This window comes from Dasypus novemcinctus, chromosome 8, assembly GCF_030445035.2.
Source record: "Dasypus novemcinctus isolate mDasNov1 chromosome 8, mDasNov1.1.hap2, whole genome shotgun sequence".
In the NCBI taxonomy this organism is placed as follows: domain Eukaryota; kingdom Metazoa; phylum Chordata; class Mammalia; order Cingulata; family Dasypodidae; genus Dasypus; species Dasypus novemcinctus.
The window spans coordinates 34,426,711-34,715,068 of record NC_080680.1 but is presented as its reverse complement, the minus strand read 5'-3'; the positions used below and the strand labels follow the sequence as shown (position 1 = coordinate 34,715,068).

Genomic DNA, 288,358 nt, shown 5'->3' with positions numbered 1-288,358 from the left:
AAATAGCAATATAATAATTTATAAAGCAGATTAGTTTTTTTCCATGAGGATCACAGAAAATAGTCACGGTTTACTAAAAAAAAGTCAACTTCCAAGTTTTTTTTTCCAAATTGTTTTATGGTTATTTGCCTATTGGGTATTCTCTAACAACCATTCTAAACTGACATTGTCTTATAAAGACATTAATTTGTTTTCAGATCTACCCTTTAATTTAACCTAAGCACCTAAGAAAGAATAGTGAGAAATGTGAAAAGATATACAAAAGAGTTGTTCTTTTCAGATTTTACTGATAAGAAAACAGTGCTGAGTCATTTCAGTACTCCAAATGATAGTAAAAAAAATATTGTACAGTTATTTATAATAATGACTGCAAATCTCTAAAAGATGGTAAAGTGACTTCTGAGTCATCAAAACAAGAAAGATTGGCTGGTGAAAGATTATGGAGGACATCAAACACAAGCATTTAAGATTCATTTGATGGGTAAAGGGGAGACATTGAAAGTGTTTGAACAAGGCAATGGCATTGGTTGGCAAAGAACCCTGTAGCAAAAGTAATCCAGTGATCAAAGGGAGTTATTATTTTAATAAACAGTGACTAGAGACCAGTTAGGAGTCTATTGAAATACTCCAGCATGAAGGGAAAAAATAAGTACAATAACTAGGTTTTGTGGTCATAGGAACAGAGTGATGCAGGACAAATATGGTCTTGTAGGGATAGAGGGTGACTAACCATCCTGGTTTGCCTGGGACCAAGGAGTTTCTGGAGCATTTGTAACTTTAAATACTTGATCAGGACAGTCCTAGGAAATCATGATTGTTGGTTACCTTAGTTGGATGTTAGGGGCAGAGGAAGAATAAGTGTTTGGTTTCAGGGAGATAGGCCAGGGATAACCATTTGAAGACTCTCTAATAGCCAGAACCTTAGATTAACCAAAATTTCCCATTTAGTCATTCCAAAAAATCACAACATGCCCATAAATATGGAAAAAAAGATAAGGATATAGCAAATTAGCATATAACTTTATAGAAGGCTTTGTTGTAAGCTACAGTGTGGAAAACAACAAGACAGAAGCTAAAAACCTGAATGAGATAAGTTATGAAAGAATAGGGAGCAAATATTAACTATAGTCTAAAAGGTAAGTCAGCAGGTCAAGGAGTAAAGACCAAGTTGGTTAAAGGTACAAGGATGGAGAGTGCAAGAATTGACTATGAATTGGGAGGCTGAATGAAGAAGAGAAGAGACAGATAAGGAGACTGGAAATGGGGCCCCAGGAAGAAACATATGTGGGGACAGTGTCCAAATCTTCACCGATTTCACTCAAGTTAAAATTTGCCCTAACCCAACTCCGTGCTCCAACTGTGGCCTATCTTCTACTGATTTCAAATGGAAACTATTTAAAAGAATAGGTGGGCCTTGCAGACACCACCAACTGCCACCACAGGGTCCTGTGTCAAACCATGGTCAACCCCACCATGTTCTTCCTGTCATCACTGTCAACGGTGAGCCCTTAGGCCATGTCTCCTTCAGGCTGTTTGCAGACAAAGTTCCAAGGACCAAAAATTTTCATGCCCTGAGCCCTGGGGAGAAAGGATTTGGTCCTAAGGGTTCCTGCTTTCATAGAATTATTCCTGGGTTTTATGTGCCAAGGTGGTGACTTCACACACCATGACGGCACTGGGGGCAAGTCCATATACAGGAGAAGTCTGATGATGAGAGCTTCATCCTGAAGTATGCAGTCCTGGCAGCTTGTCCATGGCCAATGCTGGACCCAACACAAATGGTTCCCAATTTTTCATCTGCACTGCAAAGGCTAGGTGGTTGGATGGCCAGGTGAAAGGGGGTATGAATTTTGTGGAAGCAATGCAGTGCTTTGGGTCCAGGAACAGCAAGACCACAAGAAGACCACCATTGCCAACTGTGGACAAGTTTAATAAATTTGATTTGTCTTTTGTCTTAACACCAGGACATTCCTTCTGTAGCTCAGGAGAATGCCCACCATGCATGGTCTGCTCTCAGTAGCCCATAATCTTTGTGCTCTTGTTGCAGGTCTTTGGGCTCCACATCATCCACCCCTTCCATGTGTAGCTGGATTGCAATTAAATTTATGATTATGAAATAAAAATCTTAATCAACAAAAAATAGAATAGATATATTTATCTTTGCCTTCTATGCATTCGCCCCTTACACACTTCTTACCCTGCTTCAACTAGTTTCTCCCCATTTTTCCCTGTCCCTTATAAAACTACTGTGGCAAGATAATAGTTCGAATTATTATTCCTTATGTTGGTTATTTTCACTAGTTCCTCCTTCCTGTTTGTCTTTCCATCCTGAGTTAGAACAACATTCTCTATGAATTGGCTCAGTGAGTGATGACAAAACAGAATAACAGGAAGGGTGGGGTGTTGGGAAGACTCTAACATCACATTTTTTGAGTTTCAAACATCTAGGTGTAAAGGAGAAATGAAAGAATAGGTTTTGGAGAAGGCGGAATAGATAGATGATGGAAAATGATGACAGACATATAGAAGGCTAGAGATAAAATGACTCCTCTCAGCTCCTGGGCCATGAAGTTGAAGGAGAAAGGGAAGACTTTAAGGAACTGAGGAGAGACAAAAGTAGGTAGAAAATTGAGGGGCTCAGACTCACGCACTTACAGAGATTACAAAGGTAGTGTGGAATCCAGACACTCCACAGCCCCACTCAAGTGCCCATTCGTTCAGGGCATGAGGTAGTACCAACACCTACCTGCTTATTCTAGTCAGAAATCTGGGGGAAATCCTTGACTACCCACTCTCCCTCTCTCCATGTCCTAGTACTGTTCATTGTTTCCTAAATAGCTCTTGAATTAGTCATTTTCCTAATGTCCCCACTGCTACCACCCTCAGCTATTCAGTCCATCTCATTCAGTCCAAGCCAGCCCCGTCTTGCCTACATTACAATAAGCTCAAAACTAGCTTCTGTGACTCTCCAGTCTCTACCAATAGAATTAGTCTTTCTCAAAGGTTTTGTTGTTGATTATCTTATTGGTCCTAATGTTAGGCTGGTTTGCTTTATACTTCAGTTTAGTTTCATCATCTGTAAAGTGTGGATAATAATAATATCTTGCTCATTCGATTGTTTAGAGGATTCAATGAGTTAGTGACTATGAAGTGTGCTTCACATGGTGCCTTGTTAGCTAGCAGTCACTTAATAAGTGTTTGCTATCATCGTCATTGTTATTATATTATCACTTTCATTCAATTATAAAATATAAAATCTTTCCATGCCCCTCCCTGTTGTTTCAGTTTCCTCGGCTGCTCAAGCAAATACCATGAAATGGGTCGGGTTAAACAATGTGAATTTGTTCGCTCATGGTTTGAGGCTGGAAAAAGTCCAAATCAAGGTGTGATCATGGTGATGCTTTCTTACCCAAGGCTATGGAATTCTAGGGCTGACTGCCAGTGATTCTTGGTCCTTAGTTTGTCACATGACAGGGCACATAGCAGTATCTCCTAGTCTCTCTGTTATCTTCCCAGAACCATTGATGTTCATCTTCTTGCTTCCATGGCTTTTTCTTTCTCTGTCTTAATTTCATTCCTCTTAAAAAGGACTCCAGTAGTAATAGGATTAAGACCCATCCTGAAGAAACCTCATCCAAAGGTCCGACTTACAATGGGTCCACACCTACAGAAATGGTTTAAGGTTAAGAACATGTTTTTCTGGGGTACATACAAATTCAAATCACCACATCTGTCGAAGTCCAAAATTTGAAATTGGCTTAGGAAGAGGGTTTGGGTCAAATCTAAGAAGGAGATAACTTAAACCAAAGGCGAATACTAGAAGTCAAGGCCAAAAGTGCCCTGAGCATCACAGATGAAGGTCTGGAAGCCCTGTGAGGCAAGGTAGCTGCCTTCTCTTTTGTTAAGAATCCAAATCAGCTTTTGTCCCTGCTTCTCCCAATATCTCTTTCGCTCTTTCTCTGAAGACGGACTTTCCCTACCGATTTTTCATGAGCATGGCAGCAAATGACTGTCCCAAGATTCCTTACAACATGTGTTCTCAATTTAAGTTTCCAATAGACACAGTTTCAACATTCTTGTGGGAGTGGAAATGATTGGTCTTCTTGGAGCAGTTGAGAGAAAGAAGGGCAGACAGCTTGACAAATGTGTCTGTTCATTCTGACCCCAAATTATGCTTCCAACCATCCCTCTAAAATAAAAGATGCACCAGGGAAGCGGACTTGGCCCGGTGGTTAGGGCATCTGTCTACTACATGGGAGGTCCACGGTTCAAACCCCGGGCCTCCTTGACCCGTGTGGAGCTGGCCCATGCACAGTGCTGATGCGCGCAAGGAGTACTGTGCTGCGCAGGGGTGTCCCTGTGTAGGGAAGCCCCATGCGCAAGGAGTGCGCCCCGTAAGGAGAGTCACTCAGTGCGAAAGAAAGTGCAGCCTGCCCAGGAATGGTGCCGCACACACGGAGAGCTGACACAGCAAGATGACACAACAAAAAGAAATACAGATTCCCGTGCTGCTGACAACAACAGAAGCAGACAAAAAGAAGAACACACAGCAATGGACACAGAGAGCAGACAACTGGGGGAGGAGGCGGGGATGGGGGGAGAGTAGTAAATAAATGAATCTTAATAAAAATAAAAATAAAAATAAATAAAATAAACATGCTCCAGTCACACAGGATTACTAATTTCCCACAATTGCTGTCATCTGTCATGTCTCTATGCTCTCATATATTGTTCCTTCTATCTGGATGTTCCCTACCAACCTTTACCTAATTAGATTCTACTTATCTTTTCTACTCAACTGAATCATCACCTTCATTTCCCATCACTGCAATGTATTTTGTATATTTTGTATATTCTCCAATTATAGCTCCTAGCACATTATGTAAAATTACAAAATATTTTTCTGAGACCCCTCAAGACAGGAATATTGTTTTTTATTCATCTTTATATCTTCAACGTCTAGAGAATTGGTTGCTTGACTACATAAATGAAATTAATTATAATTTTTATTATAAAATTACATTCATTTAGTCCATTCAGGAAAACCAATCTAAACTTTGAAAAGAATAAATTAAAAAATACATTTAGTCCATTCAGGAAAACCAATCTAAACTTTGAAAAGAATAAATTAATAAATACTTTTAAAGCAATGTTTAAAAACAAACTTCTATTTACATATAGCAATGAAACTAAAGCTAATAATTTATGAAAGAATGAGTATTCTGGTAGATCTGTTTTAATTAATAAAGTTGTTAGATATAAGCATATTTGTTTCATGTAAATAGATGTTACCAAAATGGTTTAACATTTCCTGGAAACAGTTTATTTCATGTAAATGAATCATTTTTCTGGCTGTCAATTCACCATATATTTTATTGCATGAATAATATATTTTTTCATAGATGATGCATCATGAGTAACTAGCTTGTGCCTGAATAAGTCTGAATATTGAACACACGCAGTTCATTTTAATAACTTTTCTCGGCCTATCTCTATTTGTGATGATCGCTGAACATACATGCCATTTTTCAAAGCTAACTGCTACTTTTTAAATTATTTCTATTTATATTAAGTCTGTTTCTGGCGTGTTCTTGTATTTCAGTCCTCAGAATTGCCTTTTCCTTTTCCTTTCCTCTTTATTTTCCTTCTCTTGTTCATTTCTTTCTACTTCTTTTCTACTAGAAGTCAAGTCTAGCAACAACCTGTTTGATTCTTCTACTTTGATTCCAAAACTCCTTCTGTTCTTCCCTCCATGCCTTCTACTCTGAAATATGCTAATACTTTGAATCAGCATTCTGCAAATATTTGCTCACATCCCTCTCCCATTTTGAGTATGTTTTCCTACTTCACTGATTGAGACTTGACCATATCACTTGCTTTAGAATGTGACTCTTAGCAGATGTGAGCATGGTTTAACTGGCTTCCTGTGCTCTGTTGATCCAACATACTGTGCTCCCAAGTAGAAGCTCCTCCTTCAGCCTTTGCCCCAGAATGAAGATACGGTGAACCCAATATATAGCCTGGAGTTGAGCCCAACTGGCCCACCATCTAAATCAGGCCTGCACAAAGAAGCCTGTCCTCTATCAGCCCACCTGCTGACCTGAAGGCCTGAGAGCATGACAATAAAAACCATAGTTGTCAGCCACTGGATTTGGAGGTGGTTTGTTACATAGCATTACTGTGTCAAGAGCTGACAGATCTTAAGATATTCCTAAAACCCCCATTCTTTCTGATTCTAAAATATAAGGGGGGAAAAAATCCTTACGTTTATGAAATTTAAGTGTCTTTCACATCATAAGACTCATATATGTAGATAAAGGCTAAAAGAGTTGGTCTATTATTAGTTGTGGTCATTATTGAGTACCAAATATACACCAGGCATGATTTATATGCATTATTTCCCATCTACTGTTTAATAAATAAGAAAATTGACTCAGAAAGTTTAGATAATTTTCTCAAGGCCATGGAGCTAGGAAGTGGCAGGACTGAAATTCAAACCTAGTTCTGCCCAAACACAAAACCATTGTACCTTCTCTCTAACACTGTACATTATCATTTATGCCATCCAAGTGACAGCCATCATAACCTTTAATGCAATTAAAGAATTAATGTCATATTCTTACATATTATTTGTTGGGTAGGAAATGGTTTAGATTCCTTTAATATCCCAAGATGATAGTATTTTTATCATTTTAATTGCACACGTAGATTTTTTAAAAGTTATAATTTCAGGCTATCCTGGAAGATGTTGATGTGGGTTTGCAAGATGGTTGCAGTATCACAAAGGTGCAGAGTGTTTCAAAATGAAGCAACCTTACCATTTGGGCCTTTCTTGTAACATGTCCAGTGATAGACAATTGTGTCGGTGCACAAAACAACCCAGATTTGAAAAGTACTAAATGACTGTTATTTTACCATTATAACGAAAAAAAAACATGTTTGAAAAATGTGACATAAAAATGCTCCAAACCACAACTTAGTGATTACAGTTGAAAGATACCAATTTGAAGTAATTTGCTCTTTGATTTTTAGTCTTTTTTACCATCCAAACAAAAACTTATGTTTTTCTTTTTTTTTTTTATTCAGACATGTTTTATAAATATTGTGGCTGTCCTAGTCCAGAGAATATCTGTGGAGAAACAGAAGACAATAGTTTGCTAATTCAAACATCAGACCACTGACTGTCCTAATAGGTCACAAAGAAATTACGTATCAAAATAAATATATAATCATTCCAAGCAACCATCTGAAGCAAGGTTTAACAAGTCTACAAAGAAAATTTTGAATTGGTCTAGCTTCATTTGTCTTATGTACTAAAACTTAGGTAATCTTAAAATGCCAATGTAACTATTATTCCCTGGCTTTAACAAGTGGCCTGTCAAAATTTTAGATACTTAAATAAGGACAAAAGCTGAAGTTAGCAATGGGGTCATGAATTAGGTCTGATGTTGGAAGCAACTCAAATTTACTGGGAGCTGGGGGGATTCCAGGGCATGGGAATGAAGAACGAACTTTGTGTTGGTTAGACAATTTTAACCTTGTAACAAAAAAAAATCAAAAATTTCAATATCTTAACTCAGTAACATTTGATTTCTTCATTACGGTTAGTCTGAGTGATTCTGATGGGAATTCAGGGACTGAATCTGTCTTGTGTGGGCCCCATATCCCTCAGGACCTCGGGGTTCTCTAAACCCAGAGTCCTCAGAAAGAGAGCATGAAGCGAACATCACCTCATCTTTACCACTTTGGCCCCGAAGTGACGCAATCATTTCTGCTCACGTTCTAGAGTGAGAAAGTCACATGGCCTTGCTTAGATGGGAATGTAGTCGCCAGCAGGGCAGCTCTATCTCAGCAACAAATCCATATCATGAAAAGGTAACACAAAATTTGGTAGACAGGTTGCTATATTTCTTCAGAAAACATTTACTAAATTATTTTGTATGTATACCATAATAGTAGGTGCTGTGAAGTGATAAATAAAATGTATTCTTCCTTCAAGCAGCTTATAAATCAAATGGGAAAAGGAATAGACTGATAGCATATGGCTTATAAATGTATAGAGCCATTCTCAGTTACTCGGAGGACCACTTTGGATTGAGATTGCTCAAAACTTTGTTTCTTCTTTTTTTTATGCTAAATCTTACCTCATTTTTGCATTAAATAACATTCAACTCACAGATGCATGATTGCTTTTGGGGGGAGGGAAGGATTCCCACCCATTTTGTTAAAATGTGTACACCCAGTAAAATCAGACCTTTTATATTGAAAGATTATTATAAAAAGTTATAATATATGAATACACAATACACGTATTGATCAATTATATAATGAGAACTGTAAAACTCAGTACAGAATCGGCGGCGGACTTAGCCCAGTGGTCAGGGCATCCGTCTACCACGTGGGAGGTCAGTAGTTCAGACCCTGGGCCTCCTTGTCCCATGTGGAACTGGTCCATGTGCAGTGCTGATGCGCGCAAGGAGTGCCATGCCATGCAAGGGTGTCCCCTGTGTAGGGGAACCCCACACGCAAGGAGTGCACCCCGTAAGGAGAGCCACCCAGCATGAAAGAAAGTGCAGCCTGCCCAGGAATGGCGCCACACACACATGGAGAGCTGACACAACAAGATGACGCAGCAAAAAGAGATAGATTCCCATGCCGCTGACAACAACAGAAGCAGACAAAGAAGATGCAGCAAATAGACACAGAGAACAGACAACTGGGGTGGGGAGGGGAGAGAAATAAATAAATAAATCTTAAAAAAAAAACTCAATACAGAATAAACTTAACACGTAAAGTCACAGAGATTTTTTAATTTCAACTTAAAATGTATACATTTTTGTTATATACGATGGGGTGATTATAAAAAGACATTTACATACAAGATATATTTTATTATATTTTATTTTATTATATTCAGATAAAATTCAATGAGGAAAGTGGAATGGAAACATAGGTTCAAAGAAAACATGTCAAAAATAAATAAATTCCAAATGCTAACAAAGAGCTTGTTTACATGTATATTTTAAAGAAGTGGTAGTGGTTTTCAATATAAATTTATATTCCACTGGGTATATTTAAAAAGAGAGGTGATTTTTTAATTTTACACATTTTATTTTATTTTACATATCTATAAGCTACATTATTTGAAACTCTTTAGCATTTTAATGAAAATCTTTAAATGTCAAATTAAAATTTTACTGTAAGGTACAGAGAGGCAGAAAGATTTGATTACTAACCAAAAAGATGACAGCCATCATTTCCCATTGCTTATAATAGCATTCAGTAAATGTCACATTAATTAATTAATATGTTTTGATACTGGACAACTCTGTCAATAATTGAGCTACTATATTCTTCTGTCATGCCAAAGAAGAAGTTTACTACAAGGTGAATGACTTAGAATTACAGAATTTTACAACAAGAAGAGAACTAATAGATATTTTTATCTAATCATCTCAGTTTTATAGAAACTAAGACCCAGAGGGCTTAAATGACTTTTTCAATTTTCTCCTATTCATTTTTCTATGGTGAAAATCTGAGTAAAATATGGAGTGTTTGCATCACATTGATGACCCCAAACTGTAATATATTATTTTTACTCATCTTACAATGTTTTTCAATCTTGACAGCTCTATAGATGTTAGCAGAAGTCAATATCACTTTAATCCCTACATAAACCATTTACAATCATCGTTCCATTCCATACCCCATGGCTAGTTGAAGTCCTTGCTGGTCAATCTAAATAAAAGGCAACAGGGAAAACTCTAACACTACTGAAAGTGGTGGTTAAGGTTCTTGCCAAAACAACATATTTCAGGGGAAACCAGAATGTAGGTGTGAGCTTGATGTATTTTAGGCTCAACTGTTTAATGTTACAGGAAGCCATAATGTCCCTAAGCACCAATATATTACTAGGTATAATTTGCTGAACATTCTCTTTTCAGTCCTTTGAATATTTATTAGATTTTCTTTTTCAAGGGTTATTAAGGTAGTAAAAAGCCAAAACTTTATTTTCACTGATTTAATAAGAGCTGAGCTTCAGCATGAATATCAAGATAAGAGTAAGCTCTTGACTTCTGAGTTTTTTAGAATAAATTGTGGGGACCTCCATGACCAGGCCCCTGTCCAACTCTCCAGACTGGTTTATCACCTCCACCATTCCTATTCCCAGAACAAGCTTCAGTATTTCTCCAGCACACAATGCTTTCCTGGACTCCACATACTTGCTGATACAGTTGTCTTCATCTTTGCAAGGCCTGTTTTCATCCTTTCAAGTTCTGGTTCATGTGTTACGTCCCAGGAATCTTTGTTGACCTCCTTAATCAATTGGGATTGAGTTTTTACTCCATTGGGCCACTTTGCACCCCTTCTTAATTCTGACATGCCAGAGATATTATACCTAGGATAGCACCAGAACCATGGGAGGATTTCCAAAAATAAGAATTGATTGAAAGATTGATTAATTAATTAATTAATGACTGGCACTGCTACAGTATATTGAATTTACTGCTTGATTTTTTTTTTCTGTCAGTCCCATTAAAGAATATGTTCCATATAGGCAGGGACTTGTAGTATTTATCATTAAATCAGTACCTGTCAGGAAAGTCAGCACAAAGAAGCTCCATAAATATCTGCCCAACTGAATTTAAATTCACGGATACTCCAAGAAGCAAGGGCTCTTAATCTGTGAAATCATCTCAGTAATGTTTAAGAAGGGGTAGAGCTGAATTGAGAGAAATCTAAAAGCCATTTGTGAACCAAAACACTTGGTTCAGCCAGCGAATTTAACAGTTCAAAGGTGTTTTTGGTTGAAATGTTTGTTCCACTAACAAGCATTTTTAAAAGGCATTTTTTATTTTGAGGCTGAAAAAATTTTGTTTTAAAGGTATCAGGATATTGAATGTTAAAAATATATCTAGTCTGTGATGGTTAGGCTAATGTGTCAACTCTGCCAAGTAATTGTGCCCAGTTGTTTGATTAAGCAGGTACTGGGCTAATGTAATACAAGGGCATTCATCGACGTTAGTCACCATTGACTTTACTGCAGAGGTAAATCATAGATAGCTGGTTGTAATTACATCAATCAGAGAGATTGCCATCAGCAATGAGTGACGCATAACCCAATCAGTTGAATGCCTTAAAACGGGAAGTGATTCCAGCATTGAGAGAATTTCCCAGCTCCTCTTTGGATAGCCAACATCTCCCAGAACTCGTCAAGAACTTTCATTGAACTTTCATCCGAGCCCCTGGTTGCAGCCTGCCTGCAGAACCTGGACTTGTGCATCCCCACAGTCATGTGAGAGACTCTTATAAAATCGTGTTTCTGTTTCCCTAGAGAACCCTGACTAATACTAAGCCCGATAGGAAAGGGAATGCCAAAAGAAATGTTTGCAGACGAGGGATCAGCTTCACATGGTTTCAAAATATTTCCTTGGGGGAAACGTACTTAAAGACATTTTAAATTGAAGGCATTTTCTTTGCCTACTTAGGTGCCAGCATCATTTTCATCTACATGGAAGCCAATGCATTGTTGGAAAGTAAAAATTACATTGATTCCACGTGATAATAGAACAAAAAAGAAAAATTAACATAAAAATGAAAATAAAAATTGAAAGAAACATCATTCTCCATCCTTAAGCTTAACCATCAATCATAAAGCACTTCCAGCAGGCAGTATTAAGATTATGTTTCCAAATGCCAATTTACAAAACAACTTGTACAATGATATATACCATAAGATTCTCTCTCTAAGTATATATATACATAGAGAGTACATATATATGTGTGTATATATATATATGTGTATATACACATATATATATGAATTAAAGGCCCAGAAAAGTATATGAAAAATACACAAAAACCCCAATAGCTGTGATTTCCTCTGGAGCTTCAGTATTTCCTGCAGTGCTTGCATTGCTACAAGAGATAGTCCTCTTGAATTAGTTGAATAATAAGAAATTACTGTTTAAAATATTCTTCCAAGACAATATTTTAATGTGAGCTTAACTATGAAATGAGTGGTTATACTGTCATTTTTAACATTCTTTCCATGCTGTTTAAATAATCTATTATATTTTTATACTTCTGAAGCTAATTTTAAAAGAATCTATGTAAGTAATAGTTAACAAAAATAAAATGTTTACTTTTACTTCTAAAAAAAGTTGTAAAATGTTTTCTCCAAAACAAACAAAACAGAATTTTGCCTCAATGGTATTTTGTTGTAAAATCATTTTTTTCAATGTATTGATCCTGATTTTTAATAGAATATAAAAAAAGTGACTTCTTTAGTAGTTTTTCTTTTGTGTTTTTTCTGCTTTCAAAATGAACACCTGAAATATGGAAAATATGATTGAAAACAAACCTCTAATTGTATTTTTAAAACATTTACTTATTTTGAAGCATTTTTTCCACTGGAAGTCTAGTAGCAAATTAATGTCTGTCCATAGAGAAATATTTGAATAAATTACCTACCAGGTAATATTATGCAGCCATTACAAAGAAAGAATCAAACTTATATCATTTAACTTATACAGATTCCTGTCATATGTTATCGGAGGTGAAAAGCAGTATGTGGAGAAGGAGGTTAAATTAGCTATCTACTACTCATAACAAATTACACCAAAACTTAGTGGTTTAAGATAACAGCTATTATCTCACAGTTTCTGGGGGTCAAAATCCAGCATGGCTCAGCTGTGTCCTCTGCTTGGGGTTTCTCATGAGGCCAGAATCAAGGTGTGGGCCAGGATCACAGTCATCCCACGTTTCAGCTGGGACAGGATCTGCTTCCAAGCCCACTCAGTGTGTATTGGCAAGATACAGTACACTGTGAGCTGTTGGACTCAGGGCCTCTGCTCCTTACTGACTGCTGCCCCAGGCCACCCTCAGTTCTGTGCCACTTGAGCCTCTTCACAGGGCAGCCCACACCATGGCATCTGGCTTCTTCTAAACCAGCAAGCAAGAGTTCCAGGCAGGAAGAAATCGGTCTTTCATGAGCTAATCTTGGAATCGATGCATGTTCACTCTTGCCATATTCTAGTCATTAGAAGCAAGTCACTAGCCCCAGCCCACATTCAAGGGCTAGGGATTAGCCAAGGGCTGAGACCAGGAGGCAGGGACCATTGGGAGCCAATTTTGAAGTTTTCCTCCCAGGTGTGTTTAATATGATCCCATTTTTATCAAGCCAGTAAGACCAAAACCACCTATTATTATACATTATTATGCATGTCTTAAATAACTATATGAGCACAAAGAAAATTAGGGAAGGATATTGAAGGATTTTGAGTAACAACCTATTAGGAAGAGACAAGAAATAAGGGAAAAAGGACTTCATAACAATAACCAAAAGCATACATGAAATGATCCATGAATATATAATCATGTGTGTGCACTTGGGCATCCATTACATACTGTTAGCTATCAAATTTTAAAGCAAAGAACAAGGGACCTTAAAAAGTTAAAAAAAAATTGAAAAGCCAAAGTTACCTGGCCTGTCAACAGAACATTCATTGGCCAATGAAGAAATTTACTGAGTGGTTCACTGAAGGGAAAAAACTCAGAACGTTTTAAGTGAGCTGTGTTATTCATGGTGTTTATATCAACCAAGACTGAAAAACAAACTGTGTAAGATGGAATGAGTCCATAGAATGGCACACGGTTGGTTAAAAGTCGTTTTCTTCCTATGTCAGGAAAGAGTCTTTGCTGAGGGTCTGGTGTCCCAGGATCACTCAAAGTTCATGGTTAATTATCAGCTTCAGCTAGTTGGAACCACAACATTTAGTTCTGACACCTCAAGTACCCAGGAAAAGGATCATTTTTATAGTTAAAAAAAAACACAAAAGAAACAAATTGCAGAGAAATTTGTACATGATTCTCTTTCAGTAAAAACAAATGGACAACAAAACCCCTACTTTTGTCCTATGAATGCTTGCATATGTTGGTGCAGACACGGTAGCCAGGTGAAATTACTGTATTTCATTTCTACTCTGTTTGCATATACAGTGTATTGTTTTCTGATAGGGTGACCAACCATCCCACTTTGTCTGGAAGCAAGAGCTTTCTCAGCTCATGGGGCTTTCAATGCTAAACCAGGAAAGTCCCAGGCACCAGACTTTCTAGTAACAAAAAGCATGCATTACTTTTGAACTTTGAAAACATTAAATAAAGTAAAAAGGCTTTCTTGGACTGGATTTAGTGATTTTGGAATGTTCTAAGAAAATAGGTTTCATGCCTTTAGAAAATACTGATGCACATGGCCATGGGTGTTCTTTTCTGATTGCAAGAGGAAGCAATGCCATCAGCTGATTATAAGGCAGGTGAAGCAGAGTAGTCTGGGAAAAGAAAAGGAATGGAGCAGTCATCAGTAAAAGGGTTAAGCGAGTTGATGAGGGAAGTGGGGTCGGCTTGTTGGACTGCATAAGGCCGCCAGTGTAACTAGAGTCCAAAATTAATATGCAGGCCAATCTACACAGGTGTGTGATTTTCCCTGGCCATGTTCAGCCGCACAGATGCAGCATAGGGGGCAGAGACAGGTGGGAGTATCTAGAGCTGGGTTTTTTGCTAGGAAGATGATAAAAGAAGAGAGGAACAAAGTAGTTGAGAATGGACCCAAGGTAGGGAGCATAATGTTAATCCATGGGTGTAAGCCATGAATAAATAAGGCATGGAATTAAGACAGTGGAAATAAAGGGGGTGAAGGGGCATAATTTTTGGAGGTGAAAAATTGGAGTAAGCTGGAATGGTAAGCAGTGGTAATCAGAGAGTGGGATATAAAAGTGAGATTACGCAGGAGATACACATGATGGTGATGGCAAGGTTTAAGGGCTGACCCAGAGCATGTGGAGGAGAGGAGATGAAAGAAGCTGAGAGGCCAGTTCCCTATGTTGATATGAAAATCATCAAGAGTTATGACAAGAGTGGTAAATGATCAAAAACAAACAAAAAGTCAAACTCTGAAGCTGTTCAAAATACAACATAGTAGAAATCACAAAAGCAGTGAGATTAAGTGATAAAGTGAGTGGTTTCATAAATAACCCCCCACCCAAAAAAAAAAAAAGAAGAGCAAAATTAAGCGCAACTAGTGCTCACCAAAGAAAAGAGATGTTTCAGGAGTTACGTGTAAATTTTCTGGAATGGCTGTTGAGAAGGAGAGGGGGAGGGAGAGGGGGAGGGGGGATAGGCAAGGGGGAGAGGGCGGGGCAGGGGGAGGGGGAGAGAGCAGATGTGACCAGTAGTTATGTAAAAAAAGACTATCTGCTGATGATAGTAACTAAAGTTGTAGATAAATGACCTGAATAACATTTAGGTAAACAATGTCACCAAATTTGTCCTTAGGTGCTATCTTTTTAAATACCTGGTTTACAGATTATAAAATAACGAGGAATGCACCAAGTATATAACAAATGTTAATATACTCATTTCTCAAGGAAGAACTATAGCTTTGTAGGGAAAGCATGCATGGGTTCTTCTTTCTTGCTGAACATCATCTGTTGAATTGTGTTGCCTAAAAAGATTTGCTCAAGTCCTGACTCCTAGTCTCAGGTATATTTATTTGGAAAAAGGATCTTTGAAGACCTGATTAGTTAAAATAAGGCCAGACTGAATATGGGTGGGCCCTCGTCCCTGTGCCTGGTGTCCTTAAAAGAAGAGGAAATTTGGATGCAGCAGACACAGAGGAAAAGGCCACGTGAACACGGAGGCAGAGACTCTTACGCCACCACAAGTCAAGGAACGCCAAGTGTTGCCAGCAACGGCCAGCAGCTAGAAGTAGGCAAGGAAGGATTCTCCTTTATGGATTGCAGAGGGAGTGTGGCCCTGTCGACACCTTGGTTTCAGACTTTCAACCTCCAGAGCCGTGAGACAACTTTGTTTTCAGCCACCTGGCTTGTGATCCTTCATTACAGCAGCCCTGGAAAACTGATACAGAAGAAAGATTTCTCTTCATTTTTATTCCTGTCTAAAGAAAAACCTGCTCAGTAATTCTAAGAGTCACTGCCTAAGTAATATACAGTTTTGAATTAATTAAACCACCCATTACCTGGATCAGTGATGGTTTTAATGAAGTTGACAAATTCATTAAATTTCTTCAAAAATCCTAAAAAGACATGGTGCCTTAAAACAGAATACTTGATAGGACTTGTCTTCCAGAGAATCCAGTTGGGACTGTAGGCTGTAGCCATCCTGATAGCAAGCACAAATAACAACAGAGCAGCTCCTTACCCTGTCAAATCACCGCTGCTAATTTTAGAGACCCAGATTTCCTACAGTGAACATTTAAAGGCCCCATAACATTTGGAGGCCTTCTGTAACATCTTATTTTTCTTGAAAGAAAAGATACAAAGAGGAAAGATGCATTAACCAAAAAATAATAATAATAATGTGCTTGGAAGAATACAAATTGTTCTTTAACCAGGGGGTGGAAATCTCCAAGGAAGCACCTTAAAGAAAATGTTTACATTCATTTTTTTTATATATAAAAGGATTCATCTAACAATGCATTACAAACAAAAACCACAACACTGTTGATGATCTCAGCTGGAGTGAAAGGACAGAATGCAGACCAATTTATTGCCAACTGGTTTAAAGAAGTTGTGGGCCTAGATCCAGAGAGAAATGAGAAGGGAAAGGACCTATGGTGTAAAAGGCAGGACACACGTTTTCTGACCACCAAATAGGAACACACTTTGTGCTTGGAACTTTGCATACATTTTCTTATTTAATCCTAAAACTAAATTTATGATAAATAAATCTGATTCACTGTTAAGGAAAGTGAGGCTCAGTAAACTTGGCAAATTGTTCAAAGTCCTACAGCTCTTCAAAGTAGGGGCAGGAGTTTGCCTGGGTTTATCTGACTTTAAAGCCAATGAAAGAAAGTTCAGGACTTGGAGTCGTCTTGAATGATATTACAGGAACAGATGCAGGACATAATCTATCCTGCCACATAACCCACCGAATGGACTGGGAGAAAGAGTAAACTACAACGTAAACTATAATCCATGCTGTGTAAATGTGCTGCAAAATGCATTCATCAAATGCAATGAATGTACCATACTAACGAAAGAAGTTGTTGATGTGAGAAAAGTGGAGGATGTAGGGAGTGTAACATTCTGTGTGCTCTATGTATCTTTTAAAAATAAATTTAAAATATATCTTTTTAAAAAGCCAATGAAAGACACATAAATTCACTATTTTTACATCTTTGTTCCAAAAACCAGTAAAATACATACCAAAATAATTCTAACACCCTTTCTCTCTCTGCATATTTGCTTACATAATAATTCACAAAGTATAAATACTCCAGCTATCTGACCTAACTTAATGTCAATTTAAGGGCATTAGGCTAAGCGTCTCTTGTGGCTCTTTCCAATCCTGAAGCCACGTGATGGTATTTCAACACGCTGAAAAAGTGATAGTAGGTACAGGCTTCTTAAAATTAAAATTAAAAGCTGAACTTCAGGGTTTACAAAGAGGTAGCTGATGGACCAATGTACCCTCCAGACCTTTTTTACACAGTAAGAACTGGGTTGAACTGACAGGTCATGAAGTCTCCCGGTGTCTACAGGCTTTGCTCTCCTCCCGCCTATGATCTGAAGCCCAGCCAGATTCACATATTTATGTTACAGACTTGACCCTTGGAGGCATTTGAGTTTGTAATCCCTGGACAGGATGCTGCAGGAAGTTTCTTCCAGCTCTCAGAGTCTATGACCTTTTCATTTGGAATTACTGAAATATGCACCCAGAGCCTTCAAAACCTTAAAGAAAAATTCTAGCTCACAATTCGATATGAAGAAAATGAAATCTTTTAAAAGACAAAGACGTTCTGATCTTCAGAAGTTATTGGTATTTATAGAAAATAAAAATGGAAATGTGGTGTTTCCTTAACATTTAACAGGAGTGATATTTTACATTGTAATCACACATCAAGCAATCAACAAATGTCTATTAGACATCAAGGATTTGCATGGCACTGAGTTAGACTGTGAGAAAAAGAAAAAGAGGCTTAAGATATGTCTCTCATCATCCAAACCGAAGCTTATCATCCAGGTTATAAATTTACAATTAACCTCTAAATTGACTGTCATCCTGGGTCCCTGAAAAGTGGTAGATAAGTTTTAAAATACTCAATCAAAATTATTTTTTTAAGAAATAAAGAAAATCTAGGAGACATATTTCAGTAAGCTAAAAAATTGTCAGTCATGACCCTTTTGGCCATACTAAATGAAATGAACAATCAAATAAATGACTTATGAGAAAAGGGAAATTTTTAAAGTTTAGCTATGAAATAAGTCACTCGCCATGCCCCAGAGACCTAGACAATGTGAGCATGCAATCATGAGCTGTCTCATCCTCCATCTCCTCTCCCTTTTGGGAATTCTTTCCCAGAAAGTCATATCATCCTCCAAGTTCCAAATACATTACTCTTTTAATTTTGATTATATCCAGTATAATGTGTCTGTCCTGTCACAATGATGAAGCTTGTGATCAAGACCCACAATCTGTCATTGTTAATGTGGGTGATAACCACTACACTGTTCAATGAGTTTATGTTAAGCTTCTAGAACAATAACTAGCACATAGTAAATGCTCAATGAATCATGCATGTTTTTATTTTTGTTATCATCATCATTATTTTGGCTTTCATGGTAAGAGCCTATCTCTTCATTAAAGGGGCTTACGGTGTTGTTAGCTAATATTTCCAATATGATTTCATTTTACAAGTAAAATAAATACTTAGACAATACCCAAGTTCACAGAAAAATATCTCAGAATATTAAGCAGTACACACATCTCATAAGAAATGGATCCTGGCAGAGAAAATGGTTTATATCACGTACTGAGTAGCACTACATCACTTCAACTTGACACTTGACCCTGAACTATCCACCTTCCACTGAGCCTTAAATGTTTTAGTGGTCAGCTTCAACTCTATCATTCTAAAATCAACAAATATATCACACAAAGATTAGAAACTGTTAATGTCATTACTTTATTCCCAAAAGGGGAATATTTTAATCTTCAATAAACTAAGAACCAGGTGTAAAGATAGAAATGTGGTGTGGGACAGGAGCAAGAGTTTGGAACTGGAATTTCCCTGAGGACTACAGTTGATGTGTGTTGACTGGATAATTTCCCACGTGTTCTCATACATAGCCTCGTGGGCTAACCTATGTTATCACCCACCATGGTTTTTCAAGTTCCTTGTCTGCCTCCCCAGCTGTACTGTGAGCAACCTGGCTTTAATTTTGCTCACTCTTTCGGATCTACACAGCAATCCTGGCACATAATGGGCAATTGGTACGTCATTGTTGAGTAAGTAAATAAGTGAAATTGCAAAGGATGGTATTCCCTACTTACGGGTGAAACTGTCTGCTCCTGTGAAAAGTTAAGATGGAAATCTACTTTCATGATCTGAGATTCACTATCTAACAAGAAAACTCTTGATATTTGTGAGCTCTCTCCTTTTATTTAAACCATCATTTATGTACTCTAGCTCTTCGAAATCCTCTAAACTCTAATTTTTTGGAGGTCATTCCCTGCTGGAATTTCAGCCAAATGTATTAACTCTCTGCAACTTGGGTTAGCATAGGCAATAAAACCTGTTATAAATTCAGAGAGTCAGAAGTGAGTGTTTGACAGGGGCAAGGCCCTAAGCAGCTGCTTTAGGGGTTACATTTATTCATCCTTTACAGTACTCCCATAAGGAAGATTTGTTATCCCCATTGCAAATACGAGTAACCAAGGCTCAGAATGGTGACTCTGGCTCAGGGTTAAACATCTGAAGTGTGGGAAGCCTGGAATTGAAACCAGGTTCTCTCTGGTTCCAAAGTCCATGCTTTTATTCACAACAATACATTAGTGCAGATTTGTAAATATTTTTAAAAATGTATATTCTAACAAACACGTCTAATAATTTAAGATGAAAGTCCAGCCTTAATGTACAAAATTCTTTGGCTTCGACTCAAATTATTACTGCTAAATAACTTCATTGCTGATGTGAAAGTATTTTCCCACCATCTGAAAAGTCAAATTCTCTAATAGAGTCCCATATGGTGCATTGGTTTGTTGTGTTTTTCTGTTTTCTTTTGCTATAAAAACCTAAAAATTGTCTCCCCCACATTTCTATTTTGAAAATAATCTCTTCATGAAGATAGCAAAGAATGTGGCCTTGTGCTATGTTTCCAGATATAACGAAACAGGTATCATAATTTTTGACTGCCAATATTTACTTCAAAATAAGGAAAGAAAGCTATTTCTCAGTACATTTTTTCCCTTGACTCATTTCTATTTCTAAATCGGGAAATAAAAAGGAATTTTGTAAATGATGGAATGTGGGGATGGGAGGGATTACGTTGCATTAAGTGTTAACTAGCTGCCCAACCTTCACTGGATAAAGGAGGTTTTATGTCTGCAAAATGTCGAGGGATGCAACAATAATAATTATTGGGAAACGTCTATCATCTTCTACACCCTAGAATTCTCTATTGAAATCCTGTTCAGAGAATTGTCTGTGTTCAACTCTCCCACTCCCGGGAATTCCAACAGCTATAGCTCTACAGAAGGCAATAATGTGCTTACCCAGAGAGAGGAGGAATTTAATCTGCTGAACTGTTGTCCTGTTCTTTAAAAATACCAAATCACTGACTGTATTGATTTTTGGCGGTTGATAAAATTTTAACTCTTCAGAATTTAACATTGAAAACCAATGTTTGGGGGTTTTTTGTTTGTTTGTTTAAAGAAATTCCTTTCATTTTGGACCAAGCTTTAAGGGTAAACAAGCATTTTGTTAACTTGGTCCAGTGAATGACAAACCAACAGATTTGAAGCCAGCTGTCACCTTTTATTAGTCACCCCCATAAATCCAGCTTGGTACAGTAATCGTTCCCCAGTCCCTGTCTCACAGACAAGGTATTGAAGGGAGGCCATTGTGAGGAGGTGGATAGTTTCCCCCTTTTAGAGCATTTCATGTGGAAGTCTAAGGGACTGGCTGTGTGCTATGGATGCAAATTTTCATAAGGGGAAATTGATGACATATATTATTTTTCCTTTCCTCTCTCAAAATGTCTGCCTTCCAATCATGTATTTGGACACTAGTCCTGACTAACACTTTAAATCTAAATTTTATCGGTCCCCTCAGTATAATACGCATGTTTTGTCCCCCCTCCCAAAAAAGACGTAATTCTACCCTCTTATTAATAGATCTCACAGGCTTGCAATATTACCAAATAAAGCATAATAACCATGGGTGAGGTTTTATGTTTTACCATCAATATGAATTTTAAAGGGAATCATCAAGAAAATCATCTTCAAAGATATTTTCTTACATGCTTAAGTACAGCTGCTGAGATGAAACGGGAGTGGTTGTGGCAATTCTGATATCCTGGGCTTTTTGGTGTTCAGATACTTTCCTCACTTGCAGAGGCAGGGAATTTAACACTCAGATTTGCTCTGACAGGCTGACAACTGATATCACAAGACCACAGCTATGAGTGGTTTATTACTTTTAGTGGGATTTATTTAATTCAGTTTCACAGCCTGAGGGTGGGGTAAAGATTTAACTTGAAATTAAATTCCAGCATGAGACCTTTTAATATAAGAAAAATGGGCAGAAGGATAAATGACACGCTCAAACGCAATGAATTTTTTTAGTCTATATTTAACATTTTAAAAAATCCCACAAAATTATTTCAGTTGTTTGACAGCTATTGAGATAAAAAGTGCAGATGAACCAGTAATTGTGATGTAACTTAAGAGAAGAATCTGAAGGAAAGTTTCGACTCACTTGAATTTCTTCAATCTATCCAGAAAAAAAAATTCCAGTTTATGAATGCTTTCTGTCAATGTCTGGGTAAATTGATAAGAAATCTCAAATGTTTTTCTGTTGTTTAACACTAAACTATATGACAGTTCTGGATGAAACAGTAAAGTTTAAGCAAAGCATGGATAGAAATTACTCAGGTTTTTGACCTGAACAGAGAGAATGCTTATATCAAAATTTCTGTACATGAAAACAGTATTCCCTTTTATTAGGAGGCTAAGATAAGTGGAGATTTATTATAACCAGTGATTCAGGCAAAGTCTTGCCAGTTGGAATATTTCAAGGTTATTGGATAGTTATGATTCTGGTCCTCTAGTGTTGCTTATGAAAAATGGATATCATTTTACATGGGGAAAAGAAGATACCTCCTAGTCTAGTAGATATTAGAGTATCAATTATACATTTTGCTTTGTGTGCTAATATTTTGGTAGATTGGGCTTAATTTCATGGAAAAAAAAAGACTTTTATAAAAGCCTGTTTAACTTTAGTGATTTTTATTGAAGGCATGTCTAATTTTGAGACTTTGGGGAACTCAACACCAAAGAAAGAGTAGAATAGAACCAGCAGAATGGTCAATTGCCTTACTCTGTCTTTAAAGGCATTCTCCTTCAGACCAAATTTCAGAAGAACAGGGCCAGATCACACCAGACCTGAGGTTCACCAGCTGAGTAGCAAGTCTGGCCCTAGACAAAATCATGAAGGTCATGAATAATTTTTCCCCTAACATATGCCACTTCTTTATTGCATTTCTCTCTTCTCACACCCAAAATTCTCTTGCTGCCCCATGGCACTCCAGGGAAACTTTTTTTGAAACACCCATACCCACTTGAGAAGGATCTGTTATACTTCCCTCTTCCCCACAAAATCCTGTCCTGAGTTCATTAGATCTAAGTGGTTAAAATATAAGTTTATGGTTAACAGATGGCAAGAGCTGAATGCAGAAGCTTCCTTGTTACCTTGGTTTACAGCATCCTAAATTGTCAGAATAACTGTTTCATGGTATCCCTAGATGAAAAAGAAATACCTAATAGTTCCATTTATTAAATACTTATGTCCAAGCATCTTGATAAGCATTTGTGTCATAAAAACTTCGTAGCTATTAGGCATTGCCCGGACTCTTAAACTGTGGCATCAAACAGGACTCTGTCACCCTTGTTGAAAAGAATGTAGAGAGCTAATGTTAAAAATGTTAACTAATTCCAGGATAGTAGTTCACATGATGTCATACATACGCTACTGCGTTTTTCCTGAAATTAAAAAATATATATATCCTGCAGTGATATTCAGTTTGCAGTGGTGCCCCAGGGCATCTAAATGCTTACTTTGGGAACAGGGGTTAATGTGTTATCTCTCTTAAGAATTCTACACTTGTTTTATCCCCAAGAACTGATATTGCTACATATTTCACATAATATGGAATGAACTAGGAGAGATGTTTGAAGACAATGATTCTCTTCGTTCCTCAGATATCATACCACAAACCAGTTTTCCTAAAACATGCAATGATTAAAGCCTAGTCAGAATCTACTCATTCTTACTGTTTATCCCAAGTTTATTAGACCTCAACTGACTCAAAGTATTGATGCTTCTCTTACAAGCCCACTGTAATTCATCAGTGATTTTTTTTTAAGAAACAGTCCGATCAGTGTTATAGTCAAGCCTCAGATCCACTGTAAGAATAAACCCTCCTAAATAGGTCAGCTACAAACAATGGCCACAACCATTTGGAAAATACTTGCCTGGCTCCCAGCATTCCTCTTCTTTTTACCTTCACATCTGATTCAGACATACAGGAGCTAGTACAACTAGCACCTTCCCTTGCTTTGGTCTGTTTCTGTGACACTATTTGTCCCTCACCTTTGTCCCAGTATGGTTCCTCTATCAGTATCCTTGTCTGGAATCTTACTTCTATGAGTTTAAATGCCTTCAGCTCTAAGTAACTTGATACAGAATTTCCTTAATCTAGTGACTTTTCATCCACAGAAATTTCCTACATCTGTCTTCTTCCTAGGGGAGCTTCCCCATGAAACCAGTACCTGCAATGCCTGCTGTGGCTCTAGGTTTCACAGCCCTAGTCAGTAATTCCCACGGGCAGAGAGAGAGGGCCACGTCCAAAAGCCTTCCCAAAAGAACGTGAAAGAAGTTACCTCAAATCCCCTAGCAAACGTCTTACATTTCACCCTTTTTTCAGGGGTTACACTGAAAAAATTCATTAAGTAAATGCACTCTAAGAAGTGATATTTCAGACAGAAAATTTTTTTCTGTTCACTAATATTATTTTTAAGTGCAAGTTGAGTGCCAGAAAGCCAAAAGCCCCAAAAGATTGAAAAATGGGTGAATAAAGAGGTGCAGTAAGAAAAAATGCCATTTCCCAAAATAACCCTCTCTACCTCTTCTCACCTCCCACCAACCAATTTCGAGTCTCATTTCTTTGGTGCATTTTTACATTAGATTTGATATACAAACTATATCTGTTTGCTTTTAAATTATTATTTCCCACTTATCTAAAATTATTCTCATTTTTCAATGAAAGTTTGGTTTTTTCTACCTGTGGTTTGAAAAGGAACTCATACATTTTCTTATTAGAATTAATAGAACTTTTCTCCGTTTATCAGCTTTTCACTTAGTGTCAGGTTTTTCAGAAATTAGTTAAAGTTGTTAAGCAAGAGATAGGTGTATACGCTGAGCAATTTACTTCTTAGGTGACTTGATAATTGAGATATCACCATGCTTTTTTCTGCAAGGAAAGTTAAACTGAAGGCCCATCTGTTGATAACATAACCAGATTTTAGCTTAATTAGCTCCCAAGTGTCCTGTATGTATTTATACCATTGAAAGATCAAAAGATATACATATAAGTGTGTCTGAAACCAGAGCTCCCCTCTACTGAAATTTTGTATATGCATCTTCCTGAGCCCCTACTCTGCCAAGTAAATAGTCAAAAGGTAAATCAGGATATTTACAATCATATTCCTAAGGAAATATTTAAGCTGACAGCTTTTGGTAAGGAATTTTTAGCTTTGCGTTGTCTTACTTCAGCTTCCTAACGGTGACATAAATATGTTGATTTTTTTCCAAAATTCTTTATGGTGAAACACCCTGCAACATAAGCTTCTTGAATGAACGCCATGTATCTGATATTGAGAATGTGAATCTCTGACCAAAAAGTATGACGTGCCAAAAAAAAACATTTTGATTTATAATCCAACTCAATTTCTGTTTGATTTCAAGGCCCCTACTAAATAGGCTGGCAGGAAACTGCAATCACTTTCCTCTCTCCAGGATTGTGTTAGCGTTCTGGAGGACTGATCATTGCCAAAGCTTTGGCAGAAAGGGAAGGATTATGCCCCTGAGTCATGTGACTGCGCATTTCCGCAGATGTAGTTATCCCAGTGCAGCAGCTCTTTCTGTACGCCACAGTGAGGAAGACGTGTGTGATGGTCCCTCATAATTTATCCAAAAAGATCTTTCCCACCTGCTGGCTGATGCTGGAAATTACTTTTGTGGAAGGTCCCCTGTCTCCCCCAGGGCATAAAAATACAGTTTTCAAAAGAAAAGTCTCTAAGAGGCAGCCATGTGCTTTGTGATGCGGATCAGTGCTAGAATTTTCCTTAGGAGCATATTCACACATGGGAAGAACGCAATGCTAGGATTCCCGAAAAGAAAGAGAAGCTGCCCCTAAAGGGCTGGATTCCCTGCAGAGCACATTTCTTACCTCCCTATTGTTCCATGCACAACTTCGAATTGTTATGTACAGCCTAATAAACGGACAATCTGGGGTTGTTTCCATTAACTATTGTCCTTATGTATGTTTTCTAATAGACAATTCTTAAGAAGTTCCTCAGTTTTATTCAAATGAGTATAACATTCTTCTAGAAAAACCAGTCATCCAAATGAGAATAATGCTTATTGGTACTAATTTCAGTAGAGCATTATTTCTAGATTTTTCTAATGTTTAGGGTTTTTTTTCCCTCTATAAATAGGCCTTGTTTTCAAAACACACAGAAACATACATACACACACCATAAACTAAGATACTAAAATGTAACCATGTGGAGATAAATATGAACATGTTTGCTTTTTAAAAGGAACTGAAGCAAAGAGGGTAAGTTATGTATTTCAATTTGGTTTCACTAATGGAAGGAATTCTACTAAAAATGGAGAGTAAGTTGTCTAGGGTACTAGTTGTACCTGGGATAAAGTGAAACTCCATTTCAAATATGTTGTAAAAAGTAAATAAAATAGAACAATGTACGAAACTGATTTGTCATCAGTTTTAATACAATATTTGCATTTGTTTACATTTTACGACTCATACCAGTTTATAAATTTTTAATATACCCTGTAAAGACTAACTTGATCACAGTATTTCCTCTGCCATAGGTTAACCATCTTCAGAGCACTTGTAGCATTCATTAGGCAGAAGGATGGGTATCCTCTGAGTTTGTGGCTAGGAAGGCTTCTTGTATCATAGAGTTGTTAAATATTCCCATTGATTTCAACTACTTTTTTCCTCATTTTTGCAGCCCAAAGATTCTTTATACTTTCTAAGCTACTTACCCATAGGCTAGGAATTAATTCTTTTCTATCTTTCCCTTATAAATTCCCAGTTGGGTCTTGTCTCACGTTTCTCCATTTTTCTTAGGGTTAGGAAAGATGGAGGCAGAGTGTGGATCTATGTTAGAAAGTAGCTACTCTGACTTAGGTTCCATTCATTACCAACCTGGCAAGGCAACATTCCTTGTGGGGGTTAAAAACCAGCTTTGGACTTTTCTGGAGGACACTGTGCACTATAAGTAATCCTATTACGTGAGGATGGGCTAACTTCATTAGGATAGGGCTATGGTTTGAATGGGTCATAGCTCTATCAGTCAATTAAAATTCAAATATTCCAGGAACATAGAGGCAACAGTAATAATCAGCAACATTTTTTTCAACATGACAGCTAGGACAAAGCAGGACTCTATACAAAGGTTGATGAAGGAAGGGGAGGGGGTGATCAGCTAGAGCTTGAGGCCCTGTTGAGGAAGAACATGTTCAGATGGGATGCTAGAATGGCAGGCTGTGTAAATACCAGTCCTCAGCACACCAAGGTGACAGGGTGGGAAGGCAGAGGAGATGTGCTAGTAGATGAGAAGGGCTGACAGGCCCTCAGTATCATAGTGTGAAAGTCTGCATCTACCCTGCTTCTTCTCTGGAGTACTTCTTCCTGAGCATGCTTGGTGCCATTAATGACTCCTTTGGAACTTCTCCTATTAGCTGGTCTTAAACCCCTGATCCAGCCTTGGTCTGGCCCAGTCTGACAATCTTAACATAGCAAACCCAGCACCTTAACGTCTCTCCCAATTTTCTTCCCAGTGTATAACAGGTAAGTACTTGCACTTAAGACTAAGCATAACCCGTAGTGAAATTAGACTGTGTAGGTCCAAACTCACACTAAGAGAAGCAGGATTTAAATGCTGGGTCTTCCCCCTACTCCATACTTTTCTATTCAAGACATTCTTCCTGTCATTTAGGAAAACAACTATAGTTGACACTCTTCTTGCTACCTCAGCTTCTGCTTCTATTGCTAAACCTCAATCTGTTTTTTTTTACCTCTATTTTATTTTTTTAAATATTACATTCCAAAAACATAAAGTCTCCATCTACCCCCCACCCCTCTCACCCCACTCCTCCCACATCAACAACCTCTTTCATCATCATGGGACATTCACTGCAATTGGTGAATACATTTTGGAGCACTGCTGTACCACACAGATAACAGTTTACATTATAGTTCACACTCTCCCCCAGTCCCCCCAGTGGGCCATGACAGGACACACAATGTCCAGCATCTGTCCCTGCAGAACCACCCAGGACAACTCCAAGTCCTGACATCATATCTGCACCCACATCATATCTCTTCTTCCCTCTCCCTTTTTAAATCTTTTTTAATCCCAATATCTCTCGCTTTTGTCATTGCCTTGCTTTTCCTCTGAATCTACTTTGATTTCATTAATGAACTCAGTCCTAGATGCATGCCTAGCCTAATGCAAAAGAATGATCTCTGGAACGGAGTGTTGAGAGTGAGGTGATTAAGAGGGAAAAAAGAAGCACTACTTTACTATTTTTACCCTTTCTAGGCTGTTGTCACATCATGTAGTATATTTATTGAGCATAACTTACATTGTCAACCCACCCAGGTCCAAATTGAGAGTTTGCCAATCCCAATCTATCACTCATTTTACTGTAATATGTACCCTATAAAACATATTTATGGTTTCAATTGAAGAAACAATATTTGGTTTCAAATTTTATTTTGTAATTTTGCCAAGACTCAGGTCTTTTTTCTGTTGGTTCTATCCAGACTGTTTCTGGAACTTCCAACTCTTTAGTATAGAAATCACCATAATATTAAATCATAACCACATGTTCTTATATTCCTCAGAGTATAAGCTCTGCCTATATGGCCTATTTAGAATATTCTTGGTATTTTATTTGTCTGAGACTTGCCTGAGAATGACTTGGTGGAATTATATGCAAAATTAAGACCATTGTATCAGCTCAGATTCCCTCTGTATTTTCCTGATTGCATTATATATTTCAGTATCTACACACTTTCTTTTTTTTTTTAGATTTATTTATTTATTTAATTTCCCCCCCTCCCCTGGTTGTCTGTTCTTGGTGTCTATTTGCTGCGTCTTGTTTCTTTGTCCGCTTCTGTTGTCGTCAGCGGCACGGGAAGTGTGGGCGGCGCCATTCCTCGGCAGGCTGCTCTTTCTTTCACGCTGGGCGGCTCTCCTCACGGGCGCACTCCTTGCGCATGGGGCTCCCCCACGCGGGGGACACCCTTGCGTGGCACGGCACTCCTTGCGCGCATCAGCACTGTCTACACACTTTCAAAAAGAAAATTGAATGCAACGACTATGTGGGCTCAAGACACAATTTTTTTTTTATGCGGTACCGGGGATTGAACCCAGGATCTCATACATGGGAAGCAGGCACTCAACCACTGAGCTACATTTGCTCCCCCATGAGAGTTGGGTTTTTTGGTTTTTCAGTTTAGTTTCCTTTTTAGGAGCTACTAGGAATCAAATCTGGAACTCGTACGTGGGAAGCAGGTGCTCAACCACTTGAGTTACATCTGCTTCCAAGACACAATTTTAAAAAAAGATTTTATTTACTTTATTTTTTTAAATGTATCCCTCCTCTCTCAGATGTTCTCATATCTGTCTGCTCATTGTTTGCTCTCCTTCTCCAGGAGGCACCAGCAACCAAACCTGGGACCTCCCACATGGGAGGCAAGTACTCAATGGCCTGAGCCACATCCACTTCCCACAGGCTGCAGCATCTGCTGGTATGTGGCATCTGCTTGTTTTAGGCATCTGCTTGTTGCGACTGGTGCAGTGTCTAGCTTATTGCGGTGGGTGTGGCATATAGCTCGTTGGCAGCATGTGTGGTGCCTAACTCATTGTGGCAGGTGCGGTGGCTAGCTCATCTTCTTTGGAAGGCACCAGGAACCAAACCCAGAACATCCCATATGGTAGGCAGGCAACCAACTACATGAACCACAACCACTTCCCCATGACACAATTTTATTGATACATTTCATGAAGCTGATAGAATATTAAATACAATGTTAAAGTGGTAAACTTACAAAGTTTTTCATGAAAGTCACATCTTTATAAAAGTTTATTTTAAGCAAAATCCTTTCAAAGGAATGTATAAAGAGCAGTTTTTCATTTTTTTTTATTACAGTAGAGTTTTTGTTTTGGGTTGTTTTTTTAAATCTAGGTAGCTTTTGGTATATATTGAACTTTCACCCCAAAATGGAATACTAACTGTAGGGGAATATCCAACTCCCCACCCTTTATATAATTTAAGACAACCTAACAGATAGCAATGCATGTTGTCAAAGCCCAATTTATATACTTTTTCTTTAAAAGTTGCCAGTACATGTTGTCTAGTATCATGGGTATGATATGATTTCCTTTTTCATCATAAATTATTTGATTTCCTTCTTCATCATAAAAAAAAATGTGAGTCAAATAAAATGAATCATTTTTTCAGAACAAATTTAGGACATTTAAGCTGTATGCCACTGAGTAGTGCTCTGCAAAATTGCATGTTCAAAGAGCTTTGATTTGTAAAAAAGATAAGGCATATTGTTCTGGAACCATGCCTACTTGCCATAAAAAAAAAACTATTTCATTTTTTTCATTTTAACAACTGCTTTTCACTTCTTTTTATCATCTTTATGAAAATTCTTAAATAGTTAATAGAGAACTTGAAGAAGAAAAATTTATCATTATGAATAATTAATCATAACTAGAACCATATAATGCAACAAAATATTAGTATCTTATTTCTGTTTTTAAGTGTTTGCCTTTATTATATACCTTTATTTCTTTAACTCAATAATAAAAACAATACGGAATTTTTATTTTATTTCAGTTTTGCTTTATAAGTACATAGCAACCTAGAAGCCTAATATAAATATTGTGAATGTTATATTCTTCCTAGATATTAGGTGTGGAGTATCATAAAAGATTACAGATAAAATGTAAATGAATTTGAAATTTTATTCAAGAACAATTAAATGTTTTTTTTAGGCATACAAATATTGAAATCCTGTTACCCATAGACTTTTCTGAAAGAAAAACTAAAGGATGAATGTCAGCAAAATAAAAAATGAACACAAACGGGGGAAGTGGACTTGGTCCAATGGATAGGGCATCCGTCTACCACATGGGAGGTCCATGGTTCAAACCCCGGGCTTCCTTGACCTACGTAGAGCTGGCCCATGCACAGTGCTGATGCGCACAAGGAGTGCCCTGCCACGCAGGGGTGTCCCCTGCGTAGGGAAACCCCACACGCAAGGAGTGTGCCCCATAAAGGCAGCTGCCCAGCGCAAAAGAAAGTGCAGCCTTCCCAAGAATGGCACTGCACACAAGGAGAGCTGACACAGCAAGATGATGCAACAAAAAGAAACACAGATTCCCAGTGCTGCTGATAGGGATAAAAGCGGTCACAGAAGAACACGCAGCAAATGGACACAGAGAACAGACAACTCGGCAGGGGGAGGGGGAGGAGAGAAATAAAATAAAAATAAATCTTTTTAAAAAATGAACACAAAGGAGTTAAATAAAAGAACAATGCATAATCACAAAACTAATAAGAATGTGTTTGTAAGTTTAATTAGTTACTGACCATAAGGAACATTTAATAATAACTAATATTTGTTCTCATGAAAAATGTGGGAAAAACGTCTAACTGACCAGGGTAATGTATTCTTAGTGGGTGTTTAAAACATGAAAAGTTTCTTGATTATTCAGAAGAAGGATGGAGATACTGAATAACTTCAGACCTTATTAAAAAATTTTACAGTTAATTGCATATGTTAAGAATTTGAGTAAACATTAAAACATATTTATCATTAGTGTGGATTAGTTTGTCAGTTAAAAACTCAGGGGGCCCAGATTCAGGGAGGCCCCCAAACGTTCCTGAGTTTTATATCCAACAATTCTATCAAGTGGTCACTATGAAGCTAAAGAAAATTCCCATCATGCTTCTAGCTGGGGAAGGGAAAATGTAAACATTCTGGAATACACCAAGTAGTCTGTTCTTCTTAACAAAAGACTGCCTTCAAAAGAAATTATTTTGCCTGAAGTTTTCCAGTAACAGTTTTACCAGGGCCTAAACAATGTGGGGGAAAGAAAATAACTAAAGAATAGCCTCAATTAGCCTTCCTGTCTCACCTAAAGAGGGTAGAGGGAAATACTGAGAAGCACTTGTGAAGGTCACAGTCCAGGAGCAAAAGCATATTAAAAGACTGCCACCAAATCATAGGATTATATAACACTTCCTCTCCCCTCATACCTTACCACATCATAGGGCTTCTGTGTAATAGCAGGGATTATAATGAACAGAACTGCAAGACTCTTCTCAAGCACATTCTTCTCCAGCTCCAGTCCAAGAAAGACTACATCCCGGGCTATAAAACACACCTCGACAAACATAAAAGAATAGTAATCATACAAAACTTGCTCCCAAGCCACAATGAACTCAAACTAGAAATCAATAATTTTTTAAAAGCTAGAAAATCCCCTCATATTTGGAGATTAAACAATTCACATCTAAATAACTTCCTAGGTCAACAAAGAAGCTCCAAATGAAATTTTAAATACTTTAAACAAAAGCACTGCGAGATGAAGCAAAAGCAGTACTTAAAGGGAAACTTAAAGCACTGAATGCGTATATTAGAAAAGAAGACAGATCTAAGACCAATAATCTCAGCATCAACCTCAGGATGCTAGGAAAAAGAAAAACAAGTTAAGCCAAAGTAAGCAAAAGAAAAAACTAATGAAAATTAGAGCAGAAACTGAAAATAGGACTACAGAGAAAATCAATAAAACCAGATGCTGATTCTTTGAAAAGATCAGTAAAAATGATAATCTTCTACCCAGGCTAACCAAGAAAAAAGAAGACACAAATTACTAATATCAGAAACAAAAGAAAGACCATCCTAACCCCATGGACATTAAAAGGATAATAAAGGAATATTATGAACAACTCTATACCTAGAAACTTGATAATGTAGATGAATGGACAAATTTCTTGAAAGATACAATTACCAAAACTTACACAAGGAGAAATGGATAATGTGAATAGACATATTCACATTATCTGATACCTATTAAAGAAATTGAATCGACAGTTTAATAAGCTCCCAAGACAGAAAGAACCAGGTCCAGATGGTTTCTCTCATGAATTCTACCAAACATTTATAGAAGAAATAATACCAATGCTCTACAATCTAATCTCTTCCAGAAAATACAAGCAGAGAGAACATTTCCTAATTCATTTTATAAGGCAAGTATTACTCTAATACCAAGATCAGACAAAGACTATACAAGAAAGAAAAATTGCAGACCAATATCTCTCATGACTATTGATGACAAAATCTTCAATAAAATATTAACAAATGGAATCCAACAATGTATAAAATCACAACCAAGTGGTATTTATTCCAGGTATGCAAGACTGGTTCAACATAGAAAATCAATTAATGTAATCCACAACAACAGGCTAAAGAAAAAACATCGTATGATCATATAGATAGAGTCAAAAATAGAATTTGACAAAATTTAAGATCCTTTCATAATAAAAACCCTCAGCAACCTAGGAGTAGAGGGGCACTTCCTCAACGGGATAAAAACATACACAAAAAGCCTACAGCCAACAGTATACTTAATGGTGAGAAACTAGATGCCCCTCCCCAAAATTAGGAGCAAGGAAAGGATACCCACTCTCACCACACCTGTTCAACACTGTACTGGAACTCCTAACTAATCTAATAAGGCAAGTAAAGGAAATAAAATGTATGCAGATATATAAGAAATAAATAAAATTGTCACTATTGGCAGATGATATGATTGTCCATGTAGAAAATTCCAAAGAATCAACCAAAAACCTCCTAGAACTCCTAGAACTCCTGTAATGAGAAATTATAGTAAGGTTGCAGTATACAAGGTTAATGTACAAAAGTCAAGTGCTTTCTAACATACGAATAGTGAACAACTGGAATTTGAGGTTAAAAACACATCATCATTTGCATTAGCACCAAAAATATGAATTGCTTAAGTATAAATCTAACAAAATATATACAAGATCTATATGAAGAAAACTATAAAACAGTGATGTAAAAAATAATCAAGGAAGATCTAAACATATAGAGAAATATTCCATGCACACTGACAGGAAGAACATATATTATTAAAATGTCAATTCTTTCCAGCTTGATAGAAAGAATACAGATAGAATCAATGTAATCTCAATCAAAATACCGGCAAGTTATTTTATGGATATCAGCAAACTGATTCTAAAGTTATATGGAAAAGCAAAAGACCCAGAATAGCCAACATAACACTGAAGAAGAAAAAAGTTAGAGGACTAATACTACCCAACTTCAAGACTTACTATAAAGTAAACAATCAAGACAGTGTGGTATTGGTGAGAGAATAGGCAAATAGATAAATGTAACAGAATGGAGAGCCCAGATGTAGACCCACACAAATACTGTCAAATGATTTTTTACAAAGAAGCAAAAGTAATTCAATGGAAAAAGGATAGTGTTTTCAACAAATGGTGCTTGAACTGCTGGAAATTCACACACAGAAAAAATGAATCTAGAGATAGGGGGCAAGATGGTGGCAGAATAAGGAGCTCCAAGAGTCAGTTTGTCCTATGTGCAGTTAGTAATCAGCCAGAGCAACTTAAAGCACCTGTTTGGGGAACCAAGAGACCAGAAGAGCATCCTGCAATATCCTTAGAAGAATGGAAGGAGGAGACTGCCCATGCGCAGTGAAGATTCATGAGTAGGGCTCTCCATGCTGCAGAGGCCAGAGGCCAACCCCAATGGCAGCTCAAGCCTCCTTGGGAGCTGTTTCCCGGCTGGAATTGGAAGCTTCATTTCCCAAAAAATGGGGGAGGAAGAGATGGTTGGGCACTGACTTCAGGTACTAATTAGTAAATTTGGCTAGCTAAAGTCCAACCCTAAGAAAAGCTAAAGTTTGAACCTGTCCAAGTCAGAAAGAGGCCAGTTGTCTCCATTTTAATACTGCCCCTGCCATGAGGAGAAGCAGGGCTGATTGGAAATCACAGTGAAGGTAGGGACTGACTTCCTTTTACCCAGGTCAGATTGCAGCCATACCCTAGGCTCCAACCCCACTTCTGGGAGGGAGTAAGCTAGGGGAACCTGCACCAGCCTCTTCAGACAACTGCAACCACTTTTGGCCCTCCCAAACTAGATTATTGGACACATCTATGGCTCCATCCTTGCTCCTGATAGAGCAGAAAGAGGGAGGGTGCTCTCTTGCCCTCTCAAGGCAACTGCAGCTGCTTTGGGGTCCACATGAACTAGATTACTGAACCCATCAGTGGCTCGATCCCCACTCATGACAGAGCAGGAGGAGGGAGAATACTCCCTCGCCTTCTCTGGGCAACTATAGTTACTTTCAGTCTGCATAGACTAGATTCCCTGACAGGGAAAAATGGGACCCGGTGCCTCATCAGCCTCCTTGGGCAAGTACACTTTTGATGTGCACAGCTTAGTTTGCTGCCCACACCTGCAGCTCCATCCCTGCTTCAGACAGGGAAGGAAGGAGTGTGGAGCTTCATCAGTTCCTCCAGGCAACAACAGACATTCTTGCCCTGTATGACTTGAATTACTGCACATGGCTCTGGCTCCATCCCCACACCTGGCAAGGAAGAAAGGTGGGAGAAGCTTCATCCGTTCTTGGGACAATGCAGGCAGCTTCAGTCTCTACAGCTTATCGTACTAACCACATCTTCAGCTCCTATTCCACAAACAGCAAGGGAGAAAGGGCAAGAAACAGATGAAAGAGAGCTAAAATTTTTCAGATTGACTGAACATATGCCACTATAAAGTCCCAACTTAAGTTGAACCAAGTATCAAAGGGGGGCTGTGGTACAAAGCCAAAAAAAAAGAAAAAGAGAGAGAGAAAGCCTAGACTAAAGAGAGAAAAGGATCAAGAATAAATACAGGGCAGCAGACTTGGCACAGTGGTTAGGGCACCTGTGTACCACATAGGAGGTCCGCGGTTCAAACCCCAGGCCTCCTTGATGTGTATGCAGCTGGCCCATGCGCAGTGCTGATGCGCGCAAGGAGTGCCCTGCCACGCAGGGGTGTCCCCAGCATAGGGGAGCCCCACGTACAAGGAGTGCACCCCGTAAGGAGAGCCCAGTGCAAAAGAAAGTGCAGCCTGCCTAAGAATGGTGCCACACCCATAGAGAGCTGACACAACAAGATGACGCAATGAAAAGAAACACAAATTCCCATGCTGCTGATGACAACAGAAGCGGACAAAGATGCAGCGAATAGACACAGAGAACAGACAACTGGGGGGGGGGGGGAGAAATAAATAAACAAATCTTTAAAAAAATAAAAAAAGAATAAATCCACCTAATAAATCAAATGCCAAGAAACTAAGCAAAAATTATAATCCATACTAAGAAACAGGAAGATATGACCCAGTCAAAGGAACATGGTAAGCCTCCAGATGACATAAAGGAGTTGAGACAACTAATCATAAATGTTTGAACAAATCTTCTTAAAAAATTCAATGTGATGGCTGAGCACAAAGCCATCTAAGTGAACACAAAGAATGATATGAAGGCATACATAGAAAAAGAACAGCTCTTATGAGACTGAAAAGCACAGAAAATGAAATTTAAAATGCATTGGAGGTATATAACAGCAGATTTGAAGAGGCAGAAGAAAGCATCAGTGTTCTTGAAGACAGACACTGAAAGCAAACATAGAAAAGAAGAGATAAAGAAAAGAAAGGGAAAAATTAAACAGGGCCTCAGGGAACTAAATGATGGCAAGAGACGTACACACATACATGTCATGGTGTCAGAAGAAGAGAAGATAAAAGGGAAGAAGGAATATTTGAGGAAATACTGGCATAAAATTTCACAACCATATTGAAGAATATAGACATCCTTGTCCAGGAAGCACAACATACACACTTTTAAATAAATCCAAATAGACCTACTCAGAGACACATACTAATCAGAATGTCAAATGCCAATGATAAAGATAGAATCCTGAGAGCAGCAGGAGTAAAGTGATGTATCAAATACAAGGAATACCTGTTAAGATTAAGCACTAATTTCTCATGGAAACCATGGAGCAAGAAGGAGGAAATACTGAAGGAAGTTTTAAAGTCTGAAAAGTAAACATGAGAGAGAAGCTTGGAAGAGAATCTAGAAATGAAGATTATATCAATAAAAGTAACTAAAAGTGTAAAAAAAAGTGGTGAAAACAAAATATGACAAATAAAACCCAAAGGTCAAAATGGATGAAGTTGGGGAGCAGGTATAGCTCAGTGACTCAATGCCTGCTTCCCATATACAAGGTCCTGGGTTCAATTCTTTGTACCTCCCTAAAAAAATGGGTGAAGTAAGAACTGCTTTACAGTAATAACATTGAAGGTTAATGGATTAAACTCCCCAATCAAAAGACACAGACTGGCAGAATGGATAAGAAAATATAAACTATATATATGCTGTCTACAAAAGACTCACCCTAGACCCAAAGATACAAATACGTTGAAAGTGGAAGGCTGGAAAAAGATAAACCATGCAAAGCTGTTATTAGAGACAAGGAAATTCATTATATATTAGTAAAAGGGACAATTTTGGATGAATTAACAATCATAAATGCATAAGCACCTAGCCAGGATGCTTCAAATTACATGAGGCAAACACTGGCAAAACTGAAGGAAGAAATAGATGTTCCTACAATAATAGTTGGAGACTTCAATTCACCACTCTAATCATTGGATAGATCATCTTGGCAGAGGATCAATAAAGAAATAGATGCTTGAATAATATGGTAAATGAACTAACCCTAATAAACATATATAAAACACTATACCCCAAAACAGCAAGGTATACTTTCTTCTCAAGTGCTTGTGGATCATTCTCCAGGATAGACCATATGTTGGGTCACATAGCAGATCTCAGTAAATATAAGAAGAACGAAATTATACAAAGCATTTTCTCTGATCGTAGTGAAATAAAGCTGGAAATCAGCAACAGGTAGAAAAAAGGAAAATTCACAAATATAAGGAGATTGAATAACACAAAATTAAATAATCAGTGGTCAAAGAAGAAATTGTGAGAAAAATCAATAAATATCTTGAGATAAATGAAAACAAGAGCACAACATATCAGAACCTATGGGATACAGTGAAAGAAGTGCTGAAAGAGAAATTTATAGCCTCAAATACTTACACTAAAAAAAGGCAAAAGAGCTAAAACCAATGGCATAACTAGACAGCTGGAGAAACTAGAAAAAGAACAGCAAACTATTCCCAAAGTGAGCAGATGGAATAAAATAACAAAGATCAGAGTAGAAATAGATGAAATTGAGAACAAAATAAACAATAGAGAGAATTGACAAAACCAAAAGTCATTTCTTCAAGAAGATCAACAAAATTGACAAACCCTTAGCTAAACTGACAAAAAGAAAAAGAAAAAATGCAAATAAATAAAATCAGAATTGAAAATGGAGACATTACTACTGACGCCACAAAAATACAAGAAATCATAAGAGGCTATACTATAAACACCTGTATGCTAACAAACTAGACAATGTAGATGAAATGGAAAAATTCCTAGGAACATACAAACAACCTGCACTGACCCTAGAAGAAGTAGAAGACTTCAACAAACCAATGACAAGTAAAGAGATTGAAAGTCATCAAACAACTCTCCAAAATGTAAAGTCTAGGACCAAATGGCTTCACAGGTGAATTCTACCAAGGATTCAAGGAAGATGTAGTTACAATCTTACACAAAATATTCCAAAAAATTGAACTGAAAGGAACATTCTATGAATTCTATGAATATAGGATTCATATTCTATGAATATAGGATTCATTCTATGAATCCTATAACACCCTAGTACAAAAGCCAGATAAAGATAAAATCCTCAACAAAACACTCACTAAATGAATCCAACAACAAATTAAAAGAATTATTCATCATGATCAAGTGGGTTTTATCCCAGGCATGCAACGGTGGTTCAACACAAGAAAATCAATCAGTATAATACATCACATTAATAAATCAAGGAATAAAAATCACATGATCATCTCAATTGTTGCACAAAAGACATGTGGCAAAATACAGAATACTTTCTGTATCTCCAAAAGATAGGAAACTTTATCAACATGATAAAGGGCATATATGAACAACCCACAGCTGACATTACTCAATGATGAAAGACTAAAAGCTTTCCCATTAAGATCAGCAACAAGACAAGGACACCCACTGCCACTGCTGTTGTGCTAGATTTTTAGTGCTAGAGGTTTTAGCTAGAGCAATCAGGCCACAAGAAGAAATAAAAGATATACAAATTGGAAAAGAAGAAGAAAAACTCTCACTATTTGTGGGTGACATGAGCCTATATTTAGAAAATCCCCAAAAATGTACAATAAAGCTACTAGAGCTAATAAACTAATTCAGCAGAGTGGCAAAGACAAGATCAATATGCAAAAATCAGTAGTGTTTCTACACACTTGTAATGAGCAATCTGAGAGGAAGTCAGGAAAAATTTCCATTTACAATAGAGAAAAAAAATCTATATTTAGAAATAAACTTAAACAAGGGCGTAAAGCACTTGTATTCAGAAAACTACAATGCCTTGTTAAAAGAATCAAAAAGACCAAATAAATGGAAGAACATTCTATGTTCATGGATAGGAAGAATAAATGTCATTAAGATGTCAATTCTACCAAAATTGATATACAGACTCAATGCAATCCCAATAAAAATTCCAACAGCCTTTTTTAAAGAAATAGGAAACCCAACTATAAACTTCATTTAGAAGGGTAAAGGGCCCTGAATACACAGAAACTTCTTAAAAAGGAAGAGTGAAGTTGGAGGTCTGTCACTTCTTGGCTTTAAATCATATTACCTAGCTACAGTGATAAAAACTACATGGTACTGACATAGACACATAGACCAATGGAACTGAATTGGTTCAGAAATAGACACTCACATCTATAGCCAAGTGATTTTTGACAAGGCTGTCAAACCCACCCAGCTGGGGCAGAACACTTTTCAACAATAGTGCTGGGAGAACTGGATATCCATAGCCAAAGAAAGAAAAAGGACCCTATCTCACCCCTTATACAAAAATTAACTCAAAATTTATCAAAGACCTAAATATAAAATCTAGAACCATAAACCTCATAGAAGAGGGAAACCTCTTCAAGATTTGATGGTTGGTGGTGATTTCTTAAAACTTACACCAAAAGCATAAGCAATGAAAGAAAAAATGGATAAATGAGACCTCTTCAAACTTTTGTGCTTCAAAGGACATTGTCAAGGAGGTGAAAAGGCAGCCCACTTAGGAGAGAAAATATTTGGAAACCACATATCCAATAAGAGTCTAATCTCCATGCTACATAAAGAGATCATACAATTTAATGACAAAAGAATAAGTAATCTAATTTTAAAATGGGCAAAAAACTTAATTCTCCAAAGAGGAAATACAACTGACAAAAAAAAAAAAAAAACAGGGAAATATGTTAAATAACACTAACTATAAGAAAATGCAAATCAAAACTACAATGAGATATCATCTCACACCTCATAGAATGGCCATCATTTAAAAAAAACACACACGCACATAGAAAACAACAAGTGCTGGAGAGGATATGGAGAAATAGGAACATTCTTTCCCTGTTGGTGGGAATGTGGAATAGTGCAGCCTCTGTGGAAGAAAGTTTGGCGGTTCTTCAGGAAGCCTAATGTAGTACTAGGAATATATCCAGAAGAACTGAAAACAGTTACCTGAACAGACATTTGCATATCAATGTTCATAGCAGCATTAATCACAATTGCAAAAAGATGGAAACAGCCCAAGTATCCATCAACCGAAGAATGGATAATCAAAATATGGTATATACATACAATGGAATACTATGCTACTGTAAGAAGAAATGAAATTGGGACATATATGATAACATGGATGAATCTTGAGGACATTATGCTAATGAAATAAGCCAGACACAAAAGGACAAATAGTGTATGGTCTCACTAATATGAACTAAATGTGAAGAATAAACACACAGAGTTAAAACCTAGACTATAGGTTACTAGGAGGGCTGAGGAGTGGTGCTGATGCTTAATGTATGTAGAATATTCAACTGGCTTGTCTATAAAAGTGTGGCAGTGGATAGAGTTGATGGTAACGCATTATAGTGAGAATAACTAACATGGTTGACTTATAAATGGGATTGTGGTTGAAAGGGATAGTCTAGAGATGTAAAGGCCAATTGAGAGAAAATTAATGAAAATTAAATATTGAAAGACAAAGGAGAAAGAAAGAACAAGTAGGGAGCAAAAGGTGTCAGACTTTGATGAAGATCATTTTAGGAAGAGGAGTAAGGAAAGTTGGGGAGGAAGAGACTCAAACTGCAGTGTAGATCTGTACACATCTTGACAAGCCAAATGGGATACTCTAACGAAAAGATTGCTCAGAGTAGAGTTCTTCATTGGGCAGAATTGTCCAGGTCCAACTCTCCCTGACAAATTCAGACCTTGGTTGAGAGACACCTGAGGAGATCATGGTTTTAGCTCAGATGCTGTGGAGAATCCCAAAAATGTCACCCCCTATCAAGGCTGTCAGCTAACTGCATTCTCCAGAGCAAGTTCTCTCTCATACTGAGATCTGAGCAGACCTCTCCCATAGCTCCACAGAAGGAAGGAGTCAGGATCGGTCTTACTTGACTAGTACTGTCACAGATTGTCATCAATGCTCTCTGGCCTGGGAAGACAAGGATAATTTTTTTTTTCCCTCATGAGGGCTTTTGTGAGTTCATCACAGACACTCCTTATGGTTTTGCTCATCAGCAATTACTTTGGTTCAGACAATGCATCACCATCCAGTCACTTATAACTTCTTCCTCAAGTCCTTAGGCTTGTGGCCCCCCTTTTCCAACTTCTTTCTGCCATGATCTCCTGGCCTTTCCAATTGGGTCTAAGACAACCCAAGACCACCTCCCAGCTCTCTCTTCCATGGCCCACATTTGGTGTTCAGAAAGCATTCATAAGTCTTATGCTCTGACATATTCTTGGGGAACAACTTTCTTACCTCTGTAATCTGAGAGAAGGAGCCTAGTGGGTCCTGCTGGTCTGAAAGGGAGACCTAGATTTTTGTTTGGTTTGGTTTTACTTGTTTGTTTTATCTTCTCTGCTTCCTTCTTTCCTTCTCCTGTTTTTCTTCTTTTCTTTCTTCTCTTCCCATTTCTCTTATCTTTTGGATTTTCACTTTTAACTTTTTTCCTCCCTTTTTATCTTTTATCTATTATTATTATGAATATAGGAATGAATAAATAAGTTTATGTCATAGAATAGTATAGAGCAGTGATTCTTAAACTTTAGCATCAGAATCACCTCAGTGGCCTATCAAAACACAGAGGGCTGGGCCCCACTCCTTGAGTTCTGATTCGATGAGATTTTTCATTTCTAACAATTTCCAAATGATGTTAACCCTGCTGATCCAGAATCCACACTTTGAAAAACTCTATTATAAAGTGGCAAAGTCAAAAGACCTACATCCTGGGAAGCAGATGTGGCTCAAGATATTGGGCTCCTGCCTACTACATGGGAGGTCCCTGGTTCAGTCCTGGTGCCTCCTAAAGAAGACAGTGAGCTGTTGTGACTGGCAGCCATGGCAAGCTCACGCAATAAGAGACACAAGAAGAAAAACAATAAGAGACCCAACAAAGCAGGGAATGGAGGTGGCTTAAACAATTAGGCACCTCCCTCCTACATCGGAGCTCCGGGGATTTGGTTGCCCGTGCCTCCTAAAGAAACAAGAAGAACAGACACAGCAAGTACAAACATGAGGGAGTGAGGAGAAATAAATAAACTACTTAAATCTTAAAAAATAAAAATCCTTACATAGCATTATGAATAGATCTTGAAAACAATGTTAAGTGAAATAAGCAAGCTGCAGAATGATGCAGATGGCCTGATACCCATCACATAAAATTTAAAAACAAAATAGTGCAATCTAGCACTATGGACACACAAATATGCAGGAAAGAATTAAACACAGGCTAAATTCATGATAATGATTACCTGAAGGAGAGAGGGGATCCAGGACAAGATCTGGAACGAATATGGCAAGTGTTAAAGTTATTTTTAAATGATTTATTCATTTATTTATCTCCCCCCACCCCTCACCCCACCCCAACCCCCCTTGTCTGCTTTCTGTGTCCATTCGCTGTGTGATCTTCAGTCTGCTTGTTTTCTCATTAGGCATTTGCGGGAACTGATTCTGGGACCTTCCGGAGTGAGAGAGAGGTGATCGTTCTCTTGCGCCACCACAGTTCCCTTTTCTGCTATGTCTTTTATTGTCTCTTCTCTCTGTCTCTTGCTGCATCATCTTGCTGTGCCAGCTCTCTGCGTCAGCTGGCACTCCTGCGCAGGGTGGCAATCTTGAGCAGGGGTCACTCCTGCACATGGTGGCATCCTGCATGGGCTGGCACTCTATGTGGGCCAGCTTGCCTTCACCAGGAGGCCCTGGGCATTGAACCCTGGACCTCCGATATGATACATGGGAGTCCAACTGCTTGAGCCACATCCATTTGCAAGCATTAACATTTTTCAAGTTCTGGGTACAAAGAAGTTTGTCACATTCTTCTCTGTGATTTTTCCCTGCATTTGAAATGTGTCATTAAAAATAACATAAATTATGTTTGAAGGAAGACAAATTACCTTCAAAAGGCATTTATTTATCCCTTCATGTATAAATACCTTGTCTTGCCCAAAGAGGTTTTAAGTGAGCTGATATATAGTAAAAATGCATATTTGATACTTTACGTTACCAACAAATTCACATATTTGTAAAACAAATAATTACAGAACATGTGGCCCTAGTTGACAGTTTCTTTATTATTGAAATATGTACAGCCATATTTAAGTAATTGAAATACAAATGTATTACCATTATGATTGATATTCATGGTCAATTTTATAACTAGTTATTCTGTTGAGGCAATTCCACGGAGGTGGAGCAGAAAGGCTTCAAATATCACAGGCGGAATGTCTAAGTTTCAGATTATATTAGTAATACAGAATAAACTCAAAGGGTCTTTGGCAAATCAAAGTTGTTTGTAGGTTTCTTAAATTTTCATCTTCATGCCCAATTGCCTGAAACTCTGACAGCAGATAATTCAAATTTGAGGTCACTAGTATATACTAGAAACACATATTTTGTTCAGTGATTGGAAGAAGAACTGTATGCTGTAGACATCAACTGTGTCAATGCAAAATAATTTCTTTTTTTTTAATTTAAGAAGATTAGGTACATTCTTGCCTAATGTTGTAGATGAAGAGAGGAAAGGGGATCAAACCTCTAAAGAGATGGATAAATTCAAAATTCGTATTTCCTGATATTGAAGCCTTCAGTATTTCTTTGGATAGGGTTAGGCATGTAAACTCTTCCTGACTATGCAGCCTGTATCTTATGGAACTAATTTAGATCCATCCAATAATGGCTGTGACTCACTGCTGGGACACTAAAAATACATGCTCTATTATTCATAGTCCTTTTAAAATAGGGATAAAAATATTCATTTTCTCGATTTAGCTGTATTTATTGCATTATGCCATTGTAGTTTGAGAATACCATTTACTAAACTGTTATACACTGTCAGAATGAATGGTGGCCCACAATGTGCTTAGTTATTTCTATTAAGCAATTTGTTTACTGGCATTCTTGAAACCTGGTCAATTTGAGATTTTTTCAGAGTTGGGGTACACTTTTCCCACAAGGAAAAAAAATTCTCATTAGACATACATTTTAATTAAAGCTATTAAGTACCAATTCCTTTTAACTGAAGCAATAATTTTCTGAAAAAAACTTTATAAGTGATAAAAATATATCAGCTTGAGATGGAACCAAGTTCGGTGACTATTAACAAAATCATTGTCACCTTCATTAATGAACACTTACCTCCATATTATATTCTAAATCAGTGGTATGGTATGAATTTATTTTGTTTTAAACATCTGAAATGTTGCTGGCAACATTCAACAATTGAATTTTTTCAGTGTTTTTCACTATTAATCCTTGCCCTTTTTTTCAATTCAGAAACTACTACGACGTTTCTGTTACTTTTTCATTTCCTACCAACATTCCTGCCAAGTAAGGAGAAAGCAAGGCAGAATCCACATGCAGTACTTAATTCAAACTGGGGGCGGGGGAAGTTCGGATTGCAAGCAAAAATGTAGAAATGCTTCAATTGCTTGTATATTTAACAGCTATGTAAATTAAAATCAACCTATTTCTGTGAATTCATTTCCTCATTGCAACCGGCAGAGATGCCGTCAGACAGAGACTAGTGTAAATCTCACGCTAATGATTGTTATTGAACATGTACTGTGTGAATTTTAGTGATTGTATTCTACTTAAATAATGCAGGATCATGTGATGCCTGCCAAATCCCACACAATGTTGAAAGCTCAGTTAGTGTTTCATCTTTAAAGAGAGAGCTCTGCATCCTTTTGGCAGCTGATGAGTTCGGATAGAAAACATGCCAGGAGTGTGGACCCATGCATTATCACACACACACCCCTGCCGCCTAACTGTGCTCGTCATATGCCATAATATTGGCAAGCCGAGCTCAGAGCTCTTTAAGAACAAGAAGCAGCTCATAAATAATAGCTGAATCACATGAGGGATAATTAAATGAGACAACTGAGTGCCATTGGACTCCTCAGCAGAAAATACTCTTCAGTGAGGCTCATTTCTGACTTTCCGTTATTTCCTTTTTCTCTTCCTTTTTCAGTTTTAGTTCTGACTAGCAGTTCATTACTATGGATACTTTTCAAATGGGAGTGTTTAAAAAAGTGTCAAACTCGGAAAAACATTTTGAGACATTTTTATATTTGAGAACTTTTCTTCAATATATAGAATATAGAAACATTATTTTTAAAGCGTTAAGCTTTAACCTCACCATCTAATGACATGCACCTGTTTGACAAGCCAACCACAGATAACACTCATAAAAAGCAAAGGGGGAAATTCCATAATGTGCAAAATCTCACTGAGTGGTGTGTCCTGTTGTGTGAGTTAAATTCATTCATTCGTTTCATTTAGGATAAATACACATCGATGTTGGAGCTGCCTCCTCATTCTTAAAAATGAGATTCACAATGAATTTCAATGTTTCTCTACCAACCTCCTCCGAATTCTTTTTCAGAAATGCTTAATGTTTCTGGCTTGACAGCTTTGTGCTCAAGGTTGACAGGATATTTTTAGTATCCCAAGTATTTTAAAGGCTCTGAAAATTCTAGCTCTGGTTTACTTGTTTATGAAATGCATTTAGCAGACAATTACAGTTCATTTAATATGCATTCATTGCTGTCTGAGAAAAAAAACTGCATTCAGCTTTTTTGGCAAAACAAAGAAAAAATACATATTTATATGTATTTTGACACTGAGGCCACTCAGAATGGGGAATGCTCAGGATCACGGAGGATTGGGCACCTTGCAATAGCAAAGGAAGGAATTAGAGATGGGGGTACATCTAGTTCAGCTCTACTTCTTCATCAAGTTGTGGAGCCCAGGGTCTCCATCCAGATGCACTTTAATTTAGGAGCAAGAAGATAATCCCACATGGCAGTTGCAAAGTTGCCCCTCACTTTCAGATAGGATTCTGAAAAGTTATGTGAAAATCTACTTTGTCACTTCAGTCACTGAATATTTATTGAGCATATACAGTGTGCCAGGCCTTGGAGATACAAATGCAAACAGAACAACCTTGGCCATTGCCCTCTTGGTTTCTATTCAGCAAGGAAGGGAGACATAAAAAAAATAAATAAAACAGTGATTTAAATAAAAGAGGCTTGCCTTAGAAAGTATCGTTTAAGATGACTCCTGAAAGATAAAGAGGAGTTGGTGGTGAATTGAGGGATGTGTGGTGTTAGGAAATCATTCTCAGCACAAACACATATGAAGGACTTGAGGTAGCTGAGTTTCAAACCCAGAAAAGTCCAATACAGCTAGAGCACAGAGATGGCAGGGAAAGTAGGCTGGGAGTGAAATGGAAGGAGGGGCAGGGATGTGATTGTGTAGTCTCATAAACAAAGTCAGAAAAACTGTTAAGTCTGGCAATGGCATAATAAATAGTTTGGTGTAATTCAAGAAAAAAGGAAAGAAAGAAAACTATTCTTTGAGAATAGTAATAGTAAAATAATGCTGAATAATAATAGTAAATAATAATAATAGAGAGGAAGACATCTTCAAAGGATAAAGGTCTTTTAGTGAACCTAACCTAAGACCCAAAATGGTAAGGAACCAAGCACGTCTTCCTTTCCAAGATCCAAAGCACTCAACCTTATTTCCACCTCATCCATCAGTGAAACCTAAAGTTGGAAGAGCAGCCAAGCCAGAGCTGGTTGGAAGGATCATTGAAGGAGAAGTGCTAGTAAGAGGTCGACGGGAGCCAAAGGGCTAAGGAGAGAGAGGGGCAGGAAGGATGTTCCCAGTAAAACTCCACAAGATGTCCTTGGAGAATCAGGTTTTAAGATTTAAAGCTTAAGGTCTCAAGCCCAGTGAAATGTCTTAAAGAAAAGTCAAAGAAAACAATGAAACCTTCTCATGTTTTTGTGACTCTATTGGAGTTTGACTATATCACTTGAATTCCAAAGGAAGGACTGGCTGAGCCCTCCTCTAGTGCTTACATGTGTTCAAGACCTCTTTATGTGCCACCCTTTTTCTTCCATGATGACAGGTTTACTTGGGGATTAAATTTTTTTTTAAAAAGGATAGTTTGGGAAACGGACTTGGCCCAGTGGTTGGGGCGTCCGTCTACAACATGGGAGGTCCGCGGTTCAAACCCGGGGCCTCCTTGACCCATGTGGAGCTGGCCCATGCGCAGTGCTGATGCGCGCAAGGAGTGCCCTGCCACGCAGGGGTGTCCCCCGCATAGGGGAGCCCCACGCGCAAGGAGTGCACCCCTAAGGAGAGCCGCCCAGCGCGAAAAAAAGTGCAGCCTGCCCAGGAATGGCGCCGCCCACACTTTCCGTGCCGCTGACGACAACAGAAGCGGCCAAAGAAATAAGACGCAGCAAATAGACACAGAGAACACACAACGGGGGGGGAGTGGGGGAGATTAAATAAATAAATAAATCTTTAAAAAAAAAAAGAAAAAACGATAGTTTGACCATCTTCTGGAAAATGTGTTGTGGAGAGGAATAGGGATAATGGAAGAGGAAGATGCTTCTGGGCAACAAGTTAGAAGGTTGCTGAATTATCTAGATGACAGTTATCCATGGATACTAGGGTTGCATCCATGAAGATGGTATTCCATTGAGATTTTTTTAAAGCCTTGTTCACTTAAATATTTTGGGGGAAATATGTGTTCATATTTTGAATTTGCTTAAAATAAGAAACACTTATTAACAATACAATACCTGCCACAACTTTACCTAAATACAATATTAAATAGGTACTTTAGATCTCAAAAGCATTCTAACTGGGATTTCACCCCTAGCTGAAGTAAAAATGAATAGCCTGAAATGTCTAGGGAATTATTTCTGTCAGTCACAGAGCCTTGTAGAACCTACCTAGCACATATGTGTGGGTTTTTTTTCTCCCCAAGGCCCTGTAAAGAAAACCCTTGGTGGGCATATTATTCTCTGGAAGACTAAAATCCTCTGACCCTTATGCTAGTGTCCTTCCATATTAGCAAATCCTTTTGGGTACCATGGATGTGTCCTTGCACATCTGTGAATACTTGGAAAGATATTACTGAGCATTAAATCCACAAACTCTGCAGGATCCTCAAAGGAGAGTGAGTCTGGCTTTGAAAGGGGGAAACTTTAGACTTGGTAAAAACTGGTCTCAATGGTGGCAGACTTGGCCCATTGGTTAGGGTGTCTGTCTACCGCATGGGAGGTCTGAGGTTCAAACCCTGGGCCTCCTTGACCCGTGTGGAGCTGGTCCATGTGAATTGCTGATACGTGCAAGGAGTGCCCTGCCATGCAGGGGTGTCCCCCGCGTAGGGGAGCCCCATGCGTGAGGAGTGCACCCCGTAAGGAGAGCTGCCCAGCGCCAAAGAAAGTTCAGCCTGCCTAGGAACGGTGCCGCCCACACGGAGAGCTGACACAACAAGATGACACAACAAAAAGAAACACAGATTCCCAAGCGGTTGACAACAACAGAAAGCGGACAAAGAAGACGCAGCAAATAGACACAGAGAACAGACAACCGGGGTTATTTATTATATAAATAAATAAAAATAAAAACAAAATGTGTCTTTGAAAAAAAAACAACTGGTCTCCAGGTCTATGCCAATATCTGGGACAATAAGAATGACTATTGGTTTTCTGATGGGCAATAAAATGTTGTTTCTGATGCAAAAGTACTTGGTGACATCTGGCATTCCCTTAAGCCTGCTGAAGGGACCTTACAGAAGGCAAAGAAGTTGACATGGGACTTCTAAAAATTGAGATCGCTCTGGAATCCATGAGGTACTGGCTCTACGTGAGGCTCATTAAACTCAAAATATGTACTAGATTGACAGCCATTTCCTTTGATTTTTAAAAGACACTTAAGAGAGTGTTTCATTTTTCTGTGGTGAAAAAATAATTCTATTTAAAATGATAACAATAAGACATAAATTAATGGAAGTTCTCTATTTTCTCAGAAATTGAATCAAAGATTTATATTAAATTCTGCAGTTATTCTCATGAAAATTATGAAATGTGAGCATATTTAGGAGAAATACATTTTCTAATACTTGTACACATGGAGAACTAAAACAAACACATTATTGATGGGATTTTATATTACATGTTTAATTTGCCCAGTTGTGGTGGCCACTGGGGGTTCTGAGGGTGGGGAGAGGGAAAAACGGGTATAATGCAGGGGCACTTTTGGGACTTGGGAGTTGTCCTGGGTGACATTGCAGCAACAGATGAAGACCATTGTGTATCTTGCCATGGCCTGCAGAATTGGGTGGGAGAGAGTGTAGACAACAGTGTGGACTTTAACCCATGCTTAGTGACAATGTTCCAGAATGGTTCATCAATTGCAATGAATGTGCCACACTAGTGAAGGATGTTGTTGGTGTGGGAGGGTGTGGGAGCTTTGGGGAGCAGGGCATGTGGTAATCCCCTATATTTTTGTGTGTGACATTTGTCTAATCAAGTACTTAAAAAAAAAGATAGGTGTAATATGTGGCATTTTCAGGACATTGGAATTGTCCTGAATGATGTTGCAGTGACAGATACAGACCATTTATATATCTTGTCATAACTTACAAAAGTGTATGGAAGAGAGTTTAAACTATAACATAAACTATAATCCATACTTACTGGCAGTGCTCTGATATGTGCCCGATTGTAACAAGTGTACCACACTAATGAAGGATGATGTTAATGTGGGAAGGCGTGGGAGGGGTAGGGAGTGAGGCATACGGGAATCCCCCACATTTTTTATTCAACATTTATGTAATCTAAGCATCTTTTAAAAAATAAAAAATTTACCCAGTTGCTTACCCCTAAAGTACCATCACAGATGTATTAAATAAGAAAAATGCTTTCACCTCTATCTATATGAGATTTTACTCTCAGAAACTTGAAATGGCATGCAAATTGCTCAATTCACCCTTATGACTAACCAATCCTTGGCTCAGGTGTGGAATATCTTCTAACCTCCACCCCTCGAGTATAATAAAGGCACAAGCCCACGGGTCCCTCTCACTCCACTGTGTGCTCCTCACCTGTTGGTTGAGCCACCGGAGGCAATAGTGCTTCCCACTGACCCCTCCTGTCATCCCTCTTTCTCTGGGACTTGTGAGTAACAAACTATCTTTTCTCATGCTTTATTAAATATGGCCTTGGTGTACCATTGGGTCACATCTGACCTTCTGCCAGACCCAAATTTAAAATCCAACTTAATCCAGAACATGCTCCTTATCAACTAAACATGTATTCCCTCTTCCTCACTCTCCCCATCCCCTGGTAGCCTCTAATCTACTTCCTGCTTCTATGAATTTGCTATTTTTAGACATCTCCAGTTAGTGACATCATGCAATATTTGCCCTATGGGTCTTGCTTATTTCAGTAAGCATAATGTTTTTTAGTTTCTTCTATGTTGTAGCATATTTCAGAACTTCATCCTTTCCTATGGTCCAATAATATTCCATTCTGTGTATGTACCACATTTTGTTTATCCATTTATTTGTTGATAAACACTTGAGTAGTGTCCATTTTTGGCTATTGTGAATAATGCAGCTATAAACATTGATATACAAGCATGTGTCTGTTTGAGACCTTGTTTTCACTTTCTTTGGTTATATACCTAGAAGTTTTTATTATTATTATAGAAAACACTATGCTTTCTGTTCCAGTATTTCTAGGACCTGGCATATTTGGCACAGTGGATTAAATGGCCACGCATTCTTTGTCTCTTCTATCATTGAGACATGAATCTCATTTCTTCCCTTTCAAATCCGAGTTGGCCACATGACCTGCTTTGACTAAGGGGATGTGGTGGAAGAATGTTTTGTAACAGTTCAGGCTATTAAGAAATACATTACAGCCAGCCATCATGCTGTGCTCTCAAGCCAATGGGAAAGGCTAAATGGAAGAGAATGGAGGCATTTTGGTCAACAGTCCCAGCTGATCTTTCCATCCACAACCCAGCTAGCCATGTGAATGGGCCACCTTTGACTTAACAGCCCAGGTGAGCAGAATGACTACATCCCCAGGTGAGAGCATGAACAACAGAAGAATTACCCAGCTTAGCCAGTTCATATTGCAGAAATGTGAGAAATGAAAGGTTGCTTTTATTTTATACTGTGAAGTTTTGATGTGGTTTATACATTTTATATATTACCAAAACAGCAAATGGCATTCAAGATTTGGGTTAATTAATAAGTACATGACTATTTTTCATTGTGATGAGATGTAATTGTGATTGCCTGATAAGTTTCTATCAGTTCTTCATTAAATAAAAAAGGAAAATAGGTTAACATAGTTTCATAGAAGAAACTGTGGGTGGAAATTAACTGAATTATTGAAAAAGAGCCGGATATTCTTGAATAGATTTGAGCTCTCTAACACAATTGCATACTTTTATGTATATGGGGCTATCATGTAAATATGGACTCTCAACAAATGCTTATTTGTTATTTTCTATTAGAAAGGAGGTACTATTGGTAAGTTGGTTATCATGCAAATGATAAACAAGCAGAAGTGAACATGATGACCATCATTTTATAAAGCTAAATTTTGAGTCCCTATATATCTTTTTGTTTTTTTATTTTTTTAAAGAAGTTTTAGATAACATAAATGTTACATCAAAAATATAAGGGATTCCCATAAACTTCACCCCTGCCCCTCCCATACTTTTCCCCTTTAACATCTTACATTAGTGTGGTTCATTTGTTACAACCAATGAACACATATTGAAGCATTATACTAACCATGGTCTATAGTTTACATTATAGTTTACACGTTGCACCATACAATTTTATAGGTTTTGACAAAATGTATATTGGCCTATATCTGTCATTACAATGCAGAACAATTCCAATGTCCCCAAAATTCCCCATGTTATACCTATTCTTCCCTCTCCCTCCCCTCAGAACCTCTGGTGACCCCTGCCTTTGTATCAACACTACAAGTTCTTCCATTACTAGGATACTCATAAGTCTACTTTAGCCCATAGTTGCATTTCCCCCTTATGTTTGTTTGTTCATTCCTCAGTCTTGGGGATTTGGTGATGGTGATGCCCATTGTACTTCTGATTAAAAGAGGGCTTAGAGCTCATGGGTCAGATGGGTAGAACTGTCTTGCCTGAAGTTGTAGAAGCTCTCTGTTTTTAGGAATGGCTGTTGTCCATCATCATCCTTTCGTTAGTTGTCCTGGGCAAGGCCAATCAACTGGAGAGTAGGTGTTTACTGTAACTCTGCCGAGATTCATTCAGGGTTCAAATGGCATATGAACAGCTGGAAGATTTAAGTCTAGGTGGGTAAAAACTTAATATTTTTAAATTAAATTTATCAAAAAAACTATAATTTTAAGACACATGTCTGTATCTTAAAAATTATAAAATTATCATAAATACACAGGTTTTCAAAGGAAAGAAGACTATTTGATTAAAATCCTCTGCTCCATCTTCATGGCCAAAATATCTATAGGACATGATCTTTATACTTTGCTTCAGGAGTGAGAGGAAATGAGACTTCTTAAATTTTGCAGTAAATCTAACAGCTAGTTCTTCCCTAAACATAGTTTAAATCCCTCCATCTATTTAAGTTACTTTTCTCTTGGCTAGTCTCTTGTGGAAATAAAAAACATTTTTTATAAAACCACAAAGATGTTCCATAATTACTGCTTAAAGGAAAATTGAACAAAAAAATCCTGAAGAATTGGGGGGGGGGGGGGGGGTGATGGATGAAAGGAAGAGGAAAAGTACCAAAATTCAAAGAAAGAAGATAAGGAAAAAATGCTGGGTTGTTAACATTTGTAAAAATATCCCAGATATGTTTTCACGGTATATACCAATTTTCTTCACTGCCACAGTTTCCTTTTGCATAAAGAAATACTGAGATTTGATGAGAAGGTTACAAACAGGTTTTTCCAATTTTCATTTTCTCTATGGTGTGAAAGCAGTGCACTTTTTAGCAGTGACAGATTGTTCATACTTTATACCCTTTTCATTTTAAAGAAGAAGAAAATTCAAGGAACAAAAAAATATCAATTGCTATTTGACATCTTCAAAGGCTAAAACTTTCAAGAAATGAACATCAAAGCCTTTATTATTTTTGATGGAATGGCATCTATCTCACCAAGAGTATGTGACTTCTAGGACACATGAGATATTTAGCATTATGTTGTTCACCTAAATATTTTATCATGTAGTGCCTAAAAACAAGGACATTCTCTTTCAGAAACAAAATACAATTATTACATTCAGAATATTTAACATGATAATTCTATTATATTCCAGACAGTTCACATGCAAATTCCCCCAATTGCCCCAATGATATCTTTTATAAATTGTGTTGTTTTTGTTTTATTTGATTCAAGACCCCTCCAGGAATCAGGTGTTAGGCATTTCATTTATTCCCACCAGGAATCATGTGTTAGACATTTAATTTGTCATGTCTATCTATTCTCCTTAATCTAGTATGATTCCCCAGACTTTTCATGTTTTTATCATATTAGCATTTTTGAAGATTTTAGGACAGTTGTATTAAAGAATGTCCTTCATTTTGGATTCTTTCCTCATGATTAGATGCGAATGAAACCTTTTTGGGATAAATATCATATAGCTGATATTGTCATTGCTGTGTCTCACCGATTGTGTCTCAATCATTTTGGTTATGGAGGTATCTGTGAGACTTATCCAATGTAATTAGTAAGTAGTCTCTCCCCAGTGGAAAGCAGATGTACGTGTGTGATTTTCTATATGGGCTGTAAAGAGAGTAAGAAAGGTACAGAAGTTTCATAGGTGTTGTGCATGTCTTCGTGCCCGAGGTGGGTTTATATTTGACAGTGGTGGGAATCTGGCTGTCTTTAGAGGACCAGATGATGCCCAGGATTTTGACAGAGTTTGATGGCCCTTGTGTTTTTATGAGTTGCTATTGTACAGCCTCATTTTTGTTAATGATGTGAGTGTGGCTAGGTCCTCTCAGAGGCCCTCTTTAGAGCCACCCATTAATTGGACCTCAGCTACATAGGACCAGTATTACGTGTTTTTTAAATAGACCATATGTTAAGGTGTTGTCAGCAGCAGTTAGGAAATTTTTTTAAGGTACTGGTGCTTAGTAAAACATGTTGGCCAAGTCAGTCACAGCAAAGCAATTGCCCATGCTCCTGTGTATACTTTCATGTATCAGATGACATCAGGATTAGGAGCTTTGTGTGGCAGGTCTGATGCTTTAGGGTTGGTATAGTTGATGGTTAATCACGTTTCATTGGTGGACGCTTTAAGAACTGGCTCAACAGGGCTATGGTTTGAGGACATAGAAGGAATAATGACTCCCTCTTAAAGGAGTTCTGGGATTACAGGCCAGGACCCCGCAGACCTTGTTTCAGGTAATATTTCACATTTAGCACCTTGCTTGGCAGAAGCAGTTCCACTGGGATTCCATTTGGCATGATCGACCAAGGGAGCCAAAGATTTGATCTTGTTCTCTGCAACAGTTAAAGCATCAATACCTGTAGTGGGGAAAGTAAGAACAAAACTGCCTCCACTTGGGGTAGGTGCTTAATAAGACTAGTCACAACTCCCAGGAGGGAAGGGGACTGAGCCTGTGATATGTAGGAGGAGGCAGGGGTGGCCAGGATTTGTGTCTCAGATGTGAGTCCCCTCTCTTCTACCAATAGCCCCACCCCATCCACAGCCTGCAGGTAGCATGAGCCTTGCAAATAAAGCTGAGCAAGGCGGCCAGGAAATTTGGGGAAAGAGTTCCCTGTAAGAAACTTTTCCATGACGAGTGACAAAGAGGGGTCTCCTCAGGTAAGAGATGAGCTCCAGGTCTCTTTTGTCTGAGTCCTCAAAGAAACTTTATGCCCTTCAAATCATCTCAATCTTTCTAAGGAACAATGGGACCTTACTATGTTTGCCAGGGGCATTTGCCTTGATGGCAATACTTGATTTGTACAGTATTGTCTTTGTGTCTTTTTTTCAATTGAGAAGGGGCTCGGAGTCTTTAGTGATACTTACCAACCAATTGCCTCATTTTTTCTGAATGACAGTGGAAACTCAGACCCCATGTTAAAGACTCTCAACAACTCATCATCCCCTTTCTCCTTGTCCCCTTGTACAAAAATCTTTAAGTATGGTTTGGAATCTCCAGTTCAAGTAAAATGTTGAGCTTCTGTTTTTAATTTGGGCTCCCTTTGGGGTCCCTATCTGACCATATGTGTGGTGACAAGAAATACTTGTGGTTCCCACCAACAAGACCCATAGCCAACCATCTCTCTGTCTAGGGTATCACCTCACAGGGGCTGAGGCCTGTTTTCACTTAGCATGATAGTGGCTGGGTCCCCAGACCACCACAGCTTACTAACTGGCTCTCACTTATAGCAACACACCAGAATTATAGCAACACACCAGAATTTTGGCAAGCTGATAAGCAACAGCACTGAGTGGGGCCCAGGCACACTACTTAAGCATTTCTTTTTTTCTTTTTTAAGATTTATTTTTTATTTATTTCTCTCCCCTTCCCCACCCACCAGTTGTCTGCTCTCTGTGTCCATTCGCTGTGTGTTCTTCTGTGACCACTTCTATCCTTATCAGCAGCACTGGGAATCTGTGTCTCTTTTTGTTGCGTCATCTTGTTGTGTCAGCTCTCTGTGCATGCGGCATCATTCCTGGGCAGGCTGCACTTTCTTTCATGCTGGGTGGCTCTCCTTACGGGGCGCACTCCTTGCTCGTGGGGCTCCCCTACACGGGGGACACCCCTGCGTGGCACGGCACTCCTTGCGTGCATCAGCACTGCGCATGGGCCAGCTCCACACGGGTCAAGGAGGCCTGGGGTTTGAACCTCAGACCTCCCATATGGTAGATGGATGCCCTAACCACTGGGCCAAGTCCACTTCCCTAAGCTTTTCTTAAGCAACTTAGAAACATCCTCTGGTGTCTTAGGAGGTGCTGGTGCAATATGCTCAGCACCTCCACCCTTTTTATTTTTTGGCCCAATAGTTCTTAACTCACCGCGAACCAGGGATTAAATCTTTTATGTCCCACTGGGTCAGGAGACAGCAGCAACATGACAATTGGTGATTGAGGGGTGCCATTATGCTTCCTGTGGAGGGGGTGCACTTCAAGCCAGGGGTGGGTTTAAGGCCTGGACACAGGTCCACAGACACAGTGGTTGGAGTCTCCCACAGGAGTCTCCAGGTGCAGGAGGTCCATCGCTCTCCATTTTGGCCAATGTGTATTTAGTCCTGGCCAGGTCATGCACAAGTCACAGCTCAGGGTGGGAGATGCCCTTCGTCTCCTGCCTTGCAGGCTCCTACTATGGGAACTGACTACAAGGCCTTTGCTATGGAGTCGATGTTACTCAGTGTCGGTGCCACCCAACACTAGTCATTCCCATTAGAGGAAGAGCTAGAAACCACAAGGTTTCCTCTCTAGTTATATTAAGGCGGGCCATTTGCAGATCCTGGAGAGGACTCAGATCTACAGACTGCCAGTTTGGGGTGGGAAGCCTGGCAAAACCCAGCAGAGGGAAGCAGATGTGGCTCAACTGACAGAGTGTCCACCTACCATATAGGAGGTCCAGGGTTCTATACCCAGGGCCTCCTGGCCTATGTGGCGAGCTGGCCCACGTGCAGTACTGCCACACACAAGGAGTGCTGTGTCATGCAGGGATGCCCCCCGACAGAGGGGTGCCCCATGTGCAAGGCGTGTACCCTGCAAGGAGAGCTGCCCCACTTGAAAAGTGCAGCCCACCCAGGAGTGGTGCCACACACACACAGAGCTGACACAGCAAGATGATGCAACAAAAAGAGACACAGATTCCCAGTGCAGCCTGACAAGAATATAAGCGGACACAGAAGAACACACAGCAAATAGACACATAGAGCAGACAAAGTGGGGGGGAGTGGGAGGGAAAATAAATAAATAAAATAAATCTTAAAAAAAAATTTAAAAAAACAGCAGAGGCAACAGGCAATGGCGCAAAGCAGCACAGATGGACATCAGCAAACTGGATCCTTCCCAGATAGTATTAGCTGTCTGGGAAAGCGAGCTAGTAAGGCAAAAGCAACTAACAGGTATTATGTCCCATTTCCTATGGTAAAGACTAACACATCCTGCTCTCTGGTTCACTTGTTCCAAATTAATATGGATTTTAAATCTGGGTGCAGTTGAAGGTCAGGTGTAACACAATGGTACATAGAGGCCATAGAGCATGACAAAAGATAGGTTATTACTCTCAGATCCCAGAGAAAGAGGATTGCCATGAGGGGTCAATAGGAAGCTCAGTAGGCTTCAGTGGCTCAACCAATAGTTGGGGAGCACATAGGTAAAGTGAGAGGGACCCATGGGCTTGTGCCTTTATTATGCTCCAGGGGTGGAGTTTAGGAGATTTCCCTCACATGAGTCAAGGATTTGTAAGTCTAAAACAAACGTGCAAGAAAGGGGAAAGGGACTCGTGGTCCAAAGGCAGTGGGTATGGTTAGCTTATCCTTTGGGAACAGCTGGGGGTTTTGGGGTGAGATGCATGGGTGATATGGGTGGTAACCTCAGATGTGGGTATGGGCTCTAGGGGAGTGTATGCTCCTGGGCTGGAAAGCTGCTTTTTAACTAGGTCAAAATTCAATTTTGAGGTAAGTGGCTTAACCACAGTAAAACAGATGCCAAGACAGTCCACAAAAATTTTTCAATAAAGTGCTTGTAAATAAAATTTTAAAATAAAATAAAATATCTGAAGAACCCCATGTCTAATGTAGTCCTTGAATCCATTTTTATAAAGATCCCCTAAACTCAGAAAAATACACAAAACTTTCAGGCCTAGAGGACTTTACCAGTGAATAATATCAAATATAAAGAAAAGAATCTTATACATAATCGTCCAACTAACAAGGACATGATGATGGACAATGCCCTTCCCAAGGAACAAATAGTGTCTGCAACTGCAATCAAGATAGTTCCATTTATCTACTCCATGGGATCTAAGCTTCCTCTCAATTAGAAGCAGTGTGGGCATCAACATCCCCAAATCCTCAAGATTGGGGGATAAACAATGGACTAAAGTAGACTTATTATTATTCTACTATAGACATTATTCTAGCAATGGAAGAGGTTTTTTCATTGATATAAAGGCAGTGGCCTCCAGAGGTTCTAAGTGACGGGAGAGGGAAGAATGGGTGTGGACATTTTCAGGACATTGGAGCTGTCTTGCATGACATTGCAATGATAAATACAGCTATTGTGTATTTTGTCATAACCTACAAAATTGTGCAGGACATAGTGTAAACTATAATGTAAAGTGTAGTTCATGGTTGTGATGGTTAGGCTATTGTGTCAACTCAGCCAGGTAACTGTGCTCAGTTGTTTGGTCAAGCAAGCACCGGGCTAACTATAATACAAGGGCATTTATGGACTTTAGTCACCATTGACTTTATTGCAGTGGTAAATCATAGATAGTTGGTTATAATTACATCAGTCAGAGAGATTGCCATCAGCAGTGAGTGATGCTTAATCCAATCAGTTGAATCCCTTAAAAAAGGAAGTGATTCCAGCATTGAGAGAGAATTTCCCAGCTCTTCTTTGGACAGCCAACATCTTCCAGAACGCATCAAGAATCTTCATTGGCCTGTCATCAGAGCTACTGGTTGCAGCCTGCCTGCGGAACCTGGACTTGTGCATCCCCATGCTGTGAGAGAGACTCTGATAAATCTCTTATTATTGACAGATATCCCTTGTTGATTCTGTTTGCCTAGAGAACCCTGTCTAATACAATGGTTAGTAGCAATGCTTCAGTATGTGTTCATCAATTGTAGCAAATGTACTGCACTAATGAGGGATGTTGTTGATGTGGGAAAGTGTTGGAGCGGTAGGGAATGGGGAATATGGGAATTCCTCATATTTTTGATGTAACATTTATGTAATCTAAAGCTTCTTTAAAAAAAAAAATTAATTAAAAAAAAAGATGATAGTTCATACACACCAGAATAGTTAAAATTAAGAGACTGACAAGGCCAAGTGTTGTTAAGAATGTGAAGCTATCACAAAAGACTATGGGACGGGAATTGATACAACCACTTGAAAAACTGTCCAGAATTATTTACTAAAGTTAAATATAAGCAGGAAGCAGATTTGGCTCAACTGATGGAGCATTTGCCTACCATATATGAGGTCCAGGGTTCAAACCCAGGGCTTCCTGGCCTGTGTGGTGAGCTGGCCTACGTGCAGCGCTGCCACACTCAAGGAGTGCTGTGCCATGCAGAGGTGTCCCCTGCATAGGGGTGCACCCTGTAAGGAGAGTCGCCCAGCACTAAAAAAGCGCAGCCTGCCCAGGAGTGGCACCGCACACTCAGAGAGCTGGTGCAGCAAGATGACACAATAAAAAGAAACACAGATTCCCAGTGCTGCTGACAAGAATGCAAGCAGACACAGAAGAACACACAGAGAGGGATACAAAGAGCAGATGGGGGGGAAGGTGAAGGGAAGAGAAATAAAAAAAATAAATCTTTAAAAAATAAATAAATACAATAACTAAATATAAGCATGCCTTTAGACCCAGCATATCCATTCCTAAATATGTCCCCATAGAAATACATATAATATGCCCATCAACAGACATGTACGAGAATTTCATAGCTGCATAATTTGTAATACACTCAAACCAGAAACAAACCTAATGTTCATCAACAATAGAACTGTTAAGTAAATTGTGGAATATTCACTTAATGGAATAACATAGAGCAAAGAAAATAAACAACCAATTTACATACCACAACATGTAGTGTAGTGGAGAACACTCAAACTATAGGGCTGCTGTGACAATTAAATGACATTATTGTTGTGAAGTTTCTTACTTAATTTTCTAAGTGCCTCAACTTACTAACTGATCTTTACTGTTCAAGAGACTCTAGGTTACATTTCTTTTACTTCCTTGGTGAAAAGAGCCCTTTCTGATGTTCAGTCTTGTGGATTTCTTCACATCTACCCAATGTCCTTCTGAGCTTCTGGCACTGAACAAAAATAGTCCCAGGAAGGGACAAGGAACCCTCTGGGCATTGATTCTGGGGCAGCTCTGATTTAGGTTCTGCTGTCTAGGACTAATCATCAAAGAGTAGAAGTTTCTTGGGAACTGCAGACTTGTTAGGAAGAGAATGAATCCAGGCCATTAAACAGTCTAAGGGTAGAGGGTCCAGCACACGGATACCAGAGCTGCAGCTCAAACTGAATTGCTGTCCAGAATCCTGACTGGAGCAGGGAATATAAAACCTTGCTTATTTTCCTATCCTGGAGTCTTAGAGAGTAAAGCACAGACAAGCTCTTGGAACTATGTAGTTAGCTGGAAAAGGAGAAACCTTCCATATGCAGAAGGTTCATATGAGGTGTCAACAGCTACTTTAAATGTGATTCAGATTTTGAGTGACAACTTTAAATGTCTGCTTTGATCCACATCTGGGGAAGTGAGATTTGTTCACAAGTAACTCAAATCTAGCCAGCCTAGTTAAAAAAACTAATTGAGAATTCGGTAGTTAAGGCTACATACTTTGGAATCAGAGGTACGTGCATTTTGATCCCAGCATTTTGACAATTGCTAGCATGACATGAGTAGGTTAATTAATCTTTTTGAGGTCAGGGTTTCTCATCTCTAAAATTTAGTATAATAATATCTACCAAACAGGATTATTTAAGAAATGAACAGAAAATGGATGTAAAGGATATATCACAGTGCTTGGTAAAAAAAATAATTACTGAGTAATGGCAGCTATTATTCATAAAATTAACACAATCACACACACACAGATTTGTTTATATTTGTTTAGATGCAAGTTTAATTTACCAACTAACCAAGTTTAGGGCCTGGACACCAAGGAAGAAATTGTTGTACTGAAGAGAATGGATGTATCTGTAGCTCATGTATGCCATATGCTAGATGGCAAAATATGCTATGTAATGTTATCGTGTTTTCCAACCCACAATGCCACCAGTGACATATAAGTATACAAGTTTTACAAAAACCATGCTTACATAAGATCTTACCATATTTGCATGTTTTGGCTAATTTTCAGAGTTTTAGAAAATGTTTAGTTAATTTTCAGGATTCTAGAAATATTAATTTTCATGATTTTTAGGAGATAGTTAACTAACAGGCATTATAAAACTGTTCAACTAAGCCAATCAGTTTTCATCACTGTCATAGGCTGATGAAATTTATCAGAGTATGAGATAACATAAAAAGATTTTTTTCATTCTCTAATCAAAAAACTTATTCCAGAAACTCATGCAGTTCTGAAGCTCTTTCAAAAAGCATTTACAATTACCCACAAAACTTGCTTCCCAAGAGCATTTTGAACACTCAAAATTGGGAGTTATTTTCACACTTCCCAGTGTTTGCAGGCTTTCACTGGCTATAAATTAAAGGAAAACATGTGACAAAATAAACAATTTTTCCTTATGAGAACCTCTTTGAATGCACAGTATCCTTTTTGATAGTAAACACCAGGTAGGGAATTCAAGGATTTTTTTATGCCAACACACACAATTTCTTATTTATCCTTACAGAGTAATTTGTTAAGGAGTTTCTTTAATTGTAGTAATGAAATATGTCTAATCATCTCAAAAGCAGAATAATCACGATAAGTGACAAGCATCTGACAAAAAAGATTAGGCTTGAGAAAGAAGAAAGGCGAGTTTAAATAGCTTGTGATAGAATATTTTGTGAAATAACACTGAAAAATATATATATACTACTGCTACTTTCTGCAATTGCTGGCCATATTTGTGATTATGGTTTTGATATCACAGACATGTATAATCATACTGTGACAGCATTTGTCATTCTTTCCATTGCACGAAAGAGTTGTAACCACAACCCCCTATGTCGCTAATAACCTCCAAGAATTTTGAGAAACCCACCACAACACTAAATTGCTCTTTCATTTTGTTTAAAAAGAGAGGAGGAGAAAAAAGAGTATGTGAAGTATATCATCATGCTCTTCGCAAATTGCATGAAGTAGCTCAGTACAGTTTTCACCTGAATAACGTATGCTGCTCTCTTCCATTCCCTGAATAAGTCCATTTCTTGTTCAGTTATTTCTATTGTGTGGTAAACTTACCTATTACTCTTGAGAGAGTAGCATCAAGGATAAGTTTGGTTTTTAAGGTAACTCACTTCTCTTGTACTTTAACATGCTGTTGAACATATTATTTGCTATATCAAACAGAATCCTCCTATGAAGACATCTTAGAAACATGACTTTCAAATCTAATGCCAAGAATAACTGGGGCTTCTCCTCAGAAGTGTATCTGTTTTCACCTCAGGAACATTGGTTCTACTGTAAATTAATTATTGTGTTCCTCTCTTTGCCTTGGATCACCAACATATGGGTAGTCCATCTCTGGCGAAATACACTAGATCACAATACATGGTTACTATGAAACAATCTCACATGTGGATTCACTTTATTTTTCTTGTCTTTATTTTTATTTCCTTTTAAATTTGTATTATAAAAAGTGTATGCTTCATTAAATTTATTCTGACAATGCAGGACAGGTACAAATATAATAGAACTACTAAATGTATTATTAATACATTTGCTCTGTGCATTCATATTATTGAGTATCTACCTTTCCCGAAGAATCATGAGATTATACCAAGATAATTTAAACATGGCCTCTGCCCTAGTTTGGTAAAGGACACACAATCTACACATGAATAAGTATAATAAAAGGGAAACAGACAAAGATACAGATAAAATGCTATGGGAGTTGGGAAAAGAGACAATTGCTTTCGGTAGTAAGAAAAGGATAAAGAATATAGAGTAGAGTAAAACGATCAATGTTGCTGTTATTAGCTGTGTGACCTTGGACAAATCACTTACCCACTTTGTGCTTGAATCTCTTCACATGTAAAATAGGATTAGTAATACCTTGTCAATGGATTAAATGAGATAATGTACTTGCCCCATGATCTAGTATGTATTAAGTGCCTCAAAAGGCATGTTCAGGTCTTAATCCCTACCCCTGCGGGTGTGAACTCATTTGTAAATAGTACCTTTTAGGGCGTTATTATTAGTTAAGGTACGACCAAATGGAATGTGGATGGGTCTTAATCCAATACAGCTGAAGTCCTTATGAGCAATGGGAATTCAGCACAGAGACTGGCACAGCAATTGGGAGGACCCGGAGACTGGAAGTCAGTGGTAACCCGGAAAAGACAGAAGAGGACATTGCCATATGATGAGAAAGCCAAGGAACCCAGAGATTACCAGTGAGCCAGACACTACAGACCCCGAGAGGAAGTCAGCCTTCTAGCCTCTGAACCCATGAGCCAATAAATTCCTATTGTTAAGACAACCCATTGTGTGTTGCTTGTCATAGCAACTGGAAAACTAAGACATGCTGAATATATTTTAGCTGAATTCAACAGAGATTATATCAGAGCTGGACTTTTTTGTATAAGAAAGATTTGGACGTTTTGATGTGGTGGTTAAGAAAAAATATTCGGAATACAAAAAAAACAAATAAAAAGGAGCAGAGGTGGGGAATTATTGTACATGTACAGGGAAAGGTTTGCAGTATAGTTTGACTAGATTTTGTGGCAGCCAAAGATTCCTTAGAAAAAGGATTGGACAAGAAGACTTGGGGCACATACATGTACGCCTGTGAAAAGCAGATAAGCTGTTTGCGCTTTATTTAGGAGCAATTGGGAATATTTTAAACAAGAGTATGCTGTAATCAAATTAAGATGACAAATGACTTAAAAAAAAGAGAAGAGAATGGAAATGGATACCAGTGAGATGACTAACACAGTGGTCCAGATGAGAGGTAATGATGGCTGAAATAGAGTGATTGTAGAGGAAATAGAAAGAAGAGAACAGCTGCAAGATACCAAAATAAGGAAGATGTCAAAGTCTGTGTTTTTGAGTATAGTAGATAATCAGCACTGAATGTTAAGGAAAAAGAGAAGTGATGAAGGTGAGCTGATTAATTCATATTTGTTTGGATGGTGTTTAAGATGCCAATAGGAATGAAAGCCAAGGTCCCAACGTAGTAGGAAAAGGAAGCACTCTGAAGAGAGATAAAGGTGAAATTAAAGAATTGGGAATCATCTGCATTGATAAGGCCTTCAGATTAGATGATATTTTTCAGGAAGAAAATAACAAAAGAGAGCTACTGAAGAGAAATTCTGGATACGATACTAATATATTTGTACATCCATATTTATTGAGCATCTTCAAGAACAGTTATATTAGGTGGAGATGCAGAAGAGCAATGAAAAGGAGTACTCATGAAGTAGAAGAACCAATCTAGTGATGCCCAAAAGATGTAAATACTGCATGTAAATACTGCAGCTCTGCTTTGTCTTTAGCTAGTGATATTTTACTGGAACTCAATGAAATGGAGGTAAACTTCTCTCCTAGAAATAATTCCATTGGAAATCTCCTGAATAAATTCACTAGATAATTTTTACCTTTAAGTATAGAAAGTTCTATGAAAAGAATCTGACTCCATAAGGTAAGTTTCAATTTCAATAAACAAAAATATTGCTTCAAAGAAAAATTTCAAATGGTTAAGAGGAATTAGACCATGGCACATTTGTATAGCTTTCAAAAAACACAACACTTCTGAGTAATATGATATTACTTTCTTACCATTAATTTATTCTGTATACACTTTTTGACAGATAAGTACATTTTACTTGCTTATCTGACCATTTTTTATTCTTTTTCTTTCATTTTGGCTTCAGATATTCTTCACTTTAAAAAGTTTTTGTTATCATGTTGTATCAGGTGAATCATTTTTATTGTAATCTTGGCTCTAAGTCTAATTTTTCTTTTATTTTTTTTTTTCACATTGAGATTCTAGCATACAGTTAAAGGAAAATGAAAAGAGCAATCGGTAGCAAATGTGTGGTTATAAGATAACCTGAAAGCTTCAGAATCTACCAGCCAGTTGGTAGCAATAAGTTCAAATTATATTAAAACACTAATTTCATGATCTGAGTGTCTTCATGTGCACTTATCAATCCTCTTCTCCTCAACCAAGTCTCCTGTGGTTATTTTTTGACTCTGTGGTGTTACACCTGGGTTCATATATAGCATTCATGTTCTTTTCCTCTATGTTCTTCTATTGCCTGTAACTCCACTTGAAGATCAAACCTCCCACTGCCACTCTGTGAATGCTCTCTAGTAAATCAGAGCCTCCTAGTGACAAGAAGTTCAAGCTATCAAAACAAACATATGTTCTTTTCAATTTTCAATGCACCAAAACCAAATTCAGAAATGGGGAGCCTTCCCATGGGACTCACACCTAATTCATTACACTGGGGCTTGAGAATGAAAATGTTTCCCCATCTCTCTCCTGAAGTGCCTATGTAAAAACATCCTCCCGATAGCCTTTCTTCCTTCGGATGCAAATGAATCCATTAAATACATGTTTATGCTAACCCCCAGCTTAGAAGTTTATTAGATTCATTAGAGTCTGAATTCCAGTTTAGACTGAGCTGCCTTCCTAATATAGATCGATAGAGAGATAGAGAGATATAGATGTAAGTGTAGAACTAGATAGGGATAGAGATAAGAGATAGAAATTAAGGGAAAAGAAAACTAAGTGTAATAAACTGCTCATAGTCACTTTGAGATCAGCTTCTTATATCCTAACACCGATTCTGTCAGGAGTGAATACAATGGAACTATTAATTTAGCTTGAATATTTCCACATAAAAACACCCCAGAACTTAGTGCTTACAACTGCAACCATTTATTTAGTTTACAATTCTTCAAGTTGGCAATTTGGGCTCAGCTCCACTGGGTGTTTCTACTGGTCTTGACTGGAATGGCTCAGCTCTCCTCCAGCAGGCCAGCCCAGCCTTGTGCACAGAGTGATCACAGGTGTCTGAAAAAGAAAGCAGAAGCCTGGGAAACCTCCAATGGCCCAAGTTCAAAGCAGGCACATCATCATTTCTGCCGTATGTATTGGCCAGAGCGAAGTCACAAGGCCAGTTCAGATTCAGGAGATGGGGAGATAGATTACACCTTTTCAAGGGAGGAGCTGCAAAGTCACATTGTAAAGGTTTGGGGCACAGGGATTAGTAAAGGATCATAGCCATGTTTTCAATCTACCATAAAGGTTATAAAACATTTTTAAATTGAGGAAATGAAAACAGTAATTTTAAATGAAAATGGTAATTGTGATGAACAATATGGAACACAGAAGTTCCCATGACAGCCCTACTCCAAGTGTGCCTATGTTACACAATGCAAGCTAAGAATTTCTGGAAGACATTTCAAAACTGATTGCAGCAACGGGCAAAAAAAGGGGGGGGGGCACATTTAAAACTTTGTTGAATGAATAATGTGGGGGAGTAAATTTTCATGGGAACTAAATAATGGTAAACTATTGTGAAAAACTGTCATAGCCCCTCGGATGCCTCACATTAACTTGAACGAAGAGAAATAAATTATTCCAGGTTACAAAGGTTTCACAAACATAATTTTTCAAAACATAATTAATATATGAAAATGGATAACGCATCTTGTATTTGCCAGAGAGGAATAGACTTATATATAGTAGCCTCAGATCCTCTTGAGTATATTCCCATCAAAGTACAAATCGGAGGTAATTCTGAAAAGATGGTGAACTGAGTGCATTCATTCCTCTTCCTTAATTGGGCAACTTACAGCTGAGATGATTCAAGCAATAATAGGTATGTTGGGAGTTAGGGGAGAAGACGGGAGAATTGTAGCCTACTTCTAAAGCCTGGAGGAGACCCTGAGAACATCCGAGGGTTTGGTTCCAAAGGCAATCAGATAAGACTTTTGGGAGGCTCTTGTATTCCACAACACAATGAAAACTAGATTGGGAGGAAGCCTACCTTTCCAACAAAGTACGGGGACAGAGAATTCCAATCCTGAGGCTCTGTAAAGGGTCCCACTGATTGGTGAGAGGATATACTCAGTTCACCAAAAATTAGTCCTTTTAGTTACTCAAGGGTCTACTGAAAAAAAAGTTCCTAAAAAAGCTAACTATAAAATAAACTACTTCCTTTATGCCAGTCTAGCATTGGCCAAGATGCCGAGTGTAATCATCCTGACTTACACAGGTTGGCAAAAAAAGTAAAAGATAAAGAATAATAAAAAATAATAAGTTATTTAAAGAAGCTTGGTTATATCAAAGACCGAGTTAACAATCAAAACAATCTACTATTAAGGAAGATAGAGTAAAATTAAAAGAAAAATTTCTTAATATAAAAAAAAAAAGAGAGAATATATGGCAACAGAACAAAAAAGGAGATTTTGGGAATAAAGTAAACACGATTCTCATTTTTATACCCTGAACTGAATAATTGAACAAACCACCAAATAAGTGATACAAAACACCAGTGAAATTGTTATTATGCATATACACATATACACACATACAGTCCATTATATATATTAGATTATATATGTATTAAATTGTATATTTTAGTATGTATTTGATTATATGTAATGAAAATCATGAATGTAAATATAATTTCTATGGAAGATAGATCTAGGTGTAAAATGCACTTAGTAAAGTTCTAGAAGGAAGGATAAAAATAGCAAGACTCACAGAGCACTTACAAGAAGTCTTTCTAAACTAAATACTTGAGATTCATATAAAAAAAGACATAATAAATGCTAGGCATGATGCATAGAAAAAAACACATATGTAGACTTCTTGGTGAAAGTCTTTAACTCCTAAATATAAAAGAGGGGAATGGATGTAATTCAAGTGATTGAATGCCTGCTTCCCATGTATGAGTTCCCAGGTTCATTCCCTGGTACCACCTAAAAACAAACAAAACAAAACAAAAAAAAAAAAAAAAACAACTCTCACTGGGGAGCAGATGTAGCTCAGTAGTGAGTGCCTGTGTCTCATGTATGAGGTCGTGGGTTCAGTATTTTAAGTACCTCCTTTAAAAAAAAATAACATGTTTCCTTGAGTTAGAGAATCTTGGTTATTTACAAAGCAAAGAAAACCAGGCAGTCATTAAACTTCTCATTTATAACACACACACAAAAAACAAAAACAAAAATGAAAAGGGAGTGGAACAACATTTTACCATTTTGTATGAATGAGTAAACAACAGACACTTTCAGACATGCAAAGACTCAGAAATAATCTATAAGTCCCTCCTGAGGAAACAACGTGAGAAACTAGTAAAAAATTTAAATCAGACTAAATATCAATATAGGAGAACATATACTCTAAAACTGGAATATTGGACATTTAGATACCTTCTGTCTTCTTGGGTAGTTTCCTTGTCATCCAGGAGCTCCAGGTGGGGCACGTGAATTAAACTTAATTCAGTTGGATATCATGTTCTTCTAGTTACAGTTCAGAGATGGGAACTTGACTACGTCAAAATCATTGAGATACAGGGAGACTCCCATATTTGTCCTCCTGGACTTGATTCTAACAGCATACAACATCTGAAGGACTGCAGCCAGCTTACAATCAATCATGAGAGAAGAAGCTCTCTCATGAAAGAAGCTTATGTACATGAATAAAAGGATAATATTTTACTGAATTACATAAAAGAATATGGTGGGTATTGAATCATGTCTCCCAAAAAAAGGCATGTTCAGATCCCAGCCCCTGGTCCTGTGGTTTTCAACCCATTTATGAATAGGACTTCGAGGATGGTATTCGTTAAGGTGTGCCCACACTGAATGAGCTTGGGCCTGAATGCGATATGGCCTAAGTCCTTCTAAGCAAAGGAAACTGAACAGAGAAGTCTATGAAGCTGGAAGTCAATGGAACCCAGAAGACAAAGGAGAAGATACTGCCATATATATTGTCCTGTGATGAAAAAATCAAGGAACACAAAGATCAAAGGTCAGTTAAAACATACTGACCCCAGGAGGGAGCAAGTCTTCTAGCCTCTGAAACTGTGAGCCAATAAATTCTTGTTGTTAAGCCAACCCACTGTATGATATTTATTTTAGCACCTGGAAAACTAACACAGTTTTTGATAATGTAAAGTGCTTCTATTACAAATACCTATGAAAAGTAGAAAAGGTTTTGGAATTGGGTAATGAGCAGAGGCTGGAAGAATTGTGCGGTGCTTGATGGAAAAACCTTAGATTGCTTTGAAGAGACTGGTAGAAATATGGACATTAAAGGTACTTCTGAAAAGGCATGATGAATGTGTCATTAGAAATTGGAAGAAAGGGAATCCCTGTTAAAAAGTGGCAGAAAACTTGGCAAATTTTGAGTTCTGAAGCTGGATTGAAAGTGGAACATATAAGTGATGAATGTGGATATTTAGCTGAGGAGATTTCCAAGCTTAATGTGGAAGGTACAGCCTGGCTTTTCTGTGAAACTTACAGCAAAATGTGAGAAGAAAAGGATAAGCTGAGAATTAAACTCTTAAGCACAAAGGAACTGGCAATTCATGATTTCAAAAATCCTCTGGCTACCCAGAGAGTGTGCTCTGAGACTAGGGCCAAAAGCAGCTCTATCAGGGACCTCACTGAGCCAAGAAGTGACTCTCAGAGAACAGTTTTCCATATGAGTGCTTAGCTGAACAGCCCTTTGCTAAAGAAGGTGTAGCTGAACATAAATCCAGTCAGCCAATTTGGTGAAGTCAAGATTGGAAATACAGTTATCCAGGAAGGATCTGTGGAAGGTTGTATTGTCTGATGGTTTAGACCCACTGAAACCACATGCAAAGCAAACACGTTTTTTGAAAAGCATGTATGAGTAGAACCACTACCAGCCTGGACTGAAAGAGACAAAGGACAAACTGAAAGAAAAATGACTTCAGGGGCAGAACCATGGAAGCAGAGGTCTGAACCAAAAAGATCTCTTGCAGGCAAAGAAAGCAGGCCCACCCATGTGTGTGGAAAGGGTGAGTCTGCCCCTGGGCTTGGAGGCACAGGTCCTGGTGTTTGGAGGGGGTGGGCCTTCTGCCCTCTTGTGCAGGAAGAGTGCTATCACTCCAAAGCTTGGAGGTGGTGGAGCCTGTGCCCCAGGGTTGCAGAGGGCCTGGGAACAATCCTCACACTCCGAGAAAGTGGGCCTTCACTCTAGTGTTGGGGAGGGCATGGCTGCTGCACAAGTGCATGGAAGGGGTGGAGCTGCCACTGCATCAGGCCCTGAGGACAAAACATCAATCTGTGGATGACTCTCAGACCTTGAAGTCTAATGGAATTTTCACTACTGGGTTTTGGACTAGTTTGGGACCCATGACCCCTGTTTTCCTTCCAAAGTCTGTCTTATGGAATGGGAATGTTTATTTTATGCCTGTCACACCACCATATTTTGGAAGCAGTTAACTTGTTTCCTAGGTTTCACAGGTCCACAGACAGAGAATTTTACTATGAAAGACCATACCCGTGAATGATTTTGAAGAGACTTTGTACTTAGCATCATCACTGAAATGACTTCAGGCTTTTGGGCTGTTGCAATGGAACAAATGGATTTTGTATGTGGGAAGAATATGCCTTTTGGGGGTCCAGAGAACGGAATGTTGGGGATTGAGTCATGTCCCCCACATAAGGCATGTTCAGATCCCACTCCCTGGTCCTACGGGTGAGAACCCACTTGTAAAGAGGACCTTTGGAGATTCTATTAGTTAAGGTGTGCTCAAACTGAATGAGGGTGGTCCTTCATCCAATAGGGCTGAAGACCTTATAAGCAAATGAAATTGGACGTGGAGAGAGAAGCCATGGGAAGTCGCCTAAAGTTGGAAGTCAACAGAGCCCAAAGTAAAAAGGAAAGATGCTACCATGTGCATTGCCACATAATAGAAAAGCCAAGAAACCCCTAAGATTATGAGACAGAAGACACCAAATGTAGGAGTAAGTATGCCTTCTAGCCTCTCAAACCATAAGCCAATAAATTTCTTTTGTTAAGCCAGTCCATTGTATAGTATTTGTTTTAGCAGCCAGGAAACTAACACAGAAGACTTACATTTTCGGAGCAATTTACCATGTTTCAACCATCACAGGAAAATTTAATATTGTAAGATATCAATTCTCTCTAAAATAATTTATATATATTAATATATGCAATCCTAAACCAAATTCCAATGGAACTTATAAATTCTTATTGAATTTAATAAGATGATTCTTATGGAACTTAGTCAGGCAATTCTAAAATTCATCAGCATAAAAATCATGTGGGAAAATAATCAGTATTTTTTTAAAAGAACAATGAGAGGTATATGCTCTTTCAAATAACAAAATACACATTAAAGTTATAGTAATTAAAACAGTGAGAATTGGCACATAAATACAGAGATCAATGTAACAGAACAGAATCCAAAAACAGACCCATATATTTCGGCAAATTATTTTAAATATGGCACTTTAATTCAGTAGAACAGAGTTTGGATTTGTTGCATTGCTGTTATTTTCTGTAAGTTTTTTGTTGTTGTTTTGTTGTTGTTTGTTTTTGTTTTTTATGGGAATAGTTTAAATAAGGGCTTACAATGTTCCAGACACTCTTCAAAGTGTTTTTCATGAAATAACTTATCTCATCTGACCCACAATCCTGTGAGGTCGGCACAAGTGTTATCTACATTTTGTAATGATAAAACTGAGGCACAGGGAGGCTAGTAATTCAGTTCTCAAATAAGTATCTAAGCTGGAATATGAATCCAAGCATTTCACTCCACCACACTATGTAAGAAAGTAAGTCAGAATTCTACCCCATCATAACAAACAATAGAGTTCAGAATTTAGGCTAAAACTAAACCCAGCCTATAAATCATTTGAATAAAACATTGGGAGAATACTTTCATAATCTTGGGGTAATTAAAACCCAGAAGCTAAAAGGAAAACATTTTTAAAAGTTATTATATAAAAATAATAGCTCTTACAAGAAAAAAAGAATCTACAATAAGTAAAAAGACAAGATGCAGAATAAGGGAAAGTGTTAGGAACTTACATAACAGACAAAGGATTAATATACATACTATGTATACAGTTTTTATAATTCAGCAAGATAAAAAACCAGTACATAGGTCAAAATAACTAATGGCCCCAAAACAAATGGAAAGCTCCGCAACATCAGGAGTAATCAAGAAAATGAAAATTAAAGTATCAGTGATATTGTAAATGTAATTAATATTACAGAATATATACTTCAAAGTGGCTACAATGGGAAATATTGAGGTGTATGTATATTACTACAATAAAAAGTTAAAAAAATAATAAAACAATGATACCAATGACTTTGAGTTGGTGAAGGTAAGGAGCAATGAAAACTCATACACCATCTGTGGCAACTGAAATTGGAAAAAGACATTTTCAAGTTTGGCCATAACCACCAAAATCTTAAATCATTGACCCAGTATTTCCACTTGTTATGGGAAGAAAGCTATTTGTAGAATATTACATATATGTACAAAAGAAAAATGACAATTATGAATATGAACATAAAGAGAAAGGATTTATAATGCATTAATATTTTAGTAGTGGTTCCTGCTAGTAAGAGGAAAGAATTATGGAGGAATCGAAAGGGGATTGTAATTTTTGCTCTGTACACTCATATATTTTATAATTTTTCATAATGCATATGTGTTTATGTATCACTTGTGTTATTTAATTTTTTAAGAATAAATCTTGGTTATTTAAGAAAATGTCAAAACTAAGTTTTCCTGTTCGCAGATATAACTGCATTTCACAGTTTTGCCATTGCTCTCTCAGTTTGTTTTCTCTGAGACTGTTTACATAATCCAGACAGAGAGTGAATTTAGCTTTTTTGACCACATTCTCAGTGGTTCACTTGGGTAATAGACTGCAGAGTAAATTCAAACTCATAACTTGTAAAATAGTGAAAGCTTTTTTTCTCCTCCTTTCTGCGCAGCCCTCTCTATAACTCCCCTATCTCTACTGTCTCTTCAGTTTCCGAGATATAGCGGTGAGGGCCAGGCCAGCTCCTAGCAACCTCAAGACCGACTGAAAGCCCCGTTCCTCGCTGGCAGGGGCCCCTTTTCTCTTTTTCTGGGAGGACAGTTAGCTGGCATGTACCTTCCACCCTTGGCCTTCTGCTTTTTCCTGATGTAATGCAGGAGGTGGAGGAAGTCGTTCAAGACCTCGACTGGAAGCATCATAAGGAGAAAAGTCATCTCCTCTAAGCGTCTGAGTAACAGATCGACGACGTCTGTGTTCCTGATGGCATCACGAAGACATCGTATGTGCCTGCTTACCTCTGGAGTTCTTGGAAGAAAAAATAACTCCCTATTTGGTTAATGCAAGGTTAAACTGGTTTTTCTATTTTTTTCTTTTTTCACAAATACCATCCTTCCTTTTACAGAGCTCCAGGGAAATGTGATGGAACTGGGCCAGGCAGAGGTGGAGAGGGAAGCCTGGCAAGGCTACACCCTTTTCAGAGAGGTGTGGGGGCTGTCTTGTAACTGACGTGGCAGGAGTAGTTGGTTTGGGACTTCTTTCTGTCCTTCAGGCAGAACAAACGGGAATAGATAAGATTTCTCTCTGCTTCCCTCCTGCAGCATTCCTTAGAAAGGGCCACAGAAGTAGTCCCTCTAGGAGTGTGGAGTATACATGTGCTATTTTGCCTGCTAAACTCATTTTCCTTTGGGAAAGTGTTCCTCCCTCCTAATTCCAATAAGGGTGATATCCATTCCCACATTCAGGGTGGGCATATGACCCAGACCTGCCAAACAAACCCACAATCACTGGTTCAAGGACAGAAATAAGGTGCAAAACAAGCCAACTGATGTCAGATCTGGGACTTTTGCTGAAACTATTAGAAGAGATACTCTATTTCCATTGAGTTGACTCAGGTGGTAGAATGTAAGCTATAGAACATCTGGTAACTATCGTGGCCACCTCATGGGTGTAGGAGAAGGAAGTAAACACAGAATAAGGCAGAGGTGAAAGATGGAAAGAGACAAGCCTGACGATGTTGTGTGAGGTGCTGGATCCAACTGTGCTGCCTCTGGATACCAGCCAACAAATTTTAATTTTTCTTAAACCACTTTGAATGTTGTTTCTATCACTTGCAGCCCAGAGAATCCTGACCACATGGCTAGATTCAAGAATGGCTTTCCCTTCACAATAAGAATTTCAGTAAACCATAGACAGGGAGGAATAAGAGGAATAGTACCAAGAAACAGATTAAGACTCAGATAGGGAAACGGACTTTGGCCCAGTGGTTAGGGCGTCAGTCTACCACATGGGAGGCCCGCGGTTCAAGCCCCGGGCCTCCTTGACCCGTGTGGAGCTGGCCCATGCGCAGTGCTGATGCGCACAAGGAGTGCCGCCCCACGCGCAAGGAGTGCACCCATAAGGAGAGCCGCCCAGCGTGAAGGAGGGAGCAGCCTGCCCAGGAATGGCGCCGCCCACACTTCCTGTGCCGCTGACGACAACAGAAGCGGACAAAGAAACAAGAAACAAGACGCAGCAAAAAAACACAGAAAACAGACAACCGGGGGAGGGGAGGGGAATTAAATAAATAAAAATAAATCTTAAAAAAAAAAAAAAAAAAAACTCAGGTAATAACAATTAAAGTCAAATGATTTCATGTATGGCATCTCATTAAATTCTCAAGAACTCCTATATGATTAGTATTGCAGATGAGGAAATCAAGAACAGGAGAAGTTAGTGATTGGCCTCTCACTCTAAATCCTTAACCCTTTTCTGGCCTAATCTGTCTTCTGGCTCAGAGAACCTTGACCATGACCTGGTTCTTCTGGCACAATAAATTGGTTACACAGTTCCCCTCCAATGCAGGATTTTTGATAAGTTAGAAGTGTTAAGATTCTAAGAAGAAGTTACAGGATCACCTAGAACATATTAAAACCTCCAAAGCTCAAAACTACATCACCTCTGAAAAACTCTTCAAGGGAATGGCTGGATTAGGAGCAAATGGCTGGAGCTGGAACCTCTGTGATAGGTAGGGTTACACCTACTGGTTTTCACTCAACCACCAAACTAAATGTAATATTTGCATTTTTCAACTTAAAAATGAATCTATAAATTTATTTTGTTAAAAAAAAAAAAGCCTTTAAAAACATACAATTTAACTACTGGAAGTGACCTGCATAACCAATGCAGGGAAATGACAAAGTAATTATATCTACTCTTTCATAATAAATTATGAGATATATTAAATATTAAACAAAGCCAGCATATAAAATTGTATATGCCATGATAATTACGTAAAAGTCTTGCATACTTAAAAAAAACACTGAAAGAGAATACAAAAATGGCAACAATCATGTGGTTAAACGTAACTGTGGAAAATGATTTTTTCAAGTTTTGTCTGGAAATAATTAATAACTTAAGAATGATCATTTTAATGTGGTCACAAAATCATCTTCTCAGTAATTTCTAGGTTTTCAAATTTTATTTTGCATAATTTTTTGGTTTTGGAATATTTCTTTTCATTTGGAAGATTCTTACAAATGATCTATATAATTTTTAAAGCAAGATTATATGGGACAATGATTTTTCAGGCTTATGTAAATCTTAGAATATTTGATAGAGAGCATTTTTATTTAAATATATATCTGATAGTTTCTGATTTTTTAAATTTTTATTGCCTTTGTAACAGAATTTACTCAAAACTTGACTTCTGTTGAAATGTACTAATGATTGAAATGGCAGGTTTTACTTAAATCTATATTCACTGAATTTTAAATGAATGAAAAACCCATCTGTAAATACAGGAATTGCGTCATTAAGTCAGCTATACTTTTTAAAAAGTCATTTCTTTTCTCTCCTTTGAGTTTCATCTCAATCATTTGTAACTTACACAATCCACATTTGTCTAACAAGTGCAGGATTCTTGCAGGTGCTGACATTGCCCAACCATCATGGTCTGCAGAATCAAAACTTTTTCCTTGGGCATGTCAGTGTTTCCGTTTATTGTCTTTTTGTTACTGCTAGATTCTTTAGTCCTTTAGAAAATACAAATTTTCTTTTTTTGGAAACGGCAGAGCCTTCTGAGAGATAGTACAAGGATCTATTATTGCCCGGCAGAACTGGTCTCCCAAGGTAAAAAAGACAGATGTTCAGTCAGGTTGCTAAAGATCTGGCAATCTTAACATTTAAATAAAACAAACATTGGATTGCCAGAAAATGAATTGATTTTGTGATCCACAATTAGCTCCCTAAGCGTGGGAATATACAGCCTCTTTGATTATCACACTTCTGTGTGGTTCTCTGGTCCTCAGGTTCTCTGGCTCCTTCCTTCTAAACTAGTAAATTTGAGGTTGCTAAGCCCAGTCCCGCATTCCTGGCACCAGCACTGCTCCCTCTGCTGGACACTGTTCTTCCATTTCCAAATGCTGGAAAAGGAAATTAATGTAACCGACCCCTTGGAACAAGGCAAAGAACACAAGCTTATTTCTTGCCCTCAACACCTCAACTTGCCCACTTAATTTATATCCTGTCAGCATCCTCAAAAGCAAAGAGAGAGGACACAAGCGCTCTAAGAAAAACTCTACAACTGACATCCAGTTTAAAAAACATGAAATAACCTCACTAGCCTTTTCTGGGGATACACTTGCACATGGGTTAAAGTCTGACAAAATTTTTCAAAGCCATACTTTTCTGTAACCCTTTGAGACTCACAGTCAACAAAAGTTCATTATTTTAGAAAGCAATTTTGCTCCTGTTTTTGATACATTTTGAGAATAACAAACCTATCACATGGGAAAAAAGATGGATTTGAATACATCATACCTTTTGCCGATTCACTGGTATTTGGAAGAGACTTGCTCTCTCCTTTTGTAAACTATAGCTGTCTCACAGCACTAATTTATACTAAGCTTTTAAGTAATACGCAAATGAACAATACTAGCCTCGCCAAAAAACAAATAAAAACTCATAAAAAAACTTAATGACTATGTGTTTACTTTGCACTAAAGAAAAACAGAATCCTTTCTGAAACTTGCATTTGGAGGCTGTGAATGCCACCCTAGATTATGAGTTTCATCTGTGTAAATTATACGTAAACTTAATCCAAGCAAAAACCACCGCTCCCTTTCCCCCAGGGCAGAGGGCAGTGGTTAAAGATGGGGATTGGTAGCCTAGGGGTGTCATTGTGAGAATTCCCATGGACTGAGTGCCAACGACAACAAAACCCAGCATCATCTCTCAGGTAACTGGACAAGGAGCTCCAGTCCTAAGTGAACAACTGCTCTTACACCAAGAAACCAATAAGCAAAACCAAACAAAGAAATTCTCTCTGCCCCTTACCTACTTCTCTTTTTCTTTTATTCCCTCTTCTTCCTTTTATATTCTCCATCCTTAATGTGCCTATTCTACTTTTCCTCACTCATCATGGAATGAGTAATCTGAAATATGCCCCACTAAATATACAGTACACATGAGTTTGCAATCTATTAAATACACTTAGGCATAACCTATATCCCCAGACTTTTTTTCTTTATTATTATTATTATTTATTTATTTTATTTTCCCTCCCCCCTTGTGGCTTGCTTGCTGTCTGCTCTCTGTGTTCATTCGCTGCAGGCTCTTTGTGTTCTTGCTTATCTCTTTTTTTTTTTGTTTGCATAACTTTGCTGAGTTGGCTCTCCGTGGCCTCTGCAGGTCAGGCGGTGCTCTGCAGCATCTGGCGTCTGTGCACCAGGTGGTGCTCCACAGCATGCAGGCGAGCCTGCCTTCACAAGGAGGCTCCGGGACACAAACCCAGGGCCTCCCATATGGTAGTCGGGAGCCCAACTGATTGAGCCACAGCCGCTTCCCTATCCCAGGGCTTTTTAATCCTTGAATTCTCTATCCTTTTCCTCATGCTTGAGTCTCACCCTTCATCTCAGACCTATTTAGCTCTCTTCCTCTTCCAAGTCCTAGCTGCTAAGTTGAAAAGAATTTACTTTCAAATAGAACTTTTTCTCCAGATTTTGATACTAGTTTACAGAGAGTATAAGCATCCCACTAGGGAATTCACATACACTTAGAGTGTTTATAAAGTATGTCAATTTCATCCCTTTCCTCCCAGTGTCCAGAGAGGAGGATGGACTACTTGAAAATTGGTTTGGCTTGATAAAGTACGTTGCCCTTATTTAAAGGGCTCAGCTTGTGTTAACCTCTCTTTCTGCTCACTAAAAAGGCTCTGCAGCCTTCCTCACCTGAGAAAGTTAGGCCTCCCTTGTTTGCTTTGATCCAGAAAATCATGCTTTCATTAACATAAACATTTCCTGATCTCTGCTGATACATTTCAGATTTTTAAACAAAATATGTGCATTGTTGGCCCCAGGTGTGCCAATCATTCAAACCGGGCAATCCCAAGGCATGTATGTGGACCATTCTGAGGGAAGAGCATTATGGTGGGAATCTTGGTTCTTAAAGTAGTGCAGATAGCTGTGTATTCTTTATTCAAGACAGAAATTTAGTAGTAAGCCCCAAGGAAGATCTCTTACAACATCTTAAAATGCAAAATGCATATGCCCATCTACTCCTTTGAGCATTAAGAAAGATGAAAATAACATACTGCACTAAGAAATGTCTTTTTTAGGATATTATGATGATGCAGCAATATACCAGTAACAATTTTGATATTTGGGAAGTGGAAACACATAGCAAGTTTTTAAATGTTAATGGAAAATGCCCTGGGAGTCAAGTTTGGTGCATATACACGCCTTTCAAAAAATTTTTTTTAACTCAAAATCTCCAAAAGTTTGTTTACCTCTGTTCTCTTGACCATTCCAATATTTTCTGAAATAAAAGAAAGATGGACATTGCCAGAAAAATCAGCATTTACATCCAGAGTCTCTAAATTTGTTATAAACTATGTCCAGAGTTTCAATAAAAAATTCCAGAGGAAAAACAGACAATAGATAAAACTAATGAGTGACCAAGATATTGGGATTATTAGACATGGACTTTAACTATGATTAATATGCTCAAGAAAATAGATGACAAGATGGAGGATTTTACCAGGTTCAGGAATCCATTAAATAAAAAAAGAGCCAAAAGGAAATTCTATGACTGAAAAATACATTAAGTGAAATAAAGACATCCACAGATATATTCAACAACAGACTGGTAAACTGGACACAGTTAAGGAAAAAATTAATGAACTAGAAATTGGGTAAGTATAAAATATCCTGACAGAAGTCTGGGGGCAAAAAGGATGGAAACTACAGATAAGAGTGAAAGGGGAGGGAAGCAGACTTGGCCCAATGGATAGGGTATCCGCCTACCACATGGGAGGTCCAAGGTTCAAACCCAGGGCCTCCTTGACCGGTGTGGAGCTGGCCCATGCACAGTGCTGATGCACACCAGGAGTGCCCTACCATGAGGGGGTGTCCCCCATGTAGGGGAGCCCCACACATAAGGAGTGCACCCGTAAGGAGAGCTGCCCAGCACGAAAGAAAGTGCAGCCTATCCAAGAATGGCGCCACACACACGGAGGGCTGACACAGCAAGATGACACAACAAAAGAAACACAGATTCCTGTGCCTCTGATAAGGATAGAAGTGGTCACAGAAGAATACACAGTGAATGGACACAGACAGCAGACAACTGGGGAGGGGGGGGCAGGAGGAAGGGGAGAGAAATAAATAAATAAATCTTTTAAAAAAAGAGTGAAAGGGGAATAGTGAAACATTCTAACATAAACATAATACCATCTCCCTCCAGAAAGAGAAGAGAAAGAGGAGGGCAAAGACAATTTTTATGAGTAAATGTCAAGAACTTTCCTATTGATGAAAGATACCAAGCCACAGATTCAAGAGATGTTACAAATTCCAGGCAGACTGAATACAAAGAAAACCACACTCAGACACATCACAGTAAAACACGAGAAAACCAAACACAAAGAGAAAAATCATAAAAGAACCCCAAAAGAAAGATACATCATTTTCAAAGGAGCAATCATAAGACTGATAGCTGACTCTTCAGCAAAAAGTATGTAAGACAGAAGACAATGGAATGCCATGATTAAAATGTGGGGGAGGTGAGTGGATATGGCTCAACCAGTTGGATGTCCACTTACCACATGGGAGATCCCAGGTTCTGGTCCTGGTGCCTCCTAAAGAAGATGAACAGATGCCACACCCACAGCAACAAAGTAGACATCACACCTACCATAATGAACTAGATGCTGCACCCCCGCAATGAGCAGACACCTAAATGAGCAGATGCCACAAGCCAGCAAAAGCCACAGTGCATGGGGAACGGATGTGGCTCAGTCCGTTGGATATTTGCCTCCCATGTGGGAGGTCCCAAGTTCAGTTCTTGGTGCCTCCTGGAGAAGGTGAACAAAGAACAGACAGACAAGAAAATCATCCGGGAGAGGCAGGGATAAGTAAATAAAATCTTTTTTTTTAATGTGGGGGGGAAATCAGTCAACCAGTGAAAACACCTTTCAAAAGTAAAGCAGACCATCAAAAATGGAGCAAGTTCATGATTTAAAAAATGAGCAAATTCATCAGCATTAAGGAAATACCAAAGGTACTTCTTTAGGTAATAGGAAAAGAATCTCATAGGGAAACATAAAAATGCAGAAAAAATTACACAGGTTAAATATAGGGCAAATATAAAGAAATGCTTAGTATTAATAATAAAAATAACTGTTTTTATTATATCTTCAGAAGCTTAGAAATAAAATTCATGACAACATAATACCAGTGGCATTAGGAGGACAGGGGAAGATTAGTAAATTAGATGTTCTAATGGCCTAGCAGTATCTGGATTGTGGATAATTTATATTCTTTTCTAATAATTCAAGAACACACATCTGATTGATCTCTAGGGAATCACTAAAGGAACAGTAAAAGGATGTAAAACCAGCATAGTAAAAGAAGGAACATAAAAGGAATAAACAAAAATGGTTTAATTCAAAGTAAGTCAAGAAAGAAGAAAATAAGGGTTCATAAAACAATTGGGAAAAATAGAACAGAAAATAAACACATAATGAGGCAAACATTAAATTTTATTATATTCTGTACGTTTGTTAATTGTGTGATTGACAAGCAAAGACTAACTGACTTGAATTAGAAAATTTGTTGTTGACAATTCATGAAACAGATTTTCACAAGCAAATAGTAAAAATTACCAGTAGTTAATGATTTTGTACTATGAAGATATGTTGAGTATTTTATACTCATTGCACCTTTTAAGTTTGTTTATTAGCACTATTTTACATATATATAATGTGTTTCAGGCAGGCTAAGTAACCAACCTGATGTTACACCACAAATTGCTTATCTAGGAATAGAAAATCGCTGTGGGTTTTTTTTTTCATTGTTTTTATTTTTGTTTTGTTTTACTTCATAACTGATATACTTAACCATCACTATAAATGTCATTTGCCTTGAAAAGAAAAACTTAATATTCATGCATTTTTAACATCACCATAATGAAATATGGAGACATCTTAGCAAACGTATGAAACAGGTTTCCAAAAAAGTCCAAGTTATCGATTCCTTCAGTGAACTTTGAGTAAGCATTTAAGAAGTGTCAGGCATCATACTGGGCACTGATAATACAATACAAAACAAACGAGATTCGGTGCCTGCCTCATGCAGCTAATAATATTAATTACAAACTGTTTCCTTTCACAAATAATAGTAACAGAAAATAATCAAATAACTATAAATTCAGATATGTTCTATAAAGAAATCAAAGAGATGCTCTTATAGATCATAATGAGCCATCTTTTAGAGGATGTGATGAGGGATGATTTCTCTGGGAACATAACATTTAAGCCAGCAGAACTTTATAAGAAGGGTAGCTTTATTGTATATTGCCAAAACTGGAAACTTTGGAGATCGAAAGGGGGCACTTTAAATAAGTATGCAGGATTTCTAAGCAAGCCAGGATATGTATTCAACCTATTTATAAACCAAGGTAAGATTTGGATTATTTTCTAGATACAAAAGGAAATCACTAAAATGTTCTAACAAGGATTAGTTATGATCTAACTTAATACTTGTTAAAGGTCTCTCTAGCTGCCAACTGGAAAATAGATGGGGTTGGAGGCAAGAGTGGAGGTAGAGAGAATTTTCTTAGAGAGAAAAATTCTGAGAACATCCTACCCATCTTGGTAGGAGCTGTGGTTGATGAGGCTGTGAAGGAGGAGAAAAACAGCCAATTAGAGATTTATTTTGGAATATAACAGTAACTGAAGTGAAATTCTACAAAATATTACTTTTTCATTTATATTTTAATAAACACATGGGGAAATTACCTTAAAGTTTATCAAGTGATTTGGAAAAGAGTTTCCAACAGCAGAATTATAAACTTGAAGAAGAAACTGTTATGGTAGCAAAAACATATGTTAAAATTAAATAAATTAATAATCCACTTATTAGCTCACCATTTTTCTCTACCAATCCCCATTTTAAGTTTTCTGTTTAGTTCTTATCAATTTCTAGGACTTATACACAAGTTAATAAATCTCTTAAGCCTTTGTCTGTCATATGTGCAACAAATATTTTCCCCAGCTTCTATTGTTTGCATTTGACTTGTTTGGTGTTTTTTTTTTTTTTGCTATCCAAAATATTTACTTTTTAATTTGATATAGAAAAATCTACCTAATTTTTTATTTACGCTTTCTGGGTATCCTGAATTAGAAAGATTTGCCCCTAATAGTATACAAATAAACACCAAAATGTAATTCCATTATATTGTCTTTACTATTTATGTGCATTTAAATTTCTGATCCATCTGAACATGTTTTGCATATGATGTGACAAGGGAATCTAGCTTTGTTATCTTATCCTCTTGAAAAAACTTTTTAGTCACACACAAATTAGTATCTGTTCCCTATAAATAAACAGTACAAAATATTTGGCAAAAAATGTTACAATCTTCATTTGCTAATTCCTCCTGTTAACTACTAATAAAATGTTAGTGTGTTTTCTTCTGAAATTTTGTCTAAGAATTTTTACATATTTGAATCCATTCTGGATTAGTCTTATTTTTAAAATAATGCATTTATTCTTCTAAAAATACTTCAAAATATTTTTTATCTAGTTCCATAAAAAAAATATAACATGTTTTAATATCTAGTATTCTGGACAACATTTATGTTTTTTGAATCACTGTGTTTTGGAATAGCATATGTAGTTTCCAGATTAGATCAAGAGATCTACTCTACCTAGGTCATGTAAATGGGTATGTCTTACATAAAAGTCTTCAAGGGTCATGATGGAAAGGGAGGGAGCTCACCCAAATATAAGAAGAGAAAACTCACTAAACTGAGACAAAGTTTCACTAATGAGCCATCTTTCAAATTTAACGGAATCATGTAGCTAGCAGTTTAGAACGCCCAGTACTGGATACCAAGACGAAAATGACAGAGTTCCTGTGCCTAATGAGGAAATTGGGAAGGAGAAATGATGTGACTTGTCTCATATCACACAGGCAAATTAATTACTCGCTGGGACCTAGACCAATGTTTTCCCTCCTCACCTGCTTTCAAACCCCATTAACTCTACAAAGTTGTGCTATGTCTTTATCCATTCTCTGTTTCTCAATTATTGTCTCAGGAGAGGTGTTCCTTCTTCTTACCAAAAACGAATCTCTTACCCCTGACCTCATTTCGTCCTACTCCCTATTTTTATATTCAAAATTACTGTTCCTTTCTTTCCCAAGTTTATATAGAAAGAAGTGTATGTGTGTATGTGTGTGTGTGTCTGTGAGAGAGAGAGAGAGAGACCTTGGTCTACTATCTTTTCAAACTAATAGTCACTCTCCTACCACTCACTGAAAAACATTCAATTGTATTCAACTGCTACACTCCATCCATGTCATAACAGCTTTTACTCCTCAGTCCTGAAGTTCTCCTGAGGGTCACTAATAACTTCATAACAAGTGAACCCAAAAACCCTTTGCTTCCCTTCCTATGTGACATTGTAATCACTCTTTCTTTCTTATAACTCTTCCCTACCTTAAAGTCATCCATCACCTCCCTCACCCACCCACCCTGTCAGGTACTGCCTGTCCTCCTCCTGCCCTATAAAGGAAGGCATTTTTTTCCTCTCAAGACTCTCCGTCTTTTCAGTATATGTGGATGTCACATAATTTTTACTTTCAGTTCTTACCAAGTTCCAAATCTTCAGTTCTACACATACAACTGTCTGCTGGACTTTGTCACTGAAATTCATCAAAGTTAGAAATTAATCTCAACATTTTCCCATGTTTAAACAAGTTTCTACTCCTCCTTGCTTCCTCATTTCTGTTAATGGTATACTCATCCTACCAGCCTCCCACTGATGACGTCTTGGTTTGACTTCCCCCTTACCTTAACCAACACTCTGCCCACCAGCTCCACCATTTAATCAATCACTGGACATTTAGCTTCTGCCTGCAAAATGTGTTTTGCATCCAGTCTTTCCATTTTTACCCCATGTTTTCTGCTGCCAATTTAATTCAAGCCCCCATTATCTTTGACCTGAAATATTTATTACAAGAAATGAACAAAAATGTATTTATTTTCCTAGACTCCAAGATGGACCTGAATAGGGCATTAGATTATGATTTCATAAATTTTGCACAGTATCCTTTTATTTTCAAACACATAAATCACTGTTTCCTATACAATGGCATTTATTGAATAATTTGCTTTAGTAAGGGAGTGCGGGTACATAGTACTGTGTAGTGGACAAGAGTTCAAATGTCTATTTATTCATTTGCAAGTCTATCTTAAGCATCTACTATGCACCAGACAAGAGTCTAGATTCTGGGGATTCAGCACTTAAAAAATAAAATCCAAAAAAATCCCTGGACTCAAAACAGTTTGTTGGTTAGATCTGAGTTTGAATCTTGAATCTAGCATTTTTAGATTTCTGGTCTTAGACATGTTACTTTACTTTCCTCTTCTCCTTTATCTATTGGGGAAAAAAAGGTGGGCAGGGAGTAATAATGATTAACATACAGGCTCTTGTAAAACTTAGAAATTAGATAGGCTGATAGATCACATGATTCATTCAATAAATGTTAGCTCTCTTTTTTCCCCTGACATGTGTATTTTGTCCTTTTCTTAAAGCTTGCCTTTCCTCTCACCCCACATATTAGGGTTCATCTTATGTTTTGGCCCCTAACACTCTGCAATTTATTACATAAAGCACAAGCTATACATTTTGAAAATTTGCTTTCCTTTTTCACTATGAAAATTTGTTGAGCTTGCATTCCTACTCTACAATAAGCAGAACCTAAAGTACTAAGAGTTTATGAAAACTCTTCAGTTGGGAATAAAGTTGAGAATAGTCATAAATATGAAAATAACTAGATTCAGCTTTCCTTAATAATTATGTGACCACTCTCAACCATCATTTTTTCTTCCCCAAATTAGAAGAGTTTAAAATGTAAACTTTCTCCTCTCTCTCTCAGTCCCTCCCCCCTCTCTCTCATTCCCCTTTCCAGTACCTTTGAATTAGGAAAGAATAAAGATGAAAACTTATTTAGGTCTTCACTCCATTTCTAGTTTAGACTCAGGGGACTAAAGAGTAAAAAGCATTCATCCAGCCAATAATTATCAAGCACCTACAATGTACCAGGAGCCCTTCCAAACTCTAAGCACTCCTGGTCCTGTTGCCTTGGATCTCTGTGCAGCTGCTGGGGCAGTGGTACCTGCCGACAGGAGAAGACAGGAGAGTTATGGAGGATCTTGGGGGCAATCAAGGTAATTTCCAGTCTACTGCAGAAATATCTCTACTAAAGCACCTTTACCAGAGGCTTGAGTGCCTCCAGCTAAAGGAAACTCAATACCTTGCCCTTTCCATTTTTAATAGGATTATTGTTAAAAGTTTTTATATTTTTCTGGCTTTTCCAGTATTTAAGGGCAGTTTTAAGTGTCTCAGCTTTCACTGCCACTCGTATCCCAAACTAAGCCAATCTTTTCATCATTCCTTTTGTAACACTGTCATCAATACGGTCCCTGTCCTTCTAAGATTCATAACTATTTAAAATACTTTCTTTATATGGACTGGTCAGCTTAGAAAATAGTGAACCATTCCTTCATATGTTAGTTAAAATGATTTAAGAATGAAATATCTTTTTTTGTGGTCACCCTACCTTGTTGGGGCCTATTAAGCTTTCCTCTCCAACAGGACATTTTCCCTTGGTTATCACTCCAGTTAACCTGGAGGGGTGGTGATATGTGGGGAAAGCAGGTGAGCAGGCAAGCCAAAGCAAAATTATATCCGTTCTTGAGACTGAGCACAGTGCTATGTGACTTAATGATTGTCATCTAAATTAATCAAAATTCACTATCGACTTAGAAAATCCTTTAGGCCCAGAGCCAAAAGCAGTTTCAAGCTTATAGGAAGCCAGACAGTTTCGTCATCAATCAATAAAATTACTGACACTGTACTTCATGGGAACAAGGATAATAATATTAGTATGTTATAATGCCACTTGAAATATGGATATTTGCCAGTAGATAAGTTACAAAAGCATCAGATTATATACAAATATTTCATAACTTCTTAGAAAATGCTGATTTCATCCCCTTAAATATTGAATATTTATTTTATATAAATAGATTTCATTTAGTTGAAATAAATTTGTAAGTTATTAGAAGACACTCAAGAATCAAGGTTTTAAATTTTTAAGAAGATCCAAAATGCCCCTGGTCACCACATTATAATCAATGATCAACATTTATGCCACTCTGTAAAAAAGAAAAGAAATACTTGTACATCACCACATACGTAATATATTACATACACAATTCTGAAAAAATTAAATAACAAAGTCTTTATTTTTAATTAACATTTTCTCAAAAATTTTCAAAAGAAAGAGGCTGTATTACCAAGCAAAATTGTTGAACACAAAAAGCATAATATATATAAGAATGTGTGGGAGAATAAAAAGTATTTTTCATATATTTGTTGACTATAGTTTTTAAGGATTAGAGATATTGCGGCAGTAAATGAAATTTCAGAATTCAAGAATTCTTTTCAAGTCTAAATGAAAGAGTTAAAAGTCTTGAAATTTGAAATTCCTCTTTACCCTAATGAAAAACAGAAACCTAAAATAATAACAACAATAATAATTATAATGTTTACAAAAGCTTTGGAATTTTCAACAATCCTGTGTCTCTGCTTGAAGCACATGAAATTAAAATGATACAGTCGCAATTTGTTTCTTGACTATTTTATATTCAGTAATTTTTAATGAAGCAACTAAATTAGGCATAACTTAGTACAGCTTTAATGTAGTTATGATGAATATATTTTACTTGATTAAAAATGATAAAACCAGGGAGCCTTAAATATTATCTTAAAAGATTAACTACTGTGTCAATTATAAATCTAGGAGAAGGGTATTTATAAGGGAATAACTATTCTGAACAGTAACTTCCTTTTTTGTTCATTTCATTTAAATAATGATTCAATCAGCTTTCACTCAGTACTAAAATTTTCTTATTACACATTGCCTTACACATGGAAGGGCATACAGCTATGTCATCTTAACACTAGTAAAGATTCAGCAAGTAATCCACTTTTTATTGAATGGCGGGGGAAGCAACTTTGGCAGGGTAGGGTCATGTAATTACTGAATAAAATGCCAAGTCTACCTTGTATTTTGTGTTATATGGCATAGCATGAATAAATATATGTAAAATCAAATTAGTTCGGTACCTAAATATCTATGAGGCCTGCTGTGCCAACAGGTATGCTACTGAGTAGAAAAGCCTCATTGTCTCCAGACTGAACAGATGAGGGAAAAAAAAATTGCCTCACTGTCTTTGGCCACTGAGAAGGAAATAACTTTCAGAGGAACAGTTCTGCATAGATTATTACCAAAATAGGGATACATGGTGTAGATGACAACTTGCACAAGGAATAAAAAAAAAAACTCACAAAACTTTACTTACATTTAATTGCCTTTCTCATCTAAACAGGTAAATGTGTTCTGGTAGGAACTAAAATGAACAGCTCCTGCCTCCTGGAGCCTTTGCACCTTCATCAAATAAAGTGCAAGACACCCCGCCCCCCCCCCCAGTCGTGTCCTCAGCCCCTCCGCCTCTCCCCACGAAAGTGGGCCACACTGCCCAAGGTGGGCTGTCACACTTGATTCCCATAGCCCAATCGCGCAGATCCTCCACGTGCTAATAAAAGTCCATTTCTTTCACAAAAGAAAAGCAATGGGTAGGGCGGAGCTGTCGGGTTTTTGTTTTGTTTTGTTAAGGATTTGGGGTGGGAGACAGCATCTGAAAAGATGTTTTAAAGGAAGCGGACGGCTACTCGCAGGAGACTGCGTTTGAGTGGTGCTGAAAGTGAAGGAAGTGAATTTGTATTATCCTGTCACTAAACCTGAAGCGTCCTGCCCGTAGAAACCCCTGGCAGAGATGCGGAGTTCACCGAAGAAGGGCTGGGCAGAGCGCTGCCATCCATTCAAAACTACCCCAGGCCCGGAGGCGTGGGCAGCGGGACGGACGGCGGGACCCGGGGAGCCCTGCGTCTGTCGTCCCCCAGCACTTGGCGGGTGTTCCCCTCCCTCCCGCCGGAGTCGGAAGTGGGTGACACCTGCAGGCCTGCCCGGTTTTCTCGGCGGGTTCGCTTCCTCCGCGGCTCGCTAACTCGACCTGCAGCGCCGGCCGCCCGCGCTCGCGCGGCGCCAGCCGATCCCCACTCGCGGCCGCTCCGCGCGCCCCGCCCCGCCGGGCGCCGCCGGGCGCCGATTGGCTGCGGCGCTGACAGGGGGCGGGGCCTGGCGGGCCCGGCCGAACCCGCCCTCGCGTATAAGCGCCTTCTCGGCGCTCTCGCCACCTCTCTCCTCTTTCTCTCTCGCTCCCTTCCTCCCTGTAACTGAACAGTGAAAATTCACGTTGTGGATCCGCTAACAGGCACAGATGTCATGTGAAAACGCACATGCTCTGCCATCCACACCGCCTCTCCTCCTTTCATTTCTGTTTCCTCTTTTCCCCCTCGTTCCTTCTCCCTCTTCTTTGTAACTAAAAAACCACCACCAACTCCTCCTCCTGCTGCTGCCCTTCCTCCTCCTCCTCCTCCTCAGTCCAAGTGATCACAAAAGGAATCTTCTGAGCCGGAGGCGGTGGCTTTTTTTTTTTTTTTTTAAAGGCAAGCACATTGGAGAGAAAGAAAAAAGAAAAACAAAAGCAAAACAAAACCCAGGCACCAGGAGGCACCCCTCCTGAAAACAAACAAACAGCCATCAAAACCAAACAATCACCACCACCATCAAAACTGTTAGCACAGCAGCGGCGGCGGCCAGCGTCACCCACCGGCCTCGGCGTCCGCCTAAAGGGATGGTTTTCTCGGCCGAGCAGCTCGGCGCCGACCACCTCCTGCACTCGTGCTGAGCGGGATTTTTGGGTTCTCCGCGGTTCCGGCTGGGAGCAGCTTCATGACTACGCGGCGCGGGAGAGCGGCCACACCATGCGCGGTAAGCGAGCCCGCGGGCCCCGGGGCTCGGCGGGTCCGGCCAACTTCAGCCAGACGGGGCGATGGGGGCGGGGAGGTCACCCTGCCCGAGGCGCAGGAGGTTGGCGGGGCACAGTTCCCCCAGGGTCGCCTTCGCAGACGGGACAGCAAATGGTCTCGGCGTAGAAAGTTGTGGGAAGATTTTGATGCCTCTCGGTAGTTCGGGGAGGGCGCTCTTTGGAGAGCGGAGCAATGCTGGTGGCTCGCTCCCGGTCTCTGAGTTGCACTGAATCTTTCTCTGCGTGTGGTTGTCGGATGCGGAAGCCGACGCGGGATGAAGGGAGAGCAGGAAGAGAGGTGTCTCTCAGAAGCCACTGGAAGTGCCCGGCGCGCAGTCTTCGCCGGCCCGGGCCGGGCGCGTGGGGCGCATGGGCACACACACACACACACACACACACACACACCACACACACACACACACACGACGGGTTGCTCGTCACATCAGCGCCTTGCCGGGCCGTGGGCAGCGGGGCCGGGTCGCGGCTCTGGGGCCGTCCCCGGCGCGCTCCTGGCGCGGGCGCTGCGCCCTGGCCTGGTCCGCGTGCCCGAGCCCGCGCGGCCCTGGGACGAGCGCGACCCCAAAAAAGTTGTGCTGAGAAAGTTCGGGAAGCGCTCCCGGCGGCGGGGAGAGCCAAGGTCCCAAACTCTTTTGGTAAAATACAGGGCTCCTCGCAGGAGGCAGTGCTGGGCGAGCTAAAGGTTGCCAGGCAGCGCGCCGGGGTCCAGGGCGAGATACCTACTCAGGCTGCACTCCCCTGCGTCCCCAGCCGCTGACCCGACGGGCTTTAAGGAGTACTTTGTCTTTCTCTTTCTCTGCGGTGCCAGAACTTTCAGATTTCCTGCGCGCTGCGACGGGCCCCCTCCCCCTCACTTTCTGATCCGCCACAACTTCACAGTTTTTTTGGAGAGCATCCTTAGGGATCTGGACAAGCTGCTGGGCACGGCTAACCCCTGCCCCCAGTCTTTCTCCTGGCTACCTGGAGGTTCTTTGGAATTCTTCCCTCTCTCTCGTCGCACGTCCCTTCTTGTCCTGGCAACAGAAAGTTGGAGACCGCCAGCTCCGTACTTTCCGGTATCCAAGCCCCCGCGCGGAGGACCAAGCAGGGAACACTTTAGAGAGTTGAGCTTTAAACCCATATTGCCTTCCTCCGAGCTATATTCAGCTCCCATCCACTCCCCCAATGCCCCTCGAGAAGCGCCACAGGAGAACAGCCACCTTACCACTGCCCGCCTCCTCTTTCGCCCTCTCTGGTCTCCTTCCCTACCCCGCCCCCCCCCCCACCCCTTACTGTCACCTCCACCGCCCCCTCTTATTTCCTGTGGATCGTGCCCTTCCGTGACATTCTGGGTTCTTTAATTATGGGATCAGTAAAGATTCTGGCTACTTCATCCGTCTTGTTAGAGTCGGGCATGAACTTGAGTGTGAACTTGAGAAGTGAGAGCGGGAAACGGTGAGCTCCGATCTTGCACCCAAGGGCGGAGACTGGGTTAGCTGACTGAGCATTGGGGAAGGAGGAGGAATAGAGAGAAAAGGTAGTCCATCCATTTGTGTGACGGACCTTAGATAAGGTATAGGGACGTCCAGGTGGAAGGGTCTCGACTGACCGGCGCACTGGGAGTGGGAGCAGAGAGAGACTGTGTTTTGGCTCCACCTGAGCGTCCAGCCAGGGTCTTGGTCCGGTGCTCCGCGGTACAAATTCTTTCCAGGAAACTATATTTGGGCAGTTGGTTAATAGAGCTTTTACTTACTGAGAGACATTCTAGTCTTTGCTTTTCTTTTTATGTCCCATCTTTACCTCCCCGTCGCCTCTCTGCTCCTCCTGTTCTCGTCTAGGGTTGCCAGGTCTTTTCATTCCCTTTTTCCTTCCAACCTTCTATGGCTGTGTTCATGGGTTCTGGAACAGGTCTGAAACCACGCACCTCTTCAGCTCCCGGCACTAGGACTTGTGCCTAAAAACCGCTCACCCTCTCTTTAAATTGTGGGCAGGAGAGTAAGGCAGAGAAGGAGTGGGATGTAGCTTGATCTAGCCATTCCTGAAGGAGCCGTTTGCAAGCGGCAGTCCCAGTTTGCCTCCGTGTTCACTTGGACCTAATGCGGGTATTTCAGGAGCCTGTAGCGTTTAAAGCTAGTCACTGTTCCTCATGAGCACGTTTAGAAACCCAGGGTAAGCCCAGAGCTCCGTCGCAGAGGATGCCACCCTTTGCCGGGCTGCTGAAGACGGTTGACTGGTTGTAACGTGGATGACAGCTCCAGAAGTCTGAGGGAAACGCGCTGGATTAAAACACAGGCAGAAACGGTGACCAAGTCCTTTTCTCACCGTCTCTGGCTCTACTTCTCTGCCCCCTTACTGTCTCATCCACAACCCCTTTTCATTACTTGCGGGTCGTGCCCTTCCGTGACCTCTCGGGTTATTTTTTAAGGATGGGCTCAGAAAAGATCCAGGCTACGTCATCCGTTTTGTTTTGGTCGGGGTTGAACTTGAGTGTGAACTTGAGAGTGGAGCGGGAAACGAATCAGCTTTCGCTTGTGCTTAGGCTACTAAGCAGCCCACAGAGAAGGAGGCGGCGGTTTGTGACCTCGGTATTACAGTGTGCTCCTTCCATTCCCCCCCCCACACACACACACACGCACAGACACACACACACAGACTCTCACACACAGTCTCCATCCCCAGGTGGTCCATGAGTCAGGGCGCTTTGCTCCACGCAAACGTGAGCCAATCCAGAAAACCCACCTCCACCCCCTGCTCTACCTGGGCTGCGATAGTTCAAAGACATCATCCCGAAGGGAGCAATTGGGTGGGAAAGGGTTGGTGTGGCTCTGATCTTTGAGGTCAGGTCGAAGTCCCGCTCCACAGATGAACTGGTTCGGGACAGAATGCGGTGGCTAACTGCGACCTGGAGAGGAGGAGGCTGCATTTACTGGCGCTCAGAGCTTTTCGCCCTTTGTCTGCAAGAGGGTACCATAGAGTTCCGAGACGCTTCTTCGCAGATCACTAGAGTGTCAGTACTGAAAATAATAACTTCAAAAGACGTAAGGGAGGACTTTTACTTGGTTCCGTCAATATATTAGAAAAGAGTGAGCCGAGGTGTGGGTTTCAAGACTCGTTCCAAAGAGGCCTGTCAGCTCTTTATTACTAAGGGTACCGGGATCGTCGGATTTTTCAGTCCAACCTCCGCGAGAACCAGTTTCCAAAAGAAGGGCACAGATGCCGGTACAATCAATAGGTGATTGTCACTGGGGCAGATTAGAAACCTTGTTGTAAAGAAAGATCAGGATAGGACTTGGCTTTTCAGAAGTCCAGTTTCAGACAATTGTTTGGAGGTAGTGAATGTTTATTAACTGCTAACTTCAGAAAGGAGGTAGCCTACTGTCAAAGATGTCCTAACCCTTCAGAAGTCTGGAACTCCCAATATCCTGCTCACTGGGCCTTCAGATTTCCTAAACAAGTTATTAGCCTTAATTTCCTCCACAAATTCCAGTTAGATATTTCTAGCCAACATTCCTCCCCCCCACCCCCAATTAAACAAAAAACAAACAATAAACATTGCTGGTAGGACATCTGTCAGTAATCCATTAATAATTGCTCATTAAGTAATCATCGGGAAGCTGCCTTTACGCAGAGAAAAGTAAACCTTCAAACAGTTTAAAGAAAATGCTGAAGCTACACTTCAAGTATTGCGGAACAAAACACAGCCAGAAAAATAAAATATTTTCTTAGATGGTTACCTCTTGTGATTCCCTCCTCCCTCTGACCCCACACCCCATCTTGGATGAATTAGTAAGAAGTACTATGTCCCAGAAGCTCTTGAGCCTTTCTGGGCTTCTGGGATGGGCATAAGCACGACCAAGACTTATTTTCCATGTTTTCTCATAATCAGGAATTGGGAAAACCAGATGCAAATGTAAAGGCAGAAACTCTGAGTAGGCTTCATAAACATAAGGGATGCAAGATTAAAACTCATTTGTTAGCATTTTTTAAAATTTAGAAGTACTGGATTTTCCATCAACAATAGTATAGCTTTTACTCATTAGAGAACCTTTGAACGATGGTTTCATGCACCATTATTAAAGAAGTTTTATAAGATAGTTTTGCTTTAGCATAAATAGCAATATTTAATTTATACTCAATCAAATACAAATGTTAACATTTACTTATTTTAATAACAATTTTGTGACTTAGTATCAGCATTAAAAATACTTAATCAGATATATATTTGCATCCACTGTATTTTAGATTTGTGTTCCCAAGTCATGAAACCTAAATTTACAGCAACAAAGATTTTATAGCACCAAGAAAATATAAAGCTGCAGGGTCAGTCTTAATGAAGATGACATTCAAACCCCAATATACCTACTGATTTCTAAAGATAGTATATACAAAATTTTCACCAGAATTTTAAAAACCGAATCAATACGGTGTGTTATTCTAGATAAAAAGTAAATTTAAACTTTTTTTCAGCTAGTACTTCACATTTTATAAACTTGTCTTTGACTTTTAGGAATGTAATATGTCTTATATACTTTTTATGCTTTTCACTAAGATAGTCTTAAGAAATAAAAGTGTGAACCCACACCCATTAACTGTATTATTTTGACTGAAATGACTAGTATCCCCCTGATGTAAAGTATGTGTTATAGTCTTCAACTAATATAGGGTTAAAATTTATTCTAGTAAGTTAAGTTAAAAAATTATACATACATGGCTCTATTGGGCTTCTGCAAATTTATACATTGAGGTTAAATTGTGAACAGTAGTATCAATGCCACAGTGCATTAAGCCTTTCAGATAAACACATGAGGAAAGAAGAGAATTAATGCCAAAGTTGAATCTCTCAGTTTCTGGACATATTGAGACAAATCATAGGTTCAGAAATACGCATATTATTAATGCCAAAGTTATTAGTAATTGGGTGGTTTAAAATATATTTTTTATCATCCTAATAGTATGAAGCAAATATCTTAAGACTAAAGCATTTCTGAATTTATTCCATGAAAGACAAAAAATGTAAAGGTTTTCAAGTTAAATTGGAGTTAATTTAGTTCAATTGACTAACAAAACATTTTATTGTGGTGTTAAACTTTATGAAAGGTAAATATTAGGAATAGACTTTGTACTTAATCATTAATTTGGTGTTTTATTCTAAATGTAGTTCTATTCCATAGGTTCCTATCCAAAGGATAAAAATTAAATAAACTAATGAAATGTCTTTTGTGATGTAATGAATGATAACTTCCGATAAAATGAATACTCTATACATAATTACAAATTCCTGCAAACTTATAATTATCTTCCAATTACAGCTTCTTGCAAATATTTATCTTTCTTTGAATAGAATCTCTGACTTAACAGAATCTTTACAGATAATAGCAGTCTTTGGAGGCGTCTGTTGATACACAATATGTATATGTATGTGCCTATAACCACCCACTCAGACAAAAAGAATGAATATTTGAGAGAGAAAATCATTCTTATCTTTGCTTTCACAATCCAGCTTCCAACTCAAACATATTTAGCAAAACAGAATCAACTTTCCAGAGCATTCAAAGGGAAGAAATGAATACACATGGTACTTAAGTAGCATAAAAAAGTGACTGTTAATAGCATCTATTTATAAATAATCTACACAAAACTCCATTATACTACCTGATGATAATTAGAGGGAGAGGGAATCAAAGAATTCAAGGCTGCCAAATAAATAAAATATTCCTTCTCAAATTAAGCAACAAATTCATACATAACAAGGGTTATGCCATGAATTTGAAGGATGTCTCCTTTGTAGCACAAGACAAAGGGAGCATAGAGGAATAAATATTGATTGAACTAATCATCTGATGAATAGAAATGAGACTTACCAGTGCACCAATATAATAGGCTATGTTAACTAGTTCTTTCATAGCACATATGCTGCCCTTTCAACCCCTGACCCCATCCATTCAACTTTTAATGAGGGAAACCACAGGTGTTATAACGGCATTTATAGTGAATCAAACTAAATATAAGAACCACGTGGTTAACTAACTAATGGCACTGGGGAATAGATTCTTATGAAAGGAAATATTGTGATCATAATGTCACAAAATTATCGTGCACTTTAGACCTCTTAGAATTTTGGCTTGTTCCTTTCACTTTTAGAATATATCTGTATGGTCTTCAATATTTCAAGTCCAGGATTTGTTGTCTCAGTTATATGTGCAAAATTATTCATGATTATCTGAGGAGCTAAAAATGTTATTCAATATGTATTTTGCCTACATTGTTTTATACCTTGCAGAGTAAGCATTTATAACATTTTAAAATAACACTAATCCAGTATTTTATGCTTAACATAGAATGCCTTATTCTTGGTTAGTGGCTATTTTATAAATATTGGAAGTGGAATATAATGTAATAATAATTATGATAAGGTACATTTTGCTTTAAAATTGAATTGGAATTTATTTTCTTGGCACAAGCAGTTCTTACAAAAACAGAAATATGCATATTTCACCCCTTGCCAAAACATGAAGCTAGAAACTTATTTTAAAAAACATCCTTTATAAAAGAGAAAATAGTAATGTGCTTTGACTTTAAATGTGTTCACCTCTGCACAGTGAATATTTTATTAACTGACTGGGTATGCTGACTTTGTAAGTTACTTTACTAGAAAGAGTATTCATTAATGTCATTTTTGTGTGATTTGTTATATGTAGTTCTGGGTTATATTTCTCCAATTTAGAGGAATCACAGACATCAGCAAAGAAAGAGCAAATATAATATGACTGTTTACTGAATTATGGGTTTTGTTACAAACCTACTTATTACTCTGTGCTCACATGAGCCCAATGTCCTGGCATTGTGGGATATATAAAAGATTTGGGAAGCTAAAAGAAAACGGTTACCATAAATTATATTTATATTAAAGCTTTTGTAAATGAATATTGCAATAAAACAGTTACATTTTTTAAAAGTTTTCACACAAATGCCAATGATGCATCCTCCTTTTAAAGAATGTTACACAATTACTTCAATTTCATTAGAACTATGTTGTAATCATATGACAACAGCAGAAATATAATATTTTAATATTGAATTGGGGCTGTGAAAGGCACTCTCTGAATTTGGGCACAAAATTGTCCTTAAAAAAATAAACAACAAAAGCTTTCAAAAAAGGCCTTGGCATTTATAACCAGAAAACTTGGCATGAAACAATGAGTATTATTGGCTGCAAAAAAAAAGGAAAAAGTAGAATCTTATTTTATTTTACTTATCTAACCAGGTTTTTTTTAAATTTAAAAATAATATCCAAATACAAATTGCTCTCCTTATTTGTGACCAACTAATTTTGATTCACACCTGTTTTGAAAACTTTATTAAACTCACAGATCTATTTGTTCTTAGGATCCCAAAGTGAACTATGCTCTTAAGTATGAGAATGAAGTCATCTTCTCAAGTGTTTCAATTTTTAGTCTTAATTTTTAAAGGGACAGCCTCAAAGTTTTCATCTTTCATAAGTTTATATTTACAAATATACATGTTATATCACTCATAGATGTATTTATCCATGCTTTATTGAACATCTACCCAAAGCCAGGCGCAGGACTCAGCTCTGAGCATACCCAAGTTCATTTATCACAGTCAGAGCTGTGCACAAAGTAAGAGCAGAACAGAATGCAGTGGGGTTGCCATCAAAAACTCAGAACAGCTCTCACAGGTGAAGTGATATTTGAGATGGACCTTGAAGAATGAGTAAAAAGTCCATCTTTTGGATGATTTGTTCATCATAAATGAGGCTTTTAAAATTATTGCTTGTTGTATTCTCCAGTTGCCTTTTATTGTTGGTACTAGGTGAAACTGAGTTTACTGAGTTAGAACTATTCAGAAGACAGCATATCATGATGTAGAACAAGTACTAGTATTTTTCTGCAGTAACACTATTACTAGTAAAATGATGCTCACGTGAAGAAAAATTTTAATGTTAAGGTTGATTCTTAAATTTACAAAGTGAAAATATACTAAAGGACATAAATATTGGTGTGAGGAAGAGTATAACATTTATATATATTTAGTATCACCAGGAGAGAATAGGGGGAAATATTTTGCAATCTCCTTATTCATCTATTTTTATAAGGGAACTTCTTATTAAAAACAAGAAAATGGCTAATATATATTGAATTTCATTGCCTTTAATGTTTAAAACATTACCTGAAAGTGTCTGCTCCAGAGAATATTTTAGAGTACTAGCTAGCAGGGAGATTAAAATCCATGGAAACAAAGAGTATATAGGCAGTGTCTGAGGGCCATAATACATTCATCAAACTCTTCCATTGCCAGGATTTGGATATAAAATTGTACTCTGAAAATTAAACTGTAAAATCAACACATAATAGTCTTCCTGACTTTTGAGCCAGCCTCTCTCTTAAGCATCTTTAAAGAAGGAAAGTTCTGAGGATTCATAGATAGTAATAAAAACCTATGTGTGAGAGGCAAATATTCTTCATGTTCAAGCTAGCAGTATCTAGGGGTAAATCCCCAATCAGGCTGGTACAAGTATCCAGTTCACTTCACAGTTAGGCTCCTCATTTTGAAGTGATAATTTGGCGTTCTGGTCTCATACATTAACCCTTGTAAGCTTAATTAGCATGAATCTTCATAATAACCTCTGATCCACTCTGAAACACTAGCAAGATCAAGTCTCTGAACCTGCAAAGCTGGAAGCCAGAACCTGAGCTGGGGAAAATTCACAAAACTAAATGTTACCATTTCAGACTTCCAGAAAGCCAAACTGCCAATCTTGGTCACAACCCTTCGACGTTAGCATGAAACTCATCTTCAGATTTCTCCGTAATAAGGAAGAGCACTGAATCATGTTTGCAATCCCCCAAAAGAAATAACTTTTTGAAAAATGCTGGTTATTAGCTGGAATTTATTAGACTAATGAATGATGTGCTTCTGTTACAACATCTTGATGATACAATGGCTGTTGTATTTGATCTATTTGTATCTTGGAACTGGAAGAAATCAAGTAGTAGAGAAGTGGCTGAATGGCCCCATCTCTTGGGGCTTTACTGAAAAGGTGAAAGGCTATAATTTTTAGAACCTTTTATCGAACAGTTACTTAATAAGGCAACTGGGTCTCTTCTCAAGTCCCTTTCCCCAAGCCCCTTATTACATTTTCTTCTTGCTGCTCATATGTTTTGTGACGGTGGACACATATGGTTCCTTCACGTTTATGCCTGGGCCATCGCACTCTTCTGAGTGGGAAATGTGGACGGAATGTTTTGACAACAGTGGATTTTACTTGAAGTGCTGTGTGAAGTTAAAGAATCTAGTTTTTTACTCTAGCTTTTTTGAAAATATACTGAGTTCATAGTAAACATTAAACCATTGTTTCGATCTTTCCATTAAAAAAACTAGTTAAAGACAGTCTTATGAAATGAAATCAGAATGTGTTGTTGCCTATAATTAACTCTCAGAACATGAAACTTAGACAGGAGTAGTTTTATTTGTCTAAATATTGGGAGGAAAATAAGTGAACTGAGTTATTTGACAGACTTCATTTAAAATGTGTTTAATTTACCTGTCCAAGGAATGGACTGTGAAAGTGTCTCATTAGGGTTTTATAATACTGCATTAGCATGAAAACTCATATTCTGAATTTCCCACATAAATTCCATTTGATAGCTGAGCCAGAATGAATGCTTGAAATCATATTTCACCCGCCAGCAGCTGTTGGCATCTAGATTCCAGAACCGACAATAACACACAACGTTTAAAGGTATTAGGCAGGTTGAATTTCTAATGAACAAGTGACTATCAGTAATATTTTTTCAGGTCAAATAAAATTATTACACAGAACATTTCCTGCTAAGGTGTACAGAAGTTGTGCCTGGCACATAGCAAAGGAATTAAACACTTAAGAAAGAAAAAACAAAAACAAAATGGGAGAAGAAGAAACCTTATTCCGAATTTCCACAGTTGTTGAATATGAGCAAATGCCACACAGTCTGGTTGAATAGAGCAACATTTGTTCAGAAAAAACACATTGTATCATTAAGGTACAGTGCAATAATTTTTTTAACAAAAACAAAATACTTTAAATGAATTTATTTAGAAGATCGTAGGATTGGATTTCAACCTATTGATTAGTTTGCTCTAAAATAAAATTTAAAACAGTCCAATATTCTTTTTTAACACTGACTACCTTTTAAAAGGTTGTATTGTAAGCATTCTCACTTGTAGATACGTGCTTTCATTCTTGTGAGGAAAAAAAAAAAGTTAAGTACCAAAGTCACAGAGCTTTTGGTGTTTTTCCAAGGACAGCCCAGCAATAACGAATAATTAAGAATGCTATTAAGCTAATATTAATACCCTTCCAGTTTTGCTTTTCTTTTGTTTTATTTACTGATATTATTAAAGATCATGTACAATCTGGCTGCCACCAAAATCATAAATAAACTAAATGTATTCTAAATAAACTAAAATTTATGTTATTGGCTTTAGAAAGTGTTCTTTTGTAATGAAATAAATTGATTCTGGATTTCTTTTCACCAAAGTTTTATAGGATCCTCATTTTCATTAATGATTTTGAAAGGTTATCTCACATGGTTGACTTGAGTGTTGATTTAGAGTCAAAGACAGACCTTTTTATCATAGTTCAGGGATTAAAAGTAAAAGAAATATATGATAGAAACAACACACACAATATTGGATCAGGTTTTAAATGTGATTCACCCGAATCTCGACTACTGAGCCTTTATAGTGTATACATAGCGATGCCCTCCAAGATCAGAGTCCCAAGCACAGTAAAAATGGTTTTCATATAAAAATTCCCTACAATTCCTTAGATAATATTTATTTCATTTGAATTTCTCATATATCCACTGTTGATTATATCCCTTTTTCTCAAATGAGAATATTAGATTTCTTGTCCATAAGTATTTATTAAAAGAAGTTGAGAGCAGACTTTGACTTCAGACAAAGGTTTCTGACTCCCAGCCCGGTTATATTTCCATTAGTCTCTGTTGCCTCTCTTAGGCCATACTATTTTTCACCCATGACAGACATCACTAATTCATTATGGCATTCATGCTCACAAATCCATACGCACTATTATCTTACACCGTTTGACCAGTACTGACCCTTAAGATAAAATCTACTTACCAACACTCTCATGAGTGTTTGGACCATGTAAAGAATAGAGAATCATATAGTACAACTATATTTTATTCAGTCATAAGATCCTCTTCGCCAAACCATAGCTCTCCATGTTTTCACCTCCAAAATGACGATGATGACATTTTCCCAATCTCAGGAAAAATTAGGGTAATAATTACTATGAGAAAACCTACAGATTCCGAGTAGGAACTATCCAGATAAAATTATTAAAAATTTAAAACATATATATTAAAAATTTTTACCATAATTATTCCCTTGAAAGTTCTAAAAATTTAATTTATAAACTCAAATACATCTTTTACATAGATGTCAACTTTTTAGTCAGCTTGCATATTTCCAGATATTCCCTCCACTAAGAAATTGCATCTATTTTAAGAAAGCAATTTTGTGGGAAATAGTTATAAAAACCCTTGATGTCTAAATAGGAAATTCCTCTTAATTCAGTAACCAACAAGCCCTTGTCTATTAGTTTATGATGTTAGTTCATTCCTTTGCCCCTCTGCTTGTCCATTCTATCCTCTACTTTTTTTGTTTGTCAGCTATCTTTGACTGTAAGCATTACAAGCAAATGAATGGTTTGAATAACCTAGCAGATCACCATTTATCAAAATGAATTTAATTAATTTTTTCTGTTTGACTGGGATTGCCATTTCCATCAACCACCATTTATATCAAAGGCCTATTATCATCCCAGCCATTTCTATGTTTTGTACAAGCATAAAATATTTAAAAAAAAAAAAAAAACCGTGACAACATTTAGAAGATGCTGTGTCTAATTGTGCCCAACAATGTATGGAAAAAAAAAAAAAACCAATTAAATGTGACATTAGTTATAAAGAAATGCAGAGTTCTGCTTGTCCTAAACAATTTTGCAACTTAATGTGTTTTGCATTTTGGCTGAAACATAATATTCTTTACATCAAGTTATTGCTGAAAGAAATTTGTGCTTTCAAATTAAGTCCATTCACATTTCTTTTATAAGCATCCTTATTAATCCACTGTTAATAATTTTTCATGCCTCTTTAATATACTCTTTGCTTAACAAAATATAGCTCAAAACACTGACCCTACCCTGTCATTTATTCTCCAGGACTTGAATTGGTCTTATTATGTAACGGTCCTGACTCCCACAACTCGACAAAATTGGACCACAGATGCAAGAAACTATCAAATTCTGGATTGGGTTGTCTTCACCTCATATTTAGTATCTAGTGCATTTAATAATATCATGTTTGAAAAATTGTAAGCCTACGTCAGGCATTTCTCTTTGTTTTTGCATGTAAAATACCTCCTTTGCTTGCTCTATCTTTTAGAAATAACAGTATATTTCTTCACACTCATTAATTCTGTCAGTCTTTGTACTGCAGCTGCTCCTAAGGAAAATTCTGAAAACATTTAAGAAAGGAAATATGTAAACCTGAGAGGAGCTGATAGATGCAGTCTCGTCTCTTTACAAATGTAATAGCAGATAAAATTTATAATGATGCCTTGCCTGTGTTTGGTGCTCTGCGGTTGGCAGCCAGCTTTTATAGACAATGTCTGAGTGAGCTACATAGGAGTCTTGTGAGAGATGAGGACAGGGAGGAATGGTTATGTGCCCTCAGTCGTTGCGCGGAATAAAAACCCAGAATAGAAGCAGAGTGCTTTTTACAGCAGCTTAAAATGGCAGTTTCTTCACTTTAGAAATTAGCACCAAGCCCAAAACATAAACAGTTAGCTTATAAAAGAGGACATATAGACAGCTGTATAACATTTGAAAAGAAAAAAGAATTTGACCTCACTTACTGAACAATTAAAGCAATAATGAGTGGCTTTTTCACTAGCCAAATGATAGTGGGGCGTGGTGAATTGGACAACCTCATTCTATAATGGGAGTTTATCTTGGTACAAACTTTTGGAAAGCCTGTTGAACCTAAACTCTTAAAAAGGATCATATGCTTTGGCCCAGTATTTCATCTTCTGAGAATCTTTCCAAAGGGAATAAATGGCAGTAACAATGAGATTTAAACCTAAAGACTTGTGCCTAAAGACTTATATTACAGCCTCACTGTGATGTTTTCAATAATATAGGGAACCTTTTCCTGAAACAAAGTTCTTTCTGGCACTCTTTCATTCCACACGCAATCACCATTTGTTCGTATGTCTTTATCATGTATTCAGTGTGCTTCGCTTTGTACTGAGTGTCCAGATGTATCTGACAGCGTGTTTTAGATACTAGGGATAAAATAGTGAACAATAAAGACGTGATCCCTGACCTCACTAAACCCAAAGGCTGAAAAATTTAAAAAAAGAGAATGCAAAACTGTATATACTGATCTGAGTCAAAACTGTATGATACAAATTATTAAAAAATGCATTAAAAAGGAATTGAATAAAATATATTAAAAGTGTTCTAAGTCAACTCTGGATATTAAGATATCAGGTCGTTTTTTTCCTTAATTTTCTTTACTTTTAAAATTTCCCATGCAGTCCCTGTATAGTGATCCTAAGTATCAAAGTAGATACTCAGCTACTCTGGCATAATAGTAAGCCTCCTTCTTTATCTATGACTCACTGAATTCCAGTTCATCCATTGGCCTGAAGTCAGCTAGTGTGAAGGTTAAGCTAGTAATAAGGTTAAGGGTAAAATTTTAATGGCTCATTGAGAAAACTAAATTATTTGATATTTGCCCAACTACTTATTCATTCATTACTAAACTATTATGCACCAGACACTATCATAAGTATTGGAGATATAAGAATGAATAGGATTCAGTACCATCCTCTAACAAGCTTAAAGTCTAGTCCTCTTGAAAACCATATGCTGTAATTCACAATAAGTATTGGAAATAGCAAATAATACAAATAATAATGATGAACAACTAAAAAAACTTTTCAGGAAGCGGACTTGGCCTAGTGGTCAGGGCGTCCGCCTACCACATGGGAGTCCGCAGTTCAAACCCCGGGCCTCCTTGACCCGTGTGGAGCTGGCCCACGCACAGTGCTGATGCGCGCAAGGAGTGCGGTGCCACGCAGGGGTGTGCCTGCACAGGGGAGCCCCATGCGCAAGGAGTGCACCCGGTAAGGAGAGCCGCCTAGCAGGAAAGAAAGTGCACCCTGCCCAAGAATGGTGGGACACACACGGAGAGCTGACACAACAAGATGACGCAACAAAAAGAAACACAGATTCCCGTGCCGCTGACAACAACAGAAGTGGACAAAGAACACAGAGCAAATAGACACAGAGAACAGACGGGGCGGGGGCGAATAAAATAAAATAAAAATAAATCTTAAAAAATAAATAAATAAAAAAACTTTTCTCCTTGAGTGGAAAAAGAAGGGTTCTGCCTTATTAAGTTCTTATTAAGAGTAGGTAACTATTGGCCTTTTTGTCTCTGAAGGCTCATTAATTTGAGAGATGTTATTTCAGATGCTGAGGGAAGATCAGGATACTCATATAGAAAAATGAGTCAGCTTGTCTTTCTTTTACCTCCTTTGAACCAGTCCATATCTATCCCCTGCCAAAAACTTTGACGTTGTAAAATCCATGACAGTTTTTTTTTAAGATTTGTTTCTGTCCTCTCCCCCACCATTGTCTGCTCTGTGTGTTCTTCTGTGTCCACTTGCATTCTTGTCAGCGGCACTGGGAATCTGTGTCTCTTTTTTGTCATGTCATCTTGCTGCGTCAGCTCTCTGTGTGTGCGGCGCCACTCCTGGGCAGGCTGTGCTTTTTCTTTGCACGGGGCATCTCTCCTTGCGGGGCGCACTCCTTGCACGTGGGGCTCCCCTATGCGGGGGACACTCCTGTATGGCAGGGCATTCCTTGTGCGCATCAGTACTGCACGTGGGCCAGCTCACCACTCAGGTCAGGAGGGCCTGGGTTTGAACCCTGGATCTCCTATGCGGTGGGCGGACACAGCTGAGCCATGTCCGCTTCCCCCTAAGGGTTTTAAAGAATACCAGCACAGACATACTCAGGCCTCAAACTATAGGAAATTGGAGGATGAACTGCATCTCGTTGATGGGTGTAGGAATATTTTACACATTCATATGCTATGCGGTAAGTGAGGAATCCCAATTTGCTTTTAACACTGTAGGAAACTCATTGGTACTTAAAAGGGCAGAATTCAAGTTTTTGATGTTCACTACCAAGATAGTCTTTAAAGTGATGTCCATTTGTCCCTAGGACAGTAATTCTTAAGAGGGGAGCAGGCGATTTTTCATCACAGAGCATATTGGGCAATGTCTAGAGATATTTCTGTTGTCACGCTGGGGAGGTGCTATTGGTCAGAAATGCTGCTAAACATCCTGCAGGATACTGGACAGCCCCCTGAAACAAAGAGTCATCCAGCCCAAAGGTCAACAGGACTGAGGTTGAGAAGCACTGCCCTAGGAGTATATAAAGGCTTTCTAAATGGAATCAATTTCTAGGTCCTCAGTTTTCTTCGGTATTTTCTGAGAAAGCTGGTTCCTCTTTTCTACCTCCCCTTTCATAATCTCCCCACTTCCGCTCCACATAAGAAGTCTGAACTCTTACTCATCTCAAATCGTATTATGGTGCAAGGTTCCCAGGATGGAAAGGCCTTCATTGCACTACAAAAAAGGAAAATTTGAAATAATGATTTTGATGCTGAGAAAGTGAGTGATTCTAATGAATGTGCAAAACATCCTTTTCTAAGTCAGGTGGTTTTCATTTCTTTCTTTTCAACAAAATTGCAGGAATACCTAATCAAATTGTCAGTTAAAGATCATTAAAAAGTTTTTGGTGATGGAATGCTATGTGATTTGGGGAATATATTCCACAAGGAGTTTAAAGAAGTGAGTTAAATTGCTCAGCAAAATTAGTTCCATTTCTATCTACATTTTTATGGGACTAACTTCTTCAATATTTATTTTTCTAAAAATAGACTTAATACTAAATACTATTAAGAGTAAATAATAGTCAAACATAATTAAATTGGAAGAAAAAGAGCCCCATCTGGCTCATTAAGAGGTGAATTTCTTCTAAATATTTTTATGTTCAGTAAATATCAAATTTGTTATACCTTTATGTGGGTTTATCAATTGCAGTCTAATAATAATGATAATGATAATTCAATCCAGATGAAAGTTTAACAGGTAGAACCTGTGTTCACAGAAAAAAATGTCAAATTAAATGAACATATATGTTTTGTTATAGAGACTTATAACCAGGTGCTCAATAAAAGGCTTTCAAATATGAAATATTAGACATTAAGATATAATTCTGTGAGACGAGTGAAATGAACCTATGAATTCAGGGGGAAACACAGATGTTACGAGATTTCTGTTAAAGAAGAGCTTGTTTGTGCATTTCTTTCAAACAGGTGATACAAATATCGAAGCATTTTGAGGTTTAGATTTTATTGGTATATTTAAAGAGAAATTCAAAAGTTTTATTTTAAAACCTATAATCTAAAATTAAATCCATATTCAGAAATTGTGTCCTCAGCAATGACATACTATATGCTATATAATCTGCTTTTCCAGCTGATCTAGGATGAAAGAGAATGCCCTACAACCCATGATTTGTTTCCATTGTGGACTGCCATGGTTTTTCAGGTTCATATTAACCTGGTATCCTAATTGCTTAGGAACTACATTAGGCTAACTATGTAGGCAGCAACTGTTTCAAACTCTGAAAGCAACCAAGAATGACAGCCTCTTCTCCATTAACTTTTCTCAGATGACTGAGAATTGTCATCTTTGGGAGGCTTTGGACATACTGCTTATTTCACCCAGTCTTCTAAAGTGCCAGGTCTCTGTTGAAGTCTGGATAACCACCAACCTCATAATCCATCTCAGGTACACACAGTATACTTCTCAAAAAGAGGCACTTCAGTGCATTCCACTAGACCTGGAGTCTTCAGACTTTTTCTGTAAAGGCCAACCTAGTAAACATTTCAGACTTTGTAGGCCAAGTGGTCCCTGTTGCAACTACTCAACCCTGCCATTGTTTCACAGAGGCAGCTGTGGCCAATAAGTTAATGAATGATGGGTGGGTAGTAGTTTGCCAACCCCAACACTAGACTGTCAAGTCCCTGAGAACAGGACCAATGTCTTATTGAACTCAGTATTCCTAGCACTTAGCACAAACTGGACATCCAACAAATGCTGAATGAAAGTGTAAATTATAGTAGTTGAACCTCACAGGAATAATAGTGTATTTAAAATGTGCTAAAATCCAATGCACAAAAGAGAAAAGTAAGAGAATTTTAAGACTCATAGAACATTATCCAAGGAGCCCTATTTCTAGAAGTACCAGACAGCTTAGCTACACAGTTGTTAGCTAATTAGTCCCATACTGAATAATTACTAATATTTAGTTATAACTTCTTACATATTTGTCTTCTTATATTTTAAACCCTTTGATGTCAGACAATATCTTTGAATCCCTAACTTCAAAATTTATACCTTGTTTATAATAGGTATAATATGGATGAGGAAAGTTAACTCAAGAAAATAGCCTGTGAATTAAGCGAACAACAAATATTTGGAGTATCCAGTATGCTCTTGACATCATGTACTTGTTGGAGGAGATCTGGTAAAGAAGTAGTAATTACTATGTGTTATATTCGGGTCTAAGTCCTCACAAATACTAGCTCAGTTAATACTCATAGCAATAGACTATTATTAGAGCCATTTGATAGATAAGGAAGCTGAGGTACAGAAAGGTTAATAACTTGTCTAAAATCATGCATCTAAGAAATGGAAAACTGGGATGCAGAGCCAGGTTTTCCTCCTGACTGTGCTCTTAGTCATTGAAAATGCTCTCACTTTCCTTGAAAAGTGAATCCCTGAGGTTTCAAAATAATATACATGAGTTGTTAACTAAGAGTACAACACAATACAGCACTGCCAAATGACCGCTGCAACCAGTAAAGACTGGATAAATTTAGAAGCAAGATTTATGTTATGGAGGTTAGGAGGAACTTCATGGGTGGTCCACTTGAACCAAGCCTTCAAATGTGTGCAGGTTGTTATCAGCAAAGAATCATGGAGGTTTTTCAGGAGGAAGGATGGATGGGACAAAAAGCTTAGGGACAGGATTGTAAGATAGAAGTTGTGAGTACACCCCCAACAAATAAAGCAAAGTATAAGAGAGAAACTGACATTTACTCTACACCCACTTCTTGCCAGATATTGTGCAAAGTTCAGTCCCAGGCATTAAGGTGAGACTGTCTAGTTTCTTTTCAGTCCTGCCTCTGCTACTTACTGTGTGGTCTTGAGCAAGTTACTTAATGTTCCTGAACCTCAGATTTTTTTGTAAAATGAAGATATGTAATACCTGCATCATGGTGTTGTGGTAAGAGTTAAGTTAAATGAAATAACTTTATAAAGTGCTTAGGAGAGTGCTTGGCATTTATTGTTGTTCTTGAAATTTTATTGTCACAAAAATATCTTTCTATTGAAAACAAGAAATCTGAGGCTCAGAGAGTCTCAGACCAATGTCTGTAACTTGCATATGGTTTCAAGTACAACAGGCTTCCCAGGGGCTCTCACTGAGAAGTACAGATTTGGTTAGGTAAAGGAAAGAACTGAAAGATGCTGAGATGACAAAATATGAGTTTTCTGGTACTGGAATGAATGGAATATGTTGGGATTTGAATTTTAGAAGAGGACATATATAACTATTCCTGTATTCAAATTTTGCCTCTTAAGAATTTGGGGGTTACTGAATAATAAAAAAGAGTCAAGCCAACAGCAGAGGAGAGGTCTGAAGATTTGGTTTGGGGAAGTCAGTGTTAGCAGGTGTCATTGACACCTCATTTGACCTTTAACACCTGCCTAGAAGCAAGAGTCCTCACAACCACATAGAAGCAGGTCCTGGTACACTTGCTTCCAAGCCTTGGCTAAGTGTGGCATTGCACCCAATTTCAGAGAAGAAACCCAAGATTGTCATGATACAGTTTGTTTTCTTTATTTATATCTGTTCAGCAAGATCTGATTAAAAAGTTTAACACTCAGCATTTACTAGGTATACATTGCAATGTTCCCACATACCACCTTGCTGCATCTTTTCATAGCTATCGTCTTTTTTTTTTGCAGCTACGGAGGGTTGATTTGTTCTTTTAGGGGAGTGTTTATGAAGGCATTCACCACTTTTTAAATGGGGCTAAAATTTCAATGGTCATTTCCACTGTAATGGAAAGTACTAACATCAGGAGAGCTAAATTGTGAAACTTATATAACTTGCACTATACTCAGCCCAGCATCTAATTAAATACAAAGCGAGTCAATTGGCAGAAAGGTATGGTGTGGTATTGCAGGTATTAGCACCTTGTTAGCAGACAAAACCTGCTTTCTCAGGCAGAACCTATTTCTGAATGCAAAGTTTTATATAGAGAAAAGATGCAATGTTTGAAAGGCACTTGATGAACTTACATATTTGAATCCAGTTTTTAAAAACAAAGTTTTCTTACAGATATTCTTAATTTTAAAAAAGTAGCCCAGTACTCAAAAACAAGTCAAAACAAAATAAAACATGAAACAAGTGAGCATTATTTTCCAAAGCTATTAATCTACTTTACAGGTTTCAATTTCTAGGGGAAAAAAAATAAAAAAATTTGTATTTAAAATGCCACTACAAGAAAGCAATCTTGTGAAATGTGTCATAAATGTGATACATAAATATAAATGTGTTGTAAGTCCAAGTTCATCTGGCATCCATCTATACTTCTTCATCATCATCATGATGTCTAATTCTATTGCACACTTAGGTGCATGGCACTGTGGTGAGCACAGTATATGAATTGCCTCAGTTCATCATCAGAATAAACCGTCAAGGGTAGTAGTATTTTTTTCTCCCCATTTCAAAGATAAGGAGGATGAAGCACAGAGAGGTTAAATAACTGGCCCAGGGCCACCCAGCTAGCCCCTGGAGGAGCTAGGATTTGAACCCAAGTTTTTCTTTAACAGCTGTTCTCTCCTCTTTCCCCATCACTCACCTGTGGTCATAGGATGCTTCAAGCTGACCTTCTTCCTCTTGCTCTCCCTTGTGTGTCTCTGTAGAGCATGCCCTTCAGATGCCTTCACTGACTCTACACATGCCAGAGCTGGGTGGGTGGTCTAGGGAGATGCTCTGGGTCCTCTTCCTCTTTAACTCATCCACAGTGTTCAAACTTCCCTCCTTGGCACCATTAATGTCAGTATCCAGAATGAGAGGATGATGGTTCAAAATCATCCAAAAGCCTGTCTTTCTATTAAATGTGCATCTAGAACATTGCCATCAAGTAACATTATACTGCCTCTGGCCGGGAGACAGACTGTCTTAATTTGAAGACATGCATCTCACACCCAAGTGCAAAGTTTCTGATCTTCCTCTAACAGAACCTTCCTCTAATAGAACAGTCTAAGTCAGCATTATAGAACTCTTCTAAGAGAGAACGATAGTTGCTTTCTCCTGAAAGACAGACAGTCTTCTGGGGCTTCAGTAGGAAGAGTTCTATAATTTAAATCAGGAGGCCTTTCACTGTCCCCACCTGATTCTGTAACCTGGGTGTGTCATCTTCGGACCTTGCGTCCTCACCTCAAATTGAGAATGTGGGGGGAGGTAGTCTCTAGGCTTTCTCCTAACTTTCAAAGTCCATAAGAAAATGCCCTTAAGGTTAATAATTTCATTACATTTTTTTCTAAGACTGGTTTTAAGGTGTCTTAGTTGTGAAGGAAAAAGAAGCTTTTTATAAATTAGATAACCTTGAACCAAACAGGTATAAGGTGGGCACACTGGGATCCTACCTCAGGACCGCATAATACCAAAATCCTGAACTAGAATATCCTTTATGACTCCAAAATCCAGTAGACCCACCTGTCCTCTACAAACATGCCTGGTGTCCAACTTGTTGGAACAAGTGAATTTCTATGTAGTCTCATAATATTACAATACACCCAAAATACAATACTCAGTAGAACTATAGTGAGGGTCTAAGATAAACATCCAACATACTACACAATTTTGCTAAGGGCTAGTTCAAATGTGTGCACACACGGGGGAATGTATTTAGAGAAGCCAGGGTGGGTAGCTTGTGTGAGATGTAGGGGAATTCAATGAAGGGAGATACGTTAGCCTTCCCTTCAAGTACATCTCTCTCCCGAGTACATTTACTTCCATCACAATGGACTAGAAGAGATCCTTGCTTAGTGGTGCAGAACCCTTGAGACCTAATTTAGCTTTTAAAGGAAATTCAAAAGGAAAGAGATGGCACAAGAGAAAAAGAACAAAGATATGAGTTTGTACAGGGAATATTGATACTTGTGGACTGAGTCTGTAACTCTTTTAAAAAGAAATTTTCTAAGTAAATGCTGACTTAGATTGTTCTGTAAGAGGAAGGCCTGAGCGCCTCCCACTAAACAATGCACTGCACGAATTGTCTTGACAATTCCTGACAGTCCGTTGTTTCCGAAGCTCGAGTTCATTGGTTTTTATACCGTGAAGGTCAGAGAACAGTTTGGAAAAATAAAATTTCCCTTTTAATTTCTCTAATGTGTTCTCACAAGGATGCCCAGAAAAAGGAAAGTTACATAAATACATTTGATCACTTGTTATTCACATTTCACAGCAATTTCCAAGAACGTCACCCCATCCTTTGTTAACTACATATCAATTAAAATAACTATGAGAGGCAGGTACAGAAAAAGCACTATTATTGTCATTCTTGAACAGGGAAAGGCCTACTTTTTACTAAATGTTACACGAAGCACATACAGACTTAGAGAGAGGGAGAGAAAGTCTGCCTTTAAGGATTTCACAGCTTATGAAGAAAGATATTTTTCCAAAACCCAAAAAAAAAAAAAAAAATCCGATAACAACAACAACAAAAAAAAAACACAGCAGCTTAACCAGGCAATTAGTGGCAGGGATACAAAGTTCTTATTCCTTCTCATCTGTAACAGCCACAAAGTCTAATAAATGTGGTTCACAAGTAATTATGCCACACAAATATAATTGTGAGTGCAAAGAGCCAAAATTCCCTTTGTGGATGATTGTAGCAGTGAAGGCAGACTGATCGAAAAATAACAGCACAAAGTGATAACCTTGAGCCTTGGTACCAGGTGTCTCTCCGTTGCACTTGTTTTCTGAGTTAGCTGTGGTCATTTTCCTACCCCACCCCTCCCCTTCCCGGTCTGTTTCCTCACCTGTCTACCGGGAGAATGAGACCTACTTCATTGAATAGGTACAAAAATTAAATGAGGCTATAAACAATATAAAACCTAGCAGGCACTCAATTAGTTGTTAGTATTATTATCTGATAGACAGCATTGATATATGATTTACGTTTTTAAAAGTTGGCCTCAAGGAGCAACACTGCATTTAATCCCCACTCATATTCTAGGATTGGCTTTCTTCTCTGGGCACCGTGAACCTGCCTGTGGTTTTGTTTATCTTGCATCTTGCCCTATAACAAGCCAACAGTCTTTCACCTCCTAGAGCATATTTACTTTCTGTAGTTTCACACCATCATCACAGGCCTGTTAGATATGATTACAAAATAAATGGCAAAATTCTGTGATTTGCCAGGTTAATTAACCAGGTTGGGTATTAAATTGAGGCAATGATCTTCATGTGACAAAACCTGTATTTGGTTTATCAGGCAACTGGATGCTCACTGGCACTCCCTACCAGAAACAACTTCCCAGCTTCTAAGTCCCAGTGTTAACTAAAACTTGATTGTACCACTACATTAATCATCAAGCTTGAACTGCAACTCTTTTTATTCTGGGAAGACTGATTTATTCAAAATAATGTTTCACTTATGGGTCTAATCATAAACCCAAGATGATTCAAATGGTGAAGTCCAGCTGTAACAACAACAGTATTATGCAGAAAACTAACCACATGTATATTGAATCCCTTGAAAGCTTTCCATAACAGATCTAGGGGTGATAAATCATGCAAACTCATTCTATAATTAACTAAAGTGTTCCTTTTCCTTCACCACAATCCAAACGGATTAGCCCATGACCTTTAGTTGGATAAATCAGGGGGCCATAATTTACTCTGTTGTACAAAATTAAATTCAGATTGTAAAATCTGACCAAAAAAAAAAAAAAAAAATTCCAAACACACCCACAAGTGAACCTTTTTAGAAACTCTTAAAGAAGACTTCAGAGCAAACACAAATTTTAATAATGGTTAATATCTCTGTAACAAATAGCAAGGCTTTTGATAATATATTTTAGAATGTATTATTTTTTCATAGGAATCTCCTAAATCGCCATAGTTGTATCATCTGGAAAGGTTCTCAAGTTAGTCACATGTGTAACTCAGGAGAGCCAGGCTTCTATAGCTTATCCTAATCTTAAATAGTCACAAGGCGAAATTTTCACCATTTTTTCCCTACCGCCTAGCACAGTGCCTGACACAGAAAGTGTTTGATGAAGGAGTGCACTAAGGAAATGGAACGATAACTTGTTTCCCTAGCTGTAATAGATGAGAGCATAGTTAACCTCCTTTGGGTGGTTTACTTTTAAATCAAAAGGACTAGCAAAGCAACCTTGCTGCAATCCTCCAAACTTTCATAAATATACTCCTTATGTAACTCCCATTTCTCCCAATTCCTGCTCCAGGAAGGTAGGCATCGTTCTGTTCCTTTCTGGCTTTATTTATTTATTCATTTTTCTGTTTTCACACCACTGCTTCATTCAATAAAAGTTTATCGAGCAGTTACTTAAAACCCTTTTTTAAAAAAGCAGAAAAGGCAGGATAGATGGACAGATAACACTTTTCAGAGTATATTTATAATTTACTGAATTTTAGCAGCATGCCTTCAGTTTCATCTTTGTATTTTCAGCTCTCTGAAAAATTGACCATCTTTGGAGAATGGTACTGAACATACTGATTTCCACTAAGCATGCTGAAAATGCCCATTACCTGAGGCATTGTTAATATAATAATCAAGATAAATATTTTTAGATCTAAAGTAAGTAACATCAAAATTTCACAAACATTGGAAAAATCCAAATAGAATTCACTTTCTGCCCAGGAAATAGTGGCCAAAATTATTCTGCACAGTAATGTTATAGCATTATTTTCTGAGTTATCTGTATGTAAGTCAAATAAAGGCTGAGTTCACATTATTACCCCAAGCACTGGTCACAAACTGGTAACACAGCAGTGGATGGGTATTTATTTACCTCAATAAGGATAAAGCCTAATTATTTGATTTTGCTAAGAGAAATAATTTAAAATGCAGTGTATTGCTTATACCTTGCTTCCCAGGAGAATGGTGTAGATGTTCAGTTCTTAAAAATGGTTACCAAAATGAGAAATAGCATAAATCAGATCTGTGTAGGCTATTCTTCAAAAGGAACAACCTGTAAGCTGCAGTCATTGTTTGGTTCTCCACTGTACCCAGATAATAAACTAAAGAATGAACAGAAGTGTTTTGATGAATAGGGGCATCACTGAAAATCACAATTAACCTATAAAAAGAAGCACAATGTAAAATGCATGTGAGCGCCTCTTTTCTAGCTTCCAGCTCTATCTAATCCTTATTAACCTATCACATCATACTGATTTATAGGGTAAGGATGCTGCCATTTTAGTTTAGGTACTTAACAAGCAGTAAACATTAGGAAAATATTTCCTGAGGTTCGATTTTGTTTGTTAGCTGTTTCCTTCTCTGTAATAGTCTTTTAATTTGCTATAGTCTTATGATTTCACTTTTCATTCTCTTAAAAATGTTCGTCTTTTTTTCCTGTCATTTCTCAGGTTTTTTTTTTTTTAAATCATCTCATAGCTTTCCCCCTTGGGGATGATTCCTTTTCTTTCTTCTTTTGTTATATTCTTTTCTGTCTTGCTTGTCTGTTTTCTATTTTCAGTGTTCTTTATCTTAATCATCTTTTAAGCTTTTTCTAATTTCCTTCGAAAAGGTTTGTTTAACCCACATCCTCCTCCCCATTTCCTTAATTTGTCCATTTTCAACCATTTTTTGATAAAAGTTTAAATGTCTCCACCAGTTGGCTGAAGTTTATCAAAACTCTCATCAGATTAAGAAAGAAAAAGGTTGCAAGTCTCCTTCCTTGCGTTTTCATAAATGGGTCAGATGCAAAGCGTGAATCTGTATTTATGCGCCATGGGTCTGATTAAAAAGTTAGCTTGTCCCTCATCTGTGTTGTTTTGCATATATGAACTTTTCATAAGTAAAGAACTCTAACCAGAGCTTTCAAAATAAAATATTTGGCTTGATTGTTAGTTCTCCATAATAGGAAAGTTAAAAGATAAAAATCACCTGTCCAAATTAGCTTTCCAGCTAGACTCTGTCCAGGAGACTGTTAGACCAAACACTTTTTAAACATAGTTCTTTTAGAAAAAATAAATAATCTTTTGTTGCACGTTAAATCTTCCTTATAGAATTAATATTACGTGTGTCTGGACTGTTTTTATGAATTGGTTATGCAGCTGAGGATGATTTGGGTATATGCTCAGTCTTTAAATCTTGAGTTATAAAAAATACCTTGAGAATAACTTATCAGTACCCCGTATCAGAGTTTTTAAATTTGCAGCATGGAAATTACTGTCATGACTTCATTCCTTTAGCCTACGACAATTTGTTTTTTGTTTGTTTTGTTTTTAAGATTTATTTTATTTTATTATTTCTGCCCTCCCTCTCATTGTTTGCACTCATTGTCTGCTCTCTTTGTATACTCCTCTTCTCTTTAGGAGGCACCAGGAACAGAACCTGAGATCCCCCATGTGGGAGAGAGGCACTCAATTGCTTGAGTCACCTCTGCTTCCTACTTTGTTGTGTCTTTCACTGTGTTTCCTCTTTGTGTCTCTCTATTGCATCATCTTGTTGTATCAGCTCAGTGAGCCAGCCTGTTTATCCAAGCCCATCGGTCAGTTTGCTGCCTTGTCTTCTCTAGGAGGCACCTGGAACTGAACCCCGGACCTCCCATGTGATAGGCGGGCACCCAGATGTTTGAGCTATATCCGCTTCCCCACAATTTGTTTTTTATGCAAATATTATGTGCCAAGACCTCTGCTAGATTTTGAGGGAAGACAGAGGAATAAGAAAACATCTCAACCAATTCAGAGGGCAGAAATATGGCTAACCAGTAATTATAATGCTATACGATTTGCCAGAGTCAGGTTTTACGCAAGGTGGTATAAGGTCACAGGAGAGAGTGCCTTCCACGGCAGGTAATGGGAAGGATCTGGAAAGGCTGGGAGAAGGGTCGGATTCCTTTACAGAGAGGAGTAGTTAAGGTCATTCCAAGCAAGAACAATGTCCAAAAAGTGATTCAATATTACTAGATGTGTGTGGGGGGAAACTTGCTATAAATGATTGATAATACAGCTGTGTTTTTATCATCTTTTAGAAAACTATGTCTTAAGAGATCTTGGTGGAAATCCAAAGGTCTTGGCTTTTGCCAAAAAGCAAATTAACTTTATTTTTGGCTGACTTTTTCATTTCCTTCCTGTAAGATTGGCCATTGATTTACATATATGAATGAAAAGGTTCAACAAATTTATAAGAGAAAAAAATGTTTAAATATTTATTCTATTGTTTGCTCAAACTACTCCAGTGGTCTCTTCTCTATTTCATTATATAAATACTCTTTTTCAACCACTATTGATTGTTCCCTTGTCTGGTTATGATTAAAGCATAGATCAAGCATCATAGCTCATATTATGAAAAGCCAAAATCAAAATATTAAAATATTCCTCTTTCTAAATATTCAAACAATGAAATAAGAAAAAAGGACAATATCCTGCAAACTCACTTCTGAAGATCTAATGCTTTGAGTTTTGGGTGTTTTTTTTTTTTCTTTTTTCTTTTGAACTAATGATTTTTTAGAAATCTGTAAGATATAAGCCAAATTTGGAAATACATCTTTAATTCTAATTACCAGTAATAAAGAAGATCTTTAGAAAAGGAAATTATTACTTTTTACCTTAAATTTGCTATAGCACAAACCTGAGGTACTAAAAATTACTCATTAATTATATTTAATTTAACTTAAATCTAAGTCTACTTAGTGCTCTATATCCCTAATGTTGGTAAATAAACAGATGATTAATCCAAACCTATATAGTCTTTAGACTAAGAACAATGGTGTTAAACTCTGATTTTTCAGAAAATACGCAATATTTAATTTTGTCAACTGTATAGAGGAAGAAGAGTGTGCTTATGTGCTATAATCTCTACTATGCCTTAGTAAATCCTCATAAGTGTAGAAGTTATAAAAAGTCGGAAGCAATATTGATTTTTCTTTAACTAAAAGCTTGCATGCCATGTAAAATGATTCGAAAGTCAAGGCATCAAGGTGTTCCTGAGATCCTTTTTTAGAAATTAGTAGGAAACCAAAAAGTAGTAGAGTTTAGTTAATAATTGGACGATAGATTGGTGGAACTTTATTTTTGCACTTTCTTAGAGGAAGCTAGAGATTTATATTTATAATTGGCCAAATAATCTTTTGTTTTCCATCGGGCGTTTCACATATTGTTAAATCAGCCAGAATTTTCTTCCTCAGTGCCTCTAAAAAGGGCACAAACACACCACACATTAGAATTTTCACTCTATCAACACAGCAAGCTGGTAAGTATCTAGGAAACCTGATTTAAAATTCCGATGCTCTCATGGGAAGATGAGTGAATTAAAGAACATGCATTTTTAATTTTTAGAATAAGTCTAGAATTCTACTGTTTTTGTGTTCCAGTCCCATTCCAGCAGCACTCTGATCAATGTACCCTTTGCTTCCTGCACGCCCCAACTAAATTAGAATCTTCTTAAAATATCCCAGGTAATTCTAACCGACAGCTAAGGCGGAGAGCCACGGAGAAAGCAAACGCAGACACACCAGAGCTGCTCACTAAATTTCCAAAAGTAAAGAAATAGGATTTGTTACAGGACTAGCTAGAAAATACAAGGACGTGAGGTATCAACTTGAGGGAAGAGCAAACTTGGCTCCCTTGAATCCAGTTTGCAGCTTCTTCACTTGTGCTCACTTTTAAATAAGGAAACGAAATGGACTTCCAAAGACTCACCCAATTTGGAACCACTGACGTTGTGGCGGGTGCAGAGCTTGCATGAGAACCACCGAGGACTTGGTTTAAAACGCAGGTTACTGAATCAAAAGCTCCGGCCTAGGGGCCCAATAATTTTAACAAACCCTCGAAGATGGTTCTCAAGCAGAAGTTTGAAAGTCATTATTCTAAGTTAACTCATACACTTTCCCCTTAGAATAACAAAGGCTTACATTTAATTTTGGTTTAGAAAAGAAAAAACAGCTTAAAGTCTTAGGCAGGCTCAACTGGACAGTCAGTGGCAACAGTCCTTGCCCGGAGCTCACAGTCCTGACTGGGCTCAGTGCTTCCTCGGGAGGCATTAAAGATTTCCTTCTTGCTTTTTCAAGCTGCTCACCAAATCAAGGCTGCCACAATTAGGTGGGTTCATTTTCTTCAAACTCGTGTTTCTCAGAATTTCCCATTACTTTTTCACACTGCTGAGGATGCACATGCAGGTATCGGATATATACTTCCTGTCGACTCCCCAAAAATGAAGCTGGTGCCAGAAATTTGGGGAAGATATTTTTCTTCAGTTACACAACGAGTTGTGAGCTGTGATTTACGGTCTTGCCGGCATGATTTCTAGTTGTTGTTGTTTTTAATTATATATAGCCAATTTCAGAATACCGATGCTCAGTTATATGAGCCATACTCAGGGCAACGCTGGGAGACCCTCAGGGTTTATCAGAAAATAAAGGGGCAAACATTACCTTTCAAAAATGGATGCTTTGTAAAACAAAACCAACAATAACGACAGAAAGGTAATCAAACCACCACCCCCAAAAAACAAAAACAAAGTTTGAATGTTAGAGAGAATATAATCTGTGACACTCTGGTAGAACTAAGATAGACAGGTTGAAGTTACTAGAAAGCATATTTCCATTCATAATAAGGACTGATGGTCTAAGAGAGCTGCATTGGGCTTGGACATTGTCAACCACAGTTGGAATGGTTGATGGTTGCTTTTCAGGGTGGTTTACAAACTTTAAGTCTTGGTGAGTGGAAGGTTGGAATTCAAGGCCTGAATCCATTCTAATGCTATTATTCTATGTTGATATATTTACAGTTATTCACAAAGGACAAATTTGCAAAGACACCCTAATTAATTAAAGTGAGTCATAAAACGCACAAGAATTTGGATGAGCAGAAGACCATCAACTCTTACTAGGAATGCTTTTTTCAGCGTGAAAGGACTTTGATTATTATTCAAATTTTAAATTAGAAATTTATTCTCAAGCATTTTTTAGATAGGATGTGAGGAGAAGCTTGAACTACAATACTCTCTCACAGAAAATGAGATGCTAAATTATCAATAAATATGAGTCATTCATTCTATAAGTATTGACTGAGCACCTATTATGTATCAATCACTGCCTAGATCTGGGGATATTGCAGTGAACAAGGGCCACCCAAAATCCCTGCCCCCAATGAAACTTCAGTTTTAGAAGGGAGAGACAGACAATGATAAAAAAAAAAAAAAAAAAACCAAGTTAGAAAAGTCTGTAGAGTCTATGATGGTGCTAAGTTCTACAAAGAAAAGGAAGCAAGAAAAGTGATAGAGGGTACCAGCATGATAAGAAGTTACAGGGAATTACTATTTTTGTATCTCTACCTTAAACATATAGCTATGCTTATTAGCTCTAGAAATAATTTTAGAATTTAGTTCAACCCTCTGGTCTTACCGAATAGAGAACAGAGGCCGTAGCGGCCCACATTTTGTCTCAGATTCCCATGGGCTGAGTTCAAGTCCTCCCATATATAGGCAAGTGCTTTAAACTTTATCATGTATCTATCTCTTAGGAGTTTAGAAATTGCAACTTCTCATCTATTTTGTCACTACAAATGAGCCCAGACTTTAACGAAGAATATTTTTGCTCTTCCAAAATATTTCTCTCTGTGTATCTTACCAGCAGCATGTTTATAGGATAGCTGGGTAACTTCATGCACTTGAAGATAGATGGCTGTTAACACTGTGTTGTGAATGGTGACGTAATTCACATGATTTCCAAATGGAGTTTCAGAGCTACACTTCCAAGGCTGAGATTTATGTCACTATCAAACAGATGACCATAAATATAGCCTGCTATAATTTAGCTCCAAAATATCTGTGTGCTTTTAAAAGACACTCCAAGTCTGTTGCTTCCTTTTCCCTAAATTTTGGTGGTATAAAACCAGAGATCATGATTCTACTGGGGCCAGGACCAGCAAGAACTGGAAGGGAGAGGGGAGCAAGAAATTACCCAACCTGAGTAAAATGGCGACCTCGGCAAGGGGTGGGATTCTTCTAGTACAGGTGTTGAAAACTCTTTAAAGGGTAGTTATTGCTATGAGTAACTGTGAAAATACTATTCTACTGCAGCTGCTTTCTTCATATTTTCTTTACTGAAAAAAAAAAATACCATCGTTAATAATTGCAAGCCTCAGACATCAAAGTGAAATGGGTCTCCTAATCTCTTCTTAGGTGACTGCGCGTCTGGTAGTGGGAAAGGCAGCAGCCCTCAAAGCTTGTCTGGGATTTAGTGTGCCAGGCAATGTGTCCTTACCCTTCCACTTGTCACCTGGGAACAAGTGAGGAAGGTACAGAGACAGATCATGGATACACCCACAGTGGTTTTTATACTCTGTGAGGAAATTGGGTTTTCAATGCCAGTTAGGGACATGCAAAATTATTTCTTCCAAAAATAATGTCTTCTCTTTTTGTAATATTCCTGAAATTATGTTCTGTTTCATTTGTAATATTGGACTAACATTTATTGGAAAGCTCCTAGGTGCTAGTTCCATGCACTTCGTTTTAAGTTTTGTTTCATGAATGAGATTAGTGACTAACATTTGCTCTTGTGCTTACTTTGACCCAAGCACTGTACTAAGAATTTTACATTTATCACCTCATTTAATCCCCACTGCAATACCATGAAGTGGAGACTATTGTTAAAAATGCTATGTTTTAAATGAGGAAACTGAAGCCAAGAGAGGTTAAATAACATTCCCAAGATTATATACTTAGCATTGGAGCCAGGATTCCAGCCCAGCAGAATTCAAATTCATGAGGCCCTTTCATCAAAGAGTTGACTGAACTCTCTTTATTTGGCCTTTTTTTTTTTCAAGCAAGAGTGTCATATTTTCCATCCCTGAACATGGTTAATAAATGGAGGAAGTATTTTGTAAGGATCAAATATTTCGTAATTATGAAAAATTCCTCGTTTTTAGAGGATTTGGAAGGCAGACTTTTAGATGACAGTATTTCTTTTCTTGATAAAAGGAAGGAATTTGAAATCCAAAGATATTTGAAGGTTGATTTTGTAATTTGCAAATTGAAAAAGAAAAGAAAGAAGGATATTCATCTAAACTAACGTATGGGTTATTATAAACAATAATATAATTTTTTTGCATCAATGACAAAGAAAGTATTATATCACTGCTAAGGGCTAACAAAAGAGGGCATAAAAAGGTATGGATTTTTCTTTTTGGATTAATGAAAATGTCTAAAATTGAGGTGATGACAGCACAACAGTGTGATGAAACTGAGAGCCAGTGAGTATACCCTTTGGATGGATTGTTGGAGGCATGGGACACAGGGAACCCTGTGGTGGGTGATGGACTATGGTTAGTAATACAAATAGGAGAATGTTCTCTCGTGAACTATAACAAATGTACAATACTAATGCATTGTGTTAATAATAGGGTAGTTTAATGCGGAAAATACACCAAATATAAGGTAGTGCCTAAAGTTAGCAGTAATATTTCAGTGATATTCTTTCATCATTTGTAACAAATGTTCCACAACAATGCAAGGTGTTGGTGGTGGGGTGATGTATAGGAATCCTGTATGTTATGCATGATTGTTTCGTAAACTTACAAGCTTCTCTAGTAAAAAATAGAAAAATACATAAATAAATACTTTGAAAAGGAAGGATAGTTTGTAGAGGCAAGATAATTCAACAGAAGAATAAAGAAGACCAATACAGAACTAGTAAGCTAAGAATGGTTAATGCAAAGCTAGAAAATATAACACTGAGGCCACATTTAACGATTTAGTTGTTAACCTTGAAAAAGAAATAGCACCGTATATCTTTTCCTGGTAGGATCACGGCATGTATTTCCAGTATTTGAATCTTTAAAAGGTGAGGGTTTCTATGCCTCCACTTCTCATATTTAAAATAGAGATAATGGGAAGTGGATTTGGCTCAACTGATAGAGCGTCCGCCTACCACATGGGAGGTCCGCAGTTCAAACCCTGGGCCTCCTGACCCTTGTGGTGAGCTGGCCCATGCGCAGTGCTGATGCATGCAAGGAGTACCATGCCACACAGGGGTGTCCCCTGTATAGGGAGACCCCACACACAAGGAGTGCACCCCATTAGGAGAGTTGCCCAGCGCAAAAAAAGCACAGCCTCCCCAGGAATGGCGCCACACACACGGAGAGCTGACGCAGCAAGATGATGCAACAGAAAGAGACACAGATTCCCAGTGCAGCTGACAAGAATGCAGGCTGACACAAAGAACACACAGCGAATGGACACAGAGAGCAGACAATGGGGGGAGGAGGGGAAGGGAGAGAAATAAATCTTAAAAAAATAAGATAAAATAAAATAGCGATAACAACAGTACCTGTCTTGATGACCTGTTGTGGGAGTTAAAATAGTAAATACATTTCAAAGAGCCAATGCAAAGCCCCAAGAATTAAATTGAAGGCTGTCTATTTAAAGGTGACGCCAACCAAGTTGTAGATACTGCTGTAAAATCTTTGCATTGTCTCTGTATATAAAACTGGCCATATGGCCACATGAAGAGGAAAGTTGGTCTTTCTTGTCATGTAGGTCCAAGGACTAAGAACATCGGACTGAAAAGAGGACAAGTTGTCAACCCATCCCTGCCATTTAGACCGGTAATCAGAGGACACTCATCTACAAATCCATGGCTTGTGACCTGAAATCATTCATTTTCCTTTATCTCATTCCTTCGTGTAGGTATGCATTAAGGATATCAGATCAGCCCTTCTACCTGGCCCCAAGGTGACTTTGTTTCATAGGGGGCTAATTGTGAGTTTCTCAATGAATACTTGAGATATATATTTATTTATATTTATTTATTTATTTCTCCCATGCCTCATGGTTTCGCACTTGCTGTCTGCTTGGTTTGTTTTTTTTTAAGATTTTTAAAAAAATTTCTCTCCCCTCTCCCCCCACCCCTGATCATCTGCTCCATTCACCGTGTGTTCTTCTGTGTCCACTTGCATTCTTGTCAGAAGCACTGGGAATATGTGTCCTTTTTTGTTGCATCATCTTGCTGTATCAGCTCTCTGTGTGTGTGGTGCCCCTCCTGGGCAGACTGCACTTTTTTCGCACCGGGCGGCTCTCCTTGTGGGGGTGCACTCCTTGCGTGTGGGGCTCCCCTACATGGGGGACACCCCTGCATGGCACAGCACTTCTTGCACGCATCAGCACTGCACATGGGCCAGCTCATCACATGGGTCAGAAGGCCCTGGGTTTGAACCCTGGGCCTCTCATATGGTAGGCAGAAGCTCTATCAGTTGAGCCAAATCTGTTTCCTTGTTTGTCTTGTTTTTAGGAGGCACCAGGAACCAAACCCAGGGCCTCCCATGTGGGAGGGGGGTGCCTAATCTCTTGAGCCACCTCCACTCCCTTGAGATATTTTTTAAATGACATCATCCTTCTTGTCATCGCCATTTACAAAATGTGACTCTTACCCCACAAATCAGTTTATTTATAACCCTTCTTTTCCTTTGGAGTTTAATAAGATACTCGTCTATTGTTAATCTCAGTATCTCTTCTGCAACATGACTATAGTGCTCCCCTAATGACACTGCTTATCTCATGAAGAAACCCCCACTACATGGGAACACTGCTAGGGAGGCAGTTCACTTTGAAACAAAGTTGTCAGTTAGCATGACTGAGCTCACACCTTGTTTCAGATGTCAACTGACAACTGCAACACTGGAATCTTACCAATTATTGTATCCAAGTAACAATGACTGATCCAGGTAAAAATGTCCAGCTTTCTGCTTTTTTTTTTTTTTTTTAATTACCCTTTTTTTAAGATGCAGCCATAATTACAAGGCTGGCCAACTCCAGTGGGTTCAGGATTCTGCTTTCAGACTAAGTCCACTGGCACAGCCAAATCAAAAGTATTCTGAAATCTCCCAGTTGCCACAATACGCCAAAGTAGAAAGTGAAGATCTGGGAATTCTGGGGAAGCCCAATTTCCCTCCTGAATGAACGGCTTTCCCATTTCAGAAATACCAAGCTTTCGTTCTTATCCCATTTTATCCCCCTGCAAAATGCAATCCGTTTATAGGGCTCAGACATCTTAGGATAACATCTGAGCTTCAGATATGTATAACTACTGCATAATTGCCTTCTTTAAATAGAATGATAATCAGGTTTATTGTTATTTGTCTCCTTTAATGTAGAAAAGAAAAATAATAAGCTCTATGATTTTATGTCTTCTTTTGAAAGAAAAAATAAATACAAATGAACTTAGAATAGCTTTCCCCTCTCCAACTTGCCCCAGTAAATTTTGAGTATAAAAATATTAAAACTTGCAAGAGAATTTTTTATAAGGACTGCTAAGTCTTCTTACAGATTGGGTGCAGTTTATATGGAGAGTATGATGAATTCCTAGGCTTGAAATTCAGTGTCAAAATTATTGCCGTTTAAAGTCATGTATTGAAAATTTTTCATCGGAATTAATGCTATGTGATGTATGCAGCCTCTGAAAAACCTTCAGTGTTTCCTTTCATCTAAGCTGACATGCTGTCACTGTGAATAAAAATAAAAGAACATAAAATGCTGTGGAATTGTTTGCAATCAGAAATTTTCTTTCAAGCTTACCTATCCTTGATCAGCTATCCATGACCTCAAAAGTGCAGTATGAGTTTCTAAGGATCAAAACCAGAATAATAGTTCTATAATTCTTTCCCAGGCTATTCTACACAAAAGGGAAATGACCAAATGAAATGCAATGCTATTTCAACAACAGTCACATTATCTAGAAACATATATATGACTATAATGCATGATCTAAAGATTCCCATTCCCACACCCATTTTTCTCAGTGAATAGGTGTAGTGTCCAATCCCACAGCAGCACTCTAAGCTTATATTTTATTTTCTCTTTCCAGTCTCCTTCACCCCTCCTGGTCTTTATTCCTTAAAAGGTCTGTTTTACTCTCATCATTACTAATTGACATGAAGCACACAATGCTGTCGTGTACTTTTGCAGGCCTGTTGGAGAGCTGCTTTCTTTACTTGGTTGCTCTCCCAAGCTGCACATTAAACTCTTTGAGAGTAAAACCTTGTCTTCAGTATATATAGTATCCTTTAAAGCATCAATATGGAGCTTTCTATTCAGGAGACTTTCAATAAACATGGACAGTGTGATAACATACTCCATAAATTACAAATGGCAGCTGGTGTGATGAAGCCCAAACAGATTTTTTCTTTATGGTTAGTTTTAGTTTTGAGCTCATTTCGGATAAGTTGACCTCATTTTAAAATCAGGAAACTTCACAAAAATCCAGATTTCCCGTGTCTCTTTTAAAAAGTCAGGAAATTTGGGCCCCCGTTCCCATAAGGCAACAATAACTGGAGCCAAGAAGTGCTTTTCCTCTTTAGAAGGATATGCCCTCTGTTTATCCTGCTGTCCCCTGGGACTCTCTTCGCTCATTGCACTGCCTGCCTGGCCTCTCGAGGTGTCTGAGCTTGCTACCTCTTGCTCCACACAAACATTGTTCAAAGACTCTCAAATCCATTTGATAGAATTAGCTCGCAAGTGAGACTTCCCCATGAGACCAAATGATAGATGCTTTCCTTCAATAGGATTTAGCCAGTGTCAAAATGTTTTTCCTGTAATTTTCCTCATATATATGCAAAGTTTTGCAGGATTTCTCTTTATGGTTCTACAGGAGCGCTCATTCGGCTGGGAATATGATGAGGTCTGCGTTTTTGAGACAGTCTGTAAAATGTCCTGAAAAATTACCAACAGTGGCAGTGACAGCCACGTCCCCACCTGGAATAGTGCTAATTGGCGAGACGATGGAAGCAGAGTCCCTCTGGTAGCTATGTTTTTAATCACAACGTGGTTCTCCAAGGGTTAACAAGCTCCGATACATATTTTATGTTTTTTTTTAATCCATCCCCCTAAATTTTAAAAAATTAATTTAATCTCGATGGGCCTGTCAACCTTATTTAAGTCGACTGCAGAGATGAATGTCAGTCCAGAGAGACGATGGTACCAGTTCTCATCTCACAGTAGTTAGGATTTTTTCATTAGGAAGAACCTAGTGAAATGCTTTTAATTCTTGTTTTAATGAATGCATTGCGGCCACGATTTCAGGCTTTTACGAATACTGGTTTGTTTTACTAAAAAAATCAAAAGTTGGCAACTTTCTTGAAAACATTTCATCCAATGAAGTTGGTAGAAGGCTTATTAGAGATGGATGATTTACTATCGACTCATTGATTTAGTCATGTAGGGGCAAGAAAAATTATCCTTCCAAATAGTAGGCAGACCCTGTGACACCCTGATAACTGATCTATTGGCAAATTATTCAGATCTCCACTGGGTGTTTTCCTACAGACCGAGTCCAAATGTGACTTTTCTGATGTTCTTTCCTATTTCACAAGTATCCCTGTGCTGTTTTTTTCTTCCTACGGTTAAAATAGCCAGATTCTTACAGAAATAAGGAATAAACAAAATACTTTTTAGCACTCCCTTAGGGAGCTCAGAGGGTTCTGAGAAAGAAGTTTCTCTCAGATACAGAAATACCGAATGGAGGTTGATTGTTAAAGGGCATTAGTTAAATATGATTGATAATGGCTAGATATTATTTCTTTGATCTTATTTCTTTATTTCCCTCTTTAATCCACATGAATAGTAATGAACACAGCTGAGTGAATGAACACAAAAGGAGATAAGCCACTGTGGGCATTTTACACTCTCAAATCTAATGAGCACATTGTCTTCAGCATCATTAATGAGTTTTGCAAAATCTGTAATATGTTCAGAGAACACTGCTGAAGCTTGTTGAAGGTTCATTTGACCACATTTTGTCCCTGACACTGGAGTGATGGCTTAATTTTTAATTACAAATGATAATTATAATTAGTGGGCCTGGAAAAAAATCAAACTGACCCACTCCACCCACTTGTACCCCACATCCTAACTTGAACCCCAGAGCCGCAATATATAAACTCTTTGAGGTGCACGAGAAAAGATGCTAAAGTAGCTGCCATACCACCTATGGAGGATATAGAGTCAGAGAATATTTTGACATTATGATTACAATATTTTTGCTCTACAGCTACTATACCCCAAAGTGGCTATGTCAAGACATCACTTTTTCTTTTTCTGTCTCAACCACAAAACCAGGTTCACAATTGGATTTGGCAGCTGCCGAGCTACCCTAATATAGCAGCAGACGAATCTAGGCAAAGAACAGATCTATCACTGTATCTGACTGATCTTTCTGCTTATGCACAGTGACAAATTCTCACCTCTCCATATAGATCAGCAGGCTCTGTAACCAGTCAGTCACGCATAAGTTGTGACGGCACTTCACAAGATTGGCAATTTGGAGTCCTGGAGAACAAGGTGAAACATGCAGTTATTTTACATGAAAACTACAGTCTTTCCCAGAGCAATGGGATGAGAGTATGTGTGTGTGTGTGTGTCCGTGAGTGTACATCATCTTACAAAAAGAGGCACACTGTTGCTTGGACTTCATTAAAATACATAGAAAAATGGAAATGGAAAAACAAATCTTCATTTGTTTTGTCTGTTGATGATGACTACCCAGATTGCTTTTCCCACCTAGTTCTACGTTACTCGGAATGGCTAAATCAAGGAAGCCTCTGGCTAATGAGAGTATGTGTACTTGTCTCTAGAATTCTAGTGCTGTGCCTGGGAAGACAGACAGATAAAATCTTGGGATAAATTTCCCAATTTTTCTCCTCCTGTTTCCAGTGAAATACCCTCGCAGGAGACTTCTGTTTACCCTCATGAAGTCAAAACCTCCCACTTGTAACCCTCAATTTAAGAACTTTGAGAAATAGTTTTAGTACTTGCAAGGATTTTAAAAGAACATTCTTTGTCATTTTATGGAAAACATATTCACAAAATAAAGTGCTGCCTGCTTCTGAAGTGTTTTAAGGTATCACATGAAAATCATTCCCCTGAGCTATCCAAACCTGGAGGAATGCAGGAAGTTGCTTATCAAAGAAATCTATTAATATATGGGTTAGAATTTGTAGATCAGCGATATACAAATTAAAAGTATTTCAAGATTATTCATTTAGACAGAATTACATCTAATAACAAATGGCTTACTAATAAAATGATGGAAAATTTTAGTGTTTTTGCTTTTGTTTTTGTTGATTAGAAGTGACTGGTATAAGAGATAATGAATACAGGAATCCGATTTGGCTCAATTTGATAGAACGTCCGCCTACCATATGGGAGGTCCAGGGTTCAAACCCAGGGCCTCTTGACCCATGTGGAGCTGGTCCACGCGCAGTGCTGATGCACACAAGGAGTGCCGTGCCACACAGGGGTGTCCCCACGTAGGGGAGCCCCACGCGCAAGGACTGCACCCCACATAGGGAGCCGCTACACACGAAAAACGTGCAGCCTGCCCAGGAGTGGTGCCGCACATGTGGAGAGTTGACGCAGCAAGATGACGCAACAAAAAGAGACGCAGATTCTCAGTGCCACTGACAAGAATGCAAGGAGACACAGAACACACAGCAAATGGACACAGAGAGCAGACAATGGGGGGGGGGGCGGGGAGGGGAGAGAAATAAACAAAAAATTAATCTTAAAAAGAAAAAAAGAGATAGTGAATAATTGGTCTTATGACAATCCTAGGTCATTGATTAGACAGATATCTCCCAAATGAAAGCATAAAATCATATCTGAAAGACAAATTTAATGCAGAGTCTCATAAAAATATAACAGGTGTCTCTGCTTATATGAAGTGTTAAATGTTTCCATTAAGTTTATTTCCATTAAGAAAGATTAGACCTTATTCCATCAAGGGTTTATTCTGCTTTAGATATTTAAAACAACATCTTTGTTTCAGGTTTTAATAAAAGGGTGGATGGAGTCAGCTGCTATAGTAACTGTGCTGAAGAGTAGTGAAAACACTGCCTTAAAATTGAGTAGCAGGGAAGTGGATGTGGCTCGAACAGCTGGGTGCCCGCCTACCACATGGGTTCAGGACGTGAAGGGCTGACACGGTGAGCTGATACAACAAGATGACACAATGAGATGACACAACGAAGAGACCCAACAAAGAAACACAATGAGAGATACAACAAAGCAGGAAGTGGAGGTAGCCCAAGCAATTTGGCACCCCCCTCCTACATGGGAGGTCCCACATCTGTTCCCAGTACCTCCTAAAAAGAAGAGGATCACACATAATGAGCAGACAGCAAGCACAAATGACAGGTAGGGAGAAATAAATACACAAACAAACAAACTGAGTAGCAGTTAATATTTGATGATGGTGGTGAAGAGGAAGAGAAGAAAGGCAAGAAGTGGGAGAAGAGGAAGAGGAAAATAGGGAAATTATATTAAGTTTCACGTATTCCCATAGAATAATACGTAGAAAGGACCCTCTCTATGCTAGCAAACTAGCTCTTTGCATTAACTAAAATCCTTCTCTTTGGGACATTAAAGTATCATTTCTTCAAATATTTGGTCAATTAGGATTATAAACAACTCTAACTCCCTTTCTCTCACTTTCTGGCGCAAACGCAATCGACCATATTATTCTTAACTAACTGCTCACGCCATCCTGCATAAGGTCAAGTCAGTAAATTCAAAGTTCCAAAAATGAATTGGGTAAAAGGAGTCATTTATTAAATGCTTCCAATGGCATGAAAAAGGGGGCAGAGAGCAAAGAAATTCTGAAAATGTAGAAACTACAAAGAGGAAACCTCAGCCAACTAGCCCAAGGTCACCTGGTGAAATTGCAATAAAGACAGCAGTTTAACGTCTGCTGTTCATGAAGCTTTAACTTGCATAGAATGGAAAGATATTTATGTTTTTCCAAGTGTGTTAATTATGCCCTGATCCACATAAGGTAGAAATTTCTCTTACATCCATTTTGAACTTTTATCCTCTGAAGATGTGGTTTACTTGCTTGATTTGATTTGCACAGCCATTTGCAGAGACAGATAAGGCAGGAGATATAAGATTCATTTCACAAATAAGGAAACTGAGTCCCAAGAGGTTCAGTGACTGATTCCAAGCTGAAGAACCAGTTAGGCACAGAGCGGAAAATAGAATGCAGATCTTTATTCTCCTAATTTAAAGCTGTTTTCTAGGACAACATCTTGCCTACTGCTTCACTGCCTCTTCTGTTTTTGTTTGGGGGACTTGAAGAAGAAAGACTGTAAATTCTCTTACTTACGTAGTAAACAAAAGTGAATGAAGAATTAATGAATTAAGCATCTGAAAGCAGAGAAAAGCTGTTTTCTGTTTTTTGTTTTGCACTTGCCTTTCTAGTACTTAAAGATTTTAATTTTTTCCCTTACTCACTTTTGTCTACTCAGAAAAAAGTCCCCACAGCAACTTCTGAGACTTGAAAAGTCTAATTTATTTCCTCCACATGAAACCCTCAACTCTGGTTAAATATAAGACATCATCAAGCAGGTGTTTGTTTTCTTAAAAACAAGAATGGCATTTTAACTTTATTCATTTTGCTTTAAAAGAAAGCGTTATTTTATTTATTAGTTCAAACTGAAACATTTTCAAAGAGCTTCATTGCTGATTAGTTTCATGCCATTTGATTTTTTAAATATCATTTCATGAGTTTTAGCAGAGCAGCCATAGAAATAAAAAGGTTTTTGTTAACTCATGAAATACACGATATTCTTATTCTCTTTTTTTTTTTTTTTAAAGATTTATTTATTTATTTAATTTCCCCCCCTCCCCTGGTTGTCTGTTCTTGGTGTCTATTTGCTGCGTCTTGTTTCTTTGTCCGCTTCTGTTGTCGTCAGCGGTACGGGAAGTGTGGGCGGCGCCATTCCTGGGCAGGCTGCTCTTTCTTTTCACGCTGGGCGGCTTTCCTCACGGGCGCACTCCTTGCGCGTGGGGCTCCCCCACGCGGGGGACACCCCTGCGTGGCAGGGCACGCCTTGCACGCATCAGCACTGCGCATGGCCAGCTCCACACGGGTCAAGGAGGCCCGGGGTTTGAACCGCGGACCTCCCATATGGTAGACGGACGCCCTAACCACTGGGCCAAAGTCCGTTTCCCGATATTCTTATTCTCAACAGGAAAATGTGGATAGTTTTAAATAGTGAAAAGAAATGTATTGCTAGAGAAATTTGTCTGTACTTACTCACTTTTGACTCCCTCAATTAAAAAATTAAAAGATGAGTAAAAGAAAAATCAACCTTTAGGATTTGGTAAGCAGGGAAAATATTTTCAAATGATCATATATCTGATGCAATTATTGTTATTAAAATTAGTATACAAATAATATCATAGAACTTTGGGAGACTTTATTTTGTCTGATCTACTTCATATAAGTTTTCAGTACCTTCCAGTAACAGGCAAAGTTGCAAAAGTAAATAATAATAAACAAACAGGATTAAAAGGGAGAATTAAATAGTAAGAGGGAGGTAGTCCAGTTATGATTAACAACATGGCCTTCAGAGTTAAGCAAAACTGGATTTATTAAAAATTTAAACTTTATCTTAGCTTCAAAAAAATAAAATAACAGACCAAATGCAGCTTAACAAAATATTGAAGTATTGCTTTAAAAAAAAATCCCATCCAGGCACATTTATCTTATTTAATCCTTAAACTCGATTGTTTCTCCAGTGTTCCAAAAGATGATTAAATGAGCACAGATTGGTTAAATGACATCACCAAGGTCTTGTTAATGAAGAAACTGAAAAACAAAACAAACGAAAAACACTCGATTATATTGGGCTTGAATCCAGTCTTGGATGATGACACATTATATGATCTCAGGCAATTTTCTTAACCTCCTTGATCCCCAGCGCCTTCATCTATAAAACAGAGATACTGTCCACCTAAAAAAGAAGAATGGTGGCCGCTGGTTTTAGTCCTGAGACGCCTTCGCTAATGGGCTTAAAAAGAAGTTCTAAGCTCCACCCTCTGCTTGCACCCTTGATTGTATAGAAATACAAGAACAAGAACACATGCTGAACTAAAGTTCATATTTTATGAGCTTGAACAGGTCAAGCTAAATTTTAAAACAAATCCTGTAAACGGGTGCTCATGACTTCTACGTCACCTTAAGAGCAACACCTTATAAAAGCAGCGATCGTTTAAGAAACACAGCGTCAAACGTTAAGCAAATGTGCTAACCATATGTGAATTTATTTTTAAATTTATGGGTGTGTCTGGGATTTCATTAAGATATTGCTGGTTTCTCCTTATAACACTCCTTGAAATGCAATGTTTTCAGAGTTACTAAGTCTGGAATACTGTGAAAACGCATGCACGGCATTCCAGAATTGGTTCCTGTTTGGATGGGAACAGATAGAGGAAACAGAGAATGATGTATTAATAAAACAAACAAACAAAAGAAAACAAACCTCCTCACTCTGAATGTACTGAGAAGGAGAGACTAAACTGGAGGCGTTCTGTCAGTACCCTCAGTGCTTACTGAAAGTCCCGTGTTCCAGGCACTGTGGCGAGGCACTGGGAGACAACGTTAACAAGCCAGGCAAGGTTCTTGCCCTCGTGGAGCATTTTATCCATCAGTCGGTGGGGGAGACAGACCCTGAACCAATGAACGTGACAACCAGAGTAATCCAAGTGACAGGAATGGATAAATGCCACACAAATAAAATAACAAAGCAGGATCAGTTAATAAAGGTTGGCAGGAAAATCGGGGTAGTACAATGGGGCCACCTTTTACTGTGAATTCCATGCATGGATAGATAGTAAATATCATTCACAAAGACAAGTCCAGAAAACCCTAAGATTTGTTGTGAAATTACATGAATCACCTACCTACCCTGCACATCCCCTCAAAAATAAAGTTTCCAAAGGAAAACAGAGTAATTTTGCTTCTTGTCCTTAAATCGTCTTCCAGACACAAAAGCAATCACCATTTTCAAATTTAAAACGGGAGAGGCCATTTGATTTGAAGGAAAGGTTTTTTGGTCAGTGTGACATAAATGGGAGATTGGAATAAACAGGATTTACAATCAGTCCTTGGCAACCTTGTCCTCTGGCAGTATCATCAAAAACAACTGAAAATGCTGGATAATTTCTTTTCAAAGAGCTTTTGTTTGCGTGAGGATATAATTTATTCACACAGTTTGAAATCACACACACACACACACCAGGATATACACCGACCCTCTTGCTCCTACTCTTGCCCCATCTACTGCCACTCTGACCCACCCTGCCCCCTTTAGGTTATCATTTTTATTAGTTTTTTGTGTATCTTTTCACTTCCTATCTGTGTGACCTTGGGCATGTCGTTTAACCTCTCTGTGCTGCATTATCTTCATCTGTAAAAATGGGGAAAATAGTATTTACCTCAAAAGGCCTTTATGAGGATTAATTGGATTAATATTCAGAGTAATACATAGAAGAAATCCTGGTAAATGAAGAGTCCAAGTTACATGTTAAGTAAATAAATCAGTACATATGGCAAATAAGGAAAAATATTAGTAATCCCCTCCTTTAGTGCACAAAAAATAGAATACATTAAATTTTGCAATGTATTTTTTCACTCAATATAACTTGAAATATTCCATTATTAGTACAGAGACTTTTCTAATTCTTTTTTATAGCTGCATTGTATTCCATTGAATAGCTGTTACCACAGTTGATTTAACTGCTCCTCTATTGATGATTATTTGCATTGTTTACTGTCTGTTGCTATTACAAACAATGCTGCAGTGAATAACCAGAGAGAGAGAGAGAGAGAGAGAGAGAGAGAGAGGGAGATGATAGAGATCATTTTGTAGGTGTGCAGATAAGTCTATAGACAGATTTCCAGAAGTATGATTTCTGGAATGATGGGTAAATGGATTTATTATTTTATAACTATTCCCAAACTGCTCTCTATAGTGGCTGCACCACCAACAATCTATGAAAGTGCTCAAGAAAACGTCTTTTAAAAATTACATGACTGAGACGAAAAAATTAAGATTTCTTAGAGGCCAAAAACAATATGAAAGCAAGAATGATGGGAGGTGAGAATGTGTTATGGATTGTACTTTAAAAGACCATTTAAAATAATAAAATAAAGCTTGTAATAAAAATTTAGAGCAATCTACATTGTACAAAGGCCCATTCTCCCCTTAAACAACCGTCCCATCTCCTGGCCTGTATTAACTTTTCTTAAATTAAAACTATTCAACCTTAGACTTTCTCTTTTTCTGGACTATGTTTTGAAGTTTTAGTGACGATGCATTTCCAGGAAATGGGTTATTTATAATTTTGACTTGTGTTTAAATTGTGCAGAATTTTCAAAGTTTAAATACAAATTTTGTGTAGAAAACTAAACTTTCTCTTCAGTAAACTTACAAGCATACCTAATCCAGAAAGAGAGGAGAAACATTTAAGCTGTCTTCCATCCATGAGCCAACTTTGGTAAGCGTCCAGCTGAAGGCATGGGGCACAGGAGATATGAGAGCAATCATAGGACCTGCCCAGATGGGGAGTCTAATGGGACATCCTCACATCCAACTAGGACCTAATCTAAGAACATATTAAACATACCATTCTCTATGGGGATTGGGGGGCCAGTAATATCTCAGCCATGTCATTAGAGGAAAATAAGTCTTCTTTTGAGAATTACTGACCACAAAGCAATCCTCTTGTGGGTCTTCAGCCCAAATTTATGCATCTATATAATAAAAGAAAAAGCCAATCTTATCCAAGAATTTATTTTAAATAATTGGTAGTACCTTCAGATACCTAATAGTAACAAATGCCATTTTCTCTGGAAAATAAGAAACTCTTATACCCCCAAAGAATTCACACAGATGAAGTTCTAAGGAATATAAGTTAACAGTCAAAATGACAAAAGCCCTAAAGAAACCAAGATACTATAATGGAAAAACAAGGACAAAAAAAAAAAAAAAGATCCACAAAGACTTCAGATATTAGAATTATAAGACCCAACATATAAAATAAGTATGTGGTGTGTGATATGGTTCAGAAAATAAAAAGGTGTACATAATATGTGAGTAACAGAAAAGAGACAGGGAATAAGACCAAACATACTGGGGGAAGAGAGGTGGAAATCTAACAATTTGAAGAAAGTAAATGTATATTAATTGAAATTAAAAGCTCAAAGGACATATTAAATTACAAAGTAGACACAACTGAAGAGATAAACAGTGAATACAAATTTGAAGACATTATCCAGAATGCATCCCAGAAAGGCAAAAAGATGGAAAATAGAGAAGAGATGTGGAAGATAAAGAAGGTCTAACTTACAGGTAATCAGGATCATGGAAAGAGAGAAAAGATAGATTGAGGCAGAGGCAATATTTGAGGAGATAATGTCTGAAAGTTTTCACAGTTTTGATTGAAGATGTTACATGCAAATGTCAACAAAATCATCCATTTCCTACTTCTGCTTATCCGAAATCTTTTCCCAACAATTCTGTGCTAACTATACTCAAAATGCTCATCATTCCAAAATATTAATTATCCAGAAATTCTTAGGGATTTCTCCCATGGGCACTTTTCGTAGTGTCTTTTCTTGGGGACAATTTAAAAGGTAGGGTGGTATTGTGGAAAAAGCATGGCCTCTGGAGTCCAAGAATTTACCTTTCCTGTCTTTGAGTGTCAAGCAAGCTATTTATGCTTTCTGAGCTTGAGCTTTCTTAAGCTTAAAATGGGAATAATGGCATCTACCTTAAAAGGCAGGTTATGAAGATTAAATACCATGACATCTAGAAAATGTGTAGCGTACTTCCTGGTACATAACACATGTTAGTTCCATTTTCATGTCTGTAATTCTAAAAGTGCCTGATTGTGAGATCCTTCAGACAGAAGGGCTGATTGAACCCTCACACCATTCATTCATTCACTGATTTTGGTATTAATCACACCAGCAATCTTGGTGGGGTCAGAATGATTCTTACCACCATATGGCAAGTTAACAGTGCTAACCCACCCACAAGTGAATCTTTGGTTTAAATCGCTACAGGCTTCAGGTTCAGGCATGTAGGACAACAACATGGTATGAAATTCCTCCTGGAGGACACTCCCCTTTGCTTCATCTTGCCACTCCTCCGATTGATGTCTTATGGAAAAACAGCAGAGGACCCCTTGCTCTTCTAATTTCAAAGAATTCTCCATCGTTCATTATTCATTACTTCACTCAACAAAGATTTATTGAGCCCATTTTTTTATGTGTGCCACATGTGAGTCTACCGTTTACATCAGGAACACATCAGATGGCAGAAGTCAAGAGGCTATTTTCAAAAGAACATTCCAGGTAAAATTCAGATAGCACAGGAAGTTTGGCTTAAAAAGGAAGACTTTAGGATTGAAGAGGAACTAGGCAGTGGGAGTTGTGTTTAAATGATGCACATGTGCGCAAATGAAAACAAATTGAGTGTGTAAATAATATCTCCCTATTCACTTCTATCATAAGCTAGTATCCTCTATCAACAATCATTAAAAGAGAGGGTTAGGGAATATTTTCCTTTATAGTAATGCATAGGAAATTAATAACATTCCATCAGAGCCTGAAAGGAAATGACTGAGAAACACAATCTCTGCTGAATGCATAGAATATCAAACCTAGTTTCATCTATATGTGTAGAATTGGATGGGATGTGGGCTTACAATTAAATAGAACACCTTAAAGCTAGGCTGGAGCTGCGAGAGGATTTTGTTTCCAATCTCTTGACCCAGGGTTTAAATTGGATGGACTCTCTCAGGCTATTGTACCCGTGTACTCTTTGGTGGAGAGGAGCCTGTGAATTGTACTGTCAGCAGAACAAAACCTTTTTGCCTTCTTATTTTGTCTTCCTTCTCCTCCTCCGCTCCCACCTCCTGCGAACATTTTCAGGCTTGCCGTTTGCCTGGGTGTCTGTTTGCGCCCTCCTGTCATTATCCTTCTGATCGGAGAACTTCGCGTGGATGTTGATTGCTGTCTGGTCACGTGAGGGACGCCAGGGAGACCCGCACCAGGACAGCAAGCCCCCTTTTCTTTACTCCCGCACACCATCACCACTGCCCTTTAGTTTCCAGGGACCAGGAACGTCTCTGCGCAGTTCAGTCCTGTCAATTGTTAAAACACAGGGGAGGGGGAGGGCGTGCCCTCCATTGACTGCTTTATAATTCTTCAGATTTGCACACTGTGGGGCCTAACTAACTAAATAAATATTCTCTCCTGGAAGCAGGCCTGATTTAGAGGTCTAGTTCTGCATTGAACAGCCATTCGTCTTCAGAGCCTAAATCCTCTCCCTTCTGATTTGGTCCTGCCTACTATGCTTGGTAGTTCAGAGGAGTTCCTGGCTTTGGGGCCCCATCAGGACCAGCTATTCTCTATATTTTTCTCACTGTGCCTTCTATCCAAAACAGGCTCACAGGCTTCTCTGTACCCCATGGTTCAGGCTTCCTGAGGAGGGAAGTCTTCCCCTACCCAGCCAACACCATCAGCTGATGCAAGTGCTTCCTGCAGTAAGATAGCGGATATCACAGCCAGGGTCCCATCATATTCAGAGGAATAAGCACAAACTTTGAAATCAGATCTTTAGAATTTGGATCCAGCACTGCCACTAAGTAAGTTGTGTGAAATTGGGAGAGCCATTTAACTGATTTAAATTGAGATTAAGAATATAGGCTATTGTGACCTCAAATGTTGGAATGCATTTGAAAGTTCTTTGGAAATTGTGATTTACTCCACCAGTGTGAGTAACTCTACTCTTTACTTCCATTGCCGTTGAGAATTTTGTGGCAAATTAGTTGGGGGGCGGGGTCCTTCCTTCTTTTACTCAAAATGACAGGTAATTAAGCTAATAAAGTAAGCCATGATGCTAAATTGGATGAGCTCATGGCTCATTGTATTTAACCCTGCATCTAAATTGTGTGCTTCAAAAGAGGTCTTCTGGATATAATGTTGTAACCCAAAAGTTGATTTCAATCATGAGGATTTCTGGTACATTGGTAGCTCTACCAGAAGTAATATTGTGGTGCCTTTTTGTATCCATCAACTTTCTCTGTTATTTTATACAAAGAACTAGCCCAGGGGACTTTTGAAATATCCTCATTCTGCTTTTACAGTAAAATATCTTACATTATCATGGCTAAGTCATTCTCTCTTCCCACAGTTGGACGAAACCAACACCCTAGTTTAGGTGATCTGGAAAAGTTCTGTAAAATAGGTAATATCTAAGAAAAGCCCTTAAAAATCAGAGAAAGAGGTAGAGTACTCTAAGAGGAACAAGCCAGGGCAAAAACAGAGAGATGAGATGGTTCAAGAGACATCGTGGTGAGGCAGTTCCTCTGGAGGAAAAAAAACATCTTGGAACAATTAAGTTTGGAAACACATGATACACCCTTTTGAAGACTTGAAAGATACATAAAATATAAACTGGCAATATGGAAATTAGTATTTAATCACTCTAATTTTACTTGAAAGTAGTAAGCATATGCCTATTATCATCCGGTAGTGCTTTAAAATCATGGGAATGACATATTCAACGTTTTGTTTCAGACATATTCATCTAACCAAATTCAAAGACTTAAAAATAAAAGGAGAGAAAATGGCAATCGAGAGATATTTACAGGTTGTCTGTACTAGTTCAGAAGAACCACAGTAATGAGAATTTCCATGGCTTTAGAGACAAGGACAGATGTAAAGGCCCAGCAGGAGAAGGCACTCTGGGCTTTGGCTTCTGATCACTGGGGATGATCTAAATAAAGCAGGCTCAAAGTGGCTTGGAGCTTTCCAACTGGGATGAACAAAAATGTGTTTGATTTTAGGTATGGTAGGTTTGAAGTTACCGTGAGAAGAGGATAGAAATTTTGTTTATACTTTGAAAAAGGAGATATGCTAGAGATTGGGGAAGCATCTTCAGAAAGTTCATTGTTGAAATGGCTGGAAAGGATTTAGTTAGGAGATGAGGGCTGAAGTGAGAACGTTTGGGAGATTGTCTGCATTTAGGAGACAGAAGGAGGAAGAGGTTGTTAACAAATGGTGCAGCTAGAAAGAGAGGGGTGGGTGTGATTCACCCCTGTGAATCACAGTGGAAAGAAGGCTTTTCAAAGGAGGGCACAATCAGGGGTATCATAAATTGATGAACATTTTGGAAAGAAAAGAGCTAAGACAAAGCCACTGACTTTGATGACTAGATGTTGAGTCACTAAAAAGCTCAGAGGGGAAAATCTCAAGAGACCTGCAGTAGATGGACTGCTAGGCATGGAGGCAGTGGTTCTCAGGGGCTCTCGACCCTGCTGTGTATTTGTGTCACCTGTGGATTTTGCTGCTGCTGTTACATGTAACCAAAGCCCCCACAAGGGATTCTGATTCAGTAAGCATAGGCTGGGAGTAATTTCTCGTGAATGAGTCTGTGGTGGGAAAAATACAGGAAAGGTCTATTTTCTCAGACTGTTGACAGTGGAAGTGAGGAGAGAAGAATATCAGGATCAAAATGTGTTGTTTTGTTTTAAGAGAAGTGACTTCAGTATGGTGTAGGCTGGTAGAGAGGAAGGACACTGTGATAAAGTTTGTGTAAGCAACCGTTGATGAAACATGGCCCAGAGGAAGGGAGGAAAGCTTGGGATCTCAGCAAAGACTCGGGCTTTAAATGAGAAGAAAGTCTTGCCTTGCTTGGAGGGAAGAAGGAAAGAAGGCAAAAGGAGAAGTGAAGGCATCTTAAGATTTAGAGTAGAGAAGGGGGAAAATAGGTGGCTTCAGTTTCAGTGATTTAGGGAACCAACAAGAGTGGAAAACATTTGGCACAACTGCTTTGGGACATTCTAATAGTAGACCCAGGAGGGCTGTACTTGTAGAGTGGTCAGGAAGGCCTCACTGAGAAGGGGACATTTGTGCCAAGACCTCAGGGGGGCCAGGGAATGTGTAAATGTGTACCCGTGGTGAAGAGCTGCCCAAGCTGAAGAGCTGCCCAAGCCGAGGGGATAGCAAGTGCAAAGGCCCTGAGGTCACAAGCCCCTGGAGCATTAAAGGAACAGCAGCGAGCAAGGAAATGAAGTCAGAGAATTAATGGAGAATTGGGCTGGGGGTTTGTAGTGATTCCTACGATTTCTGATTACGTAGCACCTTGTTTACCGTTGTGAAGAATTTATTTACATCCTGAATGAAAGGGGAAAGCATTGGAAGGTGGAGTAGAGAGACGCCAGGACCTGACTTACATTTTGAATGGAAGAATCCCTCTTATTGCTGTGCTGTGAACAAGTTGATGGAGGCAAGGGAGGAAGCAGGGAGCCCAGCTCCAGGCTCCTGCAGTAATCCAACTTAGAAATCAGAGTGGTTCGGACCGGAAAGTTACCTCTGAAAGTGGCTTAAAACAAAATATGAATATGCAAAGTTGAGTTGCCAATATATATTTTTAAGATAGAACCAATGGGATTTGATCATGGATGATGAAGGGTCTGAGAGATCAGTCGAAGATGACTCCCAGATTGTAGCTTGAGCAACCACAACAACAGAACCAATGATAGTGGGGTGACTGTGGGAAAGAAGCTTTGGGGCCATTGCAGAAAATGTCAAAATGCAGACATGTATAAAGAAAAATTAACAAAAGCTGATTTTAAAAAAACTTTTAAATAAATTGAATTTTCATCCAGCTTTCTTTTCTATGCCTATGTATAAATATGTATTAATACTTGTCTTCCAAATTTGGATCATACTGTAAAACATTTCATCTCCAACTTTTTTCATTTAATATGTGGTAAGGATTGTCCCATGATCTTAACTGTTTTTTTAATAAACTTGCATAATGGTCCATAATATGGTAATGGGAACATCATATTTGTATAATAATTGCACTTTTATTGCATACATATGCTCTTTCAAATAATAGCTATTTTAAATGATGCTGCAATTTCTAATCCTTATTTAAATCTTGATTGCATCAAAATGGGACTACTGGAACAAATGGTTTGGATATTTTAAGACTTTTGAAATATACTGATAAATTGCTTTCCATGAAAGTTGTAACTGTTTTTATTCTCATCCACGTTCTTTGAGACTGTTTGTCTTATTCAGCCATTTTCAGGATTGTGCGCTATTTATACTGCTTAATATTTGCTAATTTGCCAGGAAAAAAGGCATAGTAGCCCCAAGAACTATTATAAGCATATCAAAACCTTGTTAGCCTTTTTTATTGCAAATAGCTTTGCCAATGCATTGCCTTTTAATTTTTTTCATAACACTTTTGCCACTGAGAAGCTTTTTAATTTCTGTAGTCAATCTATGAGTCTTTTCCTTGCTCACTTTTCAAGTCCCTTTTTTCCAGCTGTATGAAACTATTTCATCAATTTATATTATAAACACCAATTCAGAAACAGAGTTATCAATCTTTACTTCAGTATTTTGAAATGTTTATTATTTTCTTTCTACTATTAATTTGTTTGATGTTTTCGAAGTAGAATTTGTTTTTATCTTCCGTATCTGTTCAAGTAAAAAAAGATAAAAGAAAAAAATCAATCTATTCTTTTTACGCTTCTAAAATATGACTAAGGAAAAGTCACAAATTCAAATACCCATCTAGATGACAGAAAGAAGAAAACTCCTCTTTTGAGAAATATAAACTTTTCTAGCTCTGATTATGATAAGTGGATCTTAACTTTGACTGTAGAGCAGAATCACCTAAATCTATTTCCAGAAATTCTCACTAAGTAGATCAGGGGTGGAGTTTGGGTAACTAAGTTTTTAAAGCTCCAAGTGGTCCTATGTCACAGCTAGGGGGAGAACAGCTTTTCTGTGTGTTTCTGTGAGCTCTCTACAACTTCTTAATTGGGCCATGTCAACCTTGGTCCCTTCTGGCTTTCAATTACCACTTGAGAGTACAATTGACAGAAAAGGATGTCACTTCAAAACATTTTCTCTCCTCTTCTTATATAGTTAGTCTGGAAGAAAGCAAGTGTCAGGTCAGTCCTACATGCTGATAGTCAAGAACAGCAAAATCTAAAGGGCAACACAAAGAACAATTGTCTATTGGAATTATCTCTTCTAATGAGCATTTAGAACTTCATTTTCCAATACAGCAGCCACTACATGTGGTTATTGGGCTCTTAAAATGTGGCCAGTTCAAAGGACAAAATACCGGAAAAAAAAAAGTATTATATTTCATTAATAATTTATATATTGCTTACATGTTAAAATGATATTTTGGATATATCAGGTTAACTAAAATATATCAACCATTAAAATTTCATCTGTTTCTTTTTACCTTCCTATAATGCAGCTACTAGAAAATTTAACTTTACTTATGAAGCTTACATTATATTTCTGTTGGTCAGCATTGATCTAGAGATAAAGCATACCCAGTGAAATGAATTAAATTTGTTGTTTTCACGTTCTTATAAATTTATGAATCTAAAATGGTAAGCTATAATTAAAGACTTAGAGTAAATAAAATAGTAGTTTAATCCTTGGTCCACTCACAGAGCATATAAACACCTCTTCCTGCAATTACAACTCTGAAGTTTATCCTGGGGAAAAACATGATAATGTTTTGTTTTGTTTTTAATTTTCAAAATTTATTGTGGAGTGCTTTTCACAACATGATATTTTAAATTGATCTGAGAGAACTAATGTTATTCAAAGTATATTTAAAATAAGAGGCAGCGGACTTGGCCCAGTGGTTAGGGCGTCCGTCTACCACATGGGAGGTCCGCGGTTCAAACCCCGGGCCTCCTTGACCCTTGTGCAGCTGGCCCATGCGCAGTGCTGATGCGCACAAGGAGTGCCCTGCCACGCAGGGGTGTCCCCACATAGGGGAGCCCCACGCGCAAGAATGTGCCCCCTAAGGAGAGCCGCCCAGCGCAAAAGAAAGTGCACCCTGCCCAGGAATGGTGCCACACACATGAAGAGCTGACACAACAAGATGATGCAACAAAAAGAAACACAGATTCCCGTGCCGCTGACAACAACAGAAGTGGACAAAAAAGAAGACGCAGCAAATAGACACAGAGAACAAACAACCGAGGCGGGGGGCGGGAGGGAAGAGAAATAAATAAATCTTAAAATAAAAAGATTGTTTTCCTCTTTTTCTGTTCCTTAAACATGGAAAGTTTTAAGGGGTGACACAGTTATACACAAGGAGGACAAGAACACTGGGAAGAGCATGTATTAAAGCACCATGTCTAAAGTGGACTCTCTGGAAAGCAAGAACAGGCAAACAAGCCAGCCTGGATGCAGTAACTGGATAGGGTGGTTGTTACAAAACAAATTTTGAACCAATCCCAGGTTTGACAATAGGGATTGGAGGGAATCTGCAATCAGCAGTAGCAGCACAGTGTGGGCAGATTGTCTAGTTAGATACTCCAGGGCATACAGCAGAGACTGCCATCAGTGGGTCGTACCCAAGCCCTGATTAGTGTCTCAACTCACAGGATGATCCACAGTGCAGAATTGTCTCTGAGTTATAAATCTCACCACTAAATTCAGGGCTATGTATTTGATTTTTACTAGTATCTTTCTTTAACTAAAGTAATGCCTTTCCAGTGTAAGAACATTAGCTATTGATTATCACATGTTAGACCATAGTATTATAGAACATTAGAACTGAATGAGCTTTCCTGAGATTTCCAGGGATGCTGGCCAGTGTTATGAATGATAAAAAGTTTGCTGTTAAAATATTGTGTTAGTTTTCCAGGCTGCTATGACAAATACCACATAATAGGTTGGTTTAAACAATGGGAATTTATTGGCCTATGGTTTCAGCGGCTAGAAGGCCTGCTTCCTCCAGGTTTAGTAACCTTCTAGCTGGCTGGCAATCCTTGGTTTTCCTTGGCTTTCCCCATCACCTGACAATGTCCTCTCTTTTCCTGTTGACTTCACCCCTCTGGCTCTTCCCCATGGTTTTCTCTTTATAAGACTTCCAGTAACAGGATAAAAACCCATCCTGGTTCAATTGGCCACACCCTAACTAAAAATACCATGTCCATAGAACCAGTTTACAATGGGTTCATACCCACAGAAGTGGAATTAAGATTATGTTTTTTTATGGGGTATGTAATTCAACCTACGACAAATATTAAAAGGGATATATTCTCTGTGGGCTTTCTAGGAGCCTTTTAAATACTATTATGAATCTTCAAGTTGAAAATATGGTATATGGCATTTTCCAAACCTTTGATACTCCACCTGGTAGAACCATTGTTCTGAGCACAACAATTTGGAAACCTTAAGTTAGTTCCACCCTGTACACTATATTCCAGATGAGGTAACTGAGGCCTAGGGATATGTGGTTTGTCCATAATTACAAAGTGAGTGAATCCCAAGTCCAGAGCTCATTCTGTCAACTGCACCAGGAGAAAGGTAAGTACGTGTTAGAATGATACTCATACATCTAGAAGTGGCTTTCAAACTTTTTTGAGTAGGACCCACTGTTGTAATATTTTTCATCATAACACAGTTCACACATACACACACACACCGAACCATGGACATAAATGACACTAAGGTGTCATAAATAGTACTTAACCTTATTATGTGTGATATACTCTATTTTACTTTCTATATTTTAAATGCTGGCTATAAGAACAATTATGATATTATGAGAAAATTGGAAATTTGAATAATGACTGAATATATGATGACACTGAGGAATTCATTTTTAGGTGTGGTAATGATAATGTAGTTAAATCAATCATTTCACTGGGTATGCTTTATCTCTAGATCAAAGCTGACCAACAGAAATATAATGTAAGCTTCATAAATTTTCTAGTAGCTGCATTATAGAAAGGTAAAAAGAAACAGATAAAATTTTAATGGTTGATATATTTTAGTTAATCTGATATATCCAAAATATTATCATTGTAACATGTAAGCAATATATAAATTATTAATGAAATATAACACTTTTTTTTTCCCCCTTCGGTATTTTGTCCTTTGAACTGGCCACATTTTAAGTGCCCAATAGCCACATGTAGTGGCTACTGTATTGGAAAATGAAGTTCTAAATGCTCATTAGAAGAGATAATGCCAATAGACAATTGTTCTTTGGTTTGCCCTTTAGATTTTAGATGAGATAATATGATGCTCTTAATTTGTTTCAAATTAATTGGGGAGGTGAAGTGGGGTATAGATGAGATGAAACTGGTGATGAAATAATAATTGTTGAAGTTGGGTGATCTTTCTTTGTTGATTATTTTGTCCATATTTCTACATGTTTGATATTTCACATGATAATTTAAAAAATTTTAAGTACAAAAATAATGTGCTCTACTAAATAGATTTCACAACCCATTAATAAGATTTTGACCCACACTTTGAAGAAATGCTACTTTAGAAGTAATATTGTCACAGGTGCCATTTTTCAAATGGCTAACTTCCTTGAGAAATTCATTTTATTTAAAGATAGTCTAATACAAATTTAGACAATTAAAGAAAATAGACTTTTACTGCATTCAAATAGAAATTTCAAGTGAACTAAAATTTTCAAATAAAAACTGAAGTCAACAATGCTTTGGCTATCAATGAAGTTATTATTTACATTGTTAAAATCTCCATTTATAAATTCTAATAACATGGATTAATAAAATTCTTTTAGGAAAATACTGAGAAAAAAATGTTTCCCTCTGGTTTGTGCTGATTAGTCCATCCCAGAAACATTGTATTCAATGCTGAGACCAAATTTTTTGAAGATATAGACTAGATGGAGAACATTCAGAAAGGTCAGACAGAGGACTCAAGTATTACCAAGCAAGAGGCCATTAAAATAACAAGGTGTGGTCAGATTGGAGATGTAGTGGAAATGAGTTCTGTCAATTTCTGAAACTCTTCAGGGAGTTAATGTTAAGAAGCTTTCAAAATTTAGAAGAGAGGTTAAACTTATTCCACAGGCTACATACAAGGAAAAGAACTAGGACCAAGTGGTGAAGACAATTTTAGGGGAAATTTTGGGTCATAGATTAGGAAAACTGATCAGAGCTTTCAGTGTAAGAAATGTACTGACTCTAAAGTAGTAGGAATCCCACTGGTGGAAGTGATCAAGCATAAGTAGGGCGGTCACTTGGCAGAGATGTCTTAGTGGGGATTTATCTTGAGTCTCATCTTAACAGACCACAACATAATGATAAAGAACACAGACTCAAAGACCGCTTCAGTTTGAATCGTGGTTCTGTTACTTATTGGCTTTCTGATTTTAAACAAGTCAGTTAACGTGTATCTGCTTCAGTTTCCTCATTTGTAAAATGTAGAAAATGATGATGATACTAAAATTAAGTTTATTATAAGAATTAAATATTAATATATTAATAAATAAAGCACTTAGGAAAAATGTCTAGGATGTAGTATGCATAATATTATGTGCTTAGCTGGTTCAATGGGTGCCCTTGTTAATATATCAACAAACAGATTTCTCCCATATCATGTTTATATTATTTATTCATTCATTCAGCAAATATATACTGAGCACATAGCATGTACCGTGCACTCTGCTAGGCTCTAATACAGAGAATGTACATTCTCGAGAGGATACTGGCACACAGACAGAAAATGGAGAGATAAAAACAAACGAAAAATTGTAACAAGAGCTATGTGGTTAACCTGGTGATGGAGTATGATTGGGCAGTTATGGGGGATCTCTCTGGAGATCTGAATCGAAAGGAGGACCCAGCCGAGGGAGCATTTCAGATGGAAGGTGCTGTTGGTGCAAAGGCCCTGAGGAGGGTGCCCACTTGGCATGCTCAGTATCAGAAAGACGGTCACTGCGAGCTTAGGAAGCCATGGGAAGCCTCTCGAGGTCAGATGGGTAGGAGCCTCCACACAGAGGTTGGAGTTTATTCTGAGATCAGTGAGAAACAATTGGAAGATTTCATACGGGGGGATAGAGAGTAAAAGCAGGGAAGCCAGTTTTGGGTAGTCCTGGTGAAATAAGTTGGTTTAAACAATTATTTCTTCCTCGACTTATTATATTTAGTTCATCTCTTTTTTTGTTTATAGTTTGGTTCTATTTCTGCATCTACATTCCTTGTACTGACCTATTTGAAGATTCAGAATCACAGATACCTGTTAAACCCAGGCAAGAATGCTCTCATTGTACAGATGAGAATTTTGGAAACAGGGTAGTGAAATGATTTCTCTCAGGTCACACTTTGTCGATAACAGAAGTAGAACCAGAATTAAAGTCATGTGATTTTCCAGTGAGTAGACAGACCAACCTTATTTACCAAGTATTAAGGCTCATATTCTAAAGTGAGGCAAGATTTATGTCACAAACATGATTTTAAACACAAGCAATAAATGGCTTCAAAGAGAGAGCACAGTTTCTATTAACTGAATTTATCAACAAATGAATTTCCAATTCTAGCTTGGCAGGTAGATTGTACAACTGTGGATTGATAGACTATTTACAAACTCTTATTATACTTACAAATAATCAGTCACTTATCATCTCCCTCTGTTTTACTTGTCAAGCAAATGACCTCAAAGAAAATGGGAATCATGTGATTTCTTCTAAAACCACAGGAGCCTGGGATCTTCTGGCCCCTCTTATGCCATTCTTTTGCATAAGCAATATGCGATAGTCTAGAGTTAGCTTGAAATAATGTTTAGTGCTTTAGAATGGGAGATCCCTGGAATGTCAAAGTGAGACAGACTGCATCTACATAACCAGGGGATTTCTTAGAAATGCAAATTCCTGGCCCCCACCCCAGATCTACTGAATGAGAAACTTCAGAGGTGGAGCCCAGCAGTTTGTGCTGTAACAAGTCCTCAGGGTGATTCTGATCCACACTTAAATTGGAGCACCAAACCTTTTATTGTACAGGTGAGGCAACTGAGATCAGAAGAGGAAAGCAATTAGCTCAAAATGACCCAGCCTGTTAAGCATCAAAACCAGGACTAGAACTTAGGTCTCCTGACTCCTGCTGCGGTACATTTGCATCTTGAACTGGACTGCTTTTCTGTGCAATTGCAACCTGAGAGGCCCCGGTTGAGTCCTGTCGTCATTGCTTTTTGTCTGTGCCTTCCTATCCTACATCAGGAAGAGGTATGCTTCACCCAAGCACCTGGGCTTTCTTTTCTTTTTGGATAGTTGCAGGAGTTTGTTGTTCGGAAGCTGCATAAAAAATTAGCAGGCACGGTCAGCCCTGCTTATTAGCCTCAGCTAAACCTTAGAACGGAGGTAGAGCTACCTGAAGTCCAGCCTCTTCCAGCTGCAATTTGAATAACTTAAAAAAAAAGAAAAAAGAATAGAGGTCTGCTATCTATTTTCACCAGCATTTATCTGATCATAGCTTCAATACGAGCTTTTTGTTTGTTTGTTTGTTGGGGAATGAATTAATACAAAGCTCCCAGTAGAAGTGGAAAGATAGTTGAAATACTAGCCTGAAAATTCAGAGGACCAGTGACTATTTGTTAGCACCAGGCCAGAGCAGTGCACCCGCTGCTTTCTTTGCTAGTTAGATGGTATTACGAATTCAGTCTTTGCTCAAAAAGAGATCTTGTCATCCTAGAACTTTACTTGGCATCTCCTCTCTATAGTGTTACTATAGCCAAATACGATACAGTTACCCCTGTGGTTGGGTGGTGTTTCTGGTCGGTGTGATTGCAAATAACGTTTCTGTGCAGACGAGTCTCCTCTCTCTAAGTAAGAGAAAAGTGGACAAAGAAACAAAATCAGCACTGGGAATCAACTATCTCAGGAAATCAGTAATTAAAACTAGGCGCAGGCTAATTGCATGGCCCGGCCCCACTCATCCTCCCTTATCACCCCCTCCCAATCCAGTTTATTCTCCTAAAAGCTAAGGATAGGCCCGGCTGGCCTCTTATGTAAGTCTGAAATCAGATCTGGCGTGCGTTTTGTTTAGCCTGTCACAGACGCAGGGTTCTGTGCTGACCCTCGATAAGGGCGTTCAGCATAGCATATGACTGTAAATCTTCTTTTTCATGCTCCACAGTGGGACCTTTGTCCTAGCAGTGATTTAGCAACTTTTATTAGCCTGAGAAGCAGCCAGTAATCGGGATATTTTAAGGGGGAGCTTGCTCACTTCGAAGGAGAAGAATCCAGAAAGCAGTAGCTTTTTAAAAATGATTTTTGATGGAAGAAACATAAAATCTTAACAAATTTGAGTACGTGGTATGTTTCCATTTTAAAATTTATTATTGCTCAAACTAACCCATGAATAATTTGGCAAAGACTTGAAGTTGAAATTGTTAAACAAGGTGTCTTTAAAACTCTGCATTTGTCAAATCATGAAGCGCAGGGTCTTCTTTGAGTTTTCAAAAGTATGCACTTTGAAAGACTGCCGATCTTGGATGGCAGCTCAGTATATGTTATTCAGATCCTGGAGTGTCCACTGTTTAAAATTCACTTGTAATTCCAATTAAAGCTTAAGCTCTGAGGTTGGCAGTAGTTGCAAATAAGAACTAATAATCTTTCATTCCACTACTTATGTATTCTGCAAATGCATTCTTGACATAGTAGTTTGCATATGATGTCAGTGGGGGAAAATAAGAGGGTATTAGCATCTGTAAGCCCAGCAGAAAATTCTCAGAGAGGTCACCTCTCAAGCTCACACAGCTGATTCCACAATTTAGGCAGTTCTTGCATTTATAAAAATGTATTTGGTTGTGTTTTTGTTTTTCCTTAGTTGAACCATAATATATCAAAGGCTCTTTATTTGCATGTATTTGCAAGGTTTTTATTCACTTTTAAGTTTTCCATTACAAATCGGTGGTCTCCTTGCTTTCTGCTTTTGTAATCTTTATCCAGATATAAAATAAATATTGTCTGAAATTAAAACACATATGCATAGCCATTGATGTGAAGGCTCTCGGGTGAAATGATTTCTGTAAGTTCCCGAAATTATTTGTGGGAAGATAGAAGCATTATATGAATTCAGTTCCTTTATATCTTTTACTTATTATTGATATGTGCTATTGTAGAAAGACAAGGGCCTCTGCTGTAGGTCTTAGGACCCTCTGGGTTAGTGAAAGAGTGTCATATAACACGAAAAGAGTAAAATGAGCCTTTCAAAAGGAACCCTTGCTTTTAAAATGTGGCATAAATGATCTTATCTTTACAGCAAGGAGTTTGATCCTGATTCACAAAGAGCTAGAGTTATGCAGCCAAAGAAAAGTGGAGCCCTGTCCATTTAACTGAGGATTTGGGGACCATCCACAGCGACCAGACAGGTTGTTCTGAAAACAAAGCCCACCCTTCCCTGCATTATCTGATGGCATGGATGGTCTTGTATTTCCCAGATAATTGCACCACACACTGTTTTGCTTTGCTGGGTCATAGTATTAGCTGATCTGCCATGAGATAAATGGCAAAAAAAAAAAAAAAATTAAACTCACTAGAAAAGTCATTCTTTTAAAAGTATTTATCTATATGCATTGGGGATGCTTTGTGTGCTGGGGAGCAAGCAGCCAGGATGGGAGATCAGAGAGGGGTGGTAGGGAATTGGCAGAGTCCGATAGGGCTGAAGGGAGCCATAAAATATTTTTACCCCATCTTGTTATTGCTACAGTAGCTGAAATCCAGAAGTTTTGTGACTTTCTTCACACTCAAATGATTTGTTAGTATCAACCCCGAGAATAGATTCTGAGTGTCTGGGTGTCCTGATTCTTATCTAAATGATTTCCCCCCCATGACTATATTACCATATAGCAGACTCTGTTACCAATTCAGTACTCACTGCCCACTTTCTTTTCTCTACTAGAAACCACCACCCCCTGTTTTTTTTCAGTAACAAACTCTTTCCCCATGTAGCCCAAGAGACTCTGAGGAAGTTGATCCTATTCCCATCTTCATTATCAGGGTAAATTGTAGTCTAAACCAATTAAGATAATTCCATCTCCCTTGGCTAGGATTGGTCTGAAACACCAGGCTTAATCCAGTCATCACATGGCATTCTCATATCATCATTGGCCCAAATCAACTGAAGGGAAGCACTTTTACTCCATACTTGAAGGAGAGGTGGAAGAAGCGGCAGCCGGCTTGCTACTCACAGCCATCTTGAAAGCACATGGAAAGCTGCTTGAAGAACGAGTTTTACACACAGAAGAAGGCAGTGCCAAGAGAACTGCCTGATCCCTGCTGGTGGTGTGCTTCCAGCCTTTCCGACTTCTGTATGTTTTGTTAAGTGAGTTAATAAATTTTCTTATTGAGCCATTTTGAACCAGTGTTTCTGTGACTTGTAGTTGAAAACATCCCCCCCCAAACACACTAATATTTAGATACATAAATATACCCGTATGTGCAATTTGGGTTAAAGAAAGGATTTTGCTTTGACAGAAAATCCCTCTATCATTGTTGACCTTAATTGTGGTTATGACAGGGAACCCTTTGTGACAGCCCCAACAATTCAAATAGCAATGGGCCACAATTCTGTCTTGTTCCCTTTTTTGGTTTTGTTTTTTATTTCTTAACAAGAAGAAAACACCATGTTTGATTTCTTTCAGGTTGCTCATTGCATATATTAGTCTCATTCTTTGGTTCACGTTGTATTTTTCCACCGACCTTAAGTTTCTGGGACTTAAAATGTGATCACAAATTATTATATAAAATTTCGAAATATTTAAGCAAGAAGAAAATAAAAAGTGACCTAATATAACCCCATCCTCTAGACCAATTCATTGTCAGCAGATTTTTTTTATATGTGTCTATACTGTTTCAAGGAGTGTATATTTTCAATAATATTTACTTAGGGACTTTTTTAAGCTACTTCATTTTTCATATATCATCTTAGTTAATATTATAGTCAGTTTTTAGTTATAGCATCCACTGGAGCTACCTTTCCTTTTCTGGCTGCTCCTCTGGTAGCTGCATCCAGCATGTGTACCTTCGCAGTGAAAGATTATTCACTTGAACCTAGGCAGGAGGAGAGTGATGGGCAGAGCCGGCAGTGCAATGATTCAGCATAAGAAGCTGTTGTCTTTGTCTGACACCTCTTTAAGATATGACCAGCAGCTCTGCCAATTTTCCCTCTTCCTTCCACTTTTACCTTAGTTTTGATTCCCACTTAAGACTATAATTAAGCAGATACATACATTTACTTTAGCCTTTTAATTAACAGAGATGCACTTATTATTATAAATTTCATTCTTTCATTCAACACATTCATTGCACACCCTGGTGTGGAGAGAGTGTTTACGAACACCTGATCTTCAGGGTTCCCACGCATTTGGGAGATAGGGACTGTCAAATTATCATGGAAATACACTGTGAGAAGGGTAAAGACAAAGTGCTGAGAAGACATAGAGGGGGACACAACTGGAACCTGCGAACTCTACTTCTCTTTGGAGCTTTTCTAGGTTACTTTTTAATGTAGTTTTACAGAAGCCATCAGACTGGTTACTTGCCACTTACCCTGGGACTTCAGCTCTAAAAAGGATCTGAGTACTTGTCTGCTACAATAAAAATTCCCTCGGGAGCGTGCATTAAAACCAGACACGTATTTGTGGACACCAGAGTGGCACAGAACGGAGACTGAGGCTGCCAGATGAAGCATCACCAGAGCTCCTTCATTCTGCACAAGAGAAGAGAGGGAAAGGCTTAGGGTCCAGACATTGGAGATGCTACAACTGGGCTCTGGATTGTGCCAACAGTACCAACAGAGGGCAATGGGCGAGGCCCAGTCCCATGTCCTTCCCCCCTACCTGGAATGGCCTTATAATAATCAAGAGGTTTTTTCTTGGATTTGTAGCCCTTTTCATCATCGCCCTCTCCTTGCACCCATTCAAGAAACAAACTTGCTCAACCTGCCTTTTAAATCAGTAGTAACCCATGTGCCAGAAAGGGGAGGTATGAGAAAGTCACAAAAAAACACAAAAAAACAAACAAAAAAAACCATATAAGTAGTCGTTGTTAGTAATCATTATAAAAATTTTTTTTTAAAAAAGGGAGAGCATGACTGACTCATTTAAGACTCCAGTCAGTTGGAAGGTGGTTGTCCGCTTTAAAATGTCATATTTAACAGACATATTTTCCAAACTCAGTACCTGTAAACAATATTGCCTTGGATATTCGTGTCTTTCTAGGGAGTCATTTTATTTAGCTTTTATATCAGAATACTAAGTAGTGAATTCTAAAACCTTGAAAGAAATAGAGTGATCCTTCTTACATTACCTTAAGGTACCAACACTTCCTTACCCCCAAAATCCAAGGTACAGTCCCCAAATCCTCAGGATTGGGGAATGAACAATGGACTAAAAGTAGATTTACTATTATTCCACTACAGACTCATTGTTTTTTTTTTGTTTTGTTTTGTTTTTAAAGATTTATTTATTTATTTAATTTCCCCCCCTCCCCTGGTTGTCTGTTCTTGGTGTCTATTTGCTGCGTCTTGTTTCTTTGTCCGCCGTCAGCGGCACAGGAAGTGTGGGCGGCGCCATTCCTGGGCAGGCTGCTCTTTCTTTTCACGCTGGGCGGCTTTCCTCACGGGCGCACTCCTTGCGGGTGGGGCTCCCCCACGCGGGGGACACCCTTGCGTGGCACGGCACTCCTTGCGCGCATCAGCACTGCGCATGGCCAGCTCCACACGGCTCAAGGAGGCCCGGGGTTTGAACCACGGACCTCCCATATGGTAGACGGACGCCCTAACCACTGGGCCAAAGTCCGTTTCCCCAGACTCATTGTTATTCTAACAATGGAAGAACTTGTATCATTGATATAAAGGCAGTGGCCACCAGAGGCTCTGAGGGAAAGGAGAGCAAAATATAGGTGTAATATGGGGGCATTTTCAGGACAGTGGAATTGTCCTGCATGATGTTGCAATGACAGATGCAGGCCATTATGTATTTTGTTGTAACTTACAAAATTGTGTGGGACAGAGTGTCAACTATAATGTAAACTATAATCACAGTTAATGGCAATGCTTCAATATGTGTTCATCAATAGTAACAAATTACCACACTAATGAAGGATGTTGTTAATGTGGCAAAGTGTGGGAGGCAGAGGGAGTGGGGCATATGGGAATCAACCTATATTTTTTATGTAGCATTTATGTAATCTAAAGTTTCTTTAAAATTAATTAATTAATAGTTCAAAATGCAGAAATATCCCTTCCCAATAACCTTGGCTGCCATGTTTCCTTGCCTGTTTTTCTGTGAGTTATTTTTCTTTTAAAAATAGCCACAGTTTTACCTTCGACTTTGCACATTATTGATAGAGCTAGAAAGTTGTTGAAATTTGAAAACAAATCTGGATCTTTCAGACTGGAGTCTCACACAAGAAGTCAGAACCTTTTGCCTTTAAAGTTCACTTAAGTTAGATGGGATAATAACAGTAATATTCTGGTTTTCTGTGACAACTTTCTACCAAAGAGATGAATGTGTCTGATAGCAATATTGAAATATTCATGACATTCCCATAAATTAAATGGAGTAATGTCATCTTACCTGTTTATGAGAAAACTAAGGCCCACTTCTTTTAAAGGCGTTGCTCAAAGTCACCCAGAAATGTTTGAATTGGTATTCTCAGGGACTTTAAAGCAGGAACACTAAGGGAAGATCTAAGAATTCCATGTAAATGACATACAACCACATTGCAAACCATTCACAAAATCTCATTTGAATTAATATCGAATAGTCATGAGAAATTGACTTTGCTTGAAATTCACAAAAAGCTAAGGCAAAGAAAGTGTTCAAAGAGCTGGAGCATTTGTTTTCTATACAGTTCGCCCATTTCTAATCATTTTTCTTCCGTGCCACAACACATGGGAATATCACGGTTCTTACGCAACGTGGCTTTTAAGAGTAAGACTCTCTAAAAGAATCCTTTGGCTGTTCCCCCTTACAGACCAGTCTACAGAGTTCAAACTTCAGGTCACAACTTTAAGTGCAAGATAGTCTTAGTCTACTCCATGCTTGTGATTGTGATTCCGTGAAAACCCTCAGAATCTGAGGTAGGGCAGAAGGCACACGATGGCCCAATTCCAAGTTCTAGCACATCGGAGAGCGCTGTGACTCAAATGTATGAACAATCCTCATGCCCTGATTGCTTCCAACTGTAAAGCAGGTAAATAACTGGACTGAAAATTTGGTGAGTGTGTAGGGGGAGGAGTATGATTAGAATTGCTTATTCACAGATTTATAACACACACACACACACTTAGGTTGTATTTACATTACCAGAATACATTTAAAAAAAAAAAGACATAGGACTGTATAGCACAATGAACTCTAATGTAAACCATGGACTGTATTTAATGTACCACACTAATGCAAGGTGTGAATAATAGGGTGGTATATGGGAATTCTGTATTTTAATGCACAGTTTTTCTGTAGCTTCTCTAATAAAGCAAAAAGAAAAATGTATCTATATACTTATAAGTTTTCAGTTTTCTTAAAAGCATTTGTGGTCTTTGCAGAGAGAATCTCAAGGAAGTGTCAAAAGATCTGGGTCACCATTTTGAAGTTTATCTTATAGTATGTCAATTTCACCTGAACATCTTTCAGTATGCTATAAATGATAACCACAACATACAATTTCAGAATTACCTGCCCCCCCCTAAGACTCAAAACTATTACCTATAAATGGTTCTTTGCTACAACCTTGTGGACATCTTTTCTCTCACGTTTTGCTCAGAGCCATGGGAATGTGCACTGTTTGCATGATGCTATAAGGGGAAAAAACCTCTGTTCTCAGGATGAGGATTTGACATCTAGAATGAGGCAGTGGTCTTAGCTTTCAGTGTGAGGGGCACAAAAGAAGCTGTTGTTCCCCCCAGTTCCTCTGTCAAATTAAAGATGATGTTACCGCCAATAGATGCAACTTTCCTTCCATCCTCGACTAATAGAAGGATGGAAGCAATATTAGATTCATATTGCAGTAATAGAAATCTCCAACTTCCTGGCATACCTTCATTGAGTCTTTTCCAGAGATCTGAGGGTGACCATTTCCTCCATTGTAGGTTTGTTTCTCTAGTTCTTGTTCTAAATGTCAATTACAAAGAGAATCGAAATATCTGAGGAAAACAGTGAACAGCGCACCACAACTCCCTTGAAAGAAATTCAAAATAAATATCTTATTTTTGCATATGACCTATACAACCATATTTTGACATCTGTCTATAATTACCAACTAAAGAAATAGGAGTTTAAATTTTCAAGCCTTTTATGTCTCTTATAAAATAACATATTAGAACCTAAAGTGCTATGCTTAGCCACAAAATTGGAAACATTTAAAATAGAATGTGCAATCATTTTATGAGGAAGAATGAATCCATAGTAATATTTTGTTTTTTATTTTGGAATAATTGTAGATTTACAGAAAAGTTGCAGAAATATTACTAAAACTTCACAGATACCCTTCGCCCAACTTTCTTAATGTTAACATTTGCATAACCAGGGTGCAGTCAACAGAACTTGGAAATTAACATCAGTACAACAGGATCAACTGAAGTACAGACCTTATTCAAATTTCACCACATTTTCCTCTAATGTCCTTTTTCTGTTCCAGGATCCAACCAGAATCCCACATTGCTTTTAGTTGATGTGTCTTTCCAATCTGTGAGAGTCCTCCTTATCTTTCATGACCTTAGCACTTTTGATAAGTGCTAGGCAGGTATTCGAAGATGTTTTCCAAAGTTTCTCAGCTTGGTTTGGGTTCATATGATGTTTCCTCATAATTTGATCATGTTATGCATTTTGGGCCAGAATGTCATAGAAACGATGTAGAGCCCATTTCTGTGCATTATATCAGAGGGTGGTCCATGATGTCGATATGTCCCATTGCTGGTGGTATTTACCTGGATCCTTTGGCTAAGGCGATGTCTTTCATATCACCAGCAATCTTGACTCAGCTATCCTTGAGCCAATAAAGCCTTCTAGTCTCACATGTGCTACCCTATTATACACCAAATTATTTTTAGATATGTTTTCATTTCCTAGATGATAAAACAAATACCATACAGTAGGTTGCTTAACAATAGGAATTTATTGGCTCATGGGTTCAGATGCCAGAAAGCTTGCTTCTTCCCAGGCTCGGTATCTTCTGGAAGGCCAACAATCTTTGGGGTTCTTTGGCTTTCAGGTCACATGGCAATGCACATGGCAGTGTCTTTTCTTTTTCTTCTGGGTTCTGTTGACTTACAGCTTCTGGCGACTTACAGCTTCTGGCTGCTTCCCGTGCCGCCTTCTTCTGTATCCAATTTCCTGAATTTATAAGAACTTTCGCCATATTGAATTAGGCTGCACCCCATTTCGGCATATCTCAACTAATAATATCTTCAACGTCCTACTTACAAATGTGTTCACACCCACAGGACCAGGATTTGGGACCTGAACATGCCTTTTGAAGGGACATGATTCAATCCCCAGGAATATTGCTTCACATATGCCAAAATATTATTCTTAGCACCTCAAAGTTTGATCCAATGGAGCAGAGCAGGAATTCAAGCCAAAGACTATAATATACTGTGACCCCTGCACTTTCCTTAGTGTGTGTGTGTCTGTCTATGCGTGAATACATGTGATACCTGGCATTACTGTGATACACTTAATGATAATAATATTAAGAAATGTATTACTTTGCATCTGTTAGGAAATCCCTCTGAGAGCAGAGATAGGGCTCCAAATGTTCTGCGAGGCACCCCTGTGATCACACTCCTGCAGGTTTTCTCCCTCTCAGACCTGACGTGCTGCATGGCCATCTTTTCTCCTCTCCAGCCCGTCACCATGACCCGTGCTGGCTTATTGGCCTTGAGACAATGAAAAAGCTGAATGGTATGGTCATCATCACTTAACAGGGAGCAGTTAAAATGGAGATTAGAATCTGTATCAGGGAGGGTCCTGACAGGTATGAGACAGCACCCAGCTTGAAGTTTTGAAAAGTATTTTTGAAATCTTTTTATTTGGAAATAAGCTTCTGACTTGCAGAGAAATTGCAGGAATTAAACACAATACTCATATACTTCACTTAGATTCCCTGATTGTTAACAATTTACCCTTATTGCCGAAGCATTCTCTCTCTCTCTAAATATATATATATATATATATATATATTCTGTTCCATTTGAAAGTCAGGTGAAGATATGAGGCCCCTTTACTTTCCTAAATATTACAGTGAGTATTTCCTAACAAAAAGGACATTGTCTTATATTACCACAATACAATGGTCAAAATCAAGGAACTAACATCAATACAATACTGTTTTCCAATGCACAGACCTTATTTACATTTTCCCAATAATGTCCTTTTTAACCAAATAATGCAAAATAAAAATATAAAGATCCCCTCTGTGGTCCAAGTCAGGATCACACATTGCATTTAGTTGTCTTGTCTCTTTCATGTTCTTTAATCTGGAACATTTCCTTGGTCTGTTGTTTTTTTTTTTTTTTTTTAATTTTTTTTATTCATTTTTTAAAAATATTACATTCAAAAAATATGAGGTCCCATTCAACCCCACCGTCCCCACCCCACCACTCGCCCCACAGCAACACTCTTCTCCCATCATCATGACATATCTAAAGCACCACCCAGGACAACTCCAAGTCCCATAAACGCCTCCACATCTCATCTCTTCCTCCCATTCCCTGCACCCATCAGCCACCATGGCCACTTTTCCCACACCAATGCCACATTTTCTCTGTGGACCTTGGATTGGTTGTGTCCATTGCACATCTATGTCAAGTGGGGGCTTAGATTCCACATGGATACTGGATGCAATCCTCCTGCTTTCAGTTGTAAGCACTCTCTAGGCTCCATGGTGTGGTGGTTGACATTCTTCAACTCCATGTTAGCTAAGTGGGGTAAGTCCAATAATTCAGAGTGTAGGAGTTGCAGTCTGTTGAGGCTCAGGGCCTGGCTATCATATTGTCAGTCCAGAGATTCAAATCCCCTAGATATATCTTAAACCCCAGCACCAACTACAATTCCAGTAAAGTAGCATGAAAGTCTTGTGAAAAGAGATCCCATCTGTGTCCAGCTCCATCACACAGAAACACCAGCTCCAAAGAAGGGCCAACTGACATGGCAGTGAACCCCATCTGCCATGACCATAGAACCTGTGGGTCTCTTTAGCCCTCAAAAGAGCCAATACCTGGGGTTGTATCTACTTTATCTGTCTCTGAGACTCTGCTCAGGTGTGCATAAGGGCAATCCTTCTGACAACCTCCAGACTCTTTTTTAGAGACTCATAGCCATATAAACTCATTTATCCTTTCCATTTCCCCCTTACATTAGATCAAACAGCATTTTAAACTCCTGTTATTATATTTAGACAGGGATATTCTGCTGGTCCACGTTGAACCTTTAATTCAAGGTCATTTTCTAGTTGCATCATCAGCTGGTACTTGGTAGTGATCCCTCGGTGCCAGGGAGGCTCATCGCCGGGTGTCATGTCCCACGCTGGGGGTAAGGCATTGCATTTACATGCTGAGTTTGGCTTCGAGACGGGCCACATTTGAGTAACATGAAGGCTGTCAGGAGGAAACTCCTAGGCACAGTGCTGCTCTAGGACTTGTTCTTATTTCAGGCATATAGGCTCCCAAGCATAGTCATTAGTATCAGGGGGTCACTGTTGGATCCTCATTTCTTCCTGGTCCTTACCGTTGCACCTGGGGGACTGCCGCTGCTCCCCTAGGGACCACGACAGAGTCCCCCCGGCCAGGAACCCAGTACCCCCCAAGCTGTGGTTTTTAATTGTTGCCACTATGAGTATATCCAAACAGTACCATACACCCTGGACATATGCCCTGTCAACCATATATCACCTGTCAATAACATCCTATACCAGTATTCCTCCGCTGCCATTGTTGAACCACTCGGTGATCCATCCTTAGTCTGTTTTTGTCCTTTGTGACATGGACAGTTTGAAGTGTAAAGACCATTTATTTCATTGTGTCTGATGATTCCTCATGATGAGATCGAGGTTGTGCATTTTTTGACAGTGATATGTCTTGAAGAGGCTCTTCATGAAGAAACCGTTATGTAGGTATGGGCAAGGATAACAGAACCAACAAATGATGCTGAGGCACTCAGAAACTAGAAACAGGGGAAATGATTACCACCCTAGAGAAGTCTGGTTGAGATCTAGAACCACAGTGGGGTGGAAGTGGGGCACTTGACAAAAGCAATAGTCTTAGAGGGATGCAGACACTGCCAGAGCTGTGCTGAGGCTGGGTGGGAGTGGGTGCCTCCCAGTGACTGAATAATGCAAAGCTGGCAGGCAAAGGAGTCCTGTTGATGCAGTTCCTAATTGTCAGCATCCTGGGGCCGAAAGCAAGGCAGAGAAAAACAGAGCATGAATCTGGTGGCCAGGTAGAGAATAGCCACCACAGCCTCTAATATTCCTATTTCCCGTTCCCCTCTTCTAATCAACACTTACCATCAAGAATTCTAAACTACAAAACAGAAAACCTGGGCTCAATTGCTAGCTTCTCCTTCTTCTGGCCTCATTACTTTTGGCTACTTAGCCTCTCTGAGGCTCAGGAGGGCAAAATCCTCACACCTATCCTTCTCCTCCATGGTATATTAGCAAAGATCACTATGTTATAAATAAAATGGTATAGAGCTAAGAAGTTAGCCACAATTATATTAGAACAAAGGAAAGTAAAATATGATTTGTGTGCATGCTGCATGTTCAGAGGAAGAACGCCTTGTGTCTCTTTATCAAAGTTGTTTTCCAAGAAAATCATTTTTTCACGTGGTGTGCCTTTCTTACATCTACCACATTACTAGTTCCCTGTGAGTTGCATAAATTGTAAATAGCTGTAACTTGCAAGCCCAACATTTTACTCCATTTCAAGGTGTTGTGAAAAGTAACTCAGCAGGGGATTTGGGAAGATGGTAGAGTAGGGAGCTCCAGGACTCAGTCCTTCTGCCAAAAACAACTATTAAACAGGCAGACACTGCTTGAAACAACCATTTTGAAACTCTGGAGGCCAGAAGAACAGTGTGCAGCATCCGGGGAAGAAAAGGAGGAAGAGACTCATAAATTACAGTAATGAAAGTAAATTGCTTTCTCCACCCACCCCCCACTCTGCAGCAGGCCGCTGAGGTGTCTAACTCCTGGCTAGCTAACTGGTAAAATAAAAATACTCTTCCCCAGGAACAGGAGTGGGCATGGCTTATCACTGATCATGGCTTTTGATTAGAAAATTCAGTCGCTGGGGGACTGGCTCTGAAGGCAGCTATTGTTTCAATGAACCCTGGATGAAGATGGCTACAATCATGGTTTCAACCCACCTGGACAAGGCAGTAGGTAGCCTAGTTTCAGTCCTCTTCAGCAGGGGCAGCAACAGCAGTGGAGACGTAAGGAAGCTGTGATTCCTCAGGCTGTGGGGGAGAGTTAACTGAAAGGCTGCGTTTACTGGCAGGCCAGGAAAGCCAGCTTTGGGGAGCCATTGTAGAAGCTCTTGGTGCCCTTCTTGAGCCCTCCTAGGGACACTTCAGAGCTGGTCTGCTCCCCCTTTGTGGACCCCAGTCACTGTTTTGGCTGGGAAAGGCTGACTTGGAAAGTCCTCTCTGGCACACCCCATCTCCCAGAATTTGCCCATCAGGGAAGAGCAACTTGAGACAATGAAAGAAAGTATAAAAAACTATAGAGGTTGGCACAATGGTTGAGCACCTGCTTCCCATGGATGAGGTTCTGGGTTCAATCCCTAGTACTTCCTTGGAAAAAAAAATTAGACATCTCTCTAAAGAAGATTCACAAATGGCCATAAAGCATATGAAAAGATGCTCAATGTTAGTAGCCATCAGGGAAATAAAAATCAAAACCACAGAGAGATACCATTTCACACCCCATTAGAATAACTGTTTTCTGCTATTTTAAAAACCAACCAACCAACAAAAAACAAAATGAAAATAAGTGATGGAGAGGATGAAGAGAAATTGGAATATTCATTCATTGATGATGGCAATGTAAAATGGTGAATCCACTGTGGAATACAGTTTGGCAGTTCCTTAGAGAGCTAAGTATAGAACTACCATATGACCCAGCAATCCTACATTTATACTCAAAAGAATTGAATGTAGGGACTTGAACAGAAATTTTCACACTGATATTTATAGTAACATTATTCACAGTTGCCAAAAGATGGAAGCAACCCAAGTGTCCACCAGTCGGTGAATGGATAAGCAAAATGTGGTATATACATACACTGGAATATTATTCAGCTGTAAAAAGCAACAAAGTCCTGATACATGAGACAGTATGGATGAACCTTGATGACATTCTGTTGAGTAAAGTAAGCCAGACACAAAAGGACAAAAATTGTATGATCTCACTGGTTTGAAGCAATCAGAAAAAGCGAACTCATAGAGTCAGAATCTAGAATATAGATTACCAGGGGAAGGGGTAGAATTAGGAAATAGGAATTTAAGGCTTAAAATGTACAGGGTTCCTATTTGGAATGATGGAGATGTTTTGGTAAAAGATGGTGGTCATGGTAGCACAGTATTGTGAATGCAGTTAACAGCTCTGAAATATATATCTGAATGTGATTAAAGGGGGGAAATGTTAGATTGTATGAGGTATGAGAATAAGATTTTTTTTTAATCCATGAAACTATGCTACTCAAACAGTGAACCTTAAATTAAACCTGGTCTTTATTTAATAGTACAATAAAAAAATGTGTTAGCATCAAATGTAACTAATGTTCCTCACCAGTGCAAGGTGTTGGTGGTAGGGTAGTTTATGGGAATCCTATATTTTATTCATCATTCTTCTGTTATCCCACAACTTTTCTAATAAAGAAAAAATAATTGTACATGTTTTGGCTGCCCTATCCCTTGGCTTGTTCTGATTTTCTTACCCCTTTGCATTTCTGCGATCATTACTTTATATACTTGACTGATTCTTTCAATAGTCAATAAATATCCAGTAAATGGACGGTAGATAGAAGGAATATAAACACAGGTTTTATATAAGTATCATTTTAAAAAATATACCTTCTTTGGCTTACCACTTAATGACTTTGGGTAGATGGGGAATGAATTTTTGAGACATATCTCCATCAAAATCAGAATATTGATTAAAGATCACATACGTGCTTAATTTAGTCATTTTTCACTGCCCAGCTTTCTCTTTAGCTGGCTAACATCAGCATCAGACTTTTTCATGAAATCACATCCTTAGAAGTCATTGTGATTTTGTTTATATTTAAAGACACTCTACTTGGTAGGCAAACACATGACCTCTAAGCAGCTAAATTTATAGAATGAAGGTAAGTTAAGTTGAAGATTATTTATCTTCACATTTCTTCAAAAAGCGCAGTGTAAAAACTTGTTTGAATATCTTAAAACATGCTTTTTCTTAAAAGACATCTCCTTTTTCAAACATTTTTTTTAGCTTTTCTACTTGTGTATTGGCAAAACAATTCTTGCTCAGGTTTTATGTGCTTGACCTGTGGGCATTCTGTCCAACAAGAGCCCCACGTTTTATCACACATACTTAGGCAAAGTCAAAAATTCCCTTCCAATCTCTTACATGAACATCAGAATTGCCTAATTTGGATACAAGTGCCCTGATTAGTGACTAGTGCACTTTGAACAAGATGGTCTGATGATATCCAATCCTGAAATTCCCTTTGAAAAAGGTTCTGTAAAAAATACTTGTAATCCTGCTCTCAAGAATTGACAAAGTACTAATGAAAAAGACCACAGCCATCTGCGTATTCGCCTTCTGTGGAGGGAGATAGGATCGTACCGCATCCAGGGATGGGGCTGCCCCTTTCTCCCTGTCTTCAGCCCCATTCACTCCTAGGAAAGGAGGGATGACGAAATTGGAAATCCATTAGCCAAAACTTTCTCTCCATTAATGCCTTGCATCAAGAGGTTTTCAGCTCTTCAACTTTTTCAGGCTTTATGAAGCTAACTAAGCTTTTACAATTAAAACACCAAATAACCCTACCTCACAGAGTTGTTGGGAGGATTAAACAAGATAATGCATATTGATTTTTCTCATGTTTTGAAATATATTATTTATATCATTTTCTATTATTTTATTATAAGTATTAATTTTAATTATCCTGTCTATACTGCTATGAACAGTTTTGTATTCCTACAGTGGCTCCTTATATCCCCACCCCCCCCCCAAAATTTTCATCCTTTGTAAGTCTTTAATGCTTCTGAGTGCCCCTTCCTCAGTTAGCTGGAAGAAGTGGGGAAAGATGTTAAGGCAAATAGACCCAAATAAATCCAAGAAGTCAGTATTATTTCAGTTATTCAGCCGTATTGATGTTATCATCTGATATGAATTATCTTTCTAGGTGGGGATCCAAAAGAACCCAGAAGCCTCTGCTTAAAGAAGTCTGATCTGGATTGTTTTGGCTTCCCCAAAGCTGTTTCTTATTCTGAGGCACATGGGGCAAGGAATACCCTCTATTTGACGTGATTTTTCAGTCTTACCAAAGCTTGGGTCAATTTCAAAGGAAGAGGGTAAGCAGAGATTGGCTTGACACAAAATTCAATTAGACCTTCAGTAGTGGCATTGCTCTCTGAAACAGGAGCATGTTAAGTGTGTCTGAGTAGGGGGAGGCGGGGAAATGATGGTGAGGAGCACCCCAGAGATCACAGTTTTAGGGTACCATCTTTTCCAAAGCAATAGCACGTATCAAATTTAGTGCAGCACCATAACCTCCCTTCATTCTGCAACTCTGCTTTCAGTCTTAAGGAAACTGTACCTCTCATGAAGGATTAAGACACAGCAGCCCTATTTTCAGTACTCTCAAACAGCATATCCCTCTCCCTGGGTGCATTCATGCTGTTATTCAAATGCATTGAAAGTATCTCTGCCTTCCTTGGAATGGAAGTGCCATGAAAGAAATACATTTTGACCAATTACAGAGCCAACATCAAGAACTGTCAGATGACTTGTCATCAGGCTTTTAAAACCAGTGTCATTTTATTTTTACAACCCAGGGTTTTAGTGACTCAGAAGGCTTTCTATGTGTTCATTAACCATAACTCTCTCATTTAAACGGACAAATTCTCCTGTTTAATAATCCAACACATCATTTCCGTTAAGTATTTTCCATTCCTCCCTACTCTCAATAGCCCAAATGGAGTCCAAATATTCCAAATTCTTGTAGCACCTTTTGCATACTAAAATTACACAGTTTTGCTGAACAAAACAAAATAAATTAAAATTCAGCACTGGACAGCACTCCCTGACGAAAAATGATTGAGGTGAAAGCATTCCATTTCCATATTGGCCTGCAGCATGTATTTATGTAAATTTTCTGAAAATAGAAACCCAACAAGATTATGGTGATTTTTTTTTTTTGGTCATTATGTCAGGGATACGGAAAGGTCACCTAATGATGACGAAAATTAAGCAAACGAATCTATAATGCTCACTTCTTTCCTCAAGAGAGTAAACAGGCAAGGTGTATTTAAAAAAATGTTAGAGTGGTTTGAATGAGCATTGTTACCTAGATGTAATGAGCTTTTATAATCTGAATCTAAAATCTCATTTAGAAATATAAATATATTTTTTCAAAATATTTGCTGTTTCCTCAGGATATTTAGTGCCACAATTCTACAGCTATATAAAATGCTTTATCTTTTTATCAAATATTAAAATCATAAACCACAAAAAATTCCCCATTGTTACAAAAATTTCCCTCTAAGAACCCATAAGACATACTTCCTAACTAGAGACATTATAGTCAAGTTACCAATGTTAAGTTTTTTGTGAACTGAAGAGGTTCCTCCTAGGATGTATATGTAACCAAGATGCTGTTGTAGGAATAGAGCACATATCAATCTATTTCAATCACAATATTAGAGCAGAAAAGATCTTAATAGACCACTATGAAACGAATTAGTATCATTATTAAAATACTATTTTTCTTGATTTTATTAATGGAAACAATGACATATTTGTTATTATTTCAAGCTTCATCTTATAAAGCTTGTATTTTTCTCAGTTTTTCAGAATATGTGAGGTCTCTTTTATAACTTTTTGTTGTTGATAAAAGTACTATATGCAGTGACATTAGGAATGTATATATATTAATTAGGTCAAAAGGTATAACTGTAGGCAAGGTTTATTGGAAATGCCAGTGCTATTTTTGCTAAAACTCAATATGATGACAGTTTAAAAAGTGAAGCCAATTCAATAGTGTCTATTACATACAAAAGAGTAATAAAATTTACATTGTACTTTATGATCTCTAGGGATAAGATAATTCATAAGTTTGGTGTATTGCATTGAAATATTATGTGTTAAGGCCAGTCACAGATACTTGCCCCAAAGACAAAATGTTTACTGTTTTTATAAGGCCCTCCTCATCCTATCCTTGAAATAATTTGATGACCTCAAAAGTTATCTGAAAATTAAGAAATGTTACCATTTTGTTTATTAATCACTTAAAAATATATCAAGGAAGTTAGAAAGAAAAATATATCAAGGAAGTTAGAAAATTACATACTACATTTTCATAAATGAGACAGTCTAACAACTATAATACAAATGCAAATTTCTCTCACTTTGGGTGTACATAAGCAAGGTCAAACATCCAGCATAGTCAAAGATTCATCTGTATGTTTTCTCTGCCGAATATTTAAATATTTTGAAACGTTTCAAATTTTTATTCTACTTTTTCAGATCTCATGAAAGTATTTGATTAAGATAATCTTTTTTCAATCTCCTTCCCTCTACCCATATACCTTAAAGAGGAATAACATATACATTTCAATAAATAAAATTTCAATTGTTGATATTTTTAGGGCTAATAAAATGATGTCAACTTTACAACACTAAAATTATTTCTTCCCCTGAAATTTTTTGGGACTAATATAGAGAATAATTCACAAAATAAATATAATCTCTTAAGACTTAGACTTATTTTGATGAAAGAATTTTCTATATAAGCTTTTGGCAAATAGTTTTATTCCTTCCACATCTTTTCATTTCTTCATACTTGCATCATTACATGCCGTTATTTGTTAAATTAGTAGAATTCAGAATACAGGCATATAGGGGCTGAATGTGTAAATGAATATGTATTTGTCATCTTCAGTGTATTTCAATTTGGATGATGTACCCATAAAAAGCCTCCAGCATATTTACATAATTAAGCATAATATTATGATAAACCATTTTGAAGAAAAAGTTGGTCTTACAATCACAATATGTTTTTTTTTAACCTGAATACATCTGTGGAAAAAAAAGATCGTTTCTTCACGAAAAGAGGTGAAATGTTATTTTAATTAATCTTCTGTTATGCCAAAAAGAAGTAATAATATAATACATAAATATTAAACATGACTTCACAATTTTGGGGAGCAAGAGTGTGCTATTCTTTTTTTGATGCAGACTTCATAACTTGTGTAATGAACTCAGCCAAAAATTATAAGGCAAAAGAGTGTGTATATATCAAACATTCTTTAGTAAAGTCATTTCCACAATAACTAACATAACATTGTTTGACTCACAAGTTGTCACTCTGCTTTATACACTTCCTTTAATGTCAAAGATCTCCATTCCCACATGACTTTGCAGCCGATATATTTTCTGAACTCAAACTGCATCTCCAGCAGCATTCTTTTGGATCTTGATACAAATGCAAAGGAAATTTCCCATTTTCAAAATCCATTTAACTATGCAGTTGACAAGCTTCCACATAACCTTTAACTGAAAGTGATTAACCTGCAATGTAATAACACACTAAAAGGCAAATATCAAGAGCAGAAGAATCAAATAGAATTCTGTCAATTACCGTATTTTGCATTTTCTCAATAAAACTTTTGTGGAGGGAAAAAAGTGTGCTATTCATTCCAGCATTTCATTTTGAATAGTAGAGGGTAATATTGATTGGCGCTACAAAGTATAAGTGACTGCAGCTCATCTAGTGTGTGTATACGTGTATACCCATGTATATATATGCATGTGTGTGAATTACAAATGTATGTCTATTTCCCCAGGTTAGCCCAGGGCTTGACACATAGTTAGATTTCAATACATATTCTTTGATTAATTCTTATTTCACTTCTAGTTCTATCACCATAATATATGTGATAGGTGTAAGTGAAAGTATCTTTTGAAAGGATATTTTTTTAAATTTTAATATTTTTAAAAATAAGCTTAGAGATGTATAAATTTTGGGAATCTCAGTATAGTTATAAAGCATAAATTAATATAAAATGTATGTTAGTTGCGGAATAGAATGAATTCATAAACAAAACTGAAAATAATTCAACCTATGGAGAAATGTGTGCATCCAGTTCCTTCCCCCAGGCTGTCCTGTAGTTATTGGTGACATCGTGTGGTTGAGGTCGGTATCGACTGCAAAGTCAGCGAGTTTTCTAAAAGCAGTTAAATTACTGTTTAGCAGAATAAATTATTTTAAATATGTGTTGTTTAAATTAAGTTTGAGACAAATAATTCCACTAGTACTCTGACTAATCATTTTTTCCTCAAGTTACAGACCTCTTTTAGACCCATGCCCTGTGCAGATGCTTGTGAGAAATAATGAGTTAATTATAATACTACATGGCAGGGGCAGTATTTTTTTTTTCCTTTTACTACAGTACTTGCTCCTTTCCTAAATAAATAAGTAAATAAAATGAAAATAAACTAACTCCTTTAAGTCCTCAAGTTGGGGAATTAATGTAGATCAAAATGATGGGTCTAGGGAAGCAGATATAACTCAACTGGTTGAGTGCCTGCTTTCCATGTATGAGGTCCCAGGTTCGATCTCCAGTACCTCCTAAAAAAACAAACAAATAAATGAAAAAAACCAACTCTCATTGGAGAATGGTTGAGCACCTGCTTCCCATGTACAAGGTCCTGGGTTCATTCCCAGCTACCTCGTAAAGATGGATCTACCATTTTCTTCTCTTGTGAGTAGCTATTCTCTCCAAAGGAAGGTATATTTCTCTACTATCATCTCAGTTTTGTCTGAAAATGTTACCAATATCAAAAGCATTAAGAACCACCTAAATTTTTATCTTTTCTTTTCACTTAATTTACCAATAGTATTCTATTTTAATCAAATATTAAGTTTCAGAGACCCCCTAATATCACCCAATATTAACAAATGTTCTGTCATTTTTCCTTTTTCAGGATCCTAATAGTAAAAAAGTGAACTGATTTAAAAAAGAAAAAAAGAAAAACAACTTTGAATTTTTATATATATATATATATATATATATATATAAATGAAGAGTGCCTGTCTATAATATGATAACTGTCACTTCTAAAATAGTATGTTTCTATAATTTGATAAATGCAAGTTTCTCCTGGAGGAAAGGCAAGGCTGAAGCACAGGAGAACTAAGAGGTTAAGAGGTGGTGTTCCTTCCAGTCAACATTCCTGGTCCCAGCTTTATACCCTCCCTGCTGGCTGCGGCTCTTTCCTGGTCTTCATTTTTCATTGTGTTGCACAATGCAGAGCTCTCTAAGGGACCTTCCTTCCCTACCTGAGGAGGAACTTCTAAATTCTAACGCATCACCTCCTGAGATATCAATTGGGGACCTTTGCAAGGTTTACGTATAAGGTTTACTTAGAACAGATGCCCTAGAGGAACTCTTACTGTGCCTTGTAATACTAAATGAAAAGCTCACTCTCTCTTTTTAAAATTCAGGCAGCTAAAATCCATGGGATAGGGAACCACAGGTAATGTTTATTTATCTAGGTAACAGCCACTGGTTTTGAAGGAAAATGGAATTAAAGAAAATGTTATTGTCAAATATGTTTCAAGACCAGTCACAGGAAATAAAATCTTTATGTGAGTATGAAAGTATCCTAAAGAAAGCCTAGGTATAAAAACTATTTTTCTTGAGCTTGGATGATTGGGGAAATCTGGGATGTGCCTGGCACTGCAGCTCAGGCTATTTTTGGAGAGAAACAAGGTCTGCAGTTGCCTCTCACTGAGACAGATGCCCACGGTGATAGCCGGTTATTGAACTGGTGGCATTGGCAATTGATGAGATGATGGTATCACCCTTTAAGTACAGGTCACAGGAGGAAAAAAGGGTGATCGTGAGGGCAATGAGATACAAAACCATCAGAATCACACTGCCATCGCCCCATAGCTAAATTAAAACCTGTAAGGAAAAACTCCTTGGAATATTTTTCCTTCTCCACTTAGGTCTAGTCTTAGGATTAATTAACTAAGTTCAGGTGAAATCCCCTCCTTTTAGTTTTTACTTAATTATTTCATACATGCCTTCACCCACATATAACATGAAAACAGTAAAGTCCCAAAGGACCTCCTAAAATAGATTCCAAATTTTCCTCTCTATAGGTGGCACATGGGATGAAAACTTCTAGAATGAGGAAATGGCTTATCAAATGACTGTTCAAAAATTAGCAAATCATAGCTGAATTTGAAAGGGCAATTTTCACCCCTCAGAATCTTTATTTTAGGTTACCAAGATCTCACCTCTTTTGTATTAAATCAGTTTGCTGATTCAGTCAGAAGCCCCGCTTCCACAACCTACAAAATACATAACTTTAGGTAAAAGTACCAAAAGTTCCACCTGTTTTTCAATTACTGAAAAGACTGGAAAGACTTTAAATGTGCTTTTTCTACATCTTAATGCTGTTGGTCCTGTTTTTGTTTTTGTTTTAAAGTATGTGGTGCCATTTGAACACATAATTAACTGGGACGAGTTGTAAGGAATCCAAGGATGATCTGTAAATATTTTGAAGGGGCTGCACATCAGACATCCCTGAGGAGTCAGTCAGTCACCTGTGCATGTAATTTGCACAAGTAGATTTTCCCAGTCTTTTTTGGTTCCACTCTAAATTATGACCTCAGGGCTTGAATTTATTCCACAGAAGGCCAGGTAGGTCCCTGAACTTGATGTGACAACCTTCGACCAAAGGCCAAGCTTTAGTTGTTAGAAAAAATTGAGCCTAATAATTGTGGCAAAACAGGGATGGAATCTTGTTGGTGAGCTCTGTGTGACTGTGAGTGTTGACATTTAATCAGATTCAATTAGCACAGGCTTGCTAATGACTTACACTGCTTCAAAAACTAGCAAGGACAAAGCACTTGGCAAAAAAAAACATATCACCTGGTTACAGTCTGGTGTCCAACTCCTTTTCGGCTTTTCAGAGTGGTCGCCAACTGCCAGATTGGTTTTCTCCATAGATTAATTTTAAAGAACTTGACTGAAAAACCCTTGACAAATTCTGTGTGGGGTACAAGAGAAAGGGTAGGGAAGGGAAAGGGCAGGGATTTCTGTCCTCAGGTGCTCTTGAAGCAATTTCTAAAACCACTGTGGAGCACATCGAAACAGCAACTGCATCCCTAGAGGATAAGTTGGCTGAACAGGGTATCAAAGCTGAGAGGGGAAATAAAGACTGTGCTCAGTGTAGGGTTTCAGTAAAGCTAGAGGCACCCTCTCAGAATGCAGGGGCAGCCAGACCATTATCCAAGCAGCATTTTAAAGGAACAGAGTAACCAGTGTGATTCCCACACCACCCCAGCAAGATGAAGGTGATGTCCATCCTAGATTGCCGCAGCTTTGATTGACTGCCTCCCCATTATTTCTTTACCCTCATCATCACACCTCCTCCCCAAAGGGGCAAGGGCGGCTTTGATTCACACCTTCATGTGGGCAAAGATGCCCAGTACTGAGTCCTTTGCAGGAGTCCTCAGAAAGCACATGTGGAGTAAAGAAAGTCCGATCTTACTTAGTTGATGAGAAAAAAAAGCCGTAGGCCAATATTCTGCCATGTAGTTTATATCGATTTTAATACTTCACACTGGTTTCCTTGAATGTGTTTTCCCAAATTATTTTCTCCCTTTCACGTCACAGCATAGACATTGGCCCATTAATATTTTTGTCTTTATTAATTTAAATATACTCTTATTAGCAATTGCAAAAAGAAGTGGCATTAAAGAGCTCTAAAAGAGAAATCAACTTAAACATGACGTGTGGTAATATGTGTGTTAGTTTAATTGTTGTAATCCATAGGGTAGTACAACAAGATTATTATAAAACAAAGCCTTGCCAAGTCAGAGTTGGGCAAAATTCGTCAGCTTTCTTGAACCTTTTGACTTTCTTAACTGATAGGTAAATTTATCATTTAAAACAGGAACTTGAAAACATCACCAGAAGATCCCAAACGAGCCATGCTTTTGGAAATCCAAGCCAGCAGTGATATGATTTTGACATAAATGAGAAAGAAAGAAAGAAAGAAATATTAAAATTCCAGTGACTTCTGAAATTTTCAGCGGGAAGAAGATAGGGAACAGAATTGTTGTGAAGGAGAATTAGCATTGTGGACACCCCCTCCCCTCCAGTCAGACTGCATGGGGGCTCAGCTCGATGGGAGCTAAAGCCTGAAACTGCAGGGGTCAAGGAATATTTGTTCAGGGGGAGGAATGCTGAGGTAAATAATAATGATAACAATAATAAGGAATTCTAATTACTTTGAGTGTGTCCTAAACCCTATAAAAATGGGTTGAGTCATGTTGAAATGAGTCTGGACACCTAAAGACTCCATACTGGCCCAGAAGTAGGGTGTGTCCTTCAGTAACAAGAACAGCAAATGCTAGATTACCATTTTTTATGCCTCTGAAAGAATCCCTTTGTATGCTCACTTTACAGATGTGGAAGTTGAGGTTCAGTCTCCGGGGGTTGCTCCAGAATTTCTCAACAGACATGTCCATTTGGAAGAGGCAGTGAGAGGAGGAGGGAGGGAGTGCAGCCTTGGCTCGGCAGCCACACTTGTCTCTGGGATTGCCTGTGCATTTGGAATGGCGTGCTGCTCTCTTAACCAGAGCCGCGTAGGGCAATAACCTCAGCGATTTCGATCCAGGTCTCCCTGACATCAAAGCCTGGTCTCTTTACTGCTGTCTAAATTGCCCACAAAATTTTCGGTCAGTGATAACTTTCATATCCTATTTCAGGCTCCAGAAACAATTGTACATGCCTGGACAATCGCTCAAGACTAGAATAACTAGCCCAAAAGACCCAATTTTTTTGAAAATCTAGCAGCAGCAGCTCACAGGCAGTTGACAGAAGAAAAAAAAAAGTCACAGTTTTTGTCTACAAGTTAGGGATTTGCCTCTTGCCTAAATCCAGAGTCAGAATGGGAAGGGGTAAAGAGCAAACTCTTTTATAGAATTGAACAGGGAATAGTATACTCCACAGAGGAGGAAGGACAAATTGGACATAGAACTGTGTAAGGATCAAGTAGATAATGTCTGTGAAAGCACTTGGTGAAATGTAAGCAAGTGTTATTAATATTGCACAGGATTTCTGTGCTTCCGTTCTTAATGAAATAACTGTCTTCTTCAAGGTCCCTAGAAGACAAACCAAAGGAGTGTTTCCAGAGAAACAAAATATAAAGTTAATTGTGGATGTTCAATAAATATTAAACAGCCTTTGTATTTGTGGGAAGCTCCAAGTGCATGATTAAGTTGCAGGTGATGGTAAAGGAAACCAGCATGATCTTTAATTATAAAATACGTGTTAGATTTGATTCCAGTAAAATGCAATTTCCTTGAGACTTTTGGTTATATCTCACAAGAGGTTATGTTCTCAAGATGAAAGCTTTTGTAGATGGATGTCAGACTCCATTGTTTGAGACCGTCTACACCAGCCCTGGCTCCTGTCTGTAGCAGCTAATCACCATTAACTTGGCAAGCCTTGCAGGAATTCCCAGTTGTGTGCCAGCCATTCTGTGGCCTGCCTTGAAGTATGGAAACATCACAGAAGTGGGGATAAGGGCAACAGTGGCAGACCATAGCGTTAGCTAGGCTTGGGGAGAACAGGACTTAAAGGGAATTCAAGATTTCATAATGGACAAAAGAGAGCTCAGTAGGAGGCAGGAAATGGAATTGTCCTCGTTCGTGTCCCTGTGATTATAATGCAAACATATTTTTAAAAGGCGAGCAGGGAAACCTCTGGATTTCGTTTTGGAAAACTATCCATCAGTCTGTATAGCTTCATTTTAAATTGAAATTTTAAATCAGTGTGTATTTTTTGAGCCTGCCAGGAGAAGCAATTGGTGGGCTAAGAAAACATTATTTTGAAAGCCTTTCTTAGTTTCATGCTGGTAGGGTTCTGAAAGCCTTTTATTAAGAACATTCTTATTTAATACTAATGGCTAACACTTAAACTAGTGTGTACCAAAAGCACCATCAAGTGCTTTATATATGTTAACTCAACTCATGCACATAATGAACTCATGGGGAAACTGAGGCATGGTCATGTTAATTAACTTGTAAATGACCATACAGCTTATAATGGAGGAGGAGTCAGGTTTTGTGTCTTGGATGCAGAATTCATGCTCTCATCCACTGCACCTTTTTGTCTCCTGTCTAGGACTGTAGAGGTTTCAGGTATATGTATGTGTGCATTTCTACATATTCTGCCTAAGTAGGATGCTCAAGATGAAAATATTTATAACATAAAACTGCAATGTGTGCCTTCTCATACCTGATGCAGTAGAATTTTGCTGGTGCCTTTCTCTCTGAATTCTTCATTTTTTCCTGTAAAATTGTTTCTATAAATTGGATTTAGTTTTCTCTCTAATGTCTAAGTGGTTCTGAAGAGTCTCTTCTTATTTTAAGAATGAAAGTGGTGTCTTTTACTTTATTACCCAAATTATTACTGCCTTAAACAGGACAGATATAACTCAGAGACATTCATAGAGTGTGACACATATTCTGGATGCAAAGCGAGGTAGAGCCAAGCCTCAGAAACCAAACAACCTGGGTCAAAGTCCTAGTTCTCCTACTTTCCAGTACTTTTAACCTTAGTGATTCTGTTTCGAAACCTGTAAAATGGGATCAGTAATACTGACTTTGCAGGTTTATTGTGGGAACTGAATGAGAACTTGTATAAAGCGCCTGGCACACAGTAGTTGATTAATTAATTATAGTTCCAAGCAACAGCTTTTTCTGTTCAATTTGGTCCCTGAACTAAAAAGAACCCCTGACCCTTGTTGGGGACGGCTCCATAGCTCCTCAGGCTTAACTCAAAGAATCTCAGGAAACAGAACTGAAAGAAATCCCACAATAATAATCTGGCCTGGCCAAATAGAGTGTTAATCCCTACCCCTCTCTAATTATACAGTTAATGAAACTGAGGACCTGAGAGGTAAGTGGCTTGCTCAAGATCATACAGCTCCAAACAACGAAGATAAAGATTTTCCTCCACGTTTGCTGCTTTTCTTTGTACTGAACACCTTATGCCAGTAGGCGGCAGACAAGAGCAATCCCCTTGCTAAATGTTTAATCTTGTTTCTAATCACCAGCAAAATTATCAGACAAAAATTATGAGTTCTAGGAGGGACCAGAAAAGCATAGGGTATATTAGGCCATCAGCCGCCCATGTGAGGAAGAGTGCAGTTAAACTTTATAGAAAACATGACTAAGACCCAAAGTGAACGTATTCTTGGGATCCTTTCTCTGCATTATTTGATTCAGTAAATTATGTTCAGGTCCAGGACACAAAGGACTCTGGGAAGTCAGATCTGACAACTAGGTGGTACAGATATATTAGCAAACAGATTCTTAAAACTTGCATGTGTCATAAAATGCTGTTTGAAAAATAAGAGCCTATTTTAAAACTTAAAGTTTAAGTAATAGATTCTCTTGAAGGTAATTTATCAATGCCATGTACCACAGACTTAGCTAAAATGGTACAAGCCAGGGGTCTTTTCTACACCGTTTTCTTGTGGAGTCTATATGGTTCATCTTGGGGGTTCTGTCTTCCTCCAGCGGCTGCCTAACTCATTTGCATGAGTTCTGCTTGCCAATCAGTACTCTGCTGGTTGATGTGTTTCAGGGTATCCTTATCCCTTTCCTTCTGCCTATTCAGCCCTCTTTCAGCTCACCAATCAGCAGTTGTTTGCATGTGAAAAGAGAGCTCACTGACCTTGATTTTGAATATATGAGTCAATGAATACTTGTTCCCAACAAGCCAATTTATACACTCTATTCATTATATATGTACATATAACACATATGAATATTTAGCTGATGATTAAGTTTTTATCTTTTTGTGATTTTTCTAATATTATTGCATTATTTCCTCATCTCATTTAACAAATAATAGTTTGTATTTAATAAATAACAATTTTTTGGTTTTACAAGAAATTTTCAATTTCTGCAGACAATCAATAATTCACACGTGGACATAAAACTTATAACTGGGTAGATATGAAATGCTGGACCATAGCACAACTACGGATTATTTATTTATGTATACATTAATAATGATTTGCAAATTGCGGAGTGTCCTTTCATGTCCTTTTTTTTTTTTTTAAGGTTCCTTTCTTCTGGCAGCATCTTTTAGCATTTTAAAAGGGCCAAATTCTCAAAGGCTTTCCTGGCGGAATCACAGCAGACCTAAAAAAAGCTGGAGAGGTTGTGTCTTTCCTTTCCACGTGTCTTATTAAATGAAACAATGTTGAAATGCATAAAAGTTGGATTGATACACAAGATTAAAATATTTATGATAAAGCTTTTGGAAAATGAGCTTCATTTGCCTAACAATATAAATTGCAGTCCTGAGTTTGAGAAGTACTTTCATTGACTTTGTTTCCTATCACGTTGCATTCCCTCAGTGGAAGAGAATAACTTATAAAGCACCAGTTCTAAGAATGGAAAAGACTAGATTTTGACTTCAGTTTTTGCCAATCAGCCTTGGCCCTCTTCTGTCAGTAGACAGAGTTACATATTCCCTTTGGGAGGCTTTATTTGTTCAGACAACTTTGGAGGACATTTCAGAATCACCTTAAAGGGCTTTTATTTGGGAGGAGGGAAAATTTAGACATGGCAAAGAAATGGTAAAAAGGAGTAAGCCTCAGTAAGACTTTATCTGGAGAGATGAGGAAGTGATCCAAAATATGCATGAAGTACAATTGAAGGTTTTCCATGGCAGTTTGCTAAGCCATTGTACCTCTTGCCAGGTTTGCATGAATATTCCAAAAAGGGAAATTATTCTGGAGGTCGTGTTCCTTGATTGGTATCCAGAATCAGATTTCTGAGAATTATTGTCCAGCAAACATTGCACTGGAGTGTAAGACAAAAACTGATACTAATTCATGGTAAAATAAGATTAGAGAGAGAATGTTGCCCCTCTTTTTTTGTCACTGCAGCATCCGCAAAAGAATTCTATAATGAATTTTAAAGAATAAACAATTTTTCCAAGATAATAATGAAGTCCACCAAAATGTATTCATCAGGGTGAGATCCAGCAGCTAGTTGTACCTTCCTGTGGTACCTGAGGAAGCTGTTGGGTCCAGATAGTTCATAGACATCAGTCAAACTAATGGACATAACGTTCTGTTTATCAATGGTGTGCCCTTACCTTGGGAAAGTCACTGAAACAAACCTTGCCTCAGTTACTTTGACCCTCTAACAGGAATTTCCATAACAGCAAAAGTAGCAGAAAGGAAAACTAGTAATGAAAAGTTACTGCTCTTTTGGAATGAAATAGTTCATTGACTCCCCAGATGTGAAGTCTTGCCCCTTCCAGTTGTTGAAAGGAGTCTCAGTGCACAGAGGGAACCAGCCTCACTCCTTCCCTTAGCCCCATGGGCTCATTCTTAGATACTCTTGATCTTATTTGCACAGGACGGCAGAGATCCCGTACAACTCCTCTGGGTCCCTAAGTTGAAGTAAGGATATATTTATTAGCTTTTCCCTTTCCTATAAAAATTCACTGGCAACTTGAAAACCTCAACCTATCTCTTCTTTAATATCCAAATCTCCAGAGAAAAGGCTACATGTCATCTCAGTCATTAAAAATAATACTATGATGTGTAAAACTGATACTGGTAAACGACTGGGGCATTAAATAGGATCCAGAAGGTCCACTTTTCTTGAGCTGTAAATGAATATTTTCTATGTGTTCCACTCCTACATCAGCTGATTAATAAAACTAAGACTTTTATTGTTGCAGAGGGAGATGGAGTAGAGATCATTTACTAAGGAACCCAGGTTTGTTTTTGGTTTTCATCTCTTATCCCAGGAACTTGAGACTGAAGGAAGGCTTCTGTTCGTAAGTGTGATTTGCCAGTAATGAATTTAGATTCACAACCTCATCAAAATGATAGGAAATATTCTGTTTGCTCGAGAGGGAAAAGTTTATAGACCTTAAGTCAAAATGCAAATGAGCAGAGGGCATTAACCATAAAACTTGAGCCTAAATCCTCCTCTTCAAATAGACCACTGTCCCTACCAGTGTCGAGTATCTGCTTCAATATATTCAAAGGCCCCAGTCTATGTAAATCTGCAATGAAATTCTGTCTTAATGAGTGGTTCCCCCCTGAGAGCCAAACATCATTTGATATTGAATTCATGACTACCAGTAGGCTTTAGAACATGGGGCATTCCTCTGATGGATTATTTGATTATATATTTTATGCCACTATTTCTCCAGAGCTTTAGAAACTCAAAGGCACCTGCTACACATTTTATACATGTGTAGATTGTTCTTTTACATTTTAAAAAATAGCATTGTTATTTTAGTTCTTGAAGTCTGTACCCATGAAGTGAAATAAAGAATTCTCACCCTTCAAAGAAAACTCAGATTCCTTGAGTTTGTAGTGACAATATAAATATTCTATCATCTATTCTGTGTCTATTTATATCTCTTCTTGAGCTTAACAGCATGGATGAAATACTGCATTCCATCAGAAGGAATAAAATCCAGAATATCATTATATTTTAAGTGGAATGGGAGAAGTTCATGACTGATGTGCCTAGATGGTTAGGCCATGATATTAATTTAGGATTTAAATTAAGAGCCTGTTAGCCATTCTAGGGTAATTTACCCCCTACTTGTCTCTAATATCAATTTCCAGCAGGCTTTTTTCTTTGTATACAAAAAAAAAAAAACTTGCCAAAAGGGTAAATGGATGAGTGAAAGCCTTCATCAATGTTACAAAAATGGCTCAGAGCCCATACCCCAGCAATAGCAGGTAAGGCGTGCCAGTGTAACCTGAAAACATGAACAAATTATTAAAAATGAAGAATACCCAACCGTGGTTATCAACTGACAGCCTGCCTGCCAAAACCCCTCATAATATCCTTTTGTTTGTCCTTACGCTGATTTAAAAACACTTGAATTAGTTACCAACATTAAAAAATTGAAAGATCTCAAACAAAATCTGGGTTGGCCCTTGTGTTTACATTCTTGCTTAGCAACAGCCAGCTGGATCTGAGGAGATTCTGCACCTCTGGAGAGAGCTGTGCTTGCTAGTTCATCCTCCACCACACCCTATTGTCCTGTGCTCATCTCCCTTCCATCCTTAGTTTACCTGCCTAAGCCTCAGAAGGCATTTGGGCTTGCAACTCCAAAGATTTCCTGTATGCCCGGAATAAATATTTCTAGGACCTGAGAAGTTTACCTTTTGAAAACATTCCTACTCCTTTGGTAATATCCAAATTTGCTTTGAAAGAAGGGTAGAAAGAAAGCGAGTGCTGCTATATATTCAAGAAAAGGCACAAGAGCGTGTACCTCTCTTACTCGGAACTCTGCATGGAATCATACATCCCACAGGCTCTACTTGTGTAAGGCAATCGTGTGGCTCACAGACTGAGTTCTGCTGTGTGCAAATGGGAAAGCGAGAAATGCCTCTCTCCCTCTCTCTGCCCAGCCTATCTCCCCAAGAGTCTGTGAGGCTTGACCTTTCAAGGGCTGACACAAACCAACTTTTCAATTCATAGATGTGAATCTAGGCTCATTTAAGTGTTTCTCTTTACAAATGTACTGTTGCCTCAGTGGACAGTGTCTAAAGCAGCTCTTGGGCTAAAGAGGACCTTGGCATGCATGCACCTGTGCAGGCTATTCCCAAAGCTGCACATGCCCCAAGCATATTCCTGGAACATCCAGACAGTCCCTGTGGAGTCAGTCACTGGATAAGATTCCTATATACATGCATGTTAATTCTGCAAAACAGATGCTAATTTTACTCTCTAAGATTATTTTTATTTCCCTATATTTATTGTCTTTTCTTTGGGTCACTAAGTCTACAAGTAATTTATTTATTTGCTAAATAATTTTTTTCTAGGGAACATTTTCAGTCAAATAGACTTCCAAAAGTTACCCCAAGTTTGATGATCTGTCAGTTACAGAAGATGAGCAATTCAAACCACAAACCAGGTTTAATCCTCCTTCAGAACTCAGGTTGGAGTGAGGGCATTGGGGTATGGCTGAGGTATGCATCTAAATAGTAAATATGATTTAGCACTAAACCTCTCAGCCCTTTGAGACTCCCATGGGTGAATCCAAATACACTAGGTGTTAATTCTGGTGGACCAGCTACAAGTTAAAGATGTCTCTTTCGTCTATAAGGCAGAATTCAGCCTTTGCACAACCAGATAATGAACTCATTAGGTAACAGGCTCAGAATTTTGATGGTGTTGCTTAAGTTTATGTAAATGTTGTCTTTATATCGAGCTGGTATGAAAATGAAATTTTTCTGTCAGGACTCTAATGATGGGAAGATGACATTTCACAGGATTTAGTTTGTGCTTTTCCTCTTTGTACCAATCTTGACTGCCATAAAAATCCTCTCCAATCTTGAGAACTTGGCTACACAGGCTGAGAATTAAAGAGCATTAATATCATTTAAATGGACTATTACAGATCAGCTCAGGGTAGAAAATCATAAAGAATTTTCCCCTTCCTTTGCTCAAGCTTATCAATTATGTGGGTTTTGTTTTAAAATATTGCTGTGTTGTTTCAGGAGCAATAGTGCACAGTCTAAGGGTTAATTGAGAGTTTTCCTGGAGTCAGTCCTTCTGAGTTTGTACTGGATGCCTGACCTTGAGAAAAATATTTATCTTCCCTAGGCCTCAGTTTCTTCATTCAAAATGGGTATTACAATGATAAAAGCACTTACACAGTTGTTGTGCGTCAGCTCTTTGTATTTCTTCAGGAAGGCTCTTTGCCTGGCTGCTGCAACAAGTACCATAAAGTGGGTTGGCTTTAACAACCAGCATTTATCTTCTCATGGTTTCGGAGGCTAGAAGTCCAAAATCAAGGTGTTGGCAAAGCCATTCTTTCCCCCGCACCCTGCAGCATCCTGGTGCTGGCTCGCGCTGTCTTCCGTCACATGGAGAGGTCTCTTCTGTGTCTGTTCTCCAGTTCCATTGGTTCCGGGCTTTTGGTTATTCCCTGGGGCTTTCTCTGACTGACTGCGTCCTAATTTCTTCTACTTAACAAGGGCGGATTAAGGCCACCCTACTTCGGTTGGGCCACACCTTCACTGAAAATAACATTTTCAAAAGTCTTGTTTACACATGAGTTCACACCCATAGGAACATGGTTTAAGATGAAAAATGTGCCTTTCCTTGGGATACATAATTCAACCTCCCACGGGGAATGTGTACTCAGCCTTAAAGAGCTCTCTGGGACTTTCACAGTGCCCGTCATTACGTCGGAGAGGTTATCTCTTGAGTCCCAGTGTCTGGACTCTGCTGTTCTTCACGTCAGCTCAGTATCACAGAAGTCAGAAACCATTAAGAACACATTCCGCTAAACATTAGTTTATTCTATTTAAAGTCATTGTTCATTGGTAATGAAGACAGACAGCTCCAGTTTTCTTTCCAGTGGCCACCAAACAGACCCTCAGACGGACGGAGCTGTAGGCAAAGAGGTGGGGGAAGCAGCTGAAGGAGTCAGAGGGTTGCCTTCAGAGTGGGATCACCAGTTGATGATAATGAAAGCTTCTGGCACTTGGACTGCCTATCAATGGGCGTAAAGTTGGGTTGTTCATTAACAATCACACATAAATTAATGTTGAAGGTGATGACATGCCCAATGCTCTGGTGAATGGGGTCTCCACTCCCTCTTCTAAACTCAACACTAATGCAGTGGTCCAACCAGAGACCTTCAGCGTAATAGCAGATCCACCCATTCATATGTGCACCATTAGTGTTACCATTTTTCAAACGTAGATGCTTTACTGAGGATACTGGTAGCAATTCATAACTGTGAATCTCCTCATTAACAGATTCCAAAGTACTACTCACTATGGGAGCAAAATTTACCCACCCTAAAGCAAAAATTTTTATTGCAAATTTTGGAAACCACTCCTACTAGCCTAATTGCAAAAACATCAGGACCAAAGAGGAAAAAAAATAGAATAAAAATAAATGAAAATGCAAAAGTGAATGAAGTTGGCAAAGTTGGAGTAATATGTTATGTGTGTATGTGCATATATATATATATATATATTTGTGTGTGTGTGTGTGTGTGTGTGTGTGTGTGTGTGTGGTACTGGGGCCTGGGGCTTGAACCTAGGATCTCATATGTGGGAAGCTGGCACTCATCCACTGGGCCACATTGTCTTCCGTGAGTTGTTTTTTTTTTGTTTGTTGTTTGTTTTTGTTTTTGTTTTTAGGAGGCACCAAGAACTGAATCCGGGACCTCCCAAGTGGGAAGCAGGTGTTCCATGTGGAACACTTAAGCCACATCCGCTCCCACGGAATGCTATATTTTTTATGCAAGTATGCACTTTAAAAAATAATATCCGGAGGCGTCTGCTATCAGATTTTTCAACCAGGTCCTAAATTATTCCAGGTTTGCCAAACTGAAGATGTACTGCCTTTCAGTTATCTTGATAAGTCCTCTCTTGCTGAGTTCCAGGTGTTAGTGGGAATGCAGCTGACAGCCACAATCTACCCTTTGCTTTTTCTTAACCATTAGATTATGAAGAATAGCCTCTTTGGTACGATATTGTTAACTAGTCCCTTCTTTCTCCTTCATAAGAAGCTATTCACATTTCATTTTTAGCTAACACTTTAAGGTTTGCACATGTTATCATTCAATTCTCACTCTATATAACTTAATGAGCATTTAGATATATTTTTAAAAATCTACAGTGTTTTTTTTTCACAGAGGATATTGGCCCAGATGATTCTCATGACTAACCAAAGTGTTAATGATCTACAGATGCCAATGGAATATGAAATTCTATAACTACCAGATTACAAATTGTAGAGAACTGTACTTCATTTGTTTATATTTGTATTACTATTTCAGGAAAAATAAAATTGTGTGTGAATGCAACTGTGTGTGTATATGTGTGTTTCTGAATATTTTATTTTTTGAAGTATTATTCTTGATTCTGTGTTATACCACTCAACCTGGACAAAGTTGGAATCTTTTCTCTGTATCCGGCAAATGTTTTCATTCATGCCTTGGCCATGTGCTTGAATTTAAGAGTAGAAAAGAGAGAGCAGCTTTAGTAATATGTGCTAGCATCATTTAGAAGATTGCTCACATTGATAAAATTTTCAAATTTGGCTTAATCATACAATTAACAGCATAGCCCTTTCCTGTCTATTTCAATGTAGATATATTAAGTTTTTTTCTATCTAGTGTCCATTAAAGGTAATGGACAGTATCCAGTATCCTAACCAATCTTTCCCATCTCTTGGTACTGATGTTAACTGGTACTGCCTTGCAGAGTAGATTATTTAAATTTGAGTTTCAACTTTTCTCATCAATAAAATGAGTAATGAGTTCATCTAAGCTTAGAGTAATGTGATAAATGATTGGAATACTGTGAATTAATGAAGACCAAACAATTAAAGGAGTTCAGCCTTAGGTTGGTCCACAGTGCTCTGAATCAATGGTTTCAGGATTTGGGTGTGCACTAGTTGGAGCTCCATGCTCAAATCAGATACAGCTCATATCATCCTTTTCCTGATGACCTCCTGGTGGAATAAATCAAATTTTATGTTAAAAGTTGCTGTTATAAAGAAGTAATATCTCCTCTAAAAATGAGATGGACTTGATTTTTTAAATGATTCAAGAATTACCAGGCAACATAGATGAACCTGGAATCTCCTCCCCATTGCTTATTTTGTGTGTTCTCTGGTGTTCAGTCACATCCCTTAACTCCATCAAAATATATGGTCAAGTATAGCGGTTAGCATACTGCCTAACAAATTACCCCCAAAATATGTAGGGGCTTTAAAAAAACAAACATATATTATTTATCTGTGAATCAGCTAGGTGGTTCTTCTGGCCTGAGACACTGGCTGATCTCTGAGGTCAGCTGACGTTCAGCTGGGACAGATAGTCCAGGAGAGCCTTACTCACAAGTCTGGTGGTTGACAAGATGGTTGGTCAAGAAGACCTAAGCTGGGATGGCCGATCCTCCAGTAGGCTAGACCAAACCCCTTCCCATGTGGTTTTAGGGTTCCAAAGAGCAAGAAGAGAAGACAGGCCCCAAAGTATAGGCACAGGGCAAGCTTCTGTTTCTAAGAAATTTGCTGTTGTCCCATTGGCCAAAGCAAGTCACATGGCCAAGTCTAGAGTCAGTGCAGGAGGCACTTCCCAAGAGCATAGATGCAGGAAGATGTGAAACCCTGGAGTCATTGCTGCAGCAATTTACTAGACCAAGCTGGCGTGAGAAGACTGTACGGTCACAGGGCCTTCTCCTTTGCATTTCACTGAAAACAATGTTCTAATATAATTCTGTGTAATTATATGCACCACATTCTGGTCATTTCTACCCCTGCATTATAGGATTCTAGGTTGCTCATAGAAATATTTGTTTAAAAAATAAGGACCCTCTGGACTTAGAAGACAACGTTCAAAATACTTAATAAAGTCAGGGATCAATAATAGCAAGAACACTAAACTAGATCTAAGCAGGCATGGTTTCCCGCATCACTGTCATGATGTAGGGCAAGGAACATAGCTAGGGCAAGTCCCTCACTTTCAGTGAGACTCAAATTTCCTCACCTGAAAACTGAGGGATTTGGGTTAGGCCTCCTCCTGACTCTATATTATGTAATATTTTGTAATTATTCTGCAACTATGAGACATCCAGAATATGTATCAGGACAAAAACTGATTCTATGATTCAGTAAACATATTGCTCTGGGAAGAAAATACCAACCTTGGCAAACTCAGGTCAATAAATTTTGATGTTTGCCTCAAAAAAAAAAAGCTTACTTTTTTTATCTACACAGAAAATAATGCTTTTAAGAGCCAAAGCTAGTGATAGAAATAAGTCTACTTCCCCTCCTAATAAATGCTATTATACAACATAATATCATAGATCATTCATTATGGCAGAGTATTCTTTGATTTAGAACAAGGGTATTATACTTTTAATTCATCATTCAGTTAATTCTTCTTCTGAGGAAGGATAAAAAACATTTCTCATTCTTTTCAGGCCATTAGTACCTGAAATAGTATAGTCATTACATAAGAACTGCTTTTAAGCTATCAATGGAATCTTGTTTGGTCAGCTAAAGTACATGTATTACCTTGTTGTATGGGTACAATGTGACTCCAAGCAAGATATCTTTTAATCTTCTGAGGAAAGCAGTTGTATATGTCTCTGGCCTGCTTACACTGTTAACATTTCTTATTACTTTTTGTTTTCCCCTGCATGTGGCTCTAAAACATTAAATGAGACTTTTTTTTTTAAGTGAAGTCTTTGTACTTGGCAAAAGAATTACTCTAACCATAATTTTCCTTTAAAATAAGATAGGGTGTTAAAATGTATAGAATAATTTAGGCAGGAATTGTTGAACATTTGATTACTTAAAACCTAAAAAACATCACCTGCAAAAAATTGTCCATGTTTTAGGTCACAATATTCCTTGGAATCATTTGTCTACAGTGAGATTCAGGGCAGGGCAAAGCAAGGCAAGGAAAGGAATGTAGGAAGAAAACATTACAAGTGGGCTCTCTCTTGCCCTCATACATAGCCTGCGTTCTCCTATCTCAAAGACTTGCTAAGCCAGTCCACTCACCTTCCATCCCATACTGCAAGCATCAGACCTTCCACAGAGAATTATTTTCTAACTTTGAAGACTAGTTTGGGTCTCCAGTTATACACTCCCTGTTCTTCTTTGCCACAATCTGTACACTTGCTATTAATTAATTCATTATAATTATTGGCTTAGTGTGGCAGATAAGAACATGGACTTTGGAGTCAGACTGCCTAGATTCCATACCTCCTCCACTTACTACCCGAGTTACCTTAGGCAAGTCACTTAATAGCTCTGAGCTTCAGTTTCCTCATCTGGAACATGAGAATAACAATATCAGTTACCTCAGTGAAGCAATATAAAACAATCTATGTAAAGCATTTTAAATCATGCCTGGCACATAGTTATCTCCCAGCAAAAGTAAAAGTAATAGTAATAGTAGTAGTAGTAGTAGTAGTAGTAGTAGTAGTAATAGTAGTTGTAGTGATGGTGGTAGTGGTGGAAGTATTAGTTGTGGTAGTAGTAATAGTAATAGTGGTAGAAGCGGTATTAGATGTAGTAGTAGCAGCACTCTCTTCTGGACTGGGATCCACATCTCTTTTGATCACCACTCTTGTCTCCAGCGCCTAGGTGTGTCCCTGGCACATAGAAGACACTCAAATACATTTGTTGACAGGCTGATTACTTTTTTGGATCAATTATCTGAGTTCTTCTAAAATGATGTATAAATTATTTTAACAGGTATATATAAAGTATTTGCTAATTGTCCATTTCCATGATTTGCAATCATGTCACGTGAGACCTTTGGCTCATGTGGCACCAGTGTATTTTACTCTTTAGGATTTATTCATATTTTCACTTTAGAAACTTCCTAACTGGAGCAATTTGACCATTTCCAAGGAAATTTCAGAGTTAGCTGAGTGGCAGTAAAAATAGCACATGATAAAAATGCCTTATACCAAGCATTAGAAAGTTCTGGCTCAATTGAGTTTGTGTAAAATGGTCTTATGGACTCTAATATAGACCAAACTTCTAAAATTCAACTGACTCTATGTTGTCTTTAGAAAAATGGCCTCCACCTTGAACTGGGACCATGATGTCCTCCACACATGAATGAAGGGCTCTCCACTGTGTCAGTGTCTTTTCAGCAAGTAGCACATCATGGTCTCCTCTTGCCTGCCTTCTTTAAGATGGGGTCCCTTCATTTTAAAAATACTTTGGGAGAAAACACAAGTTCCACCCACTTTAAAAATAAAGAAAACTCCAGATTTATGGCAAATAACGTATATAAAACAAAACCATCCTAGTTTAACGTGGATAAGTGATACTAAAGTGGACATAGATCACAAAGTTATGCTGACTTGTCTGGTTATTCGTTTTACTCCCCTAATGTGGTGTGGTTGAGATAACAAATAGGTACTTTCATGGAATTTGAAATTGCTTTTCACATAAAGCATGCTTTTCTCAAAGCTGGATTTATCTAAATTCACTGACAGCTGGAAGCCAAGTGTATTCACATTAAATTGTTTATATCACAGGGATTCCAGGAGTTAGATTAAGCACATTTCATTTATTTTCATACAACAAGGAGAAGGGACCCTGACTCCCATCTTTAATCAAATTATATTTCCCATCAGGTCTAATGCTTAAAGTGTTACTAAGATGCTGTGTGTGTGTTTATGTGTGTGATGATAATTATTTGCTTTGACAATGTGTCATTTTTTTGTATTTTTTATTTTTATTTGCAAACCAGAAAGTGGATTACTGTTTTAAATGGCCGATATTTTGATATTTCAGAAACTGACCATAGCCATCCATATTCACGTTCCCTAGAACCCTTAATCTCAAGCTGCAGCATTTGTACATACCTAGACAATAATGGTGACAAAACCCCAGGAATGATGAGGTAAGAACTCATTTGTTTTGCTACAGAAAATATAGTACGTGGAGTAGAAGCCCCAGCATCACCTGGGAGGTTTTCAGAAATGCAGCTCTCAGGCCCCATCCCAGACCTACTGAATCAGAATCTGCGTTTAAAAAGTGATTTAAATGAACGTTAGGGTTTGGGAGGCATTGTCCTGGGAGGTTTCCCACAGCACTGGCGATATTCAATCCTTAAGCTCTTTGGAATGTCCACAGGGAATTACTGTAAAATTGGAGAATAACAACAGTGTAGAGAAAAACTTATTTTACTTCTTATTCCCTAGACTAAATTTCTGGGAATAGATGACTTAAGGACTGGTGGAAAGTGGGAGGTCTCAAAGTGGAAACAGGTACTACTACCTGTATGTAATTTGAGAAGCCAGACCCAGGCTGGACAGTGATGGTCAAACCTACAATGGATGTAGGAGGAGACACTGCAGGCCTATTAAGGGCCTTCCAGAAGCCATGATTCAGGGTGAAGGGAGGTAAGAAATTAGAGAATACTATCAGAAACGGGCCACAAGGAATTTGATGACCCTTAGAAAGGTCTTTTTGTGTCTGTAGGCTGTTTCCTGGACTGATGACAATCATAGCAGCTTTCTTCCCATGGTATCTTCAAAGGCCCACCCGGCCTCTTACAGTGATCAGATATAATAACCCTTTATCCATCCATAATTCAACTCTCTGGCAATGTCATTGCCCCATATATACATCAGAAATTTAGTTTAATTCAGTTCAGCAATTATTTATTGATTTCAAGTGCCAGGCACCATAACTATGACTTGATTAAAAGAAGAAGGAGGAGGAGGAAGAAGGAGGAGGAGGAGGAAGAAGAGGAGAGAGGCGGGAGGAGGGACAGATGGAGGAGAATGAGAGGAAAAAGGAAAAGCAGGGAGGAGAGGAGGAGAAGGAGGAGGAGGAGAAGAAGAATCTCCAAATAACCAAAATAGGTGGCTACGTTTATTACTAAAGCCTTCCACATAGAATCAGGCTGGGCCTGATTCTAAGTCTATTTTTGTTCATTAATTTTATTTTACATGCAATTCCAGAAAGCCTGGTTATCTGGTTTCTGAGTTATTATTACAAGAAGTGAATTGGAGTGGATGGGAAGGAAGGAAAAGGAGAGTGATTACTCTTGCTAGAGGAAAATGTGCTGATCCAGCCAGAGACAGACTGTCAGTAAAGAAAGGGATAGAGCACTACAATTATAAGACTAAGAGCTCAAAAACCATACCCATCTGGGGTCTTTTTGTGTTGAGACCAGCGTTTCTATATACCTCACAAGACCTGGGGGTACAGAGTCTCCAGTAGAAAAATCATGATGCTTGCAAGAGCAACCACAGCACTTTTAGGGAATTCACAAAGGCTCGATCTCTCAACATTAAAAATACTCTCTTGGGAAGTGGATGTGGCTCAAGTGATAAGGCCTCTGCCTACCATATGGGAGGACCTGGGTTCGATCCCTGGGGCCTCCTGGTAAAAAAGAAGAAAAGAAAGCATGCCTGCACAGCAAGCCAGTGCCCGCATGGTGAGCTGAGTGCCCGCATGGTGAGCCAAATGCCCACTCGAATGCCCACATGGAGAGCTAGTGCCTTCACGGCAAGCCAGTGCCTGCACAGTGAGCCGAGTGACGGTGCCAGTGCCATGTGGTAAGCCGAGTGTCCTTGTGGTAAGCCAGTGCTCACATGGTGAGCCAGTGCCCACATGGTGAGCCAAGTGTCCATGCAGCAAGCTGAGTGCCCGCATGGTGAGCCAGTGCCTGCGCAAGTGAGTCATGCAGCAAGATGATGACACAACGAAAGAGAGACGAAGGGGAGAGTCAAGGTCAATCTCAGCATAAACCAGGACCTGAGGTGCTTGACAGGGAACCTCTCTCCACATCAGTGGTCCCAGGGATTGAATCCTGGGGAATCTTAGAGGAAATAGACAAAAAGTGAAGGGAAAAAAAAAAAAGATAAAGAAGATCACACAGCAAATGGACACAGAACAGACAATAAAACAGCAAGGGGTGGGGGGGAGGAGAAAAACTCTAAATTCTTACAATAGTTTTTATTTGGGAAATGAAATTACTTGTTATCTTTACTTCCCTTTATTGACTCTACATAATATGAAGTTTTTGTAAAGAGCATGCTCATGCACATGCACATATATGTATATGTAATCCTAATATTTTTATTTGGGAGGAAAGTTAGGAAGAAAGGAAGGAGGGAAAAAGTGGGGAAGAATGGGAAGGGAGGGAAGGGCTAAACGAAGTTGACTTATTGATCTCCAGTTGCCACATAGCTGTCAATTTCCCTTTATTCTTCCCCACACCAGGCTCCCTTACCCTTTTTATTTATAAAGGGCTTCCCCGTCATTGCTGCTGATTTTTATACATACCTGGTCTCTGAGGATGTCCTTTGTTGATGGGTGATAAAAAACAGGTCCTCAAGGTGAAAATTAGCCTGAGGCCACAAAGCCAGCCATGGGCACAGCTGAAGAATGGGGACCTTCCACCAGCTGGGTCACTCCCCCAGCAACCGAAGGCTTTCTGTGTCTGTCTTGTGTTCCACACTGCATTTCAGGTTACCTCCCTATTCAGAAACACGGTTATGAACAAAAAACCACAATTCTTGACTTAGAATGATGGTCACCCTGTGACTGCTGCAAATTAGGACAGGCTAGAGAAAGAGAAGACTTTGCACACAGGCAGACTCTCCGTTGAGAAACCTGCCATGAAGCCCATTGCTCACCAAAGTAGGCAGGGCGTAAGTCACCTAAGGCAGCAGTTTCATGTTTTTCTTTCTAAGCGTGCCCTTCTTTGTATGCTGTTTAAGACACTGAACTGTATGAAATGGAATTGACATTATGTAATTACTTCCCTTTTACACTGTGCTAACTTAATTTGCTTTTCATTCTCAGGTATTTAAGAGACCGTTATTTTCCCATCAGGCTTTACTGTCTGCCAATTAAAGTATTAGATCGATGAGGTGGAGAAAGAACCTTGTTCAGGAAGGTTTCAGGTGGACATACTGCAAACAACAGCTTCGAATCACTTTCCTTTTATTGAAGACAGAATTATTTTGCCAGTTTACCAGTTTATGTGATACCCTCTGCACCTATTGTTATTTTTTGTCACACTTGCAAATCAAAATGGCTTAGCTGTCATTTAAGTTTTAGTATTTACATCTAAATACAAACTCAGTGTGCTCTTTATGGGATGGGTATGCAGAGGGGATGGGGTTCAGGAGCTGCAGCTGTTTAGAGGATGTGCTTACCCTCTGGGGTGGATCTAAATTACAGTTCATCAAAGCGTGTCGTATCTACAGCCGCCCCACCCTGAATGCTCCTGATCTCGTCGGATCTTGAAAGCTTATTATGTTGGGTTGCCCTGTAGTCCCACAGAGCAATGCTGTCCTCCTGATTTGCCAGGAAAGTTTCATCAGGAACCACATCCCAGCTCCCCAGAGCCCACTTTGATTGCATGATCAAATATGATTGGTGTCCAAGGAAACATGGTGTTTGAGTTGGTTTGAGTTGGATGACCCAAACACATAAAATGCTGTGGCACTGAGATCTTTCCCTATCATACCTTGAAACCCAGTCATTTTCTGTTTCTCTGTGTCGTTGTGGAAAGCCTCTGTACTTTGGAAGTGCTGGAAGTCATAGTAATTGCCCAAGAACTGTGGACGGAGAAGGGGCCCAGGGCAAAGGTAGAGACATCTGTCAGCTTGAGAGAGCAATTGTTTAGAAAAGGGAAATAATGAATCAAAAGAAAGGTCACCATAAGCAAAGCCAGATAGCCTATAACCTTAAAAAATTAATAGACTGCAAGTTCTGATATCCCTGGGACAGCAGGAAGAAAACAGTTTGTCTGATCATTGAATACAAAATATAATTATTGTCTCTCATGGCCTCAGCAGGCAGCATGTTTCTACTTCTGATCTTGAAAAGTAATTCTGTGAGTCTCGAGCATGCAGTGGGTCACAGATGGTTTTCATTACCCTAATTCTGAGCTTAGAACATACGGTGACTCAAGTGAATCTTTCTCCTCTCAGTGCTGAGAGTAGTTCCTGAGAAAACAGAGCTGTGGCCTATGAGATCTGCTTCAGGGTTAACCCTGAACTCACTCCAGGTTTGGATCAATGATCCCACACAGTTACTAAACCCCATAATTCCCTTGCCCATTTGTAAGAGAAGTTCAATGAATAGCGGCTAGCCACATGTGGCTAAATTTTAATTTTAATTACTTAAAATTAAATGAATTTCAAACCTATTTCCTCATTCACATTAGCTACATTTCAAGTGGCCAAAGCCACATATGGCTAGCGGCTACCATAATGAACAGTGAAAATAGCGAACATTTCCAAAAGTTGTATTGGACAGAACCATATCTCTATCAACACCTCCCTCAGAAAAAAAACCCTAGGAACACAGGACTGCGCTTTGACCCACCACTGTGGTTCTCAAACTTCAACACGCATCAGAATCCCCTGGAGGGCTTGTTAAAACACAGATTGCTGGGCCTCCACCCCCAGAGTTTCTGACTCAGCAGGTCTAATAAGTTCCCAGAGGGTGCTGAGGCTGCCAGTCAGGGGACCACACTTTGAGAACCACTCCTCTATGAGGAAGGAGGAAGAATACCAGGAGGGTAACTAATATAAAACATATCTTATTACTAATTTAGAATTCCCACATTTTAGTCTCATGTCCATCAACAAACATTTATCAAGTGCCTTCTATATTCCCAGCACCAGCTTTAAGTACATGGCTACTCATATCAAGCCTTGATTCTATAACCGAAAACGAGTATTCTCTGTAGTGATGGAAATGTTCTCTAGAGCAATTCAACAGCCACTGGCCAATGTGGCCAGTGAGCACTTCAATAAATTTTTAATATTATTTAATTTTGAATTAATTATAATTACATTTAAATATTAAAGCAGTGTAAAATCTTTTTCTATTAAGTACCACTATACTGTTTTGATAGGAGTAGACTTCACTTTAACCACTGAAATTTTTTTATTCCAATATTTATTTATTTATTTTTGTCTTTATTTGTTTTCTTAATGTTACATTAAAATAATATGAGGTCCCCATATACCCCCAGCCCCCTCACCCCACTCCTCCCCCCATAACAACAACCTTCTCCATCATTATGAGACATTCATTGCATTTGGTAAATACATCTCTGAGCACCGCTGCACCTCATGGTCAATGGTCCACACCATAGCCCACACTCTCCCACAGTCCACCCAGTGGGCCATGGGAGGACATACAATGTCCAGTAACTGTCCCTGCAGCACCACCCAGGACAACTCCAACCCCCGAAAATGCCCCACATCACATCTCTTCCTCCCACTCCCTACCCCCAGCAGCCACCATGCCCACTTTCTCCACACCAATGCCACATTTTCTTCAATTACTACTAATCACAATAGTTCATGAATAGAATATCAGTAAGTCCACTCTAATCCATACTCTATTCCTCCATCTTGTGGACCTTAGAATTGTTGTGTCCACTCCACATCTATGTCAAGAGGGGGCTTAGATTCCACATGGATGCTCAACCACTGAAATTTTAACATCCAAACTGAGATGTGCTCTAAGTGTGAAATACACATTAGATTTTAAGAATTTAGTATGAGAAAATGATGGAAAATTATCTCACTAGTTTTTATGCTGATTGCATGTCAAAATGATAATATTTTGGTATGCATTGGATTAAGTAAAATGTATTATTACAATTATTTACACAAGTTTCTTTTTACTTTTTTTAATGTGGCTACTAGAAAATTTCCAAGCGTGTGTGCTTTGCATTACATTTCTAATGGACTGTGTTGATATAGAGGTTAACATCACTCTCTTGGCCCATCAATTTCTGTCAATTGTGGTCCAGGTGTTGGAGGAGAGGAATGGTCAATTATTAGTGTGTCTAAGGTCCCTTACCCCTCTAAAAATCTGCTTCTTACAAGACAGAAGGTAATTGTTCTTCTCTGTTTTTCCTCAAAACTCTGGGAAAACCCACCAAATATTCCCTCTCTGAAGGTTATGACAGCCCACCCTCCTTCTGCAGCTCAGAGAAAGAGACAATGATGGCATCTCCTTAAGCCACAAAAGACTGGATGACAGACCCACATCCTAAAAATGCACACTTTTTTAACTGACCTGTACTTTCTAAACGTACTTACATAACTAAAGGAAAATGGGCTTGTTTTTGTTATGCATAACATGGGCTCCAAACTCTAAACATTATTTCCACTACACACAAAAATGCCATGAATGGAAACTGCAACTATCATTCAAGAGCCTTCAGTATTTAAAAATATAGAATGTCCTTCAATCACATACAAATGAAATTTCCAAAAACTAAAACATGGCCCTGATTATCCACCATGGTATATGCTCTCTTTCGTCTCTTTTCCTCTCCTGTCCCACTGAGCAGAAAATTCCAGAATTGTTCATTGATGATAATAGTAATAATCATTGTGTCATTGCAGAGCATTCTAGCATTTATAAAACATTAAAAATATATATCATTTCCATTGGTACTGCCAGCTGTGTTGTGAGTACTCTAATTAGCCACACTGAGGAGTGAGGTTCAGTGATATGCTCACTGTCAAAAGCTGAGTCGTGGGAGGGGAAAGATTCTATCCCCAGGTTTGGACTAAACTACTTCACCATATCCGGTCTTCGTCAGGGGCCCTACTGGCTGCCCCATAATCATGGCTGAGTCAGACTGCGGGACAAACCTCAAGCATCCCCAAAACACAAGCTGTTTTAGAAACCACTCCCTATGAAGCTGCCCAGAACCAGTTAAGAAACCCGAAAAGGACCAGCCCTAGAAATTGTGGAGGAGCTGAAATTTTTCTTTAGCAAATTTCTAACTTCCCTTCTTAGGCTGCCATCTCCCACCTAGTCTTATGTCATCTCCTAAAATCGCTTCTTCTAAGATAACTGATTCACCACTGCTTCATAAAAACTAGTTTCCAATAATGGCACTTACTACAGTTTGGAATGTATCCCACTTCCCTTCTCCACTAAAACATTTTTACCCATCTTATGTCTCCTTTCCTTAGAAGTTTGCTAGGCTTCTGATCCCTAAAATATTAATTTACATTCAGGATAGTAGTGGCCACCCAGGAATGGTTTTATTCTTAAGAGCAATTCCTTAGAAATAGCAATATCTAAATAAAGGAATAAATGACCAAGGAGAAATTTCAGACACAGGGGAGACCAAAACTGAGAGATTTTCTGTTTTTTTTAATGACATCTTTAATCAAATTATGGGAAAAAAATGTCTTATCTATGGGTGTAGGCCACCTGTTAATTTGCATATCCGTTCCTCTCATTTGAAACCAAGGAAGAATTGACAATCCTCTGAGGTATTTCCTCTCTTGAGAAATGTGCAATAAAGGACAATGTCTATTAGATATTTATAATGTCCCACATATTGTTCCACTTTCTTTCTATGTGTTTACTACTTTAATCCTCCAAACATGCCTAGAAGGTGGGTAAAATATTTTCTCATTTAAACAGATAAATAAACTGAAGCACAGGTGTGAAGTTCACATACCCAGTAAAGGTAGAGCCAAGAGTTGAACCCTGGCAGTCTTCCTCCATCGTCCACATGCCGAACTATACACTGTAGTGAAAAGTACTAAAAACCTGAGAACCTTTTCCAACTCCACCGGCAGTTTCCACCCCCACCCCCCTTCCCCCAGAAATATTGCAAGTCCAACATTGAGAAATACTAGGGCAGAGAAAGACTTTGTAATTTGCTTGAGGACATCTGTGCTATATTTGTAGCTTTAAAAGTGATTACTACTCACCTTTAAGTATCTCACTTCTTATTATAAAGCTTCCTATGAGATTTCCAAAATTTTCAATGTGGAAGGACTTAATTCCTTGTGACATTGCTAGGAATCTTATTTGCCCGCCCATCCATAGAGAACTTCTGATTGACAGGAAAAGAAGGAGCTGTAGTCAAGCAGATATTTTCCTTCCGAACTCGTAATAGCCAATTATATTTTGGTGAGTGAATTGGAGTGAGTGAATTTCCCTCTATAAACCTAGATTATAGCCACTCAACCACTAGAAGAGATGTGCAGAACAAGCAAAGTCACCTCCCAATCTCTGCATAGATGCAGTGACAAAGAAGAGCTACATCCTCACCTTAAAAGTAGGAAGAGACCTTGAGCCTAGCTCAGCTCAGCACCAGCTTATTCCTGCTCTCCATGAGGCTAGGAGTCCAGCTACGTCATCACGAGGCTTCCAACTCATCCTAGTCCACCGCTGTCAGGGTGCTAAAGGAAACTTCACAAACCTTAGAGAGCAGCCCTCACCCTCTCTCTCCAGGCAGAGTAAAATGGCTTACATAATGGCCTTGTTGCTAAGACTTTGTGCGTTTTACTCAGATGAAACTCATAAAATGCAAAATGTGTTAAACTATTTATTGAGATTCTGGATGTAGCACATAAAGCTCTCAATGCTGTTTTCAAAGAAATGCCTAACGAATGAGTCTCACATGGTTTCAAAGAATCATTTTTAATGGCCAAAAGGCATGCTTGATACCTTTTGGCACTGCATATTATATTAGATAAAAAACAGCACAGGTAGAAATGCTGGTGGCAAGAGAAAGACTTCTGGACCTGTGCTTGAGAAAGGTTTGATGAAGTGTTAGGTCCTAAAGAACTAATGATCACAGGATACACATCATGAAGATGAGATCTGCCTTTTACAGTTGACCTTATTAACAGACTGTTATGTCCCTAAGCTATTTTATGGGAACTGAGCCATGTACACAGAGGGGGAAAGAAATTTAATGATCCTTAAATTATATAGCACTACTACTTTTCTGAGGAAATCCAGTGTTCTGTCGGCAATTCCTTTCCATATATCTGGTTATTTAATGCCTTTTCTTCAGTTTTGTTGAGAAATTCTTTCCTATATAAATTGGTTTCATTTATAAATGGTGAAAAATTTCAAGTTAAAAAAGGTATAGTGCTGTATGAATATAAAGCATTATTATTTACAATGAGTCTTACTGTTATAATTTAGTACACAAATGGTAATATTTGCCTCAAATAACAGGCAACTTGTTGGATGGATAACTAACAAGTGTAAATGAACACTGGCCCAGGCATTTGGTATGCGTTTAATAAGAGTTCATTGTTGAATTTAATCAGTAGGTATAATTTTCCCTGTCATGGAATGATAGGGAATAAGAACTAACTTGGGCAATGAGGTAGGAATTCACAGCTCTTCTGTGACTCCTACTGTGGGATGGCTCTTCTTGGCACATGATCTGCCACATCATCGGAGTTTCAGGGATCCAACCCCTCAACATGAGTGTCCCCAGTGGTACTTGACTGAAAGGACTGTAGCTTCCAGGGATGAGGAGAATGCAGGCACCTGGCTTGCCTGAGTTCGTGGCCCTTTTCTGGTGCAGTAGCCGCAAGCACAGCTATGGGCTGGAGAGGTTTCTTGCTTAGTCATGACCACTCTATGCCAACCATCTTCTATGTTCCAAGCATGAGCTCATCACTTTACAGCAGGATTTCATTTCATTCGTACAGCAACCCTCTGAAGTAGGAATCACCAGCTTAATAGATGGGGAAACTTAGATGCAGAGAGCTAGATCATCTTGACTAAGGATTGCATTTCTAAGTGGACTAGTCAGCACCGTGACTGGGGCCAAGGCCCATGCTCCAAACCAGTACTGCTCAAAGTGTGATCCTCAGTCCACTGGGAGGGCCGTGAATTCTTCCAGGCAAGTTTCTAGTTAAATATTTCAAGTCCCTTTTTTAGTTTTTATATTAAGTAGGCAAGTAATGCCAGAGTTTCATTTTTATACAGAACTAAGGACCAATTCACTATACCTTTCTTAGTGGATTACTAGGAGTTATTAAAATGTTGGTATTCACAAACTGAAATTTAAAATGTTATGAAATAGTTTACAGATGACTCTAATTCATCATTCAACTAAGAATTCGGGCTAACATAGTGCATTGTCAAGTTGCTACTTTGCATATGTACACTGACAGATAGTTGGAAATCCACTAGAAAGTGGGAGTGGGTGGCGCAGGAGGCCTGCAGGGCCTTTGCCTTGCTTAAGTGTGCTACAATAAAAATTTGACTACCACTGTCCTAAACATTATGTTAAAATAGAAAGTGAGAGAAAAGTGTGTTCCCTTGTATGTGAACACAGCCAGAGCATGCTGATATTAAGCCCAAAATCTTATTTTGTTTTTCTCCCATCCCTATCCTTTACATCAGATGAGATCCTTTTAAAAATGCCCTACCATTATTTTCTGGACTAATAATCTAGACTCTCAAGTGAGGCAGGACATATCCAATGGTGATGATTCTGTTTTAATTTTCACATCATGTTTTGAGTAAATATTTGAATCCTCGCCAGTTTTAAGGTATCCTAATGGCTCTGTCGTTTTCATGCCTTAAGCAATATAAACTCAGCAAGGTCATTTAGGCTTGCCTCAGAAATCAGAATAAGCACTTTTCTAAAGCATACCTAAGGCAGCTGCTTCTCCAACACATCACCCATCAACTGCCTTTAGCAAACAAAAGATAATTTTTAGATTCCAAGCATTAACTATTCTCGGATCCATTAGTTGCAAGGGCATGGGCAAATTGGGTTATTCACTCTATGAGCATTTCTATCACAGAGTTAAAGATAGGCATTGCCCTTTATTTATTGAAATATTCCTGCAACATTCGTGCCCTGCTCATCTGTAACATTTCAGTAAGAGACTGTTCTTAATTTTCAACCAGGAGACAATAATTCAAAGTTTATTTCTCCAAATCATCCAATTATTATGGTAGTAAATGTGGTGATGTTAAATAACAATTATTTCTACTTGGCAATTTTATCTCAGCCCAAGAAAAAAAGAACTGTCTAAATAGGGTAGAGAAAGAAGTCTTTTATGTCTTTGATATAACATTTCTCACTGAAAATTCCCCAGGCTTTGTTGACCCCCAAAGCAGCTATATTTTAATAATGCTTTTCCAGCAGTTTGAAAATAACTTTAATTTGCCACCTAATAGTGCTTAAGACAGCGACTTAAGAACCTAATAAGTATTAGGAATAAGAAACAAAATATAAGTAAAATAAAAATGCAGACGTTACTACATTTGCTAAATTGTTTCCAAATTCAGTATTTTACCCTTTGCTCTGACAAAATAGGATAAGGTCTCCAAGTTTTCTGTAGTGACCCTTTAATCCTAGGACGCAAGGGAGGGAAATCCTCATGAACACATAGTTCTCTTTGTTCCTCCTTTCATTCTTCAGGGAAACCAAAGAGTCTAAATATTTCATTCATTCCTGAAGTAATATTCAGCACAAATTACAGTATAGATGCTAATAAATAAAAAATAATAAGGATGAAAATGCTAACCCAGCCCAATGCCCATGATTAAAAAATAGAAAGAGAAAATCCATTACAATTCTTTTCTCATCCAGAGACTCAAGTTTATGACTGGTAATCAAATTTTATGAGGCTCAGGAGGATTGTATATAAACTTTAGAAACAAAAACTCTTGGGCCTGTTAATCAGTAACCTCCTTTGGACCAGCATTGCCCCCAAAAGGAACATTCTGGTGAATCTTTTTAACCCCAGCAACAGTGACATATCACTATTTTCCGTAGTATAGGCAGTCTCTCCACCAAGGCAAACCAAATTGCCTCCAACAAGGAGATAACCCATTGCCTATCTGCTCTTTAGAAATAAAGCTTGCTTAAAGTCCCGTTAATCTTCGGTGGCAGAGATCATTGAACCGTGCTGAACTACTGGAACTGGAAACACAGTCCTTTGGGACTTCTTCAAATAGAAGAAATAAGTAATATGTAATACTTAAAGAGTAAAAACATACGCCTTTCTTGAAGTGCTCCTTAATATCATTCCCCTTGGTGAACAAATCTATAAATTAAGAGTAGGGGTTTAAGTCACAAAGCAGACATGCATCTACCATTAGTAATTGTAAGCTCTAAGCCACCATGCTCAGTCATTAGTGGGTAGAGTCAGCTGGAGGACTTCTTAAAACCCAGATTATTATAATGTCCACCCCTAGAGTTTTTGATTCAGTAAGTCAGTGGTCGGCCTGAAAATCTGCATTTCTAACAGGTACACAGGAGGGGTGACTCTGATGTTGCTCTTCTGTGGGAGACACTTGGGGAATCACTACGCTAAGGCTCCATTTCCTAACCCTTCCATGTCTCAGTTTCTTCACTAGTTGCTTGACACATCATACTAACACCTTTCTCCCAGAGTTGTGTGATAAATAAATGAGATGATGCATTTAAAGCTCTTGGCACAGTGCCAGGTACATACTACGTACCCATGTTCTCTGTTCTTAGTGTTTAACTGTGGACTTTGGAGGCTTCTACAACTGAAAACTGGACAGCAAGTGGCTTGATAGATTTGCCTTTGGTGCTTCTCTGGATTTTCTGCTGTTAAATTTAGGTCAGACTAAATTTCTCTTTTTCACTCATGTTAGAAATGAAAGATTTTGTTCTTCTAGGATGCTAAATTTACATTTAGTGTGGCAACATGTGTCTTGTTTATGTTTGTTTGTTTCTCGTTCTCTTCAATAAAATATTTAGGATGTTGGCTGACTATGCTGCAAGATGTCCTAGAATGAGTGAGGAAAAAGAACCGTACACAGTTCTACCTTGTGAGATACTTCAGGGACAATTTTTTTTTTCTGTTAATGCAACCTTGAGCTGCACGCAGAGATAGTGCTACCATTCTTGGATTTTTCCTACATTTTTAAATTTACTGTATCTGGTTGTTGTCTCTTGGTAAATATGTTCCTTAGAAGACACAAGTTGAGAAACTCAATCCTATGCTAGTTTGGGAGCAAAACCAGGTTGGTTTAGCACTAATGAGACTGTACCTGAATTCTTTTTGAGAGGATTGCTTGGTCCTCATGTAAATGAGGACTGGTGCCTTTGTACAGAAAGCAAAAAACAAAAATGAAACAGAAAGGAATCTAAGCAATAGTAATAAAAGAACAGAGCCTACAGAGTTGGGGGTAAAAATCACTGATGTTTGTAAAAAGAAGCTACCCTTTTTGCTTGATGACCAAAATAGAAAAAGACCAGATTCTTGGGAGGTAGGAATGGTTTTACTAGATAAATTGGCTAGCATGAATAACGGCTTTGTTTCTTTTCCAGAGTAAGCGGTTATTTATCCCTTTTAGTCCCGGGCTTGGTAGATGGATGGCTTCTCCTTATCCTTTGGGTTAACAGTTTTCTCCAGGTGGCTGCTGATGATATGATAAAGACCATCATAGAAGGACCACGGCCCAGAGCTCCCTATAGATCACCTCATCTTAGTCATATACCAAGACCCAGTAATCCATCATGTGGGTCTCCTTGAAGGCTTTGACCATAGCATCCCTATGTTTTGGGATATATGTATATGTATAATAACATAGGTCCCATGTGCAGCAGTTTATGGCCTCATGGCCCCTGATGTGAACCAATCAAAGCTTATCCTATGATGTTGCATGTACAGAAACATGCAAAATTACTTCTGTCTCCCATGGCACCAGATAATAGCTGTAGCCTTCAACATATACGTACTTCTGGAGGATCTTATCTGAGGCCGACTCCCAAGTTAAGATCTTTAGGAAAAATTCTTCCGGCAACTACCTCTGCATATTTTTAAGAGTGATGCCTCCCTCACTGGGGAGAATGTTCTTTGGACTGAAAAAGGGCAGAGCATGAGTCATTGAGACAGAATTGAAGCTCTCCACTGAAGAGAGGGTTATGAGAGTACAGCTTGCCACTTTAAATGAGCTCAGGTCTCCAGATATACTGGGAGTCTATAGATGTGTTTCTTCTTTGATGACAACCCTCAAGATTCCTGGAGAACTGAAAAGCTCCCAGAAGTTTATAAATAAGTGACATGTCCTACTTTGCAAAGCAGGCAGAGAAGGATGAAGTACATGAACATATATTTCTATCATTCAAGAACATAGAATAGATTACTAACTAGAGCCACAGGACCTAGGAGGTAAAGTGGTATCATTGGAGGTCATCTTGAGCACACCAGAAACTAAGCAGTGAAAACTAGCCCCATCATTTTCTTTGATAGGGCTTACTATACTGATAAGATCAGTGGAAGCAACACAGATGTAGTATTTTTATTTCAGCTGGGCATGTGTGCATATTGCAGAAATGTGGGCTAAGGGAATCAGAATCAATTCACCAGCAGGAAAATAACAATAGTGAAACTAGTTGTCCTGCAAAGTGCTGAACTTCACATCATTGAAAGTAACCAAACGGATGTAGAATGAGAACCAAGGAATTCTCTTACTCTTCCTGAACAGTATGTTTCCATACTGGAAGTTCCATGAGGGAAGGTACTTGGCTCAGTTCTTCATCATTGCATGAACTCAATCGTATTTGATGAATGAATGACTGAATGTATGTCAGAATTAAGGAAACATACAATCGTATGTTTATTCTTTTTTATTTTATTTTATTTTATTTTTATTGTATTTTTGAAGATACAAAGATCATAAAAAATGTTACATTAAAAAATATAGGAGGTTCCCATAAACCCCACATCCACCCACCCCACTTTTCTTACATCAACAACTTCTTTCATTAGTGTGGCACATTCCTTGCATTTAGTGAAAACATTTTGGAGCACTGCTGCACCACATGGATAATAGTTTACGTTTTAGTTTACACTCTCCCCCAGTACATTCAGTTGGTTATGGCAGGATATATAATGTCCAGCACCTGTCCCTGCAATATCATTTAGGAAAACTTGAAGTCCTGAAAATGCCCCCACATCACATCTCTTTTTCCCTCTCCCTGCCCTCAGCAACTACTATGGCCACTTTCTCCACATCATCGCTACAATTTCTTCCATTACTAGTCACAGTCCATATTTTATTCTTCTGTCCTATGGACCCTGGCATGGTGATGTCCATTCCACCTCTAAATAGAGTTGGGCATATGTTTATTCTTAAATCTCTTCTTGACTTTGTACTGAATTAGAGAATGTTTAATATAAAAAGCACTCAGCAGACTTCTTTATGCACACAAAAAAGTACCCCTTCCTAAAAGTCTACCTCATGTATTTTGTCTATTATCTCATATAATGGAAGAATATAATTTCACATGATACTGTGATGTCATTCCTGGTAATAATTTTCCTAAGGTTTAAAACCTGAAATGCTGGAAGAAAGATAAGGAATGTTTTGTAAATGAGCAACCAGGATTCAGGATTTCTGCCATTTGAATTTTGGATTTTCCCTACTTATATCATCCATAAGAAAATTGCTAGTTTCTTTTTTCCCCCACATTTTACTAGCTATATAACTTTCCCTTAGACAATAAATAAATAAATAAATAAATAAATAAATAAATAAATAAATAGAAGCACTGTAGGGAAAATGCTTAGAAATGTGAACCACTTTTACAGTATGGGTTTGAACCAAAGTTAAAATATTTACAAACTCAGTCAACAGAATAATTTAGCTTCTGATTAGAGAAATAATCACTACTCTACACTGCACTAAAATTAACTGCTAAAGTTTCTTAATGAATTGTACAAGATAAACACTCAATAACACAAATGATGCATTTCCAAAACTGTAAATAGTTTAACCCATTCTGTTAGCCTTCTGGAGATACACTTCTGTATAGTTTTGACTACATTAAAATATGTCATTAATTTGACTAAGTGCCCTTTAGCCTTCAGAAATCTCATTTTGCAGGTGCATTTTTTTACAAGACAAAATGGAGTCCTGATTAGAGAAGTGCTTTTCACTGCCTACTTATTAATTTTTTTTATTAGAGAAGTTATGGGTTTACAAGACAGTTGCATAAAATGCAGGATTCCCATATACCACCCTATTATTAGTACCTTGCATTGTTATGGTACATTTGTTACAACTGATGAAAGGACATTTTTATAATTTTACTATTAAGCATGGTTAATTTAGGGTTCATTGTGTTGTGTGATTCCATGGATTTTAAAAAATATTTATTTTAGTACCATGTAAATATAACTTAAAATTTCCCATTTTAACCACATTAAAATATATAATTCAGTGGTGTTTAATTATATTCACAGTGTTGTGCTACCATCACCACCATCATTACCAAACTTTTTCATCATCCCAAAGAGAAACTGTACACATTAGGCATTAACTACACATTACCTACCCTCACCCAGACCTCTGATAACCTGTATTCTAACTTTTCAATCTATGAATTTGCTTATTCTAATTATTTCATATAGATAAGATCATACAATATATTTGTCCTTTTGTGTCTGGCTTATGTCACTCAACATGATGTCATAAAATATATAGTTCAATGCTGTTAATTATGTCCACAGTGTTGTGCTACCATCACCACCGTTCATTACCAAAATTTTTCCATCATCCCAAATAGAAACCGTACATTTTAAGCCTTAAATCCCTTACTTTTTAATTTTGATGAAATGATGCCTTGCAAATTAAAGTCCATGAAGACAGGGAGTTTGTCCAGATTGTGTCCTACTGTGCAATCATCTTCTATAATTAAGGAAATTAAATGTTTATTGAAGTCTACTATATACTAGGGTTTTGACTTAAATGCTTTCACATATATTATTTGAATTAATTCACATAAAAATACATAAAATAGTAACTATTTTCCCTCTTTTTAAAATGAGGAAATAGTACTTCTGAGTGGTGAAGTCACTTGATAAAATTGCCTAGCTAGAAAAAGGTGAAAATAGAATCCTGTTCCAATTCTGACATGCCCTCACAATTTTCTCTGTCTCATATACCAGCTGTAGATGCTAAGGTATATATGAGCAATTATTTATTCTGTTCTTTACTCAAATGATAAACTGATGAGCAGATATCCAGCTTCTACTTTAGGAGTTTCCCAGTGGTTTGGAATCAAAATGAAACTATCATTACATATGCAAACAACAGCTAACATTTACTGACTATTTGCGGTGCTCCAGACACTCTGGGCTTTAAATGAATTTTCTTTTTTATTTCTCAAGACTATGCTGAACACTTAACAAATGATTTCTCACTGTAAATCCTTTAACTTTATCAGGTAGGTTTTATTAGCACCATTTTACAGATGATGAAACTGAGGCGTGAGAAGGTGAAATAACGTGACTAGACCTCACAGCTAGTGTGTAAGACAGCCGCAAATTAAGTCTGGCTCCTTCTGATTGGAAAGCCCATGCTGCAAATCAGTGGTTCTCAGACACGTGTGTGAGTTAGAACCACCTAGAGGGTTCATGAAAACAAGTTTGCTGCCCACCGCCCAAAGTGTCTGATTTGGGAGACCTGGGGGTGTGGCTTGAGAATTTGCCTTTCTAACAAGATCCCAGATGATGCCACTACTGCTCTGAGGATCACACTTTGAGAACCATGATGTGATTATGTCTGGGGGACAGTCCTGAGCACCTTGCTGCTGTGGAAAGGGCAGAATAGCTACTGCCCCAGTGGAGAGGCAGCAAGGGAGAGCCATCCATGGGAAGAGATGAGCTTCCTTATCACCTCTGACCAGAGAACAGTTTTCTATCAACAAGACAATGGGGGGCCCATACATTACCCCTCCACCAGAGACAACACAATGCAACAACTGCCCAAAGTATCTTAGATGCCAAACAAAGAGGCTTAAGAGAGAGGTAGAGTGCAGAGGGAAAACAGGAGATCAAGATAAATTGTGCCCACACTGAGAACCAGCTGTGATTAAATAAGGAACAGGAACTTCTCTTATCCTACCCCTCATCTCCACTAAGCAGCAGCAGCAAGCAAGCAAACGCACTGCGAAGGTGAGCCTTCAAAGTGCAACACAATTTAGGGGAAATAGTTGGAGTAGGCAATGAGACTTACTTACTCACCCTCAGAGCTGTAATCAACTGGCAGGTACACAGTCAGTCACCCAATCATGGCTCCTACATTATATTGAACCCCTGTACTGGACACTTGGAGACACACGAAGAGATAGTTTTATTGCTAAGAAGCTTAAAATCAAGGCGAAAGGTAAGCATATAAATGAGATTAACGAAGAACACCGGGTCTAAATGAGCAATGGAGAAGTAGGAACCCAGAGTAAGCAGAAATCAGCAGGACGGAGGGGGCAGCCTTGGGGTGTATTAGGGGCAAGCGGTCAGGGGATCCTCTGCAGAGGCAGTGGGAGTTGAGTTGAGCTGGATATTCAGCAATAGGTAGGATGTGGGTAGTTGGAGCTCATTGCAGAGAGGCCTCCAGGAGGAACCGGGAGGAGGGAGAGGTGGCATGAGAAAGGCAAAGACACGAGGAATTTGGGCTAAAGTGAATGGATCACTTTGACCTTGGATCACAGGGTGGGTGCCTGCAGACAGACCTGACCTAGACTGGGGGGAAACCAACCCAAGGAGGAGCTTGGATACCTTGTAGACACTGATGAGCTGGAAAGTTCTTGAAGAAGAAAGTGATAAGATTAAAGTATAGCTTTAGAAAAATCCCAACCTTCTCTTCGTTCTTTCCTGAACCCCTTACTCAGGCTACATTCCCGTCATCCATGTGCTCCTATCTCCAAACCTGCCCTTTATTTGTGTCTAGGGTGACGAGCATGTTCTGTGCATCAAGATGCCACTAATTCTCTTTTGATGTTCTTTGGTTCTTATTTCCTGGTTGGTCAGAGCAGGAGCTAGATTATTTTAAGGCTCACGAGGCATGAGGAGGTTTAAGTTTCTGCCCTGAGATTTGGGTTTGAATGGTTCCTATAAATTCTGTCCCGTGCAAGTTACTATTTAATAATTTTTGAATAGTCCACAGAGACCAATTCTGTCTCCACTTTGAACTATAACACATGAAACATATGATATTGTCCACATCTGTTTACTTTCTGCCAAGGGGAAAAAAGGGAGGCCTCAAATGGACTTCTTACTTATCCTTATTATCTTATTAGCTCTCCTAAGAATATTATTTCTAATATTACACAGAAACTAACAATGGTGATATGATTTAAACTGGAATAAATTCATAGTTTTAAATATACACTGGACTGTAAGATTGATCATTTTTATTTCCCAGTGTCTAGGACAAATAATATTAATTAGTTATTAATTGATTAAAAATATTGACTGAGTGAATGAATGATAATCAGAGTCAAAAGCCAAAATGCAGATCCCACAGATAAGCAAAAGTAGGCAAATTCATATTCAACTGTATTTACTGAATTTCCTATATGTAAAAGACCTGTGCTAAACATTTTTTACAAAATTTTTATTGAAGTATATCATTCATACATGAACATGCATAAACAGTAAGTGTGTAGTAAAAGTTGTAAACTTAAAAATACACATGCGTAACATAATACAGGGGTCCCATACATCACCCCTCCACCAATACCTTGCATTGTTGTGATGCATTTGTTACAAACTATGCAATGTTTACTTGTGCTAAACATTTGTACATTTAAATCTCACACAACTCTAGTGGTTAGGAGTTAGGATCTTATTTTAGAAATGTGCAACGCAGGGCACAGAACAAGTAACTTGCCCAAGTATTCACACAGCTAAAGAATAGTAATATGTGGATTTACTACCAGCTGTACTAATTCAAAATCAAGGTTCTTTCCTCCACTTTTCCCCAAATTTACCTATTCATAAGAAATATCTGAGTGCTTGTTATTACTAGAGCTTCCCAGTCCCCCTCCTCAGAGGATTCTGACTCAGTAGTTGGTAGGGGAACAGAAATCTTTACATTTAATATGTGTCTGGTGATTCTGAAGAACGCTTGAGGGGTTCTCAGGCCTGGCCGCCTCTTAGAACACTTTGGAGGTGTTTACAAAATACAGAGGCCTTGGCCCCACACCAAACAGATCACTGAGGCATGGCCAGAGTCACTGGGGATCACTACTTTTAAGCTCTGCAGGTTATTCCAATGGGCGTGCAGAACTGAGCACACTGGGCTCATCTGTATCGTGCTGACAATACTGCTTAGCCTTCACGAACCACCAACCCGCCCCTTGCCCTTCTTCCCATCAAAACGCAGTTCCACCACAATATAGGCCAGGAAAATGCAGAGATTTTTGAGAGAACAAAGGAGTGGAAGGGAAAGAGATCAAGATACCCTTCGTGACAAGTGATTAAGGAAAAGAAACCCAGAGCCGCCGATGGTAGGAAAAGGTGAGCAGTGAAGGGAAAGGTTTGAGATTTATCATTGAAACACTTTATTAACTCTAAGCAAAAGTTAAATAAAGCTGATACTCGTGTGAGCATTTCAGTGCTCACAAAAAGGGCATGCTTTCTGTGGAAGTCAAAGCAATTGTTACATATTCAACTATTGATTCTTCTTAGTTCCAGGGGTCGTTGATCAGAAATTTCTGTCTGTGTGTCTTCATCCTTTCTATTTTACAAGGGAGAACACTGAGGCATGCTGGGAGAATGAAGTCACTTTAGACTCCAGGATTGGGGCCTGGGGCCCTGCTTGGTGGTAAGTGTCCAAACTGGCTCCCAGGCTTCCGTGCCACTGCTGCAGTAAGGCATGTGGGTTTTCTTCCACGCTGTACAACGCCCATGTGCTCTGTTCATTACTTCATAGACAACTGTGCTCCAACATTGGGAAGAACAGGAATATGGTAATATACCTTTATGTCCTCCTTCATCACTGGATCTCAATAGGAGAGGCCAAAATAATTGCAGACAAATTCTTGGCAGAAAGTTCCCTTTTGGTTTTATAATCACAGGGATGACTCTTGTCACATGCCATATGCATATTGGATCTTTTCTTCCAACGGGATGAAAACAAAGGGGAATTTAAGTATAGAAATGATATGTGTCTATATGATTCTGGTGGGGGGAGAGGGAATGGTTTGTATGTGTGTATGTGATTCAGCAAATGCTGTATGCTTTAGTGAATATGTAGTAGCAAAAAGAAAAAAGAAATTCGCCCTCCTACCTTCTTTGCCTGAGCAGCCTTTCACCCTTACTTAATGAAATGGAACAGTTGATGCCTTTAACTCCTCTTTCATTTAATCTCATTAATGCAGTCTGTTGGGATTCTAGTTGTGGGATAACATAGGGGCAGTCATCAGCTTCTGCGGAAAAGATTTTTCCAGTTAGGACTTTTCATTGCTACTTCAAAATGTGTGAGAACCAGCTCAACGCTAAAGCTGATACCACTGGTGAGTTTTGCATTTTCTTCTCTCTTCTGACGTTTAGCTATATGAACTGCCCTCCAGGCAAGAAAGGCAGTGTTTACAAGCTCTCTGTAAAATAAATCATTGGTGAAGTATGTGGGCAATAAAATATTTTCTGATGTGGGAATGCATATAATAAACAAGCCATGCAGGCTTAATTTTACACTAGAGAACATATTTAAACATAAATATTTTCATGTCGGGAAGTAAATTACGAGATGCATGAATTCTGAGATTAAATCAAGTAAACGTCCACCACATTACACTAATGTTAGGCTAACAGGTATAAGCATACTTGTCACAGTTTTGTAGCTTTGATTTTAGTCATTGGCATTGCTATGGTTATAATTATTTAACTTTTCTAATTTTTAAAAAACTTAGTTTATAAATATATTATTATACCTATACCTGGTATTTTCTCACATGTAAGAAATTTATGTCTAACCAAAAATTATATTTGGTTGAATGATTATTAATGATGAAGTGAATTATGCTTGAATTTTCCTTCTAAATATTTGATAAGTGGCATAGTTCCCAAACACACATTATCTCAGAAGATAGGCAGGTTTTAAGCATTTGTTTTAAAATACTTCAGGGGAAAATGACACATAATTTATTGTCATTTCTTTGCTAATACAAGATAGCAATGAGTAACAGTTGGAAGTCATTAAAACAAATTCAGATAATTATTTATTTTAGTTTCAAATGTGCTTACAATTATTCACAAAAAATTATGTCAAACAAAAACCCCTTCAAATACCTCTCTCCACAATGCTTAGAGCTTCCTGTTGCTTGTATTTTTAGAAAAGAATAGATGTCGCTTCTATCGAATTATTCACCTATTTGAAAATATATGTTTTTTAAAACTTTATTGGTAAAATAAGCAATCACAAGCAGTTTGCAGTTCTGACATTAATGGAGTCTTTAAAAAACTATCCTTACAACTGACAGATTTACTCAGGGTATTGTTGCTACTGTTGTTTAGTAATTAATAGCAACAGACATCTTAATGTCTATGTACTTAATCCTATTTGGGTCTGAATCGAGATTAGCAGAGACTCAGAGGTGAACAGAAGTGTCCCTTTCTCCCCTCATTTGGTGTAAAAAACAAGCAAACACAAAAATGTTACATTGTCTGTCTGATGTAAAATCACATAAGCAGTATCTGATTTATAGGGACTTGTGCCACACACACATATTCATGATTCATTTTTTAAATGAACTGTTTGTTAACAATTTGTAAAGAGAACCAGGTATTTTTCCTTTCCTCTTAAATTTTAGTGGAATTAAAAGGAATATCCTAAATTAAAGCCAAGGCATTTTTATTTGTTTGTTTCTACAATAGAATATTTGATGCTGTGCTTAGCATTTTCTTGCTTTCACCAATGTCTTTTCCTCAAATATTTTCCCGCTAAAATATTTCTGCTGCTTTAGAAATCACTCACATCTCTAAACAAATGACCAAAGAAGTCTTTTTTCCTACCAATTCAATCTACCTAGTAGTATCAAAATCCATTTGGTACAAATCAATATTGAAGAAACATAGCTAACAAATGGGTCGATCATGAATGTGTCCATTCAAAATGTCATTATAAATAGTCGAAAAGCAACTGTGAATGCTTTGCTGGTACACAGACCAGTTCAAAATGAGGAGACTTGTTAGGATGGAATTTGAAATCTACTATATTTGCTCTTACTAATTTTTATGGCAAATGTACAGAGAGAATTTTGGGCATAAGGAGCTATGGTCGTCATTGTTCATACAACTCCTTCAGCAGCTTACATAGACACTGACTAAAGCTGTTAGGGATTATGTGCAGCATGCTGGATCTGATGAGCTCAAAAATAAGATAGTTGGGCCCTATAATATTTAGGATTACACTGGTAGCCTCTTTAGGAAAAGTGTGCAGTATCAGCAGAACAGGCACTTCATTCTTTGTGGAAGCTATGCCCTAATAATTCTACATTTGTCGGGGGTGGCCAAGTCTTTGTCTTGGTCCCATCTTAATAAAAAAGAGCCTTTGTGACATTTGGCTCAAAGTGACATTATAAGAGAGAGCTTCTAGACTAATACCCTAAATTGTCAATATTCCCCTAAAATAATTTCTGGTGCTGCTTGCAGATGAGAATATTTTCCTTTAAATTCTTTGTCTTTTTTTTTAAAAGTCCATATGTGTAAGAATAAACTAAACCACAACATCCTTTTCTCTGACTTCTGAATTTGTTCATCTCTCTAAAGATAAAATGAGAATTAAGATTGTCTTCTACTCTAAAATTTCTGTTCATTTCAAGATTTAATACTGAAACAATGGGAGCTGAATTACAAGTTTGCTAAAACATAGATGATGTAATAATGTACTCAGTGCAGAAAGTTGGAAAATACTTGGCCATTGTAGTATTATCTCTGTTTAAAAAAATAACAAAGTTCTGACATAATCCAAAATCTGTGCTCTTATGGAAAGATTACTGGTTTCATTAAATATCCAAGGTGTTCTCCTGTACCCGGAAACTCCCTAATGTCATGTGGGACTATCCGTTCGTACAGATTCTCTCTCTCAATCTCTCTCTCTCTCTCTCTCTCTCTCTCTCTCTCTCTCTCTCTCTCTCTCTCTCTCTCTCTCTCCCCCCCCCCCCCCCCACTCTCTCTCTCTCTCCCTTGCGCATACACACAGGAAACGTCTGCCGTTATCTCAATAGTTTGTTATTACTGGAGTTATTTACTGGATCAACAACTAAGGGCATATTTAAAAGCAAAAGCATTGGTAAACATGAAAAAGTGGCAACAATACTATTTAGTCCTTGGTTACTCAGGCATATTTTAGAATGTTATTTTAAGCATCTACTGGATGATATGGGAGTTGCTAGTGAGCCTGTTAAATAAAGTGATTATTAGGATAGGAAGATAAGTGTGAATGTAGTACAACATCCTGATCTCACAGGAGCATCATCCCAATGTGGATCGAAAATCTACCCCAATGTCTCAGGAGAAGAGAGACCTGTCCCTTTTATTTTACAGAGTCTCTTTTTTCAAGGACAAAGCATTGAAATTAGATTCTGATTTCTGTGTCTTTGACTATATCCTCACCCTTTTCCCTGTAGTCCTGGCTTCCCTCTTTTATAAAACTTTTACTTCAAGAGATTTAGGTCCCGCCCCATCACTACTACCAGCTAGAGAGAAAAATACATGTTTTTCTTACTTTCAAAGTCACTAAAGAAGTACTGAGAGCTTCAGGCACAGTCTCTACAGCTTCTGTTAATGAGGTGAATGAGAAATACTATTGTTATGGTTTCCATCCCAAACTGTGTCAGGCTTTTCTGTGCGTGTGTATGTGTGTATAAATTTAAGTTCAAAACTTTGAATTATCTGACTCCAAATGTATAACCTATTGGATTTATTTTCATATTAATGGAACATGTCCCTGTGTTTTCAAGTATTCTTGATACATGTAGTATCAGAAATTACATCTTGGAGCATAATGAGCAATAATACTATACTGAACCACATGAAATCGCCAATATTGACTATTTTCTTACATTAAAAAATGGCAAGGTCATATGATTCTACTTAACATATAATGTGTGACTACAGATAAAAGCATGGTGGTGTGATAACTCTAAAAGCATTCTACATACTATTTACTTTTCATTTAATCCCATTGACTAGTTCCCCAAAATAAGTTTAGATTTCTCATCTGGAATCTTACTCCTGTAATTGGATTTCCTCTTTCAGTCTTCAGCCACCCCTCTTAAGCCTGCCCTCTTTCTGCATATTTACTCCTTGAAGCTGCTCACTTTGCAAGACCCAGTTCAAATACTACCTCATCTACCAAGCCTCCCCAGCCTACCTCAGTTGAAATGAATGTCTTCCTCTTCTGGTGTCACTTAGCAGTCACCACTATCTGCCCTGTATTTGGGCATCTTAGAAGTATGTCGGGTTATATCGTCATTGTATTCATTTTTGAAGGTAGGAACTTGGTTTTGCTTTTATCTGTGTCCTGAAAAAATAGGTTTGGCGAATCGAACTAGCTTGATTTTGTTGTGGGTTTTTGTTTTGTTTTGTTTTGTTTTGTAGGTACCAAGGATTAAACCTGGAACCTCATACATGGGAAGCAGGTGCTCAACCACTGACCTACATCTGCTCCCCAAGCTTGTTTTTCAAAGGACTCCTTACTTGTCTTTGTTGGGCTGTCTCAGATGATCCTCCCTACCTCTATCGAAATGTAAACCTTGTGCAATATGATTTTTTTAAAAGATTTATTTATTTATTTCTCTCCCCTCTTCCCCCTCCCTCCTGCACCCTGGTTGTCTGTTCTCTGTGTCTATTTGCTGCGTCGTCTTTTTTGTCCACTTCTGTTGTTGTCAGCGGCACAGGAATCTGCGTTTCTTTTTGTTGCATCATCTTGTGTCAGCTCTCCGTGTAGGCAGCGCCATCCTGGGCAGGCTGCACTTTCTTTCGCGCTGGGTGGCTCTCCTTACAGGGCACACTCCTTGCGTGTGGGACTCCCCTACGCAGGGGACACCCCTGTATGGCACGGCACTCCTTGCGCGCATCAGCACTGCACATGGGCCAGCTCCACACGGGTCAGGGAGGCCTGGGGATTGACCCGTGGAACTCCTATGTGGTAGGCAGACACCCTAACCACTGTGCCAAGTCTGATTTTTTAAAATAGAAAAGCTGTATTATTTTTTCCATCTTCGCCAAAGAAGCTTATTTTTACTTCTTTTTTATTTTTCTCGCCGAAACATACACTGCCTTTTCCCTCTAGATCCTATGCGTGACCTGGTTTCTAGAGTCCCCACCCCACCTGTCCTTCAGTGAAGGTGCTATGGTGTTGTCAGGAAATTCCTGCTCAAAGTTTCAACTAAAAGGAGCCTAGAGAAAGAGACTCAGAAAAATATTAAGAAACTAGAACGAGGCAGGTTTTATTCAACAAAGCAAAATAAGTGCTGTTTTCTTCTTTTTATAACTGGAAACATCGGCTATTAAATAGATTACGTGGTTTCTTTTTTGATATAAAGTTCTCTTCACAGAGAGTTGGGGTGTGGGGGTGGATAACCTGAGAGTTCAGTTGCAGCCTGCCTTGCCTCTCTCAGAACTTCTCAAACTCTACTGTGCATTTGGATCTTGGGGATATGGTTACAATGCAGATTCTGATGCTGTAGGGCTCGGGTGGGGACTTCAGAGTCAGTGTTTCTGCCAAGTGCCCGGGTCAGGCAGATGCTGTGGGTGGTGGGACAACGCTTTTGAGTAGCGAGGCTCAGGCCAGCACCAGGAGAGCTGAGTGAAGTGCCACGCGTCGTGCCTGCTAAACCCCGTTGGCCGATCAGCCTCCACGACGTGGATGGCTTTCCAAACGCTCGTTTCCAGAATTACCGTGAGCAGCTGAAAGGAGTTTGTTTCTCAAGTTCAAAAATTACTTGACAGTCTCACCTCCACCAGTTGAAGTAAAGTTTATGCAATTCAATGATTAAAATAGAGAAGCTGGGTTTTTTGTTTTTGTTTTACTCTTCCGAAGAGAGGCTTTTTTGCCCTGAGTATCCAGAGAGTTCGCTAAGGAGGCACAACCTCAAGAATATGCCTTGGTGCCGGTGATGGAATGTGAAGAAGATACAGGCGACGGTGACAATCGTTAAATCTCCAAAGGAAACCTGGTACAATGGGTGTTAGTTACAGTAATGCAAGTCGTTTCTGGGAATACAGCGGCTTCTCTTTCTTCTACCTTGTCAATTAATGACCGAAGTTTTTTGTTACTAACCCTTCAATTGTCCTACTTCCTTTTGAATGAAAGAGGAGTGCCTAAAAGCCAATAGCAGAAAACTTCTCTTACAGAACTCTGTGAAGCTTTTATCTTAATGCTAGGGAAATGTAAAAGTCCATCAATCCTCAGAGTAGCTGCAACTGTGACTACCTGCTTTCCATAGAACATGCTTCTCCAACTTTGGTCTGGGCAGATGTGACCTGAGGGGTTTGTTAAAAAGCAAATTCCAATTTGCCTGCTCTTGGATGGGACCTGGTATTCTGCATTTTTAACAAGCTTGCAGGTGATGCAGATGCTGTTGGTTTCTGAACCACATTTTGAGTGGTGTGGTCGTTGGAAGTCATTAACTGCGGTCAGCCTAATGATGGCAGGTCTTACATGCACATTATCTCATGATAATCAAAATGTTGGCAAGACCAAATGCACTTAATGGGAATTCATTCATAAATTATGAATTTAAAACCTCTATGACTTATAAAAAGTGATGTAGTAAGCTTACAAGAGGGATAGTTAACTTATCAGCAATTACTATTAATTATTACATTAATCGCTGCCCTTGTTGTCAGTTGCATTCTCTGTTGTTCCATTCCTCTGTAGACAAGCAACTCTGTGGGGGTCAATGCTTATGTGTAAAAGATAAAAAAACCTCCTTCCATAGTAATCCTACAAATTCTGCTTTGGAAAAAAAACATTTTTTGCTATTATATGGTAGTAAATTTTTTCTTACTCTAGCTCTCAATGATATATAGTTCAGGGGATTATGATAACATGAAGTTTAATATTATCTTTAGGTCATTTAGAAGATGTCTATCAACTGAATGGAAAAGAAGTCTACCATCTGGAATATTACAGAACAGCATCTGAGAAGGGAGGGAGACCCCAGATGCTGATAAATGTGTAGGAATTATAGTAGGAATTAGAGTGCACTGAATTTCATGAACTATATTTAGTATTTAGACAGGAAGCAGGGGTCTTTTAGAATCACCATTTAGCCTGATGTAGAGGCAAAAGCTCAAAACCTTCTAACCTTTTTCCTGAGGGTCTCGTTTTTCCATGCTTGAATCCCACCCAACCTTGAGGCAACTGTCTGACAAATCAAATTTATAGTGGAAGCAGGTCCCAGTAATGTGTGCTTCAACACAGCCCTTTATGTTTGCGGTCACATGACACTGGAATATTTTTACCTAATAGAAAAATATAATTATCAGTCAGCCAGTGAGAGAGGGAAAGAGTACAAACAGGGATTTTAACTGGGATTTGTCACAGATGGTAAATGAGATACAATTTGGGCAGATGAGATACAACTTTGACTATTGAGACCATCTGCAAAAGGATTTTAAACCAAAATAGTTGTCTATATTAGAAATTTCTATATGTGTAAACTGTGCTTCACTCAGACAGTAAGAGCTTTTCATGACTGTCCACTTTTAGCATAACAAGTAAAATCCTGGGAAACAAGTGGACAGGTGAGCCCAGTGCCCAGGAATCGGAGCTGCTATCCACTGGGGAGATGCTTATTTCCTTAAGACAAAAAAAAGGAAAAGATTGGAAAGCAAGAGACTTGCAAGTATAGCCCCAAACCAAAGGTCAAGAAGCACTGAGAGAATTACTGGTCACACTTAAGTATTTCAGAACTGGCTTTGGCCCTGGGCTTTATCTCCTTTGCAGGTGGTTTACATGGTACAGAGAATTCCTAGTAATACCTTGAGTCATTTAGTTCCCCTCACTTAATTCTGATTTATTCCCTCTACCCCATATATGGACAACCACTATAGCCTAAAGTCTCTTTTATAAATGAGTGTATGTCAAATCTCATGGCTGAACTGAAAGAAAAAAGAAACCAAAGTTTAGAACGACTGCTTAAAGAAGTTGTAAGAATTCTCTATTAAGTATCACAGAAAATATTTTTAAAAGAAATATGACATGGCCCCTGTCTTCAGTGGGCTTAAAATGCCCCTAATAGAGAACTAGCTAGATTGAGCTGAAGAGTTGGAATGGGGGAATGACAGCCACAAAGCAGGCAAAGTAATAATATTTCCTCCAACCAGAAAGTACCTGAAAGGTCTGGTATTCTATCATGCTTTTAAGAGTTAAGGTATTTTATTGGATCAAAGTGAGGCATTTTCTAGTTAACTCATTAGCCTGGATTAGTTTTTCTAACCTTAATACCTGCTGTCACCAGCGGGGCTTTGAAAGAGCAGAACTAAAGATGTGTAGGTTTAGGTAAGCAGGAAGAATTGAAAATGTGGTGGTGGCTTCCTGGGAAGCTGTGGCAAGGGACTCAAAGCAAGGAAGGGCCTTTAAGAGGTACTGGGGAGTGGGGGCGGTGGGGATAGAATAGGTAGAGAATTGCTAAGACTATAGTGACAAATTTTGACTACGCACAATTTGTTGAATAGGACTAGCCTATCTGCTATTAAATTGTTCTAATATCAGGTTAAAAATCAAGTTATTTTAAATCTTTCATGACACCCTTTGACACTGTGAGAATGCCCTACTGTAAGCCACCATGCCATTGCTTTCATAAGCAAAAATATATAATCAGTAAATAAAAGTTTATCTGTTTCACCGCCAAAGGATACCAGTAGAAAAGTGAGAGGAATATATAAGAAACTGAAAAAAAAAAAGGAAAAAATGAGCCATCTCAAGCCATCTCTCAGTGCCTCCCTGAGAATGCCATTGTTGAATTAGTCGATGGATCAAGCAAAAGTACAAATGTGAGCTCCCCTCCTCAGTTTTTTTCTGTCACCTTCACTGTCACAGCTGGTGCAGTCCAAGCACCAGATCCTCCCTAGATGTTCAGTTTGAAGCCATGAAAAATAGCATGTCACTAGATCTGTATTCCCTGTCACACAGGTCCACAGGAGGCTTTAGCTAGGATAATGGCAAGGCATTTTTAAATGGCAAACATTGGAGCAATAATGTGATCTATTGTCCTAATCAGTGTCTGAAATATTCTGTCTTGAAGATGTGCTTTATGAAATACGTAGTAGGAACTAGAAAGTTGTAGCTCAGAGATGGTTTATTTTAAATGAGAGAAAAGGAAAATGATTAGTGTTTTTAAATTTGTCTTCACCCATAATAGATCTCAGAGGATCTACTCTGCCATAATGGGTAAAAATCAACATAGGTTTTTCAAACGGATAAACCCCCTCCACACACATTAGCACACCTATATCTTTAAAAAAAATTAAAAAGGGAAGGATGGATTTATTCGAAATATTTGCAATAGAGACGAGAGAGACCAGAAAGCCATTGTGTATATGAAAGAGAGAGAGATCAGAGGCTATCACAATGGGGAATGGAGGGCTCAGTGCCCCATATACCCTTTTAAATGCCTCTTTCTCTTTAAAAATGTTTATAGTTCTTCGGAATTACATGTTGAGCTAGGATTATAAATATGTATAAATATGCAGATGCTCTATCAAATCATTCCTTATCCCATTTGTATTTCCGAAGTTGTGTAAGATAACCTTTGCAGCTTTCAAAAAACATCTTCTCACACCCCAGGGGGCAAATTACCTCTATTTTCATTTCCTTTAGAGTTAGATCATTTTATAATTAAGAACTTATTGAAGCAGATTCTCCCCACGTGTAAGCTGCTCCCTGGGGAATAATTTATGCAAAGAGAGTTGTGAGTTAATATCTTATAAGCCTAAAAACTATACTGTGAATACCTGGAATGTTTAGTCAATTTTGTAATCATTATAAACAATCCACTATTTAAAAGGTTATCGCTAAGATAGTCCAAATATCTCATAGTGTCATTCATTAGGTTATTTAAAAATAAGATCTTTAATAAAGAGATAATGGGGCTTGTCATCACTGTGGTCCAAGAGCTTTAGAAATCTGTTATTAATGATGCTTATGATGATGATGATGATGAAGATTGACATTTTGTAGCTCTTTACTATTTACAAACATTTCTTCATAAAATGTCTCATTTCAGCCTCATAAATCTGAGGTTTGTCAGGTAAGTTCTAGAAACCAGGAAACAGAAGAGCAGAGATTTTACTTTGGCCACGGCCTCAGTCATTCCCAGAATAGGGACCAGAAGCCAAGAGAACAGAACAGAACGACACCAACGCTCTCATTTCCCCATACCACGAAATCTTGAACACTAATACTTGTTTGTGTATTTTTAAAGCTAAAAGGAAACAGAAGCAAATAGAAATTCTTAGTCTAATAAGTTTTTCAGTTGATTTTTTTCTTTTCATCTATTGTTTTTTTTAAATCATTGTTTCTTTTACTGGTGCTATTGAAATAAATTAATAATATAGAGTCTTAGTTTTCCAGGCTGCGTTGACAAACCCACACAATGTGTTGATTTAAACAATGGGAATGTATTCATTCAAAGTTTCAAAGACCAGATATCCAAACCAAGGCACTGCCTAGAAGCTTGCTTCCTGGCGGAGTCGGTAGGCTTCCGGCCGGCTGATGGTCCCTGAGTTCTTTGGCTTTCCCTCTACTTGGCAATGGCCACCCCTTTCTCTTCTGGGTTCCAGCTGACTTCTGACTTTAGGCTCCTCCTCTATCTTTCTCTTTTTTACAAGGCAAAGAGTAATAAGATTAAGATCTATTCTGATTCAGTTAACTAAATAACATCTTTTAAAAGTCCTATTTACAATAAATAGCTCACAACCACAGAAATTGATTAAGAACATGTTTTTCTGGGGTACATAATGCAGCCTGCAAAACTGTGTTCTTATCTTTGTGAGAGAAGGAGAAAGGGTTACAGGCTTAAATATCAACAAAATTGGTTGATTTCTTTTTTATTTATTTCTCTCCCCTTCCCCTTCCCTGCTCCCTCTCCCCACCTCACCCCCCCACCCCCAGTTGTCTGCTTTCTCTGTCCATTCTCTGCGTGTTCTTCTGTGTCCACCTGTATTCTTGTCAGCAGCACCCGGAATCCATGTCTCTTTTTGTTGCGTCATCTTGCTTCATCAGCTCTCTGTGTATGCAGCACCATTCCTGGGCAGGCTGAACTTTCTTTTGTGCTGGGTGGCTCTCCTTATGGGGCACACTCCTTGCGCGTGGGGCTCCCCTACGCGGGGGACACCCCTGCGTGGCACGGCACTTCTTGCACGCATCAGCACTGCACATGGGCCAGCTCCACACGGGTCAAGGAGGCCGGGGTTTTGAACCATGGACCTCCCAAGTGGTAGGCGGACGCCCTACCCGTTGGGACAAATCCGTTTCCCAAAATTGGGTAATTTCTGATTTTGCCACTTCCCAAGTGGAATCAAGAGTATCATCAACCAACTGGATCCTCAGTTTTCTCATGTGAAAAATAGGAACATAATATTGAGTATTTTTTGCTTGTAAAGATGACCTAAAGCACCCATGAAATATTTAACTCTGAAAATTTTAAAATGCTAACCTGAAGTTAAACATTATCTCAAAATTTAAGAAAAGTAAAATAATAAAAGAGGTAGTGTCCCTTATTTATTTACTTGATGTATTCTAGGGTGAGAGACCGTACAAGGGCAGCCTAGTAGAAGATGAGACGTGCAAAGCATTTTACAGTATATTTTGCATATTTTTTTAAAGTATGGATAATTTTAACAACTCTAGAATACTCTCAGAGATATAGGAATTACTACATTACAAAATTTTATCTCAAGGATTCATCCATAAGTTTTATGCTGATGACTTAAAATCATCTTTACAAAAGTTCTTTGTACAGGTGCCTACAGGACATCTTCGTCTCAATCTCATACAAAATTCACACGTGCAAAATAGAAAACCCATATTCTACTGTCTTCCATAAAGTAGTTCCCTTACCACCATCCTCATTTTTTTTTTAAAGATTCATTTATTTATTTATTTCTCTCCCCTTCCCACCCCACCCCTCATGTCTGTTCTCTGTGTCTATTTGCTGCATTTTCTTTGTCCGCTTCTGTTGTTGTCAGTGGCACGGGAATCTGTGTTTCTTTTCGTTGTGTCAGGTCTCCATGTGTGTGGCGCCATCCTTGGGCAGGCTGCACTTTCTTTCTCGCTGGGTGGCTCTCCTTATGGGGGACACTCCTTGTGCGTGGGGCTCCCCTACGCGGGGGACACCCCTGCCACGCAGCACTTGTGCGCATCAGCACTGCACATGGGCCAGCTGCACACGGGTCAAGGAGGCCCGGGGTTTGAACTGTGGTAGACAGATGCCCTAACCACTGGGCCAAGTCCACCGCCCACCATCCTCATTTTTATTAAACCTACTACTTCATCTCACTCTCAAGGCTAAGAAGTCAAAAGTCATCTTTGATTATTTGTCAGTTTCCACCTATATATCTTCTCATCTCTGCCTTTGAACTCTCTATTTGCCTGTTAATCTCCATTTACCCTACCACTGGTGTAATCCATGCTTTCATCTCCTACCACCCGGGACAGGAAGAGTTTTTTAGTTGGTCATCCTCTTGTTTCTGATAGCCTACCAAACTCATCTTTCTAATGCACCCCTCACACTACTTTAACCATTTCTTCACCCCTGATTCCCTGTTGCTGGTGGGATCAGGTGCAAAGTATCTCTGCCTGTCTCCCAGGAGCTCCATAGTCTAGCATCTCTATACAACCATGTGACCCTAACTTGCAAACACACATATTCTATGTAAACAGGATGCTTTCTTCTTAGGAGAAATGCCTCTCATTTCACTTCTGTCTGGCCAAATCTACACAATCTTCAAAATCAATCTCCCGTGAAGCTATTTTAAATCCTATTGACTTCATAGTTAATACCTATATAAACCATTTTTTCTCTGATTTCTTCATATATTCATGTTGTTTCATTAACTAGGTTATTGGTGTCATTAACATAGTCTGTATCAGCAGTTCTTCATTAGCAGAGGGGCACATAGAGCAGGCACAGTAAATATTGGCATTTTCAGAAATAAATATCCAGTCAGGTGAATGCATAAAGTTACCCAACTCCCATTTTGTTTTATTTGCCTTACTAAGACTGTTACTGAAATGAGGCAATGTGATAGCACTTAGTATCTTCTTGTTCCAAGTCCAAAATAAGAAAACCAATGCCATGGGTTTACAGATTCAAGGGATTTTTGAGTCATACTATTTCCAGGCCAAGTTTCAAATGGAGAAAGCAATAGTGGAAGGAGTTTAAAAAGATTCTCAACCTTGGTTGCCTTTTACAGTTTGAAATAAACAAAGCAAATAATGATGGATGCCTGCCCTGTTGCTGAGAAGCTAACGAAGGAAAGCCATTCAAATTGCAGTGATTCTCCCACCTTCAACCCCTCTTCAAACACTGGCACCATGACAGCGGATAGAAGGGGAAGGAGATAGGAAAGGTGATAGGGAGAAAACTTTGTAAGCTCAAAATGTTTGTTTTCCCCTTTCAGCACAAATTGAAGTGATACCATGCAAAATTTGTGGCGATAAGTCCTCTGGGATCCACTACGGAGTCATCACGTGTGAAGGCTGCAAGGTATGGGACTCGAACACAGCACTGTCCAAGCATCTGTGTTTGCCTCAGGCATCTGTGTGCTTCATGATACACGTGGTGACACCTTTTTAAAGAAGGGCCGCTAAGGACTCTTGAGCCTTCTTGCTTGGTGGGTAGGTGGGTGGTGGATAATGTTCCATTCTTTTGCCTTTCATCTTTGTCTAACTGGTCAGCAGCTTCTTAAAAATCGATTCTTATTTAAAAGCTTAAATTATTTGAATACGTTTACAGAGATATAAATATTAATTCTAGCTGTTTTAGCAGTATTATGTCCAGTAAACTTCAAGGAATTTTTACTATGCAAAAGAACTAAAGGCTAAAATAAAGATTCTAAGCTAATAGACATAAATATTTATCTATCTCCTTGAGAAAGAGGAAGTCAAGGTATCGATTGCAGAATGTGTATGGTCATCCCTTATTCCCACATTCCAAAAGAAAAAAAAAAGAAAATTGGAAGCATGGAATGTTAGAAGAGGACCAGATAATATAAATCAATTTAGAAATCATTAGCCCAATGGCCTCCTCATTTTACAAACGGGTACCTATTTGTAAAATGACATAAGATTATGTCATTTGGTCAAAAGTCACTGATCTTGTTGGTGAGAGGACGTGGTTTGAAATAAGAGTTTTTTGATCATTAGTCTAGAGTTCCACTCCCGTACAGACACTACTAACACTTCCAAAGACAACTAATTCCAATGGGAAAGTTGCTCTTAAATACAATGCTGGAAGAATAGCAATTAATTTTGACCTAATCTGAAAGAAGAGAAATTTGCAATTCAACAGTAAATTTTTGAAATTAATCCTTAAAAGTAAAGAAAGAGTACAAGACTAAACATCAAGAAGAAATAAGAACATTTCTACAACTAATTTTAAAGAGCAGTTTGTAGTGAGAACAAATTAAATGCAGCTAGAATCTGGGAGGGAAAAGGTTATATTCTAGCATAGTTATTGGTAACAGTATTTTTAAACAAGATGCCCGCAAACTAAATCATTAATTTAAGGTCTGTAAACTGAAGGAGAAGTAGTACGGCCATAGAGTCTAAGATCCAATATTAATCTTAAGAGGCTTTCAAATATATGTGAAACAAAGCATACTCTGACTGTCAAATAGTGATGCTGTGTTGAAAAATTGACAGTGTTTTCATAATAGTATCAAAAAGTATGATTCCTGGAATTGAAACTGAAGGGAAGAAAAGAAAAAGAAGTAAATGAGAGCAAAGTGGGAGAGGGGCATGGAGAGAAGAGAATAACATAAATATACTAACCCATCAACATACAGACCTGTATTCTGTTCTTCTACAGATCTGAAGTTAAGAATTAAGTTATCCACCTTAACACATCTTTTTCAACTCAAGGAGAAGAAATAATAAACCAAAAATACCAGTCAGCAATTTTTAAAATCATTTAGAATAAGTTATTACTTCTTCTGTGCAGGTAGACAAATAGTTTTCTTTGTAAATATTAAGAATTTTGCCATTGGAACCCTCTTCCATGAAAGCATTTTCACCACTTTGTTACCTTGTTAGGAAGTTTTTAAGACATATGGTCTAGTTCACATAATGTCCACTAAAAATGTTTTTTAGATCAATGCCAAAGTTTTCTATTTCATTGCATAATGGAAAACCGTTGATTTTTTAAAAAAAGGTCACATGTTCGTGTTAAGCAGCAAACCATTTTCAACAGTAATTGCCAAAAGATTGGGTTATGGGCAAATATAATCCAACTGGTCTGTAATAGTGTTTAACTTCCTGTCATCTGTACTTTCCTATTTCAAGAAGGAATCCACAGTCGGAGAAATTATGTTATTATAACACATACTCTGACGTTTTAGTCAAAACAACATTGTACACCACACTTTTTTTTAAATTTCATGGAAAAACCCACATTTGTAAACATGCTACATTTTTCTCCAAACTAAGAACTCAAGAAATTCTGTTAAGAGTAAGATGCCAATGTCAGCACATTCAAGATAAACCTCAGAATTACCATAATACTGTTTTCATACCAACATAAACTACCATTTTAAATAATATCAATTCTGCTTTTGCATTTATTCAAGTCCCTAGTCAGTCAATAAAAGTTTAAACAGAATCTCTTTTTTCATGCCAAAAAGCTCATTTGCAATAATGAGCAACAGATAAGCAAGAAATGCTTCATAATTAATGTCAAACTGGCCTTAAATCAGGGCTGTAGCCATAACTTCAGAAGAGTCTTTCTTGTCAACTCTTTTGCTGAGTGGCACTTGAGTATCCAAAGATAAAAAGCATACAATTCTTCCTTAAAATAGAAGTTCCAAATCATCTTTAATCAAGACTGATGGGCCAAGGTTATACTTTCTGAGGTATATGGTATATGAAGTATATCATTGCAGTCCTTGGGCCTTGAGTGTAATCTCTCTTTTAATATATCTCACACTGCCATTACTGGTTCATTAAATAAATAATACACATGGGTATATGGGGGACAAAACCAGTCTTTTTTGTTGAAAATGCATTGGGCTTACAACCACAGAACGAACTGTGACGCTCTCTGTTTAAGGAGGTACTTGGCCACATATCCATTTCTGAAATTCTACCCAGGGTAGCCAAGCTCTCTTTACAGTACCATGCTGTGCCATACTGGAGACCCAGGAAAAGGAACAATTAGTAAATCGATCCTGTTTTTATTTTAATTTTTTTAACTTTTTTGCATGGATGTTATTTTTAACACATAGTTAAAACAATTTAAAATATTGTTTGTCTTGATTTCTGAGGTTTTGGCCACCCTTAAATTTCTCACCCAAGGTGATTGCCTCACTGCCCTCACCCTAGTCCAAGCTCTGTTTTATCCTCCCGTTGATAAGTTGACACAGAGCTATTTGAAGTCAGGAGACTTCTTCCAGGCCTCTCAACGAGATGGATATTAGGCTTACCATCCTGAACTTTTTCAAGGCTTCCTCCTTCCAAAGGATGACATAGTGGGTTATCTTTTCTTAAAAGTTCTCTTGGTAAGGATGACTGTAGACCATCACTTTGCTCTTTACATTTGGCACTTTAGCTGTATTGCTTTAGGCAGTTCAAGAGCCAATAGAGTGCTCGCTTCGGCAGCACATAGAGTAAAATTGAAACGATACAGAGAAGATTAGCACGGCCCCTGCGCAAGGATGACACACAAATTCGTGAAGCGTTCCATATTTTTTCCAGACAGACCCAAGTTTATATAAGCATTTTATAAATTTTTAAAAAGAAGCTATTACAAGTCAGTAGTAAAGAGATTATTCAATAAAAATGATTTTGAGATATTTGTTTCAAAAAAAAAAAAGAGCCAATAGAGATTAGGGAAACTGATTAAATAGATGCATGAATGGATGAATGAACTTTTGTGTCCCTAGAAAACATTCTTGTTTTCCCTAGTAGTGTTTTCTGTAAGATATCCGAGGGGTGGGGGGACCTATCCAAAGAATTTTTTTAAAAATAAACTTAATTGTGGCTTTATTTAGAGGGATAGTGTATGGGCCATGGCCATTCATTTTGCACCAGGAGGACCCAATCTTAATTACCTGAAAACCTCCTATCACCTGCTGCCTGAGGCAAGCTGAGACCATTAGTTCAGCTTTTACTTATTTTTTATTGAGTAGTTTATATACCACATTTCCTTCGTCCAAAAATGTGATTGTTTCTAAGTTTCATCTTTGATTTAGAAACAACTTTCCAGATGCATTCTGGCCAAATTCAGAAATTTGAAATGAGGGAAAAATGCATTTTGGAAACTAGAAAAATAATACACATATTGAACATAGACTCTCCATTGCTACTAATACCTGCAAATATCTGGCTCCCAAAACATCTCACACAAGCCTGAGTTACTGTCCCCATCAAGTTTTTCATAATTGGTCTGCTGGTGACATTCTTCTTCACCAACCGCTACCCCTGCTCCTTGGGGGCAGGAGCCCTCTTCTTGTGTGTGTGTGTGTGTGTGTGTGTGTGTGTGTACACAGAACAACATAGCTCACAAATATCCTTAGTAAGCATTGAGTGAATGAATGATACTTTCATCTACCTGGAGATAGTACATATTGTCTCCAATAGAAATAACTTGTATGCTGTTGAAGGAGAGGTAGCCAAAGAATTTTAAAAATAGAATGCAGTTGTAGTCACTGTAGAAAATGTAGCAAATGGGTATGTGAATGGTCTCTTTGTTTCCCTTCTTTTAAATCTATTTCCTTCTATTTTTTTCCCTCCAGGGATTCTTTAGGAGGAGTCAACAGAACAATGCCTCTTACTCCTGCCCTAGGCAGAGAAATTGTTTAATTGACAGAACCAACAGAAATCGTTGCCAACACTGCCGACTGCAGAAGTGTCTTGCCCTAGGAATGTCAAGAGATGGTAAGGCTTTGGCTTCCTGTTTACTTAAATGCTCTCAAATGGAAGCTTTGCTGCAGTCTATTTAAGCCCCTGGTTCCATTCTAGACAAGGGAATTGGAAAGAAGGAGAAAAGAAAAACACTATTCTCATAGTACATTAAGAGAAAAGGTAAGAGCACATGAAAATATAGTAATTCTATGAATTAATAAGAAAGGAGAGGGAAGCAGACTTGGCCCAATAGATAGGGCATCTGCCTACCACATAGGAGGTCCGCGGTTCAAATCCCGGGCCTCCCTGACCCGTGTGCAGCTGGCCCATGCGCAGTGCTGATGCGCACAAGGAGTGCCGTGCCACGCAGGGGTGTCCCCTGCATAGGGGAGCCCCACGCACAAGGAGTGCGCCCCGTAAGGAGAGCCGCCCAGTACGAAATACAGTGCAGCCTGCCCAGGAATGGTGCCACACACACGGAGAGCTAACACAGCAAGATGACACAACATAAAGAGACACAGATTCCAGTGCTACTGATAAGGATAGAAGCAGTCACAGAAGAACACACAGTGAATGGACACAGAGAGCAGACAACTGGGTGGGGGGGGCAAGGAAGGGGAGAGAAAGAAAAAATAAATAAATAAATCTTGAGGGGGAAAAAAATAAGAAAGGAGAGACTTTTTTGCAGCTCTCAGAGCTCCCTGTGCTAACCAGGTTAAGTGAAAGCTTAGGCCCAGGTTGTGGGGACCCATTGTCCTGGTATGTCTGAGAATGGGGAGTATCCTGGGAAAAGAGACTTTCAGCGCTAATAAGGGGGAAATCCCAGGCAAACCAGGACGAAACTGTCAGCAGGTACATCTGCCGTGGTGCACACGTTGTTAAGCATGTGGTGATGCTAAGGAGCAGAAAATGATTCTCTAGAAGTCCAAAAGCTCCCCTGGTTGGTCACAGCTACCCAGATAAGGATTTGGACTTAATCAGAGCCCATGCTGATTGCAAACGCTGTAATAAAAGTCCAAGTTGTAGTTTTGTGGCATCGAGGAGGATTCTGTGATCGTGGTATTGAAAGCCAGGACTCGAGACTTTCGTGGGAAGGAAGTTTATTACAGCCGGCCGGGCCTGGCGGACTTGAGTCCAAAAACCAAGCCCCGAGCCAGTCTTTTAGGCTGCTTTTATGCAGAGAACATGAGAGGGGTGGGGTTAAGAAACAGTTGGTGGGAAGCAGACTTGGCCCAGTGGTTAGGGCATCCGCCTACCACATGAGAGGTCCACAGTTCAAACCCCGGGCCCCTTGACCCGTGTGGAGCTGGCCCATGCGCAGTGCTGATGCGTGCAAGGAATGACCTGCCATGCAGGGGTGTCCCCCCTGTAGGGGAGCCCCACGCGCAAGGAGTGCACCCCATAAGGAGAGCCGCCCAGCACTAAAGGAAGTGCCGCCTGCCTAAGAATGGCGCCGCACACAAGGAGAGCTGACATAGCAAGATGACGCAACAAAAAGAAACACAGATTCTCGGTGCCGCTGATAAGGATAGAAGCGGTCACAGAAGAAGACACAGCAAATGGACACAGAGAGCAGACAACTGGGGGGGGGGAAGGGTAGAGAAATAAATAAAAAATAAATCTTTAAAAAAAAATAGAAACAGTTGGTGCGAAAAGTTTAAGTTTTGGTTTCTCCGGGTTTGGGGTCCTTCTGGGAACTAGGTAAGCTTGAATAACACACACAGCCCATATCAGTAGAAGGGCTGGTGGGTGAAGTGTCCTACTCAGAATATGACATACATGTGCACTCCACCTTCAGCCACAGCCCAAGTGGATGGTTTGACCCCTAACAGACTTCCTTAGATTGATGGGAGATATCAAATAAACTCAATCAAGATGAACAAATAATTTCACCTACCTTTAATTCCAGTTTTAGGCATTGATCTGGACTATTTCTCCACTGACATTGGCCAGAGTCCTCCTGTCCAAATTGTAAGCGTACCTGTGTTTTGGGGCCATTTCTGTCTTGCTCCCACTGTGTCCTCAGGGCCTGTTCAAAAACAAGATCTTAAATGTTTGTTGAATAAACCATGCAATTCTCCTATACTAAGGGCCTGAGGCACAGAGGATGTCTCAGACGCTACCCTCTTTATGTAAATCCTGTGGCTTCTGTGTCTCTAGTCACATTTCCTCTAGTGGCATCACTATGGCCAATGTGGACCAAAAAAATAATTTTTTAATCTCAGTTTTAGAGAAATACAGATAATTGGCATGCACTGCTCCTTAGCATGAAAAGGGGTTTGTGAGTTATTGAGTTAAATGTGAGGACTTTTAGCCATTTGGCTCAATTCAGCTTGACATAGTCTTGTATCTGAACATATAAACTATTTACCCCTTAGCTTGCCTTCTCCAAACAATTTTACTTTGACTTTTTGCTTACCTTTTCTCTAATTCCTAATCCAATTGACCTAAACTTGTCTTTGCACAAGAGTACACCAATAAGAATCATGTGACCAAAAAGCAGAATCTTGTCTTGAGCCCTTCACCTTGTAGGTAGTTTCTAAAGCTGCAGAATGGTATGTTTCCATAACTTTCCATCTGTTAACTAACTGGATTTTTGTTTATTTGTTTTTCTGGGCTTGCTAATCACATAAACTTACTCCTAGGATAAATTTTTGGTACTCTGTACTTCCACATAACTAAAACAAAGAAAACGAAAGGTGGGGGCTAAATGGTTTTTCATGGGATTTATTTAGTGAAATTATATGAGAATTTGAGCTAATGGTTATTGTTGGAGAAAAAAAAGTCTTCTGGGACAGAAGACTGATATGACCACAGGCAGAGAATTTATTGAGAAGCTCTCCCAATGGAGTGGGTCTGAAGAACAGACTTTAGCCCACTCCTGGAAGGGAGGGATTTGAATTTATACACAAGTTTCCAAAGTGGGGAAATGATAGTTGGTGGGAGGGGTCGAGGGTTCAAGTGAAGTGCAGGGGCCAAAAGGAAGCCCTAGAGGTGAACATTTTCCCTTGTATGGCTAGAAGAGCCATACAAGGGAATGCTGGAGGAGCAGGTGTTTCTTTGATCTGTAGGGAGTAAAAGGTTTCTTTTTTTTTAATTATTATTATTCATTTTTAAAAAATATTACATTAAAAAAATATGAGGTCCCATTCAACCCCACCGCCCCCACCCCACCACTCCCCCCACAGCAACACTCTCTCCCATCATCATGACACATCCATTGCATTTGGTAAGTACATCTCTGGGCATTGCTGCACCTCATGGTCAGCGGTCCACATCATAGCCCATACTCTCCCACGTTCCATCCAGTGGGTCCTGGGAGGATCTACAATGTCTGGTAATTGTCCCTGAAGCACCACCCAGGACAACTCCAAGTGTAAAAGGTTTCTTTACCTCCCTTTGATATGCAGGTAGGGAAGAGTTTCATCTCCCTCTGATATGCAAATAGTGAAGGTTTCCATCTCCCTCTGATATGTAGGTAGCGAAGGTCTCCATCTCCCTTTACTCCCTTCTCTCCATGGTTTTCTTTGTTTAACCATGCCCCTGCCCTTAGACATGTAGGCTTATGGGGGAGGAGGTTAGCCTTTCCCCAGTCCATATCAGGGGAGAATGGAGCTACAGCTTGTTAATTACTGCAAACCTCTAACAGTTATGCACTTCATTTTTTCTATATGAAGGCAGCATATTAATTGGCAGCATCTAAAAGAAAATTGACACCATCTGAAAAGCCCATTAATAACTGTGCAAAGAGTATAAGCCATTGGGTATTTGGTTTTGTTACTTATTTCTACGATGAAAGGAAGTGTATTTTCTGGAAGGGCAGGTATTATACATCTGCAGTGGTGAACAGAATAGGTAGACAAGGAAGGATATAGGGTCCTAAGCAGATTCAGCAGAGTCAGTGACATCAGCTAACAGAGTCTAGAAGATTGTCTGAACCCCATGACATAAAAGAAATATGTCCGGAAGGGGAGGGCTTTTCACTAGATAGACCCACATTCTATTCTTGTGGGCTGTGAATGCACTGCAGGTCATAAACCTCTACGCAAATAAAGGCAACATGGTATCTACAGATACTGGGAGTTAAGGATACTGATCCAAACTTTTGGTCCAGAGACAGTGATGAGACTGCCACGGACATCTTCCTAGATGCCTCCTAAGCATGTCTTTTGTTAAGTAACAGAGATGAGAAATGACTGGGGGGTGGGCATAACAGCATTAATGAGGGGAAGGAGGGGCTCAAGCAGAAGAAAGAAATGATTCTTTCTGAGGGGAAAAAGCTCCTTCTTACTGCATCATATGGAGAGATATTGATCTGAAACTTTATTATAAAGGGGGCACCTTATATCATATAAGCCAAACTAATACCAAAAATGCTGAATAGTTTTTGTTTCTTATTGATAAGTATTGCTCAGTGCGTGGCATTGAAGGATTCAAAAGTCCTGAAGTTATGGTTGATTATCTATGTCTAGTAAGGTTTCAAGAATGGGAAGTGGGGCCTTTTCTGCTGCCTATTTATTATCTCTACCTTCAAATGATTAAGCAAATATTTTCAGAATGCTTTGGCAGCAATACTAGTAGCCCAGGTAAGAAATCCCTATATCTAACTCCTTTTTACGATTTTCCCCTCCCTCAGGAATAAAGTGATATCTGTATTTTGCTATTTGCATTTGTTCTCTGTTTGCTAATCCTAGCTCCAAGAATGTTTCCTTCACCAAAGCTGGTCACTGGAACAAGGTAACTACTAGTACAGGGGTTCTTAACCCTTTTTGTTCCACGGACCCCTTAGCCAGTCAGGTGAAAACCACGGACCCCTTCTCAGAATGTAGCGGCAGATAGCTTTGATGACACTCAACATTGACATGTTTTTAAATTAAATTTTAGGATTATCCAAAATTATGTTTTACAATTTCCCCATAATTTTAATACTTGATAACCTAACACAGTTCAACATCTGTTCAGAGGGTCATTTTCAGCAAACGTTTAGAAATTTGAGTTTTCCCATGGCATCATAAAACCAGTTCTACCACCCTTTTTGCAGGCAGTTATCCTCTGCACTCAGAACATGCTACATCAAAATAAAAATCAAACAAAGTCTATGCTATCCTGTAAATTATTTAATACATATCACACCTGCACCAATATGTCTCCAGGAGAAAAATGTGGTTTTTTTTTTTAATTTTCAATTCAAGCTCATTTACCCCATGAAATCTTTCCATGGACCCCTTGTTAAGAACCCCTGTACAAGTAGATAGCTTGACATGACTTTTGAAATCCTTGGACTTTCATCCTCTCTTTCATTCTCTCCTGAATTTGTACTTCTATAGAGGTTTTTTAGCAATGGCACTTGACAATAACAAATACGTTCAAATATGGCTTAGGGAAAGAACCAAAAATGAAGTCCACTTGGAAACATAACACATTTGTGTTTATATGTATAAGAAGGTGAGAGTATGCGTTTGTATATGTGGATTTATAACACATATATACCCGCTAAATTTTCTACCATCTGATTTATTTTTTTTTTAACTGGACCTTTCACAAATGTTAGGTTCAATCTCTGTGTTGAGGGATTTTCACTGTATACTTTTTCCAACTGTGTTTCTATAAACTAAAAGATCAGAAAATGGTTCTGCATCAGAAAGAAGATAACCGAATCCCAAATACTAAGCTCGAAAAATACAGTGTGTGTCCTTACAGGTAATTTGCCTCTGTGAATGCCTGGTAGCTGCCCTCCAAGGACAGGCTTTGCAAGTTAGGCTTCTTCTGTAAAGAACTGCACCATGTAGTATGGTACCCAGTCACCACTATTTAAGTTAAAATTTGAATTAATTAAAATTGAATAAATTTTAAAATTCAGTTCTTTAGTCACACTAGCTATATCTCAATTCATAGATAGCCACATGTGGCTTGTGGCTACCATCATGGAAAGCACAGAGAACATTTCCATTATCACAGAAAGTTCTATTGGACAAAACGTTAGAGGAGATGGGAGAGAATTGTTTTAAAATCATGAAGAGCAGATTTAGATAGTTTGAATCAGACTTTTTTAACAAAATGAGAACACTAAAAAAAGGGCACATCCTTTGAAGCTGAAAGGAGTTAAATTAAGACAGCTTACATTGGTATAGAGCCTGTTGTTAATATAAAGAACTTTACAACTAAAGGTAGTAAGATAAAATAAGATTAAAATAATTTCTAAAATGTCAATAGAAAGTCTAAGATGATAGTTATTTAATTAGGTTATCTGAAGTAAAAAACATATGTCTGGGTGTCAAGTAGTAGCAAGTAAAACTCTTTGAAGGAAAAATAACTTTATTTTATAGTTATTTTTTTACTCTTAAAACTTCCATTTGATTTAGAATCTCACAATCCAAATAAATGTAAAATGGTTTTCAATAATTTTGATTAAAATTGTTCCTTGCTATTGTGGAATCAAAAGGAGGGTTAAGAGAATATCATGAGCAAATACCATCATCATTGAATATTTATGAAGTATTTTCAATGTATACAGAATGGTGTTGCTCTCTTTGAGAGGCAGCAGTTTAACAAGAGGCTGCCTCTATAGTCTCATTATTTATAGAATAATTCAAGTTACTGTCATTAACAGAATAATTCAAATCTGAGAGGATCGAACACTTAAAATATGTACCATTCTGTTTAATGGATAGTGATAAGAAGAATGCTAATATTTGAAAATATAATAGTAGCATAGCCTCTGTTAAGATAGGCCTATCAATATAACGAATGTACTTACAAATAGTGACAAGAGATTATTTATGTATCAGGAAAGTTCAGTAGGCTTATTTCTGCCATGTACTATTATTGTTTCCTGAATATATCACTACTTTTATTGTTGAAAGTGATGTAAAATGGAAACACTGGCTCATCGGTGTTTTGAAATGAAGGGAAAATTTATTCTAAAAAGGAATAAAGGCAATTGTTAGTGGAGTCCTCGATAAAGTATTAATTCTGATCATTCCAAAATATAGTGAAGGCTTAAAGTTGTTTCTTTGAAAATATTCCAGTACCTTAGTGACCTGATAAGTCGATTTCGTAGAAAAGGCGTAGCTTTTCTCTGTTGAGTTTTCAGATGTTCCTGGGGGCAGAGGTCTTGTCAGCATGCTTATTTGACCTTGTTCGCTTTGATTATGAGCTCTCTGGTTAATGGCAGAATTCTGAACATAAAATCATTAAATGTCGGGTCTTGGCTGTGGTCCTTCCTGCATCTGCCTTTGGCTGTGGGTCATTTCTGTGGCTCTGCTGATCTTAGAAGGCTTGCCTTGGGAGACTGAGGTGGCTCAGCTCTGCTTTGTATATCTCCTCCTCCCATAAGCTAGTTCAGGCATGTCCTTGTCATGGTGAGCAGCCCAGCCACACAAGCACGGGCCAAGCCTCTTCTGTGTCCCATTGGTCGGAATCCCATTGGCCGAAAGGAGGTCACATGGCCCTGGGTAAAGAGTGAGGCAGGATGCTCCATTTGATGAAAGGGCACTGCAAATTTATCTGGGCAGAGGGCATGGAAATAGGAGAGAGGAACCAGGGTCGTTAATGCAATCAATCCACCGCAGTGCACATTTAACCTAAAGCATGCAGTGTATGGAAATCTAAAGTAAAGATTAAATGGAAAGGGATCGAAAAGGAGGTACTGCATGTCTGCCCTCTGTTAAAAAACGTTTCTCATTCTCAATCCTTTCTCCTATACATTTTTTAAAAATATTAAATGCAAAACTATTCTATTAAAATATGGAAAGTATATCTATCCCTGCCAAAACAAAAATCTTAATCTATAGTGATAAATGCAGATTTTGCATTCACCTCCATAGCTCAGCAACTAAGAACTGGCCTAAACCTCTGTAAGTATAAAGGGCAGAGAATCAGCAAATAAAGAAGCATGTCACATTTTTTTCTTGGGTGGAGAAAAAACTTTCTGAATCAAGATGTATCATGGTTTATTTCTTCTTAGGCTGAAAATAATTTTTCTTAGTAAATGATATATAGTAAATTACTTGGAAAGACATAATATAAAGGTACAAGGAAAACTTTCCACTAAAAGTTATCTATAGAATTCTGTACATGAACAAACTGGAACTATCACTGTAATTAATAAGCATATAGATTTGTCTTGAGAAAGAGAATCTAATATAGACAGTGTCTCTAAAACAAAATTATACACAATAAACCAAGTGATTCAAGACCCTGTAAAAATGACAATTGAGCTGGAAAAGAGAGTTTGGGCTGAATGAACCTGTTTGACTGTCTTCATTCAGAAAAATGACTGTATACTCACTTCACTTTCCTACTTAGGCAGTGTCAGAATGCCAGACGTAGCATTTTAAGAAAGGCTAAGGGGAAATGGGAAGAATTTGTTGTGCTCCAAGTCTAACCAGGACATCCATAACCAGCAGGCAGCAAGGAGGAAAGTGGCATGCCCCAGCCTTGAAGGGTGCTTCCCAGATGTGCGTCCAGCACCCCTGTTTACTTTCTCTTAACTATATCTTAATCACATAGCTACAACCGGCCGTGAGAAGACCGGGAAATAGCGCTTCCATTCTGAGCAGCCTAATTTGGTGGTTTTCTAACCAAAGGAACAAGAGGAAAATGAATTTTGGAGGAAGAGAGGGGGTCAAATGGTAATCTCTTTCTCAGCAGGAGTCTCCTCTGTGGGCACTTCTTCTGCTCTTCACTGTTTCACTGTTCTCAGAAAAGCACTAACCCTAGTGACCTAAATAGGACCTTTCTACTCTCCACTTCCTTCTTTCTACATTCTCTGAACTTCCAGCACCAATAGGTGATGTGAACACTGTCACGAAAGAAAAGAGAAAAGACTTAGATGGGAACCTCCAACTTTGTCATAATCACCACCATTAACATGATCTGAAAAAAGCAGCACTTGGTGAGTCAGCTCAGGTGGCTCCTTGACTCGAGATATTCACAGTCTAACAAGATAACCGACAGCTTGTAGGGGGGGAAATGCCAGTATTCATAAGAGCTCAGGAGGTTAAGCCCCCTAAGAAGCAACACATTCAAGCGGAAGCATCTGCATGTACCCTATAACCTCTTGCAGAGCTTTTCCTCTTTTTTCATTCAATGGCCAAGGTTTTTTGCCAGAAAAGAGAGGCAATATAAAACTTGGGGGTGGTAAAATGAGGAAGAAGGGTTACTGTTGGCTCATTTGCTGGGCAATGGATGTACAAAAATTCCTATTTTACAAAGATTCCTTTCATCTAATCCCTAAAGCCAACTGAAGGCAAGTAATAATAATGTGGTTTACTTAAATCATGTTTGTCATCCTGCCTCACATCCTTAATTTCACCCAACATGCTATTTAGAAAATAGGTCTGCAAGTGAACACACTGAAATGTGACAATGATAGGGTACTGTCTGACAATCTAGTAATCCTGATGCTTAGGGGGGAATTGCAGAAAGCTAATAATGAGTGTTAGTTGACATTCCAATAGCAAGGACTATTTGCTAGTTTTGTTGGTTGCCTTTTCATAGGTAAGGGAGAACAAGAAAGCATGTCTCCTTACTTCAAGAAAACAGGCTCATGCGTAAGTTTTTACCTCTTCCTAGCTTAGTTTCAGTTCTCACTATGTACATAAACTAAGACAGGTACCCACTTAATATAAATTTTCATCAAATGTGGAGTGCCCGTGACTGGGCTCTTGGGCTATGAGGCTAGGAGTTTGTGCAGTTGATGTCGAGGGGGCATCCATGCACAACTCCGTTTTTTTGAGACGGCTAATGAGACCGATAACGGCAAGTGTTGTGTTCTGCTTTCCTCTCCAACCCAGCTGTGAAGTTCGGGAGGATGTCCAAGAAGCAACGGGACAGCCTATATGCCGAAGTGCAGAAGCACCAGCAGCGGCTGCAGGAACAGCGGCAGCAGCAGAGCGGCGAGGCGGAAGCCCTTGCAAGGGTGTACGGCAGCAGCATCAGCAATGGCCTGAGCAGCCTCAACAACGAGACCAGCGGCACTTATGCCAATGGGCACGTCATTGACCTGCCCAAGTCTGAGGGTTATTACAGCGTGGATTCAGGCCAGCCCTCCCCGGATCAGTCAGGACTTGACATGACTGGAATCAAGCAGATAAAGCAAGAACCCCTCTATGACCTCACATCCATACCCAACTTGTTTACCTATAGCTCGTTCAACACCGGGCAGTTAGCACCAGGGATAACAATGACTGAAATCGGTAAGTGGAACCCTCCCAGTTCCTTGTTGAAAATTCTGTTTTGAAGTTGGCCAAATTTTAGTCTAAGGTGAATTGCTTGGCATTCATGATGCCTCGTGAAATAACTAATTGATTTAAACATATATTTTCATAAATACCCCTCTTGGTCCACACTATAAAAGTTTATTTCAAATAAAGGAAGAAAGGATACACATTATAAATAGAAAACTATTATCAGTTGAATTTGGGTTCCCCATCAAAGGAAAAATATTATTGGAATAATCAGAGATATTTCACCACATATTCAGAGTGAAGCTATTCAAAGTGAAATACCTAAGGAATATAGATACAATTTGGTATACATGAACTGAGGTCCAACTCTCCCTCTCAGGTAACTGAGGGCAGTCTTTAAGCAAACTGTAGCTCATGTCCTTCTTTTTCAGGTAAGAGGTAGACCAGAAGTCCACTGAGGATGAATTCAAGAATTCTACATATGACTAGAGTCTGGATTATTGGCAATGAAAAGAATGTAGTCTGGAATGCTACAGAGCAGAGGAGAAACAAATAGGATACAGTGAGTGGGGCCAGTCACAGGCCTGGTTGCATTAGCAACCTGACCCTCCGTTCTGTAACATCCTCCCATTTTAAAGGAGTGGTCTTTGAAAGTGCCCATTCTAGGTATGGTCTCTTCTGACCTGTCACAACTCTGTTTTACCTTGTTAAGTTCTAGAGTCTACTTAATCTCATTAACTAGCTGCAGTAAAAACATTATAGGCTTAACACAGGGTTGAATATAAACTGTAGTCTGGAAAAGCTACCCAAATAGTGCTTGTACAAGGCTTTACATAGTACTTAGTATACTGGGAAAGAAATCTAGAGCTCAGGAACCTTTGGGGCCTCCTCACATGCCACTCTGAAAGTTGGCACAGCAGTGTGATTAAAATCAGACCAGAGGAGTTCAAATCTAATCTCTGCGGCTTATTATTTCAGATGGAGCAAGTTTCTTAATCCCAACTTGCTCATCTTTAAAAAGGGGAAGATATTAGTATGAAGATCATAGGGTTGTTTTAAGAGTTAAATGAGTTAATAATGGAAAAGAGAGCAATGTTTTATATCCAGCAAGTATTCAATAACTGTTAGCTCTTATTATTTTTTGTATAATACATTCTCAATCACCTTCTCAGTCTTTCCTGCAAATAGGAGCCTAAAGTCTGCAAGTGTTTTAAATTGAGTTGATGCAAACACATAAGGAAAACTCATGGCCATATTCTTGGCTACTTGTCCAGTCTGGTTGAGGAAGATGTAACACAACTGTAAACTGGAAATGTTATTTGACTCTTCTAGCAATTTAGCAAGTGATCGAGAGTAAAGAACTTGTTGATAAAGCACCCGTAAGGACATCCACAACTGAGATTAGAAAACTAATCGCAAAAATATTCATTATCATTGCTATTCTTGACCAAGTTTTTACTATATCATGTGCACTTCAAACACGTTTAATTTTCACAGACATCTAACAAGTAAAATTATTATCCCCATTTTACAGATGTAGAAACAGAGGCTTAAAGGTAAAGGTGTCACATGGCCTAACCAGGGTCCTATGGTTACTAAATGATAAAGCCAGGTCTAGTGCAGGCAGCCTAGTTCCAGAATCCTTGTGCTCAACCATTACTGTTCTACCTGATATGGATTTGATCTCCATAAACTGCATTGTTAACCATAGGGGAAGTCTTTATAAATGAAGTCACTCAATCTTTCCAAAAGGGCATATGGGAAAAAAAAAAAAAAAGACCTCAGTTTTTGCTGTTATCCTACTTAAGTGCCTGATTCTATTATTGATTTGGAACACATGTTTAAATCCAAGTAAAACTGAAAAAGGATATAATTGCTAGGCAATCATCTGTCTCATACCTAAAAGGAAAGTCTTCTAAGAGTCCAGAAATCAGTTTTTTTGTGTGTTTTAGCATTGGTAGGAGATATTGTAGAGAAAGAAGGATACTCAAAACACCAGGTGTGGGTTACTTTGGCAAGTTTACTCCTCTACGACCTGACATGTTTGGACTAGATAATTTCAAAAGTCATCCAGATTTTCTTTGTAGGCACTGACAACCCAGCTGAACTAGCATGTATTTGTCTTAATTATTTCGAGGTACAGTTAGCCTTTAGAGAGCTTTAGATATGCTCTAAGTTGTGGTGGCTTCTTCTGTCAAACTTTTGGGGAGGCAATTATACTGTCCTGTGTGTGCCCCCAAATTAGGCAGACTCCTAAGCCTCGACAGTGGCTTGGTTCACATTTCGTTAACGCAGCAATGCCATCTAGTGGACACAAACTCATTCTGTGGGTGTCTTTCAAATAGCTATAATGAGCCACAGTGGTATGAAACACTATTCCTTCCCGCACCATCCAAAAACTGCCATTCATTTCATTGAAATGCTGAGATCCTAGCAATAGCATTGAGCGGGAAGGCATTGGTGGTTTAGCAGGGCGGTTAAGAACTCATTCTGGAGTGGGATGCCTGGGTCTAAATCCTGGTTGCATCTTTTTCCCTTAAGCAATCTACACAACTTCTCTGAGGCACAGTTGACTGGGCAAGAATAGTTCCTCTGTGTATTACTAAATAAGGTAGTATTCATAAGTTCTTAGGGCAGTGGCTGGCCTGCCTAAGCCTCATCATTAGTAATATTAATATAATTGATACTGCAATGCTATTAGTATCATAACACTTAACAATAACACTACTGGTTATTAGAGGCAATATAATTGCCTTTTATTGGGCACCTACTCTGTGTCAAGCACTACCTCAAGCACTTAACTGCACTGTTATTTAGCTTCTATAACAATCCTACTATGCCTGTTATGTAAGTATTTGTATTCCCATTTTATGGATGAAAAATTAGAGGCTCAGAAAGTTACATAACTAGTAGAAGAAACAAGATTTAAGTATAGGAGCCCAGGTCTGAGTAACATCAAAACCCATTCTTTTAACCAAAACAGAGTATTTCGTTTCATCAAACAATGGGAGCCCCTCAAAAGCTAACGCGCACTATCTTAGCAAATACTTGCTTGGTGCTTGCTGCCTGTCTGATGTCCTTGTAGGTGCTATACAAACCAAAGCTTAAAGAGTTTTCATGCTGACATTTTTTACTTGATTTGATTAATGGGCATCTCTACCAGTCTGGTGGCAAGCTGCCCTAGAAAGAACCTTGTGCAGACAAAACAGTAAATCTGATTTTAGCCACCTTTTGACTCTGAATTCAGGCTGTTTCACACTAAATAATATTTAACATCGTTCTTGGCTATGAGAAAGACTAATGTACTTCCTCTGGCTTCTGAAGGAACAATGAAATACATAACAGCCAGGTCATTCATTATTCAGAGGTTGGATCGTCTTAAATGCAGATTATTTTTCTTAACCAGTTTTTGGATCAGGCATGTAGGAAAAGATCTTATATCTTTTTAATTTTAAATAAAATCATGTTTAAGAACCATATATACATGCAACTGTGTGCAAATCTCAAAAAGTCATTTACATGAAAGTTAAAAGACTTAGGAAATTTGGCCAAGTACAAGTGAGAATGCCCCCCAGAAAAATCAAACTTGTCTTTCTAAAAGTGCGCCTAAGGAATTAAACTTCCTAGGTTAGGGATCCTAATAACAATTTATGTATGTAGAGAACTGTAGAAAGGTCCTTCATGCATATTAGTCTATTTGAGCCTCACATCCCTGGCTACAGGCAGGCAGTGAACAGATCATCCCCATTGTGCAAATGAAGAAATTGAAATTAAGGTTCAGAAAGAGGGAGTGAATTTCCTAGGACACAGAGTTAGGTGGGAAAACTCAAATTTCTAACAGAGATTACTCCACTACCTCAGCCTGCCAGTCATTCTTTCAAGAACACAGTTTTGAAATGTGCCAGGCTCTCAGGACGCAGAACATGTTTCCTGTCTTCACCATCTGACTGACCCACGTGAAAATAAATAATTGTAGTTCAGCATGTCATGTATTATAAGTCCTGGGCATGATGGTACCACAGATTCCCCTCAAGGAGGACATGGATTACTCTGAAACACATCTCTTATCAGTAATGATTTAGTTCCATGGTTTGGAAATAAAAAACAAAGTGAGGGTGAACAAATAGAAACACACAAAGCATTTCAGGAATTACATCGTTACGTTTTTCAAAATCCCAAAGGAGAAAAAAAATCATGAAATAAGGGAAGAGCAAAAGTAAGCTGCAAATTCATCTTTAGGCAGCCTTGCATTAACTGAGTTTAGTTGGAATTTTGCTTCAAGCTGACACAATGGATGTGAATAAAAATGTTCAATGGTGGGAGCAGAGAAAGGAAGACTACCTGAAGAATACCTAGCAAACGAGCAGAGGGCAAGTGGAACTTCTTGTTTTTCCTCCCCCACTATAGCTCTCAGATGGGTTGAATAATTTCTTAGGACTCTGGATTCTGTGGGATTAAGAGTCTAAATGAAAGGTACTCATTTAAGCTGAAAGATGATTGACATTGTGTCTGTGAGATAACAGGTAATTCAGTCAAACAACACACTTAAATAAAAAGAGAAAAGAAAATGTCCATCAAATTAGCTGTGATGCTAAGGGGATCAGTTGTCTTTTACACACATCATCTGAGTCGGCCATTCTATTCAGTAAATTTCTATCCAGATAAAAACAATTCAATGAGAATTCTTTGGTGCCTTCCTATATGTTCATAAACATAGATCTAGTTACATTTGTTCTTTTGTATTCTATTTTTCAAAACTCAGAATTTTAAGCATCGAAAATAGAAATAAATACTATTTTTAAAAATCCTCATACTGCAGAAGCTGAGTACTAACCACTTAGAGAAGATCACAAAAAAGAATTGGCCTAAAAGTAAACTAGTCTCTGTAATGCACTACCTTATTCTGTCAGGGCTACATAGAAACATGAAGATATTATCAATGCTGTTTTAATTTGGAGGATTCTATATAACTTGGTAGCTTTTCAACTGCTGTTTATTAAGAAGCTCTAGCAAGTGGTACAGTCTTAAGGGTGCACCTTTAACGTCCTATGCTTTTATGGAAAAATATTTTATAGCTGCTTAAATCTATTGTACATATTTTAACTATCCATTCAGAAATGGTGCAGAGAATAGAAATCATCTACTTAGTAGGTATTTCCTGTGTTCTCTGATAGTACCTGAATCAATTGCAGTAGGCATCCAAGTTAGGAGCAACTGTCACTAAAACAGATAGTGGTAGTCTAAACGCGTGAGAAAAGCCATTCAAGTAGTATGGAGAAAGGAAAATCCGGTGTCTTCAGGTCTTCTATTCTTGCCATAAGACATTCTGTGAGCTTCCATTGCCATCTAACTCCCTCACACCTGTGCCCCAACCGCACATCCTTTGCAGGCAGTTTATGGAAAGTACATTGAAATAGGGAGTCCCGGCTGCACTATTTAGCCAAATGAACTTGTTCAAAATTAGTTCATCTTTCCGAGGTTCATTCTCTTCTTTTGTTAACTTAAGGGGGTTGGACTAAACAGCTTGGAAGGATCATGATGCTCCTCCCTCCCTGGGATCTTTGGTTGCATGCCCAAATATCCCCTTCGTAAGAGCCAGTTAGCACAGAGAAGGATAGGACAGTAGAGAGGAGGGAAGGACTTGAAGGCAACGAGGCAATCCCACACCATGCCGAAGCCAGCCATGCTTTCCTGCGTGGAGCGCTGGGGGCTTTCTCTGGGGCAGAATGACCCTGTCAATTACAGTTAATAGCCACCTTCTGGTCAGGAGCACCAGCTTCTTCTCTTCATCCATCCCCCTGATAAAATAAAAGGTTAGATTTAAATGAGCCTCAAGGACAACCAGGGTAAGCTCAAGGGGAGGGTGGTGGCCTATTCTAAACCACCCCAAGAACTTGTACGATCTAGGCAAAGAATAAGTGGCTTGTACAGATGGAGCTTTAGGACAAATCCGCCTCTGTCCCATGGCCCACTCCACCTTGATTACCACCCCACTCTCTCTAGAGGAAAAAAGGGAAATATAAAATGAAGATGTGTTCTTGACTACCAAATGGCCAGCCTTAGCACCCAGGCCATCCACATCACCTTGGTTACTAGGAAGAGACTTGCTTGACTCCTCTGAAAGTTTAACACCACCTTGTTTTTTGCCCCTCACCGAATTTCTCTCATGGACCTATTTGTTTCCAGAATCCTGCCTTCTATCTCAAAACATTCATAGGATCTTTGCCATGGTTGCAACTGTAACATTAGCCTTTCCATGGCCATGAATTATTCCAGTGCATCCTGGAGGCAAAGGACTTTAGAGTTCTTCCCTAGCATCATTCAATCCCATACTTTGCCAGGTATTCTTTTAATAACCTCAAATAGATCATCTAAAAACATTCTGACATGCTCAGTGCAATGATTTCCCACAAATGGATTAAATGGCATAATGTCTACGAAAGCACTTTCTGACAAGCCAGGCTCTAAACAAATATAAAGCTTATTTGTATTATACGTTCAATTCAAGGACTTAAAAAATATGTACCTATTCATAGTACCTGTATGCATACTAGCCACTACATGCCTATACATGTTAATACAGTTTCCTAATGTGCTAACATTTAGTACAAGGTAAATCTTCTAAAGTACCTCTTCTATTCTGAGTTGAAATTGTGTAAAATTGATCTTCCTCAGTAGGCTTCTCCTGGGATTAATTTTTGATTCCAAATTCATAACATCATAAGAAGATTCTAAAATCCAGCAGCCAAAAAAAGTATCATTGAGAAGATATTGCAAAACCAATTCCATTTAATACACTCAATTTCAAAAGCCATTGTAGCTATGAAATATTCGGCAGTAAGGAAGAGGAAAGATTTCATGAGGTTCTCCTTCTGATTTCTAGAAGCAGAAAATGTTTATATTTTTAAGGTGACCTCTGAAACAGCCACCAGTGACAGTTTCCACGTGGAATGTCATTTTAAAGTGTTACATTGTATGCAAGCCATACTTTGAAGGAATTCCAAGCTTGACTTTCAATAGGAGCTCTGAATAGCTTTTGCCACTGATTGGGGTAGATACTGAATTAGACATTTTCTAGCACCCATTTTGGGGAGGGCCCATTTGGGTTAAAATACCACATGGATCATGGAACACGGAAATGCCAATAGTTTGCGCATATTGTTTGCAGATTGATCGAGGTCACTATACTTTGGGGCCATTAGCACAATATACAACCAACTTGTACAACCAACTTAACAGACTCTCCCTGTCAACAGTATAGGGTTTATATCTGTGATATTTACAAATGTGATTTTGTTTTCGTTGTTGTTTGATGTAAGCTTCCCATTGATGATACACCTTCCATGTTGAGAAGAAAGGACTTACTATTAATATTTAAGCCTGAGCCATATTTAAGAGGTCTATTAGGGCCTCACCATTTCGTTTTCAGACAGGTTTGTTCAGGAACAATTTGATGCTCTACTTAGAAAATACTTATTTTAAAACAATAATCAGTTATAAATGCATTACTTAAATAATCAAGTTACTTTTAAAAATTTAGGTTAAATGTTTGAAAATGTAAAAATGGTCTCCAAAGATTCCCTTGGAATCAGACCTTCCTAAAAGTTAGAACTACATCAACTAAACTTCCAAAAGAGCAGGGAGGAGTTGCTTCTGTAGAAATTAATGATCAATCCATATGTCAACAAAATCCAAATAGTGAAAAATCAATCCTAATGATGGCCCTGAGCAATTTTGATAATTAGGTATTCATCATCGATGACTCACTAATTGCCCTTCGGGTAGTGTAAGGAGGTGCAGTTTTTAAAGGAGAGTAAGGAAAAGTTTGAATGGACTCTAGATTATTTTGTTTTTGTTTGTTCTTTCTGAGGCTGTTCAAGTGCCCTTAGAAAATGTCACTGTTACCAAATCCTTCTGTAGATGGAAGACCAAACCCAAAGAAACTAAGACTTTTAAGGGTTTAAGTGACTTCCCAAAGGACACCAACTAAAAGTTGAAAGAGGCCATGTTGGCTTCTTCCCCCTCAGCATAAAGCTCCCTTGGAACTCCCAATTCCTGGGCATTTCAGTAGGTTGAACCTTTCTTATTGTTCCGTAAAGGAGGTCTTTTACTGTGCAAGTTAACCTCAAAATGTTATGTTCTCATAATAGAATATTTCTCAATTTTGTTAATCTAGGGGACTGGAATTTCACAAAATTTTAGAAAAGCACTATTGCAATAAAACAAAACACTTGTAATCCAAAACAGCTTTCTGTTATTAAAGTATTAAGACAGCACCCTCTTAGATAATTTGTGTTTGCTGCTTGTGGTTTTTTCCCTTTGAGTCTACTCTGCTTAAACACAAATGCTCTGTAGGTTCTTTCAATTTTTCTTACTTCTTTATTTCCTGCTTTCCTACCATCTATTAAAATACTATCTGAGGGTAGTGGATGTAGCTAAAGTGGTTGACTGCCTGCTTTTCATGTACAAGATCCTGGGTTCAATCCCCATGAACCTTCTTTTAAAAAAATATATTATCTGATATGAGCTTCCTGAAATTTGAGATGTTAACCATTTTACTGACCTGTTCCTTCTGTTTTTGCCAAATATTATTATTTCTTGCATTAATCTGAATTTTCCATTATGCTTTCCTCTATCTTCATTTTTTAGTGAATTATGTTTTATCACATTTTCATCATTTTAAAAGAGATTAGTAATAACATCTTATGTTTTGTAGATATATTTTCTCTAAAGATCTAAGAACCTTTTGCTTCAAGGCTGCATGAAGTAAAAATCAGATATGCCATTATTTGGTATAAAGGTTGGCAATAGAATTTGTATGAAAAGGAGACTGGTAGCTATTCTCATTCCTTGGTGACAAAATAATGAGCAACTGGATCACGAAAACTGAGTCAATGAATGAGTTATAGGATATTTATTCCCCCAAATCTTCTTAAAAATATTTGAGGAACTTAAATGCTAACTGTTACCTTTCTTTTGAACCTACTTACCACTAACAGATCACTATTTCTAAGCCCAAATGCTGTTGATGTTTTTATTCTGACAGCATGAATCTGTTTATTAAAATATGATGATCTCTGGATAGAGATTAGAAAAATCAGAAAGGTCTTTAACTTGACATTGTCTTCTCTACTCACATTTATGGGTAGCAAACCGGTAGACTTATTCTGCTTAATGATGGAAAACTTGTCAAACTGGTTGTCTCCTGTCAAAAAGACAAAATGAACATTTGGTTAAATATTTCACTTCAGAGAGTGGATTCTGATAAATTTTGAGATTATGAAAACCTAATGCAGGCACTTAAAACATGCCTTGAGCAAGTCCATAGAGATATTCTGGCATTAATTCAAAGTCAATCCCCTAAGAATTCCACTTTTCACACTGGTGGTATAAACTAAACAGAGAATTCAGCGATTCTCTAGATCCTTAAGGCAAGTGGCAAATTAAAAATTCATTAATCATTTTGATTGAGGCCAAGATACCGTGTTCTAGGAATAATACGTCCAAGTTTAAAAAAATCCCTTGAGGAAGAAAATGAAAAAGGTGTGTAGTGTATAGTTCACAAGAAGAAGCCATCCTTTCTCACGAGAAAAAAAGAAACAGAAAGAATTAGGAAGTTCAGAAGTAACACCCTCTAGTGCTATATATAGCTTTGAGCCTCAGCTTTCTCCCCTAGGTACAGTTGGGCCACGGGTGCTCTTGATAACACTGAAAGCAGCAGTTTTTAAAGATATGCTCAACCTTCTCCATTCCCAGGATGTGGGATTCTAATGAAACTACACGTAAAAAAATCTGTGTCTGAGACACTCTAGCCTTTGGAAAACGCCATTTGCTGATATATCTAGTGAATGCTAAAATAAGCCGCTTTGGTGGAAAAACCCGCTGAGTGGTGGAAATCAGAGCTACAGTAGGTCACCTGCTATTTTAGTAGCTGCAAGCTGATCCTCATTTTATAACATCACAGTTATAAACAATAAATTGTCACCTTGCTTACCGGTTGACTTCTTTCTCACCAAAATAAGCAGATTTCAACTTTTTTTTCTACATAGAAGTGAGGAATTTGAATGACTTGTTTCCGATCTTTGCTTTAATATGTGGATCAATATGTTTTAAAAAAAAGAGTTCACTTTCATATATTTCCTTAAGCATTACTTCAAAATATTATTTTTTAATCTTTTGATACAGTTAACCTTTTGAAACTCCGTTTGTCTGTGTAAACTTTATCTCAAATATGCTGTGAATGCTTTAAGGAGAGACTTCCTTTCTAGTTTGATTTTTACTCAGTAGATCACAATGAAGGGTAATGAGGAGGAGAAGGAGGTGGGAAGTCCTTTACCGTCTCAGAGAGAGAGAGAAGAGACCCAAGTACTTTAGGAATTATTTAGATACAGTCTATGGAAATGGGAAAGGAGGTTGATTCCAGCCTCAGGGATCCATAATTAGTACATGCACTATTGAGAATTATGATCAATTTTTATTATACTTTTCCCTTCGAAAATTTAATTTCTCTCTTCTTATTCCTCCATCTTGATTACCCTTAAGACTTCTACGGAAGTGTGACAATTTTCACAATATATTTATATTTTTCAGTAAAAAATGATAGAGAAGTATATTTGCCAGTAACAAGTACTCTAAAGCTTTCTAGGATGATTGTTTCATTAGAAGCAAACATTGTCACTTTCATTCCATAAATTTAATTAATATTTATAATCCTATTATTTGCATACAAGTCTTGGGTTTCAGTAAGTCTTTCTCCAAGAAAAGTAGCAAGGCCAAAGTCTAAACGGAAATAGCAATTTTATGGAAAAAATTATATCTGTATATACATATGGGAAAATAAAGAAAGAGAAAATGAGAACAAGCTATTTTCCATAAAATTAACAAATATAAAATAAGGAAGATGGACCTAATATTAGCCTCTACCTATATATCCAATTTTCTCTTGCCAGCATCAATGTTTAGATTTTACCTCAACATGGTTAAAAATGAACGACTTGACTGAATATATAAAATTGTTTTTCTTCTTTCTTGCCATTTTATTGAATTGACTATCACCGCAGCCACGTGCTCTTAGTGAATTGGGCAAACCGCTGTTTCACTGAACACATATACAGAATCTTAACTACTGGGAAGATGTAGCTACAGGCTCCCTTTTGTACCCTCTTAAGAACTATCCAGCCTCCTTCTTAGTCTCTGGGAGAGCAGGAAGTAATCTACCGGCATCATCTCTGGAGGTGGCTGAATTTCCCCATTAGTGAGCATCTGGGCCATATCCGAATGAATGCAATATCCCAGCACAACACATTCCAGCTCCTTCTTCAACATGCGCCATTTGCAGCCTAAGCTAGTTAAAGACTCCGACACAACCTGGGCTCTGAAAAGCAACTGCAATCCAAGTCAGGGAAACGGATGAAGGGTGTGTGATTGCCCAGAAAGATTCCATATCCTCTGTTCTTTCACCTCAGTGTCTTTTGTCTGGACTTTCTCATGTGGTTGGTCCCTGGAGAGGATTTCATTTACTGTTACCTTTTCGGTTTTTCCAGACAAGGACTCTTGAAAGTTCCTTTGGTCCCAGCAGTAAATTTGCCTACTGTATTCATTGTCTCTCTCTTTGTCCCTTCTTTATAAATCCTTCTCCCTTTTACACAACTGCAAGCTCTCAGTCCAAGCAAACCATCTCCTCTGATCTTCATGCATCTTTCTAATCACCAGAATGAGCTCTTAGGCCCTGCTCCCATGAGACCAAGTCTAGCTTTGCCTTGTGGTTTATGAACCTGGACCTTGAGAAGGGAAGTCGGTTTTTGCACCTGGTTCACCTTTGCACTGCGGGAGAGTAGAAACTGGAGGAGGACTGCTTCTGTCACTGCCGCTACTGTGCCTTTGCCCTCATTGCTGTTTAGAAGTCTTAAGTCCAAAAAAGATTTGCCTTTTATGTTTCACCAAAAGGGCCTAGTAAATAATGGTGTATGTTTAATGTTTGACGTGAAAGTCATTCTGAGGACTTAGACTTTAAGATCATCAAACAAATGGCCAGTCTTGGCTATCTCAAATCCTTTGTGAAATAAGGGAAAAGATGGAAGGATGGGCAGGTGGATGGATGGATGTTTGGACAGATAGACACTTTCAACATTATCTTTAATAAACTCAACATTGATTGAGCATCTGTTACATTTAGAGTTGTCTCTCTGTCTCTCTCTCTCGCTCTCTGGCTCTCTCTGGCTCTCTCTCTCTCTCTGTCTCTCTCTCTCCCCTCTGCATCTCCTTCAGAATCGTTCCTGGAATCTAGCTCCTCTGCCTTACCATTTTCACCTAGTCCAGACCTCCTCATGCCTTACCTAAATTTTCACAACGGCCTGATTAAACTCACATATTCCCTAACGCCATCTCATCTTCTTTCCCAGTGTCAGGATTACCGTTCTAACACAACAAAAAGTGACTATGTCACTCTCTTGCTCCACAGCTTTGACTGGCTCCCACTTGCCTACAAGATAAAATCTAAATTCCTTGACCTGACTTACTCAGGTGTTCATGGCCCAGTCATAATTTCCAACCTCATTTCTCACCATTCTCCCAATGCACCCTACATTGCACACATACCAGATTAGTTGACAGAAAAGATAGACCTGATTGCTCTGTAAAAATTGTTCTAGGGGCACTCACTTTTTGTGAGCCTCTTTGTTCCTCAGTAGAACCACTTCCTCAGTGGAAAGGAGATAATAATCACCAAAGTGGAAAGAAATATAATGGTTTAAAATATTGTGTCAGAAATTACCTAGCCTATAGCTGATTGTTTATGCCTTTGGAATATCATTCCCTCTACCTGAGATACATCTTTCTAGTCTCCATGTGACAAACTCCTCCTCATCCTTCAAGACACAGGTCAACAAGCATCTCCTTGATTTTTATTTTTCAGCTTTCCCCAGCCTGAGCTAGATACTTTGGGCTCCCACAGTAACTCAGAGAACTTGTCCCATTATGATATAAGGTAACATAGGATAGGATAAGATTTGATATATAGAATAATTGTAAGATCCTTGAAAACAGAGGTAATGTCTTTTTTAAAAAAAATCTGTATCAGAATCTGGTACATAGAGCTTCTCAAAATATACTTGTTGAATGAACATGTGAAGGCACCATGCTAGGCTCTGCTGCTCAAGGTTCTTGAAGGACTTGCCATCCTGCGTGAAACAAACAGACCTACTTAAATAGCCTCAAGGCAAGTCTGACTGGACTTTTAAGAGCCAAACTGCAGGTAGAACCAAAGTGTAACGGCAGCTGGCTCTTCTGCCTGAGGACAACCAGAAGCACGGAAGCCTTCACCAGGAAAGGACATCTGAGCTAAGTCCTGAAGCATGCATATTCATTTAATTTCCAATTTTGCCTAATCTACCTATGTGTTTATTTTCCCCACCCTTCCTCAAACCTTGTAGAACTCTAAGCTTTGGTGGCAGAAGGCCAGAGAATTCTTAAATTTTGTCCAGCTGTTCCCAGGAGATGTTATAAAGTAACACTTAAAGAGTGTTTCATAGTACAATTTTGAGGGGCAATTGTTGTTTTGCTTATTAACCATGAAACCTGTAAATTACTGACAAATCAGCATATCTTTGAAGATGAAAAAACCTACATCAGGAATATAAAGGTTTGAAAGCTATGGAGCTGTAAAAATCTTATGTTTTCATTATATACCTACCAGAGAACAGATATGTTTTTTAGATTCCAGGTAATTAGACTGCCCCAGTGAAATTGAAAAATGATGAACCGTGACATACCAATCTATTTTAATATGATGTATGGAGTAATTCCTGCCCTTTTTTTACAACATAGGAAGATATTCAATAAAAACTTTGAATATAGTTTTTTTTAAGAAAGGCTTTTGTAATACAGTAAGCAATGAAATTCTAGAAATGCTGAACCCAACAGAGTATAACTAAAATCATAAGTTAGCATTTTGTAGCATCTTTCTGCATCTATCATGTAGAGTTCTGATTGAAAAATTCTAATAAATATTGAAAGATCTTCTTTCAGTAGCACCAGTAGCAAAATTAAATATCTCTGTTTTGTCTCTATTGAGGTAATCACACTGCTTCCCTGATGGCAAGCAATGTAGAATATACTAATAAGGATCATAGTGTTGACCATTTATTAAGTGTTTCTAATGTGCCAGGAACTGGGTTTTAGGAGATTTTGTTTGAAAGTTCTTTAGAAACTTACCATTTTTATTCTCTTCATCACTGAAACCCAATTTGCCTAACACCTAATATATCTCAAACTGAGCTTAGTGAGTTAACAAGCAACAACCTCAGTGCTGCTCTGAAGGTTATCCTGGCAAAATGAAATAGGGCTATTTAGAAAGAACAGAAATTGTTTGAAATAGATGGAGCCCAGCTTGAAACACAAGAAAAATTCCATTTCTGTGTGACCCAAGAACAGTTAGCAGGCAGAAGATTTGATCTTCCTTCTACTCACACCCCACATACAGAATTCCCATGTGCTTTGATTCCCCAGGCCACTCACCTTCTTCATGTGTTCAAATAGCAGATGGAATTAGGAGGAACCTCCTACCAGATGAACCCAAATTCCAAATTCAGGAGACTCAAAGCAGGCTTTTAAAGGAGAGCTCTTATGTCTAACTCTATCAACCCACTTTGATACACCCACATCCAAAATGATGGGTGTTTAAGATATAATTCTGAATACAACTCGTTTGAGATAAACTGCCTCAAAAGACTGACTGCATTTGTTACGACTTTTTGAGAATCTTGTCGTTCTCTCTCTTTGAAACTTTTTTAAAGGAAAATTTCATCATGTAAAAAATTTTAAGAGAAATATAATGGCCCTGTCACTCAACTTCAAAATTTTACCAATTCTTGGGCCAATCTTATTTAACCTATACCCCCATCCCAGTTATTTTAAAGCAATCCCAGGCAACATATCATTTTATTTATAATAGTTCAGTATGTGTATCTAAATGATAAGGACTCTTTAACATAGACACAAAATCATTATTACACCCAAAATATTAACAATGATTCTTTCGTGTCTTCAAATATCCATTCTATGACATGTACCTAATTATTTCCTAAAAGGTTTTGTTTCATTTTTTATGTTTTATAGCTTATTAGAATCAGGATTCAAGGAAGCCCAATACATTGTGATTAATAGATATGTTTCTTTTATCATTATTTTTATACATTGTCTCCCCATAGCTGGATTTTTCCCTTACAATTTATATATTTGGCAAATTAGATTGATTGTAGAGTTTCCATGGCCTAGATTATGAAGACTGCCTCCCATGTTTAATTAACATGTTTCTCTGTTTCTTGTATTTCCTGTATCGTGGAGGTTAGACTGTAGCCTATATCAGTTTCTGGTTCAGTTTTTTCGCTTGATTACTTCATAAATGGTGTGTGTTCATTGGGAGGCAATGTGTAGTTGTCTCTTGCTACGGCCTCAGCAGCTGTTGGGATGCTCAGTACTGTGATTTCTCGGTATTGTGAGGCTCAGTCCATTCATTCATCAGAGGGTGCAAAACAATGCTCCAATTCTGTCATTCTTTCTTTGTTTATTAAGACGGGCATTTCTATTTTTAAAATTTCCCTTCATCACTATTTGGGTACTCATAGGTACAATTCCTATAAGAAAGGCAGGGGGAAAATGCTTGTTTTCCTTTATCAGCTTTCAATGAGTTGGTCTCCTGGCACCCTCAAAAACATGATCTTTTTTTAGTATCATTGTGAACTCATGGATTTAAGAGATATATGTTTCCATCCATTGCAATTATCATCCCTTTTGAAATTCAAATCATCCCTTCTTTGGCCAATCAAAGCCAAAGTTGGCTCCTGAATTCTTTTGATCCAATCCTAATAGCTTTAATTTCTGGTATAAAAGTTCTTTTTTACATTTATTGCCCCAGACCTGGAACCCACCATTTCTCCAAAGGAGTTCTTGGTAAGGATATTTAGGGACCACAATCTAGGCATTAGAGTGGGTTATTTCTTGGCCTTTTCAGTAAACAGAGTAAGGAAATACCTTTTTTTAAAAAAGGATAAAGGGGAGCAGATAGAGCTCAGTGGTTGCCACGAGCTTCACATGTTTATGTTCCTGGGTTCGATCCCTGGTACCTCCTAAAAAATAAAAAAAATTAAAAATTGTTCATAAGTTTATATGAATCCTTCGGTTAAATTTTTGGATTAAAGAGTTTCACTTAAGCCCTTAGGTCTTACATCAGTGTCTCCTTTTTCCCTTACGGAAAATCCCCAAGTTAGTAACACCAGCATGAGTGTCATTCGCTATACATCACAACACATTTGCAACAGCCCAAGGACACCACCTACCGACACTATCATCACCTGTAAGGTGACCAAACATGATTTTAAAATGGGTTTGAAATTATTTTTCTCTCAGGTATATTCCACAGAAAGAATGTTATAAGCTACTCGGAGTAGTTTCACTGTCAAACGTAAATTTAATTTGATTTTTTAATTATGTAAAATATTTACATGGTCTAAAGTCAAATAATAGTACCAGAAAAGACTAAATTCCCTTCATTCTCTATAGATGACCATATTTTTTTAGATTATTATTTAATCTTCCCTTTTTAAATATAAGCAAGTACAGGTATATTTTGTGCCCTCCTTTCTGAGATAAGAAATAAAGGTTTAATGATTTTCAAGACATTGTAAAATATTTGGAGCATAAGTATTAAGAATGTTAGTGAACTTTTAGGCCAAAAAGCAAGAGATTTGATAATTTTGTATTTTTTTTTAATGATAATTATGTGAAGGCTTTAAAACTTGTAAGACCTCATGGTGGTGATCAGAAAGAGAGAGAAAAAAATCAGTAAATTTTTTATTAATGGACTGAAAATTAACACACACAAAACCAATAGAGTTGGTATAGAGATTTTACGTGTTAAAGACACCAATATATTTAGAGCATCTCCAAAAGCCATTCCTATAGGAAACATGTTCAAAGTGGGTTTCTTGAGGAAAGTGATTTTATTCACAGATCCTTGAACTGATATTCTGTTTCATAGATCGAATTGCACAGAACATCATTAAGTCCCATTTGGAGACATGTCAGTACACCATGGAGGAGCTGCACCAGCTGGCATGGCAGACACACACCTACGAAGAAATTAAAGCGTATCAAAGCAAGGTACTCTGGGAAACTGTGGGAACGTTTTTCTGTGATTGCTGTATTTCTGGGTTTCTCAATCTTGCATTATTATGTATCTTGGGCCAGATAATTCTTTGTGAGGCTGCCCTGTGCACAGTAGGATGTTTGGCAGCATTCTTAGCCGCTACCCACCAGATGCCAGTAGCACCCCCTTCACACACAGTTGTGAAAACCAAAAAGATTCCAGACATTACCAAATATTCCCAGAGGGGCAAAATGACCCCGATGGAAACCTCTGCCCTCTCTAAGTGACTGGAGAGACTCTACCAACATCAGATTATTTTAGGATATCTCCTAAAATATGGCTTCTTGGCTCCAGGCAAGGAGCAGCAACAATTGAGCAGTGGCAGAAGTAATGAACTGCAACACAACAAAGATGTGGAGCAAGCATTCTAAAATATTTTTTCTTGCCCAGGTCAAAAAAAAAAAAAAAAAGAAAAAAGAACTCACCCCACCTTTTATTTTTTATTTTTTCATTATTTCTTTGTGCCCATTAGCAATGTTTTTAGGAGAAAGAAATTGTCGTTATTCATTATTCACATTACTTTGTGTGGGGATTGAAATTCTGCATTGCAAGATCTACCAGTAGGTAGAATTTTAATAAAATATATAAATGCATGGGTGTGTGTCTAAATATATGATTACACCATACTGATTTTTCTTTACTGGAACAATTAAATCTTACTAGTTTTATTTTATTTTATTTTATTTTTATTTTTTATTTTTAAGAGGTACCAGGGATTGAACCCAGGGATTCTGTATTACTTAAGAGATTTGATTTAATACCTTTTCCCTTGAAATTCCTTTCAGACCCTAAATTCTGGAAAAAGAACATCAAGTTAAAATATTAGAGGTTTAGTGTCCGTCAGATACACATGAAAATGACATCGCAGGAGCCTGTGGCTTCATTCCCTATTCCTCAAAGCAAGCCTTTGTCCTATCATCCTACATTAAGAACTTGTGTTTCTTTAGGTGAGGTTAAGAAAAGGAGGAAGAGGAGGGGAAAAAAGGTAAAGCAAACAACTAAAGGAAACTATCTTTGCATACTGCATGCAATGTTTCCATTATTTTAACCTCATTTGTACTTTTATAATCATAGTGTACTGATCAAACAGATCAAAACAATATTTTAGAAAATATTGCCTACCTGTTTTAAAGGAATCAGGGAAATTCCTACCTTGGGCCCCTAATGACAGCTAAGTACAAATAAGGCAGCCCCAAGTACTTTATTGACTCTGGAAGCTGTTCATTGCTCTGTTCGCAGTCTGTGTTTTCTCTCTAAAGTCCAGGGAAGCACTGTGGCAGCAGTGTGCCATCCAGATCACTCACGCCATCCAATATGTGGTCGAGTTTGCAAAGCGGATAACAGGCTTCATGGAGCTCTGTCAGAATGATCAGATTCTCCTTCTGAAGTCAGGTGAGCAAGGAGAAGCATCATGGGGCAGGAGGCACCTATTTTAGACCAGATGTGGTGGATCCTTAGCACTTTGTCGGTTCTAGAAAATCCATCTTCCAAGATGTAGTTCACTTTTACCACCCACATTGTCAGTTAACTCCCAAAGGAAACACTCAGTAATAAAAATGCCCGGATAGTCATTCAGTCCCCCTTTGATGTCAAATACAATTTTGCTTATTGAAAGTAGAGCTATTAATTGCAGAGGTTGCGATACCCAGCTTGACAGGCAGTGCAAGTAATTAGTGTGTTAAGGTAGCTGAATTGCTGAGCTGGTGCTAACACATACTCCTTGTCTTCTGTGGGGGAAAAAAAATCCGGGCTAGCTGAGCTCTGCCTCTGTGGTCATTTCCAATCATTTTAATAAGGATAGCCTGCAGCCAGTACACCAGGAAAATCTCCACTGTGCTCGAATCTTTCCCTCCTCCTTCCCTCACATGTATTCAATGACACATGCACAATCACTTAAGAAGCACCTCAAAAAACTATGCATGTGATTGACTTTGCAGATGCTCTTATCCAAAGAGGAAAAAAATTCTTGACCCCTTTTCAAAATAGAAAATGAAGACCACTGTGGTTTGTTACTGTAGAGGTCCTGGGCCACATTATAAGAATAACATACTTTTATATGTATAATACCATACATGTATTTCTTTAGGTTTACCTATGATAGCTCCTTAATCTTATAAGACTGATATTATTTCCATCGTATGGAGGACCTGAGGATTCAGAGAAGTGAAAAACCAAAGCCAATGCATAGGGGCAAAGCTGGCATTTGAACCAAGGTCAAATAGAGTGGTAATTCTAAGTTGCTGCTATTTCTTTACCAAATGATGCAAGTTCGTGCAAACCTTGACTCAAGCACTAACATGATATATCAGTTGTCTATTGCTGCATAAAAATTGACCCCAAACTTAGTTAAAGCAATCATTTGTCTTGCTCTCAAATCTACAGTTTGGAAAGGGCTCAGCAGGGCTCCATGTAGATCCACTGAGGTGACGCCACTGGTAGAGGGATGATCCGCTTTCACATCGGTTCACTGGCATGGCTGGCAAGTTGTGCTGGTGACAGTCTAGAGCTCACCCAAAGCTCTGGGCTGGGGACCTCAGTTCCTTTCCATGTGAGTCCTCCCCACCCCAGACTTAGGATTCTTCACAGCATAGTTGCTGGATTCCAAGAACCAGCATTCCAAGAGAACCAAGCAGAAGTGCCTAGCATTTTTCTGACTTAGCCTCAGAAGTCTATGGGCCATGAGTCAAGGCAGTCACTAATGTCCCCCAGGTTCAAGGGTAGGGGACACGAATTCTGTGTCTTGAGGGCGTGTGACAAAGTTCTAGAAAAGCATGTAGGATGGGAGATATTTTTGTGACCATCTTTGAAAATAAAATCTGCCACACATGATATAGGACCTTGAGTTAATCTCTCTAGATTCTCATTTATAAAATAAATAAGTGGACTAAAAACAATGATTTCCAAACTTGGAATTATATCAGCCGAATCTGAGGAGATTATTGACAGGAGGAATTCGAAATACCAACCCAGACCTAGAGAATCAGATCTCCAGGAGAACCCAGTTTTCAGAACTTCTGAGTCTCAAATATAACCAGTCAATAGATTGACCTCTGGGAACCACTGGATCACATGATCTTTAACAACTTTGCCTGTTGTAACAATGTTGACTCTGGTATCAAAGGTCTCGTTAAGCTTCTTGTAAAGTCATTGATAAACGAGGGCTCACAAAACTCCCCAGAGGTGGTTATTGCAAAGGGCAAATTTGAAAATGAATGTAAGGGTCCTAGGAGAGTGTCAGGCACAGCATAGATTCTCAATAGTTGGTACCTGTTACCATTTGTGTTGGAAAGTCATTGTTTCAATTAATATTTGCAAATTCCCTCCTAGGTGTAAGCCCCCATGCTAGGTGACATATACTACGGAAAGCAACGAGAAATCAGCAGAGGAAAGGAAATAAAATATAGACATAAAGTTAAAGTGGTGACTTAGGAAGGACACCAAAGATATGGCCAAACCACCTGTTTGAGGTTCTCATACATATTTGTAGCTTCTGAGTCCAGTTGTCACCTTCCAGCACCCTCTTGCCAAATGCACCATTTCTCCACAATTTGGGGAAACTATAATAGCAGTAGTTCCTAAGGATGTCAAAAATGTTCAGAGGAAAAAGAAAGGTAATAATCTAACTCATTCATAATAAATAAATATTTATTAAGTGCCAGGAACTTTTCTAGGTCTAGGAAATGCAATTGTGAACAAAATAGCTCTAACACCCATTTTGCAAACAAGGGCTTACAATGAACTCAGAGAAATTCTAGATTCATAAAGGTTAAATACGTGTGTTCATATCAGGACTTCTCAGAGGCTTTGATCTGCAAATGTTGATTGTAACTCTCTGAAGAGAGATAATAATCAGCCTTTTGCCAAAGCCTATTTGACCAAGAATCCCTCTTTTGAAAAATGTCAGATGCAAACGGTGCCCCAAGAAACATGCTAGAATCCCTACCCAAAGTCATCATGTGCTGAAATATGCATGGACTATGTTATACACTCCATGTGGCATATGAAGCAGAGAACAAGTTTTCCCAAGAGCAAAACTACAAAGTTAGCAGTCCAGACTTGCCCTGCCTTGAAGCTCCTTTTTGAGCCATTTTTCATCAATTGTGTATTAAAGAACTGAAGCTACTTTTAATATTAGTCAAAAATAAAAAGATATTTATGACACCCCTCCCCCAAAAATGTTATTGCTGCCCTTCAATTAAGCCATTAAGCCATCTTGTAATTATATTTTATCTTTGTTTCCTCATATACGTATCAAGGGAGCTTTATTTCTAATATCATTTATTTTTTTATCTGGGAGGGAATTTTGAGGTATATTCTGTATATGTGTGTCTATATGTGTCTGTAGGTGTGTTTTGGAGGTCTTAAAATCTCTTTACCTTTATGCTATAATAACCTCTTTATTACTGTATTTTTTATTTATTTATTTTTACTTATAGGTTGCTTAGAAGTGGTTTTAGTCAGAATGTGCCGTGCCTTCAACCCACTAAACAACACTGTTCTGTTTGAAGGAAAATATGGAGGAATGCAGATGTTCAAAGCCTTAGGTAAGTCTCTCTTTGATGATGGCACAATTATTGGCTGCCATCAATTTCTCCACCTAGATTGGCAGAGAAAAGTGAAATACCTTAATTCTTCAATGTGAACTAATCTCTCTCTATTCAGTAAGTGTTGGACTAAGTCAGTCTCCAGTGTTTTCTTTTAACTCTCCCAATCAATTGTGGTTCCTAATACGGAAGGAAGAAGAGAATCATGGGACCTATTGAGACCTACCACACCTCATGTGGAAATAAAGACTGCTTTATGAAAGCTGGAATGTGTTGCAGGTCATACTTGTAGAGTCAACTTTTACCTTCTTGTTTACTGCTTCACGAAGTAGTAGACCACTTTTGGTCAGTGCAAATGATCTTTTAAATTTCTTATGGAAACTAATAATTATTAGTTAAGATGCTCAGTTAAAAGAAGAGTTCCTTCACCTGTTTCTCACCCAGAGCAGTGAATTTATCCCTTTTAATCCATCAATTTCTGCAGGCACAGATTGAGTTGGAAATGACCAGGCCAAATCGATCCACAGGCCATTCTTGTTGGAGGGCATGGACAGTGTCAGCCCTTGTTGGGAAGGTGTATCATCCACATTCAGGCACCAGTGCACATGCATGGATAAGAAGAACATTAGCAAAGATGGGCTGATGCCAGGAAAGGTTTTAACGATTGATAGTGTGCCATTTGTTCCATATCCTGCCCACTAGCCTTTCACCTCTTGTGCTGTTAGTTGATATGATAGCCAAAAACAAGTCCATCAGGGCTGGCAATGTTTCCCTTCTGCACTTGATACACATCCATGTCATCTCCAAGGCTAGATTTTCAAGAAGGGAGGAGAGCCTTGGCAATCAACATCAGTATAGTTCCAACTTCAAAAAATAAACATTTACCAGGAATCGGTATAGGGGTAGAGCAATTTTTTGCCAAAATTCACAATAACTAAGGAAATTACCTGCAAGTCCTTAAATAAAAGAATTCTAGTCCTCAATAAAATTTCCAGGACAGTTACCAAATTGAGAGGTACCCTATCTCCACTCTATAAGAAGTTTCTAACATCTCAGTTGGAGTATCTGGACACCTTAGGTTCAAGTGCCACTAAGGCTGTCCCTTCTAGTTAAGATTTAGGTTTTCTATGAAGGTCAAGATACCCGAATCATTTTTTTTTAAATTTTTAGTTGGAATAATTTCAAATTTATGGGATTAGATTCACATTATGTATTCCCAGGTGGATATTACACTGCGAGGCACTCCCTGTCCATTGGCCCTCATTGATTATGCAAATTTTGATTATCTGATCAAGATATCACCCAATTTCCTCACTTATTACTATCAAATACCTTTCATGTATTGGAACTTGGAAATATTTTATCTAGGCGTCTAGTATGCAAATCCTTGAATAACTTCTTAATGACAAGATTTTTCTTATGCCTGCACCGTTCTGTTCAAGTATTTTAATTTAATCTTCCTTCTTCCTTTATAGGTTCTGATGACCTAGTGAATGAAGCATTTGACTTTGCAAAGAATTTGTGTTCCTTGCAGTTGACTGAGGAGGAGATTGCTTTGTTCTCATCTGCTGTTCTGATATCTCCAGGTAGGGAGGCCTGAGGTCCTTTACCCTTTTTTTTAAAACATATTTTACATTCTTTGACATTAACTTATGACTTTTTTTAACCAGTTTTACTATCTTTGACATATCTTTTGCTTTACCTAAGCCAGTGTGTTCAAAAGACACTTTCAAGGAACAGTATTTTCTTCAGCAAGCTTATGATGTTTTTGGAAATGCAATGAAAAATAGCCTCAAATTAATTAAAATGACCAGTTTATCTCAAAAGCAGTCATTGTACATATGATAGAGGCCACTCCAGATTCAGATAAGCAAAGTTCTTCCTTAATAGATAAGTGAAAACAGATAGTGGTTTGAGGTACAATTAAGTTCTGTTTTAACTGTAAGAAGTATAGAAATAGGAAAAAAACAAAAGTCCGATATGGTGAGGCTTGGTAGAAGCAAATCTAAATGACAGATCCAGCATGAGGGCTAAAATAAGTTAAAGGTACATTTTGTCCTCTTTAACCATACCTCTTTCATTGGCTTTTCTACTAAAATTAATGTTGGTGTGCTCACTACAGGCAAAGACTGGTGGCTCTTAACAATTGTAGACGGTTTAAAAGGAGAAGAGGTGTATTAGTCAGCCAGGGGTGCTGATGCAAAATACCAGAAATTGGTTGGTTTTCATAAAGGGTGTTTATTTGGGGTAGGAACTTACAGATACCAGGCCATAAAGCATAAGTTACTTCCCTCACCAAAGTCTGTTTTCACATGTTGGAGCAAGATGGCTGCCAACTTTTGTGAGGGTTCAGACTTCCTGGGTTCCTCCCTTCCTGGGTCTTGCTTCTCTCTAGGTTCAGGGTTCCTCTCTTCCCATGGCTACCTTCTTCCTGGGGCTTGCTTCTCTTTAATCTGTGTGCTTACTTCCTGGGGCTCCAGCTTAAGGCCTCAGCATCAAACTCCAACACCAAAAACCTTCAACTCTGTCCTTTGCCTTGCCCTAATGACATGGCCCAATAAAAAGTCCTAATCATAACTTAATCATGCCCAGGTACAGACCAGATTACAAACATAATCCAATTTCTATTTTTGGACTTCATAACCATTTCAAACTGCTACAAGAGGCAAGCTCACAACTTCTCTGATAAAAATACATTAATTACATTTTTAAAAATATGATGGCAGTGGAGTATGGCTCCTAAAGGCTGCCATTGGAAAGGGAAGAATCTCAGAAGTGGAAGTAGACCTCCTAGTACCAACTCTGTCACCACTGATCTATATGACTTCAGGAACTTTAGTTTCCTTACCTGTATAATAAGGGAGCTGTACTCCATAAGAGCTAAGCCTTCTTCTTACTCTAAACTGCAATAAAATACCAAAAAGTTTTCAAGGAAGTGAAGGTGTGACAGGGTTTCTGGATCAAATAGAGTGGTAGCAATTAAAATACTTTTTCAATGTATATGCCAGCTTGAAATGAATAGAATCCTAATGAATATGCAAATTCAGAGTCACTTACTTGTCTGTTCTGTTAGATTTTAGGTTTGAGGTTTTGTTTTGTTTTTTCTTTTTCTTGTTTGAGGTCCTGGGGGCTGGGGACTGAACCCAGGACCTCATATGTGGAAAGCCGGTGCTCAACCACTGAGCCACATCAACTCCCCTGAGTTGGTTTTTTTCTTTTATTTGCTTGTTGTTGTTTTTTTTTTTAGGAGGCACCGGGGAATGAACCTGGGACCTCCCATGTGGGAAGCAGGTGCTCAACAGCGTAAGCCACATCTGGGCCATGTTCTGTTAGATTTTAGGCCAAGGTGAGACGAGACACACTTTTAGTGCTACACTTGGACATGTCATTCTAGCTATTTCTAGCAAAAATACCAAGACTTTTTATCATCTAGGCTTTATTATTACTAATATAATTCATGGTAGTTTTAACAAGGGTTTTTTCTCATTTCTCTTTTCTTTTAACAACTTTATAAAATTGGAAATCAGTTATTACTAATAGTTTCTTTTTTGTGGTCCTGTCTAAAACCAAGCTGTTCCAGTGGATCTTTTTTTTTTTAAACTCTAGAAAGGTTCCCAGTCCTGGAAACACAAAGATAGATGAAAGTGACTAGAAATGTTTATTCCTGATAGCAGTCACATCCCAGATAATTTTCCTCCTACCATTTTTATCAATGTATTTTTTTCTATTGGTTATACTGTAGCAATAATAATAGAGGACTAGTTTTAAGTCTGTGAGTTTATGGATGAGGGAGGTGGTTTCACACTGGCTCCTGCTTACTCAGAAGAAGCACAGCAAAGAGCCACTCTCCTCTGGATATGTTTGTGGCTAATCAGTAAATTCTTATATGTATATATATTGCCCTAAATAATCATGCTAGTGTCTGAGATTCCACTTCCAGTCTCCTTTATCCACGTGAGACTTGACTTCCTGTTGGGGGACTGATCCGGGTATACAAGTGTGGAGTTTTTCTACTAGGTAGCAACACCATATACATGGAAATACGGTGATCTCCTTTGGGCCCTGACCCCACTAACTTCTCCTCTTCCTTCCCAAGGGCTGCTGGCAGCATATATTTAAGACATATTTCAAACTTGCCTTACTGTAACTCAGACCCAGAGAATATGAAGGGCTGTGAACACTCTGTGAAGATGGATTGCCCCAGAAGGAAGTCAAGACTTTTCCTTAAGAGTTAGAAATCAGCTGAGCTGTTTAGCCTTTTTCTAAAAAGGACTTCATACAGCCATCAAATTCTGCTGAGTTTGGAAGCATGTGATTTGGCCTTATACCTAATGAAGCATCTTCCAACTGTGGTACCAACCCCACACTCAGAAGCTTCTGCAGCAACTTATTTGCCAACCTAGCCTAGTGCCATATTCAAAAAGAGAGGAAATACAGATTTCCAAGATGTGTAGGCTCCATCTTGTGCCAGGTTCTACCTTTCTCTCAGGCTCTAGCCAAATAGCCACTATCTTGTCAGCTCCAGATAGCTTAGGAAAAAGAGAGGGAGGGACACTTAATTTATTCTGATTGACAATTGTCACTGAAGGCTTTTGTGCTCACTTACGTAAGGGTTTGCTGAACTGTTGTCCCTGTTCTGTCTAAGATTACAGAATCAAGTTTCTCACCTGACCTAAACTGTGTTCAGAAGGATCATGTCCAAGTTCTTTTCCATGAGTATTTGCTCAGCATTTGGAAATTTTAGGCATCTCTTCCCTGAAGATCCAAACTAAGGCACTGATGCTGGGCTGTATTTTTTCACCCTGGTTTACAAAGCTCCAAGGAAGAAAAGAAGAAAGAAAGGGAGGGAGGGAAGGATGGATTACCCTATCCACTCTTTTAAAATCCAATATAGAAAATAACTCTCAGGAGTAAATTTTTTTGTATCAATTCATATTTATGCTATATAAATTATAACATAGGTTCAACTTTATATCTGATGGATAAGAAAATAAGCTGAGAAAGAGAAGAGAGATCATGAATATCAAAAACATTCCTATGCAATAGACTTTCTTCTCAAGTGAAAAAATTTGTTTTCTTCACAAATCATCAAAAAAAAGAAAACAACACTAAAAAAACATCTAGGCCTATGTCCAGAGAAAGAGTAAGGATGTAAATTGTCAAGACACACTAAGAACCATAAAGAAGTTTGAACCCATGTGTCCTTCCACTCTTCTGATTTCCTATGTAAATATACTGTACATTATTGTCGAAGTTGCCTTTAGAAGCTATTTTTTTGTCTTTTTTTGTCTTTATTTATTTTTTAATGTTACATTAAAAAAATATATGAGGTCCCCATATACCCCCCACCCCCCTCACTCCACTCCTCCCCCCATAACAACAACCTCCTCCATCATCATGAGACATTCATTGCACTTGGTGAATACATCTCTGAGCACCGCTGCATCTCATGGTCAATGGTCCACATCATAAGCTATTTGGAACTAAGTAACGTTAAACGGATCGGAAATCCAGCACTTATATTTATAGATTAATATTATCTGCAAAACTTATGCTCCTTCCCCTCATATCCATTCATTTTCTTTTGTCAGACCGAGCCTGGCTGATAGAACCAAGAAAAGTCCAGAAGCTTCAAGAAAAAATTTATTTTGCACTTCAACACGTGATTCAGAAGAATCACCTGGATGATGAGACCTTGGCAAAGGTAGGGTCCCCAGATCACAAACCCTCTCTCAGTGAAAGAGACTGCTGTGAACAGAAGGGGCCTAGTTATAAAGCAAGGGAAATTTCCCAGCTGCAGCCATTTCTGAAAGTTTCCAAAAGCTGCATAAAATTGGGGTGCATGTTTTTAAAGGGAGACTAGTAAATTATAATAAATTGAACGGAGGATGACTAGAGAAGGATAATATTGACAGATCTGAACCCAAGGCACAGGAAAATAGATCAGATGAACTAAGGGTGTTTCATTGGAAGACCAAGAAAAATTTGAAGCAAGGAAGCAGGGAGCAAGTCTTCAAAATGCATGTGCAAAGAACACGAAACTTTGTTCCAGGTCAGGAATCAAGTCTGGGTAGAAGTTAAGAGTGGGTAAAATTTTATTTACAATAAGGGAGCGCTGTCAAAGGAAGAGAATTGTTGAACAGAGGGATAAACCACTGTGTGAAGTAGTGAACTCCCTGTCACTGGTCATTTTCTAGTAGACCCTGTCTGGTCATTTCTCAGGCAGGATGTAAAAGATGGTCATACCCAAGGTGGAAGATTAGACTGAATGACTTTTTAAATTTACCTTCAACTCTAATCTTTTCATGCAGGATTTTAAAAATAAGTTTGAAAGACCCTGCCCTGGATTCTTTCCAAATGAAATATCCCAGGGGCAAAATGCATGCAATATGCCATCAATTTATTGTCTCACCTTCATTAAGAATGGTGATCTTTTTTTTTTTAATTGACTTTGTAATAATATTACATTAAAAAAAAATATATATATATATGAGGTCCCATTCAACCCCACCACCCCCACCCCACCTCTCCCCCCCCCCCCCACCCCCAGCAACACTCATTCCCATCATCATGACACATCCATTGCATTTGTTAAGTACATCTTTGGGCACCTCTGCACCTCATGGTCAATGGTCCACATCATGGCCCATACTCTCTCCCATTCCATCCAGTGGGCCCTGTGAGGATTTACAATGTCCGGTGATTGCCCCTGAAGCACCATCCAGGGCAGCTCCATGTCCCAAAGACGCCTCCACCTCTCATCTCTTCCTGCCTTTCCCCATACCCCTCAGCCACCATGTCCACTTTTCCCAATCCAATGCCACCTTTTTTCTGTGGACATTGGATTGGTTGTGTCCATTGCACCTCTATGTCAAGAGGAGGCTCAGATTCCACATGGATGCTGGATGCAATCCTCCCACTTTCAGTTGTAATCACTCTAGGCTCCATGGTGTGGTGGTTGTCCTTCTTCAACTCCATCTTAGCTGAGTGTGATGAGTCCAATGAATCAGATTGTAGGTGTTGGAGTCTGTTGAGGCTCAGGACCTGGCTATCACATTGTCAGTCCAAAGATTCAAATCCCCTAAATATATCTTAAACCCCAACACTAACTGCACCTCCAGCACATTAGCATGAAAGTCTTATGAGGAGAGATCCCATCTGAGTCCAGATTCATCACACATAAACACCATTTCCAAAGAGGGGCCATCTGACCTGATAGTTAACCCCATCGGCCATGACCATAACTCCCATGGGTCTCTTTAGCCCTCAAAGGAACCAATACCTGGGGGTTGTATCTGCTTTATCTGTCTCTCAGACTCTGCTCAGTTGTGCATAAGGGCAATCCTTCTGACAGCCTCCAGACTCTTTTTTAGAGACTCGTAGCCATATAAACTCATTTCTCCTTTCCATTTCCCCCTTACATTAGGTCAAACAGCATTTTAAAGTCATGTTATTTTATGTAGACAGGGATATTCTGCTGATAAGAATGGTGATCTTTAAGAAGAAAAAATTTGTTTACTAGAGGAAAATGATCATAAAAGGAAGATGTAATTTTCTAATGACTGATAGTCAACATTATTCTAGATTTTGAAGTATCATTGATATCTTAAGAACAGGATTTCTTTAGAGGGTAAAAAACTAGGAAGTGGAGCTTATTCTTGGTTAAAGATGATAGAAATCCTGCTCTTTATATTTTTGTCATTAAAAACCCTCCCACTCTGCCCTTGAAGTTCTTTATTTTTAAAAAAGGGCGGGAGGGTAGAGACTATTTGTAGAACATCACCAGGTTTTACTTTGCACATACAAACACTGCTATAAAAAACCTCTGTGAGTTAAATATATTGCTTCATTATGGTAACATTTTGTTAAAATTAACACATCACTGGGAAGAACATTTCCACAGTAGAGAGTGATAGTTATTTTCGTGTAACTTCTCACTTACTAGCAGCGTGGTCAAGGACAAATCACCTGCTCTCTGTACCTTGGTTTTCTCCCAGTCAAAAGTAAAACTACAAAATGCTTTCAGATTTGCTGGGCAGAGAAGACTGTAATGTGAATATATTCATGGCTCTCTCTAGCTCCCAGTAGCATATATACATAAATACATCTGATTTACTAACGTGGAAGGATGGCTTCTGCCTGTAGGGTCTCCAAAGACTTTGGTCCCCATATTCACCTGCCGAAAATCAAGGTCTTGATGAAATCCAGAGATGCACACAAGTTGTTCCTAGTGGTTGACTGCTTGCCAGGAAACCCTAGTCTCATCATCTATAAAGTAAGGAGGATAATTTCTTGCCTTTGTACAGGTGTGTTGTGAAGGTCAAATGAGATAGACCCTGCATAAATTCTCACTTTGTGTAACTGGGATTGTTATTCCCTTAAGGAGTATAAAATTTTCATGCTTAAATCACTATTCACCTCTTGGTGTCCTGGTGGTGACTTGGACTTCTGAGGTATTTGAGGTAGAAAGAAGGCAGAGAAAATGAAGAGTGAAAGATATTTGATGGGAAGGAAACAAATTTGAAGGCCAGCTATAGCTCAGCTTAATTCTCCTAGGAAAAGTACACAAGTAAGTTCTTTTCAAATAGAGGGAGAATGTTGCAACGCTGGTGCCCAGAGAAAGCATGGGAAGAGGATTCATTCTTGTATAAAATTCACTGGAGCCAAATGACAAAGCATAGATTCCACATGTCATGTGGGAATATTGATTTTTTGTGTGTGGACCATTCCTTATACAGTCATCATTTTAACAAGATGCTATTTGAACTAATGTAGAGGATCTGTGAAACAGAATAAAACCTGGGTTTTTGCCTGTCCAGTTCTGAACTGTATGGCTGTGAACAATTCCCTCCATTTGTCTGAATCTCAGCTGTCCGTGGGGAGCAAGAATTGGGGGTTTGGGAAGGGTTGTCTCTCGTGGTCCTCACTGCTTTACCATCTGAGGAGAATGGCACTATCTGCGTAGGGCACCCTCTCCTGGAACTCATGCTTCCCAAAAGGAGTACGTGAATTTGAAATTCAAGAAAAACAGTTCCATCCACCACAGATTTGCTCATCATTTCACATATACCCCTTGTGCCTTCACAATCATGGAGTTCTTCCTCCACAATACCCCAAAAAGAATGCTGGTCATTCTTAATATTTGTTATTCCCAGACCCCTTGGAGAATCTGGCAAATATTGTGAAACCTATTTTTAGAGAAATACACACATACCCAAAAAGGTTGTTTTGTAGTCCTGGAGCTCAGGTTAAAATTTCCAGTAAGCGGCGTACATCTGCCTTCAGCTGCCAACCTGTTAACCCCAAACAGGGCTGACAGACATCAGGTTAGCAGTGTCAGGGTACTTCTTCCTGAAAGAACAGTCTCTAACACACTTTCTACAACTCCTCTTCCAGAAAGTAAAGTTCAGGGAGCAGTACCTTATACCTTTGGCCAAACTGGCTTCCTTATCTGACCTAGGGAGGGTTTAAAAATACAAGGGGGGAACAGATGTGGCTCAAACGATTGAGCTCCACCTCCCATATGGGAGGTCCCAGGTTTGGTTTCTGGTACCTCCTGAGAAAACAAAATGAGCAATAAGCAAAACAAATGGAAAAACCAACTCAGGGAAGTCGATGTAGCTCAGTGGTAGAGCTCCAGCTTCTGACATACGAGGTCCCAGGTTCAATCCCCAGCCCCTGGTATGTAAAAAAAAGTAAAATAAAATAAAATAAAAAATACAAGGTTCTGTGTCAATTAACTAAAGGTTTCCATTGTTCCTATATGTTAATCAGGTTTTTTGTTAGGGATAAAAACTCCATTAAAGAATCTAGTTTTCTCCCCTCCTCAACATAATGAAATACCAGAGCCACTGGCTACCTGAGTCACCCTAAACAAGTGACTTAACCTATTTGTGACTCAGTTTCTCCATTTGTAAAATATGACTAAAGATGCAGCCAACCTCCTATGGTTATTTCGAGGACTAAAGGAGATAAAATAAATGCAAGGCGCTTAGTCCATCATAGGTAGTGCCGCTGCGGGTGCTGTTGGTGACAGGAAATTTTTACATCAGCAAAGACATTTTTAACCAAGGGATAGTATATTTGACCTATTTGCTGATAGATGAAAAATATCTCAAAAGAGGGAATTTGGGATGGTGGGGAGGCAGAGTGTGGCATTCCAAGTGATAGAGCAGTGGTGTGGAGGTAGGAGAGTATAATGTACAGTCAGCTATAAATATTAGCTAGATTTGGCTGGATCCTGGATTTGGGAAGCCGGGAAACGAGGTAACAATGGTCACTTTCCCTAAATCTCATGAAATTTTTAAAAAATATGCATATATATATAAAATAAATATACATGTATATTTTTAAGCCCCATATGACTGGGGAAGGCAGCCCATCTGTTCTCTGGGCTTCACTTTCCTTGTCTGGGAAACGAGTAGGTTGGGCTGGATGGACTTGAAGGGCCCTTCAGTACTAACAGTCTTTGACTCCAAAGGAGAAAAATAAAGATTCCTCCTGCATGTTTTGCCCTCCAATGCCCAGTCCAGCATGATTTTGTAGAAGACTGTTTCGATGTCTTAACATGACAATCAGCGAATGAAGAGACTGATTTCACTAAGTCTCGCAGATTCGAGTTAGTAATCTGTGCACTCTGCTAATTTAGTTGGTGATGATATTCCAGCCCCAAAGCTGCAAAGCATACAGCATTTATAAAACTTGCATGAAGAGGTCAGTGTTTGTGCTAAGCTTTCCAGTGGGCTTCATCGCCATGTGCTTTGGGTGCTGCGGTGACCCACTTTGAGATGTTTACTTCCTAGGTGACAACCGCCGCCGGGATTAAGCACTGTGGTTATCTTTCTCCACTCAATTGAAAGCCGCATGAACACTGCTGGGGACAGGGGGAAGGTGGGAGATAAAGCAGTGAATATTTGAACTGCAAATATTGTTGATTCTGCTCCATGGCCTGTGGGACTTTCTTTATCACAAGTCACTAATTCTGCCTTTCTTGTTGCCGTGACTAGAGAAACAGAGAGAGGAGGAGAAGAAGGGAGGGAGGACGTGCGACTCTGCCCTTCCATGGCAGCTTGGCTCTGTTTGTCTTGCTCTCAGGTGCATGTTTCCAGCCGTGTCCTAAGTGCAGCCACTAGGTTGCCGCCTCCTCCCTTATCCAAGTCCTTGAAGTCTCTTGTGTAATCAGAATCACAGAATATTGTTAGGTAGCATATTTATTTTTTCCAGCTCTTCTGCAGATATATGAAATCCAGGAGTTATGGCCTTGCTCATAGCTGTACTGAGAAGTTAAAAAATAGCAAACTATATAGCAACGCATATACTCAACAAGAAGGCATACTCAAGAGTTTGCCACAAGCAGAGCTTAGAAGGCAGGTGGTATCTCATTTGACAACTGTAAGACTTCAGTGAATCCATTGCCTTCGGTTCTCTTCTTAAAACAGAGATTCGAATGTTTGTGCCTTGCCATATGCTATAGATGCTACCTGTCTAGGAACCATGGGCCACATGTACTTCTTTAGACCCATAACCGTAAGCTGGTAATTTTCCTAGAATGTCAAGAGTTCATAGTTATTTTGCTAACAATCAGAATCTCTCTTTTCCTTCAGTTCCTTACTGGCCAGAAAGTTATTGCCTGTCCCCCACGGGGTTCTCTCTCTCTTCCGGTTAGTCTTTCAGTTAGTCTTCCTAAACTCTTGCTTATTAGAAGATGCCCAAACCATATCCCTTCATCCACAAGGTATCAGTCTAAGGTTATGCCATGCTAATGAAAATGCAATGGGGATCTAAGGTTGGCGAAGGGAAGAGAACGTCCTGGCCAAGAAGAGTGACTGGTCCAATGTGCCAACAAATCTTTTCCTTCAAGACTCATCTCCCTCTTTGATCTCTTCCTTGGTTCATTGCTGTTGTCAAGTGGGCCTCAGAAGAGACCACTATTCCTTTTCACTGCAAAGTTCCAGAGTAAATAGGAGACCCTTCTCCTGGGTCCCTATAGCACCACAGAGAAGGAGCAGGAATTTTCAAAAAGACATGACACATGCTATGACAGAAGAGAAAAGCGAGTCACCTGAATCCAAGCAATCAGGTTTAAAAGCGTCCAACTCTCCCCCGTAGACAGATACATCACGTTCCAGTGAGGCGTCAGAAATCTGGGAGGCCTTCCCCTCATTTCCTGGCACCAACCTCCCTCACCATGGCCATTACCACCTTAAACACCTACTGTGCAAGATCTCCTGTCTAAGCACCAAGGCCTATGCTGGCCAGCAGGGCAGCCACAAGCCACATGGGCCTATTGCCAAATGAAATCTAACTCATCTGAAATGAGATGTGCCTTAACCAGAAAATACACACTGATTTCAAAGACTTAGTATCCAAAAGAGAATGTAAAATATCTCAATAATTTTTATATTGAGTATATGTTGAAATGATAATATTTTAGATATTTAAGGTTAAGTGAAATATATTATTAAAATTAATTTTACCTTTTCTGTTTTAAATTTTTTAATGTGACTACTAGAAATTTTTACATGACAAATGACTTACATTATATTTCTATTGAATAGCATTGATTCTAGACTCTTTTTGAAGTTCAAACAAGAGGGAGATTACCTCTCCTACCTACTTAAGATTGGGCCTCTCATTTCCATCATTCTGTCTGATCAAATACTTCTTATCTAGGTGAGGGACCTGGGCATTACCTTCACTTTTCAGACGAGACACTCTAGAGTTCATAGCCACAGCTTTCATATTGTAAAAGAAACACCTGGAAATAGAATGATGTAGGAAGTGTTTATATAAGATTCATCATTTTGATTTGCTCAATAAATATTTATAGAGAGTCAGATGTGCAAGGTATATAAACACATATGAGGTAAAAGTTCACATGATATGGAGAAAAAACAAGTAACTCAGTGACTATAATGAAAAGTAATTCATGATCAGTATCACATGACTGATAGGTGAGAGTAACTGAACCTTTACTATGTGCCAGACACTGTGCTAATAGATTTTAAACAGATTTATGTTTTAATTCTCAAAACACTGCTTTCATTATCTTCCTTTCCAAAGGAGAAAGTTGGAACTCCCAAGTAATTACGTATCATGCCCAAGACTGCTCAGATTGCAAGTGACGGAGCCAGGGTTTGGACCAGTTAGTCCAATTTACAGAGCCTGAACTCTGAATTTTGTGGAAGCTGCTCGTAAATGGTTGAGAGGTTCTGAAAGAGGCCCCTTCAAGCTCAGGCATCTGGAAGGTCCATCCCTTACCAGAGAGAATTGTGATAGGTCGGGCAGGGAGAGGTGCATGCCAACAGATTCATTAGCCTCAGAATTTCTAAGTCTGTTTTTTTTTTTAAATTTTTATTTATTATTATTTTTTAAAAATTAAAGTTAATGGAGCACAAGGAATGTTACATTAAAAAACATAAACAAAAAACGTAACATGTTCCCATATAACCCACTCCCCACCCCCCACCACATCATTTTTGTAAATAGTATTTTTTGGGAGATATATGCATCACAAAAAAAAATATAAGAGGTTCCTGTGTACCCCCCACACCAACAACCTCCCTCATCATTGCAGCACACTCATTGCATTCGATGAACACATTTTAGGGCACTGCTGCACTACACAGATAGTTGTTTACCCTGTAGTTTGCACTCTCCCCCTGTTCATTCAGTGCGCTATGGCAGGATATATAAATTCAGCAACTGACCCTGCAATATCATTAAGGACAACTCAAAATCCCAAAATGCCCCCATATCACATCTCTTCTACCCTCTCCCTGCCCTCAGCAACTACTGTGGCCACTTTCTCCACCTCGATGCTAAAATTTCTTCTATTACTCATCACAATAGTTTCATAGCAGAATATCAGTAAGTCCACTCTAGTCCATATTTTATTCCTCCATTCTGTGGACCCTGGGATAGTGATGTCCATTCCACCTCTAGATCAAGAGGGGGCTTAGATTCCACATGGATGATGGATGCAATTCCTCTGCTTACAGTTGTAGGCACTCCTGATTCCCTGGTGTGGTGGTTGACCATCCTCATCTCCCTGTTAGCTGCCCTGGGTAAGACCAACGAATGAGAGAGTAGGAGTTGCCACTCTGCTGAGGCTCAGGGCCCAGCTCGCACATAGGCAGTCCAGGGATTCAAGTCTCCTGAGTATGGACAGTCCCTAGCGCCAAGCACACGTTCAGTAAAAGTGACAGAAAAGGCATGTGTAGAAAAGTCAAATCTGAGTCCAGCTCCATCACACTCAGGAACACAAATTCCAAAGTAAGGCCCTCTGACATGGCACAGAGCTCCAAATCCATCTGCCATGACTAAGTCTGTTTTTAACACCAACATAACTAAAGTTTATCATCACCATGGAGGAAGAAGCTTGTCTTTCTGTTTTGACAATACCACATCACTAAATAAAAGTGGAAAAGATGGGAGTCTTAGACATCTTTTCGTTACAGGATTACTAATTGAGATTTCTTCTGAAAGGAACCATTCCTGGCCATTCATATTCATAGCTTTATCATACAGATTTAGAAAACACAGCTATATTGATTCATAGATAGAGTGTATGGAATAGACACTGATGGAGAGATCAGTAAAAACTGCCAAGGGTCATTTATCTTGGTTTCTATTGCTTTCTCAATGAGATAGAAATAGACTATGCCAAGATTAATAATAGACTGTTTATGCCCTGAGCCTACTTATTCTTCTTTCAAGATTTTAGCTGTTATATTAGAATTCCTAGTAGGAAGGACTAAGAACTTGAGTTCAATTTAATCTTGAACATCCAGATCTGTCCAGTCAGCCCTTGAGGATCCCCAGCTCAGATGACGTAGCTCTGTGGTCTGAAGCCTTCCCATTCCTGTTTCCATTCAGCTAGGAATGGAACATTTTTAACATGTTAACATTTGTATACTTTTTAAAAAGTATAACACCTTCTGAAAGTGTCTGGAGTCATAAGGGCAAAACCCAATGAATTATGACAAAGCTAACACAGCCATGAAACCATTACCCAGGTCAAGTTAGCACCCCAAAGGTCCTCTCAGGCTTCCTCACACTAGGCAATATGCTAAATTATAAATGATAGAAAACAAGTCAACAGATCCTCCCAAGTTTTTAAATTTCAAATCAAGTTTTCTTCTGGGACAGTTTTCTATTTCTACCAACATTTATCATGAGTATGTACTATGTACCAGGTATGAGGGAGAAAATGGTGAGGAACACATGGTCTCTGCCCTTGAGAGCTTCCCTTGAGGAATTTCTCTGAAAGATGAATATTTCAATCCATCTTAGCTGTGTATCATTTGTTGATGTACACTCTATTTTCAACTCTCAGAAATTCCTGGGATTGTCTGTCAGACTGGTATGTAACTGAGGGGACAGGTTTTGCTATTACTCCTCACTCATTACTTTGCAGGTTTATTAGTTAGAAGACCTTGGTTTCAAGCAACAGAACACAAACCATTTTGAGGAAAGAAGAAAAACATAAAATAAAATAATGGAGAGCTAACTATCTCACAGAACACAAGCGCAAGAATTCAGCCACTATTCAGGAAGGTACTAGAACAAGGAATTGGGAAGCCTTCAGGATTGTCCATCTCACATGTTTATATCTCTTTTGTTGGCTACTTGATTATTCCCTGCCTCTGAAAACCAGCTTTCTCTGCTTCCCTGGTGCACAGGGTTACTAACTGTAAACTTAGGTTACTAGTAGTTTCTGTCACATTTAGGGAGGAACTTGATGATTCTCAGGCCCAATTCCAAATTTAAATGCCAGCATGAATCAAGTCCACTTTAGCCCACCACGACCGGGGCAGTGAGAGCATTTGATACGACATGGATCCCCAAGATGGGGTGTGGATGGGGTGTGACCTGGACAGATATTTTACATTCAGTATTATACATTCTAATCCAAGTATCTAGATTTGGCTTTAAAAAAAGTGAAATGGACAAATGAACTGGATATATTCAGCCTCCGTTTATGCTCCTGTTTTTATCAGGGCTTCTGAAATTTCTTCAACTTTGATCAAACCATCACTGGCTTTTAGCTTCAGGTTGAAGGGCATCTTGATGGCCCACATAAATAAGGTCATGAGCTTTACCCTCTGTATGCTCCATTTCCCCAGCATCAAATGTACCAGTTATAAAATTGTGAATTTTCTCATAAAATCTCTCTCTGGAGAGAAGCATAGAATTATTATCTCTTCTGAAACAGCTACTTTTTCTTCTTGTAGACCCCTGTAGGTATAAGCTAAAGATTCCTTCTTATGAGAAATGCTTGTCATAAGAAAAAGATGAGCAAGGAGATGTCTTTTTATAGGCTCTCTGTCTGTTCCTGCTATGGGAATTATTTAAACATGAAGGAATTTCATGATGATTTGAAATTGGCTACCCCCTCCATCTCTAAGTGCTTGTGGATCACCTCCCCAGCTGTTTGAAAAGTTGTTGAGCCATTAACTGCTGCTGAGGCTGCTCTGGGCTCCCTTTGAAATGGGGGTCCCCTGGCTGCAGTACATAATATTAATGAGCAATAAGTGACTGCCTGCTGCTTTCTCCACCAGGCCCTTCTGGGCTCTGAGAAGTGCTGCCGCTGCCTCTGCCTAACCTCCTGGCCCATCGTGCCTTCAAAGTGATAGATGCTCCTGCCAGCACTTCTATTTACACAGCCGAGTCAAGTCTAAATCAGCTTCTTCCAAGAGCACAGACGTTGGGAAAGCACTTTGCCTTTCTCAATGTTCTTTGTTTAAGTGGCCCCAGAGCTCTTTAACAAAAAGTCATTCTCACCATTTGGCCCATTCTGCAGATGAGAAACAGGAACTGGTCCAAATGCCAAAAAAAGAGGGAAGTGCTAGATCCTCAACTGGATGTTTTTCAAAACCCCCACTTTTAACAGGAGACAAGAGTTTATATTCATTTTCCCAACCAAATAAGCAGCTGTGGAAAGATTTTGGTGATCCTATTAAATATTTAATTCCCCATACTATTTCTTCACTAAAGGAGCATAAAAATACTTTAAGAATTGTAATACATAAGATTTTATTTTGAGAATCAGAGTTAATAAAATGAAAAACTTTAATTGCTGCAGGAAAAGGAAAATCAATTTGCTTTCGTTCTTTTTCGTTCCAATAAAAGTAAATGGCTGATTTTCCCATGCTATTTTCCCATGATATATAGTCACTCCATTTGTGGTGCTTGGTTAAGAGCTAAGCTGGTTTCTTTCCCTTAGTGCCATTTAACTGAACAAGCATGGCCTTGACTGCTTCTCTCCTTTAATGAAATGTTATGTGGGAATGTAAGTGCAATACTAACAATCATACTGCCACTGTGTGCCAGGTGCTGCTGTGGACAATTTGTTTTAACTCACTTAATCCTCACAACAACCCTCTGAGGTAGGGATTATTATCATTGCCTTCTAACCAATAAAGAGAAGGAAAGCTTAAGAGACTTGCCAGAGGTTACGTAGCCATAAGTGGCAAAGGCAGTATTGAAACCCAGGCAGTCTAGCTCTAAAGGCCAGGCTTTTTAGGAATGGGCTAACCCTCTTTAGGTAGTATTGGTTGTGTCATAGGAAACTCAGGAATTTCATTACTTGTCCCTCACCAAACTAGTAGAATTAAGTGACTGGAACCTTCCCTCTTGAGCTGTAACATCCTTGTCTGCCACTTGAAAAGAGCTAAATTTATACCTATCTCTCAAAACTGCTTCAAATACAATATAGAATTTGCTTTTAAACTTTGAAAAGTAGTTGTAAATTTGCAAGATTTGAACTTCGGAAGCACTGTTTCTCAAGGTTCATTCCATGGACCAGCTATATCAGTATCTGTGGCAGATGCTTGTTTCAAACGTGAATTCCCAGCCCTACAGAAATAGAATCTCTGGGAGTAATTTGTCCCAGTAATCTGTATTTTTAGGAAGTACCCCAGTGATTTTTATGAAAATCATCTAGAGTTACTCTGCACATCATCAGTTCAACTATAGATGATTGTAGAAAGCTTTCAAAACCCCTTTACATTCAATAGCTATTTCAGGGAGAAGGTAATATGCAAGAAGTGTTCCTAAATTGTCATAGTCCCCTTCCAAGTGAGCCAGCTGGTTAAGAGAGTTTGAATAAACTCCTAACGGACTCCAGTTAAGAGGACACTTGTACCTAAGGAAATACAGAAAAGGCATAATCTTCCACCTTGAATCCAAAATGAGCCTTTCAAGAGGGATCCTGGTTATCCTTTTTTGCTTAAAACTTTGCCAAAGTCCTGACCATGGACTACAAGGCCTTGCATCATCTGGCCTTGCCCATCACTTCAGCATTATCCTCAAACATGCACACCACTTTGCCAGTGACATTGAACTTCCTTCAGTTCTTCTAGTGCACCATGTTGGACTGTAGCTTTGCATACAATCCAGGGACTATTCTGTCCCCCTTGGCCCCAGTACCTAGTTAGCTCTGTCTCATCCTTCAGAGCTATTTTAACTGTCCCTTTCTCAGGGAAGCCTTCCCTGATCTTCCCTTACCTACCTGTCCAAGCAATATGCCTCCATGGCTCTTACCACAGTTTTCAAAACTGACTTTGTGTGGTAACTTCATTCATGTCTGTCTTCTCCAGTAGATTATAAGGAAGAATCCTAACTGTTTTGTGCACGCTTGTGTTTATAGAATGCCTATTACATAATAGGTGTACATTAAATCATTGTGGAGTATCCTGAATGAAGAAACAGTATATAACTCACAATGCTGGAGAGAGAGTCGTGCTTCTAAGTTTAAATTTTAACATCTATTCTCTAGACAAAGAGTCCACATCTTTCATTTCTATCCCTGTCTTTAAATAGCAGTGGAGATAGTTAGGTTGGAAAGTATAAAGCCCCAAACTTCTTTATGTGTTCTACATCCTTTCAGTGAGAGGTCAACAACTCTACTTCTAGTACCATTTTTACATTGCTCACTGCACAGTAATATAAGCCTTAGCTGTTAAAAGGAAAGTTGATGAAGAAGTGGGAATTTCTCATTTTGAACAAACACAAGGTAACTAATTATCTATTTGCTTTTTTTATTCGAAGGCTGAAGTAGATTCTTGCTATTGAATGGGTTAAGGAGCATGATGAGCCTAATTGGTGACTAGCTGGCTTTTATTTTATTCTACCGCCACTTTCAGTGGTACTCTGGTCAGCTCTCTGAGCCATCAATTGTCTCCTTCACAAAAGGGTTTTCTATAACTTTTAACAAATCTTTCCTTACAGTAATTTGATCACAGTGACATTTTGTTTAAATTAATTTTGACATTAAATGATGGATTTCTGAGAATTTCTAAATTATAAGTATGTTAAGGGCTGCCATTTTTCATTTCCAGACCTAGCTAGCATTTAGCAAAGATTTGTAAAGCACTGCCTTCTGGGTATTTTAAGTAAAAAAATACATCCTACATGATTCATACATATTGAAACCTAGAGATTATAAGTAGATATTCCCCCACTTGTGTTTAAAACACCTTCCTAAGGTAGCTAAAAGACAGTGACTTCCCAAATTGTCTACTTGGAAAACATAGACTTCATTTTATACAGAACATTGGAAAGAGATTAGAGATATGCAGGTGCCCTAAAGCGCTTAACTGCAAAGTTGTTCAAAAATTATGGATTACAGCTCATACAGTTTAGCCTATACCTTCCTAACATTGACACCTCCCAAGACTGAAATCTAAAATCCATGTCCAAAACATCTGTGAGAAATGATGGAGAATAATAATGATAATAGCTAATAATTTTGTTTCATGCCTACCGTGTTCTTAGTACTTTTATACATATTACCTAAGATAGTCCACACAACAAACCAATGAAGCAGGCACTATTAGAATTTCCACTTTACAAATGAGGAAGGTCACAATCCCATCGCCATTAAGCTGTTTTATGACCAGGATTCTGACTCAGGCACCCTGCCTGCAGAATCCCACTTTCCTATTAAACTAGACTACCTCCTAAGAGGTAAGAATGGTGAATCAAGAATCATGGTCCTGCTTTCTTTTTCTCCTTCTTCTTCCTTTAGGGGGTGTTGGGAAGGTGGGGGTTGTTTTGTTTTGCTTTGTTCTAAGAGAGAAGCTGAAAGTGAGCATTCTTTCTTCCTGCACACTTTTTCCAAAGTCATTTAACTTTACCTGAGGCCAGGAAGGACAGTGATTCAGAAGACAGAGCACTAACGAGCTCCCCTCCTTGTCTCCCTCTCTGTCTCCATTCTGCAGTTAATAGCCAAGATGCCAACCATCACGGCAGTCTGCAACTTGCACGGGGAGAAACTGCAGGTATTTAAGCAATCTCATCCAGACATAGTGAATACACTGTTTCCTCCATTGTACAAGGAGCTCTTTAATCCTGACTGTGCCACTGTCTGCAAGTGAAGGGACAAGAGAACTGTCTCATTGTCATGGAATGCATCACCATTAAGACAAAAGCAATGTGTTCATGGAGACTTAAGAAAAATGTCACTACTGCAACATTAGGAATGTCCTGCACTTAATAGAATTATTTTTCACCGCTACAGTTTGAAGAATGTAAATATGCACCTGCGTGGGGCTCTTTTGTTTGTTTGTTTGTTTTTGAAATGACCATAAATATACAAATATAGGACACTGAGTGTTATCTTTTTTTTAATTTTATTCGGGTATGTTTTGGGGAGACAACTGTTTATAGAATTTTATTGTAGATATATACAAGAACAGAGCGGTACTTTACATGATTCCTTTTCCTGTTGATTGTTCAAATATAATTTAAGGAAATTCCACTAAATAGGCTTATCTATTTCTATGTTTTTAGCTAGTTTATGCATGTGTAAATTTGTAGCTGTCTTGGAAAGTACTGTGCATGTATGTAATAAGTATATAATATGTGAGAATATTATATATGACTATTACTTATACATGCATATGCGCTGTGGCTTAAAATACCATACCTACTAGCAAAGGAGGTTCAGGCAAGCTTTCTAATATCATCTGCCTTCTGTGTTACATGTTACCTTTATGCCAGACAATCAGGATTTTGTTTTCCCATCCATAGTTTTCATCTATAGTCAGTGGCAGGATGGCACCAATTCAGAAATAGTCTACAAAGGAGTAATGCTTGGCCTCTGTGTAAGCACACTATTTCTGTTAGTGACCTCAAAGCCTTGTCAAGATGGTACGTATTGGAAAGAAATAAGTATTTGGAGCCATTTTCCTGTTTTAAAAATTAGGCCACAGGTAGTCTTGTAGGATCCATGACATTTCCTGTTTTTTACCAGAATGCATAAAACACTTTTTCCCCCCTTTGGATTTCCAGCTGTGAAAGAGACTTGATTTGGGTGCTTTGTTGTGTCTTTAGCAGAGACGTACAGCCTGTGGATATGACCACCAGCAACTTTTTCCTAATAAAATTAGAGTAAAAGAAGAAATCAAAACCCAGGGTCCTATATCCATTCATGGACAAATGTTCTCTATTACCTTTTTCATGTGTGTGAAGAAGAGGTAGAAAGATTATATACAACAAAGAAGTACTTCTTTATATTCATGCTCTTTAAAAAATTTGTTAGGAAAGACAGGATTTTACATATCTTTCTAGTTTGAGGTCTCTGTTTTTCAACTCCATAATTCTGCATTATGAGACGATAGCAAAACTTGGTAAATTAGAAAAAAAAGGTTTGAATGAGCCTATGGAACTAAAACCCCACGAAGCCAAAACTCTTTCCTCTGCCATTTGAAATGGCATTATCCATCTAGCCAGGGAATATTTTTTTAGCAACTTTCGAAAAGCATTAATGCAAGTGATGAGGTCTGGGATCAGAGAATTTAGACTTCTTTGTACATGTTTTCTCTGCCCTACCTGCTCTCCAATCAAATCAATCTTTAGAAAAGTATAAATTCTAAGGAGTTTGTTCTGCCTGTGTTCTGGAGGCCTTATGTCTTTTAGTTTTACCTGATCCAAAATAAAATAAAAGGGAAGATAGAAGAGAGCTATGCATACAAAACAATGAAAACTACCATCTCCTGTATATAGCTCAGCACCATCTCATAAAGACCTGCCCTTTTTCCTTGTCAGACACGCATAAACACACACACACCCCTGCTTTATAAAGTTTCCATTAGTAGAAAACTTGATGAAGAAAACTTCTTCTGAAGTTACATGATTGGGAGCCGTCTCCAAGATACCTTGGAACTCCTCACCGATGATCAAAACAGTGATGTTGGTCTTTTCCTCTTATAAAACAGAGCCTTTTCCCGTCTCATGATTGATGAATTCCAAACCAATGGGGAAAAACAAAAAGGCTTTAAAATAATGAATCTCTTTCTCAACTACTGTTATATTCAATTAATTTAACTACATTGAACCAAATTACCTTCAGTGTCTAAGAAGACAGCTGTAGACTGCTTATTATGCTGCTACAGGGACTCAATTCTTTTTGGTGTAAATGTCACTCCTGCTAGCTCTTTGTATAAAGAATTAATTCCAAGAGTCATATTTCCTTCTAATGGAAAGATTACTTTACTGATTGCTAGGAAAACAGGGTAATGGAAGGCACTCAATTAAACCAAGCAGTTTCCAAATGCAATGTATGTTTTATGATTGGCTTGTGATAGGCGATGCTTAATGTGCCTGCTTGGTGTTCCCCTTTGAGCTTTGAACTTACATCAAACTTTGTTTTCATTGTTCTGTTGGCCTAGTGTTTTCCATTGTTAGCCTGTAATTCCTGCTCAGTTGCATAGGGAATCATTTGTTTCCTCCAATTTACCTTAGAGGATTTAAACTGGCTCAATTTATGAAGTGGCTGAGAAGTTTTTCCTTCCTTGTCCCATGGGTGATGTAGGAAAAAGATTGTTCCCTCACATTCGCCTTGGGAGGTGCTGATTTTGAATTTGTGTCGTTTCCACTAGTACAAGCATTTCATTGGGACGGCATGAACTTTCGAAGCTAGGGGAGACGAAATTGAGCTAGTGAGTGAACCATAACAAAACAGGGGAAACCAGTATAAGGTCTGCCCACTTTGATGGAGAGAGGAGATTTCCATTTTTGGCCACAGTTGTCAAATCTGTCCCTTAAAAGAGAATCAAGGCATGTTTTCAATGGTAACAACACCTTAAACAGCTGCCCTTTGAACATCTCTTATGACTACATCTCAAGATAGTTTGAAATTTGGTAAGAACAACTTTCTTTACTGCATTCAATCCCAGCACTTTGTCCCTTCACCATGAGGACCTACAAGTACTCACAACATTTTCATGGTAAAGTGTGTGCTGGAAGAAAGAACCCATGATCTATACTTTTCACTTCATGCTACGTAAATGACAATCACTGCTTGATGGCAGATGTTGCACTGTATCCACTCAGGGATGTTTTATTAAAAAACAAGTACACAAAGAAGGGAGGGGGGGTGGGAAACAGGAAAAATGACAACAAAATGTAAATGGCATTTTTAAATGTGCCAAAGAGAAAACCTCTCTGACAAGGCTTTCAGACCAACAAGGAGTAACTTCATGGTTGTAAACTGAATTTACTTTTACTATTTCAAGTTGTGGGAAAATGGCACATATACATTTTCCTGAGCAAGGACAACATATTTGCATTTTCTGAAACCTGCAAATGGCCAAATATCCAGCTTCTCCATTTATAGGAAGTCTTACCTCCCAGCAGAGTCAAGCTTGGAAATATAGAAATTTAATTGGCATTAGATGAACCTAGAGAGGTGGAACTGTGAGTTCAAACTGCATGGTATCAGTATCTGTAAATGGAAAGGCAAATTTTGTTGGGAAAGTAGGAGAATAAGAGATTCTAAATCTTTGACGTCCCACACATATCCCTACTGTCTGAGACTCGGGTTGCCTCTGTATCCCTTTTCCTGTGGCTCTTTTATCTCCAAATGCTAAAAGCTTAGTGTGGAGATGTAGTCTACAAAACATCCTTTCTGGACTTCTCTAGTTCTAATTCAATCTTCAGGGCTCTGCACTAGTGGTCAACTGATTGGGTAACTAGAATATAGTGGTCCCTTTGGTAATTAGATTTCTTTGGCAGAATCCAAGAGACCCTAAGTCATAGTGAATTCTGGATGTTAACAAGAGGTGCCAGGGGGGCATCAATGCATTTCCTCTCATAGCTTCCTTGCACACCACATACTTACACAGCAGTCAAGCTCATCTGTTTGTGAACAACCATACAGGTGGCATCTACTCACTCACACTCTATAATCCCGTGTGTGCAAGGCTTGAATACAAAAACAATTCTTAGGTCCCAAGGACAACCTAAAGTTTACCAGTTTTGTTCAAAAACAGCAGACCGATGCAAATGCCAGTGTTGTTCCTTGATCTTTGTGTCCGTTTATTATAGAAGCAAGAAGAATTTCTAAGGCTCCTGGAAACTGGAAGAAATAATGTTTTTCTTGGACTCTTTCTCTCTATAAACTTTTGTTTCCAATGAGGTCACTAATCTGGACAGTAAATTCAGGCATGGAATTCTGTGCCCTGACAGAGCCACCATTCAGTACAAGAGCAATAACTCTAAAGCGTGCATCTGTAGTGAAACTTTGCCCACATCCCCTGTACAAAAAGGAAAAAGCCCGCCACCTGCTTTAGACGAAGAGCTGTTCTGTGGTCTGTTTTCAGCTGTTAGGACAAGGGCAACTAGGATGATTGTGCATGTCTGTCAGAAAAGAGCTGACACCCTTTTCTTCTTGGGGTTCCAAGACCAGAGGCACATGTCCACTTATAGCATGGGTTAAAAATTCAAAAGCCTAAAAGAGCCAGGAGAGAGGGGCAGATGAGTGGAGGAGCGCAAATGGCAAACTGGAGAGGCACTGTCCAGTCTGAAAAGGGACATCCTCTACTCAGCTGGAGCTGGGTGTTGCTAAAGCTTCTGAATGTTAAAACCTTTTGGGTTGTGAGTGATGGCTATTGAGTCTGAACTTAGTGCAGACCAAACAAATACATTTCTGGACCGAAGAGGAGCCACAGCTGCCAGTCAGTTTGCAACCTCCAGTTTAAAACAAAATCACAACCTGGAGCATGTCTGTCCAGTTACAATCCTGGATGACATTTTAGTATTAGAGCAGGGGTGTGTGTGTGTGTGTGTGTGTGTGTGTGTGTGTGTGAGGGGGGACACACTGGAATCTTGCCTTTCTGATATTTTTTTGGTTTCTATATTTGATTATCACTACTAGAGAATAGAAGAAGAGGTCAGTTGAAAAAATAGCAAACAGTGTAAAAATGAAAGCATTTCAATTTAATGGTGTCTTATAAAAGACACTGCTAGTTGTCTTGCCTGGACTCCCATCTCCACAAAAGCAGGTGGCTAGATTTCCTGCCAGTTTTCTTCTGAAAGTCAAATGCAGGGCTTTTTCTGCTTTTGAAAACACATTTTCTAAATGTGTTTCAATATCTGAAACAAGTTTTTATTTTCCCTTAGTTGTAGCTGAAGAATTGATTCTATAGTCATGGTAATGTCGTCCTCCCTTGTTCTGAAGTGTGGACCGTGGATTCCTATGCAGCAGATGGGGGTTGTCTGTGCACTTTTTTTTTTTCCTAAGCTGCTGAAATTCCTCCGAAGTGAATTGGCCATAGTAAACTTTGCCTTCAGCATGGCTGTAAGCACGACCTTCAGTGGATCAGACAAAGCAGCTCAGTGATTGTTCTCATGGCCAAAACTAAAGCACAAGGGTTACTGGAATTGAAAAAGCCCAGTTCGACCACGGGCAGGGTGTCCCCACACCCCCCCGCTGAACAGCGCGATTTATATATTAAATGATACTCTTCTGGCAGAGGTTGACGGACAACGTTTGCATACCTGGGTCATGACCCGTATGCAGACATACATTAGGTATCTGACAAGCTGCAAATCCCACCCCCAAGTTCAGTGCCGTCTGCCTCATCTGATTAACACACGCAGAGAATGAGTATGTATTGTAGAAATGTAGAGGAAAAATAAAAATATTTTTTCAATTGTAATTACTTTTAATATATGCTTGTGGAAGGTCTAATATGATGTATGCTGTCTCTGTAATTTTTGCTGTAAATAACTGGAGACAGTGAATACACTGATTTTTCTATGTCTCTGTTTAAGCATACAACTTTGTAACAATTTTTTAGAGGGGGAAAAACAACAAAAAGCAAATATGTACTTGCTTCCTTTCTGAGTGTTATGTACTTCTCAGTTTTTTGATGGAAACTGGTTGTAACAGTTTAAGCCTCTTGACGGGTCCTTGGTGTTAAGTGTGTGTTTCTTTTTGTAATACAGCCGAGAAAGGGACAGGGCTGTCAATTAAATCTACTCCAAAGAATCTGTATTGAAGATTGGCCTAAGATCTGCAAACTCTATCTAAACGAGACAGTTTGAAAAGAGAAAGTTTAAAAAATAATAATAAATGTGGCCTGAGAAAGTCATCTTACCTGTAGCCAATGGCTTTGTCCAAATCCTTTCTGCATGGAATAGCTTGAGGAAAACAAACTGCTTTCTGAGGAACAGAATATTTTTGTACACGTTTATTTCTTCTGAATAACCTGAGGTCAGACCACTTGTTCGCTGAAGCCATAGCTGACCTTCACCAAATAAATGTTGTGAAGAACCTGAGGGAGGGTTGGGGAGAGACTGAGCGGTAGGAAGATCTAAAGTGTCATGAGCGATAGCAACGGAGGCGGGAGCAAGTCCCACGAACCTGATGCTTTTCCTGCATCCCCCGTATGACTTTAAACGGCTGGTATTTTATGATGATCAATTTATAATAAAAAGATATTTAGATTTAAATAAGACTTTCCAATATTTTTGAAATCCCTGACAATGCTTCCTTGCTTTTAGGATTGAGAGAAAATGATTTTTGGATACTTCCAACATGCAGAGATTTGTGTTTTTCCCTTAGCTCCAGACTGCACTTGCAAAGTGAAGAGCAGCTCTGAGTCCGCCAGCGACTGCAGCCACGGGCTGGGGCTCGGCCGACCTGCTCACCACCGCTGCACTGGGCAGGGCGGGCCGGGTCGTTTGCATCTCTTATTCAGTAAGCATGCGCGCCATTGTGGGCAGCACACCAAAGTTGCACTGCCGAAAGTAGTTAAAATAAAAGTATTCACTCTGAAAGACATAATAATTATACTTTAAAAAGAAAAAGAAGAATGCCTCCTAGGGTCACCACTGATTTTTCTGGAGCTTAATTGCATTATTACCATGTATTATTATTGACCTATAGAGGCAAAGGCAAACTACAGATAAACCCAGTGACATAACTAGTGTTAAAATCTACAATTTTCCAATCTCTCTCTCCTTGTTTAATGTGTACACCCTAATTTCTGTGTATGTGAGTAAAACAGCAGCCTGAGTCACTTAGGAAGTAAGCACTGAGTTGTTTTGTTTTGTTTTTTAATTATAAATATACTAGAGTAAAACAGCATTCCCTAACTGTTAAAAAAAAAAGTTTTATATTACTTTAGAATATAATGGGTTTTTTGTCCTTATTTTATGTCCTGTAAATTATTAGTTGAATACTGTTAGCATTCCCTGATAATGCACACATGATTTCTGAATGTTTTCTGTAAATGACAATCAATGTTTATGAAGTTCCCTCCTTTAATGCTGAACAAAATTAAAAGAAGAAAAAGAAAAAAAAAATGTCTAATGGTTTTCTTTTCTCCATCGGGAACAAGGAGGGAGTGATGGAGATAGACAGGTTTGGCATTAAAACATTATCCCATAAGATTTAATCTATAGTGTTGTCCTTTTTCCAATAAATAATAGGATTTTTTTTTTCTGGAGGTTCTTGTATCCTAGTGGACCTGGCCTGAGATAGAAGTGTTCGTTGAGAAAAAAAAAATCCAGATTTCACTCTAACCAAAGAGCTTTCCAAGTCACCATTAAAATGAGAGCAGCATCGCTCAAAGATGCAGCTCTCCTCTCCTCAGCTCTTGCTTAAAAGGAAGCCCCAGCTAGCAGCGCCCTAAGCATCTCCCTTCAAACACTATGTTGAAACAAACTGCAGCCGGTAGAAGTAGATGTGGCAATCCTTACATCTGATCGAAGCTTTCTAAAAATAATTAATGATTAAGTCTCTAGGTCTGATTTTTTTGACAACTCATCATCAAGCTTTTCCACCACCCAAATCAATGCTCACCAACAGGTGAACTCTCCGAATCTTATTTGAAGCCGTAGTAGGAAGCAATTGAAGATAATCACAGACTCGCAGTGATGTTGAAAGCACGGTTTCAAGAGAGGCCAGCAGTTTCTCAGGTGCTTGGAAGTTGCTGCAGGTTGGGGTCCTTAGAGCTGACATGTTCCAAGCATAGTGGCTTGAAGTAATTTCACTGGTTTTAAAACAGGAAGAACTAACCCAAACAACAGGAAGGGCCTTACAAAGCATTCTGTAAAGTGTCTGCCGATTTCAGGCTTTGGGACCAGTGAGAACCCGTGGAGTATGTAAAGTAACATCTCTACTCAAGACTTCTAGATCCCATTGTGGCCTTGCTCTGAAGACACAGAGACAGAGATTTTTGGGATTTCAACACTGCACTGATATTTTTGCTAGTGTACCGGTGATGTCCCTTGGTTTCTAATCAGGTCTTCAGGTAACTAGTCTGAGATGGCCAATACATTATCACACTCTGTCTTAGGCTCAGGTCAATTGTCACCAACAATTGATCCCAGAACTCTTTCTAGGTTTCTTTCAAAAGTTTCTTTCAAAAACCTAGATCTAGGCAGCACTTAAACACAAGATAAAGGTTACCTTTTTAAATTCAGGTTGGACCATGAAATGATAGTGATTAACCTTTGATAGCATTACCAAAATCATGGATCAAGCCCTTTCTGTGCATAAAGCTTTGTTCCATTACAGAACCTCTTCTATATTCAAGAGCAAGGGCTGGTAACTTTTTCTCTTTGGTGACACCAGGCTGGTGTGCATGAAGCATTTCAAGTATCAAAGAAGTAGGCAGAGCTCCTCTCATCCAATTAAAGAAGAGGTAAAAGTGAAGAAAACCCTCTAATGCCATCTTGGTGAAGGGATATCTCAGGTTACAAAGCTGACATGCTATAAAAACGTTTTCTCTTCCACATTATTATTTGCTGAACTTGAACTCACTAGGCTTAACTGGTGGAATAAATGTTATTCTAAGAGACTGTAAACTTCTTAACAGCTATGTCTCCCACACCTTTAAATCCCCCAACTTCACAGAGCAGGGCATGGTATAGTGTGAGCCGTCAATCAATGTGTCAGTTGCATGTACTGGGGTCTACTATTCCTTTGTAAGTTTAGCAGCCCGACTTTCTATTTGAAGTCATTTCACCTGTTTTGCCCTTGAACAAGTCACCCTTCAGCAGAGGCACCAGATGTAAACATGCTTTTCTCCATAAGCCATGAGAAGGAAAACAGCAACCCACTGGCCAAAGGCATTAGCAGAATGTACTTTTCCTTCCTCTTGCCACACATCTAACAAAAGCAATAAGAGAAGGAACCTCAGTATTTATTAGAGGGAGGGCAGGCCTAACTGCTTAGATTCTCTTAGAAGACCCAGCTGGGCAGGAAACACAAAGCAGCAAGGTCAGAGGCCCGACTGTAAAACAAATGTGACATAAAATTCCCCACTCTGATTTGCTCATCTCATAACGCCTCAAGTCAAAAGTAGAGAATCTGGAGAAGTGATTACTTCTTGAGCTTTATCACTGCACAGTAAGAAATTTTAGAGAAGGCACTACTTTTTTTAGAGACAAAAATCCTTAACGGCTGTGATCATGTCTTTCTGTTGCAGCAGTCAAAACAGTGGGTCACATGCTCTCAGCTTTGTGCTGTTTACCCACCGATTTTTTAAGGGACTCAACATAAAACTAGAAGAATCCTTGTTTATTATTCTTTTCCAGGTGAATTTTTTTTTCCAGAATAGTTTGATCATTTGATCCACCCAAATATTGCTGGGTTCCCATGTCAGATGCAGTAGAAAGCATGCAGAGGGCTGGGCCCGGGGATTGTCGCTGTGTGTCCAGGTCTCACGTTCAACGGCTTGGCTTACTGAAAAGATTCCGTCCTTCACGTGCCATGATTTTTCTTACCTGCAGATAAGAGGACCTGCCCTTCCGAATTGTTTTCTAGCAGCTTTGAGGAGCTTCTTGAACTGGATAAGAAATCTGCCTGAATTTCTGAACCTGTGGGCTGTGGTGAGGGCTGTGACTCTGAAATGGATTTTTTTCCTGCATGAAGTCAACTGGCCTAGATGGCCAGTCAATCTGTACCTGCAGCCTCTTAAGCTCTAGCTCGTAACTTTCTGGATTAATTGGCCCAGGTTTTTTTTAATCAAATGTTTAAAATTTGGTCCTTTTTCCCTCCCTCCCTAGAACACAGGAATGACATTCTGAGTCTCTAATATACCTTAATTTATGTGGCTTGATTCCTCGTTCAAGGAAAGGGAGGGGGGGTGCACAAACCATTGCAGATCCTTAGGCTTCGCTGCGTACAGACCGGGAGCTGCAGGTGCCTCCAGGGGCCAAGGGCAGCTGG

At 38.5% G+C, this 288,358-nt stretch overlaps 1 protein-coding gene, 1 non-coding gene and 1 pseudogene across 2 annotated transcripts; all 3 read left to right on the top strand.

Annotated features, from left to right (window-relative positions):
- The first annotated feature begins 1,458 nt into the window (after positions 1-1,458).
- On the top strand, positions 1,459-1,932 carry LOC111765696 (peptidyl-prolyl cis-trans isomerase A pseudogene; annotated as a pseudogene).
- Positions 1,933-88,769: 86,837 nt separating this feature from the next.
- RORB (RAR related orphan receptor B) lies at positions 88,770-280,197 on the top strand. The gene is made up of 10 exons (XM_058301665.2): positions 88,770-89,386; positions 221,515-221,600; positions 225,844-225,985; positions 235,750-236,151; positions 253,178-253,299; positions 254,605-254,737; positions 257,782-257,889; positions 259,365-259,475; positions 263,481-263,593; positions 278,115-280,197. Exons 1-10 carry the CDS (start codon positions 89,380-89,382, stop codon positions 278,268-278,270), a joined length of 1,380 nt encoding a protein of 459 aa, XP_058157648.1. The 5' UTR covers positions 88,770-89,379; the 3' UTR covers positions 278,271-280,197.
- On the top strand, positions 224,692-224,798 carry LOC111765564 (U6 spliceosomal RNA). The gene has a single exon (XR_002797867.1). It is a non-coding gene; the product is annotated as a U6 spliceosomal RNA (small nuclear RNA).
- Positions 280,198-288,358: the final 8,161 nt, after the last annotated feature.

What these genes read in the sequence shown, in the direction of transcription:
- RORB (XM_058301665.2), top strand. An exon ending in GATAACAATGACTGAAATCG is followed by an intron (nt 236,152 to 253,177) that starts GTAAGTGGAACC and finishes TCTGTTTCATAG; the next exon opens with ATCGAATTGCACAGAACATC. An exon ending in TGCTGTTCTGATATCTCCAG is followed by an intron (nt 259,476 to 263,480) that starts GTAGGGAGGCCT and finishes TTCTTTTGTCAG; the next exon opens with ACCGAGCCTGGCTGATAGAA.